Source organism: Erpetoichthys calabaricus, chromosome 5 (assembly GCF_900747795.2).
Source record: "Erpetoichthys calabaricus chromosome 5, fErpCal1.3, whole genome shotgun sequence".
NCBI classification, from domain to species: Eukaryota; Metazoa; Chordata; class Cladistia; order Polypteriformes; family Polypteridae; genus Erpetoichthys; species Erpetoichthys calabaricus.
In genome coordinates, this window is record NC_041398.2 from 194,591,091 (window position 1) to 194,879,448 (window position 288,358).

General features: G+C 36.5%; 2 protein-coding genes across 6 annotated transcripts in view; one reads left to right on the forward strand and one right to left on the reverse strand.

Moving 5' to 3' along the window:
- The first annotated feature begins 1,111 nt into the window (after window positions 1-1,111).
- On the forward strand, window positions 1,112-162,699 carry rorb (RAR-related orphan receptor B). Its single transcript, XM_051928372.1, has 10 exons — window positions 1,112-1,349; window positions 109,945-110,030; window positions 111,164-111,305; window positions 115,010-115,420; window positions 137,796-137,917; window positions 144,248-144,380; window positions 144,539-144,646; window positions 146,299-146,409; window positions 148,380-148,492; window positions 162,257-162,699. Exons 1-10 carry the CDS (start codon window positions 1,343-1,345, stop codon window positions 162,410-162,412), a joined length of 1,389 nt encoding a protein of 462 aa, XP_051784332.1. The 5' UTR covers window positions 1,112-1,342; the 3' UTR covers window positions 162,413-162,699.
- Window positions 162,700-178,335: 15,636 nt separating this feature from the next.
- The window catches only part of LOC114652139 (transient receptor potential cation channel, subfamily M, member 6), a 158,347-nt gene continuing 48,324 nt past the window's right edge, over window positions 178,336-288,358 (reverse strand). For 2 of the 5 annotated variants that reach the window (XM_051928453.1, XM_051928452.1), the window contains exons 2-39: window positions 284,284-284,363; window positions 275,645-275,683; window positions 273,890-274,067; window positions 270,830-271,043; window positions 267,171-267,295; window positions 262,634-262,805; window positions 261,651-261,825; window positions 253,848-253,971; window positions 249,596-249,668; window positions 249,270-249,370; window positions 246,747-246,881; window positions 244,117-244,170; window positions 242,725-242,865; window positions 237,758-237,907; window positions 237,208-237,488; window positions 236,015-236,243; window positions 235,174-235,329; window positions 231,787-231,930; window positions 229,831-229,959; window positions 222,203-222,454; window positions 220,259-220,433; window positions 216,925-217,039; window positions 215,779-215,972; window positions 212,121-212,253; window positions 209,046-210,199; window positions 206,227-206,339; window positions 205,206-205,338; window positions 203,539-203,636; window positions 201,573-201,631; window positions 200,600-200,625; window positions 199,039-199,089; window positions 197,057-197,122; window positions 194,525-194,811; window positions 192,796-192,878; window positions 186,213-186,418; window positions 185,783-185,834; window positions 181,732-181,838; window positions 178,336-179,593 (exon numbers count right to left, since the gene is read on the reverse strand). In XM_051928453.1, the coding sequence (XP_051784413.1) occupies window positions 179,511-179,593; window positions 181,732-181,838; window positions 185,783-185,834; window positions 186,213-186,418; window positions 192,796-192,878; window positions 194,525-194,811; window positions 197,057-197,122; window positions 199,039-199,089; window positions 200,600-200,625; window positions 201,573-201,631; window positions 203,539-203,636; window positions 205,206-205,338; window positions 206,227-206,339; window positions 209,046-210,199; window positions 212,121-212,253; window positions 215,779-215,972; window positions 216,925-217,039; window positions 220,259-220,433; window positions 222,203-222,454; window positions 229,831-229,959; window positions 231,787-231,930; window positions 235,174-235,329; window positions 236,015-236,243; window positions 237,208-237,488; window positions 237,758-237,907; window positions 242,725-242,865; window positions 244,117-244,170; window positions 246,747-246,881; window positions 249,270-249,370; window positions 249,596-249,668; window positions 253,848-253,971; window positions 261,651-261,825; window positions 262,634-262,805; window positions 267,171-267,295; window positions 270,830-271,043; window positions 273,890-274,067; window positions 275,645-275,683; window positions 284,284-284,363 (6,087 nt within the window). In that variant the 3' untranslated portion in view covers window positions 178,336-179,510. Of the gene's footprint in view, window positions 179,594-181,731; window positions 181,839-185,782; window positions 185,835-186,212; window positions 186,419-192,795; window positions 192,879-194,524; window positions 194,812-197,056; window positions 197,123-199,038; window positions 199,090-200,599; window positions 200,626-201,572; window positions 201,632-203,538; window positions 203,637-205,205; window positions 205,339-206,226; window positions 206,340-209,045; window positions 210,200-212,120; window positions 212,254-215,778; window positions 215,973-216,924; window positions 217,040-220,258; window positions 220,434-222,202; window positions 222,455-229,830; window positions 229,960-231,786; window positions 231,931-235,173; window positions 235,330-236,014; window positions 236,244-237,207; window positions 237,489-237,757; window positions 237,908-242,724; window positions 242,866-244,116; window positions 244,171-246,746; window positions 246,882-249,269; window positions 249,371-249,595; window positions 249,669-253,847; window positions 253,972-261,650; window positions 261,826-262,633; window positions 262,806-267,170; window positions 267,296-270,829; window positions 271,044-273,889; window positions 274,068-275,644; window positions 275,684-284,283; window positions 284,364-288,358 lie in introns of those variants that run through there. The other 3 variants (XR_007935172.1, XM_051928454.1, XM_051928455.1) reach the window with 3 other exon arrangements.

The following is a 288,358-nucleotide window of genomic DNA, read 5'->3' on the forward strand; positions in this document are numbered from 1 at the left end:
AATTTGAATCCAGGGCTGTGTAACCGCGGAGTCCACGGGGTCAGTAATTGGTATCCAACATGAACATACACAGTTAAAAACTATTATTAATACACATTATGTGCTTTGCTCATTGTAAAATTTACAGTATGCTTCATCTAACGGTTTTGGCATTTAGTAAACGTTTCTATGCAGATCATGTTGTTTCGTCTTTAGTCAGGTGTCAAGGCGTTTATTATAACACACCCCATTTTGTGTTAGGTGTTGCAGAGAATTTTCTTTTCATAAAGAACACACAAGATGAGCACTGAAAACATGTCGCACTTAATTGCATTAGTTGAAAAGGAAACTCTCAATGTGATGCAAATGAATTATTTTCCAGTATGGGTACCAATACCTAAAAAAATGAATTTCTTTCAACATTTCAATAATTGACCAATAAAAAATAACCGCAGGTACTCTGATACTTTACTGGGTTGTTTAATCATTCTCATTTTAATACATTTTTGCCGTACTACATTATTAACTGAACTGCATCTCAGTTAGCGCCCTTTTATTAACATCCTGCTTTGGAACAAAATCATCCTTGCATCTTGTATGAATATTTTACCATTTCCTACTCATCTACTCATCCTTCAAGTCAATAAGGACTTCAGCGGAAAATAAATAAATAAATAATGCTGCTACTTTCTGACGTCTGATAAAAAAGCATGATTTTAACGCCGTGCCGTGAACATTAGAAACGATAAATAAAAGTTTTAACGTAACAGTAGCCGGAGATCGGACAACACCTGCCATAACGATGTGTACATTTGATTCTTCTGTTGGCATCTACACACATAAGTTATTACCTAATTTCTCAGACTTGCCGCCAACGTCACTAGTAGAACAATTTCCTGGTTGATTAAATATCTGTGAATAATTCCTCTGCCTTCCAAAAAAGACTGAAAAAATGAGTTTAATATTTAAGTAGACACTTGGCTTCAGATACCATGCTGGACTGTATTCACCCGATCGTGTGATTGGATATGGTGATAAAAGTGGGCGGGGTGAAAAGTGCTCATCCAATCCAGTTTTCCAAAAGCCTAGACTCAGCTCTCTCTCTTCCCCAGCAAACAGTGAAAATCACACTTGGGTCTGCAGACACAGATGTCATGTGAAAACGCACATGCTCGCTTTTTCGAACTGCCGAAGACTGTTAATAAATTCAGATTTTCCGCAACCTAAGCTCGCTGGAATGCTTTTACGTTGCAGTTAACATCCTCTGGCGTTGAGGTCGAAGTTATATCGAGGATCTGCTTTTTCCATTTTTTTTCCTTAATGTTTGCATATTCATGAGTGCTGTGCGAAGAGAGTCGCCACCATGCGAGGTAAGAACACAACTGTTTTTGACAGCTAATCCAAATCAGCGGTTTTGAAATATTGATATTTTTGCCTGCTTTGTATCACATTTGAAAAACAGGTGGATAGTGTATGTGAATAGTGCTACGAACATTACATACAAAATGTCCTGTATTTGTTATTTTAATAGTTTCAATATAATATGCATGTCATTTTAAGCTTGATAAAAGGAAATGTTGAGTTTTCTGGCATTATTAATTTGCCATACTGACAGGCGGAAATTTTGCTTTATATACTGTATATATATATATATATATATATATATATATATATATATATATATATATATATATATAATTCTACTAATAGCAATAATAACTAATAATATCAACTGTAGGCGTACTGCGCTGGAGCAGAAAGTGAGCAATTGGATGCAAGGTTTGGACAGCACATATGTGCACACGCGCACCATCATAAACCCCATGGTTTACCTTATAATTAAAATTTAATTACGGCTATGCAGTAATTACTAACTTTCGCCAGATTATTGGTAAACTAAGTTAAAATCTTTGCAGTACACTTGGAAGCGAACCTGTTCTTTCCTAATTGTAAATGCTTGACAGAAAAATATTTTGTGTCATGCAGAGCGGTATTTCTACATTTTATTTCAGTTTTTGTTTATTTAGCTATTACTGGTACTTTCCTTTCATATGCATTTTAAAAATGAAATATTTTGCCGTTTTAATTTCCTTCAGCAAGTGCTTTAAATAAAAGCGCAAGATGAAAGACACTGAAACAAAATATGTTATCAAGGTTAAATGTTATATAGTCTGTTTGTAATAGCCAACTGACATTTACTAACAAAGTTTATGGAAAACAGTATTCATACATATTAACAAAACCTTTAATTTTTCTAGTTTCGAGGTGTCCTGGGCATTTTTTTTACCTGAATAAGGTGTCAGTATGCACTATCATGTGGTCCTGTGACCTACTTCAATCAGTCAATGAGCTGCTCAGTCCTGAAGAGTCTTAAGAACCCGGTCAACAGCCCTAGACATTCAGAAAGAACGTATGTGCACAGGTCGTTTTGCCTTGTGGGTGGACTAAAGCCATTAAAAAGGTGCCAAAACCAGCTTGTAAAGGCGTGCGCGGAGCTAAACATTGTCTCCAAAACTTCTGTAAGTGCTGAATCATTTGTAGCTCTGTTATTTAAGACATCAGTTCTGTTTGTTTCGGTAAACAATGAATTACATCTCCTGAAATATAGCTTTTTTTCATATGCATCCATAGTTTGTGCAGATATTTTGGAAATTTAACAGTATACTTCTTTTTAAAAGAGTCCTGTATTCGGAGACAATATCTTTTTTGCGCAAATTTGTGAACTCGAAAAATGAAACAAAACACTTTTAGGTTCCAAAATACCTTCAAGCTGTGGATGTACAGTATAACCTAGCTGCAGTATCAGGCTACAGACGTGGTAACGCTGCCTCTGCATATACAGCCAAAACAAGTAACTTTATATATTTGTGCTCCACATAATTAAGTGACGGGATGGGAGTTTTGTTTTACTTACTGTGAGCCGGCGTGAATTCGTGGTGAGCGTTTAATGGTTTTATGTTGCTGCTGAATAAACAAATTGAGCGTCAAGTTTTAAACGAAGTCTTTATATGCACCTGCCGTTTTCATTAGCTGGGGAATAAAAAACGTTATTAGGGAGAGCGTCTGAAGTTATTCTGAGAAAGAACAATGTACATTTATTATATATTGAAGAGAGTTATGTGCGCGGTGAAGATAAATTCTCCTGAAGCTGATACATTTACATCTTTTTATCGTTAATTCGCAAAGCTTAAACACTCCTTCCATAATAAATAGCTGTAGATGGAAACAATCAGAAATAATGTATCCGACTTTGCATTCATTAAAAGATAAATTTGAATAGGCTTGAATAGGTCCGTTGACAGCAACTATTAATGTCTATTTTTCTTTTTTCTTTTCATTTTTCTAAAAATAATCTTATATAATTGGGATGATGTTTGTTATCCTGGACAAGTCTTTCTGGTATAATAAAGTGTTCATAGTTAAGTGTGCCTTATAATAAAATAATTATTTTCCGTTATAATGGAAACTAAAGGAAGCACTATAAAAAAAAGCAAACGAGGTCACACTTGATAAATGTTTATTATATTGCGTACTGCGTTGTCCTTTGCTCAAAAGCACAAGTTACGATTTAAAGTTTTTAAAGTTATTTAAGTGGAATTTAAGGTCTGCTATATTAAAATAGAATGAGCATATGATACCAATGGGCTTTGCCTATTATAAATCAACATAAATATACGGCTATACAAATCAGGCGGCTCCCTGTGTTAGTATCAAAACCCTTTTTTGAAGTTTATCATTCAGATTTCAAGATTCAGGTTTATTTTCTTAGAAATGGCCATTTATGCTGGACAATTTAAGTACATTGAACACAACTAACATGTATTTTTTATAATTACATCTCTTGATTCAAATACATTTGCAATATAAAATAAAAAAAGTGTGAAATTGGTCTCTTTACAGACATTTTAGAATATTAACTTTTAAAAATTGAAAACGTAGTCACACCTTATAGATTTTTCTTTTAGTCAATTTTATTAACACAAAATAAATAGTGTTTCTTTTAAATTGAAAGTACTGTGCTAATGTCATGTTTATTGTATATGTATGGATTTCAGCAATGCTAGTAGCTCAAAAAAGTTTATTTCTTAAACACAAAAGTTAGTTATTTCAAGTAAATGTATTGTCAAACTGTGTCATAACTATTATCAAAGAAAGACTTTACAAACATACCCCCCCACACACACTCCACACCACTTTACCCCCCAAAGCTTGAGTGTGAACCATAGAGTTTAGTGAGAATGAAGTCATTTTCTTACATATATATTGTATATGTGCAGCATACAATTGACACTTTTTTGGTGATGTCACTTAGGTAAGTGGTGGTAGTGGTGCTTTTCAAAGAGCGATAATAAAAAAAATACTCATAGTCTGTTAACACCAAATGGGTTTTTCACTTATCAAAATGCATTTCGCTGATGAGACTTTATGTAATCCCCGAGGGTCTGTCTATCCTGCTTCAGACCCAGTGATCTAGAAGCCATAATAAACATACAGATTATAGTACTGACATGCTTTGAGATCTCTTGTAGGAATCTGGTACTTGCTGTTAGTCTTTTGTTATTTTTAAATAACACTAAATACTAAACACAGTTAGATATTCTTTGTTGTGTCACAGTAGCAATGCAAATCATTGCACCCCACTGTGATGGTTTATCTTTTCCTATTTATTATCCAATGTAAATATTATGAAATCAGTTTTCTTTATTGAAAATGTTATCCATCCTACTTTTTGTAAATGTAAAATTTCCAAGCTTCATTTTTTGTTAATTTTTCCCAAATAAATGTATTTAACAAATAACTCTATATAGAATGAGTTGAATTTTTGGAATGTAATATGATATACAACTATAGAAAACACACTTTTAGAACCAATTGTCAAATTAATTTGACCCTGTTATGATTCAGAATGGGCTATTTTTAAGAAAAGTATTCAATATAAGTTCATTTCTAAAAAAACTAATTATTTTATTGGTAATTAAAGATTTAAATTAGTTGTGTTTTGATTAAAGCATATTTCATTCAATTGCTCACTTATGAAGTGAGTTTTAATAACATTCAAAATAAAGTAAATTTACCTATACTGAAGTTTGGTAGAAAAATAAAATAGTATGTGCTCTGTCTCCAGAACCGCTGCATTTAACCATTCATGAAAATCCTGGCAGAGCGCTTTCAATAAATAGAGAGGGCCAGTAGATTATAATACAAAGGTTAAAATGTCAGACAATGGGAAGATGCAAATATGAGAACTGCATTTAAGAATGTTTAAGTCATATTAGGAGGGAGAAAAGTATATAACACATCTCTCCTGTTTTAATTCCTCTTTTTTAAATGAAGTAAACATTTTATGAAAGCAAAACAGTGTGCTTTTATAAAGAAATGGTGTGAAAATACACTTTTGAAAATATTGTCAGTGCCTGATGGACCTCATTATCTGTGTAGTCGGTTTTCACGCTTTCACAACAACAGAAAAACAAAAAATATGAGGAAAACACACAGGATGAAGTAGGTTTATCCTACATTCAGTAAAGGTAACCACAATTTGTCTGCAGTTTCACTGTAGATTAATAATGTGACAAGTGTGCTTATTGATGTGTTGCATCACTAATTAAGATAACGAATCCATTTCCGCTGAGTTTTGAGCACATGTTGAGAACCTGTTAATGTTACAATGCAGCAGTTCCCACAGTCTTAATGATTTGTAGAGTGAATTCATGAAAAACGAATCAATGAATAAAGGTCTTAAACTTGAATTGGAATAATGCCCTGAAATCTGTGGGGGTTATGCTATCAGAGTGCTAGGTCTCAAAGAGCTACTGCAGCGCTGTTGGACCAACCTTTCCACCTCTTTAGTGAGTAATATAGGCTGGAAGGGCTATTTGTCCTTTAAAAGTGCTGTAATTCCTCACACAACAGTAAGTTTATAAGTGAAGAAGCAAAGGTGACACATCCCAAGTGAAACAAATGCTCGTTTAAATTCCCTTTTTCAGGACAAGTCTTTCCCCACACTAACTAAGGCACAGAGCACTCCTTTGAACTCTCTCCAAGGACACTAACATTTTTCAGTTTTAAGAGCTACCTTTCCTGATGTTTTTTTGAAATGCCTGAGTTCCAATTTGAGGCTGGTATGGTCACCTAATGGAAAACTTTGCCTTCTGCATTATATAACTTAACTTTAAAAATATTATATTTCTGATATGTTTATAACATGTACAAAAATTGCCAGTATTTGGTCCGTACAGCTATTACAAGTACTGCCCTACAGCTCCAAATACCAGGCTTCCGATCCTGGCATGATTGTTTGTTCTTTCTGCATTTGCATGGGATTCATCTGGATATTCTGATCTTTAGCAACATCCCATGACATGTATTTTAGGTTGATTGGTGAATCTAAACTGGCCTTTTGTGACTAAGTGTGGGCCAGAAATGTTGACTCTCAATGTTGGAATTGTAGGATTGTTTTAGTCCTGGACCTAATGCACTGGGACAGACTCTCCATAAATGTGTTTCAAATGGAAAATGGGTGGATGGCAAGTTAGTGTTTTATAAAATATGAACAAATAAAAGTTCAACACCAATTGTTGTTTAGTTGTAGTAAGTTAATAGTAAGAATTCAGGCAAACCTTTGGGAGGAAAACCATGTGCTATATCAGTCATTTTATATTTTTTAAAGTCTAAAGTCTTGTGTATGTGAAAAGGCACAGCTGCTAATTACATTGTCTACCTAAAGCAAAACAGTGTAAAGCACCCCCAGTAAGGAAAGACTACACTGATGACAATAAAAACAAAGTAAAAGAGGGAAAAAGTGAAAAGCATCATAATTTTACTTAAAAAGTGCCACATAAAATAATGTAGGCTAGTGATGTGATATTTGAAATTATAATAATCATTTTTCAGTTGGCTTATAAAATTTGCTTTCTCTTTTAAAGCTGCCTTAGGTTTTTAATTTAGCGTTTGCCATCTGTCACTTCTAAATCACATTGTAGTCAAATATTATGATATATTTAGATTGTTATAAAAATAATCACAGTATGATGATAAACTCATGTTATTATATAATCTAAGAAAATCATATAATGAATCCTAAACTGAAACAGGGTTTTACCATTTCAGTTTATTTCTCCAAGCTATCATTATCTGTGTCAGTACTGCTCAGTATAAACATTTTAACTGTCACCTGTTAGAATAAATGGAGGTTGGAAGTATACTGCAGAGAGAAGAAAATTTTGGTCTGATGCTTAATCAGGCCATGAGGCTGATCTGAAATGCACAGCTTCCCCCTCTGTGCTGGGCAATCCATGCAATGTTTCAACACACTCCTTTTGTTCAGCAGACGATTTGTCCGTTAACCGTATTAAACACACTTAACATAGCATTCAGCACATGCTGTCAAACTGCGATTACCCCTTCTAACATATTGTAATCCCAGACTGATGTAATAAAAAGATTTATTATCTGGAGGTTCTAAATCATCAGTATTAAATGATGTCTTTTAAGAAATGAAAACTTTTACAAATGTACAGTTTTAACTAGGTGAATTTATCTAATCATTGGTACTTCATTTTTGACTCTGCTGTGCTCTGTGTATCTCCTCCCTCCCGTTTTTTGTGTAATGTGTTATATGATTTTTTCAGGAAAGTATTTACGGGTGATATGTCCATAAAGAAACTGTAAAGTTTATTTTGGTTATGATTAGCTTAATATCTAAATATGGGCAGTTTTATACATTTTTCTGAAAAAAAATTCTGGAAAATTAAATAAGCCCATCACATGGATCTGTTGAACTAATTTTCATATATATCATTATAGTTAAACAATCATGCATAACCAACCTGCATTGTAGATAATCATCCAGTCATAGTTTACATTTACCACCTTTGGTCCAAATGTAGTTTAATTAAAAATAAAACCTGCAAGTATATATTACAAATTCTATCACAGATATTATTAACACACTCACACATATATATATATTAATAATGTCAATTTGAATTTGACTTTTTTTAGTTCATTTAAGATTCTGAGTCCTTAACAGCTTTTTTCTTATCCAAAAAACAAGGTGTCTAAATAATGGAGAAGCAAACGTGTTCCTATTTTAACCATAGTGTGTGTTCAACGTAAAGTATCTGATACAGTACAATATTTAAAGAGTGAGGAAGAGAAAATCTGAATGATTGAGGGGACTACCATGTTATTCCAGTTTACAAAATATTTTACTGATATTCTGATGAAGCGAAAGACTCACATCTACAAATGTCTTATCCAACAAAATAAATGCTTAAAAGGATACATAATCTAAATGACTTCTTCCATTGAATTTCCTTCTAATTAGAAGTAGATGTCAACAAAACCCCTCTGCCACTGAAAACCTTTAGGAAATGATTTTGAGAAATTTACCCAATGTGCTCTTCCATATAACTTGAACTTCTAGTAATGCAAATGTTTCACGGCAAGTAATGAAATCTTCCTTTCGGAATTTAGGAATGTGTTTTTAGTGGAATAACCAGAAGTATCAATTATTTTGCAATCTTGTTAAAAGTACAAAATTAAAAGGTTAAACACAAATGAAAATTAAATCATCATTTATGATTTGACAACTGTAGGAGAGTAACTAATACATAACAATGGCACAGTTTAGCTCATTTTTAGATTTTTTATGTAAAGCAGACTCTCACACTAGGACCTTGTATCTTCTAAGTGGAATCTGCGTCTTTATGTTGAAGGTGACATTTTACAAAAATGTCATGATACAATTGTCATAATCCATCTTACTGGATTGCTGATATTATTTTTTTCAAGTTGCTGCCCTTAAGCTCTTAAGCACTAGACAGAATCAATGTACAGACAGTGTTGACAGGAATGCTTTCAGTAACGAATTTCATTTAACTGTCGATATGTGGACCACACTGTAAGTGAAAACAAGGGATAAAACTGGAAAGGCAAACAACGTAACTAGGTGTCTCGGTCAGGGGATGCCAGGATCTTTAATGCTGAAGGGTGGGTTTGCTGAAAACCTAGGATTTGGAGGTTGCTTTCTGTCTAGATTTATAGCAGCTAACAAACAGGCTTGGACCAAGTGGTCAGACAAATGTGACTAAACAACCAGAGATGAGGTGAGGGCTAGGAGACTGTGCATAATAGGGCAAAAAATGGTGACTGCATCAATCAATTTGGGTGAGTAGCTGGTATACAGACAGATATCCCATTGTGGTAGTTGCCTTGTATTTGTTTAACAGTGACACAGACAAAGAATGAAGAGAGAGTGGCACAAAGCCAGATTGATATTGCTTCAGTTAGTACACAATAATATGATAAAAGTTGGTCATTTGAAAATATTCATTTACCTTAAAGAGACAAGATGACCACTGGTTGCTGACAAAATTACTGTAATAAATCTGGGTTTTGGTGTCCTGGGGTTCAGTCTGTTTCATTTCTGGTCATTTTTCATTTCCTTTTATGGCAGCTTATACTTTTTCTAGATTTTTATTTTTCTTATTGCCTTTTTCCTATTTTGATTCTGTTCTGTAATTTAGGGGAAGATAAAAGGCACTTCTGAGAAGACTTTGGAGTTAAGTCATTTTTGCTTTGTTTACTGGACTTCGAGTTTGGTTTGTGTTTTGGCTTTAGTAATTGATTTTAACTGCTTCTTTTGTTTTTTTGACCTCTGCTGGCATTATGACTTTGATTCTTACCAGGTGAGGCATATTAATCAGTACCTGAAGTAATAAGATCTGCATCACCAAGAATGGATTGGCATCACTCAATGAGTTGGAGCCACCAGGAGCAAGACAGCCTGTCTTGAGCTGTGAAATAAAGCCAAACTGTGACAACCAGGGTAGATACTCTTAAGAAACAAATATGATTGTCAGCAGACAATACTAAGTATTGTGACCAGAAAATGAACAGCAAGGGTATGGCAGGAACAATGTCAAAATAAAGGGGAGGGGTGCGGTACCAGCTGGTTAAAAATTTGGGTGGGGGTACAGTTTTTGGAGGTACATACTGAAGCAGAACTTATCTATGCTATAGTGTCTTTCACGTCTATCTATTATATAATGCTTTTCACAGTCAGTCAGTCAGTCATCTTCCAACCTGCTATATCCTAATCTGTTTATTATATAATGCCTTTCATTTCTATCTATCTATCTATCTATCTATCTATCTATCTATCTATCTATCTATCTATCTATCTATCTATCTATCTATCTATCTATCTATCTATCTATCTATCTATCTATCTATCTATGTAGTCATTCCACATGCTCTCATGATCCTTGTCATAGTGCCAATGCACATCTTGGCCTGTCCAGTACAAGACCCATAGAACAAATGCAGGCTAAAATGTATTATACACAATACTGACCAATCTGATGCCAGTTTTCCCATTTCTACTGTGCTCCAAACGTTTAGTCAGTGATATCCACAGACCGCTTGTTCTTTCTATAACTTGCCCTATTGATGTGGAAAGGAACTAGTGCACCTGTCACCCAAATTTTATACTACACCTGTCTCTAAATTGCCCATTCCTCTGCCAAGTTGCCCAGTTCTCCATTCTGCCAAAACCCACACCATAATGTCCACATGCCCACCTCGGTACTCTTCCAATAACGTCCAAATTCTGTCTGTCCTATAACACATCCATAGCATAAGTCCAATCCAAATCTTATTCTGCCTCTGCTAAGACCATTCTCAGGCCTTTTCCACTGTATTGCATAAATCCACATCATACAATCACTAATCCTCTGATTTTTCTGAAGTTCTGCATGCCAGTTTATCATTTACCACCCCCATGGAGTCATTCCCACCCTAATTTTATCCTACACTTGCTGCCAGTCTGCCCAGTAATATGCAAATTTGCCAGGCTTACCTCACCTGGGCACAAATTCACACTGTAAAATCCATAGACCATGACATCTTAAAATATAATTCTCCTCAACTTGTCTTGTACTACACCCATAGAACAAGTCCAACCTAAATCTTATTATGCCTTTATGATCAGGATAACTGTATTTCCTTGAACATAAATGTTACCCTCCTTTCTTTCCTGACAATTTCTCAGTTACTTTATGATTAAACTGAGTCATTTCACTAAGCCTGACGAAAAAAAAAATAGCCTCATATCATTGTCTATATAAGTGGTTTCCACCCTTTTTTCTGCAGTGCCACACTTTTCGTAATCAAAATCATCCCAAGGCACACCATTACCTAACTAAGTACAAACACATACTGTATATATCTCATACACTTGCTCAAATTCCTGAAGGGAGGACTACTGGAGAAGCCATTGCAGACATGGCACTTTCATGCCGCTTGCTGCTTTTTCAGAATGTTGTTTTAGATCTCATACCCCCTTTGTTGTCCACAATGATTCAGCATTTTGAAACAGCAAACAGAGAAAGCAAAAAAAGGTATCACTTACACCACATCCAGTTACCCAACTCCATTTGTCATAATAAGAGTGGAAAAAGTCAGTGTGTAAGCCCCTCCTCGATCACTTGCTTGCTATTGAATTCTTAAGTCAGGTCAGACCAGTCCAAACTCATTCTTCTTCTTTTTTTCTTTATGTGAACGATTTATAAATGGGTATTTCATTAAAAAAATAACTGCATTTCCTTAGATTTCTGAAGTTCCACTTGAAGTTGCCATCTCTGTAAAGTCGAGCTTGCACATCTGTAATTACGTTAATGGCGGGTGTGAACTGTAAATCATTGACATGAACTTGAAACAATACGTTGATGAGTGTCTAATCACTTTAAATTAAAAAAACCTATAACAATACTAATTTGCTGGCAATAAATGTGGGAGTGTCTGGGAAGCAGAAAGATGTGTCCGTGGGAAAAATCTGAAAGCAACCAATTAAAGGGCAGCCCCAGGTCATCTGCTTGCCAAAAGATCAAGGACTTACATACACTCTCATTTGGCCGGTGCTCTTCACTCAGGAAATGTAGGTATTCACACAGTCAGAACCAATTTTTAATGGATGTTGACATGAGCTGACATCATGCACAATGTGCAAATAAACAAATTTATTTCATGATAATTTTACGTTGCTTAATTAAAGTAGAGTTTTTAAAATATTTGCAGGAGGGGCTAAGCATAACAAACCACCAGTGGAGGGATGTGAAACCAGAAAACAAGAAATAACTGAAACAAACCAAAAACTAAAAATCTTCAGAAGTCATGCCCAAATAAGTCAAAGGGTCCTAGAAGTAAAATATCCTTGGAAGCGCCTTTTACTGTAGCTGTTTCTAACACTAAAGGAGAAGGGTTTTTTTTTAAAGGAGACCCAATTCATAGATGTCAAAAGCTGTGTGCTGCCATCTTATATACAGTATGTGGGGCCAGGATGACACAATATGTCATGTGACCTTGACATCACATTGCTGGCAACAAGCATATTGAATCTAAACAATTTGGCCATGGCCAGCAAAGATAGCCTCAAAATGTCAGAAACTATACAAAATACAGAACACAAAGTGACATCACCAGAATACTGATAAAATAATGTAAAAAGTGTTAAAACAAATTATATGTACACAAAAGGTAAAAAAATAAGTACTAGAGCTTCCAAAAAATGGACTATGACAGATTTATACTGCAGGAGTTACTCAGTGCTTAAAACCTAATCTTTATAAAATGGTATTCATGACACCTTGCATAAATGAGCAAAAATACGTATTTGCCAACTACATCTCTTCGTGGCAAAACATACCAAGGAGACATGCTGATGATGTCATTTACCCATGACACTCCAAATGACAAAACACAACAAATATAAAGAACAGGAGTTAGTAAATTCAAAAAACAAAGAAAAAAAAATAAAAATAAGAATGGCAGAAATGGCACAAAACTTTGGCCACACACTCCAGAATATTGGCATCTTTGTCAGCTGTGGTAGACAGTGTGGTGTCGTTACCACAGCACTAGGCTTTCAACCTCCAGGTTACTGGTTCAGTCCTAACCTGATCTTGAGCGAATCACTTAAACCACTTGCCCTCCAGTAATACAAATTTGAGCAATTGTGGTGTCTCCTGATCTTGTGAATCAGGTAAAGGTGCTTGTAAAGCATACTGTACAATGGTAAATGAACTTGGGTGTTTTAAAATTAAATCTCAGCATTTTCAATACCTTTTATGTTTTATCATGCCCACCTTATACCAGTGCAAGAATATGTTATATGAGTGACAAGCTCTGCTTGTTTTGCTGTATGCATTGAAAATTGCATCCAAATTAAATGCTTCAGTTTTTGATTAAAGGAAACAAGGAATCTTTGCGATATGGTGCCAAGCATCTGCCATAAGCTTTCTTTCAAATCCCAGTTGTGTGGTTATGTGCAGAGGCACCAGAACGGCCTGTGACTGATGGGGACCCTTAAAAATATTGGAATGTAATTTTATCAAGTAACTTACTAGCAAGTTATGGAATATACATTTAGAAGAATGCATTTATTCATGATTTAGAAAATAATGTTTTTTTTTCCAAAAGTAGCAATCTATACACAATCTAGATTGCATTTCCTCCCCTCTCTTTCAGCCAAAATGATTCAGACCAGCCCTTATGAACTTCATTTCTAGTACGGCAATCCACACTTTTGCCAAGTTGCTAGCCAGTGTTTGATGCATTTTTGTTTGTTTTGTTGAAGCCAAATTTTGGTTTCCGGGAAAGAAAAGAATGGCAAAAAAACCTTGAAAGAGAGAGAATAGAATGCAAAATTTGGTCACCTAATTTTTCTCAAAGAAAGGTCAGTTTATTAACATTATCCATTCTCCATAAGTGTTGCAAATGAACTGGTTTACAGGATTGTTCAATCTAACCTGATAGCCAAAAGATGAAAAAAATCCAATTAGAAGCCAATTCAAATAAGTCATGCAGGTTTACAGTATGCTTATTATTAAATCATCCACAAGGATTTAGGTGTATCTCAGTAAATAAAAAAATAACACATTTAGTGTTAGACAGCTTTTCTGTCATTTCTGTTAGACAGCATTCTTGAATTTCTTTAAACTAACCACATTCTATACAGTTTGTGGTTTTGTTCACAATTTTGCTCAGTATCATCATGTCTGTAATATCCTTGGAAAACACTTGGATTTATTTCACAAAATTTAAGTTGCTTTCAAAATGTCTGTTAAATGAAACTTATGTTGAGGACTGATCATTTACAGATCATTGCAATGCAGCATTTAGCATATTCCGTTATTTCATTTGTGAGACACAGATATAGAAATCATCTTGTTCATTTAAGTTACAGTTCCTCAATTTAGGTGAAAGAGATCATCTTCTGACCTCAAGGAGCAAGAAGACTGCATTTAGCTTGTTTAAGCAATTCTCTGCGATTTTGTTTGAGCCTGACATGTGTATTACAAGCAGTGATATACATGCACACATATTGTTTGATTTGATTTTGTCATTTAGTATACACAGAGTAAAGTGTTTTCATACATTAGAAGGCTGTGGTAGACACACAACATTGTCATAAGTGCTTTATGCTTTGCAGACACACTTCAAGCAGAAAATGTCCATCCATCCATTATCCAACCTGCTATATCCTAACTACAGGGTCACGGGGGTCTGCTGGAGCCAATCCCAGCCAACACAGGGCGCAAGGCAGGAAACAAATCCCGGGCAGGGCGCTAGCCCACTGCAGAGCAGAAAAAGTCAAAATATTAATGTAGCAAAATATGGTGCCATTGTATGTGGCTCGTAAGGATTTTGACTTCTTTACTTGGCTGGTTTTATGGCTTTCTACCCTAATAAGGACTTGTAGCTGTCAGTTCTAGACTGAAGACAAGACAGCTGTGCAAATTTTCTCCTTTACAGCATGCACATACATGGGATTTTGATAGTTTGTATATTTAAATAACAGTAACATGAAATTTGCTATTATTTTTTTCCTACTTTCTTTTGTTCTTGATGTTACAGTCATTAACATAGTAATAACATATGAAAATGTCTGTACAAAGAAGTAACACCTGAATTGTCAATCTAACTTAAAACATATTCAAATATTTATTTATTTTTAGTTTGAATAGTCAAACCTTTTTTTTTGGATAATTTAACAGCCCTAGTAAGTACAAGGCTTAACTTACCAATCTATAGGTAAAGCTATTAAGAGCTTTGGATGGAAGGTGGGGTTGGGTTTTACAAAGGGTACAGGGTTAATATGGTCTTCGTGGAGGTTCAATATGATATTTATCAGGGGGCCTCAAAATCTCTAGTGGTGGCCCTAATTATGTGACATACTGCATTCTCAGAAATTACTAAATTCCTTTAGAGGCTACATATGTGGTGGGTTACAGAGATCAGTTTACAGAATAGGTTTTTTCCAATCAGCCAGGGAACTGCTAATTTCCTAGAGATGGTTGGTTAACATATTTATAGCCAAAAGCTGTTTCAAACTTCCATCATGCATTTGAATAGAAATCTCACTGTTATCCTGACTGTTAGAACATTACAACAATTGTAATGAGCAACAGGTCATTCAGCCCAACAAGCTCATCAACCATATTCTCCATAATAACATTAAATTTAAACTTGAAGGTTCCTAAGTCTTGATCTCCTCCACAATACTTGGTAATTTATTCCATGTATTATTTATTTAATGTGTATTCTACAGTTCCTAGCATGAAAAAAAACATTTGTATGAAATCCACCCTTAACAAGTTTCCTAATATGTCCCCCTGAGGTTAGGAAAGAATTTATTTTAAAGTAACTTCTGGAATCCCCTGTACTAATTCCCTTCACAAATTTTAATAACGCGATCATGTCACCTCTTAATCTCCATTTGATCAAACTGACAAGGTTAAGCTCTTTCAATCTCTCCTTATAGCTCATACCCCTCAGTCCCAGAATTAGCCTAGTTGCTCCTTTCTGGGCTTTCTCTAGCACTGCTATTCTTTTGTGTAATATTAAGAACTAATCTGCATGAAGTACTCCAGCTGAGGCCGCACTAGTGCATTATATAACTTAAGGATAACTGCCTTTGACTTGCACTTCCACACATTGTGATATACTGCATATCCTAACACCCTATTAGCTTTCCCGATCACCTCTGTACACTGTCATGATGCAGGTACTGATGAGTCCATTATGACTCTTCAATCCTTCTCATATGGTGTGCTTCCAAGTTTCAAACACCCTATCGCTTCCTGTGTTTGAACCAATTTTGAACCCACTTACTGTACATACCATGTCTTGCATTCCTACTTGTTTTAGGCTGATCACTCACTTTTCAAGTGATACCTCATCAGAAGCCTTCTAAAAATCAAGGTAAACAATATCATAGGCATCTCTCTAATTGTTTGCTTTTATTGCTTCCTCATAGAATTACAACATTTTAGTGAAACACAACTTTTCCAGTCTGAACCTATGTTGACTATTTGCTAATACACCTGTTCTAGATGTGCTGCTCAACCAAACTCTTAATAATTGCTTCCATTAATTTACCTGCAATGCATGTTAAGTTTACTGGCCTATAATTACTTAGATTAGCCCTTTTTATACAATAGGATAATAATTTCTAGCATGTAGTCTGTATGAATTTCCCTAATGTACAGAGATTTTCAAAAAAATATGTGTCAAGGGTTATCTGTGACATGTCTGCTGATGCAAAAGACATTTCTGTCTGTTTTGCAAGGAAAATTAATTATGGTTGATTTGAGACACAATATCATGCGCACTATACTACATTAGCACATTCATTTAACTGTAATCACCCTATAATAATAATAATGAATTACTTCAAAAAGCAGAGGAGAATTGAGAAGCACTGAGTGAAACTGAAACAGACTTTAATAATGTGATTTGATTTCATTTTCACTGAAGGTAGCCTTGTCACATCTCAGCACTGCAATACCAGTTTAGTTTCAGGCTGAAGTGTTTTCTCTGTGGAATTTGAATGTTTTTCCTGTATCTGCATGGGTATTGCTTGGTTCCTTCAGCATCCTCCCACGGTTCAAACAGATGCCGTTAGGTTAACTGGAAACTCTGAATTGGCCTGATGTGAGAAAGTGTGTGCAATTAGAAGAATGTGCCCTGTGATTCCTGCATTTCTTTCCAGGCTAATTTAATTCCTTGTGCTTGATGCTACCCAATGCCCTGCTCAGCCATTTAAACACAAAGTTGAGGTCGGTAAGAAAATGTACCTTTAAACTAACCTATTATTTTAGGCACAGCTGCTTAGCAATTATGCACTGAAACCATATTCTACTTTGCACACTCATGGCTATTTACCTGGGTATACTGAAGCTAAGGTCTTCTGGGAATAGAAATATGAATTAAATGAAGGCAACATAAAGGTCAAGTTGGAGTTTTCTTTTTCTGTAAGTACTCATTTGACAGCACATGATAATGAATTTTTCAGAGCTCTGTTTATAGGTTGGATACTCTTTTTCCTTCTATAGTACATTCATTTAGTGCTGAATTTCAGAGTTTGGTAGATTGACTTTTAATGAGGAGGAAAGGGTGAGGATTAATGTAGTGTTTAATCTTTTGTTATTCATCAGAATAAAAAATTCTGTGAAATATGGTTTTTACATTATCATATAAGATTTGGTCTGCCACAATATACCGTATAAACCAATTAACTGTAATGTTTGTCAATTATTGTAAAGTTTTTGTACTAAAGAACATCATGGATTTTTAAAAATGTGTCCATTAATAGAATTAGCATACTTGAGCCACTTGGCTGTTAAAAACTTAGTTCTGTGATTTTTTTTGTCTTTTTCTTGCAGTGGTTATGTAAATAATAAGACTGTTGTATCCATCTGTACTGCATACAGTTCTTGAATATGATCAGGTTTGTTAATTCACACAGAAATGATGACCAGTGAAACTGTGAAGTCTATTTAGCATTTCATTCTGTTTTTGAAATTTACCTATAATTACCAATTTTATGTATCTAACAGTATCTAGCAGATTTATATTAAATTATGCTGCATAATTATATAGTCTGTGAAATTTGAATTGTATGCTTTTTGTAAATTGCTACTGTACCTACATGATGATAAGAGATCTACATGTATTAACATACAGAGCATACTTGTAAACATGCATGTCTAAATATCCTATTAAATGTATGTGTGTGTGCCTGAGCTGTAATTATCATTAAGATGAAACAATTATTTATTTTCTTATTCTATACCTTACCCATACCATTTTTAATACCTGCGGAATCCTGAGCAGTGCTGTGGGGTGCTGGAGCCTATCCCAGCAAGTAAAGGACACAAAGTAGGAACAATCCCTATATGGGCGCCAGTCCATTTCAGGGTAAACACACTTAGCCCGATCCACCTAACCTTCATTTCTTGAGATTGTGGGAGGAAACCGGAGCACACAGAGGGAACCCACACCCCACTAAAGCAGTACCCAGGACATGAACCCTGGTCTCCTTACTGTGAGGCAGCAGTGCAACCACTGCATCAACATGAACTCCTTTTCTTCTTCTAACGTCTGAAAATTCTAAAAACTAAGAAGAAAGCTGAGGATTCGAAAGAAAACTTGTCCTAAGAAATAAATAAAACTAGCATGGAGTGCATTAGGAATTTTTCTAAATGAATATGCCGTATGTCGGAAGTGCAAAACCTTTAATCACCTGTTATGACATATGGAAGCGAAACATGAACTATGAATATTAAAAATGCACAAAAATTGAAAGTTACTAAATGAGGCTTGCTTGGTATTACTCATAGAAATAAAAGGGAAATTAACTGATTAGGTCAAAAGTCAAAACCGAGCATGCCACTGCCACCATTAAAAGAACAAAGTGGGACTGGGCAAGACATGTAATCAGAATTGTAGGTGAACAACAGAGATTGTAAGTTGGATTGCTACTAATAAGAAGAGACCAAGGAGATGGCCAAGTTCAAGATTAGTGGATGAGATGAGGAATTTTGTTGGAACAGCCTGGATGTTGAAGACTAAACCTTGTTTCTTGTGGGAAGAGTTGTGGAAAGTACTTTTCTAACAGTGGACAGTTGATGATTGCAAATGATGATGATGCTGACAATGGCAATGTTATTTGTTTAGAGTACTTATTGCTGCTATTTTTAATCATCTCATTCTCATTTTACACCTTTTACTGGTTAGAGTCTCAGTGATAGCAAACAGAGCAGGACAGACACACACCTCCATCCTCCCAATACAACTCCAATAACACTCTCCAGCTTGGGGAATCTCAAGTACTGCCATGTATTCTAATTGATATCATTCTTACAATGTATGCTGAGTTTGCCTGTTGGTTTCCTTCCAGTTGACCTTGACCTTAACCTGAACCATGAGCCATTTAGAAAACCAAGCAAAGCCACTACAAGTATCTCCTCTAAATATGGCATAATGGAGGCTGACTATTGACCTTCTCTGTCAAATGCAGATAGGGAGCTGTACAATGTTGCTTGGGAAACTCATTTCAGCCTGCACTTCTGATACTGTCATTCTGTTGGTCACTGGTGGGTGCTTTACATTGGTGGTGTTTGAAGTAGCTACCCCCCCCACACACACACGTAAAGGGCTTTGAGTGTCTTGAAGAGCACAATATAAATAAAAAGTTGTCTTCTCATATAGGTGAGGTGGAAGTAGATTCTCTCATAAACTGAAATTTTTGTCGCCTTTACAGTAATTATTGAGATAGACACAACCATACCCTCACTTTGGAACAAAGTAATTAAACTATTCCACTTGGGCAGCTATTGTTTCCACACATTCAAAGAGTAAGACCCATTTTTATTCTAGGCAGAACCAGAATAAACAAGGCAAAGGTGTTCACTGAAAAGGTTTTTGCTGTTCTGTAACACTAATGAATAGACTGTAAAAATCAAAAAATGGACTCAGAATCTTGCATGCTGCCAATATTTAAATGTTTATGCTATTATGTTAAATGTATTTCTCTTTGTAACAATCAAAATGGTAGTAAATAGGGATGAAAGCAAAACCACAAAATAGTGATGTGATTAAAAATAATAACTATACAATTAAAAATTCAGATTCATAATCAATAGCCATTATGGGCAAGTCCTAGCATCAAGTGCAGATGACTTTAAATGCAGGGATATCCAGGCTGGAACCACCACAGACATTCTTTGGTATGTTATAATCAACCCTGCAATCAACAATCAACCCTGAACTCTATGTAAACCATGAAATGGCAAATTCACTCAGGTGGGGCCAAACGCAATTGGTAGGCAAATTATTAATTCCTCTTTGTGGGGTCTCTTTTCTTATACTGGGATATGGGTGTGTACTCCCATTGGCAATGTGTTTTAATTTTTTTTTGTTTTGTCTCTTTGGCTTTAGCAGCACCTAGTCTTGCACCTCCCTGGTGCTACTTTTATTCTGGTCAATGCATTATTAAAATGGCAGTGTTCCACAAAAGTAACAAAATGCTGTCTTGGGTATTTTTCATAACCTATTTATGTTACCTGCAAAGCACTTTTATCTTAGCTCTGACTTGAATTAGTATAACTTTCATTTTGAAGCTGTTGAGTTTATAAGTGTTAACAGATAATATTTGTCATAGAACACAGCAACTAGATGCATTCAATCTATTTTATGCCTAGTAGTGGTAGTAGAGTACAGTGAATTTCTTACTATATACAACAAGTGAATTAACTTGAGTGAATCAGCTCTAGGATAAGCTTCAGGGCCTTTATTTTTGTTGGCAGAACTGTGAAAACAAATAGCCGCGGGTACCTGATTATATTGATTAGACTTTATAAACCTGTACAACAGCTGAGACCCCCTTGACGCATTCAGTCAGTTATGTGGCAGCATCTGCTTAGAACATCCCTGTTTCTACTGAAGAAGCTATTTTTTATGTTTTTAACCAATCAATCACTCACTCTTTTGAGCAGTTCTTAATTCATGAGTGCCACCCAAAAAAAAGTTTACAAAACAGTTCATTTGAATTAGAGACTGTTTAAGGGAAGTCCTTCAGAAATAACAATCACTGTTTCCATCAAACCTACGTTATTTAAACCTGGCAAGCATTCTTCTCATCCATTTGAATTTTCCACATCCCTTTTCCAGCTCCAACACTGCTTCCACAGCCAGGCTATACTCCTTCTGCCAAAGTAAATTTCAAGCACTCCATTCAAGCCGAGTTTTTTTTCTTTAAACTGAAGTTGGCTGTCAAAAGCATTACTTACACCTTTATTATTCTGCTTAACGTATATCTTCTTTTTTTATGGATATTCAGTGATTTGCATTTTTCCTTTAAGTTATTTTTGTTTTTGATAGCTTTTTGAATCAATTTGTAATAGTGCTTAGTAGGAAAAGCACTATGTACATTTTAATAAAGCTAAATAAAAGGAAGATTTGGCTGCTCGATAATAAATCATTGGCCCACAGTGACACGTATCGATTATCTCTTTCATAGAGTTTTTTCAGCCGCAGCAGATGGGCTTGCTGCAAATATTGCAAGCGATCTGAAATATTAAAATAACAGACTTCACATTGAGTTGTTCTTTTTTCGAGACAAGCTTTTTTAGACAAAAGAACAGGTGTTATAGGATGAAGTAATTACTTTTAAAACATCACATATGATATATTTAAATATAAAAGAACTGGTACACTGGTGTCTGTTATTGTCAGTGCATTCTCAGGTGACCCATTACAATGGTCACTATTTAGTTACTTTCCTTTACTTTATTCCTTTATTTTCCAATTTAAAAATAGAACACCAAACAAAATAACATAACTTTTGAGAATCACTACAATTCAGGAGGTGCCATTATTTCCAGTAGTATAAATATGTATTTATTTGTGTGTGTGTATAGAAATGTATGGGTATGTATATAAATAATTTATATAAATATTGGTATTTCTTTTATCCCAAAAACATGTTAAGAACACTTTTGGTACTGATTGGTAATTATCTGTTATTTTTCTATTAAATTCTGTAACTTCTTGACTCATTTAGTCAACCTAGGTCTTAACTTACTGGCATTAATGAAGAAATGTTTATGAAATGCAGTGATCCGGGAGATGCATTATGACTTCTCTTTGAATCTCCTTCTGCATAGTGTTGGGAAACACCTCACTTGTTTGAACTTTTAGTTGAATTTCTCTGTTGATACCAGAGGCATTTAATGTGTTGTACGTATGGGTCTTTTCCCTTTTTATATTTGTTTTTTGTGTATTGATCTGTCTTTGTTGATTGTTGATCTGTCGTTGTTGATCATTTAGCTACTTCTTTGTATAAGCCAATTGTTTATATAATAGTGTTTTGTAATAGTCAGTGAGTCAGTCATTGTCCAACCGGCTATATCCTAACTACAGGGTCATGAGGTTCTACTGGAGCCAATCCCAGCCAACACAGGGTGCAAGGCAGGAACAAATCCCCGGGCTGGGCACCAGCCCACTGCAGGGCACACACACAAACACACCCACACACCAAGCACACACTAGGGACAATTTAGGATTGCCAATGCACCTAACCTGCATGTCTTTGGACTGTGGGAGGAAACTGAAGCACCCGGAGGAAACCCACGCAGACACTGGGAGAACATGCAAACTCCACGCAGGGAGGACCCGGGAAGCGAACCCAGGTCTCCTTACTGCTAGGCAGCAGCACTACCACTGCGCCACCGTGCTGCCCTGTTTTGTAATTTTTACTTATTTTTTCTTTTATTTGTTATGCTTAATTGGCTGGCTTTAATATATGTTATATAATGTATAATATGTTTTATGTAATGCATTTTTGACATTTTCTTGCTACTTAAGTGATATTTTCACTGTGCCTTATTGTAAATTATTATAACTGTATGATACAGTATGTACTTCTCTGTACACTCTTTGCAATGAATGTGTGTAAGATAGTAACTACTTTTAGATAAGTTTTGTTGTCGGTGAAGTGAAGGATAGGAGTCAACGAAATGCTGGAGTGCTAGCCGTGGCACCCTGTTTACTTGGACAGTAAAGAAACTGAAAATAACAGGTGTCTGATAGTGCGATGTAACAACAAAACAAATCTTTAGCCGTTGACTTTGAATCTATAGGTTGTGTAGAGCTGTCCAACTACAGGGTTTGAGATCCATCTCCTGAATAAGGCGCCACCGTCCAGGAGTGCCTTGCTTTTATAGCTCTTGAACCAAGAGGAGCACAGTTAGTTGCTCTCAGTTGGCATCTTCTCTGCGCTGGGGGTAATAATAGAGATAAGACTGTTGCGCCCTCTAGTGTCCTGAAGTGGTAGTGCTTACCTTAGACAAACCCAGAAAGTGATCCTCGGATTCACATATGTGACAGTTTATAATGATTTCCTTGTATTTCAATGTACTGTATATGCATTATTGATTACTACATATTTTAATGTTCTTTATTAGATGTAAGGTTATATTATAGTTCTGTTTGGTGTTTTTCTACTTAACAGTATCTGTAATAGGTTCTAGTTACTCTTATTACGTGTGGTAATAGTGTACGCAATTTAATATTAGGTAATGGTCTCCTGCCTTATTTTTTATCATATTTACAGTTGGAGACAATTTGTATTGATTTGTGGGTTCAAATCCTGCATTGTGTGACAATGAGCAAGTTACTGTACCTGGCTGTGCTCAAATTGGAAAAAGAAATGTATTCAATTCAATCTCACATGTTGTAAGTTGCCTTGGATAATGGTGTCAGCCAAAGAATAACTAATCATGCATCTAATAAGCATTTAGGCATACACTGTACATATCATAGCATATTCTATGTAGTAAGATTGCTGTCAAAAACAACTCATAATAATTTAAGTCAAATTTCCATTTCACATGTGTCAATTATGCTTGTGCTTCTAAAAGTTATGTTTACTTCTGAAAATTATGATTGTGCTTCTGAAAATTACACTTGCTTCTAAAAAATATGCTTGTGCTTCTAAAAGTTATGCTTGCTTCTGAAAATTACGAGTACAATTCGCAAGCGTGAACAAACGCATGAAGCATTCTCTATCGATGAAGAAACAATCTTTTTTGTTACTACGCATGTGCCACAAAGGTGGACGTTGGAGTTATTTTTGACAGCAATCCTACTCCATATATACAGGCTAAACATTTGGTCGTCGGTTCATATGCCGCCATGGTTTTGCGTGTTTGTGATCTAACTGGAGGTCTCAGAGACAGGAGTTTTTCTTAGCAGAATTTAGTGAACATCCAGGGGTGATCAGCCTTGGCTGTAACATTAATCCATCACGGGTTTGCCTTTGGAGCCTCTATTTACTTCAAATCAGAGTCTTTGGGAGGTCTGGGGTAAAGCCCATGGAGATATGGGGAGAACGTGACCGTTTCATGAGAGCCTGATGTTATTTGCTTCCAGCCAGTTTCTTATTTACACAACTTGTTTAAAGCAGTTACTTATTCAACATTAAAAGCCAGTCAAAATATTTCTGCAGCATAGCATGCATCACTAAAATGGGCCCTTTATTTGAAAAAAAAAATCAGTTTTCCACATTTTATACCTGATTGGATACAAAGGAGTTACATCAAATCGGACCAACTTAATTTTCAAAGTTTTGCGACAAGACAGGTGCCTTTGTTAAATGGTAGTTTTTGGTTTTTCCCAGCTCAATGAGAAACTTGGCACACTGTCATGTCTATTGAGTAAGATGTACGCTGATGTTTAATGGGCACAGTAAAACATTAGGTGATTTTGGGCAGCCCTCATTTTTATGGCTTTGTGACAAGATAGATACTTTTGTTATATCTGAGTTGGGTACATGGGTCAAATTGACAGGCAAAGTTGGCACATTCCCATATCTAATGAATGGAATTAGATGTTTAACAGACACTGCAGAGGGTTAGGTGGCATTGGACGACACTAGTTTTGAGAAAAGATGCCTTTGCTAAGTTGCAGTTGAACTTTGGATACATGGGTCAAATGGACTGGCAGATTTGTCATATTCCCATATATCTAATGAACAGATTTCAATGTGATAGTCGACTAGCATTATACAGGGTTGACCCACACTACTTTTCAGAGAAAAGTGAATACCTTTATTCAAGTGCAGTTGAGTTTTGCTGTCCCAGTGCAGTTACATGAGTCAGACTGACTGGCAAACTTGGCAATGAAGGAAATTACCTGTGATGTTTAATCAACACTGTAAAAGGCTAAATGGCATTGGACCACCCTAGTTGTTACTGTTTTGAGAAAATGCAGATGCCTTTGTTAAGTTGCAGTTGAGCTTTGCACAGACCAATCTGAGCACCTAGCTCAAACTGACTTGCAAATTTGTCACATTCCCATTTTTAATGACTAGGATTAACTTTGATGTTTAACAGGTTCTGTAGAGAGTTGTGCAGCATTTTGCCACCATTACTTTCATAGCTTTGTGACAAGATTCCTTTTTTATGTTGCTGTTGAGATTTGCCTGGCCCAACTTGAGTTCATGGGTCAAATTGGCTGGCAAACTTGCTGTATCCAATGAATAGGTTTCATTGTGATGCTCAATTGCCATTGTAAAGGGTTAAATGGCAATGGACCACCCTAATTTTAATAATTTTGTGACAAGATGGATGCCTTTTAAAAATTTCAGTTGAGTTTTTCTTGTCCCAACATGGTTATATGGGTCATACTGTCTGGCAAATTTGGCATATTGTAATCTGATGAATGAGATTTACAATATGTGATATTTAATTGGCATAGACAAAAGAAAAGATAGGCCCCAGCTTCCCTGTGACTCTGCATCTGCTCAGGATAAAGTGGATGCATGGATAAATACACAAATAAATAAAATGAAAATAAATAAAAGTATTGTCAAATGTGACACTAAATAAATAATAACAACATGAAATGCAACTATAAATAATTAAATAGGTCACGAAATATGCCTTTTGTTCCTTTTTCCTTTATGTCAGTCATTTTCAAACCCGCTTAGTCTTGAACAGGATCGCAGGGTCTGCCGGAGCTTATCCCAGCCAGCATAGGGCACCAGTCCATCGCAGGGTGAAGATACATACACACACAATTTAGTACCGCCAAATCACCTAACCTGCATGTCTTTGCACTCTGGGAGGAAACCCCCGCACACATTGGAAGAACTTGCAAATTCCTATGTGTAATGTTATTATGTATTTATTGTCATATTTCACAGTTCTTTGATATATTTTGCTTATTTATTTTTATCCTAAATATTCCTTCATTATAAGGACGTAACATGCTCTGCACTCAGTCGTTAATTTAACTCAGTACTTCCGTAACAAAATTGTGAGCATTAAAAAAAAGCTCACTTAAAAGCAGTGCTGTCATGAGGGGGCTGCTTCAGAAGTTTATATTGTGCAAAGCCCCTGATCTTTATGTCTGTTTTGTATATACTCATATCCTCCCCGGGGGAGCGATGTTATAATTCTGTGCTTTCCTTTCCAACCCCAAATACTGTATATGACCAAGAGTGCTGAAATCCGAAGGTTGGGAACATTCCGCCACATCTTGCTCGCTCTCCTATACTCGTATAACAAACATCTGGACACTCGGCTAAGACATTATGTAAAGTTTAAAATGCACTGCCGTTAATTTGTTGATTTCATGCTCTCACTTTATGTTCTTAATTGCATGTTGTCATTGTTTATTTAATTTCATTGTGTTGGTTTTATTTTGTTTTCTGCATTTTGCCCTCTGGAACCATTATAAGGGTGGCTAAGTATGAAGTACAATCGCTGTCAAAAATAACTCCAGCATTCTTCCTTTGTGGCACATGGGTAGTAACAAAAATGATTGTTTATTCTTCAATAGCGAATGTCTTGTGCATCCAGTAATGTATTTTTGACAAGTTTGTTGAGAATTGTACTCGTAATTTTCAGAAGCAGGTGTATTTTTTAGGAGAAAGCATAATTTTCAGAAGCAAGCATAACTTTCAGAAGTGCAAGCGTAATTGACACGTGTGAAATGTAAATTTGACTTAAATTATTATCAGTTATTTTTGCCAGCAATCTTCCTCCATAATATTCCCACTTCATCAAAATTTGACAACATCAGAATGTCTCTTGAGTGTATTCACAAAATTTAATATGTATAATAACATACTTCTTGCTAAGGTAGTGTAGTGCATTAAGGCTACAAGTGCCAGGTTCAAAAACTAGTTTGCTTTCTTTTTGTTTCCATATGTGTTTCTTGTTTTCTTTTCAGGTACTGAAGAAGTATATTTTAGGTTTATTGGGTAGTTTAAGGGTGAATTTGTGCGTCAGTGTGCCATACAGTGGACAGTAGCCTCATGTTAAGGTTACTTTCTGCTGTTACATCTGTTGCTGCTGGGGTATCTTCCAGCTGCTTCTGCCTGCAGGTTTTTCTTCCAACTCAGTTTCATATTTAGAAGCTAGTTATTACTGTGAAAACAATTATTGCTCAAGCAGCATCATGTACTTCATTTTAGTTAAATTTATTTTAAGATTCCCATCCATTACACATTATTTTTTGTAATATGCAGCTACATTCACTGTTTTAACTGCTTCCTGTTATTTTTTTACCAGCTACCTATTAACAGTGATATATAAAATATAAATGATAATCCAGCAGTAAACCATCCAACTTGGTCTCAATTACACCTTTGTGTCTGTTCATCATGAAGTCTCTATTTAAAAAAATACTTGGTCAAAATGGAAGAGAATTATAGGACTGAGAATGACTAGTCTGTACTGGGCATCATATCATTTCTGTGATATCCTCTGAAAGGAAAAATACAAATATGAACCTAAGTGGCCGAATGAAAATACTAACAAGCTGTTAAATGAAATAACAAGTTCGATTATTGGCAACACTGTGCTACTAATTAAGCAGCTCATTTGGGACAAAACCCGGCACCCAGCACCTTTGGTTTGTTCAGTTATCTTCAGAATTGAAATGATATGCCATCTTAGGTATAGATTAGTGAAATTAATTAAATTTGAAAATAGATTAATTTTATAACCTTCTAGTACACCTAAGATCTTTTCTTTAAGAGTAATGCTGTGTTTGATTTATTTTATCTATTAATATTGCAATTGACGTATTCAAAAAACATCTTTATATTTCTCACTTTGAAAGGTGCCACTGAAGCTATTGACACATACCTTTGCCCCAAGGGATTTACAAATTATCGTAGATTGCTGGTATTTGCATATTAGTATATTTCTTACATTTGGGTTACAGACAAGTTAAGTGTCTAGCTCATGGTCACACTGTGAGCCAGGTGCACGTTGAACAAGAAGTGATGGTTTAAAGTCTATGCTCTAACCAGTACTTGCTAACAAAACTTTTTTTATGTGGTATTTTTGAAAATTGGGATGCAAAGACATTTTCTCAAAGTGTGACTCAAAATCTCAGAATTACAGTTATCTGTTAAACAATACACCATTTGCCTTGAAATCATTCCCAGTTTTCAAGACTTTACTATAATGTGTTATTCAGAGACAGGTTTAAGTCAGATAAGGTTTTGACAGATTCTGTCAAATTACATTCATTTTATTGTATATAGAATAGTATTGCTTTCTTTCTCACCATTGTAATCAATTCGATTATCATCAAACTTTGCCATGTAATAAAAAAGAGATAATATAGGTAACAGGGATGAGCAGGCTCAGTCCAAGAGAGCTGCAAGTTTTTTGTTCTAGTCAAGCTGGAAAGCTGGCAGAAGATTAAGACTTTAAATGAATGCCTTGACTAGCTGGACTTATTCTGTAGCACAATTTGCATTTTGGTCTTCTCACACATAGACATTCAGCAGCTACAGTATGTCTCATTACTTACAGTATTACTATGTTTTTATTTTCTTTTCTTTGAATTAAACCAATACCTTTTACATTTTTTAAAATTTCCTACATAAAGCTGAACATTTCTGCTGAGCAGAAATCAGTGAAAATGATAAATAATTAATGAACACCAGTGTCTTGTTCATAACAAGTTACTTGCCTTTAGTAAGTAAGTGATCTGGCCAAAACTGAGCGGAATAGTCCTCTTATTGCAAAAGTGGAAATATTTAAGAAAGTCAAAGTTTCTTTTAAACCCTGGAAAAGATTATCAAGGACTACAATCATGCACCTAGTCAGACAGACTTCGCGAAAACTAGTAGCCTCTGTACTTTACAACCATGCCTGCTGTATACTGACTGTTTTCTTATCAGCATAGAAACCTTTTTTCAGTTTTAAATCTGCAATGACATCTAATGAGAAAAAATTAAATCAATAAAAATACATGGCACATTCAAAACCTTGGAAAATATAATGTTTTAAATGTAACAACCTAGATATTGCACTTTGGGTAATCTTATACCATAATATAAATCAAAATTACATTTCATATTATTATAGACATAGATAAACATAGATAAATCTGTAGATGGATACATAGTACTTGTTTTGGTGCAAGGGGGAAAATAGCTTCTTTTACAGAAGCTCAAGAAATATTATAACAAACATCAGCAACAACCCCCCTCAAATACAAAGAATGACTTACAAAAAGAATGAAACTTCTAAAAGCATTTATGATAAGAGATCAGTCACTGTGAGGCATTATGAACACATATAGCTATAGCTATGGAGGATTCCAGGAAGTGTTTCTTGACTCACTTCTGTTGAATAATTTGTTGGCTAAAGGCACTGAATGATGGTCAACAGTTTTCTGTTCATCCTCTCCAGCGGGTTGAGAGTGCGTGCCATATCATAGCCTGCCATCTTAGTCAACTTATTGGGTGTGTCTTGAAATGATTTTGGCCCAACAAACTAGAGCATAAAAATGACACACTGTCTATCACAGAGTTATAGGACATGTAAAGGATGTTTTAATAGTAACAATATTCATGTGTTTAATGTGAAGGTAATCCTGGCAGCATTGAACACAAGGTGGGAAAAGTCCCTGTTAAATTTTGAAGTTTAAATTTTAACAGTTACACATACTAGCATACTGGATGAAGGCCCATGAACATACGAGTACAATGTTGCAAGTCCATCTAGACATTGACTAGTAAAACATATTCAAGTCTCTGTTTGATAACCACCACACCTCATTGCCATTTATTATATTATACTGTGTCATACTTACATCAATTCCTGCCTTGCATCATAATCTGTTTAAATAAGTCCCAGCTCCATTATATACTGAATTTATATTATATTATAGTAGCACAGATATTAGTGGTATTCCCTTACAGTTTGAAAAAAATTCATCCTCAGCTTAGTCACTCTTTGGATGGATTTTGTCTCTCTGAATTAATATGTGATTCTTCTAGTAATGTATTGTTTTTGTTCCAGCAATGTACAAGTTCCGTTAGTTGGCACATATTCTCTAAACAGCCCTGATGTAGCACTGTCTGCAGTTGGTAGCTGCCTTCTTGTTAGGCAAAGCCCTGGTTCCATGAAACCCTGCAAAACGTTGCCTGTCATCTCGTCTCTTTCTCAAGCCTGCTTTATTAATTAATGAATCAATCCAATTCAGGGCAGCAGGGAGCTAGAGCATATCCTGGCAGAACTGGGAACATGCAGGAAACAGCCCAGGGCAGGGTGGCAATCCAGTAATATAATATAATATAATATAATATAATATAATATAATATAATATAATATAATATAATATAATATAATATAATCTTGTAAAGAATTCAAACTTAATTAGAAGCAGATTTGCTTGTTTTGGTTAAAACTTTGAGATTTTAAAAATGAGAAAAATAGATATAGTGTTGCTTGCATGCATCAGAAGCATCCAGCTACCTGTATATCCCTTCTGCTAACATATTTAAACTTTTGCAGTGATCAGGTAGCAACCAGTCAGCAGAACGTTTAATCATGGTTTGTGGTATCTGGTTTCTGCTTTGTCTTCATTTGATTGAGCTCTCTGCAGGTTGTTAGTAACATATCTTACTTTCACTTCATAGTTTTCAGTCAATTAGCTTTCTGCTTGTGTGGTCAAATCACACCAAAGTGTGTACTCCTGATAGGAATCTTTTTGCTTTTTAGTTATATAATATTAACATTAAAGGTATTGCTTGCACAGTGACCACAACAAAAATGCAGTCCCCAATTGAAGATTTTTATTACATCAATCAAAACCGTTTAATATTTCCATGACTTTACACTGCTATATTATAGAGTTGCTAAATGTATGCAAATTACAAGTGATTACGAGATATTGTAGAATTGTGCTGATAGTCCAAAATGATGTGATAAGAATACAGTATGTAATTTGAATAAAAGTTTAATTCAATGGGCACACTTTTTTGCAGCAATAATAAAAGTAAAAGGCAAATAGACTTACCATGCAAACCATCTCATAATGTACACACTACATCTAAAACACTTTGATTACAGATGAATTATGTTTTTTAATTTTCAAGTCTTCCTCATTTTAAGCTGTGACTAAATATATTTTTCAAACTTTAAGGGTAAGAAAAGATTGAGTTTTTATTTCTACCATTGTTACCGTAACATGTTAACATACAGGTATGTACTGATTACCTGTCAGTTATATTACGATGAATGTGAGCTTACCTCAAAAATCACTTGCTTTTGGCTAGAAGGAAGCAATTTTGACCCCCTGGGTTATGAGCTGAACAATATCTGTTACTGCCAAGTACTGTGGAGTATTCTGTATTCTCTTGTGCTTTTGTTAACCCATTTTGCACTTCAAATAAATACAAGTTTATACTGACTATTGGTGAACTAACCAGTTTGCTATAATTCTGCTTCCTGAATTTCAGTGAACTTAAAGTATGAGGACTCTCGTCGCTGTAGATAGTACTGCAGGGTAGACGTGCAGTTCTTGAATGGTGGTTCTCAAAAACATTTTTACAATTTAACTACAGTTTGTATTTCTATTGCACAAAAATGCAAAAACACCAAGCATCAAATGGCGTAATCTGCTTGCTGCTATAGTGGCTTGTGAATTTTAATTATTATTATTTTTTTTAATTGTGTCATTTTGTAAGTTATATAACTGACAGAAGAATTCTCTCTACATGTGTATATTCTGCTCTTGTAATGCTGCCAAAGTCAGCTGTTTGACACCTTAGTAAAATTTGGACAGGGCAGTCATGTCCATATTTATTTGAGCCAGGTCCATGTAGTAGCAACAGATGATGTTAAGACAGCAGATTGTCATTGTAAAACAGCCAAACAGTGGGCTAATGTAAAAGGAAATCACTTAAAAGAAAATGCTCTTTATTGTAAAAGATAAATGTAGTGTTTGGTCATTACAAGTCCATACTATACAAAACAAACCTGCTTTAGGATATGTTAAAATGCTTGATGTTTAAAATATTACTTTTAAACTAAATATTTAATTATAATTGGGTTACTTGTTAAAAGCATGCATATCTATCTATCTATCTATCTATCTATCTATCTTTCTATCTATCTATCTATCTATCTATCTATCTATCTATCTATCTATCTATCTATCTATCTATCTATCTATCTATCTATCTATCTATCTATCTATCTATCTATCTATCTATCTATCTGCCTGCCTGCCTGCCTGCCTGCCTGCCTGCCTGACTGCCTGCCTGCCTGCCTGACTGTCTGTCTATCTAGGTGTCTGTGAGGACATTTACTCCTGAGCTGTAATTTTTAACGTTATTGGTGTATGTCACATTACTTGTTCCATTGAAGACTACACATTATTTGCTAAAGTCTCAATTAATAAAAGATACTACATGGGGAGAAACATGCTAGTGCCATGCAAATAGAGATCAGTTTGAGAACTGAATCCAGTGCTCTAGAGCTGTGAGGCCTAAGTGCTTATCACTATGCCACCATCCAACCCAGTTTCAAAAGAATTTAACATCTGCAAGGAAGGCAGAAGTACTATCCCATATTAACTAGAAACGAAAAAATCTTACTGGAGTAGTATGAAGGGTGAAAGGGAAAAGAACATTAATTAGCAAAGATCTATGTGAGTTGAATTAGAAATTGATATCTTTGTTTTGACAGAATGTTACCTTGGCAAAAGAAACATGACCATATCCAAGAATAAAGCAGTCGTGTATGGAAAAGGAGCTGCCAGATGTTAGAAAGATGGGATTTTTTAAAGTCAACACAAAAGCAGTCCCTTTTTTGAAATTCCATTATGCAGTTTAGTACAATTTAAAGGATTATTAGGATGACACTGTTAGCAGTTTTCAGTTATAGATACAGAGACCTGGGTTCAATTTCCACAAATTCACTATTTGTGTGGGATTTTCCAACTGTATGGATTTCCTGCTATACCTGCTAGACATGCATTTTAGCTTATTAAGTGTTCTGTATAAGTACACTTGAGCATGTGTTTTGTATGTCAGTTTCCCCTTAAATAAATTGTCATCCCTTCCAGGGATCAAGGTTTTTATAGTTCACGAAAACTAAAATCAAAACTGAAACTATTATTAAAAAAACATTTACGTAAACTGAAATAAAATAATTAACAAAGCCGAAATGAAAAACTAAAACTAAATGAAACTATTAAAGTAGCTAGAAAGACTAACTGAAATAAAATAATAATATATTAAAATATTTTTAGTTTTTATTTTTGAATTAATGCCATTAGTCTTTAACAATTGTAACTTTTAACTCTAAAACAGAAAGTAATCCACCACGAGCCACATCCAGTGATCAAGCTGGTGACGGAGGGTGGCTGTTCACACATTATTTGTGGTGACAGATCAAGCTGAATACGGGAGCATAAAATGTGTGAAATAGAAAGTGATTTACTGTGCCGCCTTTCTTTGTGTTTGTTGTATATCAAGATTTAATTCAAACACGTGAAATCAGAATGTGCTGGTCAACAAAACCTTTACCGTATGGACAGAAAAATCACAACTGAGTAACGTTTCAGTTTATTTCTCAGGTCCATGCGTTTTGTTGACAATAATTCACCTGCCACTTTCTGAAAATAAAACAGCACTGATCGAGAGACTGACTAGGTCATCATACAAGATTAGCATATTGTTACTGTCCAATCATTTTTACTTTAAAAAAGTAATTTAACAACGAAGCAATATAAACCTTCTAAAATTCCTGAGTTGGCAATGTCTCTACTGAACTACAGGTAGTAAGGTGAAGAGAGTCTGCCAACTGGTGAAAAACTAAACATACTAATGTGTTATTGCATTTATTCTATATTTATTAATTTATCTTTTTTTAGTTTATATTCACAGCTCAAATACCTGATATTGTGAAAATAATACAGTAACAAAATTATGTTTTAAAATGTTGGCCCCCCTTTTTTCAGATTTTTTCTCTCTTTCAAAATAGATAGTTGAAATATATTATTTTTGTTCTAAATATCAGCCATATCATACATATTACATACCAGGGATTTTTCCTGCCTTGCATCTGAACCTGCTGGGGTAGGTTCCAGTGTTCCTGCCATCCTGCTCTAGATAAACAGGATTAGATAATATATATATATATATATATATATATATATATATATATATATATATATATATATATATATATATATTGTTGCTAATCTCAGATACTGTCTCTGTTGTTTTGTGCCTTTCCATTCACCGATTACCTGCTCTTACTGTGCACATTAAGGGTTTATCGTTCTTATTCATGGGCTATTCAAGTCTCACTGCCCCTAACCTTGACTCTAAATGCTTGTTTTTCTTTGTTTCCCTCAATACAGCTAGGTGGGGTCTGCACCCTGATTCAAGCCTAAGAGCCATGTTCTTCCTAAACCCCTGTGATTTTCATGATCACACCTGATTTCATGATCACACGTGATACCTTTTCAGGCTTGCAGGTGGCAAAATTCTGTCTATAAATAGTATGTGCCTGAGATGGAATCAGAAATCAATATGGCTGGTAGAAAATAAAAAATCCCAATATGGGAGATTTTTGAATGCAATATTGAGGCCATTCATTATAAGCAAATTGTCTTGGATTGAGATATGTTGTGTGATATAGACATTTAGAGTACAATTCACCTAAATTTCATTACAAATTGTCCCATCCTGGGCAATAAAAGGAAAAGAAAAAAGTGCCAACAATCAGCACACATTTGTTCAGCACAAATGACATAGAATTATATTTTAAAATATAATAAAAATGTATACAATTGTTCATATTCTGTATCTAGTTTTGATTATGTGTGTTTTTATCAGACAAAAACAAAAGCAGATAGTAAACCATGTATTATAGTAAGCTTCCACTAACATATCCAAATCCATTAAGTCTACAGTTCTGTCTGATAGTGATACAAAACTAAACTCCATAGTAGCTCTTTAACCATACCATCTCTATGTATATAAAATCCAACATCTGTCTGTCTGTCTGTATGTATGTTTGTCCGCCTTTCACGAGAGAACTGCTTAACAGATTTAGATCAGGTTTTTTTCTATAATTTGCTTGAACATTCTGGTTGATTATGTGACTTCTCTCATTGCACTAAGTATAGTTCACTTGCGGCAGCGAATTATTTGTGCAAATCCAAAACAGAGGCTGTGGGTCGAGGAGAGGAGGAGGCGGGTCCTCAAGAGTAGTAAGCGGGGCCACCCTCACTCACACACCAGCCTCCATTTGAATTGGTTTACCTCTCACCACATGTTGGAGCATACCTTGCCTCTGCTTAGCTAGCGATACCTATTTGTTCAGGAGACATTATTATCTAGAGATTGTTAAGGAGTAACAGTTGACATTTTTGAGAGAGAGATTACAGCTATGTGTGTTTTAGAGGGTAGCTGATAATTACAAGAGATATTATGGCCACATGGTCTTTTCTCCACGTGGGGGACGCTCTCTCATCAGAGCTGAACACAATCAGATACAGTGGCAACATTTGACATTGGAGTGTACCTACCTTCCGCTTGGCCAGAGATACCTTGCTGACTTTTTACTTTTTTGGCAAAGAGATCACAGCTACATTCTCGCCCCTGATAACAAAACCAAAAATATTGTTTATGAAGAGGCCCTCGAATACAAAAGCTATCAATATAAATTCTTCTCAATACAAATTACATTTTTTTAAATATTTTTTACTGATTTTTAAAGTTTGTCCTGTTTCACTACTACGCGGGCAGAGCCACAGAGGAACAGCTAGTAATTCCTAAAACTAAAACTAAAACTGAAACTGACAGATATAAAAATAAAATAGAAGTGTTTTTGTGAAATAAAAACTAAATTAAAACTAAAAATACACGATGAAGGAAAACTAAAACTAAACTGAATTTCCAAGTAAGATCAGAAAAAATATAGAAATAAAAGCTAATATAAAATGGCAAAACTATAATAACCTTGCCAGGGATGTCATGAAATAAGGACATTTGGAAAATGGATGCAGAAGGAATGGTAAACGGAAATTGAAGGACAAGATGAATTGCAGATGATGTGAAAGGAAAAAACGTCAATGGGCACTATTGGGGCGTGTTAGAAAAGAAAGACTGGTGTACAACATAATCAAATGTATGGCATTTTTTTTTTCTTAGAATGCAGAATTTGTCTATGTGATATTTGCCAAGTTAAGCAAGTCTCTGATGAGCCTGAATATCCACACCTCACACTGACTCACTAAGTGGTTGTGGAAGGTCAAACAAGTAAAGCTTAAGTAATAGACCGAGTGGGTGTAGGGCATTGCTGGTTTCTCCCTGAGACCAAAATATTCTATCAAGTTTGTGAAAATCAAATAAAGTTGACTTTTTCTTTAGTATCCATTGAATTTTTTTTAGACACACTTCAGCCCTTTTAGTCCTGATTTTGACAGTGTCACAGATTATACATAACTTGCATGATACCTAAGTCCATTACAGGACTGTGGAGAGTTTATCAACAATGTAAGCATGGCAGTTTGGAGTCAACAGTCAACCTAGCCTGCTGTTATGAAGATATGGCAGGAAAACTAGACAAAAGGAAACCAAACTGAGGACATTAGTGTGTATGCACACTCCAGACAGTAACAATTTCAGTTGATTACACTTTGTAAACCTCATACAACTGACAGAAACAGAAGATTATAAATGTTTAACTTTACATCTTTAACAAATTTAATTATTACATGTTTCTCATGTTGCTGCTTAGTGAATGACTTGTTTAGGTAAAGTATTGTATGTACTATAATCTATAGCACATTTATGCTGGCCTATAGATGAAATGTAGAGAATCACCTCTATAATGTCTTCAGATGAAACAGTTTCTCCTACTAAACATTTTGTACTTAAGAGTTAAGTGTCTCCCATTTTCCCACTTTCAATTAAGTAAAAGGGAAAGTGAACATTTTGCCACAGGCTTGCTCCAGAGGAATACTGTACACAGTGAAGTATTAATAGAAATAATCTCCTTCTGTCTATCAAAAGGGCAGGAGCTGGTGCACGAATCTAAATACTATCAGGTCTCTTACATAACACTTAAATCGGATCTCATGAGCTGTTCATTCTGGCCTCCAAGCATTGTGAGGAAATTTGCCGGCTGGAGCTGTTTATTTGAACATATGACTGCAAATCTTCTGTTTCCTTTTATTCCTGCACACAGAATGCTTTATTGTGCTGTGTCTGACTTTCTGGAATCAGAGACTGCCTTTGAGCACTAAAGGAACAAGTTATCCTCATAACAATCTAGAGCGTTTGTGCCTTTGGTCATAAAGATTTTTCAAATAAATAAATGGGCCCTGGCATTAATGTCGAGAATAGAATCACATTCACATCGTACTTTGTCCAAACTTGCCAAACAGTTTTCAATGAAAGTTTTAAGAACATTCCCAGTCTCTGTCATTTGCACCTCTCTTTCTTGCTTGTCTGTTCAAACAGACTATGAATAGAAACTGCCTGCCTTTAAAAATTAAAGAGCTGCTTGTCAGTGGGAATGCTCAGCTTACAGCTAAAAGCTTTTCTTCTGAAATGTCCCATAGATAATTATATTTTTGTCTACTTTAAAATGTATGAATTTAATCAACCTTATAAACCTTATGATTTAAAAATTATATATATATATATATATATATATTTATCATTTATTGAATAATGTCACTTTCCTACATATTCATGGCTAATATAGAGTGTCAAAATGTAAAATCTGTTTAGGGAATTTATGAGAATGCATTATATTATGTATATAATGCAAATTACCACAGCTATCCAAGCTGGTTAGCACATAACATGATGATTCGTATCTATTAAATCCCTTTGTACAACTGAACCTAATGTTTGAAGATCACCATCTGGTGACTGCTGTGTTGTTTCAGGGATTTACAGAGTTTTTGTGAAAAGCCTTTAGGAGTTGATGTTTATTATATGAGCAGAGTTGCCAATAAATAAATAAAACTATCTGTCAAACGTTCTAGGCTTTTGAAGATTTTATGCTCAAGTCAGCTCAGCCGAAGTAAGGGAGATACAGCATAAAATGTGGTAGAACTGCACTAGATGTAGTGAAAAGTACAGTACATTAATATTTCAATCAAATATTTTTGCACGTATGGTATGTAGGAGCTGTGAAATGTGAATAATTGCAGAGACCTACTTTCACAAAAAAATATTTCTTCAGTAATCACTTCTTTAGAAAACATCTAAGTGTATTCTTGATATATTTTATTGCCATGTCGCAGTTGAAGTAAGCTGCTCTTAAACTGATCCTAAACTGACTTTATTCATAAAATCTTACTGGTGCTTCTATAATCTGAGCTCTGGTCTTTCTGAAATATTTGTGTCTTCTAAATTTTGTTGCAGCTGAGGTCATTTAATATCTGCTAAAATAAGGTTTGAAAATTCTTTATTTTCCATAAAATGGCACTGAAATCATGGTGACGTAGTGAGTTGTATCCCTGCTACACAGTTCCTAGGTTGGATTGTTATAATGTGGGATTCACAGGTTCTGGGCATGATCACTTGTATTATCTTCTTTATTTCACAGACATTCTAGTACGACTGTGTTTTATATATATATATATATATATATATATATATATATATTATATATATATATATATATATATATATATATATATATATATATATATATACGAGGGCAATCCCAAAAGTAAGGTCTCCAAAGCGGTAGGGACGTAGAGAAACTGTTCGTATGTCTGTTGGCCACACTGTTGTGATTGGTGCTTCCTCCACTCCCAAACAAGCATGTGCGGCTTCGCTGGGATGCTCAATCTTGGCTTGGCAGCCCTTGAAAATGGAGCTCCCATTGAACGCTACCGCCAAGTGCGAAGTTCGTGCAGGAGACCGTCAATTTCCAACGAGACAGTCGTGAAGGTTGAGGAAAACATGCGTATAAAGATTGGCGGTTGGAACTTCATCACCCACCCACCCTATAATCCGGACTTGGCACCCAGTGACTACCACCTTTTCCCTAAGTTGAAAGAACATTTGTCTGGAAGGCGATTCTGCTCTGACGAGGTGAAAGATGAGGTTCAACGCTTCCTGAAGGACATGGCGGCGAGCTGGTATGACATGGGCATTCTAAAACCGAAATGGCGATTATGTAGAAAAATAAATAAGTCTTTAACCTTTAAAATGATGTAAACATTATAGAAAATAAACTGTTGTTTGTATTTCTAAAAAAATAGGAGACGTTACTTTTGGGATTGCCCTCATATATATATAAATCACAAAGATGTAGAGGAAACTGGAAAGTGATCAGGTTTCCGAGGTACAAAAACTTTATTGCTGAACTGGCAGGTACAAATACAACACCTTATTCAGAAGCAGAACAACACACAGGTCGCAGCTGTGAAGCATGGTTGTCTAGCTCCCCTCTCCAGGTCAAAAGAACACAAAGTTCTCCTCATCAAGTGGGTTCAACAGCTCAGAAGAAGCGACTGGAGCAGACATAGTTTGAGGGAGGGAGGACAGGAGAGTGAACCGTTAGGTTGGCCGGGACTCTGTCTTTTAAATGTTCTTAACCTTGTGTGAGAAGCATGTTGTGTGGTAAACCTGCAAGCCTGCAGCTGATCCCGCAAAGGGAATGAGTAAGAGTATGTTTGTTTCTCATTGAAATACTATTTAAGAGGGAGTTTTTGAAGGGCATCTGTGTTTCTTTGCCATGAGTTTACTATTTAACAGAGAGATAGCTCACAGTTAAGAGTATAAGAGCGTGCAGCTGACAGTGCTATGTGGGAGGAAAAATGAAGCAGGGGAACTACTGAACTGTACAAAAATGATGGCTGCCACCATTATGGGCAACTGAGTAGTGGTGGCACCAGTAACAAAAAAATGAAAAAGCGATCAGCCACAACATGAAAAAGAAATGACTAGTGAAGCTAATAACATTGATTATCTCATTTCTGTGACACCTGTCAAGAGGTGGTATATATTAGTCATCAAGTAATCAGTCAGTTGTTGAAGGTAATGTGTTGTAAACAGGAAAAATGGGGAAACGTAAGGATCTGAGCAACTTTGACAAGGGCCAAATTGTGATGGCTAAACAACTGGGTCAGAGCATTTCTAAAATGGCTGGTCTTGTGGGATGTTTCCAGAATGCAGTGCTTAGTACCTACCAAAAGTAGTCCAGGGAAGGACAACTGGTGAACTAGGATCAGGGTTATACTGATGCATATAGGGAGCAAAAGCTAGCCTGTCTAGTCCAATCACACAGAAGAACTACTGCAGCACAAATTGCTAAAAAACTTAATACAGGCCATAAGAGAAATGTATCAGAACATACAGTGCACCACAGCTTCCTGCTGCCTTGCCACCAACTGGTCAGAGTACCCATGCTGACCCTTGTCCACTGCTAAACGCACTTACAGTTAGCATGCAAGTATTAGAACTAAGTCATACAGTCATAGAGCAGTGGAGGAAAGTGGCCTGGTCAGATGAATCACATTTTCTTTTAGATCATGTGGACAACCAGGTTCATTTATATCGTTTACCTGGGGAAGAGATGACGGCAGGATTCAGTATGGAAAGAAGGCAAGCCATTAGAAGCATTGCATTGCTATGGACAATGTTCTGCTGGGAAACCTTGGGTCCTGGTATTCATGTGGATGTAACTTTGACACATACCATCTACCTAAAGATTATTGCAGACCATATACACCCCTTCATGGCAATGGTATTCTCTGATGGAAGTGGTCTCTTTCAGTTGGATACTGTGCCCTGACACACTGACAAAAGAGATCATGATGCTGACTTGGCCTCTAAATTCCCCAGATCTCAGTCCCTTTGAGCATCCTTAGGATGTGCTGGAAAAACAAGTTTGATCCGTGTAGGCCCCACCTCTCACCTTTCAAGAGTCTGCTGCTAACATCTTGGTGCGAGATACCATAGGACACCTTCAGGGATCGTGGAGCCAATTCCATGAGCTGTTTTGGCAGCACAAGGGAAACCTACACTGTATTAGGAAGGTGGATTTCATGTTGTGGTTGATTGGTATATACACACACACACACACGCACACACACACACACACATATTATATTAGTTCTGGGCAGTGATTAAACTTTTTAATTGTGATTAATCACGTGATAGTCTGCAATTAATCACGATTAATCGCAGACAATCACAACAATCACATTGTTATGCTCAAAATTCAGTAATAAACTCAAAAGTAGTGTATTGCATGTATTTGGTTTGCAAACACTTCAAACAAATTAGATGCTTTTTAACAGTAGTATTCTAGTATTCCCTTTACATAGTAGCAGTTAAAATATTTCTTGTAAATCTCAGCTTAAACATTAATACAATCAAACCAAATATAAAACCAAAGCCATTTGCCACTGCCAGGGCATTAATGCTTTATCTAGTTTGTTACAGAAAAACAAAAAAAAAGTTACACTCATAGTCCAGAGCCATGATCATAACATTATAACAGGCACCTTCCGAGCAACAGCAAGTTAACATTTCTAAATCTGTTTTCTTTTTTATCTGAACAGATACCAGCAGAAACATTTTCTTTTATCAGGGAACAGCATAAACAGTCTATGTTCAATACTAACTCTTTAAGGGCTAATATTTTTTCCAAAAAACTCAGTATTCTGAAAACGCACAAAGCAATGGTTTCACACATAAATCAACATAAAACATCTGTTGCTGCCTGTTTGCAGCAGCAGCGGCTCGACAGCCAGCAGGAATGCACGGTGGGCTGGCTGCCTGGCTGTCTTTATGAGACTGGTGTGCATGGGTGGCAGTTGCAGTGAGACGCAATATGGTTTGTACCTCCTATCATTGTAAGTGTTTGTCCTCCTAGGCGAACGTTGCCAGAGGTGCATCAGCTACACGAACGTGTTCAGCACCATGATCAGCTGTTGACCGATCAGCTGATTCCGGTACCTCACTTTCATTTTCGACCTACATCTCCAGATCACTTGCATCAAGATTGGAGTCCAACAAATCAGAGCACAATTCAGCAATAATATAAAAAAAGTTTTGCTTTGAGCATTCACTTTGGTATCTCTCCACATGCCATTTTAGAAGCTGTTTGCTGTTTGCTACTCATGCAAGTGCAGGGAATCGAGGTCAAATCAGCAAAGCTAACTTTCCTTCTAGCAGAAGCATATCGAAAGCGCTATAAGAAGAAGATCGCTGATCTATATCGATTGCTAGCGAGACTGAGGCTTTCAAAATAATAATAATAAAAACTGCGGTAATGCGTAATAAAATAATTATCAGCGTTAATTAATTAATGTGTTAACATGATAATAACGTGTTAACTTGCCCAGCCCTAATATATGTATATATACAGTACATGTATACAGTATACATATTTGTAGCTAGAATTCACAAAGTGAGAAAATGAGTCATGTATCTTAAAGTAGTTTTTTTTTTTTATTCCTAAGCTTTCGACAACCTGCCAGGTGTCATCATCAGAAGCAAATGATTAGACATACAGGAATTAAAGGCAATATATAGCTGGTGAAGGGTGGGGATGACACCTGGCAGGTTGTCAAAAGCTTATGAATAAAAAACTATTTTAAGATACTTGATTAATTTTCTCCCTTTGTGGATCTCTAGCTATAAATATGCAAACCGTAACACGGGCCTTCTCGTCTACAGTATACATAGCATATATACAGTATATACTGTAAATATACACAGACTGAATTTCTATAAAGTTACTTTAAAATATGGAAGTTACTTAAGACACTGAAACATATTTTTACCATTTAGAGTAAGATTCCACTGCTGCAAATCAGCCACAGTTTGCATTTCCTGCATCTTGATTTTTTTTCTTTATTTACCACACTGTCCCTGGAGCATTCTGTCTTCAAAGTGCTCCCAGCAGTCTGTTAAAAATTTGTCCTTCTGAAATTGATTTTGTTGCTGAGTGGTTAAAACTTTACATTACTATGATATCAGCATCCAGACAAAATGAATGTGTTTTTATTATCTTCTTGTTTATTGCTATGTAGAGTAAACACAAAGGACACATATAAAGAATTAGGGTACTATATTAACCCTGTTCAACTTGTCATAAATTGGGAAAAATATGGAAAGATATGAAAAAGCTAGATTCGGGTTGCATTGATGACAAATGACACTATGTTGATTTTCAGGCAAGATTTTAAATTCTGAAACCAGTGGAGGCAGGTACATAGGCAGTCCAGAGTAAAGAAAATCAGTTTTCGTCCTGGTCATGGTCTTTCTGTCTGAGAAGGAAAATGGGCACAAGACTGTGTCAAATCTAAATGCTTGCCCTTTGCCCCCCTTAAATTAGTTCCTGTAGAAAGTACATTTTATTATTTTTGAAAGCTAGTTATTAACAGTTTGACATTATAGTGCATTTTATGAGCCTGTCAGAGGATCCCCACTTGACAAGTGTCATTGTTGTGAACATTTGAAAATGTTGTCAACTATAAAGGAATAACATATGTTCCTTTATCAAGATTTTAAAATAAAATTATACACCTAAAGTACATAAAGTACACCATTAAATACCATGTAAAATTTGAAAGGCTATACCAGAATCATAGAATAATATTAGATACAGTAGTTAAATGAACAGCCAACTTTTATTTTACAATATATTGAGCAAGGGAAGATAAACAAAGAACCCAGACAAACACACACACAAAGAAACAGGGATAATGTGTGTCATTGGATTCACATCCAGCAAATGTGTGATAAAAGTCGAATGTGACGTCAGAGTCTGTGTTTACTATCTACATTTGACAGAAATCCTCTGCGCAGATCCTACAGGATCGATGTGCGCACTTCGATGTTTGATGAATGGTTCGATGTGGTGGAGCAAAATGCCTACATACAGATGCATTTGTGGTGCTTTTATATTCAAGCGTCACATATTCCCAATCGTAATGACACGATACATTTTAAAAAGTCTCACCATCTTTTGTGATGTCTTTTTTTTCTGGGGCTTCCTCCTGACCTGACAGCAGCAGCAAACAACAATAGATCACCACACACAACACATTAAATGTATGTTATTCTAACTCTCTGCACATATAGAATCCTTAGATTTATACTTGATATCACCTTCATAATGAAATGCATTAAAGTATGTATGTTACATTTTACAGATAAATCCATCCATCCATTATCCAACCCGCTATATCCTAACACAGGGTCAGGGGGGTCTGCTGGAGCCAATCCTAGCCAACACAGGGCAGGAACAAATACCGGGCAGGGCACCAGCCCACCACAGAACACACACACACACAATTTAGGATTGCCAATGCACCTAACCTGCATGTCTTTGGACTGTGGGAGGAAACCGGAGCACCCGGAGGAAACCCATGTAGACACAGGGAGAACATGCAAACTCCATGCGGGTAGGACCCGGGAAGCAAACCCAGGTCTCCTTGTTGCGAGGCAGCAGCGCTACCACTGCTCCACCGTGCCGCCCATTCCTGAACATGCTTTTTTAAAATAGTTTAGTATGCATGAACTTACCATTTAAATAATGAAAACTGTTAATAATTACACACATGGGGGTGACACGGTGGTGGAGCGGTAGCACTGCTGTCTCTCAAGTAGTCACGTCGCTGGTATTCCCTGCCTGGAGTTTGCATGTTTTCCTGCTCCGGTTTCCTTCCAAAAATATGCAGATTTGGTGACACTAAAATGACACCAGTGTATGTGTGAGTGCTTGTATTCACCTTGTAATGAGCTGATGCCCCATCTAGGGATTGTTTCGGCCTCGTACCCAGTGCTTACTGGAATGGACACATCCATGGATTGATGGGTTTAATCATTAAACATCCTTTTCAGCGATACTGCGGTAAGGTGTCATCGGAATTTAATGGGTGTTCCAGGCAATTCACAACACAGCAAAGCCAAATCTGTTCTCACTGTGATAATATCTCGCACTGCCACCTGGTGGATTCTTCCAAATTTGCGTAAAGTACGCGCGCAAGTATAAACAGTAAAACACTTGTGTAGCAGGAGTGTCCGCTGGAGCATGTGTCGCATGAAGTATAAACCTGGCCTAAGAAACATTAAGTATTAAAGTTTGTAATAATAGAAGAAAAGAGGAAGGGCCAAATCTTTTTAACAGATTATTTAATTTTAGACACCATCAGTGAGCAATTTAGTGTTGAACATATTGAAGTTTTATTCTCAAATTGATGGTTCTGTGCAGAGCGGTTAGACTAACTCTACAGTTGAGGTGATTTGGGTATGTAGAGCACACAGTGCAATAGAAAGGCATGCTATTCATAATGTATTTCTGCCTTGGATAGTTTACAGCATGGTCAGGCCTACAGCTCTAACCAAGAAAACTGAGTCTGAAAACAAAATAGCATTGTGTATATATTTACATATTTTGGTAGTACTCAACAGATAACAATTAATGAAATGAATAGTTTTCCAGAGCTGTTCATGCGGCAAACATACATTTCTGAAAGATACTAAAAATAGGGCAGGAACAGGCAAAAAAAAAAGGAAAAGAAAGAAAGATGCTGCAGCATTGGAAGATTGGGACTGAATATCAATGCTGTTCAGTTGCTAATAATATGCTTGCATAAAATGTTTATACTGAAGTAATTCTATAAAGGCCTGCCTCATTTTCAGGCCTCATTAGTAACCAAAATAGTGATTCCTGTGCAAGGTCTTATAGCTTTATTATACAGTACATATTTAAGTCTGTGATAAGTTAAAAATAGTACTTAGTAATGCAAGTTCAAGTTTGTTGTCCTTTATACATAGCATATACTGTAATGTAGATAGTACAACGAAATTCTAAATTGCATGTCCCCTCATAACATTTGACAATAATTTAATAAGCCCACATCTTCACAGTACCAACAACAAATACCCACACAAAAATACCTAGCAGGTAGCATATATATGTATTGTGTGCAACTACACAACTACATAAAATTCACTCAGTTTTCAAATAATTTTTTATTTGAAGTTTATACCTTCACTACTCATGTCACAAGTTGCAAAGTTTTCCTTTCCCTCCCAAATCTCCTCCTGACTCCACTTCACTGAATGAGATGAAGAGGCTTTTTTTATGATGAACTTGGGAGCACCTCTGGTGCCACAACTTTGCACAAAGGAAACCCTCTCAAGGCATATCAACCATCCCATGCAGCTACTCCTGGGGCACCCATGGGACCAAGTAGGCAGCTCAATGGGACAACACTTCCCGCTCTACCTTGGGATGTGTACATACTGTAGGTGTAGAGATACTGCCTCCTAGTGTAGAGAAGCATACAGTCCTAGAAAGTTGTCTCCCCCGTCCATATACGTAGGGTTGTAAAAGTACACAGTATTGTCCAGTATCATTTGATATTAGGCTCTTCATATTACACATGTTGTGAATCAAACAATACATTGTACAGAGTTGAGAAAATAAGTGCTGCTTGAATTACAAAATGTGTGTTAAAAATGTAAACATGCAAATGCATAGCAGTTCCATCTCTAAATAGTCCTTTTCCTCCTTTTACATGATATACTGTAGTAGGGAAAAAGTACTTTGTGTCATAGAAAACAGCAATATGTTTGGGAACACTTTAGATTATTTATAAGTTATGATGACCATTATGGAATAGATTGACAAGTTATTGTGTGCGAAGTATTTGAGATGAAGTTGGCATGCTCCAGTGCGAACACAGACATGTTGACTTATCTATGCAGACATCACCCTTCATCGTAAATTGATGAACTAGAAAGAAACACAATGCAACAAAGTAATTTTGGCAGCTTTTCCTGGATGACTAAATTCACACTAAAGAAATTAAAGTGGTGGTTAGGACTGTTATGAGATATAACCAAAAATGCTGCATTCAAGAACATGTTGCACGTGTTTAAACCATGTTACACCATTCAATCTTAGTATCATTTTAGTGCTACTATAATTCCTGAATTACACAAAAAGACAAAAGGTGAGCTTGAAAATGTATTGTCCAAAGTGCTTGTTGCCATTCTGACTACAAACGTTTTGATATCTAGAGTTACACAGAGGCATCTGGCTTTAACGTCACACTACCTTAAGGTAGTAATACAGTATAAATAAATAACCCTGTGCTTCAGACAGAGAAACTAGAGAGGGTGCACATGTAACTGTTCTGTGATAACTGACAATACCAAAAATATTAGGAATGCCATAAGGATTTCAGGTCTTTGGCCACAAAAATGATGTTGTGCAAATTACATTTATTAATCTAGCATCTCAAAAAGACTTGAAAGTTAGCATGTTCTCTCACCTCAGAAAATGAGTCAGGAAGTGTTATGATCTCACTTTTATAGTAGGTAAATCAACTACTTACCATCCCGGTTGGGTTGCTTCTCCATCCAGGTTTGTCCATCTACTATGCTGTGTAAGGGTTTTTCCTCCATTGCTGCAGGGATCCCAGTCCCAGTGCCCCAGCAGCCATGGTGCACCTCCATGCTCGCCATCTTACCAGGACAAGGAATGTCACACCTCTCTACCAGACCAACAGTTATACTGGCTTCCTGGCCAGGTAAGGGAACAAGGTCCATCCCTGCAGGAAAGTTGATCCATCAGTAACTATATATATATTTATATAAGCTCACCTGCCACTTAATCTGTTCAACTTCTTATTAACGCAAATATCTAATCAGCCAATCACATGGCAGCAACTAAATGCATTTAGGCATGTAGACATTGTGAAGACAAGCATCAGAATGGGGAAGAAAGGTGATTTAAATGACTCTGAATGTGGTATGGTTGTTGGTGCAAGACGGGCTGGTCTGGTTTCAGAAACTGCTGATCTACTGGGATTTCCACACACAACCATCTCTAGGATTTACAGAGAATGGTCCAAAAAAGGGAAAATATCCAGTAAGTGGGAGTTGTCTGGGTGACAATGCCTTGTTGATGCCATAGGTCAGAGGAGAATGGCCAGACTGGTTCAAGCTGATAGAAAAGTAACAGTAACTCAAATAACCACTCGTTATAACCAAGGTATGCGGAAGAGTATCTCAGAATGCAGAACATGTCAAACCTTGAACCAGATGGGCTACAGCAGACTACACCAGGTGCCACACCTGTCAGCTAAGAACAGGCAACTGAGGCTACAATTTTCACCGGCTTACTAAAAATGGACAAAGGAAGATTGGAATAATGTTTCCTGGTCTGATGAGTTTCGATTTCTTCAAGATTTGGATGGTTGGGTCAGAATTTGGTGTCAACAACATGAAAACATGGATCCATCTTGCCTTGTATCAATGGTTCATGCTTGTGGTGCTGGTATAATGGTGTGGGGGATATTTATTTTGGCACACTTTGGGCCCCTTAGTACCAATTTAGCATTGTTTGAATGCCCCAGCCTACCTGAGTTTTGTTACTGACCATGTCCATCCCTTTATGACTGCAGTGTGCCCATCTTCTGATGGCTACTTCCAGCAGAAAACACACCTTATCACAAAGCTCAGATTATTTCAAACTGGTTTCTTGAATATGACAGTGAGTTCACTGTACTCAAATGGCCTCCACAGTCACCAGATCTCAATATAGCAGAGCACCTTTGAGATGTGATGGAAAAGGAGAGTTAGATCGTGGAGGTGCAGCCGACAAATCTGCGCAACTACATGATGCCATTATGTCAATATGGACCAAAATCCCTGAGGAATGTTTCCAGCACCTTGTTGAATCTTTGCCACAAAGAATTATTGCAGTTCTGGAGGCAAAAGGATGTCCAACCTAGTACTAGCAAGGTGTTCCCAGTAAAGTGGAATTTTATTATAATATTTTTATAACTTGTTGTTGATAGAAACTCTTCCTGAATATACTGGTGTGCGTATCAGTGGTCCTGTACCATTTACCAGAATGAAGGAGTGAGAAAAGTGACTATGCTGGATGGCTGAGATTTTTATTTAAACTGTTTGACTTCGTAAGGAAACAAGCGCATACGCTACTGATAGTGCAATATGCATCTCTTGTAGTAAACTATACTTTACGTTTCAGGACTGACCGTCCTTGACACAAGTGTAGGTTCACATTAGAGGTAGGGGTGCTTCCTCTGTGAATTTTGCATGATCTTCTTTTATTATGCTGTTATTATTTCTTGGGCAAAGTGCTCACATTTTGAAAAGGCAAACCTTTATTAATATACTGTAAAAAATCACACAAAAATTATTATGGGATAATGACAGTAAAAACTACAACGTAATTTTTGTTACACATGCTTATCTTCACTGTTTGAAATGGACATATTTGTCAAAGTACAGGCTCAAAAAAAAGCATGATGTCAGCTGTTGGTAACCATACGTTTCTAAACAATGCTGTTTAAAAGAGGCATTCTATGCACCTTAAATTGCCCTAAAGAGAATTGATATTTACTGTCAAAGAAGAACTGCCTTACTCACTGCATTCTTTCTCAACAGCAGACAAGTTATTTTGCCTTTTTTTCTGAGGTGACAGATGGGTACTTCCCACTGGCACTCATAAGTGCCAGTTAGCGTCACACAGATAATTGCTTGTGGTCTGTCTTGTAGCACTTAATGCTAAAGGAGAACAGGCTTTGAGTGGCTGTAGCTCTGCAGACTGCAATCACCATCCGACATATATGTCAGCCCTGTCCTAAGTTTTAATATTTGTACCACACCTCACAATTTTCGCATAGTTAAATCATTCTTTCCATTTAATATGACAGCATTTCAGAAAGGTGCCAGTGTTATGTACATCAATAATCCTTTCTAAGAATCCTCTCAAAGTTCAATCACTGTTCAAGCAGTACTTTTGCACTTGTTGTAGACATGATCTGTTATGTAAAAAGGTATCCAATATTGAGTACTCAACAAAATCTCAGATAATGATTTATTTTATACATTAATGAAGACAAAGTGTTTCACAAGACTTAAACCATTATTTTGCCATTTTCTGGAGATATTGTTTTTCATCTAGTACATTTTTCCTTTTTTAATTGCTTATCTCAGTGGTGTAACACACAAATCAGGTAGTTGCTGTTTCACTCTTCTAGAAATTTTAAACCTTTGCACAATCCAGGTGAACATGGAATTACTGTAATTCATAAATTTGGCACCATAATGAGATACAATCAGACAGTAAACCTTTATTTTGTGTAGCATCTTTCTACAATAAATACCATCTCGTGTCAATTAGAAAGAGATGTATTGTATGTGCTGTATAATCTGTTATTTGTGCATATGTGTTCTTGAGTTCCAGTTGAGCAGAGATGTGCTGTATCCTTTCTTGGGATGTTGTTGCGCCTTCATTTTTCTGTGTCTTAGTCCAGCATGATGAATCACCTTTCATTGTTTTACAAGCACTCTTTGCTTTTAGGGCTTGGTACACTACCCTAATCCTCAAAATCTTTTACTAAAAAAAGTGTTTCTTAGAGCTTATCTATAATCTTTCAATCTCTTATGCCTGACCTCCTTCATCATAACAAGATTCTTGAAAACTGGTCTTCAAGTATTGTGGTAGGTTATTTTTTTAAACATACCTTTCCATTCCATGTGCACACTGCTTTATACATTTTAATTGCCATATTTGCATAAATGCATATTCATATTCATTTACCACTCAGTACAGTACATGATAATGACCTCATCCCCTCTCAATCAGCCAACATGAATTTGACTCTTGATATATGAGAGGCATTTTATCTCACTCACATATACTGAAGTTTTAAAAATGATGCTTAACTCATTGCAACCTAGATTAATTGTTCAAGGATTCATAAAATGTGCATTATAATCCATCACTGCTTTAGTATAAAGCAGAGAAAACTTTACAAGCAGTTACAAAACATTACAAACAGTTGTACTAATAAAATGCATTGTGTTTTTCACTTCAAGAGATGGCACATCACAAACATTAACGCTGCTTTTACAAATCCCATACCAAATGGCATATAACAGAGACAGATGAATTGCATTTGTCATTCCAACAGATGCTACACCACAAACATCTGTAGTAATGCATTTCATTATCACGAATGTTTGTGATGCACCATCTGTAGGAATGACAAATGCAATGCATTTTACTACTACATGCATTACAAAATATAATCCAATACATGGTGCACTGTAATCATTAACGCTGAGGTCTGAGCTGATTACTTAGATTGGAACCCATCTTAGACACATAGCACGGCTAGTATAATAGAAAATAACATACACAGTTCCATTTCTCAAAATCAGAGCAGCTTATTCACTCAAGGTAAAGGGCATAAAAATTGTTACACTGCATTTTTGATCTCTTTTTGGGACCTGCATGCGTTAAAGCCTATTTCAGTAAAGTTTTTCCTTCTTGTCACATGGGAGCTAGCATTGATTTATTTAGTAGTTTATATTGTGAGTGCCACAGAGGACAGATGGGCATCCTGGTTGAAAGATGGCATGACTTCTTGACAACATGGAAGGTGCCAGGGGATAGACTACCAGAATCTAGAGGCAGGAGCAGTTCCATTCCCCATACGTTAGTTGGCAGTGGTCTGCTGGAGGAGTCCCAGCTTGGACACACGCAGGGATTTATGGGAACTGGAGTCTGGAAGTGCAAACATGTCAGGCTCCATGGGTGCTGCAAGAGGGCACTGTCAATGGGGGACCCTAACCCTAACCCTGGCTCTCAAACAACCAAGAAGTGCTACCAAAAAGTCATGCCAGGCCTTACCTTTGGGAGTCAGAGTCAGGAGCCAGTGGGCAGCACTCAACTGGAGGCAAAGAGTCATTGTTTCATGTGATTATTGGTTGTACGGTATTGTAAAAAGTGCTTGGTGGATTAAAATTCCATTATTTGAATCTGTGCTTGTATTGGCATTATTGGATCTGGGGTTGGGGTCCCCCTACTGGTTACAAAATATGCAGTACATAGAACACCATGAATTTGGTAGTATAAAATCACCTTTTTCTCCATATGTCTGAAATGCAGCTTGACAGAGGGTTGTTATTTGCTTATGGAGACAATATTAAATGTCTGTTTACTTGTTTACGAGCCCTTTTCAAGAAAATATAGTTTTTTGTTTTTTTTGCGTCATGTTATATGTCATTTTTAATTTTAATATATTTTAACAATTTTGCCATGTCTTCATACTTATTATATATTTTGATTTGTTTCTATAAACAATAAAATAATATTAGAGCCATATAAAGGAAACAACAGTTCCCTTATGTAATGTTACATATGTATGCTCCTCAATGCATATTGCATTTGTGTGCCTCTAATTCAGGCATGTCAAACAGAGGGCCACATGCGGCCCGCAACAGAAATCTGTGCGGCCCACATGACAGATCCTAGTTAGCGCTAAACTTGTACAAAATGATTACTATCATTTGTGATTGAATCATTCTGCATCTTCGGCGTTACTTATTGACTTTTCTTGCTTCTGCCTTCTGACAAAAGCGCGTTTTCTCATGGCATTACGGTACTGGAAACATCATCTGCTAGTATAGCCACGAGCCTTGTCCAAATTTAATGAGCCGCGACGTCGCAACTGAAGTGCTAGGATGCAGCAGCCTGGCAGCAGGGGTGGCCTTAGGCATGTGCAAACTGTGCACCTGCACAGGACCGCCACGCCAATATATATTGAATATAAAACAGAAAGAGAAAATAACGACACACAGCTGACGGCGATGTGGCCGAAAAACATTGTGTTTCTTGTTAATTAGTACACTGTATTTACTAATGTTGCTCGAGTCAGAGCAGTAAGCTATATGTAGTATTATAACGTTCTGTCATAATGAGAATATCATGGGCCACCACTTGGTTTTCAAGTTATGGACACGCGCATATAGAAGCGTGTCATGAGCACGAGGCAGCTATGCAGTGTCCGCAACGGATGTGGCCATCTGCCATGCATAAGAAACCATATTGACATTGGTTCGCGAAGGGGCCACCAATTCTTTCTCTGCCCATGGCCGCCACAAGCCTAGAGACGCCCCTGGCAGGCTACACTACTGGCTGGGCTGCTGAGACTGGCCACTGGGCAGAACTGACCATCACGAGTAGTAATAGCTCGCATATTTTCACGTTTTTTGCTCTAGTTTTAAGTAATTTTGTGCTAGTATTGTAACGAACAGTTAGTGCAGACTACAGCTGAAGATCTGAAGTGGACGCAAGAAGTTGCTGAGTTGTTTATTAACAAATTTTGTGATTTTGAGTTTGTAAAATTAGTGTAGGTCAGGGGGCTTTTAGCATATTGGCTTATTTTACAATATAAACTTTGAAGTAAACTTAGTAAAGTAAAATTAGATTTTTGGAGTATTTGTTTTCCAACTTGAATTACTGAGCAATGAATTCAGTGAGCGTTTTCGTAATTTCAGTTCACACGAACAGAACTTTGCGCTGTTTACGTCACCATACTCTTACAACATTGAGAATGTGTCTGAGAATATTCAAATGGAATTGATTGAACTGCAGCCAGATTCTATTCTGAAGGCAAAATACAACGAAGTTGGTGTGCCAGGCTTGTATGCTTACCTGCCACCCTCGTATGTGCAGATCCGTAAGTTGGCATCGAGATTACTGTCTACGTTCGGAAGCACTTACCTTTATGAGCAATTGTTTTTGTTAATGAAAGCTACCAAAATCCCACATCGCTCAAGACTTACCATCGAGCACCATTCATCCCTCATAAAAGTTGCAGCTGCACAAGATTTCAAGCCTGATATTGATGAACTGGTTACTAACAAGAGATGCCAAGTGTCGGGACAAAAGAAATAGATCTCACACTGTAAGACTCCAATATAAGCAATGAATATAATATAATAATATAAGGACCTAGCTAAGAGGCAAAGACTCTAATTGTACACTGTTGTACAGAGATTGTATGGAAGTAAATTGCTTTTCTTTAAACTTTAAGTGTTACATTTTTTAAAGTTTTCAGTATTGGAAAGAAAGCTACAGTAACTTTGTATAATAGTATAATAGTATTTGTTACAGTGCGGCCCACTGACGCACGTATGGCAGTCGAAGCGGCCCACCAATGGTAGTGAGTTTGACATGCCTGCTCTAATTCACAGGTTTAACTGAAAGAGGCACCAATGAGGATAGCTGAACAAGAATAAATAGATAGAAAATTACACATCTGCATCATAGAATACAAATCTCTGGCCTTTGTCTTGCAAAGAGAAATAGGTGGCATAATTAGACATGCGCCTAAACATTGCTGACCACACCATTTAAGTGGCCATTACAGTGTTGAACTACCTGCCCTTTTAGCTGTTTCTAATGTAAACCTCAAAGTTTAACGTCATTTGATGTGTCAAATACATATTTCTTTCTGAATATGTGTTTCCTATTGAAATTGAAGGGGTGCTGTCTCTGTGTAAAGCAGGAGAAAGGGGCTGTGGCACTAATCAGATTGTTTCATGACAGTATGAAGAGGCACAAGCCATTTGAACGGAAACATGGCCTTCATTGGCAGACTTTTTGATGTCTAGCATTACAGACCTGTGGAGTGTTCAATTCAATAACATGGACATACTGTATCAAACAGAGAAGGGACTCTGTGAAGTACGTGGAATCATTCTTCAGAGAAGAATCTCAAGCCAGTACAGCAGTTAAAAAATGTGTTATTTTTTATTTTTCTTGTTGTTGTGTTTGTGATTATGTTAATTTATAATAAAACAGTTTTAGAATACTAGAACAGTTTGGATGAGAACTGGCCATTCAACCCCAAAACACATCAATCCCATTCACCTAATTTCTCTAAATACTTGGTTTTCCAATATGCATTTTTATTGTTATCACAGCATATTCAAACAGTGTTTAGTACTGCTATCTCATGGCTCTATGGATCTGACTTCAAATCCTAGCCATGTCAGCAACTCTGAGGAGTTTGCAAATTTGTGTCTCTACATTGATTTCTTCTGGAGGCTGATGACTCTAAATGAGTTTTATCTTCAGTAAGTGTGTGTGTGTGTGTGCATGTGAGTATAAGTGGCATTCCATCTACATTTGGCTTTTCTCCTTTACGATAGTTGAACCTGGTGGAAATTGGACAAACAGACTGAGCCAAAAGAATTCAATTCAGCCGTTTTTATTAAACACTCCATTGATGATCCCAGTTTACAGTACTGTAATTACAAATATCTGAAAGTAGCTAAGAATATTTTGTAACACATTTTTTAAATTGCTAGTAACTTATTATAAAATTCATTAAACATAGTCATAGGGTAGGTATATTTCTTTGCTATGCTTCTCATGAGAAAAGGAGAAGAAAAGTGCATAACCTCGTCATCACTCATAAATCACTCAACATTTCTTAGAAACCTAACAACGACTAACAGTGTTTTTATTACTGTGTTATCTCCATATACATTTTTTCATTTGTCTGCGTTAGCAATTCCTTTCCTGCCACATTAGCAGGCCATTGTTTAAAACACATCTCTGTATTTGAAGGTGAACTATGCATGCACTACATTAAGTATTCAAGGTTGCAAAAAAAATGTAGGATTTTTTAGTATGCACTGCCATTTTTTGTTTACTACTGATTGTTAACAGAGATTAAGACTCATTCATTAATTTATAAGGAGCTGCTATCCCAAAGTCCACTGATGGAGATCGAAGAAAGAAGCTAAAAATGTCAATGTAATGACACGGAAGGTGTTGCAGATTATTTTGAGAAAAATGAGTGGAAAATAATGAGAGAGAATAAGTTAAAAAATGGAAAACAAGGATCAAAATAAGCAAAGTAAGCAAAACAAAACCGTGCTGCCAAAATCAAAGGGGCAAGGCAAAGATCAAGAGTCAAAGTGCCAAGAGCCCAACATGTGACAGTGATGCCTACTTATTTTAAAGGTAACTACCATTAACGAAGAAAGAATATTTTGTATCCACTGAGGAATAACATTAATACACATTCACTGCCAAATTTATATGTAGTGCCATGTGATGTCAGAAGCACAACAAAGCGATGTCACATAACCAATTCCAAGGTGACGTGTAAATAATTGAAAACCAAAGAGTAAAAACTATGACTTATTTCATTTCAATTCAAGATGAAAAACAAATGTAAGAATTCAATTCTAAATGTGGCAAAACTCTCTTAGATGTGAAAATACACACATTGAATTTTGTCTATGCTGTAGTCAATAGATATAGTTAAGATTACACTGATTAATTGCAGGTTGTTGTAATTTTTGAAAGTTCCTTAAAATAGACCCCTTAATAAATTACTGTAAAGCTAAGTCCTTCATGGTTTTGTTATTGTTATAAATTTGCTATTCATTTGAGGTTTCAAGACTGTTTTTTAGAAAAATAACCACTTAACATACATTCCATTTTCTCAGATTTGTTTTTTCAAATATGCAATTCAATTTTCATGCCAATACATATTTTTTCAAGTACAGTATAACTTAGTTTCATCATTTGTTGTTCACCTATGGCTGCCTTTTGCCAGTTCTAAGGTTGACTATGCATTTGCTGATACAGTCTTCTATTACTCTGCACCATTCCCTTTTACCTTTTTCTTTATTTACTTTGTTCACTTCTTTATAGTATATATAATCTAATCAAATAACAATGAGTGGTGAATTTGACAGGCATCATTTGATGCTTTAGTATCAATTTGTTATTTTAAATGGCAGCAAGGCTGCTGACCAGTGGTGGTTATAATGCTCAGTCTGTGCAAAACTAACATAGACCTTTATTTAAAAGATGGAAAAACTGGGATCCCTAGTCTGACCTGCACAGTACCCATCCTAATTAACAGTGAACCATCCCAATATTTCTTATGTAAAAAGAGACAAACCTCAGTTCTTGTAGGAATTAAAAACTGTAATATTTAGATTCACTAGTTTAGGTGATGGTATCACAAATAACAAAATTAGTGTATTAATTCTCATTTATCCACATTTTGTTCTTTTTAGATATTACACTTATGTAGTACACTGCCTTATTTTAATCTGTGTGTGTTTTGAAAAAGTGCTCTCCTTTAATTTAAAACAGTATTCAGTAGCACCTTTATCTCATATAGTGACTTCTAACACTTTTTCCCTCGAATGAATGTTGGAACAAGCTAGTAAACTCCTTGAGTGTACATATAAACTTCATCCATTTATTTAAAATTATGCATGTTCTCCAAAGAGGCCTAATTTACTACGTCAGATCAAGGCAGTTTTCCCCAGATGTACTTTATAAAAGAAATTATTACAATAAAATCATCATTCTCTGCCAGAGGTCCTATCATGGAAAAAACTTGTCTCTATCTTCAAAGAAGGAAGTTATGGATCCCAGATGAGAATGCAGAATATTTCTTTATTTGCTTTATTTGAGTTATGCTTAAATGACTCAGTCCATGGAGTAATCAATCAATTAAACAATTCATCTGCTTTTATACTTTTGTTTCTGATTACATCACCTTATCTAATACATCACATCATCTGACTCTTAGTATGCAGAACTTTATCATCTCCTCCAATCAACTAAAGCCACCAGTATTTTATGACTCATGTCAATTCTCCCATTATTCTGAACAGTGCTTCATAAAAAGGGATATTTTGTGGATAGTCCTATTGATCTTTGCATCGCTTTGTTAAGGGTGGGGTGTTTAGTGGAATTTCCCATCAGTTTAACCCCACTTTCTGGAGGGTGTTTATTACTCATTTTCCTTATTCTAGCCTTGGAAAATTATGTTGGAATCTTCTCTAAGACAAGCCAGAGCCCTCAGGCACTTTCAACTTTAACTTTAATTTAGGTAACCCTTGACTTACATTCAGCCCTTTTCCTTATGTTTAATAATTTATTCTGTTATGGCTTTGTATATACTTTATACACATGTAATAAATAGTAAACAATTATTGTATATTAGCTAAAAATTCCATAGTCCAAGCAGAGATCTGCATTACATTTTTTTTTTAAAATTTTTGGAAGGATGTTGCTCATCCACAACCTCATATGTCGCTGAGATGACTGAAACAGTTTGAGTGGTAAACTTGATAAACAGTATGTAAATTATGACAGTTGTGTGTTGATGGGTATGCACGCAATGTATATTATACAGTTTTTTTTAATCATCTTTATAAAAGAATATTTCCAGCCTGGGGCACCGCTAGAGGTTTGGACCCATTAAAAGGATATTATTTTTGGCCCCTGCCCAGACCAAACCAGCACTGTACCCTGTGTATACTCCCCCACCTCCATTCAAAGCTTTCAGTAACTTTACCTATAGGCTGGTACAGCTCTAGCAGAGTCCCATACTTAATAGGGCTGTCACATTATCCAAAAAAAGGTATGTACACAGTATTAAAATTAAAAATAAGTAAATATTTAGATACTTTTGAACTTAGGTTAAGGATTCAAGGTGCTACTTGTTTATACACACTTTTATTACATCTAATTATGGTAACAACGACGGCAACATCAAAAACAAAAGCCAGCAGGAATAAATAATAGCGATTTTCAGCCAACTGTTATTTAAATATAAGAGCCATTAAAATATCGTACAAGTTCACTCTATAACAGAAGCATCAGCACAACCATCTTGTCTTCAGTCTAGAACTGACAGCTTGGTGAGCAAGTTCTTATTGGGATAGCAGGCATCGCACTTTGCTACATTAATATTTTCACTTTTTGTACTGCAAAGCATAAAGTGCTTATGACAATGTTGAGCGGATTCTGCAACCTTCAAATATAATGGGTGCTTGAAAACATCTTTCTCTGTGTGTGCTAAGGGACATGATCAAACAAAAAATATGCACGCATGTGTATTACACACATCAAGCCCAAGTAAAATCTCCCAGCGGACTAAAGGCAGTCATTATTTTATTTTTCTCCAGCTAAATGGCATTTTGTTGCTTGAGGCCAGAAAATGATCACTTTCATATAAATTGTGGCAATATGACTCATTTGAATAAGATGATGCCTTTTTTCGTGTCTCACAAATGAAGTAACTGAATATGCTAAATGCTTCATTGTAATGATCTGTAAATGTTGAGTCCTCATCCTGTTTTATTTAATAGATTTTTTCAAAGCAACTTAAATTCTGTACAATGAGTTGGTGTGTTTACCAGGAAAGTATAAGTTGATAAAGAGCAAAGTTTTAAAGAAAATTACAAGATATACAGGATGCATCCAGCTTAAAAAACACCTGGTAATGTTTTAGCGCAGAATGCTGATTGAGTGCTGCAGATGGAGCCAGCAGTCGAAGAACAGCTGGTATTAACTAAGTAACTTTTTCAACTTTACAGATGCATCAAAATTTTAATAAACATGGCCTGAATATTTTAATTATGCCTTATCAAGCCAGTCAAGCCAGTGACCACCTAAGAAAGAGACTAATTCTGTGACATCATGTATTGGTTGAACTACCTAAAAATCTATTATTGACACTTAGCTACATTTACATAGTACTTTTCTACCTACTCAAAGTGCTTTACATAGACACCAAGAAAGAGTGGAGATTTTAAAGCTTTATAATAATAAAAGGAAAATCATAATTATAGCAGTTATGTTTTATTTGCAATAACGAGAACGTCTTAGCATAAACAACAGTCAGCAATCTCATGTTTATAAGTGAATCTGAATGGGATCAGGTGTAGAACAAAACCTCTTAGGGTACTAAAACTCTGAGTACTAATACTCTGAGTAACTTGTAGGTCAAAAAGTGGTATAGGAAATAAAAACTGTCCTGAACTTTGTTGTGAAGGGGTGTGGCTGTAGATTTTACTAATGAAGATAAGAAAAGAATATACTAATCATTCAAAATTACGAAAAGGCCAATCATGCAATTGATGCGACAAACCATCACTGCAAAATACAGCAGCTTTGAATAGCCTGTCTGGAATAACACAATTCCAAAATAAACAACTATTCTTTTACAATCAAATGTCTGCCTTTGCTTTCAAAAACTTTTCCAAATAAATCTGAACTTCGACCTGGCCACCCTAATAATTACTATCCAATACCAATGATGAAAGGAAGGAATTTGGCTCTGACAAAGCAAATGAAAATGCATCAAACACTGGGTAGCAACTTATTAAGTGTGTGGGGATTGCTGCGCTAAATTTGAAGTTCATGAGGTCCAGGCTGAACCATTCTGGTTAAAAAAGAGGGAGGAAATGCAATGTAGATTGTGTGTGGATTGCTGCCTTTGGCAAAAACCATCCATCCATCCATCCATTTTCCAACCCGCTGAATCCGAACACAGGGTCACGGGGGTCTGCTGGAGCCAATCCCAGCCAACACAGGGCACAAGGCAGGAACCAATCCTGGGCAGGGTGCCAATCCACCACAGGACACACACAAACACATCCACACACCAAGCACACATCCATCCATCCATTTTCCAACCCGCTGAATCCGAACACAGGGTCACGGGGGTCTGCTGGAGCCAATCCCAGCCAACACAGGGCACAAGGCAGGAACCAATCCCGGGCAGGGTGCCAACCCACCGCAGGACACACACAAACACACCCACACACCAAGCACACACTAGGGCCAATTTAGAATCGCCAATCCACCTAACCTGCATGTCTTTGGACTGTGGGAGGAAACCGGAGAGCCCAGAGGAAACCCACGCAGACACGGGGAGAACATGCAAACTCCACGCAGGGAGGACCCGGGAAGCGAACCCAGGTCCCCAGGTCTCCCAACTGCGAGGCAGCAGCGCTACCCACTGCGCCACCGTGCCGCCCTTGGCAAAAACCATTATTTTCTAAATCATGAGAAAATGTATTCTTTTAAATGTTTTTTCAATAACTTGCTAATAAAAAACATAAAAATTATGTTCCAATATTTTTGAGGGTCCCTGTCAGTCACTGACCCTTGAAATCATCCTCTTTCCCCCACCTAACAGCACCCCCGTTTCTAGCAAGCTAGCATAAAAAGTATGTAACATCAACAATATACTTTATTGTAATTATTTATATTTATATAGTTTTATTTAATAATTTAGTTGTGGTCTGTAAATATTCCTGAAACTTTGTGGGGCTTTATCCCCTGTGGAATTTCTGAACTAAAGCAGCACAAGTCATATTGTAGGGTATTAAAATCCATCCATCCATTTTCCAACCCACTGAATCCAAACACAGGGTCACTGGGGTCTGCTGGAGCCAATCCCAGCCAACACAGGGCACAAGGCAGGAACCAATGCCGGGCAGGGTGCCAACCCACCGCAGGGGTATTAAAATGCTTTATTTTATTCTTGTTTATTAGCAACTACTGTAACACATTCATTTGATGTAAAATAATACAGAAGATCCCCTCAACCACAAGCTGGGTGGGCTAAGAATTTTTATGACATGTTGTAGTACAGGGATCCTCAGTTACATTCCAGGAGGTCCGTAGTGGCAAGTTTTCCTTCCAACCAGTTTCATAATCAGAAGCCAGGCCCAACAGATTATAAAAAACTAGATATTTAATTATATGGCGTATTAGTACTTTCATTCTCCACAACAATTTTGTTTTCTGAGGACTTTATCCATATGTTTTGTGGCCATTCCCTTCTCTCCCATCTATTCAAAACATTTCATTAACACAGATATTTTATGATGCATGTTCACAGGTTCAAATGGAAGCATGTTAGCTGGAGAGCTGGTGGTTCCTTTGTCATTTGTCATTTGCACCTCATTATAAACAAATGGCTATTTATGGAAACAGGCAAAAATGAAAACCTAAATTCAGCTATTTAAAACTAACATAGGCAATTAAGGGTTCTAAATTGTAAAAGTTAACTAAAACTAAGCCCAAAAAAAGGATTGCTTTATTTGTAAATAAACAGGTTCTAATTCAGAAACTGGTTAAAGGGAAAGCCTGCAGCAACTGCGGACCTCCAGGATGTAATTGTGTACCCCTGTCCTGTAACACTTGTTCTCAAACAGTCCCCAGGCAGTTGTTACTCAATTATATCAACCTCTTTTATAAGCCACTTTGGATAAAAGTATCTGCTAAATAAATAAATGAAAATGTAATTGAAATTAAGTATTCCTGTTAGGGTGTATGTATAATATGGAATATGGTATACTGTAGATAAAAAGGATCTTTTAAAATGTACATTAAAAAATGTTTTTGTTCTTTGCTTGAAATTCTGGGAGTGATGTACTTCACTTGTTAATGAGGGTCTTCCTTGAATGCTTCCTTTGAATGCTTCTTAAAACCAGACAGATGTTGAATACAATTCATGATGGCTCTTTGCTCTACTGAGAAGAAGAAGAATATGCACAGGCATTTCTCCATAGTTACTATAAATAGGACTAAGAGATTCTGAAAAGAAATTAATTGATGACTATATTTTAATTGCCTTTTTAAAAATATGACTTGTATATCTTGTATCAATTATTACTGTGTATAGCACCACAATTTATTTTAGCAATTCTGTTCACACTTAGTGGGCAAAATAACATCCGTTTTATTGATTAACATAAAACCAATTAATAAAATCACATGACAATAGTCAGAACTTTAAAAATAAAAAACATGAACTAATTTGGTGGGGCATAAATGCCCCAGGCCTCTTCAGAGAATGCATATACAGTCAGTCATCTTGTTTGTTCTGGTTTGTTTTTTCTGCTTCAGTTAAATTTTGATTTAAAAGCAAAAGAAATTTTACAAATAAGAGAAGACCATTCAGCCCATCATCCTTGCTGGCTTAGTTGATATTCTGCATATCATACAGACATATATTTACATTTGTTAGGGAGTCTGCTTGAACCTTTTAACTTGTTTCTGAGATTTGGAAGGCTAGTTAGGGCGGATTGTTAGAACCATTAGAAAATTCAAGTGTGCAGCAAAGACACCAACATACATACAGTGAAAGGCAGAAAACTGTTAATGCTTTGTGTTATAATACACTAATATGTGAAATAAAACACTGTGTGGTGATTTGTCACTAAATTCATGTTCAGCCTGTTTATCTCGAATTTTGTTTTATGCCTACTGCATGTTAGGATACAACTTCTTAGTTTGTAGTTAATTGATATAAAATTAAATCTTTCGACACTGATACTGTAACAAGAAAAATAATACAAATCTTAAATGTAAACGTTATTAGTATAAACATGTCTAAATCTGGATAAGTCTTTAACAACAAACGAGAAAAATATTGGTTGATAAAAACACAAATTAATAATACTATATGTGGTAATAATGTTTAGTAACACTACAGTTAGGTAATCACAGAGACGTTATTTTGTAAATACACTGTAATGGGAAACTGTATAAAACATTATAAAAATATCAGGGTGTTTGGTAATTTAAGCAATGGTCAAACTCAAAGTTCCACATAAGTAGATCATAAAATAAAACCAGCTTCACAAATGAGCTTTGTTGTAAAATTTATATAACTTGTGTTTAAATAATACAGCACCTTGACCATTTGTAAGTGTGCCCGAGGCACACACGCAGAATTCTCCCACCAGGAACGATCTTTAACCTTGAGCCATCAGAAGTGTTGTTTGAAATCCAGGCTGACCACCCCATAATGACCTCTACCAACACATAAAACAAATGCAGTATTGAATTTTACTGTATTGATAGGGTTTTTGCACATACAGGATTTAATTCCTACATATGTATGCCTGATCCTTCTCTCACTGTTAAAGAGGCAAGAGCCCATAGATAGCTTGGCACTGGTGCTTCTTTGTAATGAGTGGTACATGGGCAAAGTTTGACATTTAGGGTGAAGGGACCAGAAAACCATAAAAAAATGCATTTTATTTAGAGTCACACCCATACTACTATATATTTGCATCATATCCCAAGTTACATATCATATGTTGTTCATAATACAGTATAAACTTATAATATATGCTAAATCTCACATTAGCACATTAAAATCTTTGAAATTGTGAAAAAGTAAACAAGTACTGTTAACAATATTTAAATAACAGAATTTTTTTTTAGTTTGTCTACTTATTGTACCTGTGGCCAAATAAGTACAATATTTTCTTATTTTTTAAACAAGTTAGAGAATATATGCATTATGTAACATTTGGGTGCATTCTGTGATAAACTGTTTTGAATGTTGGAGTGTTATCATTTTTTATTAATTTTATTGAAGAAACATTTTTGTTTAATATTGGTAGCACTATTTGTACAGGCAGCACATTCAGGCATAAGTTGTGGGTATGCACAACTCTGTGTAATAGCTTAGACTGACAACTGATGATCTGTTTGCCAACAGGACTGTCTATCTGACAATGTAAATAAGTAAAATACTGTTTACAAAATACGTAAGTTGAAGTGACCCCTCTCAAGCTAAATGTGAAGCAGTAAACTAATCTGAAATTGATATCAGGAATGTTTCTCTGCTTGTTTCAGGATAAGCAACCTACAGGGAAGAGCTGCTTAGAGTAGGATGAACTTAATTATTGTATTAATTGATTATTAGATTATTTACATTACTGTAGCTGTAACGTTAAAAACTAATGAAAAATGAAAATGTTTATTGGCGATTCATTTTAGTATTGTAGTGCATCAGTTAGGGTTCAGGCCTCCTTGGCCACCACCTAAACTTTGCTCACGGAGTGATCCAGTCCCATTTGTTTAAGTTAAAGGGCCTTGTGCTACCCTGAAATGGTTCAGCTTTTGTCAGGACTTACCCATTTAGCCTACTGCCTTTCATTACAAAAGGCATATGTAACTATATACAGCATAGTGAGCATGATGGATGCTAAATCATTTCATGTTTTTTACAATTTCAAATAAAATTATAATTACATAAATAATTTTATATATATTTTATTGTCATCATTCAGGGGGATACAATAGAGTGTAGTGATAAATGACATATAGTATGACACCTTGTACCTTTCAAGTAGCAACATTGGCAAAGGTTAAGTGTTTACATTTTTTGATGCACTTTGGTTCTATAACTTAATTATGATATTTTTCGAATATCCTTTATTTGTAATAACTAAGGAGTGGTGTATTGTTTATTCAGTGTATTTTTTTTTGTCTTTTTGTTTATATTTTTGTCAAGTTTGAACTGTTCATAATTATATAATAATGAGCAGTGTTATTCTTTGATTCCTTCATTTGGCTATATTTAATAAGGTTAAGTTTGTTATAGACAGGGATTAGTAGACTAACACAGTTGATCTTCCTTAATTGACAGCATTCAAGTAAACTTAAGTTCTAGTATTTAAGTGATCCATTCATCCATCCCTCCATCCATCCATCCATCCATCTACCAGCTTAACCGGATCTTCCAAGGCATGGTCACAGGGAAGCTGGAGCCTATCCCAGACAGGAGTAATCCCTGGAAGGGCACCAGCTTATCACAGGGTGAACACACACACTATGGCCAGTTCATCTAACCTGCATGTGTTTGGGTGGTGGGGGGAAACTGGAGCACCAGGACAAAACCTGCAACATGCAAACTCCACACAGGAAGCACCCAGGATGTGAGCCTCTGTCTTCTACTTTCTAGGCAACAGTGCTACCACTATGCCATTGAGCTAAGTGTGTTACGTATTTCATGCACTTAAAATATACTATAACAGTAATAATCTAAAAAATTATTACAATTTCTTAAAGGTGCTGCTGCTTCATGGATCCAGTGTCCTGAATTCAATCCCCACACCAGGACATTGGTGATGTGGAACAGTTTTCCTCCCAGATCCCGAAAGACGTTAGATTATTTAGAGATTTTAATCTGGCCACTGTGTGGGAATGTACATACATATACCTTGTGTTGGAATGGTGACCTGTCCAGTGCTGATTCTTTTCTTGCATTCAGTGCTACAGGAATAGGCTCTTGCTTCTGAAATCCTGAATTCCATCAAGTGGGTTTAACAAAGTTGTGCTATAATTTACAGCCTGTGCAAGTTCTACAATCAGGTGTACAGTATTACACTTGAGAAGGGTAATAATATGTGATGTAATATGTCACTTCCATTGACTAAAGGAGACTAGATGTTTCAAATTTTGGTATGAGCTGAATTAATGAGATGTTATGAGTAAACTGTAGTTAGATATCACAATGGTTCATTTCAGCTGATATCATTTATTCATTTCTTGATAAACATCTGACAGAACAACATATCATTAACAGATGGGGGCTATACAGTATACTGAGCATCACTGAGATTTTGAATTTCACATGTTACATGCATAGACATTGACTCTCCTAAATTTGTTTTGTACAGTTTGATTTGTGGGTAGTTCTAGAAACAATGCAAATAATTGTTTTGTAATTTCTGCAACAGTCGGCACAATTTTCTTTTGAAAATTATGATTTATGGACTTGGCTCCTCTGTGTAGTAGATGAGAATCTAAAGAAGAGGCTAGCTGTCTCTCCCAGGTAATATGAATGTCATAATTTCTGAAATTCTTGTAGCATTTTTCAACTTTTCTGCTTCATGACTGTAACATTAATTTGTAATAAAACTCTCAGTCAGTAATTTAAATTATCTATCACAAAGTTCAAACTTTAATAAAGATTTTAAGGCATCATGAACAATGCATTGCATTTATCAGATGTGTCATGACAGGAGTGTTTCTTCTGTTGTTGTTTTACCTATTATTACCAAAGGTTTTCTTAATAAAAATATACAAATACATATCTATATTAACTAGTTAATAAACCTAGAAGAATGATAAATTAGTAATAATAAATTATTTTATTATTATGAAGTTTGTGAAACTTACCAGGAACATTTTCTGGGTTCATCTACTCACGCCCTTGAAGATTAACACGCAAGAACAGATACACACACATACACATAGTGAGCCTTGACAGGCAAAGTCTTGAGTGGTGCCTATTGGCAGTCACTCCACAATATTCTACATAGGATTCTGTACATAGGGACTCCCTATTACCAGTTCTAACAAACATGCAGGTGTTATCGCGGCACACACAAAACTTTTTTGGTTATATACCACTTACTAACTACTTGCTTTTACTGCAGTTGTTCTAATTATTGACGATCGACCTCGGTAGCCTTGATAAACTTGATACCTATTTATTATTTCAATCACTCTATGTAAACTACAAAGTATCTATATATATAATTCACTAAGCCGCCGACAAGTAGCCACTCATAGAAAGCACGCCGGAAGGGGCGTGGATTCACTAAATCGCCGACAAGTAAGACGCCAATGGCACACGCAGGAAGGAGCCACGCCCACCAACTCTAAGACCATTGGATACGACAACAACTCGCAGAGCCACGGCCACCAACTCGGACGCGACGACTCGGAAAAAACGCCGTCATTTATGTTCGTCTGTGCTACAGTACACATGCACCTCTGAGCCACGTTGACTTTTCGGTTACGATGCACGACCGCCTTCACCATAGCAAACTGTTTAACACACTGCATACAGCAATTCGCATCCGCGACAAACATGTGTCTTCTTAGATGGTCCTGCAGGAACACGGAAAACGTTTCCCCGCCCACTGACACTCCTTATTCCCCGACCGGCGTCCACCGCATCCGCAACAAACATGCGTCTTCTTAGATGGTCCTGCAGGAACACGGAAGACGTTTCCCCGCCCAACAACACTCCTTTTTCCCCGGCCCACGTCTACCCTCACTCTCTAGGCATTCACACTGCCTGCTCATGTGCCCGGACGCAAAAACTCACCGACCACCCAGTTAGTCCCTTTCGTTTGTGCTAGGAGTCCACATGCACCTCTGAGCCATGTTGACTTTTCATTATTCTTTTCGGTTACGACACCCGACCGCGTCCACCATCAAAAACCATGGGAAAGGAACAACGAAGCCCCGCCCAGAAACTCTACCCCTCCTCACACAGTTTCCCAAACTCGGTCTTGGTGAACCCCTGTGGATGCAGGGTTTTGTTCCAACCAGATTACTAATCGTTAATGCCGGTGAAACTCATCCGGGATAAGTCGGTTTTTCAAACGCAGCCGTGTAGCAAATTATTCTAGCAGGATGTAATAATCCAAGATGAATGCGCGCCCCCGCGCTGAGTGAAAAGCCAATGTATATTGAGTCTAGAAAACATGATCAGCAAGTCTTTGATAGGCTGCAACAAAATGATGAAAGAACGGGCACATTTTTTTCACACAAGCTGGGTGTGTGTGTGTTAGTTAGTTAATTAGTTACTTGAAGGATTTCAAGACTTAATATGCACAAGCAGTAACACTGCAAAAGTAGCCCAAACCAGAAAAGACGGCTGGCAAAAAGTGGCCGACAAATTAAACACGTGTGCACTGTACTTACTGAAAGCAGCGTTACGGATTTTGCAAATGTTCATTTTTTTCCCTGTTTAAAAAACATTAAAAAAGCGGCGTGATTATGTGGCGTATAGTACGCCGTGGGTTGGTATGCAGCGTGTAAAACAGTTTGTTTGTCGCGGATAATTTGCCTTTTATTTTAACACAAAGACAATTTCCTGTTAGATTTGCCTTTGCGATGACAATTAATAAGGCACAGGGCCAATATGCATGTATCTGCCAAAACCAGTGTTCAGTCACAGACAGTTGTATGTTGCTCTCTCCAGAGTTCCATCTTTTCATTCACTTACTGGTATGCCTGCAGGAACACGTGCAGCGAGCGAGCAACACACACACACACACACACATACAGGCGCGCACGCGAGAGAAAGAGAGCGCTGGACACATAAGAATAATAATAATTCATTACATTGATATACCGGTGTTTTCAGTATTCAAAGCGCTATCCACACAGGAAGGAACCGGGAAGCGAACCCAAAATCTTGCACAGTATCCTTACTGCAAAGCAGCAACATTACCACGGCGTTACAAGGCAGTTAAAGAATGCACTGGGCTCAATTTTGTTTTCACTTCTATTTGGACAACTGTGTCGTTCAGGAAGTGTTCACCCATCAATACATAATTATGCAGCGTATGCTACACCGCGGGTTGGCTAGCGGGTCATACACTCACACTGATTACGTCCCTGCCCTTTGTACACACCCCCTCCCCCTAACTACTACCGTGGTTGGGTGACTTGGTGGATTATATATAGAAAAGCAGCCAAAACCGCAAAGAACAATGAAAAGTCACAGGTGCATGTGGACTGTGCAAAGAGGAAAACGACTCAGGTGATGAGTTGGGGGTGGGCACATGAGCAGGCAGTGCATACTAAACGAGAAATCAGCAGACTAGCATGACGGAGGGGGCAGAATGGGCGTCCGTCCCCTCTCCTCCCGTTCCGCCCTCCACGCCTGAGCACCGTCCACTCCGATCCCTCGCTCTGGGAGGAGAAGACGCAACGGCAGTCCGCCAGTTTTCAGTCACGGACAATTGTATGTTGGTTCGTTCCGTGCATTGTTACAATGTTACTTTTCTTGGTGATTTATTACATTACCGATTTTTCAAATGTTAATTTTCTCCCTGTGCTTAAAAATCATTAAAAAAGCGGCCTGATTATGCGGCGTATGGTACGCTGCGGGTTTGCTAGTAGAAAATATTAAAGCAACATGGTATTTATTAACATATAACAATACCTAACAGATGTCCTGACTTGGCAGGAAAACAGATAACTAGTTTCTTGAGTTATACCGGGAGATGTGTGCAAAAAGGCAAAAAAATGAAAATGAAAATACAACAAAGCAACTGAAACCCAGATGAGCGGTAAAAATCATAGTCAATAATCAGGCAGTCGAAAACCAGGCAAGACACAAAAATTAATCACAAAGAGAATTCAAAACAATATGTAAGGTTTTATCCGCAGATCGGATAAGACTAAGTGCAAAAGGCTGACCTTTTATCCTGTCTGCTGATTAAATTAAGGTCATGACCACAGAGACCATGCCCCTAGAAATGCAGGATGAGACCCTGACAATGGTACACAAAAGTGGCTTCCATAACAGGAACAAGCAATAAGACCTCAAATTTCAACCTTAATCATGAACATAGGAGAACATATAATAGAAAATAAAATAGTCTGGATATAAACTGTCTTAGAAAAGCTTACTGAAAATCAGAGATGTCAAGGGGTGGATGTTGTTCTGGACGGCTTTTAATTTAGCGATTGGTGTTATTCATAGTTTACATTTTCTAACGTCCAGATGAAATGGTCACACATGTCTTAATCTCTGATGTCATTTTCTCTGTTGTGGTTCTGTCATTGTCATGTTTGGTCTTTCAGATGAGCTATATTTATATTAAAATGCACAAGTCAGGTTTTGGGACATGTGACATTGCACACTTTAAATTGGCTAACTTGTCCTGGTAACAAATAACTCTAATCAAAGAGTTTGATCTTTCAAGTACTTCCTTACTTCTTCCTTTCTCAAGCTATAAACTAATTCTATAATTCCTAGTCCTTCAATTCCCAAGTTATTTCCCATTTCCACATCATAAACTAACTGAAAAAGAAACTGACTTGAACAGATACCTAAATTATTGGTACAGTACAGGAATAATGTATACGAAATGATGCTTTCAGTGCCAGTAAATTAAAGTCCTCTAAATCTAACTCATCCTGGTTTTACTTGAGCAAAATAATTAAAATTCAGAAAAAACAGACTGCAGTTCAAAAACTGAAGATTTTCCACTCCAGGACACGTGAAATCTAGTCTAATTTTTGAGCAAATCAATACATTCTTGTATATATTTATTTTAATCTCTTGTTTACTGTTAAACTGCAGCTTAATACATTCAGTGTCAAAGAACAGTGAATTAAGTTTATTGGCTCATTTGTTTTTCATACCTTGTAACTGATAAGAAATCATAATTTACATGCTGATTTCATTTTTACTGGCAATTAAGAGTGTGATTGCAGCTTGTGGGATATATGACACAAATATGCTGCTCACAGCAATAACACAGGCAAATAGTAAAAAATATTAGTGAAGAGAAAAGGGGATAGAAAATGTCCAAAACCTAAGGAAGTATATAGAGGGTGAACAGAGAGAAAGATGAAACGTAGTAAGGGATTTACACAAGCTCTTATAACCCTTCCACCTAAGACAGAGTATATCCAAAAATTCATATTAAATGTGGCTGCATTATTTTAAAAAAAAATTTTGTTTATGCTATCTTTGTTCTTTTCAGATACTCTATGTATAATGCTTGGCTTTAAAACATGTCTTTTATAAAGTATATTTTTATTGTCACAATTATCAGTTTTGGTATCTGTACATAATTTGAAATCACCTACCCTCATGTTCTGTTGTACCTTCCATAGCAAATCTTAGAATGTGCCGTGAACTTGTAGTTATAATAATAATAATTCTTTGCATTTATATAGCGCTTTTCTCACTACATCAAAGTGTTCAGCAATTGCAGGTTAAGGGCCTTGCTCAAGGGCCCAAAAGAGCAGAGTCCTTTTTGGCATTTACGGTATTTGAACCGGCAACCTTCCGATTGCCAGTGCAGATCCTTATGATTAGGGTGAGGAATTAGAATTGCATTTAATCTGTAATTTGTTACTGAGTTTCTCCTGTAGCATTAGTCTTATTATACATGCTGTTATTAGTAATTGCTATGTTTGCCGTTCTGTGTTATATACTGCATCACTTTATATAAAAAATTAAACATAATGAGGTACAAATTCACCATGAAATAATTTCATTATTAATGATTTTTTTTCTTTTTATTAATCAATTAATGCAATTTGTTTCAGTTGTAGACATGTGTATAGTATGTATTATCTTTTCCTTCTATCTTTAATTTTCCAAAAATATATGGATGCAAAAAGTGCACCTTATCATCTAATCAAAAAATCACTTGAGCAAATGAACATAGTTTTAATTGCTTAAATCAGCTAGGATGGCATTTAAAGACCCATCCAAGTGTGTTTGTGTGAGTGTGTAGTGTATGAATAAATACAATGATTTAGTTCCTAAAAAGCTGCTGGGAATTTCCGCCAAAGCAGAGACAACATTCTGCACATTGCATTAGCTCTTTTCTAATCATTTAGAGAATGTCATTTTTTTCCTGGAGAGATCAAGAGAGGGGTCAATAGGTATAAAACATCCAAAACTATAAACACAGTGCCAAGTGCAGCGTGGGGACCATCTGGGCTCAAACCTGCTATGCTTGCTTACCTTGTTCTTCTCAGCCATTAAGTGGACCAGGAAAAATAAGCAACATAGCCCACTTTTAGTTCAAAAAACTTCTTTTCCTCTTCTGTTAGCACTCATAATGTGGGATCAATCGTCTAATAGATTTTCTCGTTATCTCAGTTGCAGTATTTAAGTACTATGAATTATTGAATCGCACATATACATAGTATGTTTAGTATTTCTGACTTTATACAGTATTTTGTAACCAGCAATGCATTGTCAAAATATTTTATAGGTTTACAAAATAAGAGTTATGCTTTATTTCATTTGTAAAGAATAGCTTTTATATTAAATGTATATACCTGTATATAATTATATATATAATCAGACAATTATAGACATAGTTTGTTAAAACTGATCCAACTGAAAATTTTAGCACACTTTTAGTCATGAAACAGTCAGATTTATATGCTAACTTGTGAGACTGGCAATTTCAAAGTATCTACTTTAAATCTAGCGTAGAATATTAATTATTCTGTCCATTTCCCTGAGCATTATATTTCAAATATTATGAGCTTTTAGTTGTTAAAAGCTTCCTTTTGTTTGACTTTTTAAAATATTTGTTGAAATTTAAATTGTCTGATAAAGGATAATCCTGCAAAATTAAAATTATAATAGGCTCAAGGCATATCTGCTAAGGTTTTTTTTTTTTTTTTTTTTTTCTAGGGGTGAGCACTGCAACCTCGTAATTTGTAATAGATGGAGCCCATAACTGACTGGCCAATTATTCCCACACTAATCAAGTCACCATTCTGTCCTAAACCATTCTATTCGAGTCACGCTGCTGATACTGCAAAGCTCATTTAGTCACATATCCATTAAATTCTGCTCCCTTGTTGAGCAAACACTGAGAATATTGACAAACGCTGAGGAAATTGTATAAATGAACGCTTGAGGGGTTCAGCTGTGACTGTTGACAGGGCCCTGGGATTGGAGTGGTCCTCTATTGTGGAGAATTATTCTCATTCTCATCTTTTCAGGAGTGACCATTGTTGTTTGAATTGATGAGCACAGAATGTAGTTGGTGTTCAAGCCGGTTAAGTTTTAGCTGCGGTACCACATATTTTCTATAATCCACCTTTTATTAAGAGTGATTCCAAGTGTATTGACTACCAATTTTTTTTTTACATATTTATAAAATGTGAAGTTAATGATTTAAAGTAACCATGTTGCTAGCCTAGTAGGTTCAGTATCTTCAGCAATATGTTCAGTTGCTGTCAATAAAGCAGCTGCATGTGTATTGATCCTTCAGTTGAGAATCTTGACAGCAACCTAACTGTAATATACATCAATTAATTATGTTTTAAGATGGCCTTTGTGTATGCTAATTAAGATACTCTGAAAAATGAGTGTGTAATCTTCGTCATTTGGTGATTCTAACTTGGCCCGGTGTGAAGAAGTGTGAATATGTGCATTCATGTTTGCTTAGATGAGCTGACACCCTATCCAGGGTCAGGTCCTGCCTGCCTTTGGCTTCCAAGACCTTACAGTCGGTTCTGAGTACCTTAATAAAATGGATGAATGGATAGTTAAAGGTAATAAAGAAGACAAAATTATGGCTTCCATAAAGACTCATGTAAATGTTTTTTTTATTGATTGGTTTGTAGAAGTATTCATTTAGATAGATAAAGTTTGAGTTAAAAGCCTTTGTTTTTTAATAAACTTTTCATTCCTTACAGTATCCTAAAGTACTTTCCACATACACCTTATCAGGGTGGATATCCTTTCAGCTGTTGTCCAGGCAGGTGAAATGACTTCCTCATTGTCTCATGTTAAACCAGTGCTAAGGAGATAAGATTTCAAAAATGACGTCCCCACGTGCCCTGCCAGTACTTTATCCATACTCAGTTATCTTTGTTTTCTTGTATCTATCAAAGTGAGAGCCTTTTATACATTTTCATTTGTAATGAATTGTTTCCTTTGCGTATAATAAAGTGTATAATTGATGTTATTAATTCAGCTGTCTTTAGGGTAAACAGAACTTTGGAAACTGTTAAAAATCTTCTCTGTTCTCTTTAGTAGTTCATAATTAGTAAACTCTGGTTAAAGTATAGTTAGAAAGGAAGGGTAAAATACACAAATAGCATTCTTTGGAAAAATGGAAAATAGTGTTTTTATTTCTATGAATTGTCAACACTGTTATATTTTTTTCTTAATCCCTTACCTTTAATTTCATGTAAAGAGTGTCCTCTTGTGGCAATCTCTGGAATCACATGTGAAAAAACCCTCAGATTTTAATCTTGTTATCCATGCATCAGACACAGCAAGACATGCTCTGCCAGAGATACTCTGTTCTTCATAGCTACTATAATGTGTATTAAAGAAGTGCTGTGTGTGGCCTTTTAAATACAATTACCCCCAAAATAGGGAAATAATTGCTAATGTTTTATTTATATATTATGTATTTTTCAATATGAGAAACTTTCCATCCAAATATAGAAATACCAGGGGTCTTCAGGCTTAGTCCTGAAGGGCTGTAGCAGCTTCAGGTTTTTGTTTAAACCCAATTTCATAATTATTGTTGCTGAAACAATTACTGCTGAAGCAGCAGCATTATTTATGCTTCATTTTAGTGAACTCACCTAAAAAGATTTCTACCCCTAAAATGCTTTTTTATGTCTTTCAAGGTGGCATTCACTGTTTTTAGCTGTTTTTTGCTTCCTTTACCAGCTACAAATTAACAATAAGAGCAAATGAAAAAGGAACCAACAGCTCACTGTCTAACTTGGCCCCATTTAGAGTTGTCCATCATGAAGTGCCTGTTTTACTAAGCTGCTCCTTTCTACGAGTCAATTGGATGATATTCTGGAAAAAGAAAAATCTACAATATTTGAATTATGTGAAATGGCAGGATAAAAGCCATAGAATTAAATAATAAGTTCTACTATTAGCTGTTGGCTTCTAATAATTGAGCACTGAGATGGGACAAAAACCTGCAGCTGCTGGGTTTTTCCTGGTTTGGATATACAGTAATATAATCCATTATTTGGACATCCACCAGTAACATTCAGTTGGGTGTGTTCAGCATTGACAGATGCCTTGTGCCATCTATCACTCCCGTTTTGCAGCAGCTTCACTGGCTTCCAGTTAAGTTCCACATTCAATTCAAAATTCTTCTGTTAACTTTTAAGGCTATCCACAATTGCCCCTCCACATCTGTCTGACCTTCTCCATGTTGCCATTCCCTCCCGTACCCTTAGATCCTCTTCCTTCATCCACTTGACTGTCCCCTTCGTCCGTCTTACCACCATGGGGAGCAGAACATTCAGTTGCTCTGCTTCCCAGGTCTGGATCTCACTACCATCTGAGCTTAGAAATATTGAATCACTCTCACTTTTCAAATCTAAACTTAAAACTCATTTGTTTAAGACTGCTTTTTCTCTTTGACTACAATTGCTCTGTCTGATTTTAATTTTTGTATTTTAGTTTTGTTTATAATCTGTGTTTTACCTATTGTTCGGTGTCCTTGAGTGTTTAGAAAGGCGCCTACAAATAAATAAAATATATTATTATTATTATCTATTAGAATGTATCTTATAATGCAGGTAGCAATAAAATAAGCTGCATTTTTCGTTCCAATACATAATGTGCCACAAAGCTTAGCACTGCTGTTGACAATCCTGTAACAAATGCCATATAACTGCGGCAACAAAGAAACTGACACTGTAATTTAATAAAGAATGACTTGTATAGAAAAAAATATAGGAAATAAAAAACAATAATAGTGGGAGTCCTAATCTTGTTTAAGTCCATTAAACATTCTGTTGGTCTGCCCACATTACTGTAGCAAAATAAGAACAATGATAAATCATGTAAATTTTACAACAAACTCCTTTAACAGCTTTAAAGCAGTTACACTAGCCTTCCATGCCCCAGATTTGAGACCCCCACAGACATGCTATGAGTCAGTGGGCCTATCCCACATGCTTTGGACACAAGACAAGAACAAACTTCATCTCCCATCACAGGGTGAACATACACACAAACACATACATCAGGGGCCAGTTTAGCGTAGCAAATCAATCCAACCTGCATGTCTTTGGACTGTGGGAGGAAACCCATGTGGACATGGGGGAGATCATGAAAACTCCATGCAGGAAACACCAGGGACTTGAACTTCAGCCTCCTTGTTCAAGGCAACATTGTTACCATTGTGATACCATGTCACTCCATATTTCCTATATCTTTTTAATCAAAACTTCATTTAGTAGGGTAAAGTGTTGGTAGTAATTTCCAACTATTGGAATTAAAAATGCAATTTACTTTATAAGTACATGTGACAAACATCTTGGAATGGGCATACAGAGATAGATTCCTGACTGTAGTTACACTCTTGATGCAATTTCAAATTAATAATGCCTTTGCACTTAGATTTAATTGATAGAGAAATGGTGCAAGATTTGTTTTTGACTGGGCAAGCTAGTTAGTAAATAACAGCTAAATACCCAAGACATCTACAAAGGTGCAATGAAAAAATAATTAAAAAATAATAAGCTATCTCCATGTAACATACAAAAATATGCTACATTGCAAAAAGGTAGAAAATCCAATTTTGTAATTTATATATTTCTATTCAGTTTTGTAATTTCTACACAGACACTGTAAAAATGATACAAAGAACACAGATAAACAGTTGAAGTACCACCCTAGTAACCCCGTATAATTTGCAAGGTTTGAGGGAAATAAACACATATTTAGTTGCGGAGATGTCTTTGCAGATATGAGTCCAAAAGGGAACTGAAGAAGATAGGTGGTTTTCTGTGGGTTGTGAAGGTAGATGGCAGGAAAGATTGGGTCCAGAAGGACGGACACTGGAGATAACATCAGTGATAGAAGGTTCACCAATCACCCAGTCTGCTGAGGGAGAAAGAGAAAAAGGATCAGAAAACGGTGCTATGCCCTGGTTCCGTGGGTAACTACATTCACTACAGCCCATAAGCTGCCTCCCATGTGCATGACAACACCAAAATGAAGAAACTGGAAATTAACAGCTTGCTTAATTAAGTTGCAACCTGCAGCTACAGGGATCTTCCAGACCTTTTGAGCCACTGGTATAACATCCATTCATCCATCCATTTTCCAACCCGCTGAATCCGAACACAGGGTCATGTAACCTGCAAATAAATAGAGGAGAATTACAAACTTGATGTACAGAGTGCACTCATCTTGTTTGTAAAGTATCTTATCGTCTTATTAAATTAAATGAAAAAGTAGCCTGTCAATAAAAATTTGGGTGAAATGTAAGAAACATAAAATGTAGAGACAGCTTCATATACTGATGGTCTTGTCCTGAAAGCCAATATGCAAAAAATAAATGACATATCCACCTAAATAAAAGGATGCCTTTGTGTTCATCTGGTTGTAATGTCTCATTCATTCCATAAGGTGGTTAATTACAAACATTTTCCATAATAAAATGCATTGCATTTTTCATTCCAACAGATGATGTATCATAATCATTTTATTAAAACACTGCTTTTATAAATCTCTTACCAAATGGCATGCAAAAGAGACATACACATTGCATGGTACACTTTAAAGGTTAATGCTATGGTGTATGTTGATTGCTTAGATTTCAGCCCATCTTGTCATGCAGCACAGCTAGTTTTAAATAATTATTCATTATGTACTTTGTTATTTATTTTGTCAAACTAGTTTTAAATAGATTCGCCATTTACACCATATGTAAGTATACCGTACTGTATTTAAGCATACCTAGGGAACTTTGAAATAATTTTCCGATAGAATATTACAAGCACAAGTCATTTATACATCTAGGATTTCTTAGTTAGTATTTGATTCATTCATACAGTACATCAGGAAAATTACCTAAACTTTTTTAAGTTCACCCAAATACACACCCATTTTTAAACATTTGTAAAGTGCTGTGTTGCCCTCTATTGAAGTATGTTCTTCATTGTGCCATTATGCATCATGCCACTGTCCCTCTATGCCCTTCTTCTACTATCACAATCATTCCTCTGCCTGATTTGTTTTTGAGGACTTTGGCGTTACATCTGTTTGTCTATTGCCTGAGGGTACATCAAAGTGCACACCTTGGAATGCACGGTACTGAAGCCAATTAAAAAGTAAACTTAGAATGAAAGACTGTAGAAAGTGTTTGATGCAGTTGATTACTCCTTAGAGTAGTAGTCAACACTGGACGCTTGTAACTGGTATTTAGTCATGTTATAAAGATGATTAAATATCATTCAAAGCTGATTTTAAATTTATTAGAATTACAGCTATGTTTTGATATAATTTCTTGAAAGCAGAATTGTTTCATCACGTTGTGGATTTAAATAAAGTCCTCTAACAAGAAACAGTAAAAGTTACTAATTACTAATAACAGTTATTAATTACTTTTACTCAAACATACTATACATAAGCCTTCAGTTTCCTAGAAGCACATTACCAACAAGAGAAGCTTAAATTTACATTTATTAGCTTAGCAGGTGCTTTTATCCAAAGCGATTTACAAAAGAGGTAAAGAGTAAAATTAGGCAAGGGCCTGTTTATTCAGCAAGTGTAATAGGACGGGTAACAAAAGTTGTAATAACTCATACTTTTACAATCATAGATTACAATCACTATCTGTCTGTCTGTCTGTCTGTCTAAATGTCCTTAGTATTTTACTTATCATGCTTGCGCAAACCACAGTGCAGAAAGCATGAAACACAGAGTGCTGTTTAGTGTTGCAAACTTAGAAAGCACATACAGGCTGTCAATGATTTTTGACTTGACAAAAAGTGTAAGGCTGTGTTGTCAGTTCAGTTCATATTTGTTGCCACATGTAAAGAATACAATGAAATTCTTATTTGACCAATGTGCACCAAGCTGCCACTCTCATTGCATAAATTTTACTTCATAGGTTATGAAAAATACAAGACAAAGTGCAGTGAAAAAATCATTGTTCTATGGTCCATGGTTAGAATTATTTTTTATTTTTATTTCCTACAAACTTTTTTGTTTTTTGCAATCAGCACTGGAAGAAGATCACTTTCAAATGTGAGGCGGTCTCTTACTCCATTTTGGTGATGGCTGTTACAAGTTGTCTTAGTGTGTCAGGCATTTCATTCTTAAATGATGACAGAATATTTATTTCAATTGTATGACTTGATCATTTATGCATCTCTTTACTCTTATTGCCCTGGCTGTAAACAATGCTTTCTTGTTTCCTTTGTGAATTCACTTTCCTTTATTTCCTACTTGAATTCAATGAGTGAATATTTCATGAATTAGCCAAAAGATGTATGAGTGTTTACATTATCGCTGAAATTACTGTATATTCTTACAAAGTAATGTGGCACGCGGTTGGGGGTGGCACCCAGCCGGGACGCCCAGGAGGAGGGCTCATGCCTCCTTCAGACCGCGAGGGGGCAATCGCCCTGGTTCCTTTGGGGGCCACGGGTACAGAGCTGGGAATCTCAACACTGTAGGGGCCCGTGGTCACTGCCAGGGGGCGCCCCATTGCCTGGAGAGCCCTGGACCTCAGCACTTCAGCCACACCCAGAAGTGCTGGGGGGAAGAAGACTGGGGACACCCGGAGGGCTTCCGGGAGCACAAGCCGGCACTTCCGCCACACAGGGGAGAGTCCGTGGAGGAGTGTCGGGAAGCACCTGGAGCCCATCCATGCGTGTATAAAAGGGGCTGCCTCCCTGCAAACGATGACTGGAGTCGGGTGGATGTGGACGAGAGTTGTGTTGGAGAGGAGTGGAGGCGGCCTGAAGGAAGCAGGCATTGGAAGGAGAGGCCTGGACTTTGGGGGATTGGTGCTGGAGGCACTGGGTTTGTGCATTAATCTGTAAATATTGTACATAGTAAAGGTGTGTTGGGTGTCAGTCTGTCTGTGTCCGGGCTGCTTCTCACAGTATACATTTCATTCTAAAGAAATAAAGAGTTTGAAATCAAGTATATAGAAAATAATCACTTAGGCTTTCATGTAGGATATGCAGTATAACATGAGTATCAAACTCAGATCGATGGAGGGCCACAGCGGCTGCAAGTTTTCATTAATGCCACTTTCCTAAAGTAATAATTAACAAATTACTCTTAGTAATGGAGCAAATTCCTTTTGTGTTCATTATTTAACTTTTTTGTTTTTTAGAATTCAGAAATCAATACCCAAAGAATAAGATACAAAGTGAGCCAACAGATGACCACCTAACTTATTCATACTTGTGTGCCCATCATACAATATGTGCTTCAATAAATTTTAGGAAAAGAAAAAGGTGAAGGTCTGAGAAATACTGATCTGTTCTGGACCACAAAACATGTTGATGGTGCGGTTAGAAAATAGAAAATCAAATGCATTGGAAACATCTGGTATGGCAGAATAGAGCAAGCCATACTGTAGATTTAAATAATGGATGTCTTTAACAACAAGGAATGGCTACTAATTAGAAAATTGATTGGAGCAAAATGGAGCCCCTCAGGAACTAAGCTTGAGAAACCTGAGTTATCTGGACAACTGTTGGCTCACCTTGCATCTCATTATTGTTTGGCTGCTGTTTAAAGAAGAAGCAATTAAAGGTTGCAAATGTCGAAGATCAGGTTAGTTAACAATAAACCAGATGACCCTGTGTTTGGATTCAGCGGGTTGGAAAATGGATGGATGGATATTGGTTACTAAGGCAGTGAAAACCTCCAGCCACTATGGCCCTTGACTTTAAAACTGTGCAGTAGAGAATATCTGAGTTTAAGGATGTAGCTCACTCCACTTTTATGTATATTTTTTTTTGCTTTTATCTTCTGTTATTGTGTGAACTTGTTCTAGCTGTATGTTTTTTTTTCTGTTTTTGTCTTTAATTCTAGGAGTATTCGAGTTTATGTTTGTTCATATATATCAGAGGTGGCGAACTCCAGGCCTGGAGTGCTGCAGTGGCTACAGGTTTTCATTCTAACCCTTTTCCTAATCAGTGACCAGTTTTCACTTCTAATTATTTTTTTCCCCATCACTTTAATAACCCTGGTAGAAGAGTTCAGCCCCCTGAATTGATTCCTTTCTTCATTAAATGACAGCCAAGCAGAAATGAGATGTGAAACGATCTAACAGATGACCAGCTAAACTGGGGCTTCAAACTCCAACCAATTTCACTCCAATCACTTTCTTAATGAGAAGCCAATTTTTGCTGTTAATTAAACCCGTTATTTAATTCCACGGCTTGTTGCTGCTCTCATTCTGACACAGCACACATTTCGAAAACTGTTGTTTTTCTGTTCTTTCTAAGAGCACCGTCAAAATGTTTTGGTGACCTGAGAGATCGACCTTACCAAGACCATCACCTCTCTTTAATTTCAGATATTGTGTAATTGGCACAGGGGAGCTGGTCATGTGGTGGCTTGTTTTGTGTCTCATTATTGTTTGGGTGCTAATTAAAGAAAAAGAAACAACTATGGGGCCTGAGTCACGTTAATTAAAAGAAGTAATCAGTTGCAAAATCTGGTCACTAATTAAGAAGATGGTAAGAATGAAAACCTGCAGCCACTGCGGCACTCTATCCCTGGAGTTCGCCACCCCTGATATAGATCATGTATTTTTAGGAATGAGCCATGGCTAAAACTGTTGGAAAAATTGTCTTCTTACAGAATATATAACTCAGCTTCCAAAAGAGACATCTTCAGCTTGATATCACAATTTAAACCGATGGCTAAAGCTGTGGCCCTGAGTCCACTGGCATTAAACAGTCTCTGTAGTGTGGACCTTGTCATTGCTAACTCTTGGGTCTTGGGCAACTTTGTGCAAAGTACCCTAAATTGTAATAAGTAGCTATAAGAGCATTTGTTAGTTCAGAAGTTATTGAAATTTTATTTCTAGAGACCTGTTAGAAAAATATCTTCAGTTTCAAAAAACACTTTGCAGATGTGAAGCTGTTTTGCTTTTCAAGAATACAAAATGACTGCAACTGGTATTTCAGTAGAAGAGGCAGCTCTGTATTTATTGTTAAGCCATGTGAATGTAAGGTGATACAGAAAAAAACTATTACAGAAAATTATTTTATGCAAACTGAATATAGAAAAAGGGTACTTCTACTTATATTTTGTGTGACAGATTTTATTACAAAATTAAAAACTAAGCATCTATTAACGACTTTGCAAAAAATTGGAATTAATTCACTGTAACATTCTAAAATCTTTGGATGCCCTTACAACTTAATACATTAAGCATCATTGGGGTGCATACTTTATTCTAAATCATATGCAAGTATGAATGAATAATAATAAAGTGGGAGTATAATAATAAAAAAATACAAACAAGATCAAAGCATTTTTCTAGTCTGACTAAGGTGCTTTTAATGTCCCGGGATATCTGAATTGTTTTATCTTATTAAGCATCTTAATTTCCATTCTCTTACATCTTGCACCTCTTGAGAATTTCATGGATAGTTTCCACAACTTCAGAAGATTGTGTTTCTTCTTTCCTCACATATCTTAATTTTCTTTGTTTTTGAGGAAAAACAAACAGGTTTTGATGAGACCAGGCCTTTTAGTCTAGCATAGTTTATTAATCCCTATTTACCTAATGTTTTAGATGGGATGATGTTTTACATGGGAAGTATAGTGTTTTATAGCTGAAGGGACATGGTTTAAAATAATACAATTTGTTCAATGTAGAATGGTGGGGAGAGATGCTTCCTCATGCATCCAATATCCTAGTGTTCAGTTCATTAGTGGAGTTTATACATTTCACCCGTGTCTATTTGAGTTTTGTTTTTGCTACTCTGGCGTTACTCACACATTCCCAAAGACATGCAAGTTAGGTCAGTTGGTGGCTCAGAATTAGTCCAGAGTAGGTGCTGGAGGGTGAGTTGCCCCATCGATGTACTTACACCATGTCCAGAACTGTTTCCTGTGTTCCATTCAGTGCTGCTGGAATAAACTCTGGCCCCTGAATTGGATTAAGTGTGTTGCAGAACGATGTGTGATCCAAGAATCTGCTGAACACTGTGTCAATATAACCCAGAGCTATTTAAGTAGTTTACTGTGATGGGCCTGTTTGTGGCCCACAGACCTCCATAGTGCCACTTTTGCAGATGTGGGATATACCAAATAAATGATGTTTCAAAATAAACATATACCGGTATTATGATTTTAGCAGTATCCCTGACTCGCATTATCATCTCATATCTAGAAAACAAAAATAACGTGCTTTCCAGCACCTCTGTTTTACATGCAATAATTCTCAAACAAAACAAAAAAGATTTGAGCACTGGTCCATTAATGTGCCAACATATCTCCACATGAAAGACAATGAGGAGTAGTTCTTCTCTGTTCTAAATGTGACAACAACATGGACAATAGTAAAAATAGCAGGAATAATGTTAAACCAGAGGGAGATTCAGGGATGCAAGGAAACTTCTGTTGTACTAGTGCTGATAAACAGATTGCACTGTGCTGAGTGGAGAGGAAAGTTTATTTAATTGCTTATTTTTCCTTTTTAATAGTGTAGCGATTATAAAGAATAGGTTCCTATACTCAAGAGTACAATTTCAAATCAATTAGCTCAGTTCTTTGGCTTCATATCATTTACAGAACACAAGCTCAGCCTTGGAAAACAGGTTTGAAAAAGTAGGAATGAATGCAGATTTGCATCATAATAAGAAGCATTCATTTACATGTGCAGGCTTTATCCCTTGGAAGTGCTTTTTGATAAAGGACAAATTAAAAAACAAAAACTAAGGTACATAATTTCAGATGTGTTACAGTATAATTTATGAATCTACATCTTTTAGGTCTAATTAGCCAAATTTCATAAATGCGTATTTCCCTTCCCTTAAACTCATTCATTGAGGGTTTTGTTTTCTTCTGGCTGTGTGTAGTTGCAGTACTGTAGCTGAATAGGTTTCCTCATTTTACCCCCTGTGCACTAGCATACTAAGATCCTTTAAACACTGTTTGTGAGCTTTACTTCTGTTATATACACACTACCTATATTATAAAAACAACTTTTAAAAAAATATTTAGTTCTTTCGTTAATATTTTTGTCAGTTCGAATTAAATTTCGTCAGACACTGAGGAGAGGAAGACAAAAACATTAACAATTTATAAAAGACACTTGAAGTCAATTTTTCATTTAATCTGAAATGTGTTTTTATCCTATTTATATATGGATCTGAATTAAAAGAGAGGGAGCAGCACAAGGAGCTGTTTAATGGTTTGAAAGCACTGTTGTAAGTCGCTCTGGATAAGAGCTCTGGATAAGAGCGTCTGCTAAATGATGTAAATGTAAATGTAAAATGTACCTGTTAGATGAAACATAAAATTTTAGCACAGAGTTCAACATATGTAGTAATAACCATTTAAGGAATATTCAGATGTAACAAATTTCTCAATGTCTTTGAAATCTCATGTGGTAATTTTGAATAGAGAAGGATATAAATATAAAGTAGGGGTGACACCGTCAGTTAGTGTTACTCCGTCTCAAATCCATTTTCTTGGGTTTGAATCTTCTGCCTCTTCATGGTCTGTTTGGAGTTTTTCCCGTGTTTGCTTGAGGTGTGCACATTAGGTAAACTGGTGATTCCGAGTTGGCACCTTATGAGCGTGTGTAAAAGCGGGCCCAGTGATGCCCTATTGTCCTATGTCCTAGGCAAGTTGCTCTCTTGTTCTTAGTGTTTCTCATATAGACTCAAGCTCCCTGTGACTCTGAAATTGTTTAAGGAGGTTTGAGAATGTTATGCTATGTTATAAATTGTGACCAAATACAGAAATGATAGACCCTTCGAAAAAAATGTGGGGTGCCAACCATGTCATCCTGTTTAATTAACCGAAAGTTCAAAACAAAAGAAAATGTTCCTTAGGAATTATTGCCTTTGTCTCTGGGTTTCCAATAACAAAATTAAGACTCGGCTTCTAGCCGTGGATTAGGGTCGGTTTGCACAGGAGCTTTGTTCGGCGGGTTGCTCTTGCCAAAAAGACACCTCCTTCTGGGAAGCTGGGTTCTTATGGTCGGGTACTCGGAAGGGGTGGAGTTAGGTGTCCTCACTAGGCGGCTTCTCAGTGCAGCAGCAAGAGAAGGAGAAGACAATATCAGCAATAGCACCCTCTCTCATTCCAGTGGGTTATTACATACCTCGACAGAGTACATAAGGAGATCCTTTGATGCTCATGCATGACAACATATAAGGTAATACTGAGCTAAAGAGGCAGATATTAAAGTAAAGGATACTTGTGTTGAAAATGTTTCTAAGCTCACACAATTCTGTCATTCTTACGCAAAATGTATTGTTATCTTCTGTTTTATCAAAACTGTGTAGTGTATATATTTACTCTTCTGGATGCTGCATGTAGTCAGCAACCGTTTACAAAAACTCTGTATTCTCTCTGTTTTGTTTTTTTGTCACTGATATTAGCCACTAGAAATTGTATAAATTAATTTTAATCTTACCAATGATATGCCAGAGTAATAGCAAACCCAATTGCAGGCAGGTGTCAACTGCCTTTCACTCAAGCTGTAAACTCAAGAGAAGTCTCTGGGAGAGCAAAGAAGATTTGAAAACTACCTTACATCTGTAACACCTGGAAACATAATAGACATTAAGAAACGAAAAGGATGGTGTATTAAATATTCTGTATCTCCTAGCACTGCAGTCTCAGGCACCTAAGCAGCTCCATTTCACCATACCATAGAAGTTGTTCATCTGAAGATGGAGAGGGAGAAGAGCTTAATTAAGATTAAGACAGAAAGGATTCAGAACTGGTCTGTAATGGACAATGTTCTCAAATAAGATGAAAGAACTGTCTGATCTCATAACAGATTGTGGCACTTACATGTACTGTCCCATCTGTTTTAATGCTGGATGGATTAAATCTAATTTGAGCAGTCAGAAACCCAGTTCAATATGGGAAAAAAGAAGGGGGTCTGGTCATCTATATGAATGAGAAATAGTGTAAAATGGTGTTTATCCATGTTATGTGACCAGGTAGATAAGTTGCATCATCCTTATTAATGTTTATATGCATACCTCTGCAAATGGGGACTCAGCAACAGAAATTATACACTTTTTTGTCAATACCCTAATGATGAATCATTGTGACCCTGAAGTTATAATATGTGGTGACTTCAACCATGAGACTTTAAAAGGAACCATGATTAACACCCACCTGTTCGTGTCATGTTACATTCAAGGAAATAGCAAGCTGGACCTACTGTATTCAAATGTCAAAGATGCCTTAAAATGTAAACCCATGGCACCTTTGGACAGATCTGACCACAATCTGATCCATCTAGCTCACACTTATAAGCCCCTTGTCAGATGGCAACCTGTTACCACCAGGATACTGAGAAAGTGGATCCTGGAGGCTTAAATGGGCTCTGAATGATGGCCTCCAGAGGATAGACTGGAAAATGATGTGTAAGTCACATGGGGACAGTATTGATGGAATCAGTCACTGGATTACAGAATATATTAACTTCAGTGCCACCTGGTCTTGTCACTTGCAGAATTTCTCAGATGATTCTGCACTAATTGGGTGTATTGACAAGATGGATGACACAAAATATAGGAGTTAGGTGGAGAACTTTGTTTCTTGGTGCAAAGAGAATTTTCTGCAACTTAATATCAGCAACACTAACAAACTGGTTACTAACTTTCACCATACCAAACAGACTCTATATCTGGTCACTGCGCAGGGAGTAGATGTAGAGGTGGTACACTCCTACAAGTACTTGGGGGTCCAAAGTAATGACTGACTGGACTGGTCTCATAACACAGAGGAACTATATACGTAACAAAGGGCAGAGCACATCAACATTACTTCAAGAGAGGCCCACTGCATCAACAAGCTAATTAACACTAGAATCCCTGAACTTACAAATAAAGTCATAATGCTGGGCCACCTTAAATTCCCTTGCACTTCTTCATCGCCGTCTTTGTTTTGCAAATGTATAAATCAGCACAAGCAGCAAGCAGCCTGCTATCTAATCCCCCACCGATGCAGCTGAAGTTCTCCCAGCTCAGGTCTGTTTATCTGGGTGTGAGGTGTCTGGAATTGTATAGGGTGACTAATATATTGTTATTTGAAATACATACATTTCATGTGTGTTCCATGTCTAGAACGATCTGGGTAAATGTAGGATGACAGGAAATGTGAGGCAAGAAATGTTAAACACATAACTAAAACAGAAACTTTTTCCATGTTATAGTAATAATAATAATAATAATAATGCATTTTATTTATAGGGGCACTTTACATTAGCAGTAAATCTCAAAGTGCAACATAAAAAGTTTATAAACAAAGGCAAAGCAAGATAAAAACAGAGATAAAACAACAATAATTATAGCATTCTTGTTAATAAGCTTTCCTAAATAGAAAAGTCTTTAGCTGTTTTTTAAAACAGCCCACAATCTGCTGTGTTCTTAGGCTGTCTGGTAGGGCATTCCAGAGCCATGGAGCAGCGGCTGCAAAGGCTTGGTCTCCCATTGTATGAAGTTTGGACACGGGGGAGAAGGCGGTAGGTATTTGTAAAACGGAGGTTTCTTGTAGTGGATTTTAGTATAAGGAGTTCTTTAAGATATTGTGGAGCATTTCCATGGATTTCCATGAATAGTAATAATGAGAAAATGACATCAAGGGCCTTTTGAACCAGAAGAAAAGGGCTTTTAAAGACGGTGATCAGCATGAAGGAACTCCGAGTCCAGCTCAGGGCGGCGAAGGAGCAGTACAGGAGAAAGCTGGAGCAGAAGTTACAGAATAACAGCATGAAGGAAGTGTGGGATGGGATGAAGATCATCACTGGCTGCAGCTCGAAGCGGGGTACCACCATCGAGAGAGACGTGAAGAGAGCAAACCAAATGAACAACTTCTTTAACAGGTTTGACTACCCTAACCCACTCTCACTATCACCTCGGAGTACTGCACCCTCCACACATCCTTCTGCTGATACCAGCATAGGAGAGACATCCCCACCCATAATTACAACAGCGCAGATGAGCAGAGAGCTGAGGAGACTTCGAGCCAGCAAAGCAGCGAGTCCAGATAGAGTATCGCCACGACTGCTGAAGGTCTGTGCATCGGAGCTGGGGGGTCCTCTACAGCGCATCTTCAACCTGAGCCTGGAACAGGGGAGAGTCCCGAGGCTTTGGAAAACATCTTGTATCACCCCAGTCCCAAAGGTATCACGTCCTAGTGAGCTGAATGACTTTCGGCCTGTTGCTCTGACATCACATGTGATGAAGACCATGGAGAGGCTGCTGCTTCACCACCTTAGGCCACAGGTTCAACACGTCCTTGACCCTCTGCAGTTTGCATATCAGGAGAAGGTGGGAGCGGAGGATGCCATCATCTATATGCTACACCGATCCCTCTCTCACTTGGACAGAGGCAGTGGTGCTGTAAGAATTATGTTTCTAGACTTCTCTAGCGCCTTCAACACAATCCAACCTCTGCTCCTTAGGGACAAGCTGACAGAGATGGGATTAGATTCATACCTAGTGGCATGGATCATGGACTATCTTAAAGACAGACCTCAGTATGTGCGTCTTGGGAACTGCACGTCTGACATTGTGGTCAGCAACACAGGAGCGCCACAAGGGACTGTACTTTCTCCGGTCCTGTTCAGCCTATATACATCGGACTTCCAATACAACTCGGAGTCCTGCCATGTGCAAAAGTTTGCTGATGACACTGCTATCGTGGGCTGCATCAGGAATGGGCTGGAGGATGAGTATAGGGACCTAATCAATGACTTTGTTAAATGGTGCGACTCAAACCACCTACAACTGAACACCAGCAAAACCAAGGAGTTGGTGGTGGATTTTAGGAGGCCCAGACCCCTCATAGACCCTGTGATCATCAAAGGTGACTGTGTGCCGATAGTGCAGACCTATAAATATCTGGGAGTGCAGCTGGATGATAAATTAGACTGGACTGCCAATACTGATGCGCTGTGCAAGAAAGGACAGAGCCGACTGTACCTCCTTAGAAGGCTGGCGTCCTTCAACATATGCAATAAGATGCTGCAGATGTTCTATCAGACAGTTGTGGCGAGCGCCCTCTTCTACGCGGTGGTGTGCTGGGGAGGCAGCATTAAGAGGAAAGACGCCTCACGCCTGGACAAACTGGTGAGGAGGGCAGGCTCTATTGTTGGCATGGAGCTGGACAGTTTAACATCTGTGGCAGAGCGAAGGGCGCTCAGCAGGCTCCTATCAATTATGGAGAATCCACTGCATCCACTAAATAGTATCATCTCCAGACAGAAGAGCAGCTTCAGCGACAGACTGCTGTCACTGTCCTGCTCCACTGACAGATTGAGGAGATCGTTCCTCCCCCAAACTATGCGACTCTTCAATTCCACCCGGGGGTGTAAACGTTAACATTTAACATTATACAAAGTTATTGTCTGTTTTTCACCTGCATTATTATCATTCTTTAATTTAATATTATTTATTGTATCATTATGCTGCTGCTGGAGAATGTGAATTTCCCATTGGGATTAATAAAGTATCTATCTATCTATCTATCTATCTATCTATCTATCTATCTATCTATCTATCTATCTATCTATCTATCTATCTATCTATGAAGTGTATAATGTGTGAAGACTGAAGTCCAAATATCAAATAAACACTTTCACAAAAAGTATAACAAAACAAGTACACTTTTATTCAAGAATATAACCAAAGAAAAAGAAATCATTCAATTTACATGTTGATGTCAATGAGTAAAAAGAATCGACAGAAAGTCAACACGTGTGCTTGGCTGGTACAGAGGGAAGAACTGCTGTTTCGTAAGCAAAAGGTTGCAGGTTTGATACATTTGATTTGAGTCTGTAACATCCGGTGTTACATTTGGGCTTGGGTTTTTATTCATTGACAGCAACATGTAAACTGAATAGAGATTAGTAGTAGTCTAGCCAAGAGAGAATACAAGTCTGAACAAGGAATTGAACAGCATAGATGATAAGGAATAGTAACATATTGAGGAATTTTAAAGAAAGCTGCTGCAGAACTGAGAAATGAAGAAATGTGTTGAATTAAAATATCTAATTATATCCTGTGGTGAGATGGTGATGTTAGAAAAGTGAAGCCAAGTGAAAGAAGGGAATTGAAATAATAAAATAACGAAATACTACAAAGCAGAAGTAAGTACAGAAATTGTACTTTTGCTTTATCACTTCAAGTTTGGCCTTTTGATCTTTCTTGTACTTTCCCATCTATTTCATTAACTTTTTTAGAGTCAGGATACTTAACATAATCTCGAGAAGAATGCAATTAAACTGTTGTAACAATCTGAGTCAACCTTACCATGTGGATACACAAGTACATTTTACTGAAGCCTACAAATCCAGCTTTTCCCCGTTTGGCAGGCAGCTGCAACGACAGTCTCTAAACACGGCATCAGCTGTGAGAATGACTGAGTCAGTGATTGAGCATCACCAACATCTAGCCCCTCCCCAAGCCTCCAACCAAGTTCAGTTGAAAACGGGTCTAATTATAGCTCGTGTATACAGGAGTCGCTCTCCGCTTAAACTCCATTGTTCAATTTCATGTGAGCAGCATACATTTGAAAATTCTACCTTTAAAACTGTGAAAATGTGGCTTCTTTGTGGTTGATTAAACAAAAAAGGTATTGTATACACAAACTTACATAAAGTGGTTATTCGTAATTTGGGCCAAGACTTTATTTAATTAATAATGTCATGTTAATTGGTTTACGTGAACTCAGAAAAGTTCATTGAACAGATGTTATTACCTACAGTATCAGAACATAATCTATACCATAAAAAACATGCAGTTGTCCACACAATTCTGTGATAGAATTGTGAGTGGGTATCTAAAGGGAAAAGGTGTAAAATTAGTGTGTTGAAAGTTCCCAGTTTCCATATAACATGGGCACACTCAGGCTCTTTGTAGACTCTGCACTTCTCATAGACTTAGCAACTAGTTAAGAAGGTACTTTGTGAAAATAATCAAAGACTGCCATATCAGGTGTACTTAGCCTTCAGGCCAAAGCACAAGGACACATGTAGAGAATAGCAATCCATGTTCTGTTTTTATCAGAGTGGAACTAAATAAAAAGGCTACATAATTATAAGTCTGAAGTTTGAAAGAAGGCAAGTGGTATTCATTGCATTGGTGAAATAAAGCCAAGTTTCTTTAACCTAGAACTTAAAAAGTTACCTTTGACATTAGCTAAAAGCTCCTCACCTACAGTATCACAGATGACTTGTGCACTAATGGAATGTAACTGCGTATGGTTAGAACATTAGAAAAGTCTAGAAGAGAACAAGCCATTCAGCTCAACAAAGCTCACCAGTCCTATCCACTTAATTATTCCAAAATAACATTAAGTCTACGGTAGTTTTGAAAGTCCCTAAAGACCTACTGTCTACCACAATACTTTGTAGCCTATTCCATGTGTCTATGGTTCTGTGTGTGAAGAAAACTTCCTAATGTTTGTGCAAAATTTACCCTTAACAACTTTTAGCTGTGTCCCCATGTTCTTGATGAACTCATTTTAAAGTAATAGTCTCAATCCACTGTACTAATTCACTTCATAATTTTAAACACTTCAATCACATCTAATGTGGTATATATTACATTGTATGTGGCAGTATTATGTGTTGGAATTTTCTACTTCTTAGAGAAAGGACTGAATGGAGCAAGATAATAGGCAAATCCATCCATCCATCCATTTTCTTAATCCTCTTATCCAAGGAAGGGTTGTGGGGAAGCTGGAGCCTATCTTGAAGAAATTTTTTTTCCCAACTGAAATAAAAAGCTATAGATTCTGCCAATAATTACATCTGAATAAGTACTTAAAATAAAGTAATTTCGTCTTTCCATCCATCAAAATTCTACACCTGTTTGTCCAATACAGGGTTGTAGGGTGTTAGTGTCTGTCCTGATGATATTAGATGCAAGACAGTAACCAACCCTAGAAGTGACACCATTCGATCATAGGGTACACTCACTTATAATGGAACATACGGTACATATTTCATTATAAAGTGGAATACCTTAAATGTATTGGCTCTGAAATTCAACAAAAATTTGTATTATATAATAATAATAATAATGCTGCGGTGGGTTGGCACCCTGCTCGGGATTGGTTCCTGCCTTGTGCCCTGTGTTGGCTGGGATTGGCTCCAGCAGAACCCCGTGACCCTGTGTTCGGATTCAGCGGGTTGGAAAATGGATGGATGGATGGAATAATAATAATATTAGTTCTTTGCATGTATATGGCGCTTTTCTCACTACTCAAAGCGCTCATATAACACCTAGACTCTTACTTATTTGCCAAGCCATGTTGTGCTGATCTAATTAACAAGTATTAAAAGCATTCATGCGCCCTATGTTGGCTGGGATTGGCTCCAGCAGACCCCCGTGACCCTGTAGTTAGGATATAGCGGGTTGGATAATGGATGGATGGATGGATAAAAGCATTCACTGTGTTCTCCAAAATCTGACATCTCCTTCTAGTACAGATTTGACATGATGTTAGACACCAGGGGTGCTGTACCACCTCTGAGTATGAATATACAGATTCACAGATCGAAGCACCTTTTCTTAACTTTCACATTTTATGAAAATAAAAAGCTTGTATAAAAATAAAAAAGGTGTGGCCTATTGTAGAATTCATAAAACATAACGCACAGATATAATAAACAACTTCTTAACAAAATATCAAATGGATATATTAAAATAAATATGAATATTTATAGGGCTATAATCTAGACTATTGTATTTTGAGTATGTCACTTGTCATGTTTTAACAAGAACTAGACTTGTACAGTCTATACATCAAACTAATTTAACAAGTTGAAGTGTAACCTCATCATTTATTAAGCCGAGGTCTGCTTGTCACCATCTGCTGCCATGTTTCCTATGCATCTAGTGTTATTGATGTTTGTATCCATTTGCTGACATCAATTTGTCATAGCCGTAGATCATTCTGCTTTTGTGTGAACTGACCCATGCCTGTTATACATCACGTATCAGCTTTTTCAGGGTCATCTGTCTACTACATCAGAACCATAATAAACAAATCATTTTATTCACAATGTTCATGTAAGTCTTGGTGCTCTCTCAGTACTTGAGGCGTACTGTAATTAACACTTTCTAGTGGCTTTTTTAAGCAATATGTCACCTAGCTGTCAGCATTATTGTATAGGTGCATTGTTGGCTATGAAATTTAAGCTCCATCTGATTGTAACTATTTTTAATCAATCAGTGTGCAGCATGTGCCTAATAGTAAGGTGCATCCTGAACCGATTAGTGAGATTAAACAATAGTCAATGGCACAGTCATATTATATATTTGCTATGGTGTGCTTTCAAAACCCTTGTATTCAAAAGGCAAAGGTAAATGTCAAAAATTATATGCTGCTTTATGTATATGAAGAGTAATGTAAATGACCATTATTGCCTTGTGTTTAGAAATAGGACTAAAGTGCTTTATGGATAAATCTAAAGACAGAATTGTAAACTGCCATGTTGTGAGGTTTCTGTCTCACATCCTTTGGTTTTTTGGTGTTTCTTTCATTTGTTACCTTATGAAGCTAGGCTTTTATAAAAACATTCATTTCATTTATCATTATAGGTAATATGATGGTAATACAATGTAATTTTTACAGAGTGCCTAATATGAAAATAATTGAAGAGATGAGGTTTTTAGATTTCAAAGAGATAACAACTGTTTCATCTCACAGATAAAAATAGACATGATATTTATCAATAAAGTTTAAAAAGTACATCTATGAACTTTAAGAGACATATAATCTGAAGTCTAAATGACACAAATAAAATACAATGTACCACACTGTGAACATTGAATGAGTGCTGATAATCTGTGCTAAAAATATAAAGCCTATTATATGATTCATTTCAAAAATGGAGCTGTGCTCATTATTGTTATTTGGTAGCTAATTCAGAACTGTTCACTACTGAGAAGCTGACCCTGTTAAGTTAGGAAGAGATACTGTATGACTGTATATGGACGGCTTGCATTCAAATCCCCAGCTTAACAAGATGGAACGTTCCGTCTTCAACACTACTCTATTTTTAATCTTATTAATGAGCTCCACTGATCATCAGCACAGCATTGGCTGTGAAGGAACAGCTAAATGCTTCAGAGTTTTAGACAATTTATAGACATATCATATTGGCATACTTGAAAACTGGTGCAAAATGAAGACAGATGTTGTTGGTAAGTTGATGCATGCTATTTACTTTTTTTATTGACAAAAATAATATGAGTAAGTTCCAGGGATGTAATATGCATGCTTTAAGTACTGCATATGACATAGCATGCCTCATATGCTAATACAACTATAAACTCTCAAAATGGACTCACAGAGTCATCATGTTTTTAAAGGTACTTTTACTTAAGACTGTTCTAAGAAAAAGGTAATAAACATATTGATTAGCAAATATTTATTATGAGACAAGCTAATATTTAATTATCTTTGATCTTATTCAATTGTCAACCCCTTTTACATAATAACAGCTTGTAAATTCATTTTTAACACTGCAATCCAGAAAGCATTTTGTTAGTTTCAGAATACATTACATGTTACACATTACTGTATTTCAGTCATCAGTCCATTTGCTTATATCCCCTTGTCCATGAACCCTACCCTGGCAGCATTATGCAGAGTAAGGACCAACAATGAATGGCATGCCAGTCCTTTACATTGTCCTACTATGAGTGCGAAGCAAAGTTGCCAGTCATCCGCACATGTGTTGATTCCAGTCAAATTCAATACACATTAAACATTTCTCAGATACAAAATGCTCCATGGAAGTATATACATTCTCCTAACACCTGAGGTTGCTTCTTCACAACTGCCAGCTCCAGTTGTAGTTTCACAATAAAACTTTGTGAATTTCTAGAGCATGGGAAAGGCACTATATAAATAAAATGTATTATTATTATTATTATTAGACAAAATTGCAAAGTGTTTTGTCTGGGGAAATGTCATTCTTAAAATCGACCATTAGGTCCATGTACATTTTATTGATTAAGTTACCTTGTCTTCTATTGGATGCATAGTGAAAGGTTATATACAGTGTTTTTATTTATAACCATTGTTATCATTTATTACCAGTCAAACTCAGGATACACAAAGTAATCATTTTTTAAATATGATATGGGGTTTGTCCATTTACTGAGAACAAGAACATGTTTTAACTTTAGAATCTCTTATTTCTTTAATAGTGATGCAACCAAGAACTTGTTCACTAAAGTTGTAGTAACGTTAGTATCCCACACTGGAGAAAAGCAGCAGCAACACATTCGGCTGCACAAGCTCATTTCCCTAAGCCACTTGGTTTTGTGCTCCACAAAAAGGCAGACACACAGTTCTGAAAGAAGACAATGTACAGTGTATGTGTGATGCTTTGTTATTGTAATAGGCAACATGTGTTGGATGGCATCTCCACCAAGGAGCTGGCTTGGAGGCCCTTTTAATGGAAGGCTATGAGTGGACAGGCATCCCAACCAGTTCAGTTAGTGCTACCTTACCTGGTCAGGAGGCCATTATAATTGCTGGACAGGAGCTTCTCCAGTACATTGGATGGCGACCTCCCTCTGGCGTACATCCTGTTTGGACATCTGTGGGGCTGCATGGCAGTTGTAGTTTTGCTGGACAGCACTGTTGGGGTACTCAGGTGCCACTAGGGTAGCTGCTGGAGGCAGACTCTCTTGTCATAGGGAGGTTTTCCCAACCCAGAAGTGTTTCTTGCATGCAATGTAATAGCACAAGAGGTACTCCCAGGTCCAGTATGAAGGAAGCTGTCCTGCTTCACCCGAGAAGTCAGAGTTGGGAGAATAGTTGGACAAGTCTCACCTGTGTGGAGTGGAGAAGGGGAGAGTCATATTGCCGAAGCTGTGAAGTGCATTAAGGTATTTGCGACAGTATATCTCTTAATTGGCATCTGAGACTATGTCTGTGCTGTTGTGTCTGGGGTTTGAGGAACTGCAAGAACCCTAGTGGTTCCAAGTTATGTATTTGTATAATATATTTTTAAATGAAAAACGACCAGAATAGTAATGATCAGAGTAACTCATTGTTGACAGTATATTTCAGCATCTGAGTATTAGTGTCTTACTGAATACATTGAATATTTTTTTGTAGTTTTTTATTTATCTGCATTTTACTAGTTAATTGAAAATGTAGAGTTAAGCTCTAGTATGCATTTCAGTAGCTTGTGATTTATGTTTTACCTTGAATTAATGAATTCTACTTTTGCTTTCCTAATTTGCTGCACATATTGTTCATCTGTAGATTCATTTTTCCATTATCTTTAGCCAGCTGCATCAGGCGCAAGGCACGAGCCAATCCAGGGTGGGTTGTCTGTCCATTTCAGGGTACACTTGTGCACACACCTAGACTCCCTACATGGAGTCAGCATCAATGTGCACAATTTTTATCATTTGTCTTTTCATCAGAATTGACTCCTTTTTATGAAATAGGAAATGTAGCTCAAAATATTTGCATCAAGGGTATAGAATGTAGTTTAATTAACTAAATATTTTAAGAACCCATTCCCCAAACAAGTCCATGTTAGGTTAATTGATTATTCTAAATTTGCTCAGTGTGATTTTGGGTATGTCCATGAATGGGTACTGTGATGGACTACCGCCATGTTCCCTCATGCTTTTGCGATAGGATGTGACCCACCCTTTGAGTCTGAATTAGATCAAGCAGGTTTAAAAATGTAAAAATAAGTCATGTTTACTTGATTTCATAACAACAAAACTAACGAAGCTTAACTTGGCCCGTGATTTAAGAACAGTGTATACTAGTGTTGATATCTGCTACTAGAATATTCCAAACTATGAAAATCCTGTACATTTTATTAATTCATTTTCCAAACCCACTTACTCAGAGCAGGATTGCAGACTTTCCCTTCTTGATAAAAAATCTTGGGTATGGTAATGTTCATTCATGTATTATGCAGTTACAGGTGAACATAAAAAATGTGGAGATGTATGTACTGTATAAACATGAAAGGCAAAAATGTTGCTTTAATTATTTAAAAAAATGATAATTCAAAGTCTTCCACAAAACATTAAAGTAATTGATCAAATCATGGTCTGTCTTATTTTAACAAGTTGCCATTCATTCTGAGCCAGCTCTTTGGAAATCTGTTGTAAAATCTGTATATGAAACACTGTATGCAGAAATCTGAAAGGGCTTACAGGCCTAATAGTTTAAAGTAGATTAATTGCAGAATGCTAGATGAGATAAGCCATTGCCAAGTATACAGAAGCATGAGTGCTAACAAATATGGCATTAGAAGCACAATCTCTTTAAGAGAGGTGTGCAATATCAGCAAAAACTAAGAGAAAGCTGATGGATTTTCAGCACCAATAATTGAACTAGCCTGTACACTAAGCATCTGCAAAACTGCCATAGTATAAAGCCAGGCTGAAAAAGTACAGTCAATTAAATACCTCTTGCATAACTTTAAAATGTGCAAATCTGTGGAAAAAATACGAAAAACTTTGAAAGGACTTGATTAATTTATGACTGTCACCTTTCAAACTTCCGATGTCTGTGTAGGTTTTCCTCCAGGTAAGTTTAGTTTTTCCTTCCACATCCATGAAGGTGTGCAGGTTCTAGTTTAACTGCCATTACCAAATGAGTCTCTATGTGAATGTGAACGTGGGTGTTAATGTGAATGGGTTCTTCAATGAACTGGCCCCATGTCCAAGGTTTATTTCTACCTTGCATCCCGTGCTCCTAGCACCCCTGATTTGGATTAAGTGGAATTAAGAATGTTATGATTAAATTATTTCATTTTCTTGTAACACAGCTCACCACATCCTACTTTGATTTTAATTCTTGCCTGGACGGTTGTGTAATTAATGAACTAGGACATTACTCCAGTTGTGCAATTTCTGTGCCAAACAGTACGTTCCACCACTCTGTCTTTATGTAATATGCCATTCATCTCGGCCTTTAGCAAGTTTAACCTGGTGGATAAAACAACAGCTGTATCCAGTACCCAGTGTGTCTTCTACGTCAGCTCTTGGACAAGATCAGGTTCTTCATTTTCAGTGATGTCTTCCTTAGAACATAGCATACTATCACTTACTGAAGAACATTAATCGAGAACTTAGTGCCTTATATCTTTCTGTCTATAAAACCTCCTGTATCCTTTTCCCATATTTTGTGAAAATCTCAGAGTACACCATATATGGTTTATTCAGTCAATTTGTGCTCTGGGATTCAAGAATTCCATCTTTAGCTCACTTTTGTGAAATGCTGTCATATTTCACTCAATAACTCATGTGCCTTTGTGTCTAGCAAGACTCTCTTCTTCCACAAAGAGAGACGAGACAGAGACTGATCTGTTATGAAGACTAAATTGAATACCAAAAATCAAAGTAAAGAGATTCAAAGCACTAGGTCTTTAGCCAGAAAATCATTAATCAAAGTACAATCACCACAACAAATATTTTTTCCCACAAACTCAGACAACCGGGAAATTTTGTGCTGACCCTGATACTTAATTATCACAGATGTTACATGCTGTGAACATTTGGTTATCTGAACTTGGCAATGGTATGGTAACCGTAGCGAAATAGCGCCTTGCGTATATCAACTTTGCGGGAATGCGTTAAAATATTTTAACGTCTTTAAGTAAGGTGAAAAAGGAAATCCAAAACAAAATATAAAATAAAGTGTGAAGGAATTTAAAACAATCAGCTTTTTTTGGTGTATCTGCCACATGTCGGCAATCCTGCCTCTTCCCGTCTCAAATGTGCAGAGGTTCTGTGCCTGAATGACCCCTTCCTCGCCTCACCTCATTACTTTCCTACTTCCATTCCCTATCTTCCTTCTATCCTTTCCCTTCATCGACTCCTTTGTTAGTCTTTTTGATTTTTATTTTGATGTAGTTATGCTTTTTCTGCTTTGCAACCACCATGCCTGAAAATGTAATAAATCCATTATTTAAATGTTTATTCCCATCTGATTAATCTGCCACATTCCAATTCTGTCACACTCTCCCTCTGTTACCCTCATCTTCACTTCCATCTGCCTAAGCAACTACCACATTCATTTCACTCATACTGTACATATACTGAATTATTCTCTTGATTTTCCATCCTTTGCTTTTGTTAAGTCCAATGCTTTCTGGGTAATATGCTTCAATTTATTTGCAGTATTCTTGACTTCTACCTCTGTTTCTTACAGCTCTACAATAACCATACCTGAAATATTGCTAATTCCAGTCCTGTGTACTTCTTTCTTATTTTGCGGCCTCATAATGCCATATTCATTCTTGCAGACTTGATGTTTCAGTTTATTTCCAGTTCTGGTCTCCTTTATGCTCTAGGCATTGCAAGTGCTTAGACCTTAAAGGCTTACAATGTCGGTGAAACATTTATAATTTTTATCAGGCGTACACTCATGCTATGTGATGATTATACATATTTTTTGCAAACCCATAGGTCACAGTTGGTGAAACAAAGGCGTTATAGTCATGATAAAGATGTAGGCTAACACATTAAATTCTAGTCAATGCCTACAATTTTTTTCTGTTGCTTTCACCTTCCCATTCCAAGCTAACACCTGCCTCTCTTTTAAACAAACTCAAAGCGGGTTTAGCATTTATAACTGCTTATAATTTAATGATATTCTAAAAAAAGTCATGTTCAAAATGGTATGTGCCATAACCCTTGCTAAGTCATTCACTCTCTGGTGACATTTGCACTACACCACCATACTAATCAAATTATGCAGTAACCGTGGCACACACCCATATTAGCAACTCAACACAGGACAAACATTCATGGATATATTTTCTACAATGTAGATATGTTGAGGCGATTTTTAACGATTTCAGGGTCATTGCATTATCTTTTGGTTCACTGGTGCAATGTAGTTATAGTTATGATGTGTGAATGGATGCTAAATATATCTCTTTATAGCGGCCCACATCTATGGTTTACCCACACATGGACAGCAAAATGAGACTTCAATATAACTGCTTTATAGCACCCTATATGTATCACTTACTTACACATGGACAGCTGCTTACTTGTATAAACAGACCAAATGATTATCTTCAGAACTACGGTGTCATTCAATGCCTGGGTCACTTACGGAAGGAGTTTCCAGATCACAGAACTACTAGTACTTCTTGAAAGTGTCCTTTCTAGCCCCTAAACCCTGGCTGTCAACCACACTAAGTGCTCTTAACACTATTCCTTCACCCTACCAAATGATACAGGCTTGCTATTGCAATAAAGCAAAAGTAATAAAGCCACAGTAAAACCAATAGTAACAAAAAGGAAAAAATGTATTTGAAAAGAATCTTATTGAAAGATACTTACCTAAGAATACAGATGATGATGTATATGAGTTTCTTCAAGCCTGAGCACATAGCTGCTTAAAAAGGTTCTTCAATCTGCAGAGATCTTATATCTGCCAATATTTGTAGCAATGCAGACATATTGTTTGGGTGATGGTGAAGATCTTTTCTTCTTCTTCTTGTTCTTATGTTTCTTCTATGCAGCATGCATCCAATACATAAATTGTTTTCATTGTGTAAGGTATTATGTTCACAGTGTCCAAGAAAAAGTAGTTCCTACTGACTAAGGAATGTAATATCCATTAGCATGATATTTACAAGGGCTCAATGTTTTTAAACTTCACCAGACCTTTTTTTAACATGTATTCATATTAAATTCTTATTTATTTTCAATTTTTCATATTTTATTTTAAAATTTAAATACATTTAAATATTTTATTTAGAATTTAAAATGCTTTTTTGATTGTTTCATGCCATTGTTTTGTAATCTGTTTACTCTTAAAATTAAAAATATACCATTTTCCCAGTCAAATATCCCTGTTGCTTAAAAATTTGATTCCCACTGTTGTTTTTTTTGACACGAGACACAAAGAGCCTACATCATGCAAAATTCAAAATAAAACGCATCATCAGTAGTGATGGACTATTTAGCATTTATAAAAAATTAACGTACTGTGTAAAGCTACAAGGCCCAGAGTGACTCACTGACTGACTGACAAGAAATTCTTCGCCACTTGCAGACTACACAAGGAAAATCATTTTTTAGTAATGGACACCCACTTGCTCCTACCTTGTTCAGTGCTTGCATGGACTGGGTGTTGGACAGGATTCTGAGGACTAGCAGCAGTGGGGTATCTGTTGATGAAGAAAGATTCACTGATCTTGAATTTGCTGATGATGCTGTGATCTTCATGGAAACAACAGATGCTCTGATTTGGGCTCTCGAGAGACTGAGTGAGGTGTCTGAGTGTCTGGGTTTGAGAGTGTCCTGGATAAAAACCTGGCCTTAAATGACCTCTTGGGCACAGCCATCACCAGTGTGTCTGTCTGTGGAGAGATGGTTGACCACGTTGAGAGGTTTACTTATTTCGGCAGCAACATTCGTGTCCCTGGTGACTCGTCCTATGAAGTCAGTAGATGGATTGGGAGAGCATTGGGGGGGAGGGGGTCATGAGGTCGGTGGAAAGGTTTGTGTGGCACTTCTGAGATCTTCGCAAAAAGATGAATGCTCAAGTGTTTAGAGTCCTGGTGCTTCCAGTTTTGCTATATGGTTGCGACACATGAATGCTATTCAGTGACCTGAGATGAAGACTGGAATCCTTCAGTACTGTTTCTCTTTAGAGAATCCTTTGTGTCGATTGAGCGGTTGCTCACAAATTCCCAAATGAGGCACACTACCTTCATTGTGAGGAAGCGTCACTACTGCCATGTGGCGCCATTCCCTGAGGGTGATCCAGCTCGCAGAATCGTCTTGTTGAGGAGCCAAGCAGTTGGACCAGGCCAAAGGGACACCCATATAACACCTGGCTGCAGCAGATAGATGGTCATTTCCAGAGGGTGGAATTGAACTGCATTTCTGCCTTGGGGAGTTGCCAAATGGGATCACAAGCTGCTTCGCTGTATGGTGGGTGTGGCAACATGTAGTACCAGTGCATGCTGCCTAACCTGACCTGTACACCCAGACGTATCCAACCTCAACAAAAATGTAATTTAACCTAAAAGAATTGGAGAACACCACAGTGATATGTTGCATTTAATAGATGGAACCTGCAGTCTTACTGCTAGTGTGTGGTGGTTGCAGAAAAACAAAGTATACTTCTGAAAGTGATTTATGTCTTTGTATTATAGAAATGACTAATTTAGGATCCAGACAGCTTTTTGTAACATCGAATTTTCATATTCAAACACATGATGGCACCTTTAACTAGACGAGGAAAATGAAATGCATTCTCATAATGGTAAAGGTGTGAACTTAATAAGCATAATTAATTAATTGGCGGAGTGGTGGCTCTGAGGCTAGAGATCTGCACTGGCAATCGGAAGGTTGCCGGTTCGAATCCCGTAAATGCCAATAGGGACTCTGCTCTGTTGGGCCCTTAAGCAAGGCCCTTAACCTGCAATTGCTGAGTGCTTTGAGTAGTGAGAAAAGCGCTATATAAATGCAAAAAATTATTATTATTATTATAATGTCTGTCTTGTATTGTGCTTTGCAAGTCTAGTCCATGGCTGTTCAAGTGAGTGCATGAGGTACTTGAATTCTCTGCAGTTTGCCAAATAATCCTTAGCTTTAATGGACTTTATTTATTAATGACAGACATATTTTTAGTAAACAATAGAGCTAAATACAGATGTAGTAATAGTAAAGATCTACAAAAACCACTATGTGCCAATGGGGTGATAATGACAACAATCAGAAATAGGTTAAAATTTAATTTAGAAAAAAGAAATCAGTTTCAAAAACAGCTATTACATTTTAAGAAAACTCTCATTTTATGCTTTTATTGCAGCGCTACATCCATATTAAATATACCAGCTGTGTATGATTATAATGTATGAAATTATTGTTCAAATAAATGAGATTGATGTTTCTTAGCAGCAGTTGTTTGAAATTGAGAAGAAGGGATGATAAATGTTTAATAGCACTTTCTGTGTCATAGGAAAAACCTCATAAATAAAGAAATTAACTGAAGCATTGTAGTGTATTATTTACTTTAGACAAAGAAGGAAAATTTAATAGACTATGAAATCACAAATGTCTGTCTAGTTAAAAGTAATGATGACGTTGGGAGCATACACTGATATAGACCATTGTCACACCCACCACACGACAAACCACCTTAGGATCCCAAATTAGGACCCAAGCACAGCCGTGCAACAGGTGACACCTCAGCACCACACTAGTTCAAATGGAGCGTAACAGTGTAAGGTTTTTTACAGGAGCTGGAGTACTGCTTGCAGGTTAACATCATAACCAAGACAGAGCAATTGCAGGTCTTGCTCAAGGGCCCAACAGAGTGTAATCACTTCTTGCACTCACGGGATTCAAATAGGCAATGTTCCAATTGCTGGCCCAAATCCCTAGCCTCAGAGCCACCACTCTGCTCCGAAGACAAAAGATCTAAGATAGTAACACTTTTTACTCTTTCTGGAGAAAGTCTTTTTTTTGGATTAAGCCACTATAACAGTTCATGTTTTAATTTCTGTAACCTTAACTTTATTAAAATAGGTTTTTTGGGAAGATATTTTCATTTATGTCTAATTTCTCACTATGTAATGTAGACTCACACTAAACATCTTCTTGTACTTTCCTACCAGTTCCTATGAGATTGATTAGGCAGATATACTGTAATGTCTTTAGTGTTACACTAACATGGTATTTAAGTCTTTTGAATACAATTGTGTTTCAGTCCATGAATTTGCTAAACTGTATGTGCAATGATAGGGTGACTCTCTCTATCAGCCCCCCACTTCTACAGTGAACCACCTAATAGTTACACAAAACAAATTTGGGTCATGGCACCATTTGTCTCAGTCCATAAATTCACTCTATGATGGCACTAGCTAAACATCTTTCATCATCTGTGAACTGGTGACATTTGGCTTACAAAGATGTCCTTCCATCTCAGTTCTATCACTCTGTTAATGGGACAGACTCTCAAGCTGCAAACACTTCTATTTGTTGGATGTCAGGCTGGCTCTCTCTGTCCCTGCCCCTCACTTTTATGTGCACTAATAAATGGTTACATTCAACTTCCCAAAAGAGCAAGCCCTGCTTGCTACACCATTTGTTTCAGTCCTGGAATTTGTTCTGTGGGTCTGATGACTAAGCACCACCCTTCAGCCATTAACCAGTGAATTTCAGTTTATAAAGATGCAGAGAAGCTTTCAAATTTTGGAGAACCAAAAACAGAATGTCCTCTCACCACTCAACACATGGGTCAAATGCTGAAACTGCATAGGCTTCCATCAAGGTTTCACTCTCTACCAGCCCCCTGCTGCTCTCATGTGCACTGCCTGAGAGTTACACAGTTGTTTAGTTTGCTCATATTTAAATTGTTCTAATATCTTGTCCAAACACTTTCTAAACATTTTCGGGTTTTCTGCTTCAACAACATGACTCAATGATAGTTTGCTGTAGATTTGTTAAGGCTTTGTGCACACAACTACTTCCTGGTTTCCTTTTTTAATACGCTTCCTCCTAACTTCCACCAGTGTCTTCATGTGCAGAGTTTGACTTTAGGGCTAGGTGGGCCAGATAACCATAAAAAATAATTGCAGTTTTTGGAGTCACAGCCATTTTATCACATATTCACACTAAGTTGAATATCATACATTGTTCTTAATATGAAGTAAATCTCACTTATATTAACACATTTAAAACATCAAAATTATGAAAAAGTAGATAAGTACATTAACAATGTTCTAATGACAGAAAACATTTTTTTAAAGTTTATTCATTTATTGTAACTGTGGAAAAATAATAAGCACTGTTATTTTTTAAACAGGCCAGAAAATGTCCGTATGGTGTTGCATTTGGGTGTATTTGGGGATTGGGTTAACTATTTTGAAAGTTGGAGCATTTTGGATTTTTTTATTTACTTAATCAAAAATGTATTAAATATTTTGTCACAGGCACGTGTGTAAGATGTGTGATAGAGATTTCCTCGAATCACTGTGACATTTGAACTGACTGCTGAGCCTATCAGTAATGTAAGAAAGGGAAGTGCTGTATACAGAATATACTATCAAAGTCGAAATAACCTCTCACAAGGTAAATTTGAAACACTAAACTAATCTATGATTGAAGTCATACAGAATGTTTCTCTATTTTTTTTTCATTATTATTTGGCCTTTATACAAACGTCTTTCAATATCTGAGATAAAAGCAGGTACATTTCTTTTGTTTCTCATGGTCACAAGGTAGCAGGATTTGAACCCAACATTTTACTACATTGCCAGCCTAAGACTAAGAATAGGCGATGCATTTTAAGGATAAGTGACATGCAAAAGAGCGTTGCTCAGGGCAGGATGGATTTGATTATTGTATTCATTGATTATTAACATGTTTACATGAGATATGGTCTTAAAAACCTTTTGAGGAAAAAATACCTTTTATTTGAGGTTTCTTTTAGTTCTATAGTGTGGGCCAGAGCAAGGTACTCGATTAGCTCTGACCTCAAGTATGTGATTCATTATTAGTTTGAAAGAATTCTCAATGATATACTTTACTGATGCCTGTGAGAATTTTGAAGACATGGATTAGTTCCCAACGCAGCCTTCCCAGCTCTGTTTCACACACCTTCTAGTGCTTCTATTTTCTAGCATGATGACCAGAACTGCAAACAGTGCTCCAGATGTAGCCTCAGTAGTACATTACATTCTCTAAATACCACCCCTTGATGAACATTATTTACTAATTTATTTTCATCAAGTCTACTTAGTAAATGCCCAGAATATCTAACTTAACTTTATCCAAAGAAACAATAAATTCTACCACAATAAGATGTGTTAACCTCAGAATCATAAAGAGGAACCTCATTTCAAAGTTTTTATTCATTATCTTGTCTTTTCCATGGGCAATCACACCTAATCTAGAATGTGTTTGTAAAAGTTTATATTGTTATAAAGAGTCTTGCAGCTTTACGTGGTCATACCTAACAGCACAAAAGTGTTGGCAGTAAATCTACTTTAAAATTTTTTGTGATGCTGTATTTTTCTTAGCAACTACCTGGAGTTGCAGTCCAAACATAATCTTCTACAGCAGGTTAAGTGACAATAATAACATCAAGTAGCTCAGTGTTCACGGCTAAGTAAATTGGTATGCGGCTCGGATATTGACCAACAACAAGTACTGGCCACAGAAAATACACTTCTTTTTAATCAGTTTGCTTCACATTTACTTATACAGTGGAACCTCGGTTCATGAACGTCTCTGAACACGTACAAATCGGGTTACGACCAAAAAGTTCGCCAAACATTTGTATCTGTTCACAACCACACACTCGGTATACGAACAAGCCAGTTTCCCTTTCGGTTTGTGTGCACCGATGATTTCCGCACATGTTCAGTCTCTCCCTGTGCATTCTCTGTGCAGCAAGCGAGAGAGAGACACACACACACACACACACAAGAGGGCTAGCAGCATAAGGCCAAGAAGGCAGTTAAAGAATGCACCGGGCTTGTTTTTAAAGAGACTGATTCGAGCATTGTTTTAACCTCGTTGTATTTAATGAAGACTTTTTTCTATTGGATTTTAACCTCCACTTCACTTCTGTTTACAGCGATCGGTTCGTAGCGTGCATTGTTGCAATGTTACTTTTCTTGATTGTTTATTAAATTACGGATTTTTCAAATGCTCATTTTTTTTCCCTGTGCTTAAAACTCATTTAAAAAAAGTGTTTTTAGCGAGCGGTTCATAGCACTATAGTGCGAACTCTTACAATATTAGTTTTCTCTGTTGTTCAAGGTTTTCTCAGTGTTATTCAATGTTTTTACATTTACAGTAGTTTACTATTACGCCGTGCATTCTATAAAAATCTTTAAAAAAATATATTTACATACAGTTTGTACTGTCTGGAACAGATTCATTATATTTAGATACAATCCTATGGGGGAAATTACTTCGGGTCACGACCAAATCGGGTTACGACCAGAGTTTTGGAACGAATTATGGTTGTGACCCGAGGTTCCACTGTATTGCACTTTTGTGACTTTTAACAACTTCTCATTCCTGGATTTGTATAGGAAGTGATCTGTTGTGAGTAATAGGAAATGATCAGCTTGGGGTTTGGGCTCTGGACACTCTGTGGGGAGCTGTCTGTTCGTTCTGTCTTCAGGAACCATTTTAAATCATGGACAAAAATTAAGCCACCAACAACAGAGGTTCTACTCCCAATATGTTGGAAGTATAGTTTCAAAATTTTATCTACACAGCGATCAAACATTTCAATAGAATCAGAAGAGTCCCAGATTGCAATGCCTATAGCGTGTTCAAAACTATTAGAACATTGTGTTTTAGTATTAATTAAGAGATTAATTACCTGAGTAGGTTTGTTCTGTGTTATTCAATATTACAAATTAGATTTGAATTAACAATGCCAGCTATCAACATACTGTACCTTACCATTCACCAATCCACTTACCCTAACTAGAACCATCTACTAAACCTGCATACCCTGTCACCAACCCACCTGTCCTCTTAATATACTCAATTAATGCAATCTACCCATACATGCAATCCACTTAGCCACATATTAAAGCTTAACTTGCATTTTCTATGTGTACACACATCCACCTATTCACACGCATACTTATTGACTGATGTTTATCGCTAAGTTGTACACATAACAGTTAAATATAAATATAGGACATAATGTTAGTTAAAATATGTTATAATGAAGACATAACTATTATAGCAAATACATAAAAAATCCTATATTTGTTCTGTATTAAGCAATTGTTATTGCAATAAATTAAGCAATTTTTGTGTTTCTATTCAGAAGCTAAGCCAACTATCTGGAACATGCCTAGTTCTACAGATGAATATGACATTATTTAGAACATTTCTGTGTGTCTGAATGGGTTTTCCTCGTGTACTCTGGTTTCCTTCTAGAACATGCTTATTAGGGTGATTTTTAACTGTAAAATGCTTCTGCTTCAGTGAATGTATGAGTAAGAGGCTTATGGTGGAATGGCAATGCTTCCATGGTTCATTCCTGTTTTGTGCCCAAATCTGCAGAGACAGAATTTTTGAATTCATAATCAAATAAATGTATTCACAAAATTGTTTAATGGAAGGATGGGTGCTTAGGGTGCTATTTAATTAAAGTATGGCAAGGATCAATTCGTTCAGATCTATGCCAGATAGAAAGCAAAAATCACTCGCCATCTTCTCTGTTTCTAGATAGTCAGTCATCCATGCAGTACTATGTGGTACATTTGCCATTCTAAATTACTTGCATTATTATTATTATTATTTCTCATGTTTATTGGGCATATTCCATTACATTCTCTCATGTACTTGATGAAAATTCAAAATAATAACATTAATTAATGCACTTTAATTATTCAAGATTGTTCAACTTTACTAAAGTATGGCATACTATAGGTTAGTATAGGGTGGTAAACTACATTCCTGCCATTTCTGGAACCACGTCTAGCAGTACAATCCATTTCATATTTATTTGTAGTGTCTTTCGCTACTACACTGCAATAGTACTATAATATTTTACAAAACAAATTTTATAATGTACAATTACAGTCTGCTTTTTTGATGTGACCGTGTTGAAAATGCTCTGCAAATCAAGCATTTACAGTTTAAATTATAAGTATGTATCTTAGAACTTCACAGTGTATGTTTTTTCCAATGTTTTTCAAAAATTAGGTTTAGTTTTTATTAGAATAATATTGAATTAAACTTCAAAAAATACATATTGCACATATAATGTGCTGAATATACTAAACTCTGCTCACAAATAATTCACATGTTCAGTATAATGAATTTATTCTTGCTATAATGGATTGAGGGTGGCACAGTGGCACAGTGGTAGAGCAGCTGCCTCGCAGTAAGGAGACCTGGGTTTGCTTCTCGGGTCCTACCCGCATGGAGTTTGCATGTTCTCCCCGTGTCTGCGTGGGTTTCCTCCAGGTGCTCCGGTTTCCTCCCACAGTCCAAAGACATGCAGGTTAGGTGCATTGGCGATCCTAAATTGTCCCTAGTGTGTGCTTGGTGTGTGAGTGTGCCCTGCGGTGGGCTGGTGCCCTGCCCGGGGTTTGTTTCCTGCCTTGCACCCTGTGCTGGCTGGGATTGGCTCCAGCGAACCCCCATGACCCTGTGTTAGGATATAGCAGGTTGGATAATGACTGACTTGACTATAATGGATTGTGAATTTATACAGTAGGCCATTTTAAATAAGTATTATTCTGACCTCTGAATTTATTTTCTGAGATGGCTACATGATAGAATAAAGAGAATTTAATATAAGCTAATTTAGATATTCTTTCTGTCTTGTTAAATAACAAATCAAAGAAATAAAGATTCATTTACATGTAATTACAATGGTGCAGTAGCACAGTACTTAGTAAAGCTGGGCACCATCTGTGTGAAGTATGATCTCACCATGTCTTCGAAGTTTCTCCAAGTATTCTGCTTTTTCTTTCACATCCCCAAAGAGGTGCAGGTTTGGTTAATTTTAACTGGCCCAATATGAGTACTGCTGTTTTTTCAGTAATTGGGTCTTACAAAACAGACTGGCCCTATGCATGTGTAAGTTTGGTAATGTGTGTTAAGTGGACTACTGACGTGAAAAGAATTGGTGTATGCCATGTGCTTGAGATATCTGGGATCAGCTCCAGACTGCCATGATGCTGAAGGGGGTCTGTGAATGTTAGGTTATGTTCAAACAAATCTTATACTGCTGAGAATTAATTCAGTTTTGCTTATATAATAATTAATGCCAGTAGTTGTTGATAAGCCATTTTCGTATAAACTTTTAATTATGTGTTACCTGCAGATGATTAAATTTATTTTTTTCTTCATTTGGTAACCATTTGCTTAAAAGATCCAATTTCTGTTTTGTTTTTAGCCCAAATTGAAGTGATACCATGCAAAATCTGTGGAGATAAGTCTTCTGGAATTCACTATGGTGTCATTACGTGTGAAGGTTGTAAGGTGGGTGTCTCCCTATGTGTTGCAGGGTGTTTTTAAAATATCAGATTTTTTTCATGATGTGGTTGACATAGTTCGTTTAAAAAACAACTTAAGATCTCCATGTAGCAGAAGATAAAAGAAAAGTTAGACTTTGTCACCTTTGTGGCGAGTATCTTAATTATGAATTTCTGGGTGATTGTAATCCAGCATGTCAGTAGTGATTTCTAACATTTGCATGTCTGGAAAGCACACTACAGTGTAAACTACTAAGATAAGTTGGGTAGATGCTACTAATACTAAATGCACGTATTAATTACTACCTGCCCAACTAAAAATTAGATGCATTTTTGTCATTCTGCAACCCTCTGTGGACATTTAAATATTAGTATACTAGTATATTTAAATCTAATAAATACCCACTTCTTTATTTTTGCTTCCCTGAATTTATTTAGCCAGGGCAGCCAAAGGGATTAAAAAAATATAGCTTATGAATCTAATATGAGTTGCTGTTGTGTTTTCTTAATTTTTTATAACCTTATATGGGCTCCAAATTGTTTTGGTTAACTACAAGATAGCAATCTCTTCTTATCCCTCCATTTTCAGTGTCAGTGAGGGAATCAGAACTTTACATGATGAAGCACCACACCATTATAGAGCATGCATAGATATCCATGGAGGTCTCACTCGGAGGAGTCACTCGTGAAACTCTACTGATTTTTACAGAATATCATTGAACTGTTGGGGAGAACTGGAATTGCTCATGAAATCCCACATTAGTACAGGAAGAATATGCAAAATTCATTCAGGAAGCTTTACATAATGACATGTTCATTTATGTTACATTCAAGTGAAACGTGATGCACCTAACATGAGAAGAGAAACAATACTCTGTTAGAGAAGAGGTGACTCTCAGTTTCTTAAAATGCAGAGCTGCGCATTTACAGAATTTCTTGTTATTTCGAAGTTGTGCTCTATCGCATTTTACTAAGCCAATTAAAATAAATATTAATAACTGAATGACATAATAGACCCATTGAATAATTGTATGGCTGCCTTCTTTAACAGTTCTGAGGTACTGTAAGTGGCCAAGGACAATATGTAATGATTTCCAATTTCCAGATTCTTTCTGTTTATGTTTGCTATTTATTTTTAAGGGATTTTTTCGGCGGAGCCAGCAAAATAATGCCTCATATTCCTGCCCAAGGCAAAGAAATTGTTTAATTGATAGAACAAACAGAAACAGATGCCAACACTGCAGACTTCAAAAGTGTCTTGCCCTTGGAATGTCTCGAGATGGTAAGTTCATGCATACTAAACTATTTAAAAAAAGCCTGTTCAGGAATACTTCTTATAGACATGTCAGATGCTGGATAAGCAGATCAGATAATCTCTAAATCGGATGTTTACTTTGTGTTTCAGTGTATTGGTCAAAATAATTTAGTAATCTATTAATGGTTAAAATGCACTGTAATAAAATATAAGGCAACATATTACTATGTACTGAATACAGACTTATCATTATTGCCTGCACGAGTATTAACATCGCATCTGTAGCCAATACTATTTAATATACAAATCTTTATTTATTTAGTGCCTTTCTATAATGAACACCATATTGTAGTACTTTACAGATACAGGTACATAGTACAACTGTTTGCAGTGTTTTTTTAAGTAGTTTGAGCACAGGAATATAAGTGACTTGGCTAGGGACACATAGTGAGTGGGAGCATTCATTGAACCAGCGGGATCTGAGTTTACCCACTGAAACAACCAGCAAAATGTAGCTTGTTTGATTAGGGTTGTACAATCAAATATACTTTATACAGCTATTGTTGGTGCAGTGCCGTACTGTATATAGTATTCTGTTTACAACAACATTTATTTCATTAGCACATTTTCATACAAAAGATGTATCTGGAATTGCTTTATGAGATGCCAAAGAAATCAATGAAAAAAAAAAGAAAAACAAATTAAATTAGGTAATAATAATGAATAAATAACAAAAAATAAATTGTTACAGTCTTGTATATAATGGATATATAATTACTAGAAAGGTATAGTCCTTTTATATAGTATTGTATTATACAACTCTAAAAATTAGTATGATGGTAAGGTCAGATGGCCGGGAGGACAGAAAAAAATGAAAAAACTCCACATAAGCTGGAGAAAAAAACAACATCTGCAGGTCAAAAGACCATCCACCCCCCACTGGGCAATCTATGTAACATAAATATACGTAAGTCATTCCTTGTTGTTTCGAGGCATCATCCCAGAGGATTCAATGCAGTTGGTCTCATGGACAACTGGGCCATCATCCTTCACTCGAGAATCACAGTGTCTTAATCAGGTGATTTTACCACAAAACGCCACCACATAAAAAACAGAGCAGAGTGCAGAGAAAAGTAGAGATTATTCATGATTTATGTTTACGTGATGATGCCACCTAAAATGGTAGTTTTATTCTGTATAACACCACATTTAATTATTATTTAGAGGAAACTTACATTAAGAAATGTATTGAATGATTTTACCTTACAAAGAAATATGAATGTGCCGTTTTATTTGTTGTCGAACTTTAGTTTTGGACTTCCCATGACAAAAACAAGCAATGCTGGTTAAAACTTGTGGGTACCGGATACTCAAATGAAAGTGCAGGTTATTTCTAAAGGGCAAAGATACACTCATTTATAATTTTGGCATGAAGTGCCTGTCCACAGTTTAGCATAAACCTAAGTCAAAGAAAATGGATTGAATGAAGGTGGAAAATTTCTGTGCTATTCTAAACCAATGTACATTCATTATATGGAATGCAATAGGAGCAATTAAGTAATTTTTCAGGTAGCATGCAGCAGATAAGGGATTTTACTAAAATAGACATATTTAGTGAGCGAGAGACATGCACTTGTCTACCATATCACATCAGCCTGCATCTGCTGTTAGTAGACAGATTATGAGAATAGGAGAACATAAAATGTAATCCTCTGTCTTACTAACTAGTGTAGTTTTCCAACCAAAAATGCTATATATGTTTTTGATAAAGCTTTAATCCTTATATTTTAAGCATCAAAAGTTTCAGGGAAGATCTAGTTTAGCTTGTGTCACTGCTGGTTGGAGTAGTGAACACCCTTTATTATGAAAATTGAACAGACTTTATCATAGAATTTCATTAAGTTTGTGATAAGCTGTAACTGGTAATATGCTGTGCAATATTTATCAATGGTCTTAAAGAGCTTTATTGAGTCAAGAATATTATTCACAGATAGTGATTAGAACCCTCAAGTACTGATTTCACCTTTTAGAAATGCATTATGCAAAGAGGTAAAGTACAAATTAACAGGCCACATATCAGGTTCAAACATTCAGTTAAGGATCTCAGTTCAGGACCAGGGTGAATAACAATGTAGGCTGAGCCTGTGTACACATGCACCTTACTTTCAGAGTTCAGTCACATTGATCATAAGCATCATAATTACAAAGAGAACGGGTCACTACTGAACAATCCAGTGGTTGAAAAGAGACATCTGATAAAATGAGCCAAGAGAGTAATCTGAGTAACAAATGGGCTACACTTAATCAACTAATGGCTGAGTATAAAAGCAATGTATTTGCTTGTCCTTTATGGCACAGTATTAAAATAATTTTAACTTCTATGCCACCTTCTGTTTTGGAAAATGGAGATGCAGAAAATGATAAAAGAGTTTCCAACAAAGCAAGGCATGTTCACTGTATTTAGTCCACTTGCATTACCCTTACATGACATTTGATTAATACCATTCTTTATCACAGAATAACGTAATGCACACAATTTTTAAAATGAGGTCAAATATAATTAGAGGTTTATTTAGGAAATTCTTTATAAGAAATAATATTAAGACTCCTTTTTCCTCTAGCACTCTTGACATCTCTTCTTCTCTTTTTCTCTTGACATCAGATATTAACAAACTTTAGTTCACTTTGCTTTTGTAAATTACTATCTTGTTTTCAATTTGTGCTTTTGTTACATTTTTTCTTGGCTTTTTCAGCTTTTATTTGCTTGCAAATTTGTTGAATTTGACACAGTGCCTCCTCAGCATTCACTTTCATTTTTACTTGTGCCTGCTCTGCTTTTTACTAATTGTAACTGATTGTATGTCTTTAGTACAAATACATAGCAAAAACTAGAATTTATTTCAAAATGTCTTACAAAATTAATTATTCACCTCATTACTATACAATAAATCTTGAAAGTGTCATCTAATTAGCTAAATAGTTAATTTAAAAGTAAGAATGAAAGTTTGACATTTGTCCATCCATCCATCCTCTTCCGCTTATCCGAGGTCGGGTCGCGGGGGCAGCAGCTTGAGCAGAGATGCCAAGACTTCCCTCTCCCCGGCCACTTCTTCTAGCTCTTCCGGGAGACATAGTCCATCCAGCGTGTCCTGGGTCTTCCCCGGGGCCTCCTCCCAGTTGGACGTGCCCAGAACACCTCACCAGGGAGGCGTCCAGGAGGCATCCTGATCAGATGTCCGAGCCACCTCATCTGGCTCCTCTCGATGCGGAGGAGCAGCGAGTCTACTCTTAGCCCCTCCTGGATGGCTGAGATTCTCACCCTATCTTTAAGGGAAAGCCCAGACACCCTGTGGAGGAAACTCATTTCAGCCGCTTGTATTCGCGATCTCGTTCTTTCGGTCACTACCCATAGCTCATGACCATAGGTGAGGGTAGGAACATAGATCGACTGGTTGTTTGACATTTGTATCATTTTTAATCATATTTTATTCCTATGTATCCATTCTATTGTATTCTTTTCCACCCACATACCAAAGGCATCAGTGTTAAGTTAACTGCAGACTCTAGAGGACTCTAGTCCCATAAATATGAGTGTTGTGTCTGTTTCAGGGTTGGTTTCTGAGTTGTAACCAGTGCAACTTAGGCACTGGCTATCCTGAACTCAATAAACAGGTTAGAAAATGGATAAATGAAATTAATATACCATATTGCTATTATTTTTTTTAATCTAGCTGTAAAGTTTGGTCGAATGTCTAAGAAACAACGGGACAGCCTGTATGCAGAAGTACAAAAACACCAGCAGAGACTACAGGAACAGAGACAGCAGCAAAATGGAGAGGCAGAAGCCCTTGCTCTTGTCTACACCAGCAGTATCAGTAATGGCCTCAGTAACCTCAATAACGAAATTGGAGGTACATACTCTAGCGGACATATAATTGACTTGCCAAAAACAGAAGGGGTCAATGCCTATTACAGTGTGGACTCTACGCAGCCTTCTCCAGATCAGTCAGGAATGGACATGGCTGGAATAAAGCAAATCAAACAGGAGCCAATTTATGATGTGACACCTGTTCCCAATTTGTTTACATGTGACTCTTTTCCAGAGGGTCAGCTTGCACCTGGGGTAACTTTGACTGAATTAGGTGAGTAGAATAGTTTTCTCATAAACAAAAGTTGTTTTTCTATTAATGTTCTGGTTTATTTTGATTTGCAGCATATTACTTTCTTTTATGTGATATTAATACTGTGTCATTTTAAGCATGTTGTTTACTGATCATAGATGCACAAAAAATATTTTTTCCAGATAATATATACCATAGTATATATAGCATAATAAGAAAGCGTTTAGAGCCATCACCAGAATATGCATTAAGGACTAACTGGATGGTTGTAGTTTATTTCAGTTTTTTAAAATAAAAATAATATCCATGTAAGCTTGTTCAGGTTGCACTGTATTAATGGTGTAGGAAGCAAATCAACGAAATTTTGCAGCACAGTCACTTCTACTCAAGTATGTTGTTTTGTTGGGTACAAACTTTTTTGCCCATTTTGCCCATAATGTTAGTGCACCTGTGCATTAATCATTATGAACTGGGTTGTACTGTATTTCATGATCAAATTACCTCACATTCAGAAATTAAAAGGGGTAGATGAGAGCTATTGTATTTCAGTGACACCATGTAAATGCAGACAATTTACAGAAACAATCAAAAAGGCTCATATAGATTACTGTAGATTATATAGTGCATTCAGAAATTATTCATACCACTTCACTTTTTTCCTATTGTTATATTGCAGCCTTTCGCTAAAATCATTTAAATTAATTTTTTTCCCTCATCCAGCAACACTCAATACCCCAGAAAAACAGAATTTAAGTATCTGCAAATGTATTAAAAATAAAAAATTGAAATATGACATTCTGACCTTTACTCAGTACTTCATTGAAGCCCCATTGGCAGCAATTTAAGCCTAGATTCTTCTTGGGTATGATATGACAAGCTTTGTACCCCTGGATCTGGGGATTTTCTGACATTCTTATTTGCAGAACTCTGTCAGGTTGGATGCAGATCATCGATGGGCAGCTATTTTCAGTCTGTTCTGAGATATTCGATTGGGTTCAAGTCCAGGCTCTGGCAGGGCTACTCAAGGACATCCTCAGAGTTGTTTCTAACCCAGCTGTGGTGTTATTTTTTTATTTCCTGTTGGAAAATGAACCTTCAGCCAAGTGTGAGCTTCAGGGCACTCTTGAGCAACCACTCATTAAGGACACCTCTGTACTTTGCAGTGTTCCACTTTTCCTTGACCCAGATTAACCTTCCAGTCCCAGCCTCTGAATAACAGCCCCACATCTTTATGCTGCCACAAGAATGCTTCAGTTTTGGAATGGTATTGCACACATGATGAGTGGTGCCTGGATTCCAACAGACATTGTGCTTAGAATTGAGGCCAAAACAATTCAATTTTGGTTTTATTAGACCAGAAAATCTTGTTTCTCACAGTCTGAGAGTCCTTTGGGTACCATTTTACAAACTCCAACCAGGCTTTCATATGTCTTTTACTGAGGAGAGGCTACTACAGTATATGGCCACTCTGCCATAAAGACCAGACTCAGTGTTGCAGTGATTGTTGTCCATCTGGAAATTTCTCCCATCTCCACACAGGTTCTGTAAAGCTCTGCCAGTGTGGCCATCAGGTTCTTGGTCACCTCCCTTACCAAGGCCCTTCTTCCCTGATTGCTCAATTCGGCTGGGTGGCCAGATACAGGAAGAGTTATAGCTGTTCCAACTGTCTTCTAGTAAAGAATTCTGAAGGCTACTATGCTCTTGGCAACCTTCATTGCTTCATTATTTTTTGCAGACCTCCTGTCCAGGGGTGTCATGTATAAACGGTGCGTACACACAAAAATGTTGTATACACCCGTTTCCACACTCACAACGCGGTATATAAAAACTAAACTGGGCATAAAGCCAAGCACATTTCCACACTAGGTCTCAAGTTCTCTGGTCGGTTTTGCAAAATGGTGGCACCCAGCATCAAAGCAGTGCTACTGTTCCTGTGTGGTTTCCATTTATTTTTTAGATTCACATCCCTGACGCGGCTTTATCAAATACAATCAAATTAACCACATATCGTTTATTAGTTTAAGGCATCTGATTGTAATCAACCCGTAACCATATAATGGTGCACATAATGGCCAAACTATTCCAAATACTATAGCTGCTTTAGCGTTGTTACTGTCAGTGCACCACTCAGAGTATTTAACCCACTGTATCGGAGTGTGAAATCACAGCTGTACAGCAGCTGATCAGAAAGCTCTACCACAGATTGTGTCAGGAGCTGGGAGAAATATCGGGATAGAGCTTCTAGCACACGCTGCCTCAGCCATGTGCACAGTCTATTTGAACTTCGCCCATTCAGCAAACGCTTCAGAGCCTTTCCTGTATGGACCTCACGATTCAAAAACAGTTTCAACCCAAGAGCTATAAATGCACTCAATCAGTCCATCAAGTGCTCCCATACAATAATAATAATAATAATAATAATAATAACAATGCATTTTATTTATAGGGGCACTTTACATTAGCAATAAATCTCAAAGTGCAACATAAAAAGATTAAACAAAGGCAAGGCAAGATAAAAACAGAGATAAAACAACAATAATTATAGAATTCTTGTTAATAAGCTTTCCTAAATAGAAAAGTCTTTAGCTGTTTTTTAAAACAGCCCACAGTCTGCTGTGTTCTTAGGATCTCTGGTAGGGCATTCCAGAGCCGTTCTGTAGCGGCTGCAAAGGTTCGGTCTCCCATTGTATGAAGTTTGGTCACAGGGGGGCAAAGGCGGTAGGTATTTGTAAAACGGAGGTTTCTTGTAGTGGATTGTAATATAAGGAGTTCTTTAAGATATTGTGGAGCATTTCCATGGATACACTGGTGAGTAAACAAACAGAGTTTGTATTCAATACGGAGATGGATAGGGAGCCAATGAAGTGACCGAAGGACTGGTGAGATATGTTCATATTTCCGCACCCAGTCCAGTCTGAATGAGACAAAGCCATAAACCAGCTTTTCAGCATCACAGAGGGAGAGGTAGGGACGGAGTTTGGCTATGTTTCGGAGATGAAGGAATGCAATTTTACAAAGGTGATGGATATGTATATCAAATGACAGATGGGAGTCTAACTTGACACTCAGATTTTTAACAGAAGGGTTAGAGAGTAATGGTATGGTCAGAAAAGGAAATACAATTTACAGAGGAATGAAGTTGATGGGGGGTGCCAATTAAAAGAGCTTCAGTTTTGGTGCTGTTCAGCTTGAGGAAGTTCTTGGACATCCAGGCCTCAATCTCATCCAAGCAAGAGGAAAAAGTTGATGGAGGTGTAAGAGAAGTCGAATCTAGTCTCACATAGAGCTGCGTATCATCGGCATAGCAATAGAATGAAACTCCATGCTTGCAGATGATGTGACCCAGGGGTAGTATATAGATATTAAAGAGGGTCAGCCCAAGGACTGATCCTTGTGGGACTCCACAGGTGACAGTGTGGGTATGAGATTTAGTATCCCCCAAGGCCACATACTCAGTCCTGTCTGTAAGGTAGGACTCGAACCACTCGAAGGCAATGCCAGAAAGTCTAATTGTATAGTGAAGATGATGAAGGAGAATATTATGATCTACCCTATCAAATGCAGCTGTAAGGTCCAGGAGGATAAGGATTGATGGAGAGCCATGGTCAGCAGCCATCAGGAGGTCATTGGTGACTTTAATCAGGGCTGTCTCTGTGGCTGTGAGAAGTTCGGAAACCAGACTGAAATCTTTCAAACAGATTGAATTTTTTGAGGTGATCCTGAAGCTGAACCAAAACAACCTTTTCCAAAACCTTAGACAAAAATGGAAGGTTGGAGATTTTTTTAAATGAGGTCTAATTTTTGCAGTTTTCAAGGCCAGTGGGACTAAGCCGCTCTGTTGGAGAGAGTGATTAATGATGTCAGCAATAAGAGGGCTTATATCTGATACATTAGCTTTTACCAGAGGAGTAGGAAAAGGGTCCAATGAACACGTTGAAGGTCGCATCCTCTGTATGATGTCCTCAACTTCTTTAATTGTGGTACAGAGGAACTGGGAGAGGCAGCCCATTGGCTTTGATGTAGAAACATCCAGCGATGGAGGGCTGGAGGCAGACAATGAGGAGCGGATGCTGTCCACTTTGGAGGTGAAATATTCAATAAAATTGTTGCACTGCTCCTCTGTGAAATTATTACAGGCGTAGGTGTGAGGATTGAGTAAATGGTTTATCACGGAAAAAAGTTGTTTGGAATTTCCAGGACTGTTGTTGATTAAATTTGAATAGTATTGAGATCTGGCAGTGGTCAGTACCCTGGAGTAGTTTTTTTGGTGTTCCCGATAAGCTAATTTGTGGACTGTTGAACTGGTTGCAACAAAATGCCGCTCGTGGACTTGCCCAGCTGTTTTTATCTGTCGAAGCTCACTTGTAAACCACGGGGCAGATTTTACAAAAGAGACCACTCGTGATTTAACTGGAGCATGGGTCTCAAGGATGTTGTGGAGCCCATTGTTGTAGTAATTGACTAATTCACTGACAGAAGAAAGGTGGTAATAACAATAAAGATATTCAATTCAGTTGAGAGCACGTATTTACAGATGATGACGACTGGATTCTAAGTCAATTTAGACTTCCAAGCGCTATCTCTGTGGAGCTATTGATATCATTATAAACAGGAAATGCATTAAAGTATATATATTACATTATACAGACATATTTTGAACTTTATTTAAATCATGTAAATTGTTAATGATTAAACATGCAAGGACTCGGTGGCGCAGCATCAGCGATGAGCTGGCACCCTGTTCAGGGATTGTTCCTTTCTCGCGATGTATGCTTGCTGGGGCTGGCGCGACCATGGATGGATAGATGGATGGAAAAATTAAACATGTACTTCGAAGATATTTCAATGTTCCTTAAAAGTTTAGAAGAACTGGCGATTTAAGCTTACAGATGGCTTGACATTTATTAAAGAGCTGATTGTTTGGTGATTGGTTATTTGAAGAAAGAAAAGGAAGGACAGGAATTGGGGGTTAGTACATTTGAAAGAGAGAGTAGTGCTGCAGTAAATTATTTCATCGAGGGTCACAGATGGGGCAGCAAGCATCTTGCGGGAGGCAGGAGCAATCTCTGGAAGGGGCGCTAGCTCGTCACTGCCACTGCGCCAATGTGCCTCAATGTTTTATACATGCTTTAATTTCTATGATCATGAAAATGATATCAAGTATACATCTTAGTATTTAAATTGTTCAGAGAGCTGTAACATCATGAATGTAATGCATTCTGTGTCCTGTCAGCGTAAGAGAAAGCCTGTTTAAGAAGCACATGCCGATTCACACATGTACGAGTACATATAATATGAAGCATTTAACGTGCCACTTTACTTATGATGGCATTTGAGAAATTATTAAATTAACAGAGTTTAAGATGAAGTTTATGATGTTCTACTTTAATGACAAAATAAACTATGTGATTAAAGTGGAACTTTCGACCTTTTTTTCATACTGTGTCCCTTTTTTTTTTTCTTTTATCTGTACCCTAATTTGCTTCCATATGACACTCAAACGGTGGTCTACAACTCTCCTTTTCAAGTCAACTTTGATATCTGACCACCTTGTTATTTATTTTGGGCAGTGTGCAACTTTCTGAACTTGATCTTTCAAGTTTCTCTGCCACTCTGTCACTGAATCAAACTCCATTTGTTGTTTATATCACTGCTTAAACCAACAAATAGTACTTTTTCCTTGCCTCTACTTGGTATTAACTGAAATGCTTCTTTTTCCCCATGCTTTTGCCATTGTCTTTTCACAGAACAGAAAACATAAGGGGCTATTTATATTGATTTGCATAGTCAAAGAGATGGAATTCTGGGAGGAGCCGGGGTGGAGCGACAGGCACATGCACGAGTGTTACTTTTCACACTGACCCGGATTTATGGAGTGGAAGAACGTGGAAGTTGGTGTACGCACAGATTTATGCATCATGATTTTTTTGTGCGTACACACATTTCTGCTTTTGTCCGTACGCCACGTTTTAGTGTGAATTCTTTGCACACCATTATACATGAGGCCCCAGATCTGTGTCTCAACACAATACTTACTCTAAGTTTTGCAGTCAGTTTGTTCAGCCTCTTGGCATGGTCTTGGTTGTGATACACATCTTCAGCTGTGAGAACTTTTGTAGCTGGGTGTGTGCCTTTCCTAATCATGTTCAATCAACTGAATTTACCACAGGTGGACTCCAAACAAGGTGCAGAGACATCTCAATGATGACCAATAAAATGGGGTGCACTTGTACCAGATTGCAAGTGTGATCAGTAAGTGTTTGAATGCTTTTGTGAATATGATATTCCAGTTTTACATTTTTAATACATTTCCAAAAGTGTCCAAAATCTAGTTGCTTGATGTGGTATAAAATGAATCAAAATGATTTTAACATAAGGCTGCAACATAACAAAATGTGACAAAAGTAACGGGGTCTAAATACTTTCTAAATGCACTGTATATCATGATATGTGAAATACAAGTCAAGGGAGGTTATGTTTAAACTAAGTAACACACTACTGAGGCCTCACCTGGACTGCTGTGTACAATTTTGTTCTCCATAATAGAAAAAAGACAGAAGTGCAAGAGAAACTCCAAAGAAGAGAGACAAGGCTGATTTGGAAATAAGTAGATATGAGAAAAGATTAAAGGAGTTCAACAATATCAGTTTAAGCAAATATAGATTAAGTGGCAACATGATGGAAGTGTTTAGAAGTATAAAGGCAATTAGTACAGTGGAGCCCTGCTGTTACTTTAAAATAAATTCTTCATCATGAACACAGCAACAAAGATGGAAACTTGCTAATAACAAATTTCACACAAATGTTAAAAAGTTTTCCTTTACACGAAGAACTCTAGATATATGGAATAAATTACCAAGTAGTGTGGTAAAGAATAGTACTTGGGAAACCTTTAAAACTTTGACTAAATGTTATTTTGGAGAATCTAAGAGAATACAACTTGTGCTAATGTTCTAAAATTCACACCATCCTGAATCATCCTGAGTGGTGTCACTGTCAGACTAGGAGGTTAAAATTTAGATCAAGAAATTGAATAAAATAGGCTCTGGCTACCTGAACTAGCAGGAGCTAAGGCTAATGTACACAAAATTGTGGTAAAGTCATCAGTAACATATTCACATTGGACTGATTGTCATTAGCCTTTCAAATGATTAGAACATAGATGAACCAGAAAACAATTTTTATTGCTGTGCTTTTTAAAATAGCAGGCTGTGGTATTTCTTAATGCTATCTGAAAAGAAAAAAAATAAAATGCATGGTTGACTGATTGACTGACTCACTTAGTAACTCACTCATCAGCATCATGTTAAACAAGTTTGGTTTTAACAAAACGTAAATTTCAGTATAACAAATGTTTTTTTTTGGGTCAAAAATGGCTACCAAAGATAATAATGCGATGCAAAAAATGCTTAATTCCACACCTACTTTTTCCACGCCAAGTTTCAGGAACCCTGCAACAGGCTCGGGCAGTCTCGGCAACAGTGTAGGCGCAACATCATACACATAGCCGAGCGCGTACCTAGCATCCACGTAGGTAGTTGTGTGGTGTGCAGATACTGTACTTTTCAAGTTTAATAGCGGTTCTCAAAGTTTTTTTTGAGAAGAACAAAAAAGTGAGAACCAGCATCAGTTTACGCTGAAAGGAAATTAACAATCCTGGAAAAAATTGATTCCAGAATGAAGAAAAATTACATGGTGAAAGCATTTGGAATTGCACCTTTAATGCTGTCAACAATTTTGAAGGACTGAAGAAAAATAGAAGACAGAGTTAAAGAATAGTTGTTGAGACCTGAACGAAAAAAAATTAGAAGTGCATTAAATGAGGACATCAACCAAGCTTTTCATGGTTGCAAGATTTGAGAGCATGGAATATCCTAATTGCTGGACCAATATTACAGGAAAAGTCTTTAGAATTCACAAAACTGTTGAAAATCATTACTTTCAAGTGAGTGTTGGATGGCTTAACAGTTTAAAGAACGCTATGGAATAACTTCCATGGTGATTTGTGCAGAAGAAAACAGTACACCACAGGAACGAGTTATGGAATGGCAGAAAATAGTGGCAGAATACAATAGTAACGGCATTTTCAATGCTGATGAGACTGGAGTATTTTATCAACTGCTTCTGCATTATACTCTAACTGTTAAAGGAGAGCCATGCAAAAGAGGGAAGAAATCAAAACTTTGTTTAACTATCCTGTTTTACTGCAATGCATCTGGTACAGTAAAGCTGAAACCATTGATTATTGAAAGATATTCAAAACAACAATGTTGTAAGAATATACAGTCACTTTCCTGTGATTATCCAGCAAACCAACAAGCTTGGATGACACAAGGAGTACTGTATTTAATGAATGGCTGAAGAATTTGAACTCACAAATGAGAAAACAAAGAAGAAAAATTCTTATTTTAATAGATAATTGTTTGGCACATAATTCAACATGTGAATTAGAACAAGTTAGAGTTGAATTTTTTCCAACAAACTGTACAGCAGTCCTGCAACCTTTGGATTTCAGTATTGTTCGTGCTGTAACAATGCATTACAGGAGTCAACTTATTACAACAATATTGTTGAACTTAGTTTCGGAAAACAACAAAAAACTGATGTCAAAGAAGCTTGTGATATGATTTGTGTAGCTTGGTGGTCAGTAAAAGTTTCAACAATTGTTAAATGCTGGAAGAAGGCCTCAATTATTGAAATCAATGATGAAATTTAGATGATGGAAACAGATCTGGCCAAAGAAGTGGAAAATGAAGTGGGAGAAATGTCAAGCTCTATACGGTAGTTGCTGATGGGGCAAATTATGAGGAGTACATTGATGCAGATAATAACTTAATGATCATGAGTGAGCTAACTGAGAAGGACATTATTGAAAATTTACAGCCATCTGCATTGAGTGTCTTATCTTTGGAAAGTGAGAAAGAGGATGATGAAAATAACATGCCAGCTGTTACGAAGGTTTTATGTTCTGAAGCAATGGATGGGCTAAAAAGGATTTGGGATTATTTATTGTCTAGCACTGATGTCCAGGAAAGTGTTTCTGAAAAAAAAAAAAAAAATATATATATATATATATATATATATATATATATATATATATATATATATATATATATATATATATATATAGAAAATGTGATCATAAATACTGCTAAAAAAAGTTCTGTGCACTCAAAAATGACTTCATTTCCTGTATTCATACCTGTGTTTCTATATAAAAACGTGCATATAATGTCTTGTTTTCATTCTGTGTTCATACCTGTAATTCAAACATCTTGTTTTTATTCAGTGTTCATTTATACCTGTATTTCTATTTTTAAAAAAAGTACATTTAACTTCTCGTTTTCATTTTGTGTTCATTCCTGTATTTCTATTAAAAAAAAGTTACATCCAATGTCATTTTCATTCTGTGGTCATGCCTGCTTCTATTAAAAAAAAGTTACATCCAACGTCTCATTTTCTTTCTATATTTTCACACCTGTATTTCTATAAAAAAAGGTGAATCTAACGTCTCATCTTCATATAAAATATTTTTTGTCATTTAAGAAGCGCTGTTTATTTATACAGGTATTGTCAAGCTTGGGTTACAGATTTGCAAGAGAGGCAGGAAGGTGAGTCCAGATTTCAAAGGAAAATATAGGTACTTTATTATTTGTATAGAGAAGGCAGGTACAGTCTCAAGACTTCGTTCAAAATAGTAGCTGCAGGGATCTGTGACATGGGCAATCGTTCTGTTTTAGCTCCCATCTTCAGATTAGAAGAACACCAACTGCTCGGAATCACCACTGTGGCAGACTTGGTCTGGAGAAGTGAGATCAAAAGAGTGCAAGGTAGAGCGGATCAAAGCCCGGTGTTAAATGTTCTAACATTGTGCAACATTCACGTTACGTGGTAAGCCCGATCATGCACCAGTTACTTTGCCCTTTGGTTTACTGCTTCCAGGATGGTTGGGTGTGCAGTCAGTGTCAAAAAATGGGGTAGATACAATACACAAAAAATCACACAGTAATAATCTGCAATTCACATAACCTTAAAAATACTTTGAAATTCATTTCTTCTTGGCTTGAGCATGACTGGCCATTTTAATTTTCATAAAATGGGTCTTGCAAAGCTATTCAGTTATGACAAATGTTAGGAAATATCAGTAATGAAAGGAAAACTTTATTGCAAAGAGTGACCATTTTGGATATCAGGTGAATGTGAGGTGAAGGCACTTTGATGGTAAATTATAGGGTGACCAGATTTCCACACTGGATCACTTGTGTAGCATGTATGTCTACACATAAAGCCAGTTCTTATTTCTTTGGCTGCTTTATTTCATCATCATCAGAGAGGGATCAGGGCACTGAAAAACTAACACTTTCAGAAAGGAATACATGGAATTCTGCACAGTGCTTGAAGTGGAAACAAATCAATGTCAGTAATGTCTGTTGTTTTCTGCTCATTGTTGTTCTCACATTGCTGTTCAAATTTAACACATGTTCTTAATGCAGCTTTCACTGTCTGAGTTTTGACTGCGCTATCTATAATAATAAAAGGCAAAGCCCTCACTGACTGACTCACTCACTGACTGACTGACTCATCACTAATTCTCCAACTTCCCGTGTAGGTGGAAGGCTGAAATTTGGCAGGCTCATTCCTTACAGCTTACTTACAAAAGTTAGGCAGGTTTCATTTCGAAATTCAAAGCGTAATGGTCATAACTGGAACATATTTTTTGTCCATACACTGTAATGGAGGAGGCGGAGTCACGTATCGCGTCATCACGCCTCCTACGTAATCACGTGAACTAAAAACAAGGAAGAGATTTACAGCACGAGTCACACGCGGGAACGAAGGTAAATGACGTTAATTTTTGACTGTCTTTTAATACTGTGTAAGCATACATATTAACACATGTGCAATTAAACGTGTGCATTTACGGGGTGATTTCTCAGGCTTAAAAGCTCACCTTTTATCAAACGTGGGAACAAAGGTAACTGACGTTGTTCACTGTCTTTTAATACTGTGTAACCATACACATTAACACATGTGCAATTAAACGTGTGCATTTACGGGGTGATTTCTCAGGCTTAAAAGCTCGCCTTTTACTAAAAAGGTAAATGCAAAACTATTTTCAATCAGTTTATTGAAATGCTCCCGTTAAGGATTGCAATAACATATTCGCGAGATAAAAGAACGAAGTAGGGGGAAATGGAGGAAGAGCCGGAAACAGCGAAGAGCAAAAAATTAATTAAACAATTGAGAATGGAGCGAGTGAAGCATACAAGCATGTTCATAAGGGAAACAAAGCACGGTGTAAAACGTAAGTTTAAATTAAGTTTATAGAAACGCTCCCGCTGCGGATTGCAATAACATATTCGCGAGATAAAAGTTTAATGAGAAGACACGAGGTATAAACGAACCACACGCCGTGGCGCAACGTTAGGGGCAACAGTTTCAACCATTCTGTGATCTGCTTCTCGCAACTGAAAGACGGCACATGGCGGATGTTAGCCGACTTGCTGACCGCAACGTTAGGGGCTTCAACTATGGCGCTGACGCCACATCTCAGTGCCAACACTTTGCAGACTGTACTTAAAAGACACGCCCTCCTCACTGGACAGTTAAAAAGACCAATCAAACTAACGATGACATCAAGTATTACCCAATCAAAAGTAGGAAAGGAGGAATCTTCATAAAATGCGTGTGGGATGATTTGCATGACACGCTGCTTTAAAAAAAAAATGATAAAAAAAATACGGGATAAATCCCGTCCAGTATTGATTCAAAACGGGACGCGCAATTTCATTCTCAAACGCGGCACGATTCCGTATTTTAAAGGACGGGTGGCGACCCTACAGTGCCAGGTAACCACCCATACAATCAGATTGTGATTCAGACTAGGAATGCAATGAATGTAATTACCCCGATCTACATACAAGGCGAAAGTCTTGCAACATTCAAAGATGATGGTTTGGGATAATTAGTACTTATTAAGTACACCATGGCACATAAAAGAGCTTATGAAGCCTTGAACCGAAAAAAGCAAGATCTCAGAGATCGTAAAAAAAAAAAAAAGGAGGTAATGTCGTTTTACTCGCTGTACATTTTAGTCAAACATTACCAGTTATTCCACGAGGGAGACCAGCAGATGAACTCAACGCGTGTTTAAAATCCATGCTTCTCCCACGCTCGGTTATATGTCGCGTGTTCTCGGGTAGGTACACCAAAAAATGTATACATTTAAGCATGTAATGGGCAAACAAAAAATGAGGTATACCCGAAGGCACTGCAGTAGTGCTCAATGTAACTTTACTTCTTAAATGTTAATGTTTTACTGTTTAATAATTTATACGCTTCTTATATATTGTTCAAATTCTTTTATCAAAATACCAGTGACAGCGCAATGCACGATAACATGGAGTGAATACACCATACGCATCTGCCCACGGCCGCCCTGGTGTGCGCAGATAAGAGTTGATTCTAAAATAAAATAAACATAAAAAGAGTAATACAATCATCACCCATAAAGCAGATAGCAGACGTGACGTATTATATGTGTACCAGATTTCAAGTCAATAGGTGAAACGGTTTGCAAGCTACAGGTGATTTAAAATCCTGGACAGACCAACGAAAAGCCACGGTAGCAAATTATACAAGAAGATTTTACTGTTTAATAATTTATATTTATATGAAATGTGCTTCTTATATATTACTTCATATTCTCATATGATAATGATGTTAATGTTGTTTATATTGATTTCTATGTTATTGTAAGTGCATCTATGTGTGTATATGTATGTATGTATGTGTATATATATATATATATATATATATATATATATATATATATATATAAAAAATATATATATAAAAAATATATGTGTATATGTATATATAATATATCTGTATATGTGTGTATATGTGTGTGTATATGTGTATATGTATATATATATGACAGCAACACTCATAACAATGACAACACAATTACATTGACAATCATGTTAACGTTATTTTTAAAATGTTTCCTTTACTTTTTCATAACCTCTTTAACACACTACTTCTCCGCTGCGAAGCGTGGGTATTTTGCTAGTCATTAATATATTACATGGGGTGGGTGTTTGGTGGTATGGGGTTTTGTGCCCCTTGGAATTTTGTAAATATACAGTATTCTAAGTATATTGTGCAGATGCTTGTGTCAGCAGAGCAATTATTAGATGGGTAACCTGTTAAAACCGAGACATTTTGATATTCTTTATGTATCGAGTAGCATGGTACTACATTAATATCTAGATAGCCTTTTGTTTTCTGTGTTTGCATTTTATACTTTAACAGTTAGGAAAATCATTTAACCTACCTGTTACAAATTAAAACATCCAGAGGACTGAGGTGCTGATGCACCGCTTCTCTTCTGTTTACACTCAACCTGCTGGGAAGACTTCATCAAGCAGAAAAATCTTGCTGACGTAGAGAGCAGTTAATGACAGCAACTTCCTACCCACGCACACAGTCCACTGGTGTTTCACTGACATATATTGGGCTCCCTTTGCCATCAGTGCTGTCTATCAGAGGTGAAAACCAGGAAATTATACAAAATATATAAGCTGGTCTAACTGTTGTAATGGTAAATTGATACAGTGAACTAATTCATAGTTGAAGTCACATGAAATGTTTCTCTCTTTTAAGATAGCCGAGCTTGCATTTTCACCAATGCTTGTCAACGGGAGATTTTTAAATTTTAAAGCTGTATACAGCGTGATCTGTTCAAGATATCTCAATGAAAGTTGAATTGTCCCAACAAATTTCCTAGTATACTAAGTGTGGCAAGTTTCAACAAAATATACACATTATTCAAAATTTATAGTATACAGTAATCCCTCCTCCATCGCGGGGGTTGCGTTCCAGAGCCACCCGTGAAATAAGAAAATCCGCGAAGTAGAAACCATATGTTTATATGGTTATTTTTATATATTTTAAGCCCTTATAAACTCTCCCACACTATTACAAACATTTCACGCACAATTATACAGCATAAACCCTTTGTATTCTATTAGATATTAGGTAAGATTCGTTGAAATTATGTATGTAAACACAGTTTACATACAGTAAAACCTAAATATTATTTTAAAGATATCAAGTGTCTCCGATATCACATATGTTACAGCCATTACGACAGACAGGCCACCAGCAATAAATACGTACAACGCAAGAAAAATTGTATACAGTAAAATGTGTGTACAGTGACACTAAACTATGTACATGTAATAAGTACTGTATGTAAATAATTAATTATGGTTACTCACCAACAATGACACGACGACTTGTCCGATAACGATGAGTTTAATTTTACTGCACAACAAAGGAGAGCGTTACAGCTCTTCTAAAGGAGCCTCTTCAGGCGACTGTTTAGCACCGCCGTTGTTCTTCTTCCATCACTCTTCAATCCAAATCCCTAGAGCAGATTCCATCCAGACTACTGCCTTATCACGTCCACTTGCAACTCATTTTGCGCCCTGGTTAAAAGACACTGCGGCCGTAGATCTTATATGCTTTTCCTCCTTTTTAAATAAAAAGAATCATGGACTCATCGTGTAGCTGTTTCCTTCCTTCAACATATCCAAAACTTTTACCTTTTCTGCAATCATTTGCATCTTCTATTGGCGCTTGTGCACGTTAATGTTGAATGAGTGAGATTACACTTCCTGGTTAATGCAACACTCTGTCGCTGAGCCAATCAGCAGCACACAGGAACTTAACCGCGTGCTCTGATTGGGTAGCTTCTCAGCCACCCGCCAATAGCGTCCCTTGTTTCAATTCAAATGCGTCCCTTGTTTCAATTCAAATGGGCAAATCAACTGAGGAAGCACACGTACTGTAGACCGCAGACATCCGCGAAGCAGTGAAAAATCCGTGATATATATTCACATATGCTTACATTTAAAATCCGCGATGGAGTGAAGCCGCGAAAGACGAAGTGCGATATAGCGAGGGATCACTGTATATAAAATATATATATATATATATATAGGTGGTCGAGTTTTGTCATGGGAACAGGCAGTTGGACAAACAGAGAGAAAGGCATTGTCTGTCGTAATTGGTGCTTCTTTTGGTTAGAATATTAATCATGGTTCTCTATGGTATTATTTTACTTTGCTGTGGATCCCCGCTAGTAGTTTGTCCCTTATTTCTGGTGACTCTGATCTGTGGGTCCATGTTAAAAACTCTTCTCAACCATTTCCACTCCTGGCAGAGTAATACCCCAAGAGGAACAGTTGTCTCACCCTGGTTTAAATTTGAAATGGTACCATATATTTCCAGAATCTCTGAAATCAATAAAGCATATTCAGTAATCAGAAAGATACACTGCATCTTACAGGAAAGGCAGTACTCATTTCTGGGTTACTTCCATCACATCATGTTTAAAGTTATCACTTTTGCCCTTTTTTTCTGGTCACATCAGGAGCAAATGTAGTAAAATAATGCATATAGCTAACTTTTGTTATCACAAAAAAGAAATGCAGCTAATCTTTAATTACTTTAATGTGAATAAAGCAGTAAATCTTCAGCTTTCTTTCTTATCTTCAAAAATACCAACTGAAAACAAATTTACAAAATCAAGTAGGAAGGTGAGACTTTGTTCTGCCTATGGAAACAGCACAACAGAATATTGAGCAACAAAGGACTGGGAATATAGCCAAAATTGCAACCTTTTAACGTGTAATTGATCTAAAGCCTGATATCAAAACTAAACCAAAACCATCTAAACCAAAACATTAACCAAAACTTTCATTCAAAATACCAGCGTCTAGCTCCACTGTAGTCCTTTAGTGCTACCAACCGGCACAGCAGTGATTTCTTTTTTAATCCAGAAAATTGGAAAAACCATGTAGTACACCACCACTTTAAATAGGATCCCAGAAGTGCATCTATCTAAAATCACGGATGCAAATATTTGTTCTCACATCTTTCTAAAATCCCCCCCAGTTATTCATTGCTACTATTGCATTTTGTCGTCAAAAATAGGAAACACTTGCAAAGTAAAATTTGCCTTTTTTCCTAATCCAGTGGATTTTCCATGACATTCTGTCTGACTTCGAATGTTGCTTACTATAGGCTATTTTATTCTCAATGTACTGTAATTCTCATGCATTGGGGAGAGCACTTGTTTAGCTGATCATAGCAATGGGGTATAAATGAAATTTACATTTTGTCATTGTGAAAGGAAGAGATAAACAAAAAAGAAAAAAGATTAGGAGTTTCAGGGGTGCCCTGTTTAATATCTAGGTTGAAAGATGAAGAAATGAAAATAAACCAGGTTTAGACAGGTTCAGGATATGAACTTACAAACCATCAAGTCCTCAGAGTTTTTCTTAGGAAGAGCTCTAGCCAAGGTGAACAAGGTCTTCATGTTTATTCTGAGCCTTTATAGCTTTATAGCTGAGGAAGTGGAAGGGGCAGGCTAGCAACATCATAAGTGTAAATGACATCACTAGTCTTCCAAGGTATTCTCCTCCATAAAGGAAATAGTGTTAGTGATTGTGTACACTCAAGAACTTCCCCATATTTTCAGACACAGACACACCAATGGGATTTGTCCTGTAGATCTAGGGCTTTTTGTTAAATTTGCTGGACTTCCAGAAGTGGAGACACAATAATGGATTTGTGCTGATAAATCTAAAGCCAAACACCGAAACATTGTGTCTTTCTCTGGAAAGTTTCTTTATTTCTTTATATCTTTTTTGGGTTATGTTTGTCAGAAAGTTTCTTTTTTTTCATAAGTTTCTGTTCTCAAAAACATAAGTGGGCCTCACATTTTCTATATTGCTCGCTAGGCGAATTACTAAAAAAACATATAAATAGCTGAATGACATAATATAATGAAATATGGATACATTTGGAGCTCCCAAAGGAAATTTTAGTTCCTTTTCCACCTTTAAGAAACATGTATTTATCATACCAATGTAATAGCATCAGATATTGAAAAAAAATGCCATCTGGGAAGCACATATGGTTAAGTTCACCAGATGTTAGAATAATATGGTGGTAATAATGTGTTAAAAATGGAAAAGCAATTTTTTGAATGTCTCTTCCTAGAAGTAGGTTATAGTTAGAATACTTGCTCTAGGTATATTCTATATCATTTTAATTGAGATACAGTAGGTATGTTCAATATTACATTTCTAACTGAATTTGTACAAATTAGGACTATGTCATGTCAATGACTAAATTGCATTTCTTTTTTGAGATTCTAATGGGAATGTTCCATTCATAATGTTGTCTTAAATCATTGACGGGTGCACTGTTTAAATAAGCTTTAAATAATAACTTGTATAGTTTCCTCCATAGGTATGATGGGTTATTCTGGCCAGTTTTCTTTTAACAAAGCTTCTAACTTGCAAGCACCAAAAGCAGTTTGTTACTGGAAGATTATATTTGATGTGTAATTGTTCAATGGATGCATACATATTGTCAATGTGGAACTCTCTACAAGTCTGAAAACCAAGCAACATCCATTAAATAAATACAGCAGAGAGTAAACATGTGGAGAGCAAATACTGTAACTATCATGTATGGGAGCAACTGGCCTTAAAGTGTCACTTACATTGGTGCAATATTTTGAGAGTATGATGTATCTCTGGATTGTCAGTAGTAATGACAGATGCACAGAGCAAAGGAAACTAGAAAGGGTCTGAACAGGATTTTCTTTTCATAGCTAACCATGAATGTGCAATTTTATGGCCTTCTAATTTGCTCAATCACAAAGCAAAGTACGTATATTTGCAACTCGGGGGAAATATTCAAAGCTACTCCACCCTTGTGTTAGGTTTTTGCAAAGCTCATTTCTGTATGCTTTCATTTTGCATTCTCAATGAACAGAGTTAGACTAGAGTTTTTAAAAAAGCATTTGCCAATATATATACAGTAGAAACAATCTGATTTATAAGTGTGTTTATGATCCAGGCAGATGTTATGATGGATAATGTACAGAAAATTACATCAGTAAATGTTCAAAGCTTTGAGTGGTAATTTTTGAGGAGCTACCAGTGTTAGAGGTTGCTGGAAAAATCTTCAACTGCCTGGGATATGTGGTGTCTAATGAAAATATGTGTATGTATCATGTGCAGTACTGTAATGTGTATAGGACTGACTGCCCAGTATATGCACATAGAGCCGTGTAGCTAAAATAGCTTTTTATTGAACACTCAGAAGCTTTGCCATCCTCTTAAAAATTCTCATTTAATGCTTAATAAATATATCACATCAGCAATACTGGCTGTTATTTCAAATATTACAAACTGTTATGTTTCAGGAACAAAGTTTATTGAAAAAAACCTTCTGCTTACACGTAATAGTGAAATCATTTGAATACTCATCAGTTATTTAAAGATAAGACAAAAGACTAGGTAATGAGTAGAAACGTTTTACATTTGTACAATATACTGTGGGTATTCCCTAAAGCAAATAAAATATCATAATGCCCAGCTACTCCAATTTAGGGTTGCGGTCACCTAAAGCCTTTCTTGGCAAAATTACAAGACTTACTCAGACAAGACCCAGTACTGTACACATTGCCAGTTTAGAGTTGCCAGTTTATGTGATCTGCATGTTTTTGGGGAAGTAAAAGAAAAATCCCAGCAGACACACAGAGAATGTTCAGATTCTGCACAGAAAAGGTACCATTTGCAGAATTCAAACCCATAATTCATGAGGCTGCAATGTGCATCTGTTAATGAAATGGACTGAAAAGGTAACATTTCTTAATCACACAAAAGAAGCAGGAGATAATACATTACATCTGCAAGCCTTGTCCAAAAAAATATGTAAACTAGAGATTTCAAAAACTAAAAACAAATAAATGCACCATTTTCCCACTAGCAAATTTTCAACCTAAAATATTTCAGAACTTTTGTTTTATCAATAATCATTTTAGTAACATTTTCAGCTATTTTGGTTTTGGCCAAAATATAAAACTGAATTTTGGTTAGTCTCTAATGCAAAGCTAAAGACATTACAAATAAATAAAAGCAAAAACACCTTTTAAAAGCATGCAAAGACTGATTTTCATTCATTAACTAGCATCTTTTTATTTCCAGAAAATGTGTTTGTAATGTTGCTTTCAAGAAAGGCTCCAATTGGAAAATAAATAGATAATGTAAGTGACTATGTTTAAACTTTAAAATGTATTAAAGAGTAATTCAATTAATTTAAACTGAATAAAATTCAGTAGTTGTTTTCCTGTTTGACCCCTACAACTAAGCTTTTTAAAAAATGGAATGCTAGAAAATATTCATAGACCAGAACTGATTGTGCATTTTATCTTTAATTGTGTACTAATGATACATACACGTGGTACATTTTCTTCTGCTTTTCTATATTTTTCCCTCTTGATGTACTAGTGATATCAAAATTACACCACAAAGCACTTAACATTTTATGAGATAGAATGAAATACCTATTAATGCAATGTCATTACTTTTCATATGTTTTGGAGTTTTGCATTGAATCATTTATGTTTGTGACTTAGTTATGTTCCTTTTGTCTGTTTGAAATAAATGGGATCTTAGATATATTGAAACAAAAAATTAATCTTAAATTTATTAACATGGATGGCTCGGTGGCACAGTGGTAGTGCTGCTGCCTCGCTGTAAGGAGACCTGGGTTCGCTTCTCGGGTCCTCCCTGCATTGAGTTTGCATGTTCTCCCCGTGTCTGTGTGGGTTCCCTCCGGGTGCTCCTGTTTCCTCCCACAGTCCAAAGACATGCAGGTTTGGTGCATTGGCGATCCTAAATTGTCCCTACTTTGTGCTTGGTGTGTGGGTGTATGTGTGTGTGTGTGCCCTGCGGTGGGCTGGTGCCCTGCCCGAGGATTTGTTCCTGTCTTGCGCCTTGTGTTGACTGGGATTGGCTCCAGCAGACCCCCGTGACCCTGAGTTAGGATATAGCGGGTTGGATAATGACTGACTGACTGACTTTATTAACATTGATTTTACATATACAGTAGATAATACACAAGGGTGGCACAATGATGCAGTGATTAGTGCCACTGCATTGCTGCTGTATGCAGCTGGATTTGGTTCCCAGTCAAGACAATTCCTGTTGGGAGTTTGTATGTTCTTCCCATGTTTGTATTCCACTTTCCTATATATATATATGTGTGTGTTAGGTTCTGTATAATAATCTGGCACAGTGTATGTATGTGTGTGAGATGCTCTATGATTGACTGGTATCCCATACAGAGCTAGTACCTTGCTATGTGCTTGATTTTAGTTTGGATAGGCTTCATCTCTCGTGAGTCTGTAATGGAGAAAATGACTTACAAAAGGAAGGAATGGAAGAGTAGACAGATGGTAAAGAGGTTACATTTTTTTACAACCAGATTCACTGAAGATTGGTATTAAATAAAAAAAACAGACAATAAAAGAGGTAGATGCTAGGGTAAATGCATATACATACCATCCATCCATGAACCTGCTTTTTTCCATTACAGATTCACAGATGACAGATACCTATCCTGTCAGCATGTGGGGCAAGACAGGAAGTAATCTTTTACAGAAGTACAGAGGCGTTCCAGAAAGCACGGCTGTGTGATTATTTACATCTCACTAGTACTGGTCAATTTTGTGCCACTGTTTAGTGTGGGTGACAAAGTGTGCTCCTGTAATGTATTTCTTTTAAATAAATGTTCTGAAGTCACTCTGTAAAGGGTCTGTTGTATATATATTCAATAAATCTATTGGAGGGCAGCAAGTGATCTCTTCATTTTATTTGACCCATTCTGACTAGACAAAGACATTCCTAAGCTTATTTAGACATACATAACAAACAACGTCTGTAAAGTAATAAATCTCATCCAATAGAGTGTGTAAAGTAACTAGGAAAGTTAGAAACGTAAATAACATACCTACACATTCTTTTAGGTGAGAATGAAAGAAACTCTTTGTTCTACAATATCAATACACTGTATGTTGTATATAGGAATACATACTGCATGTATACAACTGGTTTTATAACAATATAAACTTTCAGACTGTGACCATATTGTCTGCTACATTATTCTTTCATCATCATTAAGGAAGCATACTTTGAGGACATGTCTCTTATATTTGTGAGATACTTTGTAAAACTATTGATAAAACTGAATGCCTAGGTGGAATATTCACGTTTTACTGTTTGATTGAGTCAGTCCAGGTATAGTTATTAATTCATTATTGATCTTCCTGCCCTTTGAACAACACTGTTCCTGTAAGGAGGATAACACATTGATATAACATTTTAAAAATGTTCTGTATTTATTAAAGAAATTCAAGGGTCTGACACATATTCTTTGTTTCAGTCTACAGTACAGACAAGTAAATTGTCTCTTTTTGTCCTAAGTTTTTTCATATCAATAATTTGCTTTCTTTGTACTTCTTTTTCAAAGACTTACAGTTAGGTCACATATATAGAGCCACATGCTGAAATTCTGTACTAATACAATTATCTTAATTAAGGCTTTTTTATGTTGTATTAGTGAAACATCTATGATATATATAGACTTAACTCCAACACAATGAACATTTATATAGTAACAGTACAACAGTATTTAATGTAGTTAGTCAAGGGCTGCGTCAGTGTGCATCTGGAAAGGATAAAAAAAAAGTTCAAGGTTATTTTCCTGCTGAAAAGAAAAAGGTAATAGAGACAAGAATGTATATTCTATATATTTTTATTATATCCACTGTGGCAGAAATATAAAAAAATGAATGCAGAGATAGTACAATACATTCTACAACAACAAAATACAGCAGAGATGGATCTCGCAGCATTACAATAATAATAAAACAACAGTAATAAATATCAATTCAAAGATATAAACATGCAAAGTTTACTAAACAGAACAAGTAACAAGTGGGCAATGCCAGTAACTGATCTATATAGAGATCAGTAACAGATCAAGCTGATGTACTGTATGTGATTTCACAACATAATGGCCCAAGGATAAAGCCAGGAGCCTTTTTCTGGCACAACATTGAACGCTATGGTGTCAGTTGCTGGATGGAACTCGAACAATCTGTTGCTTGTGTGCATGAAGTCTGAGGTAGTAGAAAGGACTTTCTTTCTGTGTCTCTTGTTATAAATGTATAGTGTGGATTGGAGAGTGGCCCTGTTAATGAATAATATCCTACACCGTGTGGCTTTTGTTAAGTAAGAACTTCACAGATTGTACTGAATCTCTTTGTTGTAAAGTGTTATACTTAAAACATTTCTATTCATTTATATAATTTTCAATTTTATATCAATGGTCTTCAATGTTCTTTTACATGTTTGTCATTTAAGGTGTGCCAGTAATCCAGTAAATAAGCTCCTGTATTTTCCCTTTTACTTAAAGAAGGAAACATGTTTGAGTATTAGTAGCTATTAATTTTATTTTACAGACCGAATTGCACAGAATATTATCAAGTCACATTTGGAGACGTGTCAGTATACTGTAGAAGAACTTCAACAGCTGGTATGGCAGACTCACAGTTATGAAGAAATTAAAATGTATCAAAATAAGGTACATTTCAATACTTTTCTAATTACTTTGCCTTTTCACAGCAACAAGCTTAAGAAGATGTATGCATTTTAATAAACTGCTCAAAATGTTAAAGTTATACTGATTTTTAGGGTGTCAGTGTTAGGTAAGGATTTTTGTGTTATTACCTGTTCATGACTGTTATTTTTATGACCTATTAACATTTACACTGTTTTATACATTCTTGAGTACCAAGTTAAATTATATGTCTCTTTTTCAGCAAAATATACTATGATCTGGTTTTTGGATTATGTAAAAAAAAATGAATTAATAAAATAAACTGCAATCTCAAAACATAGTTTCTCCATTCTCAGCTATTAAACATAATTTTTGATTTACATACACATTTATATTAAATGAGACAATAGAACATAAATATTTACAATATTTTATTAACAAATTGAAATTAAATAACTAATAGCTTTTAACATAATTTATTTAAAAATTACTGCATGCTTGTAAATAATGATGTTATCCTCCTTGGAATAATAGATTATTCTTTAGAAAACTTCTAAATTATATGGAGTTAGTGTAGGGCTACATCAGTGTGCAACTACAAAAGAAACAAAAGTTAAATATTATTTCCATACTGAGAAAGAAAAAATGTTAAAGACATGACAGTTTGGTTGTATAGCCCTCATTAAGTGTGCAAATGAAAAGGAAAGAGTAGGTAACAAATATAAAAGGGAACAAAGCCGTGGCAAATGAAAGGAGAATAGGTGAGAGTAGGTGAGAAATAGCTGCCAATAGAGAAGATGAAGGGAGAGATTCAAAAGTTAGTCGCTCATTTAAACCTGGAGAAACATGTAGTCTGAGGGTGAGAATGAACTTAATTTCTTCTGTTTTCCTTTAAGAAGTAAATTTAAAACCCCGTGGAAGAACATAAACAGAGAGATCAATGTGACAATGATCAAGGGATGTGACTTGTTAGTGATATAATTGCAAGTGGCAGCAATACCCTGGTATCTGTTCCCTCTGATAAATTTATTATTAAACAGCGGGCCTCTTGCCTGTTTAAAAATCTTATGTGATGCATTTCTTATAGGAAGTGCTCCGCCAACTACATTATTGAAACAGAGTTGGCTAGCAGACCGCACACATTTTAGCCATTAAAATGAAAGACCTTATAAAACCTATTGTAGAACTCTTCACATTCCTTGATCATAGTCACACTGATATCTCTGTGTTCTTTCACAGGACTTTATAGATACTTTTCAAAGAAAAACAGAGCAAGCTAAGCTCATTCTCACCCTGGGATCACATATTTCTCCATACCTTAATGATCAACTAAGCCTTTAAACTCTCCCTTCTTCTTCTCTAGTGGCAGCTATTTCAAATCTACTCTAACCTTTTGTTATTTTATCTGCCCTGGCTCTGGTCCCTCCTTTGCTTCCAATATATGTTACCTGCTCTTCTCTTTTTTGTTACGCAACTGATGAAGGAAGGCTTTACAGCCGAAATGTTGTGTCCATAACCTTATTTCCTTTTCTGCGTAAAAGTAACTTTTTTTTCCCTTCAAATAGATAGATATAGAAACCAGGGAATAATTTTGTGTTAAGGATTGCACATTCTCACCATGTCAGTGTTCATGTTCTGATGTTTCCTTCTTAATCCAAAGGTGTGTGTTTACAAAACTAACATCTCTAAAATGGCCTAGTGTGAATGAGTATAAATGTTTTCATTTTGTGCTCTTGAGCTCCAATTTATTTAGTATAAACTTGCAACTTTGTTTAACATTTTGGAGAGCTACAGGGTAAAACACTCCGATACTCTCTGAAACATTATTCTGCATAGCACAGTGATATTTAAGTGCCTTACTAAAATAGGAGAGTTCACTACATATACTTTACATATATTTCTGAAGGAAACAAGGTTTGAAGTTATGCAAATATTTTACTATTAAAGGAAGAATGAGAGAATTCAAAGTGCAGAGCAACAAAACACCTTATTGTCTTAATGGATTATTTGTTCAATCTGCTTAGCTGAACTCTTATTACCACACCAGACCAATCTACCTTTTTACCCCAAATTTCTCTATATTCTCTCTGTCTCAACTCTGCTCTCACTTCAGCCCACCAGAGAGCCTTTACCCCATCTCTTCTTCTTGGTATTTACACATAACAAAGAACAAGCAGAGGTTTGAAAACTAAAATACCATAATGAACATCAAAAAGCAAAGTAAAAAAGTGTAATTTATCTTCTAAAATCTTTTCCCCATCTCACTAAGAAAAAAGGGCAAGTATTAATTTGATAAAAAGTCTTAAATCAAAAGCCATGTTATTTTGCAGTACTATGCCATTGTTTTACACAGGTAGGACACAATGACACAATATGTTACGTGACCAGCAGTAGAAGGCAGAGACCATACAAAAGACTGTTGAAAAAAGTGTTGCCAGAATAATGATAGCAAATGTAAATCTCTCTAATATAAAAAAGTAATATTTGGTTATTAAATTATGAATGCCATATTTACTTTATATTACATTTCACAAATATATTTAATTCCATTGAAGGACAATGATATTATTATCAATTGATTGCTTTCCAGTAGATTTATGATGACTTCGGGATGGGTTAAGTAAATAGTAATTTATACTTCTTCATAAAGTGACTGATTAAGGATTTTGAGAAACAAACAAACGAAATGAAACAAACCAAAAAGTAGTTCATATTTTACATATGGGCATCTTCAAGTTACTCAATAATTGCTAAGATTCATTGTTGTCAGGAAACACAGCCCTGATCTATAAACCCTAATAAGTAAATCAGATTTCACAAGTAAAGAGACAGGTAAAAAGTCCTAGCACTGATCTGCTAACCCTTAGATAGATAGATAGATAGATAGATAGATAGATAGATAGATAGATAGATAGATAGATAGATAGATAGATAGATAGATAGATAGATAGATAGATAGATAGATAGATAGATAGATAGATAGATAGATAGATAGATCTGTTTTTGTCCCCAGGCAGGAAGTTGGTAACTCTAAATCATGATTGTTGTTTTTAAAATATGATTTCAAATCTTTGATATATGAAGGCGACACACCACTATCAATCACGTGGTAGCAACAGAGAATCGTTCTGATTATAAAAACTCCATAAACCTCAATGTAGCCAAGCATTACAGAAGTGTGTTTACCTTCAGCAATGGCCTGTTTCTGGCTCTGTGAAAATGCAATTCAGACTTGAGAGACACCTTTTTCCATCTATGTCACAAGATAGGAGGTATACCTGGGAGGTCTAAAAAAGGTATTTTAGGTGCTAATAAGCAGTCTAACATCTTTGACATGAACTATATTGTAAAGTGCGAAACAGACAGAGTTCGGAAATCTCTTACTCCTTTAATAGTCAAATATTATTTCAGCAATATCTTATACTGCGCAGTGGACTTCAGGCTCACAGCATATCACTGCCTAACAACCTCTTACTATTCCTCATATATGGTGCTGCTGGAGAAGTCATTTTTTCTTTTCTTCCTCCTTTCAGGTTTCTAAGGCACTTTTTATTTTTTCCCATGTATGGAATAAAACATTTTCAAGTAAAACAGAGCAACATATTAATAATGGGGAAATGACAGTGAAATCTATTTAGATTTTATAATTGGATTACCTTTTGCACCTCCTGGTCTATCTCATAAATACCCAAAAATGTACAATTAATCGCAAGTTTTCTTCCAGTTCTCAATTATTTGTACATGCTAGACTATACCTTTGTAGTGCATTTATTTAGATGTATTTAAATAGATAAAGAGTAAAATTAAAAGTTCTATATCTTAAAGGATAAGTTTGTTATTTTATGAGTCAAAAGTTTTTCTTTCATGGACATTGGACATTTTGTTCTTAAGTGAAGCATTTGTTTATATATTGCATGTTCTTATCTGTTGCAATGCACTCTCAGTCATTTTTGTTGTGAACTGGAAATACTGTAATCAATGCCCATTGACCCCTAGCTAAATGTGTTCTGTCACCAACTTTGAATTAGTATCATTTTTTTTTCATGATTTAGAAAATGAGCTGTTATTTAAACACACTTATACACACACACACTTCCACACACCCATCTGCATTTCTAGTCACACTAATTTAGATTTGACAAATCACCTAACCTGCCTGTCTTAGAAGGTATTCAAGGAAAGCTCCTGCTCACTCATGGACAACACAGTGACAATGACTGTGCACTGGACTGAAACCCTTCGATGCTGAATTCATAAAGCAGTGTTTATACAGCACCACTCTACATAGGAGCTACTCATTTTTACAGTATCCAGTTTGATAGTAAATAATATTTCTGTTCCTAATAAGAGCATGATCATGCTGTTGTTTCTTATTTTTTAATAATTCTTTTTGACCTCTAAAAATTATTTATGCCTTGTCTTAGAGGTTTTTCAAGTCAAAGAATCTTGTGATCATATCTATTTCGGTGCTTCATTAGTTTTTAACAATATTGAAGATAAGTAGTGCTCTCCTGCAATGACATTTTATTTTTCTCATTGGCACCAGCATTTTGGAATGTATTTCTAGCAGGATTAAATATGCTGTTGCTAGACAAGGCCAACCAGAAGTGTGCACCATGTAACATATTCGATTCGAGTTGTATAATGCACTTTTTGTTTGTCCTTTATTGAATTCAACCCAAACCTTAAAACTTTAATTTCTCTGTTGTTTTGAAATATTTCTGATACTTCTGCTTTTAGACTACAATTTAAGACTTATGTTTTGATTCTGGTTACATGAGTGTTCATTGGTTTTCAAATTCCTGCCCTCTCTGTCTGAGTAAAATTTTTGTCACATATATTGAACTTTGGTTGTTTTTTGACTTCCCATTTATGATCCACTTCTTGTTGCCTTGAATATTCACCAATTCCTTTTCTGACTACATTCTACTGCTATCGAATGCAGTCAGTACATATTGGACACAGCTCTACTTTGCACCCACTTCACTTCTAGCTGCAGGCAAATGTGTGACCTGGATAATTGGAACTGTAGGAGTCTCCAGAAATAGGAAGTCAGAAACACTTTCTTTTCTTCTTAGGCTGCAAGAAAGGCGAGGCTATACTAAAGAGCTTCAAGCACATGCAAGGTTTTATGCTTATTTAAATGAAAACTCCACCAATGATGGGCACTATGAGTAAGCAAGTAAGCAGGAATGTACCCTTATCTCGGAAAAAGTGCCAGGAATCTGTGATAAAATGTATTGCTTCCAGTTTACTTTTGTTTTCATAAATCATAAGTTCTCCACATAATGCAAAGGATTGTTTTGGAATGGAATATTTTTGTGGACAACTTCCCTATTGACCCCATTTTTCTTGCCTAGTAGTAGGTGAGAGGAGAGGACTGCCAAAGCATTGGAGAAAGCCCCTCTCAATGGGTGTGGCTCAAGAGAGGAGAGAGTTGGGGTCAAGTAGCTTGTGTGATAACTGGACACAAGCTGGGGTTTGATCAGCCCTAGCTGGTTCACCTGGATGAGAGTGTATGATGTTGAAAGACCTGAAACACCCACTGATTCTAGGAACATCAATGGTGATGTTTCCAGTAGTATCTAGAGATGCATTTGAATACTAAACACCAAGAACAGGAATTGTACTATTTTAAAATTGTGTAAAAATACTTAATTTTTAAAATACAATTTCATGTTGCAATTTAATGTATACAGCACCAAGGCGGTGACAAATAGCTTTTACTAAATAAAACCTGAACTTATTTTTTAAGTATATAAAATTAAAGAAAATATGAATGTGGTTAAGAGTAGACTGTTTATTGCTAAAAGGCAGAGCAACAAAAGAACTTAAAGAAAACAGCCTAGTTTTAAGTGTCAGTTGTTCAGCCTTGCTGAAGTACTTTCTACTTACATTTTGCATTTTATTAGCCCCTACCCTCTGCACCCCATGATTGGGGTGGCTGGGTCTGATAGGCAGAGAAAGTTCACCTTTCCATATTCAGTTCCGTCTCGAGTACTCAAATGATTATAGAATTAAGTATTTATTAAGAACTTTTGAAAAGTCACAGACCTTATAATGTCATTTTGAAGAAAAAATATATTTGGATTATTTGTTTATGTGTTGCTCAGAGAAAATTCAGATCTTTGTGACTGAGTCACTGTTGAGAATAGTAAGATAAGCATGAATGTAGTATTGTCAAGTTGGCAACAGTACGTTTTTATACTGATTGTTTTCTGGAATGCAGCATTGTGATCCTCTTGTTGTTGTGTTAAATCAGAAAATACTGTACATATGAAAATCTGTAGACCCAAGTGTTTTGTGTAACCCGTTATAATGCCCAGTAAAAAACTCAACTACCCTTTTTTTCAGACACGTGAAGTTCTATGGCAGCAGTGTGCTATTCAGATTACTCATGCCATCCAATATGTGGTTGAATTTGCTAAGAGAATAACAGGTTTCATGGAACTATGTCAAAATGATCAGATCCTCCTCCTTAAATCAGGTAAGATCTAAGGGAAAGATTTAGTTAAATTGTTAAAGTAACAGATATTTATTGACAGAGCTAATATTTACACTTTTACATCTTTCCATTTTTATATAATAATTTTCAGTGAGATATTTATTAAAAATATTTTCTAATGTTTACTTTATTTCCCTTAGGCTGTCTTGAAGTTGTATTGGTAAGAATGTGCCGTGCCTTTAATCCATTAAACAACACTGTACTTTTTGAAGGAAAATATGGAGGAATGCAGTTGTTTAAATCCTTAGGTAAGGTAATCTCAAACCTCTTTGTAACAGACATGAAAATCAAAATATTTAAAATAGTGTAAAACTGAAATCTCTGTTAGCATATGCACAAATTGTAATATTTTATATTTTTGATATGGCATGTCAATTAAACATTCTCATGTATCCCAATTTAGTATTTTTCAATATTCTAATGTTCATTTATCTAAAAATGAAAAATGTATATTTTGTATTTTGATTTAAGATTGCTGTCCATTGTAATTCACAATTTTTTGTCTTCTTCAACCATGCAATCTGTTTTGAACTGCAAACATTGCTGAGCTGGTTCTGATGCAGACAGCAGAGACTATACTTGATGGGAAGATGTTTATAGTAGTTTATGTTTGTCTTCAAAATGGTGTATTTTTTATAATCTTTATTGAATTATGTCAGGTTATGTCACTTCAAAACATAGATACTCTTGGAAAATGTGACCTCTGATAATGAGAATCCTCATTGAATGTGTGTGCCAAATTTGTATGGAATGTAGTATATTGTCATTTTCTGGCTAGAAAAGGTTTTGAATTGTCAATATTCTGTAGTTAAAAAAATCTCAATATTGAGAACTACATGTCTTGGGCATCACTACCAGTATAAAACAGGCATATAAGCAAATATTGTTCCATATAGTATAGTTTATTATACCACCAGTAGTAAATATCAGTTACTAGCTGAAGTACCCAGTATTGCCCAGGTAAATTTACATAATGTATTAAGGTAAGAAAACAAGTATTTATATGTTTTTTAAATGTTGACCTTTTGGTCGTTGCTGGCTAAAATGCTAGTGTCTCATCTGACATCTGCACTACTTCTCTGATAACGTTCGATTTCTGTGCTCTCAGAAGTCTAAAATTTTTCTTTTTCTGTATGGTTGCATTCCATAATTGTGGTAACTCCTCTCTGGGTTGGAACCATGAACACTACAGTAATTCTTTGTACCTGCTGGTTTAGTATAGTTTCACAAACATGTTAATTCCCTCATTAATAAACTGACTTGTTAAAATTCATGTACTATAATGTAAATCCAAATTTTAGTTAAAGTAGACATGTGCTGTTTTTGAGTCATGAATGGTTTTTGTGTTGGTACCCAGTCACAGCACCCCCCCACCCCCACACTGTTGTTTCCATTGAATCAATTATGTGAAATGTAGCCTTCGCTATAAGTAGTGCAAAACCTAAATAATATGGAACTCTTTTGGCATCATAACTTGGCTTTTGATTTAGACATGTTTGCGTGATTATCGAGCAGGTAAACAGACAGGGTATAATCTGAGGGTTGAAATAAGGTCCTTAGTGTGAAAACTGATAAATAATATCAAATGAAGCCGACAAATTAAAAAGACAAATGGAGAGTATAACGATTTTATTTGTACAGAGTTAGGGGTTTTTTTTTGTTTTGCATTTATACTACACAGAGGTTAAGCAAGTGTAACTCGCTGAAAGTGGCACAATAGGGAGGGGAATGATCTTGCTGTGTTTGCGTTTGTACTTCAATGCCTTATACCTGTAAAATGAGAAGGCAGCCTCCTGCCAAGTTATTATTTTAATGCCTTTCACTTTTCTTATTGGAATGTTTTATGTTACAAATATTAATTAAAGTATATACATTTTTATTTAGTTTTTTTTTTTTGCAGGTTCAGATGATCTGATAAGTGCAGCTTTTGACTTTGCAAAAAGTCTTTGTTCTCTTCAGCTTACTGAAGAGGAAATTGCTTTGTTCTCAGCAGCAGTACTTATATCGCCAGGTAGGTTTTGTTCATACTGTGAAACAATAATAATTTCTGAATGCATGAGAAAAATAACAACTTTTAAGAATTAGATATATGTAGAATATGTATTATAAATGAATGAATGGAAAATGTTTAATATTATGAAATTTAGAGCAACATTTTTTTCAGAAAAATATGAATTCTAGTTTAGTACCAGCTATAATTTATTGTCAAAAGATTTTTTTCATTTTTATAAATGTATTTGGTTTTCAGTTTTATTATTTGTGCAATGATTGAAATGTTACCGATTCAAGGTTCTAATTCAGGGGTGCGTTTCCTGGAAGAACAAGATAAGAAATGACATGGGTAAAGAACAAGCAAGTTTTAAGTGTTTAAAGGACCGCATTGTTGGGCTCCACAGAGTCCATGTCAGAAAAGCAGACTGTCGATAACAAGAACATTGATCCCATGTATTTCAGTTATTGAATATATTATGTAAGATATGTGCAAATGTAAAAAAAATTATCATTAATAATAATAATAAAATCAAATAACATGCAAAAAAGTACAAAAAAGGAATTAAAATGTTGACTAATAATTAAAGTTACTTTAACCTCTTTAACCTTCAAATTATAAATGGGCTCAAAATGTGATATGGTTTCTTTACAAAAAAGACCAATGGTGAGCAGCAGCAGGAAAAAAGCAACACTTCATAAAAGTTCAAACAACTTATATAGGAGGTGGTAAAAATTTAGGAAGTCCTGTTTTCCAAGGCTTGTGGAAGCCCCCAAGGACTTGCACAGGCACCTGGAATTTTAGTGCTGAGAACCCATTTTGATAGATTATGGAATGGATTTAGGAAGCTGTTAGTGTGATGAGCATTCCATCCACTGCACCTACAATGCCAGGTATGCCTGCAATTGCATGACAACCAATTTTAGTGTCATGCAGGACACTGTATTATATTTATTATTTACTTATTTGTTTGAGACATTTATCCAAGGGTACCTACATTTGACATAAAGTTGTTGCATTCCTTTAGTTTTTTTCATTTGGAACACAGGCATGTAAAATGACTTGCTCATGGTCACACAGTGTCAGTAGCAGTATCTGAGCCCACAACCTCATGGTTACATTCTTGCATGCATAGTGCAATAGTCACTGCACCCACAGATTTTTACATAGCAGCCTTGATGAGGCCATGTGCATCGCTGATGGTCTGCAGAAATCTAACAGTGGGACAGAAATGGGGAGCTGTCAGAAGCAGCACAGTGGGACTGAGGTCAAAATCTCAGTGTGTTCTTATTCGTCCTTCATCAACCCAAGGAGGGTTATTATTTCACCCCAAGCAGTCTGTCTTTCTCTATTTATTACTGAGATGGTCCAAGGGGTTTGTGTCCACCAACAAAAAAGCATTTAGACCTGAGACTTGCCTTCTTGTCTCAAATGGAACACTTCTCTGGACAGTTGTCATTGTCATTGCTGGTACTAAGGGGTGATTCATCTTCTAACTTCAAAGGATGTAACTGATCACATAGCAAGTTTGATTAGTTAACTCTGATTGTCTACAGACATTAAAGCTACAAAGAGCCCTTTATGCAATAATCTATAGTCTATATTATCCATCCATTTATCCATTTTCCAAACATTATAATTTTATAGTTATATTGCAACATCCACCTATTTTCATTATTTTTATATCATTGTTGTTGTTATTACTCTGCCCAAATAAGATACTCAGTGTTTTTTGTGATCTACTTAAGGCTACTGAGATAGACTCACAGTCAAAAATCCAAATAAAAAATATTAAAAATAACAATTGGGTCGGTTCAATTCTTAATTTACAACTATGATTAAGTACTTCTTTGTTTACAAAGGGTTTCAGGAAACATTTGCTAACTAGCGTTGCATACTTTTCTGGAAAACACACCCCTAGTTGATTTTTTGTAAAGAAAGGTATTATTTAATATAACATAATAGTTATGCATTTTGTTTGCTCTGTGTAGATCGGCCGTGGTTAATGGAACCAAGAAAAGTTCAGAAACTACAGGAAAAGATCTATTTTGCACTTCAGCATGTAATGCAAAAGAACCATCTGGATGATGACACCCTTACAAAAGTAGGTTTCCAGAGGCAAGTCCTGAGATCCAGTATAACATCTCAAAGGAGTTTTGTATATGACATTTGAACCTGAAAATTACACAAAGTTATAAACATGGGCTTAATTAGATTGAAAATTTGGTCATATATGTATCTATGAAAACAAGAAATTATTTGAAGCCTATAATATTATTTTCAAACTTTTTAGTTAAACATTTTATTCTTAGGATTCAGTAAAAAAAATGACTTAATTGAATTTTTCCATGTGAATTATTAGCTTTTACAGTGCCCTATACTTCTGTATTGTTTCAACACATAAATATTAAGTTTCTTCAGTATAATTTATTCAAGTAAATTATGTATATTTTGGCAATGTTATTCTTATATGAATTCGTCATGTTATTGTAAAATTGCAGTACTTTATTTCATTTGGTTTTAAAGGCTTGAAATTATAGGAAATAGATATGATTCTTACAACTTCAAAGCTTGGATTTATAAGGTTTACTTATACTTAGCCAAGTTGTAAGACTTTTCCCTTTTGTACAAGGGCTTTCACTAATCACTTTCATTCACACTATATAAAGGTGTGGGACTCACCAAGAACAATGTACAATGTTGTGATAAAGAGGAATTCCCTTATGCAAATTGCATACATTCATGCAAATATGAGATTGTCTTCTAAGAAAAATACCCTAGAAAATAACAAGAAAATGTATTTCCATACCGTAGTTCCCTACAAAGCATGAAGCACAAAGTGTCTTACAGGATATTAAAAAAAATGGCAAGAATAAAAAGAAATACAAGTTCACTACCCCTAATCCAAAATGCCTAGGACCAGAAGTATTTCAGATTTTAGATATTTTCAGATTTTGAAATATTTACGTATACATAATGAGATATTTTGAGGACACCCTTTATCATGTAGGGAAATACAGCCAAACCAGCTAAATTACAGCTGAAGCATATAATAAGTCATATCATAGAGACATTATTATTATTGTTGACATGAGAAACATATTAAATCTCAAAGTTATGAACATGATATGTAAGCTGTATTTTAGTTCCTTTTTAAGAGGTCCAACACTGCGTATTTGCACGAAGAACTTTTCTGGTTTTTCATCGGTTTATATACAGTAAGTACTTGTTGTCACTTCTCTGGGAAATGGCAACAGGTCAGGAGTAACTCAGCCAAACTCCATGATATCTTCTGTGCTGGAATTCATTAACTGACTGACAAGGTGCTACATTCAGTTTCTGTGTGCTGTGGGTGTACATACATAAAACATAACATGTTAGAGTCTGGTTTTCCTAACATAACCAGAGTCTGTCATTGTGGTTTGTTTAAGCAATCAACACTACTCCACTCTGATGGTTGTCAACGATTCTTGAAGCCTCCCACCCTCCACCCAAAACGATCAGTGGTGATTCTCCAAGGAGGATGTGCTGACAATCAGTGGTGATTCTCTTCGGGGGATCCCCACTCTGACAATCATCATGGTTCTCAAAGACGCTAAGAAGGATTGCAAAAAAAAAAAGTTTAAGAAACCCAGTTAATAGTATCCCTAAAAGCCTATGAAAAATGTCATTTTCCCTGAACACATGTCCATATCACCATGCCAATTGCCCACTGATAAGCGCTTTTGTTTTGCAAGTGTATCAATAAGCGGCACTCAACCTGCACTCAGCCATCTGCCATTCAGCCAGCTGAAGCCATTTCACAGCCAGAATTTTCACTTGCAGCTCAAGTTTGCTTTGAAGATTTTATCTAGCAATGAGTTGTAAAAAATTATAAAAGTAATTATACTGTATATTGTTATTTGAAATACATACATTGTATGTATGTTCCGTGTCTACAACGATCTGTGTAAAATGTAAGGATGACATTAAAAATATGAAGCAGGAAATGTTGTACACATAGCTAAAACAGAAAGTTTTTGTATGTGGTAAAGACTGAAGTCCAAATATCAAATCAACACTTTCACAAAAGGTATAACAAAACCAGTATGCTTTTAAGTAGGAGTAAAACTAAATTAAATGAAACCATTCAAATGATATGTTGCTGTGAATGTGTAGTACAAGGGTGTTGTGCCGTGTTAGCCATTATGAATGTAGAGAAAAGCCAAGCCAAATGACACCTTTTATTGGCTAACTAAAAAGATTACAATATGCAAGCTTTCGAGGCAACTCAGGACCCTTCTTCAGGCAAGATGTAATCATAAAAACTGAAGTCAAGTATCAGTCGGCACAAAATAAAAACGTTTACATGCATTTGCATAATATCTAACAATGTGGTGCAATGGTAGTGCTGAATGGAAGAAACCCAACAGGCCCTAGAACATCTCTCACAGAGGTGCAAAACGAGACTCAAAGGAAATGGCCTCCGATTGAACATCAACAAAATGGAATACATGGAAAGCAGCATGCAGACCAACAGCACTATCCAGATCGATGGCCAGGACTTCAAGAAGGTCTCCAGATTTAAATACCTTGGATCGCTCATCTACAGCGATGGAAATAGGTTGCCAAACTACCTCAAGGTGAAGATGTACAAAGCAGTTGTCTGCCCAGTGGCCATATATGGGGCCCAATGTTGGCCAGCCTCCACCAAGCATGAGCAAGTGCTACACATCACATAGATGTGAATGCTGCAGTGGGTTCTCAACCTAGCCAGACTTGACCATTTCATTAATGAGAACATTTGGAAAATCATGACTATGATGCCGATCGGCAAGAAGATGCGAAGTGCACGCCTCCAATGGTATGACCATGTCATCTGCAGCGATGACAACTCAGTGACCAAGACCGAAAAAGCGCTGGCTCAACCAAATCCAGGAACAAATCGACATTACCCCCGAAGATGCTCTCGATTGTAACAAGTGGTGAAAGTCCTGCTCAACAGCTGCACAAATGTGGGATAAAAGCTACGAATAAGAAGAGGTGCAATGCTAGAGCTGCTGCCTCGCAGTAAGGATCGCATGGGTCCGCATCCTGGGTCCTCTCTGCATGGAGTACTTTGACTAGTGAAAAAAGCTCTATATAAATGTAAAGAATTATTATTATTATTATTATTATTACATAATAATATAAACATACATTTCATTTGAGTTTGTAACATTCTGTGTAAAATTATGGTACTTGTAAAAGTTAGTGCTAAAAAGACAAAGTATTTATCAGTGCCATTATAATTAACCTAACGTGGCATAAGCTCAATATATGCATTAATAAAGTGTCACAAAAGTAAGAGCAAAATAATACTAATACTGTCACATCGGGCATAGAACAGAAAATAATCCCATTGAATGAATGAGAATAAAGGCTATTTTATTCCATTCTACTGAAAGGCCACAGAGCACTTTGCATATAAACGCTTCATGTGCTAAATGTGAAAAAGATTCCACCATTATGAGTATGCAAAAAAACTGGGAATAATTGTGGCTGTGGGTGTGAGTGGTGTTTTGAGATGCTAGAACTACAATTACAGAGAAGGGAATTTATTGACAGTATGCTTACGGTACGAGCAAGTGGCTAGTTGTCATGGTCTACAACATGCTTAACCTGGCGGCAATGAATGCACACATATTGTACAAGGCATGCACGGGGTCCACTGAGAAAAGAAAGGTGTTCTTGGCTTACCTTGCAGAGGAACTTCATTCTCACTTCCTACAAGAAAAGGTGATGGAAAAAGAAAAGGGGACACAACTTCAACAACAAGCTTCTGTTCCAAGACCTCCACCTCCCCTGGAACGATAACTCAGTTCCAGGCGCACTTTCACTATAATAGGAACCATAGTACAGAGCTGTGTGTACAGTGCAACAGGTACACCTGTCATAAATGTAAGAGGATCCTTGGGAATGTTTAATATGTTAACATTTGAATTTGACAATTATGTATATCGTGGGACTGTCCCCTCTGTACTATTCTTCCCTCTGCATGTCCTGGTGGAGTGCAGCATTGGCACATGAGGACAGTCTGTGTAAATTTATTAGTTGTAAAACTTAAACAACAAATAATGTTTTTGTGCCATTATAATTACCTTGGCATCACATAAATGCGATTGTGACAACGGAAAAAATTCACATTCAAGTGGTGATATTTGATATAACAAACACATACATTTGATTTGTGTCTACAAGACATAACATTTCTTATTTCATCATACATTTACACGGATTGTTGTAGATGCAGAACACACATGAAATGTATGTACAGTGTTTCAAATAATGATATATCATTACCTATATAATCCCTTACAACTCTTTGCTAGATAAAATGTAAAATGCAGACTTGAGCTGAAGGTGAAAATTCTGGCTGTGGTGATGGCTTCAGATGGCTAAATGGGGGATGGCTGAGTGCAGGTTGAGTGCAGCTAACTGACACATTTGCAAAGCAAAGGCGGTTTTCGGTGGGTAGTTGGGGCAGTAATAAAGGCACTGAAGGTTCTTCGGATACGTAAGGAATAGTAATGTGTTCAGGGAGAACGAAATTTTGGAACTCTAGTTTAAAATACCTTTGTGAGTATATTTTTAAGTGAATGTGTTTTTCCATAAGTCAGTCGAAAGTGCTTGAATTCTACATCATTGTGAGTTTATGGTAATACATCTAAGATATATAGAAAACTATTGCACACTGAGATGATTAATTGATACAGGCAGCTACAACACAGCTTAATGTAAAAATACCTGAATTTATTTGTTTGATAGCATTGTCTTAACTGTTTATTTTATTGGTTTTTTTTGTAATGTAAAATAATAATAATTTAGTGCATTTTCAAATAAACAGACATTTCTCTTTTGCATTTTCTACTAGAACCTGTTTAGTGGAGACCGTTTAAAGAGGCAATGGTTAAACTGTTCTAAGAAGAATCAATTCTTAATGAAATGTTTTGGTTTTGCTATAATCCTTCTAGTTCTTGAACAACTGACTTTATCTAATTGGCTAATGAATGCAGCAAAAACTGGAAGCATTTATCAGAGAACCTTTGCCTGCATGAATTCATCTCAGGAGCACAAGCTTTACTGTATGACATGGCTTGAGGAAAATTACCAGTTTTCTTTAATGAAAATAATTGATGACCAGACTTAAAAGGTTATTAACAGAGAACCAAAAGCTCATTTTTGCTTCTGTCAGTATCTGAGGGACCTGAGATATGCATTTTATGAAAATAAGTCAAATTTCTAGCAATGGCAACATTTTTATTCTCAACTTAATTTGATATAAGAATGTGTATGTTAAATACAAATCTTGTGGTTCACAATTATGTTCAATGTTCAAAATGAAATCATATCTTTGATAGTCACCAGTGCCAAAGATACACATATCACTAATAATAAGATGGTGAAGCATTATGTTGGACTTCTTGATTGGTTACCTGATTGAAGCTGTCATAAACAGAATGTATTAAAAATGAGACATTACAAGCAGTGTCAGATACCCTTCTAGTTTCACTAGAGAGGCATGACTGTATTCTCAGTGATAGCTCAGGTCAAGGCTATGACAATGAGGTAACATTAGAAGACTACAGTAATGGGTCCAAGTTAACGTACTGCATTTCTACACCTGTGTTTTCTTTATACTTCTGGATGTCATCATTTCAAATTATCACTGGGTAACATAGAAAAAATATACCCTTTAATGTTACATTCTTTGGGATTAGTCAAAGAATTATACATACGACTCTGGAACAGAAAAACAGTTGGGGCACTGGATTGACCCTGTTTAATATCCAGGAAAAAAAGACAACTTTTGCAAAAAAATTGGGAGTTATTTGGCGTCACTTTCACACACAATATGGTAGCTTTTTTGCAGATATCTGTCCTCTTTGAGCTCCAGGTCAAGAATGATGACTTCTTCTCCAGTCAGGTAGTTTTTAATAGAGGCATAGGTGGAAGAGGTGGGATTATGGGCAAAAATGACATCAAAGTCCCTTGGATAAGTCCACCACCACTCTAGGGCAAATGTAAATTGGGTTAAAGCAGGTGTTACATTCAAACTCTTCCCCATATTTTTAACCATTCCTATACACGTAAGGCCAGGTTTATACTTCACGCGACGTGACGCATGCTGCAGCGGACGCTCTTGCTACGCAAGCGTTGTACTGTTTATACTTGTGCACGTACTTTGCGTAAATCTGGAGGAATCCACCAGGTGGCAGTGCGAGATATTATCACAGTGAGAACAGAGGTTTGGCTTCGCTGTGTTGTGAATTGCCTGGAACACCCATTAAACTCCGATGACATCTTACCGCAGCGGTTCTCAAACTGTAGAGGGGTGCGAAGTAACAAAAAGGGGGGGGGCGCGAAGATATGAAAAAAAGAAAACAAGAATCAAAAATATGAAAAATACATCTATTGAAACCAAAACAAATTAACTTAAACTACATTCTGATACTAGAAAAATAAATATAGTGTTAGATAAATGTTGATAAAAGTTAAGTAGGTATAATAAAATATGCATCTATGATATATCTAATTAAAAAAGAACAAATTGGTATTAGTGGGCTCCTTTCAAAAAAATGTTAGGGGGTGCATTTAAAACTGTTATGAAAACTCGGGTCGCAAATACTTAAAGGTTGAGAAACGCTGCCTTACCGCAATATCTCTGAAAAGGATATTTAATGATTAAATCCATCAGTCCAGGGATTTGTCCATTTCAGCTAGCATTGTGCACGAGGCAGAAACAATCTCTGGACGAGGCATCAACTCATCCAAAGGTGAATACAAGCACTCACATACACTAGTGTCATTTTAGTGTAACCAAATCTGCATATCTTTGAAAGGAAACCCAGCAGGAAAACATGTAAACTCCAGGCAGGGAATATCAGTGATGTGACTCCCTACAAGACAGCAGCGTTAACGCTCCACCACCGTGTCACCTCCATGTGTGTAATTATTAACAGTATTCATTGTTTAAACGAACTTACCAATTTATCTGTAAAATGTAACATACAGTGCATCCAGAAAGTATTCATAGCGCATCACTTTTTCCTCCTTTTGTTATGTTACAGCCTTATTCCAAAATGGATTAAATTCATTTTTTTCCTCAGAATTCTGCACACAACACCCCATAATGACAACATGAAAAAAGTTTACTTGAGGTTTTTGCAAATTTATTAAAAATAAAAAAACTGAGAAATCACATGTACATAAGTATTCACAGCCTTTGCTCAATACTTTGTCGATGCACCTTTGGCAGCAATTACAGCCTCAAGTCTTGTTGAAGATGATGCCACAAGCTTGGCACACCTATCCTTGGCCAGTTTCAAGTGTTTAGGTTGAGTCCGTAGCAAATTATAAGGCTGAAATTTTTTAATTAATTTTTTACAGCTGTTATGTGACATTACCTTTTATTCTTTTTAAATACCTGCAGTAAAGTTTTCCATTGGGGACAAGCAGCTCACTGTGGTCCTTTATCATATCCAATGACTTATTAACTAACCCGACGCATAAAGACACCTCGGTTTCCTTCCCCTGAAATTGCATGAACAGAGATTGCTAAAAAAAACTGGAATTGAACCAAAAATTTAGAGAACATCAAGTAAAGAAAAAAAAGACATTGTGCATTCTTCCAGAAAGTTTTTTAAAGTAGTTTTTGGTGTTTGTGTGCCAAGGGCTTACATGACTTTGTATACAGTTTCACTGTAATTTCTTTTCGATTATCTGAAATTATGAGATATGATGGCTGAGGGCATAAGACAACATTACATAAGAAAAAGCAACACACTGATAGATGAACACTCTTGAAACATCAGTGGATTTGAGATATTTAAAGAGCTTAGAATTATGCAAAAAATAATTCTTCCATATGCAGCTAGAGCACTTGAAGTCCTTTGATTTTTAAAATCCATGCAAGGAAGTTTTCCATCCACTGACTAACAATAGCAGTCACAGAGGCCTCAGGGGAAAGACATTCTTATGAATTGGAAATTATTCAAAATTATCTGTGGGAAATTATGTCAGAAGAAAATTTTTGGATCTGCATTACTGTCAGGTGAGGATATTACATAAAAATGGATTATCAAGACTTAATCTGCCAGTTTGTCCCAAAAACGGTAAGGCAACCTAGATTCCCGTAATGTATTTGGTCTCTTACGACATAGTGAGGTTATTATTTGCACTTAGAACTGGTCAAATTGTTTTTGTCTTGTACATGGGCAAACATTTTTGTTAATTATTTGAAAAGCTGAATAGCAATTGTTAGTTTACTGTTACGGAGTTGGTCCACACACTTCAGTACTAATGACTGGACATGGTAGTGGCTGCTGGGGTCAATGACAGGCTTTCACCTAGTCCTCCTCCATCCAGGCCAGCCATGCTAATAGTGTTTCATTTGGAGCTGTTGCTGCCATCCTTTCCTCCTTTCATTGTCAGGAAGACATAGAATTATAATCTTAGGTGTTATTCTAAGGTGATTGTGACTGGATCTGGCTTGATTCCCAAGAGACAATCAAGCAATGATCTGGGAAGCTTGGATTCAATATCATCAAGTGCTAGTAAAAGACAGAGAATTAATTCAATGGATTTTTACAGGAATTTTTTGATTTAAAGTATTCTGTGATTTGTGTTTTATGTGAGTCATCCGCCCTAACTTTTATATTCAACCAAATAGTGGTATAAAGCAGACAGTGACACATGACATGTACATGCTCTGCAGCTCTTTTTTTGTTTTTTTTTACATATTATGCATTTTGTCTTAGACCAATGGCTTTACATTAGGAAAAAGTGTTTTAATTTGGAATGATGCTCTTTGCATTTACTGAATGCAGTGACTGTCAAGGATTCTGCAACAATAATGCACCAACTTCTCACTGGACTGAATCTGCATTCATAGGTGTCACCTATGGGTGGGGGATATGGACAGCTGCCCCATAATCCTAAAGTTGGGTGGCAATTCAGAAGCAGTGCTAGAGAAAGATCATAATGCTGAAAATGAGTTAAAAAATTAGTCCATACACCAAAGTGCTGCCTGAAGTGATTACCTCCATGCCTTGCCCCACCTGCCAGCCCTGTTTACCCATGATTCATGATTTCTGTTTACTGTACCCTTAGCAACATATACAAATATGATGCCTTATACCAGCAGAAGTAGGCACCGACCTCGTGTGGGACATCGTGTAGTTTATGAACAAAGATAACTAGAGCAGGTGAGAGCAACAAAATGTTTCTGATAGAAAAACTTCAAAACTGTATCTTTATTAAAATTAAGTTCAAGTACAGTAAAGTCCTGTTCAACTGCAGTCATAAATAAATAAATACGTGCAATAAAAACAGTTCATAGAAATGTTCAGTGAATAGTTAAAACAGGGTTAAAAAGTAATTCCTTCATCATCAAGATTCTAAAGCTCTCGTTTTCTCTGCTCTCTGTAATACTGAACACACATGACAATCCCCAGAACAACAACAACAACAACATTTATTTATATAGCACATTTTCATACAAAAAGTAGCTCAAAGTGCTTTACATAATGAAAAGAAGAAAAATAAGAAATTAAAATAAGACAACATTAGTTAACATAGAAAGGAGTAAGGTCCGATGGCCAGGGTGGACAGAAAAAACAAAAAAAAATTCCAGAAGGCTGGAGAAAAAAATAAAATCTGCAGGGGTTCCAGGCCACGAGACCGCCCAGTCCCCTCTGGGCATTCTACCTAACATAAATGAAATAGTCCTCTTTGTTGTTCGGGTTTTTCACGGAGTCACTTGATGCTGATGGTCATACAGACTTCTGGCTTTTAATCCATCCATCATTGTTGGAACATCATGGTGCTTTGGGTAGATGGTGGTGGCGCACGCCACCACCAACAGGACACCGGAAAAGGAAACAGAAGAGAGAGTAGGGGTTAGTACAGATTTTGAATGAATAGTTATTATAATGAATTGGATATACAGAGTATCAGGATTAAATTACAGTGAAGTCATGAGAAGGCCATGTTAAAATAATGTGTTTTCAGTAGGTTTTTAAAGTGCTCCACTGTATTAGCCTGGCGAATTCCTACTGGCAGGCTATTCCAGATTTTAGGTGCATAACAGCAGAAGGCCACCTCACCACTTCTTTTAAGTTTTGCTCTTGGAATTCTAAGGAGACACTCAGTTGAGGATCTGAGGTTACGATTTGGAATATAAGGTGTCAGACATTCCGATATATAAGCCGGGGCGAGATTATTTAAAGCTTTATAAACCATAAGCAGAATTTTAAAGTCAATTCTGAATGACACAGGTAACCAGTGTAGTGACATCAAAACTGGAGAAATGTGCTCGGATTTTCTTTTCCTGGTAAGGATTCTAGCAGCTGCATTCTGCACTAATTGCAAACGATTGATGTCTTTTTTGGGTAGTCCTGAGAGGAGTGCGTTACAGTAATCTAGCCGACTGAAAACAAACGCATGAACTAATTTCTCTGCATCTTTCGATGATATAAGAGGTCTAACTTTTGCTATGTTTCTTAGGTGAAAAAATGCTGTCCTAGTGATCTGATTAATATGCGATTTAAAATTCAGATTACAATCAACGGTTACCCCTAAGCTTTTTACCTCCGTTTTGACTTTTAATACTAATGCATCCATTTTATTTCTAATAGCCTCATTGTATCCATTATTGCCAATCACTAAGATTTCAGTTTTTTCTTTATTTAATTTGAGAAAGTTACTATTCATCCATTCTGAGATACAGGTTAGACATTGTGTTAGCGAATCAAGAGATTTGGGGTCATCAGGTGCTATTGATAAATACAGCTGTGTGTCATCAGCATAGCTGTGGTAGCTCACGTTATGTCCTGAGATAATCTGACCTAATGGAAGCATGTAGATTGAGAAGAGCAGCGGACCCAGGATAGAGCCTTGTGGAACACCATATAGAATATCATGTGTCTTTGAGTTATAATTACCACAACTAACAAAGAATTTTCTCCCTGCCAGGTAGGATTCAAACCAATTTAAGACACTGCCAGAGAGGCCCACCCATTGACTAAGGCGATTCTTAAAAATATTATGATCAATGGTGTCAAATGCGGCACTCAGATCTAAGAGGATGAGAACAGATAAATGGCCTCTGTCTGCATTTACCCGCAGATCATTTACTACTTTAACGAGTGCAGTTTCTGTGCTGTGATTTGTTCTAAAACCTGACTGAAATTTATCAAGAATAGCATGTTGATTGAGGTGCTCATTTAACTGTATAATGACTGCCTTCTCTAGAATTTTACTTAAGAAAGGCAGGTTAGAGATGGGTCTATAATTTTCAAGAGCAGAGGGATCGAGATTATTTTTCTTAAGTAGGGGTTTAACTACCGCAGTCTTAAGACAGTCTGGGAAGACCCCCGTATCTAATGACGAATTTACTATGTCAAGAACATTATCAATAAGCACGCCCGATATTTCTTTGAAAAAATTAGTTGGTATTGGGTCAAGGGCACAGGTGGAGGGTTTCATTTGAGAAATTATTTTATGTAAATCAGGTAAATCTATCCTAGTGAAAGACTTTAATTTGTTTATTATGGAGTACTGGGGTTTAGGAGGATCCTTAGTGTTGGGGAGACATACTATGTTATTTCTAATATCATTAATTTTTTGATTGAAAAATACAGCGATAGCCTCACAGGTTTTACTGGAAGTACTTAGGAGGCATTCCTTTGAGTTACCTGGGTTTAACAGATGATCAATTGTTGAAAATAAGACTCTGGGATTACTAGCATTGTTATTTATAATCTTAGAGAAATAGCAGTGCCTCTCAAGACGGACTGTGTTATTGTATTCTGTTATTTTAACTTTTAATATTTCATAGTCAATAGTTAGTTTAGTTTTCCTCCATTTACGCTCAGCTCTACGGCATGTTCTCTTTAAATCAGACACTCTTTGGGTCTTCCATGGTATAACAATGCTAGAAGATTTTTTAACTGTCTTTTCAGGTGCAACTAAGTCAACAGCAGCCCTCACTTTAGTATTTAATCTTTCCACCTTACTATTTACATTCTCCTCGCTATTATAGTTGGCACTATAAACGGACTGATTGGTTAGAATGTTTGTAAGTTTTAAAGCTGCTGATGAGTCAAAGAAGCGTTTTTTAACAATATGCTTCTCATGAGTGTTTTCTATCATTATTTCTATATTAAAAAGTAGAAGAAAATGGTCTGATAGACCCGTATCAATGACCTGCTTTATATCAACTTTTAGTCCTTTAGTAAATACTAAGTCTAACGTATGACCTGCTTTATGTGTAGGCTGATTAACAAGCTGTCTCAAATCAAAAGAGTCCAGGAGGTTCATAAATTCTTTTACTTTTTGGTCACATTGATTATCTATATGAAAATTAAAGTCGCCGACTATTAAGAGTGTGTCATAGTTCGTAATTAAGATTGACATCAAGTCAGAGAATTCCTCAAAGAAAGACGCATTGAATTTTGGAGGTCTATACACGGATAATACTAGAACACAGTCTACTTGGTTATCTCTCTCACTTTTTTTCCCTGCCGCCTCCTTCAGTACTCACAATGAGTTATAGCAAGAGCAGCTCTCCCTCTGTGCCACATACTTCGGTACCCACACCGTCTACATAAGCCCTCAATCTCCTTTGTTCTTTCTGTCAGCTGGCTTTACTGTTCTCTGGAACGATATATTTTGGGGCATGACCAACCCTGATATCCCAGCGTTCTTCTGCTCTCTTTGTTTCTTTCTGGGGAGCTGTCTCTTTAATGCACTTTTCAGAACAATTCCTTCTGTACATACTTACAAACTCCTTCTCCCTAAGCACAATCCGTTTTATAGTGTAGTGCAGGCACTACGGTACTTGCCATACAGAGCTGCTAATAAGAGGCTGCTGTCCTGCTCTCTCAATCGCATGTGCATGCTTAGTTAGTCAATTCCCCACTTGAGCCCTCCATGGCCACACGTTTTTCAGTCCTTACCTCACCTACACTACTAACATGAGTAAAACCTTTCACTAAAAAAATTATGCCCAAGGCTTTAAGACACAGAGTGCCACAATAATATATATAAAGAAGTGAATCTAATCAAATCGGTGCACAATCTGGGAGTTTTTTCCAGCAAGAAACCAACTATGGAGAACTTTTTTATCATGCTATGAGTGAATGTCCAAAGTGTAGTCAATTAAGTCATAGGTGGTGGTGAAAAGGAGGTAGATATTTGTGAATTTTTAACACAAGTTTGAATGTAAGCCCATTTGAGAGATACTTATACTTTGAATTAAATTAGCTTTTATCAATTTATTCAAAGCCTAGAGTTAATGTCCTATTGCAGTTTTTTTTATTTTATTTTACTGTGTCTGTGCATGTTTGAGGATGAATATTGTTATTAATTTCATCATCATTATTATTGTTGTTACTGTTGGATCATTATCTATGTTATATCCTGTAATTATTTACCCACCCCACTCCCCCCTTTCCTTTTTATTATGAATTTCCATAATTCTTGACTAGTCAGAAATGCTGACAGGTAGCATAATTCAATTTTCATATCTGAAGTTTGATAAATGCAAGGCTTTTTAGGACATATGAACTTCCACTACCACTCATACAAGGCTAATTTAGAGTCACCAGTCATCCTATAATGTGTGTTTTTGAAATGTGGGAATAAACCAAAGTGCAGAGCGAAATAGCATTCAGACCTGGAGAGAATGTACAAACTTCACACAGACCATGTACATGGTACAAAATTAGCTTTGCCCCCATAATTAATAGCTAAATGTTAATAACTACAAAATGACACACTTTGAACTCATTTTTGAAATAGGCTCAATATTAATAATTTATTTTGTGTATTTATTCATGTTTTGCAGCTGATCTCCAGGATTCCAACCTTATCTGCACTTTGCAATCTACACACAGAGGAACTCCAGGCATTCAAGCAGTTACATCCTGAAACAGTGAATATGCTTTTTCCTCCACTGTACAAAGAACTGTTTAATCCAGACTCGGCAACAGGTCCTAAGTAAAACATACCTGTCGGAATGCAATATTTAAAAAAAAAAAAAAGCAATCTGTAAATGAAGACCATAAACAATCACTACTGCAACATTAGGAATGTCCTTCACTTCTGGCAAAGTCATTCACCGATACAGTTTAAAGAATGTAAATATGCACCTATGACAAGGGGCTCTAAAGAACTGACCAGAAATGTACAGACTTAGAACAATGTATTGTTGGGGTAAGGGTTTTCATTTTTATTTTTTAAGTTTATCTGAATTGTAATATGGGAGTGTGGGTGGGCTTAGTGTTTTTTTGAAAAAGACAAAAAAAACTATTGTAGATATACAGTATGTATATATATATATATATATATATATATATACAGTATATATATATATATATATATATATATATATATATATATATATATATATATATATATATATATATAAATAAATAGCACAGTCAAACATTACAGTATTAAATCAAAAATTTTTCATGGCTTAGGTGTAATTTAAATAAATCAGCCAAGATGGACAATTGTTTTTGTTCCTTTTATATTTAGTTTTAAGTGTATAAAGTTGTAAATTTTAAACCGGTTTTGTAAAGACTTTGTTGATATATTTGGAAACAAAATAATTAGGTGGTTTAACATTTTAATAAAGTGTTGTATGGATTTTTTTTATTATTATTTTATTTTTATGGAAGGCATTACATGTTTTGCTAGGGGACAATGAAACAGTAAATTATTAAAAGCTCAGATTTTCAATATGAAAATATATTTTTGTGAAAGAATAAGACTAACCTACTTGCTTTGTTTAGCTTTGGTAGCTACATTGTCAATGTTCAGACTCCTAAAAAAGAAAAGTTACTTACTGTAAAAGCTTACAAAGAGGAGTCTGTAAATACCAGTCAGAAGGATTTCCAGCCTCATGAATGCACTATAAATATGGCACTAGACTACTGGATATGTCTAAGGCTTTCCTTTAACTTCTTTCTTCAAAGTTAAAGGCTTTTGCACATTTGGCCATCTAAAGACTGACCAATAACAGCAATAATAACTATGCGATTCTCATTTCAAATAAATAATAGAGGATGGCATATAAACAGGGTTTTCTCTTTGTAGTTTTTTCTACTTGGATTGTTATGTAGCAGGTAATAATCAAATGGTATCCATTGAAGATACATACAAACATGTATAAATTGTTCATGCCAGGCCCCTATTCAGTTTTAACAGTGAACTGTAGACCTACAGTGTTAACAGCAGACAAATCAGTTTAAAGACATCGTCATGTCATAAGCTTATCAAAGACATAAGGATTGACTTCTTTAATGAAAGAGCAATTCTCTAATCTTTAAAATGCAAAAAATAATGATAATAATGTCTGTATCTGAAAAGCACCAGTTAATTGATTTCTACTCATGTGTTGCCCAACTAGTCCTTATGAAGGCTAACTGGTGCCTGCTGTCCTTGAAAATTCATCTCTTTATTTCCTCTCTAAATTTATACATTATTTCTACTGACTGTCCTTCCTATGATTCTGATTTGGCACAACAAGGTAACCATTCATGCTCTACAGCTTTGTCCAGTCCTAATTCTGGGGTTCCAAGAGTCTGCTGGTTTTCTTAACAATCATTTGTGTTTTTCAACATGACCTTTTCAGTATATCTTCTGTAACTAAGCTGTAATGAATGATAAATTGAAACACCATCACTTAAAAAAAACACGTATTTATTTTTCAGGAGTCAATGAAGGACAGCAGTGGCTTATATGTGCAAAAAGCAAAGTTAGAAAAACTAAGTAGAAGAATAGAAACACATTTCTGCTGTTGAGCCTTCATTGGAGCTTCCTTAAAGTGGAATAAGCACATCAAGTTTGCTTGCTTTAATGCTTTGCCATTGAAACAACGTCCTTCTACAGCATGTTCAGCTGTTCTCATCTGCTTACCCTGCATGCTCAGTTAATACAAGATTTCACTTTAATAACTTTTTCTGTTCTTCCCCACACAGTTATTTTAGGGATCATCTTCACTTAAAGCTTCATTTTTAAGCTAATTTCCCTTAAGCACCATTCCTTCACAAATGTATTTTTTAAAGCGTGAAAGCAGATCCTCACATAATATTTATTTAGTCGGTGACCTCTCATGTTTAATATCATTCAGGTGCTTTAATGTCTATTAAACTACCAACATTTAAACAGCATCAAAGTGCAGTCATTGTTCATGGGTCACACAGTAAGTCAGTAAGCTTACAACTTAATGGGTTCCAGTCCAGTTCCTCATCCATTTTGCTACCTTGTCGACCATCTCAAAACCTATAGACTGTGGGGTAACTGTATGAACAAATAGATTGGAAGGAAAACCAGCAGTCAAAACAGAGACTGCCAACTACAAAATTCCAATTTGTTATACTCCCAGCAAAATATCAACTTCAAGTGCTTTTAAACTCGGATTGTTAGGCAAACAGAAAAAAGTCAAATGAAAAAGGCGTACGAATATGAGAGTAGCAAGGCATTCCACTTGAAATGCTGTATTTCAGAGGCAATAGTTTTAATATTTTTTAATTTATTTCATGAAGAAAATTTGTGATAGACAATCATATAGAATGTGTAATGTTTCTCTGGGTTTCACGTGTTTGTTGGAAAACTTTGTTTTCTTTTGAAATGTGATATAAATAAACCTTTTGACCATTAATAATAACTGGGCTTTCTTGATGTTATATCAGTATATATTTGTTTACCCTTTTGCTTCATAATATTGTCATTGAAACTCAGGGTACATTGTACTTATAATGTCACCCCATATTTTGTATGTCATAATTTTTTTTCATTATTTACCACTTCCTAATGGATGAACTGGTTTTACAGGCATTTGTATTCCCACATACCATTAGAGCTTGTTTCTCTTTACCATTCTTACTCTGAGCAATAATTTTTTGGTGAAATGAAAAATGTTAATGTCTGTAATTACTTGATGATTTCTTTTTTAAGTACTGTTTACATTTGACTGGCATCCAGTCCAGTGCTGATCTCTGATTTGCACCAGATGCTACCAGGATAGTGTCTAAGGCTCTGTGATCACGTGATGGAGAAAGTAGGTCTGGGAAAGAGAGAAATAATATATTTGCAATTGTTTTCCTAAATATATATATATATATATATATATATATATATATATATATATAAATAAACTGTTTCAAATCTGGAAGGGACAGAGCAATGTAAAGTTCAAACACGCATTAGTTTCTTTCCTCAGATTTCTTATTTGTATGCACACTCTTAAAAATAAGGGTGCCGGAGTGGTTCTTAATAGCATTGCCATAGAAGAACTATCTTTGGTTTCCAAAAGATCCATCCACATGAACCTTTATTTATTTAGATACATAACAGGCAATACATACATACATTTACATACAGTAAATAGCCATGGTAACAAATTTGTGAAATGCCAGAGGTTTATGATTTAAAAGGACTCTTGCTGAATACAATAATCTGTTAGTGTCCTGCTAGGACTACACTACCATATATTTGAGATTTCAGTTTTTTTCCACATATTAGGACATTTTTCAAAGTACAAAGAACCAATTTCATATGCAAAGAACCCATCCCAGAATGGAGTGGTGATTTGTCAAGCAATAGTTCAATGAAAAACCACACAATCCAGGCCTCCTGCATTTATTGGATAGCAACCTATTTGAAAATATAATGGATTCCTACATAATGGTGATATTGATTAGTACGTGCACAACTGTGTTTTTCTTGGTTAGAGTTCCTTTTATACAGTTAAAACAAAAATGCAGTATATAGTGAAAAAAGTAATAATTTTGCATGACTGTTCCTTTGGATAATTTGTCTATAAATGAAATATTGAAAGTATTGCCGATGAAAATGTTGACATATTCCTTCATCAGTTGTCACATGAAGGCTTAGCTTTCAATAAATCTGTTTACTTATATTCAGCATTAATTTGAGTACATGGTAGTTAAGTAATATAAAAAGTATTTATTATTTTTTAATTCCATACTTTTCAGAATCATATGTTATTCTTTTTTGTTGATTTTTTGAAATAGTCAGCAATGGTATACTTTAAGAAGTCTGTTATCATGTAAGTATATGCACCAGGTATACTGGTATACCAAAAAAGTTGATAGCTATAAGATAAGCATATTGCCTTAAAATTATGCTGAACTAGATCTTTTTCATTAAATGCACACTATAATTGCCCAAAATAACTCTATATATACAATTTTAAATATGTTAATGAAATGATAAAAATACAACTGTTTGCAAATAAACTTTTCTAAGGTAAAGTACTATTTTTTTATCCTTTATTGTTTTCGCTTGACAAATAGGACCACATATAGAAAGAAAGTGAAGATTTTCATTATTTCTGTGCTGCGTGTCTCACCCCATAGTGATGCTGCTTAGTCCAATAAAAGAGCCAGTATGTCCACGGTATGTCCACAGGAATAATTATTCACAAATAAAACAGACCCAGCCCTGCTCTGTGAGACTGTCCTTTTTTCTGTGTGATAAGGCGCTATATTGGCGCCGACCCGACACAGACTGACACCAGAGGCACGGGCAAAATAAACAAAAAGTTTTTATTTTTTCTTCAGCCATGGGACACATCTTTCCCATGTCCCACTGGCCCTAAACACAAGTCCCAAAAACACACAAAAGTAAATCACACCCCAAATCACACTCTTCTCTTCTTCCTCTGCTCCCACGGCAGCTTCGTCCTCCTCCTCCCGACTCTGGCGTTCTGAGTAGTAGCTGCAGGCTCCCTTTATAGCCCACCCAGAAGTGCTTCAGGATGTAATTATCCTAAATTTGGCTGCACTTCCGGGTGTGGCTGCATTGTCGCCCACATGGACTTAGGAAGCCTTCCAGCTCCCCATGGCAGTGACCACGGAGCCCAACCAGGATGAGCTCCGGTGTTCCATAATACAGGCCCCAATGCAACCCAGGAGGGCTGCCACCAAGTGTTCCGGAGGAAGTAGCGTGCATCCAATGGCTGCTCCCCCGGATCCAGTGTTGAAGGGGCGTCCCAGCCAGGCATGAGTTCCCAGCCTTCCGCCACACCATTATATAAAGTTGAATTCTGAAGCCGACATTTCTCCACACATACAGATATTTCAGTGTAGTGTATTGAAAAGTTATGCATTTGAGTTTGGCATCTTTGTAGAATGAATTAAATATATAGTGAATACTTTTAATTTACTCTCACATAGATGTTCTAAAAATAAAAAAACAAATCATCCAATAGATAACACTACACACAGCCATGTTGTTAAATTACGCAATGTGAAGACAATGTTCAGGTCTTTCTTGTGTTTGGTCTGCTGTGTTAGAAACTGTTTTTTCCCATTTTCTTGTGTACAAACAACCTCCTTGGGGAAGTACACTGCCAGTGACAATGATGTGAATGACAGAAAAAACTTAATTATTATTCAAACTGATTAAAAAATTGCCACAGATTGGCAAAATATAACAAACATACGATGTTCTCTGTGAAAGACCCTTTGTTAAATAAAACTTGTTTCACATATTCCTCCGGCGGCAAGTAACGTTTTGATCTTCCATTTTATCTTCTGTAATTGCTTGTGCACCCACTCTGGTCTGTTGTTCCTGTCATCTTCCTTGGCTTTGTTCTTCTCATCTCCACCTATATATCATTCCTGATATTTTTCTCAGGCACATTCCAGCTGATCAGCAGCCAAAATGCTGTGTTTCTAACTTTCTTTGCAAATTTTAGAGTGGAAATAACCCTTATCTATTTTTTTTCCTTTTATACTTTGACACAACTGCATGTAGTTTGCATGGGTTTCCTCTGGGTGCTCAAGTTTCGTCCCACTGCTCAAAGCCATACAGGTCAAGTGACTTGGCGACTCTAAATTGTCCTTAGTGTGTGTTTGGTGTGTGTGTCTTTGATGAACTGGCGCCCTGTCCAGGGTTTGTTCCTACCTTGCACCCTATGTCAGCTGGGACAGGCTCCAGTACTCCCTGTGACCTTGGTCTGGATTGAGCAGGTTAGAAAATGATACAGTCCCTCATTAATTCCATATGTAGAATGCATTTATTTGATTGCTAGAGAAATAATTAAGTTACTAAAGAATTTAAAATAGCATTTCTGTTTTAGTGTAAAGTTTAGAACTTTGAATTTAAATTTAAATTTGAAACTTAGGAGTTCACTTGAACGTTTAACAGGCTCAATGTGAATAAGTCATTTTTGTTTTATTTCTGCAGCTTTTACCAACAAATATGCTTTAATACAGATAAGCTATACCCTTACACATCACAGAAACTCCAACTTGATCTTATACCTGTTGTAAACATATTCCAGTCTCTCAAATAGCTGCCATTAGTTCTTATAAATTGGATGCATGATTTTTATATATTATTTTAATAGTTCAAATTTATGTTAGTCATTCTTTTGTTTACATTTTTAAATGCAGGAAATACAGTAAGAAAATGTTAATGTGTGACTTATACATGAAGGTTTATCTGAAGGTGATGAGCCCCTGGGTTTAAATGTCACCTGTCCTGGAGACCAAAAATGAAAGCTGCAGCTTTTTAGCACCTTCTGTCCATGGCTAAAAAGTGATAGATTTGCACTGGCAAGAGATTTGTGTGTTTTTCTTTCAAGTGGACTTAAATTAATCAGAAATGCAATAGCATCTTAAGGAGGTTTTTCATGACATTTTGAAAACTACAATTCTACAGAAAAATGCATATCCTTAAAATAAAAGAAACAAATGCAAAAACTGGTTGGGCTATCAGCGCAGACCTTGTTAGGTGTCTCCTATGGCAGACTTTATAGTTTTCATTTTGGAACAACCCTCTTATGCAAAATTTCAACAATATGTATGCTCTTGAATGGTGTCTCATGCATAAAATAAAAAGGTGTATCCCAGTTGAGTAGTGTAACCAGTAGGAGGCACCACTGAGCACTCTAACCCCCAAACAGAAGTAAACAGCACAGTTCTGGGTTTAAACACAAGATCTTCTTATTTTATAATAACTCCAAAAATCTCCAAATTCTTTTTCACAGTTGTACCATACGATAATCGTTTTCTTTCCTCCCCTCAAAGCCTCGTCCACACTGCTCCTGGCTCTGACTGCCCATGCAGGAATCTCAGCTTCTTTTATGTCAAACCTGGTACTTCTGGGGCCATAGCATTGCCCACTGGAAGTGCTACCGGTTCAGGTGGAAGCCCTTTAAAGAAGTTATAATGACCCCCTGCAGCTCCCCCTGGCGGCATCCAAGAACCCCAACAGAGCTGTTCCATGGGACTGCAATTCCCAGCCTGCCCTGTAGATCTTCTTATTGGTGTTTTAGGCGGGGGAGAATATGAACCTCTGTTCTTCCATTGTGGCCTCCCTTCCTGGCCTGGCCAGAAACCAATTTCCAGCTTGGTCTGGACAACCTCCCATCTGACACAGCATTCACAGGAGCTGCCATGAAATTGGATTTTATTATATTATTTCAAGTAAGGAAATGTGTTTCTTGTGTGCAAAAATTCTTACAATTAAATGCAAGATAATAAAAGTAATAACAATCTGCTAAACAAGAATAATATTAAATTGAGAAATTGAAAATAAAAGTTTTTTGTAAAAATGACTTTAAGAACTTTAGATGATTTCAGATGTTACCTGATTTTTAGTTTTGAATAAAATGAATCACAATTATTTCTTCAACAACTAACGGCAGTGTCGTCCCCCTTCTTTTTCCATCTTCAGTGTGGAAGTTTTTGACACTTCCTCATAACAAACATTGAAAAGACAATGAAAGAATAAGTTCTCAATATAAACGTTCAGCTTTATTCAATCTCGGCTTAGTCACAGTTCACAATGCAATTACTGTACACCATCTATGTGTCATGTCATGTACCGAGTGTCAAGGGCCAAGTGTCCCAGGACTGTTCATTTATCACATTTCTGCAATAATTATGTTTTATATTGCTGTTCTTTAATATAGTATAATTGTGTTTCTGTTGCATTAAAGACAAACACATTGTGGCTGCACACTTGTTAGCTTCCTTCTTAGAAGCAATACGTTGAGTTGACCCCTTGATGTTAAATTAACTAGGACTTACACACACTTACTATATTTACATCACAAAGCATTTTGTCTACTTCAACTGCAATACAGAAGTAGCACAAGAAATGTTTTGTGGTGTAGATAAAATGCTGCTATAGTGTCCAGAAAGACATGAGAATTCATTCAAAGAGTGTATCCACTTCAAAGAAGTCAAGGAACTGAAAACAGGCAACAGTGAGGTAGAGCAGAAGCTGAAGTGCATTCAGAAAAGGCTGATCAATGGTAGGCGCAAATGATAGCAACCATGACAAAAGCATATAGGAAAACTTGAATCAAAAAGGAAAACAAAATTGCAAAATAGAAAGAAAAAGAAAGAGAAAAGGCAAAATTAGAAAGGACACCTCAGATATGCGAGCATACTTGGCCAATAAATGTGATTCTGATTGTCAAGGGACTACACTAGCTAAGTTCTAGTTACCTCCTCAGTCCAGAGACATGCTGTTCCATTGACTGGTGTCTCTACACTAGCATGGCGTGTGGGATTATTCTCTGCCAGACTGGTTTTCCATATCAGCTTCATTTATGCTTTGCACCTGTTGCTGTTGGATTATTTCCCATTTCCTTGTGTTTTTACTGTAAGAAAGTGGCTATAGAAAATGGAGGTATGTTTCATCTTTGCCTTATTAAATGTATTAACACATTATTAGTGTAGTTCTTTCTTTGTTTTTATAAAAGAATTGTTGATTGTAGGATCATGCATTAACTGTAAGTGTTCAGAATTTACTCCCAATTTACAATTATAAAGTAAAATCAAAAATCCAAAGAATGAAAATAACATACTCCTGCCAAATGGCAGCTTAAATCTGCCTGCGTTTAATCAGATTTGATGCAACAGCAGTGCAGCTCAGCATGGCACAGTGATGGTTTCATTCAAGAGTAAAGTCTTTCCACGCAAGACCTTTCCATGCTAACTTTTATTTGATCAGTATCACTGGGAGCTGGAAGCCTTACTGCAAAACAAACAGTAAGTAACATAAAAATCAACGAAACAAATGTAAAACAGCAAGCCGTGTCTCTTTTGGATGATTTTTCAACTTAACAGCTTACAATTGTGACTTAAACATAAAGCTGAAAAAGCAGACGTGTCATTGAGGTGTCACAGAACATTTTAAGTAGATTTTTCTTATTACTTTAGAAAACTTTTTTTTTCTTGTCATTGAATCTTATTTACCAGGTGCAAGTGGTAGCACTATGCTGGTCTCTGGAAGGCTGCCAGTTTAAATCCCGCTACTCCCAAAAGGGATCCTACTCCATTGGGCCCTTGAGCAAGGTCTTGGGGTGCTGTACAATGGCTGACCCTGTGCTCTGACCCCCAAAATGTCATGTGAAAAGACAATTTCCCCTTGGGGATTAACAAAGTAAATTAAATAAAATGTACTAGATCTTCTTCATTATTGCATCTTTTGTTATTACCTGCTTGTAATATACAGTTCCCATTGACTTTGTATTATTAACATTAATGAAAAAGATCTTGACTAAATGCTTATTACATTTTTATTTTTTCTAGTTTTAAGAATCTTTCTGTCTGGTAATTTATCTCAATGTGTCTCCATACTTCTGTATAATGTACCAGAAACAAAATGGCAGCTCAGCCAAAAGAAATTCATAACATTCTGAAATCAAGTAATATTCTTATTAACATGAGCCAGTATTTGTCTTTATCTACACAGTGTTGCTTTTTATGATAACAAATCCCCGTTATTGTCTAAAACAAAGCTGTTATGCGCGTGAAGCCCAACTATTTTTTAATAAACGTTTGCTACTTGTATATCTGAGCCAGGTCCCCCAGTGGTGGCTGGCATGGTGTAGTTCACTTTTTTGTGTATTAACAGGCTTTTCTTGATGCTTTGCCTTTATCTTGAAACTGCCAAGATCGCCCGGGTTTTAAATTTGCCATTAACGCTTCAGTGCTTCATGCTCACAATACCTCATAAAAATCGGCAGACAAGTATGGTATATGCTACAAATATCACATTCCATTAAACTAAAAATAATAATTTTGCTTCAATAAGCTTTACTTCTGTTTATTTCAATTATTTTAATATTCCTTTTGTATGCTCCTGAATTAAATCCTGCTTTTTCCAGTACTCTGTAACTCAGATCTGTTTTGATTCAATGAGACATTTCATTGCATTGAAAATCGTCTGTCTTAGCAAATTAGCTATAATAGCTTTGTTTTATGTATTTTATGTTTCTAATTTAAATCTGTATATGCAGCATAATCTATACAAAGTCTGAGATCTCAGAGGGAAGAATTTCAGCAGTTTTCAGTTTCAGGACACTATTTTAGTTTGTAAAATCTTTTCTGCAATAACAGTTGTTATGAGTCTGAGCTGGATGTTCAGATTTATAATAGTGTTATTTAGAAATATCCATCTGCATTTGATTATCTGAGTATTCATGCTGCATGTTTGTCTGTGTGTTCTTATTTGTGTGCTTTGGAATTCAGACCCGGTGGAATTTAAAGGATTTCTTCAGCTGTTCCTGCAGGTTACCGGTATCTGTCGGTTACGTTGTATGTCTGTTTGTGGTCCGTCAAATCACAGCAAAAGTAGTTTTTTTTTTTTAAATCAGTTTGGTCTTCTGTCATTCCAGATGCCTTTAGTTTGAAAGAACAAAACACAAATACTTGTTAAAAATTTCATCTTGTATCTAAGTGCTTTATGGATCACTTTTTTACAGTGTGTGCAAAGACATTAATCTTAACAGTTACAAAATATCAAAATGTTGTTATGTATCCAAGTTTGATTTGAATCCAGAAGTTTGGCAGTTGACTACCAAATAATTAAGAAAGCTGAGTTCTTTTATTTAAACCCAATTCCTAAAATTCTAAATGTTGCTTGTCTTTATTGTGCTGTATATCCATACCCTTAAATAAAAGCAGCAGTTAAAGACATGAACAATGACAATGTATTCATACGTGTCTAGTATGTAAACAGAAAGCATAAAGATGATATTTTCTCTTTAAATAATTCTGAATTTTTTGTTAATTATGGTAATGCAATAAATGCTTAATTTATTAATAAATGTGTTGGGTGCCATTCATTATCACAGTGGACAAATTTTCATTTAGTCTTTACGATAATCTCCTATGTTTTACAAACATGCACAGTATATTGAGCTAATACTATTACTGTTTATCTTCCTGCCTCACAATATCTTACTGATGCGCCTAAACAGATATTTTATTTTCTAATGTAAATACAAGTTTAATTATTTAAGACAATTTATGTTATTAGGTTATTTAGAATGTAACAATTACTCTTGTCTCATTAAGTTCTGTATAAAATAGTCATGTAGTGATATCCTTCATTTTCTAATGCACAAAAAAATTATGAATGTTTGCTGTAAATGACAATCAATGTTTGTTTACTTTATTGAAATGCTAAAAAATAAAGTATATAAGACAAATTTTGTGAAACTGCTTCAAATTCTTTTTCTAGACATGCATACAGCTTTGGTAATATGAAGAGCTAAGTGATTCATCAATGAGATAATTTTTTCTGAATCCAGTTATTGCAGAATGGGATGGTAGGAACAGATTTCCAAAAGAAAGGAATTTTGATATACCGTACAGTTTATTAGTTTATCACTCCACCAGCTGGTCACTTTATAGGATGCTGAATTGTAAATAGGACAGTTAATACCTGCTAAAGTGTAAGTTCTCCGCATTCTTTGGCCTCGCTTCTATATATGTGTATAGGCATGTTCTGCAAATACCAGGAATTCTCTTGGTTTTTGTAAAAATGATCATTCTATATGGCCATAAATAATAAAATTTTATGTGTAATCTATTGGTTTACATGTGAACACTATTGGTTTATGAATATTTACTATCAGTTTGCTTGCATAATTATATACTATACTGTTTCCATTCATATAAACTATATTGTTTCATGTCCATATATTACCAGTTTGTGCATGAACTATATTTATTTTCACGTGTATATCATTGGTTCCAGTATGTTTGTTATTCGTTTGTGAATGAACTGAATTGGTTTACACTTGCATGCTATTGGTTTACGTATGAACTATATTGGCTTGGGTTCATACTGGTGCACTGGTGTAGCAATGGATTTTTGTATGCACTGTATCGGTCTTATACTGGTTTTATGTGGGTAACATGTCAGTTTTGCACTTGAACTCTATTGGTTTTATGTGTGTACTATGCCTGTTTAACATACAACATATACTGGTTACGTGTACACACCCTATAGCAGCTTTGTGTGTGAACTCTTTCTGCATGTGAAGCATTTTGGTTTTTCACGTGATCTTCAGCGCCAATGGGAGGGGCAAGTAACAAGAACTCAAGCGCCGGTAAAGTCATGTAGCATGAAGAGAAGTAGGTAGGAGACGGATCTGCGCTAATACAGTGCAATATTTTCATGTTCTCACAATACATTTGCGAAGGGAGTTGGTGGTAATTCTTACTGTTTAACAGTATCTAACCTTGAGTCTGAAATTAACACAAGGCTGAAGTTAGGTGCGTATCCATAAGTCTTCTTATTCACTCCCAGCTACATGTTTGCTTGCAACCAGCAACTGTACTTTTTCACACAGATTTTGCAAACCAGTTACTTATTCTAAAGACAAAATATTCTACATTTCTGACTAACGCCTTTATCGAACATACAACATTTAGATACTACTGGTTACATTTCGTTTACTAAGAGCCCCCGCACCACATAGACATGTGAAGTGACTTGCTCATGGTCACACAATGTCAGTATCAGGATTTGAGCCCACAAGCTCAGGGTTTAAAGTGCAAAGCCTTAACCACTACACCCCAATACTTGCATATCTACATGTTTATTAATTCACATAATATAAACTGGTCCATTCTCACATTTTGGATCTGCACGAGTGACTTACAACAAATTGAGCCACCTGATCTTTGAGTTTTGTGAAAAAGACAATGCCTTTGTTAAGATGCAGCAGATTTTTGCCCTGCCCAACACGGGTATCTTGGTGAAACTGACACAGTATACACTCTACGCTATCTGGTAAATGTTTAATGGGCACTGTAAAGAGTTAAATCACGTTGGTCCACCTTCTTTTTCACAGTTTTGTAACAAGATAGAATTTGTTAAATTAAAGTTGAGGTTAACATTTTGACCCGTGTAGGTCCAAAATGTTATATATTTATTTTTTTTAAATAATGTATACATTTGTAATAATACTGATTAATGTACACACTGTAGAATATTTTGCCTTGTTGTTAAAATACAGTAGAATAAGAAGCTGCTTTCCAAAAACTATGTTAATAAGTTGACTGCAAGCATATATGTAGATAGGAGTGAATCAAACACCAGTAGAATGTGTACCTAACTTCAGCCCCATGAGCATTTCAGAATTAAGGGATAAATACTGTTAATAATGATTAGCACCAAGCTCTTTCACAAACACAAAGTGGCGTGCAAAAGTATTCATAATTTTCTGCCTAACAAAAAATTTGCACACATATTTGTCCATTCAGTATTTTAATGTAAACTCTTAAGTTGTAACGATACATTTCCATTGTCGAAATAAACCATTTTCTGTAGATATATAACTGCTCTAATGTTTAGTTTTGAGAGGTGGCCTGTTCTAGTAAGAGTCTGGGTTCTAATACGATTTATACTTGAGATTATATCATTTTAATGATCAGATACAATAAAGCATTTGTAGAATTACAATTTATAGCTACATTAAGTTAATTTAAATAATTATTACTGTTAATAGTTGCCTTTAACCAAGCCAACTTGCAACATCTGAGATATGATCGGTTACATTTCTTTTATTTTTCCAATTGGAGTACAGACAGATGAAATGACACACTCATGGTCACAAAGTGTAAGTAGTGGGATTTGAACCCACAACCTAAGGATGTGAATTCCAAACACTTAACCACTATGGTACACTTTTTTCCAGAATGAGTATGACCTAATTGGAGCACAGCAATATAAATTAGAACAACTAACAGTATTATTCAGAAGCAAGGATATTGTGTTTGCTTTGTATTCTAAGTAGGAAAAGAGGGAAAAAGGGGACATAACAGGAGTCTGTCTGGGAGAAGAACTTACATTAGTAGTAGCAAAGTCCTTTTACATGACAGTGTATGGAAGCAGGCCACAGGACTGTTTCATATTGCTGAGAAATGGCCAATTATGAAATTGGTACTGATAATTTTGCTGAATATTATATATTTTTGAATACTATATACATATTTTCTTGGCCTGCTAAGGTAATAATGTCCTGGTTTTAATTTCTGAATACATACTGTATTTAGACATTTAGACTTACAAGACACACTTTCAGAGACGGCCTTTGGGGGTGGTGACTAGGGCAATCGCCCCAGGCCCCGCGCCTGAGGGGGACCCCACGATAGGAGATTCTTTTGTCACCGTCAGCTCATCATACAAATATGCGGGGCCTCTGCAAGACATTCAAATCCGTTATAGACTGAAATACGGTACGTGGTGGATTTCTTCTAATTTCTGTGACCGTTGCGAGCGTGGAAAGAAGCTTTTCAAAGTTGAAAAATATCAAAAATTATCTACGATCAACAATGTTGCAAAACAGACTGTGCAGTTTAGCTATTTTGTCAATCGAAAAGGAACTTGTCTCAATATTGGACTACGAGGATCTTATCAACGATTTTGCTCAGTGAAAAGCCAAAAAAGTGGACTTCCGTCTGTGACTGTCAAAGCAGCTGTTTGGTAAGTGTTCGTTTTATTACAAGTGTTCTGGTTCTCCGTAATTAAATAAATTTGCCCACTCCAGCGGGTTCGGCAGAAACGACTGTTATCTAGTTTGTTAATTTTGCGTGCAAAATGTTTTTGAATCATTAATTAAGTTGGTTAAAGGCCACTAAACCAATATAAGAACAATTACAATACGTAATGTAATCAAACACAAGCCCGTGAGCGTGGTGGTACGGTATATAGTCTACACTTATGGCTCTCAGCCCCGCATATGACACTCGCCCAAGGCCCCGTGTACTCCTAAGGCCGCATCTGACACTTTTTAGAATAATACATCTAAATTCAGTGGTGGCATTCCGCTACTTTTAACATTACTCATCACTCAAGGAACACAATCTTAACTTGTAAGAACGGAGATCTGGGTTCTTTTAATAAGAAAAGGAAAATTAATGCACAGCAATTCTCTGTCCTACTGTAGGCGAACAGTGTTTATTTGCTCCACACTCTTCTCTCTTTTCTTTGTTGCTATCTTTAATCCATTCCTAGCATGTTGTATCTGATTCACCTTCTTCACTCTGCTCAAAATTAGCATCCAAGAAACAAACATTAAAATTTGATTTTAATTATTTTGTTGATATTTTCTTTAGGTGTAGCTGGTTGTTCTTCTGCCCATTTCTGGTCCAAAGTGTTGGATTTGTGGGATTAAGATCTGGATTTTGATGGCAAAAAATTTTTCCAGGACCCCGCCAACAAACAGTCAGGAAATCCTGCTGACTATGCCAATTGTAACCACAAGGGGGTACCACTGAGTCCCAAACCATAGACAAAGCAACACCCAACACGATTCCAGGTTCAAAGAAATGATTTTATTTGACACCTTTTCATAAGAACACCAGCACAAATACACTATTTACAATTCTCCATCCTCTTCCAAAACAGCATTGCCCACTGCTGCCCAACTGCAACTCAAATAAAGTGAGGCGCCAGGCTTTTATTAAAAGTCGACCTGGGAACTGCTTCCAATTTCCTGTCCATGTCCTCTGAAGCACTCTTGGTTGTGTGGAAACTAAAGCAGTCCTCCACTGGCAGCGCCTTCTGCTGGTCCTCAAAGACCCCAAAAGTGCTGCGTCCTGCCTTATGGGGGAATGACGTGCTCCTGGTAAGCCTCTTTGCCCAGCCCTTCCATTATGGGCCTCCTGACCAGGTATGAATCTTCTTTTATCCTGGCCAGAATGCCTGTCCTTCCTTCCTGGCACCTACACAACATATTTAATTACTGAAACATCTTAAGTGTCTGCTAAAGTATTCAAAATTAACACAAATATTTCAAGAAAATATTTTAATAAAATTCAACGTGAATGGCAGTGCAGCAAATATGGTAGATGTATGTTTTCTGTATTTAGAAGAAGCAAAAAAGCTTCATGACTTTCAATTAAAAACATGCTTAGTAATATATTGCTTTATGCAGTACCCGTGTTTGACTTACAAGCGTTGTCTCAGCAATACACATATATTCGTTTGTATAGTTTAATCAGTAATTCAAAACTCCAGACTTCTACTAATTTGTTGCCATGACTTCCCAGCTGGAATAAATGCAAATAACTTAGTTTTACAATATTTACATTTGCCAATACTCTTCAAAAACGATTTACGTATATAGTTAAAAGAAAAATATTCTCTGAAACACTGTGACAAAAAATCTACTAAAGTAAATAAATATCCATCCTTCTATTTTCTGAACCTGCTTATTGCATTACAGGCTTAGAGGGAGACAGACCTAAGTTAATAAATATATTACAATAATGAGTGCTAGAAAAAACATCTGTACATTCTAATGAATGCCTAAAAGGAATTCGTAGTAATGTCAAATTCAGTCTGTGAATGGGCAGAAAAATCTGTACATTCATGAACTTTATGGAGTTGTGTGAAGCGCTAAAGTATGAAAAGAGCAGCAAAGGCTACACTTGTTAGTAAGTTAATCGCAGTTTCAAATTCTTTCGAAAGGCCAGATTACAAATTGGCATTAGAATCAATAGATCTACACGATACTGGGTAAACAGATGTGAAAATGTTATTGTCAAGCTAGCTGAGCAAACTGTGCAAAAACACGGTAAAACACAAGACATTAGAAGTCAAAGTGGGTTACTGAGAGACATTACTACAGATTTGAAGAGCACAGCGAGTCCTGCAGTGCAAAAGAGAAATGAATACAAGACATGATCAGTGCATCTGTAGTCCATGATGATAATGACAGTCCTGATTTCCAAACATAAAATATGGTTTCATTTCTTATAGCAGCTTGCCTTTCGTCAAGTGTTGAGTCCTAATCTTCTCCCACATCACAATGTGCTACTTATTTCAGTTGCCTCATCGTCAAAGGCAGGATTGATTTTCCCAGGAGTATAATCATTTCTTGTAAGATCTGCAGAAGAAAAAAGAGCTTTATTCGTTTAACTGTAACAAAAGAAATTAAAAATACATTTTAAGATCAAACATATTAATTATTCTGCTTTCAATTATACACTGTAACATGCATTATCAGTACAATATTGTATTTACACATTATCTATCTATCTATCTATCTATTGTATTGTCTCATTTCTTGATACCGAATATGTGTGTATTCACGCACTCACACTGGCCCTGTTTAGTTCTGTCAGTCACCTTGGGACCATGCTACTCTTGCAGATCACATGATAGTTTACTGTCAGGCAAATATAATTTTTCTTGTTGTTACAGCCATAAATATAGAACACCAAATATAGAAACATTGAGCAGCAGGGAGTATAATATATGACATCACCAATAACATTATATGCAACAGCAGCAAATGATAATATACTGCATCTTATACAATAACTGCATAAAATATATGATAACACTAGGCCACAGTTTTGGCTTGCTGATCACAAAAATCACCTTTCCTATCACGTGCCATTTTATTGCACTCGCCTGTTTTTGTTATTTCCTCTCACAATGTAAGTACAACAACTACAACTGAAATATCTGTGGTGATCTCAAAGTCGTGACACTGATACTAGGAAAGCAGCTCGGATACACAGAGTACTCTTGCTTCATCTGCAAATGGGACAGTCATGTTAAAGAGTCTCATTACATTAACAAGAACTGGTCACTCCATCAGCATTTGGATCCAGAGCAATAAGGTTTGGCACATAAACCACATGTTTATCCAACAAAGATGTTTCTGCCTGCTCTTCACATAATAGTTCAACTGATGAAAAATTGTTGCTGGTCCACAGGGCTGCAGTAGATCTCATGGAAGGTATTCAAGGATGTTGTTGAGAATTTTCTTGGCAACTACAGAGCACCTGACTTTGTTAAGATGGTTGACAACATGCTTCAATCATACAAAACCATAAAGTGGCACATTTCACAACAGATTTATTTTCTGCATTCACACTTGGACTTCTTCCTGCAAATCTTGGTGAAATCAGTGACAAACATAGTGGAAAGTTTTCCCAGGATATTACAATAATGGAAAAGTGGAATTCATCAGCGCTGGCTATTTATCGGACACTGAAATGAGAAGCATCAGGAGCTGCATACAATGAATCTGTGATCTAAATTATAAACTCATCATGCTATTATATCTCAGCGTCTAAGTCTGATATAAAATGGACAACTAGAAAGGTCAGAAATTATTTTAAAATAAAAATTTTCTTCACTTTTCCATGCGCATTGAAAGAAACTAAGCTCAGTTTCGTTTTATGTAATTCGGTGGTTTGAACACTTGACATCAAGTATTTTTTTCCTCTAGGACCAACTGATTAGAACTGAGGTGAATGCTGTTTGCCAGCAATTTAAACCCGTGTATGCAAAACCTGACATTGTAGAAGATTGTCACATTAATACTGAAAATTGTTGAAATCTATGAGAAAATGTTACTAGAAAGAAATAAACTCTACAGATGAATATTTACAAGACCACAGTGATGGCCTCAGATAATGAAAGATGAAACATACAACTGAAATGCCATCACAAAGTTTCACATACCTAAAATCTACTGTTATAGATAATGATGACCGTGTTGAAGAAATCAGAATCAGGCTGAAGAAAGGACAGGCAGTTCCAACATCCGTAACAGTTATTTGATAAAGTTATGAGATTACAATAGACACAAAGCCAAGGTTAATGGAGGATGGTCATTTGCAAGGAAGAATTGAAAGATGGATTATTAAAACGTCAGGTGAAAGACAGATGTGTTTTTCTTCCGATCAGTATAAAGGAGGAAACTCACATGTTCTGGACACAGCATGAAAAAGATAACAGTTAAGTGTGGAGATGAAAATACCTGGCACAACACCCCTGTGAGAGGAAGTGGAAATGATGAGTGGCGTGAATTAATAACATTACACAATGGACTGGGTGTACTAATACAGAGGTTATTTCAGTCTGCCGAAGACAGAAAATTAAGGAAGCATGTGATTCACAGCATGATCCAAGATCAGATCATGTGTTAATGATTGAATGATCAGTCTATTGACAAATCTAGGCATTCGGTCACTTTGTAAATGGCGTCCAAGCAGTTTCTATACTTACCTGGAAGTTTCAGCTTTTTACAGCATGAGTTACACTGGTGTTTCTCAGTGAAGTTTTTTATTGCATGTTCTCCTAAATTGGCTGGTCCAAACACCATATTCTGACAACTGTGGGGGTTAAACATAAAAATAATTCAGTTAACCTCATAAAATGAATTCACATGTTACAGTAATATTAATTACACCTTTTTTAGCAGAAAGCATGACAGAATTTTATTTTTAAATATTTCTTGGATATCTGTTTAAATCACTATTTATATTCTTAAAGTTTTTTTTTTTAATTCACTGAATTGACCGATAGCTGTTCATTATTTAAATTAATTATTAACTTGAATTAAAAAAAAAAGCCTTGGGGTATATTGCCATTACACCATTGATTGAAATTTACTTTACTCAAAATTAGCATGTTTAAGGCTTAACATATTCTTTTCTAGTGGAAATGAAGTGTATTTGTTGGGTGTGACAATTACAAGTATAACTTACACTACTGGTCAAAAGTTTCAGAACACCTCAGTTATTCAAGATTTTCTTTAAATGTAATCAGTCGAAATGCAATAAATGACCTAAAATGGTAAAAAGGTAAGCAGTAAACTCCCACAGGTTTAAATTTAAAGTTTAGGTTAACAAAAACTGAAAAAGGAAATATCAAAATATTAGAAATTGGCCTTCTTCAGGAAACAACCAATAGGTTACAACCTCCAGATGTTCTGCAGTAATTTCAACTAAACTATGCCTTGCAAGTTGAAGCAAACAATTTGCACAGGCGTCCCAACTTCTGTTGATTACTTAAAATCCTCTGTTTGTCTTAAATCAGAGTTTGAACAGACTGTGTTACTACACCCTCTGAAGTACGACGTGGACAATATTACACTGCAGAAAGTTGTAAACTCTAGTGATAATGGCAAGAAAACAGCAATTAACAAATGAAATCTGACAGAGCATTATTACCTGTAGAAGTGCAGGCCTTTCATCTATCCATCCATCCATTATCCAACCCGCTATATCCTAACACAGGGTCTGCTGGAGCCAATCCCAGCGAGCAAGGCAGGAAACAAACCCCGGGCAGGGCACCAGCCCACCACAGGGCACACACCCACTCACCAAGCACACACGAGGGACAATTTAGTATCGCCAATCCACTTAACCTGCATGTCTTTGGACTGTGGGAGGAAACCAAAGCACCCGGAGGAAACCCACGCAGACACGTGGAGAACATGCAAACTCCACATAGGCAGGTCCCGGGAAGCGAACCCAGGTCTCCTTACTGCGAGGCAGCAGCGCTACCACTGTGCCACCATGCCGTCCACAGGTCTTTCAGGTTGAAAAATTGCAAAAAAAAAAAAAATCGAAGTGTCAGTGAGTTTGGTGTCCTACAAAATCCAAAGGCAATTGGAAACTGGAAGAAACTCTGCTTGATGAGATCTGTCAGACCCAAAGCCACCACCCAATCAGAAGAGAAGTTTCTGAGGGTCATCAGCTTACATGATAGGCGTTTCACAGCACAACAGCTTCAAGCTCAGTTTAACATTAGTCGAAAAAAAACAAGTCTTGGTTTCTACTGTGAAGAGGGGACTTTGTGCTACAGGTTTGACAGGGTGAGTGGCAGTAAGAAAGGCATTCCTTAAAGGACAAAATAGGGCCTTGAAATACAAGCTGTGGACTACTACAGACTGGAAGAAAGACTTATGGAACGATGAATCAAAATTTGAAAGTTTAATCAAGTACTGTATTATAAAAAGAACAATCGGACTCTATCACCATTATGAAAATGGCAGCATAGCAAAGAATCCTCATCCTGAGCCTGAGGTTACAACAAGGTCACATTCTTTGTTCATACAGCCAACTTTTGTGGGGTAATGCATTGTCATGAGCACAACTAAACCCACTCAATCACCTAAGTAATGGTGCAATATTGAAGAGATACAGGTAACCAAATAATGACAGTACTGGTAGAGGAAGATCGGTTCGCAGCAAATCCGAGACCATGGTCCTCAGCCGGAAAAGGGTGGAGTGCCCTCTTAGGATTGGTAGCGAGATCCTGCCCCAAGTGGAGGAGTTCAAGTATCTCGGGGTCTTGTTCACGAGTGAGGGAAGAATGGAGCGTGAGATCGACAGGCGGATCGGTGCGGCATCTGCAGTGATGCGGGCTCTGCATCGGTCTGTCGTGGTGAAAAAGGAGCTGAGCCGCAAGGCGAAGCTCTCAATTTACCAGTCGATCTATGTTCCTACCCTCACCTATGGTCATGAGCTATGGGTAGTGACCGAAAGAACGAGATCGCGAATACAAATGAGTTTCCTCCACAGGGTGTCTGGGCTTTCCCTTAAAGATAGGGTGAGAAGCTCAGTCATCTGGGAGGGGCTCAGAGTAGAGCCGCTGCTCCTCCGCATCGAGAGGAGTCAGATGAGGTGGCTTGGGCATCTGATCAGGATGCCTCCTGGACGCCTCCCTGGTGAGGTGTTCCGGGCACGTCTAACCGGGAGGAGGCCCCGGGGAAGACCCAGGACACGCTGGAGGGACTATGTCTCTCGGCTGGCCTGGGAACGCCTTGGGATTCTCCCAGAAGAGCTAGAAGAAGTGGCCGGGGAGAGGGAAGTCTGGGCATCTCTGCTCAAGCTGCTGCCCCCGCGACCCGACCTCTGATAAGCGGAAGAGGATGGATGGATGGATGGATGGTAGAGGAAGACCTGTCCAGACCCATCCATTGCAACTATGCCCCGACAGCTGTTGTGCAGTTCCTAGAAGCGTTGAGATATCATGCCATAGGAGGATTCCAGCAGACTCTCAGTGACACACATGGACTAAGCAAGGCGGCTGTGTGTAAAGCTATACATAGAGTTTCTAGGCTGCTTCTTTGCCACACAAACAACAACAAAGGGTTGCCATCCACCACTGAAGTGCTCTGTGAAAGTCAAGTCAGGTTCCACACAATACTCAACTCCCCACACGTTGTTGGAGCGATGGATGAGACACTCATACCAATTCATACACCTAGCCTTTGGCAGCCAACGTACACCTACCATATAGGGTTTTCAGCAGTTAATGTGTAAGCAATATACAGGCACCAAGGGCTGTTCACAGACATCAGGGCAAAGTGGCCTGGAAGTACCCATGATGCATTTATCTGGGCCAATTCAGTATTCTGTTGCAAGGCAATGGACAGTGAATTTGGGCATGGCTGCCTGGGTTACATTGCCTATCCTCCTCAACCAGATCAATTGACATCTTTAAGTACTCCACAGACTGTGGCCAAAGTGCAATGTGCTTGAATGCACAATAGGAATGTGGAAAATGTGTTTCATTTGTCTCCATAAATCTTCGGGCAGCATCAGAAACTCTGTAGGTGATGTTGTGCCATAATAGTTGCTGTTAAAGCAGGTGTCCCACTGCCCTTTATGGATGAGGAATACGAGGAGGAGAAGGTGGTTATAGAGGCTGACAACGACCAAATGATACTTCTTACACGATAGGATGCCTACCAGGCTAGTGTAGAAGCAAGGCAGGTTGTCCTCATAACTGTGTTAGGATAAATACTTTACTTGGTTTATTTTTGATTTTATTAAAGATAGATGTGTTATTATCACTTGTAAGACTTGTTGCAGGGTGGGGTTTCCAATGTCACTTTATTTTCGCTCGTAGGATTCCTGTCCTAAGTAGCCTTTCAGGAAACCAGTGTAAAAATTGCTTGTTCGTTGCCTGCATACTTCTTTAAGTCGTTCGTTATGGAAGAAGTACGAACATTTTTGGAAACTCACTCCTGGTCGTTTAGTTTTTTTACATATTTATTTTATTGCAAGAAATTGGAGTGTTAGGTCCACAAACTTATGTAGAAGTATTTCATTTAATTACAAAGAAATATATCTGATAATTTTATTAAGTAGACCCAGCAAGTTATGATACTTTGTAATTGAGTATGTTTTCAATAAACTACAAGAATTTATACCAATAATGCAGAGGCAACACATGTGATACATCCTGCATTGGTTACATATTTAAAGAAGCCATTCATAGACAACGAATAGATTGTTTTAACTTAATTTAGTATAAAACTTACTCTTTGTCCTCTGCTTTTATCACTGAAGGGTCAGTGAGGTTTTCCCCAACACCTGAGTTAAAAAAAAAAACCAGTTGGTTCAGAACGTGTTTATGGTAGCCACTAAATAGTTCATTAATGACAAAGACACATTTTTATATAATAATATGTTATTTTCTTTTACATTAGTAAAATAGAGAAAGTAGTTAATTAACTTGTGCCCTGTCAACACAGTGTTTATTCATTGTCCAATTTACACTTAATAATATGGTAAATAAAACACCAATGTCCCCAAATATACTACAGTTTTCTTTATTTTTATTTCATATTTATGCAGTATCTTAGTTTTTGTTTGTTTCAGCTTTCAATTTTTCTTTGTACTTTGAATTTTGGGGCCTTCTTACTGGAAACAAAATGTCATTGGAGTATGTAGACTTGTAGAACAACAAACCTTGCAGATCGAGAACCAGGAGTTCGCCTCGAGTATACTCATATGTCCAATGAGAGAATGCCAGCATTGTTTCTTCAAGAAGATTAACAGGAGAAATTTCCTCGCCATTGTTATTATTGTATTTTCTAAATTCCCCATTCATATTCATCTCAATTGTCATCCACTGGTCAGTAGAATGGTAATAAAGCAGGAATACTTCCAGAAACCTATAAAACAAACAGTTTACACTCATTGTTTAGTCTGATCAACAGCATTTTGTTCTAATAATATAAATCACAAAAAAGTAATTGTCAGAAAACAATGACATGGAGATGGCGATCTGTACCTTGGCTAAACTACAAATATAAACCTCATTGAGATGGTGTGGCAGAAACTAAAATGAGCAGATCAGATTCAAAAATCAACAAATGTCGCTGAGCTATAAGCACACAGCAGCAAAGTGAAGTATATTACTGGATGAAAACAGACAACTGGAGAGAATGAAAAAGGAGTCAGAATTACAAACTGCCTAGCAGAATTGTTGCGTCACATAGATTGGTTGTTATATATAAATGAAAACATGGTGCTGTACTACTGTATATTGGTGGAGAATAGGGAGCTTTATTTCATTTTATAGATATGAAGCATTTATGTTGCTCAGGAGAAACAACTTTCTTTCCTATATTATTCAATGTATAGTACATTAGAACACTCTAGACAAGAACAGGCCATTCAACCCAACAAAGCTCGCCCGTCCTATCCATTTATTTCTTCCAAAAAAACATCAAGTCGAGTTTTGAAAGTCCCCAATGTCTTACTGTCTACCACACTACTTGGTAGCTTATTCCAAGTGTCTGTCGTTCTTTGAGTAAAGAAAAACTTCCTAATGTTTGAGCGAAATTTACCCTTAACAAGTTTCCAACTGTGTCCCCGTGTTCTTGATGAACTCATTTTAAAATAACAGTCTCAATCCACTGTACTGATTCCCTTCATAATTTTAAACACTTCAATCATGTCATCTCTTAATCTTCTTTTGCTTAAACTGTATAGGCCCAGCTCTTTAATCTTTCCTTATAATTCAACCCCTGTAGCCCTGGAATCGGCCTAGTTGCTCTTCTCTGGACCTTTTCTAGTGCTGCTATGTCCTTTTTGTAGCCTGCAGACCAAAACTGCACACAGTACTCAAGATGAGGCCTAACCAGAGCGTTATAAAGGTTGAGCAGAACCTCCTTGGATTGTACTCCACACATCGTGTTATATAACCTAACATTCTGTTAGCCTTCTTAATGGCTTCTGAACACTGTCAGGAAGTCAATAGCTTAGAGTCCACTATGACTCCTAAATCCTTCTCATAAGGTGTACTCTCGATTTTCCGACCGCCCATTGTGTATTCAAACCTAACATTTTTACTTCCTATGTCCTAATACGTTACATTTACTGACATTAAATTTCATCTGCCACAAATCTGCCCAAGCCTGTAAGCTATCCAAGTCCTTCAGTAATGATATAACGGATTCCAAATTATCTGTTAATCCACCTATCTTGGTATCACCTGCAAACTTAACCAGCTTGTTACTTATATTCCTATCTAAATCATTTATATATATCAAAAATAGCAGCGGCCCTAGCACTGACCCCTGTGGAACACCACTCTTAACATCGGCCAATTCTGCTGAATTCCTCGCACATCACCCTGAACTCCCACTTCTTTTAATCTGATGCCCAACCTCTCATGAGGCACCTTATCAAATGCTTTCTGAAAGTCACGATAAATAATATCATATGCTCCACTTTGATCGTATCCTTTTGTTGCTTCCTCATAGAATTCCAGCATGTTAGTAAAACACAACCTCCCTCTTCTGAACCCATGCTGACTGTTCAGAATAACTCCTGTCCTTGCCATGTGTTGCTCAATCTTATCCTTAATTATTCCTTCCATTAATTTTCCTGTGATGCATGTTAAGCTTACTGGCCTATAGTTGCTTGGATCTGCCCTGTCACCCTTTTTATATAATGGGATGATATTTGCCATTTTCCAATCCTTCGGAACCTCTCCAGTGTGCAATGACTTCATAAAAATATGTGTCAAGGGTTTATATCTGTACTCACTAGCCTCCTAAAGAACTCGAGGATAAATACTATGTGGTCCTGGTGATTTGTTTGATTTCAGCTTATTTAATCTGAGCAGCACTTCTCAGTATACAGTAATTATAATTTATACATGAAATGTATAAACAGCTAATGGCTACCTACGCTTTCCATATGTTGCTACAGAGGCAAGTGGCAGAGGTTAAATTAATGGATTCTTACCAAAACAACAAAAAGGTTATTTTCACTGAGTTTGTATATATTTTTTTAAATTTCTTTTTCGATTCTATGTCTAATTTTTTGGTAATTGATATATTTTGTCTTCTGGTGTTATTTCAATCTTGTCCATCTCCTGGTTGTCATAATATAAATTATTGTCTGGTTTTTTTACTTTATAGTTTTTTACAATGGAGAAATTATTTTTTAACTTTTTAATCATTTTATTTATTTGAGCAAAATTACATTTGTTGCATGATGTGCTGAGACATGTCTTGTGACTGTGAGCGGTAGTTTGGTGACATCAGCAGAAGTTCACTACAAATGTGGCGATGGTCACAAATAGCTTTATCCCTAGGTGGATAATTCCTAACAAAATCTCTACAGTAGTTAATCTTTCAGAAGGGTCAAGCATTAGGTTTCATTATCAGTAAAAGAAGTCTTTCTGTTCCTGACTTTGTCTCTTGGTTGCTGATTTCTATCAATCATTCCATTTCTGGCTTTAGCCTGTTCCCCTAGTATGATTTGTGCCTGGCATTATATTTTCTGATCTTACTATGCTTTTTCAAAATAATCCTTGAAGACACTGTCTTTACACTGGTTCTTATCTTTGGTTAAATCGTAACTATTTCCATCGCTGATTGAACATTAGTATGATAGAAAAACAGAAATGGATTTGTGAGGATTTATATTTTGTAGGTGTCTAGATGTTTGAAGGGTTTTATAGCCATAGGTGTGAGACTTGGGGGCCTAAAGTCATCAAGGCATGTTGTCTTGGGTCTCTTTGAACATCAATATTACCAGACCTCTTAAACAATTTGTTGATGTTGAAATGAACATTGGTTAGATGAGGTGTTAAAGACATGGCCTGGCTCTGCGGAGTGGTGGAATTTTGCAGAGGAGAGGTGATCTGGACTGGCATTGTCCTCTTAAAGACAGTTTTCACGTCATTTACCGAAATGATGAATGGATTAAGGAAAGTATCCAGATGAGGTGGATAAAAATGAAGAGGTGCATCATTTTACCAAAACAACGAAAGAACTGATTATGCTTCCTCTGCAAAACAAGTTCATCATCTAGAGGACAGAGTGACCTTGTTGTGTAGGTAGTTATTTCCTGTAGGCACTTCCATACTGATCTAGTGTTATGGTCTGCCAAATTTCTTTTCAATTTAGGTAATCTGTAAAATTGCATTTGACTTTCTTAAAAGGACAATGGCATTTCTGTTTAGCAATCCTATATAAAGGAAATGTATGAACTGCATATATGAACTGTTCACTATTCATTTTAAGTGTTTAAAAAATAATCTTTCCCTTTGCTGTCTGCATGGTGCCAAGAAAGTCAGAAATGTTATAACCTGCTGCTGCTCTCTAGAATAATCTTTTGTAGTACAGTTTACTGTTTCTGAAACAGGCCTGGAGCCATGAGGCAGAATGATAACTAAATAAAAAAACAATAGAATTAGACACCTAACAGAATGTAATACCTATACATCTCACACCAAACATTTCTCAGATTTTCACTAATTTGCACTTTTAAATCTGAAGAACTATCACCATTTACAATGTATATTAACATTACATGTACTTAGCTAAAACTCTTTTTCTGCAAATGCTATCCCAGAAATCTTCAATGTTTTTGAAAGTATCATTCATGAACATTCTTATCAATCAGCATGAATTTAATCTTCTTAATACATATTACTATTAAAGTGCAGTAAGTTCTCTAGCCCAACTGTTTAATATAAAATGAATCCACTATTGCTTTAACGAAAACTGTATCACCTTCAGTGTTAAAATAAAGCAGTACACCAGTGGTACAAAGTACAGGGACAGATGTTAAAAAAATCAGTCCAATGCATTTTTTATTGCAGGTGTTAAATATTGTACCAAGTTTTATTGTTTGCACTACTTTATTGTAATTTCAAATTGACATTGTAGTTCCATTATTTATATTCAAATCTTTTTGATTTCCTTTTAGACACAATTACATTTTCAGTTTATATCACTAAATCATTAAAACGTTCTTTAGTTTTTTCACAAACCTGACGTGTGTGTATGAGTAATTAAACAGAAGAGCCATTAAGATAACAGAAAAAAACACTTTTATTGGAAGCTGAACAGAAGAAGGGCGGCACGGTGGCGCAGTGGTAGCGCTGCTGCCTCGCAGTTAGGAGACCCGGGTTCGCTTCCCGGGTCCACCCTGCGTGGAGTTTGCATGTTCTCCCCGTGTCTGCGTGGGTTTCTTCCGGGCGCTCCGGTTTCCTCCCACAGTCCAAAGACATGAAGGTTAGGTGGATTGGCGATTCTAAATTGGCCCTAGTGTGTGCTTGGTGTGTGGGTGTGTTTGTGTGTGTCCTGCGGTGGGTTGGCACCCTGCCCAGGATTGTTTCCTGCCTTGTGCCCTGTGTTGGCTGGGATTGGGTCCGGCAGACCCCCGTGACCCTGTGTTCGGATTCAGCAGGTTAGAAAATGGATGGATGGATGAACAGAAGAAATAAATGCTTGGCCTGGATGGGACCCAATCTGTATGTTTAGCCATTTTTTATAGACTTACGATCATTAAACTGCTAATTTTAAATTGTTCAGATGGTAAAAAGTCACTTTCCGTTAATTAATTTTGGGGAAAATGTTTATCGATTAGGCGGCATGGTGGCGCAGTGGGTAGCGCTGCTGCCTCGCAGTTGGGAGACCTGGGGACCTGGGTTCGCTTCCCGGGTCCTCCCTGTGTGGAGTTTGCATGTTCTCCCTGTGTCTGCATGGATTTCCTCCGGGTGCTCCGGTTTCCTCCAACAGTCCAAAGACATGCTGGTTAGGTGGATTGGCGATTCTAAATTGGAACTAGTTTGTGTGTGTCCTGCGGTGGGTTGGCACCCTGCCCGGGATTGGTTCCTGCCTTCATTTCAAAATGAACACTGGTAACCTAAAATGGTTCAAAATGTGTTTTAAAAGATTGCTGAAATTCTTCTACATCACTTTCAAGTCTACTGTGTCCCATTGTCCTATCTACTCGAAGGGACACTCATTTAATAAGCTGAGCCTTTTCTATAGAAATGCATGCCCCCTGACTGGTGTTTACAAAATGAACACAAGGAAGCTAAAATGGTTCAAAATGTATTTAATCAATTTTGTATCACTTTCATGTCTACTGTGGCCCTTTGACCCTTCCAGTGGAAAGGGACATTCATTACCATGACTGGAGCAGAACTGTACAAATGCATGCCCTTATCTGCTGTTATTAAAATAAACACTAAAATTGCAAAATTGTCCAAAACTTTCTTTCAAAGTTCTCAGGCCCTCTTCAGTATCGCTTACTTTTCCATTGTGCCACTCTGTTCTGTCAGCTGGCAGGAATACTCATTTCATTGGCTGGCACTAGCCTTTAGAATTCTATTTGTATTCTGAAAAATTAAACTACAATATTTAACATTTATAATTACAAAATGCTTTCCAAGTCACTTTTTAACTATGTCAAATGTTCTTAAATGCAAAGAAAGCTGATATGACTTAAAGGTATGTGCCACTCTAAGTTACCAAAGAAATCAAACTGATTAGGAAATTTTGTGATTACAGTTTATTTAAAGCATATTAAGCCAAATATAATTTTGCTTAATATACCTTAAATTGCACAGTGCTGTATGTTGACTGATATGTGTTGGTTTTTTTTTGTATGTGTGCCAGTGCCACTTGTTTGATCGCTTTTGTCTTATTACTGCATGAACTTGCAGAATTGCGTTCTCCATGACCATCTTCTGTTTGCTCTCATCTTTGTTGCTTATGCACTCCTAGGCATATTTGCTGTGAGTCGAAAATACTGTTAGCTTTATTTGTGCTGTAATCACACATTGGACCCCCGTGTAAATCCAGTGTCCCTCTGTTAAATTTGTTCTGCAACCAATTCTGTGATGCAATAAGTTTTTTTTTTCTACTTCATTGCCTGTACCGGATTTTTATTGACATACTGTATATGATATTCATAATGTCTGAGTACATGCATGAGACTGATGAGGGGGTGGCTTTTGAGATTCAACACCCCGTGGCTTGTGGGGGTCTTAACCTGGTCTTGCATGGATGAATTGAGCAAAAGTGCTATCCTAAACATTGAAAAGCATAATATACACTACATAGTGACTAAACCCAAGTGTAAATAAGACCCTCTAAATTTTTACTAATTTATGTTCATATTATTACAGTGCAAATATATATATATATATATAATAATAATGCAAACTGAAGTTACTTGTGAACAAATTTCAGCACTATGTAATTCTTGTACAAATAATATTAAGCGAGAGTATTACCTGGGAGAGTATGGGATAGTATGAGGTTTTAGGTGATTGAAAGTATAGATAAGTTTTTGAGCAACACGTTGTTGTTGGATTTCCTGAAAAAGAAAAATAAACACAAGGATACAAATCAGTGTGAGTCAACAGCAGTGAACTTGAGAAATGAGCCACAACACAACACACAAATCAATGAAATTCCTGGGAAATTCAGGCTTGGCCATAGCCAAGTCAAAATAAAGGTAGCATGTTCTTGTCTATGCAATTTCTTCTACCACTAGGAGGCAGCATTATTATACTGTATGTTATTTTCTTCTTGATCCCAATTGACCCATTTTGTGGTACAAGGCAGGCAGTGTTGTGCATTAACTAGTTCAAAAAAACACGCTCATTAAACAAGCTCATTTTTCTAAGAACGGTGAACTTAACATAGCATATTTGCAAATGAAGAACTTGAACGTGAGCTAGTTCAGTTTTATGTGACATTCTGGATCTGGTTTAGGTCTAGATTAAAGGTTTTGCCTTACCCTGTAACATAGGGGTGGAGCCAAATCTGAATATGTTATTTGAATAAGCACAAATAGTGGACTTTTACGAATACAGTATTTATTTTGTACAAATTTTTTGCCATTTATTTGTATTTGGAAAAAAATCAAACAGGCACTGTCTGTGTCTACCTGCTTGTGCAATAAGTTGCACCCCGGTGACACAAGCACTCAGCAAAGCTCCACTTTCGCTTTTAGGAAAACGTTGTACTTTGTGAGGCCACTTGATATTTTTCCCCACTGGACATGCAATATGTGATGCGAATTTTGACTGGCAGCGTAATAGGTTAGTTCACCTACACGGTGGTTCCACAGTCACCATTTGTGTCACACGGTTGGAAATATAGCAGTAATTTATACGTATACTTTCATCTATTTAATTTCTTTTTTGACCTGGAAGATATTAGCATATATGGTTATACATGTTTGTTACTGTGTATGACTCAATAAAGTGTATTTAAATAAAAAAGTCTTCATAATTATTGTATTTTATTCAAGAACATTGTAATTGCCTTATATAAGGCATGCAAAATTGAAAATAGTAAACTCATGGGTCATTTATTCTCACTCTTTAAAAAATACAAAATGAACTGAACATGAACTAGTTCAAAATTAAAATAGTGAACTATGAATGTGAATTTATTCATTTTAATCTGTGTGAACTGAACTTTGAGCTAGTTCTTGTGAGGTGTGAACTTGCACAACACTGAAGACAGGAACCAGCTTTTCTCCTTTTTTGTGGCCATGTTTTATTGAAGTTTGACAGAAACATGCAGGAATTCAGAGCATTAAAAATTCAGTAATAAAAATGAAACCGGCAACAATCAAATAGCAAAAAACAAAAAAGAAACAATAACTATAAGATCAAACAGCCGCAGATGCTGTTATTTCTGGCACATTTAAACTCATACACGATTTAAAATCTGTAATGCATCCAATATCCACATCTTTAGTGGCCAGAGAAAGCTCAGGTGAACACAGAAGAATGTACAAACTCCACCTAGTGGTTGGGCATGGAATCAAACGTGGGTCTCTGAAAAGCATCTGATTCAGTAAACCAACAACTCTTTACTAATAGTGTATGCAAATACGAGTAAAGTCTAACACATTCATTGTCTTCTACACTATTATTGATAATTATAAGTAAAAATAATTTAATTATCGTGTCACTATAAAGTTAACATTCAACAAATAAAACATACCCTTAAACAAAGGTGAAGGACGGTACCATCACTGAATATTTTCTGCCATGTCTTTACAATCTCCGGCTGAAATGATTTCACAATATACATTTGTCCAGGCTTTAGGAGATTTCCTTCTGACCAAGTACAGACCACTTTCATTGCCCTTCGTAGACCACCACCCATTTCCTCACGGGATAAAGGGTGGATCATAGCAGAAAGACCGTGTTGTGACCACGATGACATACTCTTATCCAAGCTGGTAGGTGAACTCTCTTCAAGACGGTAAATAGTAACCTGTTCTCCAGCTAAAAGACAATGGTAGCATGAAGTCATTATCATATCTTCCCACAGTTAATAAATTAACCAGATATGTAACTTGAATGTGAGTTGTTTCCTTTAGCTATTTTAATTACAAGAACATAACAGTAAAGTCAGTGGCTGTCACAGTCACAGCACTTAAATCCAATCTGTTGTTAACGGGCTGAGATGAATCAAGCTATTCAGAATAGAGATCTCATACCATCTTATGCACAAAATATTTGGCACGCTGGAATCAATAAGGGCCAAGGTGTCTGAAGTTGCACTTTAAGCACTTTACTGAGAATGTGTGCTTATGAATTCGAGCAGCTCTGATAGCAAATGGGGAACCAAGTACAGTATGTGTACCTAATGGAATGATCACTTCATAGTTACTAAAACTCAGCTTTATCTTTGTCCTGGACAATTTTCTCAATATAATCATTTTGAGAAGACCACAAATAACATTACATTTAACAAGATGACAAATTAAAGCAAATCAGGGAATAGTACTGTACTGAGACACTCCCCAGCAAGCCTGGATTTCATTGCAATGAGTTTTAAGTGTTTAATTCCAATTCTCTAATCATAATTATACTTTTGGGGCCTGCTTTTTCACACAATGTATGAATTAAAAATGACATGTTTTGCTTTTTTTCAATAAATACAGTAATTTTTAGTTTATAGTCATTGCACTTGATTTACAGATCTCTTTATTAAGATATTAACCATTGCCTAATTATGATGTGTAAATATAGGTTATGATGGATGAATAAAGACATGGGAGTTGCAGTTCATTAATTACTATTCACAACCAAGTTGCTTAAATTAAATTATAAATAGGTGGTCAGAAATAAATATGAACAATAAATTAACAAAAAAGGTTACATTTTGCAATTGTAATACCTAGTCTTACTAAATGGTATATACAGACTGATAATAAAAGAAAACAGCAAAATTAACCGGTCAGTTAAACTCAGTAGTCTACCTTTGATTCCCAAATGAGGCACATTACCTGCATTATGAGGGAGTGTCAGTGACAGCACTACGGCCATTTGGCCTGATTCCCCGAGGGTGATCTGGTTTGCAGGATCCTCATTGTTGAGGACCCAAGTGGTTGGACCAGGACAAGGGAACGCCGATGTAACACCTGGCTGCGGTAGATAGAGGGTCATTTCCGGATGGTGGGATTGGACCGCGTGTCTGCCTGGGGTGTTGCCAACCAGAATCCCGAACTGTTTCATCATGTGGTGGGTGCGGCAACATGCTATACCAGTACATGCTCCCCAACCTGACCTGACCTGACCTACCTCTGATTAGAAAAAAATTGCAGTGAAATCCTGTCATACTGTGGCTTTCCGTTTCAGTACTGCTGCAAGGTTTACTCACTCCACTTTGTCTATCTGTCCATTTTCTAAACTTGTTTTTTTTCTTTTACTTGAACAATATAGGGAGCAGTATGCTATTGTTGCAAATAATAAAGAAGAGTCTTGAGCCATCGTTACAAATGAACTTCATGCATGAACATCCTTTATTTACACCAAACTGGCGGGGCCCTACAATTGTATTGTTCAATGCAATATGTTCAATGCAATATGGCAATATGACTAAAATTAACAGAGCACTATCTTATTATTTAGGTGAATTTACATAACAAATTTAAATATACTTTATTTTGTATCAATCAGAATACAGATAAATGATATATACTCTGCTGTTAAGTATTATGTAAAGTTACAAATTAGTTAAACATATTAAAGGTATTAAGTGAATATCTGGTTCAAAGAAATACAACTTCTTACAAGTAAACTGTTATCACAGAACAAAATGTCAAGTTAAATGTTACATATGATCTAATTTTCAAATTGAATTTTCTAATATTCTAATTGAAGTCAAGATGTCCTAGTTTAACAGCCACTTTTATTTCTTTTCCCTTACACTACACTTGCTAGCTCTCCTGAAAATCAGCAGCCTGCCCTAGGCAGGACACCATTACACTGACTTTCACTAATAGTCAGGCCATTTGAGAGCAGCCGATTTACTTAGCATGTAAAAGGAAACAACATTCATAGAGCATTTTTATTTAATAATCCATTTAAAAAAAAATGATAGATTCATTCAGGTTTATGTGTTTTTTCATTTATAATAAATGATGTTATAAAATAATATATTGAACAACTTGTTATACAGAATGTAACACTTATGGGAGAAGAAAATGACAGGAAAAGCTAAATAGAAAAGCTTGTCACTTACAAAATAGGTTAAGTGGAGTAAATGGAATGGATTGAGAAAGTCTCATCAAATTATTTCTTTCAACAGCTGCAATAAAAACATGTTCCTGTTATTCAATAATAATTGATCATTTTTCCCAAATGTTTTCAATGAATAGCAAAAGCATTTATATTCTTGGCCAGAAGAGGGAGATGTAAGACCTTTGTTTACTTTTTGATAATAAGCAAAGTTCAACTTTTTCACAGTGAACTGGAATTGAGTCCCTTAAACAAATTTGTTTAATAGAGCAGTCATAATAATATTTAAATGGAAGGAAACATTAGTTCAGTACACAGACCTCAATAAAACACTTGTCTGAAAAAAATGTAAATGTCAATAGTGCAATAATGTGCTTAAAATATCCACAGTCATAGTAAAGAAACTGTCACTGATGTCAGTTGTATGTGGCTAACATAACATAATATGCTGAGACCTTCCATTCCAGTTTATGGTTGTGGGGTACAAGATCATATCTGGGCAGAACCAGGCCCAAGGCAAAAGACAACCATTGACAGATCATCGCAGGGTCAACTCATGTACTCATTCACACAGGGACAATTTATAGTGCCAAATTAACCTACTCTGCAAATTAACTTAGTCTGTCTGTAGGGGTGGTGGTGGAAAAACAAAGTATCTGGAAAGAAACCTAAGCAGACATGCATATACAAAGAATATACAAATCGTATACAGACAGCGACTGGCCACATCATTCATTGATCTGTGAGGAAGAAGTGCTAACTGCTGTGCACCCATGCCTCCCCACCCATTTTCAGCATTCCAATTTTGTGTAAACACTTAAAATGACAGAAATTTGGTTAACAAGGAGAACTACAATGACAATATTATTATTTAGTACTATTAAGTAACACATATCTCTATATATATTAAATCTGTCTGTCTGTCTGTGTGTATGTCTGTCTGCATTTCACAAGAGAACTACTTAACGGATTTAGATTGGGTTTTTTCTATAATTCCACTTGATTTTCCGACTTCTCTCATCACACTGAATATTATAGTTCACTTGCAGGAGGGATTTATTCATGCTAATCCAAGAGAGAGGCTGTAGGCCAAGGGGATGGGGAAAGCGTGACGTCAGGAGTGGGGAGCTGAGCGAGGCCCTCCTCACTCAAGTGCCAGACTCCTTTCGAGTCAGTCTACCTGTCGCCACGTTTTGGAGCGTACTTCCCCCCAACCAGCTAGCGATACTTGTTTGTTCATTGATTTTTAAAGTTTGTCCTTTTTCACAGCTTCGCGGGCGGAGTCACAGGGGACAGCTAGTATGATAAACACAAAAGTAACTTTCACTTAGCCTTACTTTTTCTATTATTCACTGCATTTCTTAGTACTAACATCATAATAATGGGGTGTTGTGTCTCATTTCATTACAATCATAAGACTTCATTGTATTATGTGAGGTCACTCAGAAAGGGCCTGAAGGCACAATAAGATGTTGCCTTAATGTAGCCCAGTTGTCTCAGCACCAACTCATTACCACCATGCAGATTACAACTCACAATTTTCCATAATAACTTGCTGTAATGTCAGCCAAGTCCTATTGCCAGCTCTCCCTTAGTGCATAACTTTAACAAGGGACATCACTGGAAGCAGGAAACTGTATTAACTTTAAATATGCAATGAATTCTCTTGACGGATGAAATTAAATAAGTCAATGTTCAGGACATTTTCATGCAGCATCCATAACCTCCCAAAATTAACAAAAACAACATTCAACCAGAAGCTGCTCCATCACAAACCAATTGTTGCCAGAATTGTAATAAAGTGGAGAGTCACAAGAGTGAAATATACAGGATTTTCATTGCATGATTCATATAAACACAAACTCACTATTGTTGACTAACTTAATTACATACATGTCAATGGATTGTGATAAAAACTGGCAGACACCTTCACAAATGTGTTTCACCACCATGCAACCAACATAACTGAATGGTAAAACAAAATACCTGAATAGTGGTAGTTAAGATCTTGAGACGTCTTGAACGAAGATGTCATCCCTGTAATAGACATTTTTTATCCAGAGTCAAAAAGTTTTATTGCAATTATATCACACATTTATATCTACATAGCTTATTGGAGACATCCATCATTATTTTACCTAACTGAATAAATATATATTGAATCTCTGTAATTTTTGGATGATAGCAATCATAATCCTAATACACATAATTTTACTGCTTTATATTGTCTTATAGGGCGGCATGGTGGCGCAGTGGTAACGCTGCTGCCTCGCAGTTAGGAGACCTGGGTTCGCTTCCTGCATGTTCTCCCCGTGTCTGCGTGGGTTTCCTCCGGGCGCTCCGGTCTCCTCCCACAGTCCAGAGACATACCGGTTAGATGGATTGGCGATTCTAAATTGGCCCTAGTGTGTGCTTGGTGTGTGGGTGTGTTTGTGTGTGTCCTGCGGTGGGTTGGCACCCTGCCCGGGATTGGTTCCTGCCTTGTGCCCTGTGTTGGCTGGGATTGCCTCCAGCAGACCCCCGTGACAATGTCTTTGGATTCAGCGGGTTGGAAAATGGATGGATGGATATTGTCTTGTAAATGAAAGTATATGAAAATGTGTGAGACTGGGACTCATGCAGGCAAAGAAAATGTAAAGACATGGTTATGGTTTACCTGAACCAGATTTTACTCAAATGCACAACATCTTCAGTGCCACTAAGGACAAATCCATTTTTGTCATAATTTGTGTCTGCACTTTCATTTTAAAACCTATCACACTTGTAAATCAAACCTTGGCTACTGGAGCGATTTTGAATAAGAAAAGTACCTTTTGAACTCACATCAACTAAAAATGAGAAAAACCTTTATCTCTAGCTGAAGGTGCTAAATTAGTTGGCCTTTCATTTTGTAGAAAACACCAACCAAGGGCCATTAATGAACCTGAAAGGTCATATTACTTAAACACTAGCCTAAAAACTATAAGGTACGTACAGATAAATGTTGTTTGGTCAGTTAGACAGAAACCAACAGGACACCAATCCCTCACAGGACACACTGACACAAATGAGCAAACATTCAGAACTATCTCAAATCAAATCAATGCAGAGTTGCCTTTTGGCCTAACCTGCACATCTTTGGGTTACAGGAAGAAAGCCAGGATACACTGTGCACAAACCATGGAGAGAAAGTCCTCAATGGCGGTCACCAGGTGTGGAATTCAAATCCTGTGTCCTCTATGCTGCACCTCTCCTCATTAATTCATTTTCTAATTTAATTTTTACTTTTTTGCAAAACATGGAGTAATAATTGCAAAAATGAGAATCTGCCCAATGAGACACATCCTTGTGTGTATACCCACAATTGTCCTTGTACTGTGAAATGAAACCAGAGTCCTTTGAATGAGAATCTCCATTAATATGAGGAGAAGGTTTAAAGACCACACAGAAGATACCCCACCTGAGATGTAACACGGGTGGTAGCAATGAACTGTTACAATGGTGCCTGATATACTGCAGTGCCATTCAGCCTCATAATAACAGATGCAAAATATCACATATGGCTCACCTTCCACTGCAGTTATACTTTGATCCCTAAAGAAAACATAAATGAATGAAAATCAAAATTAAATATTTTTTAAAAATAGTATTATTTTCAACTATTCTTCTGTACATTTTCAATATATTTAATTTCTAAAACTAGACAATTAAAAAAACAGTTATGCAATGACGGGGCTTAAAAATTGGAAATTAAATTTTTTTGACAACTACAATAAAAACTTGGAATGAGGCACAATGAAGAATGGTAGAAAGCCTACTCTTGAGTTAACATTTATTTTGAGAAAGAGAGCAATTATATTTTTCACATTTATATACGTGGGACATTCAAAAAGTTTCCGTACTTTTTTTTACTCTATTAAGAATTTCAAAAACAAATTACATCACTTTTCTACATAGTCACCTTCGTTTGCAATGCAATTTTCCCCAGAGTCGTACCAACTTTTTAATGCCCAATTACTACTCTCACCTTCACTGTTTCCAACGAAAATATAAAAGTGTGGAAACTTTTTTGAATGTCCCTCGTATAATTAATATTAAGGAATATATAGTGAAACATTTAACACTCATGAAATACACTAACAGCAACATCCCATTTTTACTTATTCTTATTTGTAGAATACTGTATATACATTAACATACCATTTAATTGAATTGGACCATGGAGGGAAAAGAGAACCATTGCCTTTGGAAACACAGGGGAGATTGTTTGTGAATTTATTAGGCTATCATTTTACATTAAGATCATCTTTGGTTTTAGGAAAATATTTGATATAGCAGTGGAAATATGGAAGAAAATATTGTATTGTGCTGTTTCTTCTTTTAGAATAAGGAACATTGTAGAAAAGCAAAGACTCTGCAGACCTGTGGATGTCATTGTGTGTTTTATTTAGCACTAACTAAGGCAGGTAGAAAACTGCATGAAAACAAAATTAAGAAGATACAAAAATAAATATAAAGTACATAAATATAAAATGACTTACGAAGGTTTTCTGCTAAGACTAGCTTTTCTAATGTTAAAGACAGAGGTGTCCCCATGATCCTATAAAATATGAGGAAAATGAATGTAAAATAGTTAATAATTTATAAATAAATTAATTGAAACAGTTATTAACTACATAGCAAAATAAAAAAGACAATGAGCATAGACTGAAAAATACTACATTTTAAGCTCATACTTTATTATAGGCCATCCTTACAATGATAAACATCATACTACACTAACTCTGAACTAAGAATAATGCAGTGCAAAGAACTCAGCTGGAAAATGAAATAAAAAGGTGCAAAATTAACCAAACATGTCACTAAGTGACCAGGTTTTTAGTGGAAACAAACAGACTAAACTAGAGCTGAACATGTTGTGTTAAATCCCTAGCAATGCCAATGATAGAATGATAAAAGAAACCAAATGAAAGTCTTATTGTAGAATCTACAACCGAAGGTAAGACATTTGCGCCTGTCTAAGTAAACTAACTTCTAAAGAGGAAAGGAATATACAGTAGAACAGAAAAGGGATGCAGCCAAAGGAGTGCAAAAACAGGAAAAGATTTCAAAAGTTTTTTGTTTTTTTTAATGGTGATATAAATGTCTAAAAAATATATTTTGTGTTATTCTTACAGGCACAGCTATTTAGCTGTTATTAATGATGTCCTTTGCTAGTCACATGATCTTATGTCAACACTACCTGTCTAGTCATTTGGGTAATGTTTAAGTTCATGGTGTGCAGTTTCATGCATTTTAATCTTTGAATTTTGAATAAACACCAGTTGCAATTACTGGTTAGTTAGGGAAAGGGTATTAGACAATTGGTTAGGAACTTTGCTTTTTGATCTTTACACTGCAATCTGTGGCTTTTATTATTAATTTTGACATGCTGTTTTCTGACAGTCATGTTGACTACTGGCATGTTTGAAATTCCGATTATGTGAAAAATCCTAAAAAAAGAACATCCATTTCAAAATCTTTCCTTCCTAATTTTGTTACTTCCATCAAGGTATTAGAATAGTATTCTGAACAATCTTTCATCAAAATAAAAATAAGATTTTCTTTACTAAGATACAGAATTCCCTCAAAATTCCTTCTACATTTTACATATTCATTTCACCTTATTTTTACGAAATAATCTACAATTTGACAAGTCTAGAATGCTGTACACATCTGGCAATATAGAACTGGTAAAATAAAACAAATGACACCACCAGCGTTAACAAAGAGAATTAAAATGATGATAAGATACAAAAAGAACCTCTGTGATCTGATCAGTCTGTCTGATAATCTTGCAATGAATTTCAACCTTATTCCCTGCAATTTAAAGATTTTTCATGGATAATCAGAGTTCTGCGGATAACTTGAAAAATGGCAAGTGATCTACAAAGTTTTATACAGTAGTCATGTGGCCCCTTCTCCAGATATCGCACACCTTCGTCTAAACTTATTTGATAAAATGAAGTTGTTTACGCCCAAAATCACAAACAATACATGGTGTGAAGACAGAGGACATGCTATATATCCAAAGCAATACTTTCTGCTTACATGAAGCCAACCCAATTGTATAAGCACTAGATGAAAATGAAAGTAGCAAACACATAGAACCAACAAGAGTAAAGAAACAAAACCTCTATCAAAATAAATACAAGAAATGCAAAAAGACAATAAAAGTTGAAGAATATAGTCAAACACTCTCATGCCCTAACAGACTGCATTGACTAACACCAGATAACCAAATTTCTGTGGTAGTGGCTTAAACGGTTTGAATTGGGTCTCTAAAATGGCATTTTAAGCAAATAGTAATGAAATGAGCACAATATGAAAGCCTATCAGATCTGTTGAAAGAGTCTGACTGTGGTTTTCATCTGTCTAAATCTGTAATGTGGGCTATTTGCTGTTACTGCTATGGAATATTCTACACTCTTTAAAGTCACAATTATAATAATACCTGTAATGCTTTACCTGGCATGGCAAACACAAGAACTCACTTGACTGCAAGCAATTGGCATTTGTTTCTTGATTTTGAAGTTTTTGGTGAAGGGAATTCATTCTCTGCAAACCTTAAAAAGAGTACAGAATAGGAAGATATTATATGTATAAGTTTAAACGTGAGAGAAAACTTGTATGTTACATTTACATACTGATGCTCTGTGTAAGAAAGGACAGAGCCGACTATACTTCCTTAGAAGGCTGGCGTCCTTCAACATCTGCAATAAGATGCTGCAGATGTTCTATCAGACAGTTGTGGCGCGCGCCCTCTTCTATGCGGTGGTGTGCTGGGGAGGCAGCATTAAGAAGAAAGACGCCTCACGCCTGGACAAACTGGTGAGGAAGGCAGGCTCTATTGTTGGCATGGAGCTGGACAGTTTAACATCTGTGGCAGAGCGACGGGCGCTCAGCAGGCTCCTATCAATGATGGAGAATCCACTGCATCCACTAAATAGTGTCATCTCCAGACAGAAGAGCAGCTTCAGCGACAGACTGCTGTCACTGTCCTGCTCCACTGACAGATTGAGGAGATCGTTCCTCCCCCAAACTATGCGACTCTTCAATTCCACCCGGGGGGGGTAAACGTTAACATTTAACATTATACAAAGTTATTGTCTGTTTTTTACCTGCATTATTATCAATCTTTAATTTAATATTGTTTATTGTATCAGTATACTGCTGCTGGAGAATGTGAATTTCCCATTGGGATTAATAAAGTATCTATCTAACATCTAACATCTAATCTAATTTAATATTTGCAAAATATAGTTAACTACAGTAGCTACCTACATAACCATCCAGCAACTCACAACATATATACTGTAGATTAGCATGGGGCCCCTGGGCAAATCCCCAGCATGTCCATGCATTAAGACGGCCCTGTCTTCATGTAAAATTGAAGCATACATTTGAAATCTACTGAAACAGTTCATGCATTCTCCAAGAAATAGCTTCAAAAAAAGCCCTTGTTTTAATAACTTTGTAAATATGAAGAGAAAGCTGAGTACAAGTATGATGGTTCATTATTTTATTTACCACCATAAGTAAAGAAAAATGGCACTCTCTCTACCACTAAAGCCAACATTAATAAACAGGGAAAGTCAAAAATAAGTAGAAATAATGGTAGCTTCTTAAATACCATATACAACGAACAGTTTATTTCAATCATAATGGAATTTAAAAGAATATCAATCAGTTTGCAGGGGCGGAGTGGTGGCACTGAGGCTAAGGATCTGCGCTGCTATCCCGAAGGTTGCTGGTTCGAATCTCCGTCAATGCCAAAAGAGATCCTACTCTGCTGGGCCTGGTTTGCTCCCACAATCCAAAGACATGCAGTTTAAGCAACATGACCCCAGAAACAGTAAGACCAACTTAAAACAAAAGAGGCAATTATTCAAAAATGTGAATGAAAAAAATATAGAAATATAATTTTGGATTCCATCTCAACCTTCTAGGCTAATTACTCTTTAAGTTATCCCAATTCAGATTTGATCTGGGAGTTAAACTTTGCACAGGAAAAAAATATTAAAATATTTGGTAACTTTTCATATTTACGTTAGTATATAGTGAATTAATTAAGTCGGGCCTTATTTCTGCAGATCACTAAAAAAGGTTCCATGTAACTATGCTCTAGAACATACTTAGCTGATTGAAGCTGGATATGGTCAACCAGTTTCTTAATAAATCTTCATCATTAGGACACTGATGGCAATCCTTCATTGAAAAATCAAAATCTAGTGGTGGAGTATGGGAACAGCCATCCACAGTTATAACCTAAAGAACATAACAGCATAATAACAGTTAACGGATGAAAGCCTATACTGTATATACAAATTTTTATTCTTTCTCCATATTATTGAATATACAGTTTACACAAGAAGATTAGAACAGATTTAGTTCATGACTAATTCAGTAATGTTCTATAATTTACCCATCCTGGGTTTGACGTTAATCGGCACCCAGCCCTACAAGCAGGTCTTCCAACTTGCAGGGAAAACCTGAGGGTTGCTGGCAGGACTGGCACCCCAGCCGCTGTAAGAAGCCTTGCACTGTTCAGTGTGGTGCTGAGGTGTCAACCGTTGCACAACTACACTTGGATCTCAGTCCGGTGGTTCTCCATGTGGTGGGTGCAGCAACCACACTGTAATCAGCGCATGCTCCCAACTTCTCTCTCTTTCTCTATAATTTATTCTAAAATTAAAAAGACTACAAAACTAATATTAATGTTCTCCCTATTCACGAGTTAGATAAAGTGGGTCCTAAAATTGATAAATTTACAATTGGACATATGTCTGTACCACATATTATAAAACATTAAGAGAACACAGGCACCTTTTAAAGTAATTTGCTACATTTAAATGATGTAGATACAAAATGCCTTCTCAAATAATATCTATTTATTTTCAAACCGCCAAGTCCAATTCAGTTTGAAGGCTGAGCAGGAGGTTAACTGAGTAATCTTAGGCTCTAAGGTAGGATCACACTCAAAATGGATTGTTATTACATCAACTGAAACATGTCACTGCTTTTGCCTTTGGTTTTCAGGTGTCTGGAATCCCAAGAGGATCCCAGATACATAAAATGGAAAACAATAAAGCAATAAATACAAACCCCACTTTTCTCTCAGGGTTTTATATTTCATGTATTGTGCAATTGACTTACTGGTACTTGCAGCTTTGCAGATTTTTTTGGTTTTTTTCCAGATTTTGCACAATACTCTTGTGTGTTTGTTTTTGACCTCACAGATGGTTGGATTTCTGAAGATTTAGAAAATTCTAAAATACAAAAAAAATATAATAATATCTTTAAACAAATAAACTGCCGATATATATACTTAAAATATTTTTGCCCCAAACAATTTTAATCACTTTTTGACATGCAGATGACACACTGTGGACTTGTTGAAGGTAAGGTATTTGGCAAGCCATTGCTTATTATTATAAAATGACATATAACAGTTTGTGGAGTGGAAACGTCATTTAGCACAATAAGAAATGTGAAAACATGACTGAAGACAAGTACGTAAGATGCTAATTTACCTGGGTATGCATGAGGAGTGTGAGCTAAAATCTCTGAACATAAGAATGAACTTTCAAAGTTAATAATAAGTTTACACAAAATGAATGCTGCTGCTCAAGCAACAAACTCTCAACTGTATCCTCTACATAACCTCATAATCTTGTACTTTATACATTTATTTGTATATAATATCACTATCTGACATGCTTAATGTAAAAATGCATTTTAAAATTTTATTTTATATTTTGTTATTTGGGGTTTATTTTCTAATATTGATATTTAATTGACCAAATATACTGTTTATATTTATACCTGTCTAACTTATTAGTTCTATTGGTTTCCATGAATGTTCCTTAATTTTTTGTTTTACAGTAATCCCTCCTCGATCGCGGGGGTTGCGTTCCAGAACCCCCCGCGAAAGGTGAAAATCCGCGAAGTAGAAACTATTTGTTTATATGGTTATTTTTATATTGTCATGCTTGGGTCACAGATTTGCACAGAAACACAGGAGGTTGTAGAGAGACAGGAACTTTATTCAAACACAGCAAACAAATATTTGTCTCTTTTTCAAAAGTTTAAACTGTGCTCCATGACAAGACAGAGATGACAGTTCCGTCTCACAATTAAAAGAATGCAAACATATCTTCCTCTTCAAAGGAGTGCGCATCAGGAGCAGAGAATGGCAGAGAGAGAGAGAGAGAAAAGCAAACAAAAATCAATAGGGCTGTTTGGCTTTTAAGTATGCGAAGCACCGCCGGACAAAGCAGCTGCATGGATGTACAATGTAAAGGTAGTCTTTCAGCATTTTTTAGAGGAGCTTCTGTATCCTCTAGGCCAGTGTGCAAACAGCCCCTCTGCTCACACCCCCTCCATCAGGAGCAGAGAATGTCAGAGAGAGAGAGAGAGAAACAATCAAAAATCAATACGTGCCCTTCAAGCTTTTAAGTATGCGAAGCACCGTGCGGGAAGCATGTCGCTTGACAAAACAGCTGCACAGAAGGGAGCAACGTGAAGGTAATCTTTCAGCATTTTTGGACGAGCGTCCGTATCGTCTAGGGGTGCGAACAGCCCCCCTGCTCACATCCCTTCCGTCAGTAGCATTGAATGTCAGAGCAAGAGAGAGAGAGAGAGAGAGAGAAAAGCAAACAATCAAAAATCAATACGTGCTGTTCGATCTTTTAAGCATGCGAAGCACCGTGTGGGAAGCATATCGCTTGACAAAGCAGCTATATGTAAGCCCAGCAAGGAAGAAAGCAATGTGAAGGTAATCTTTCAGCGTTTTTTGATGAGCGGCCGTATCCTCTAGGGGTGCGAACAGCCCCCGTGCTCACAATATAGTTGAGGAGTTTTATTTAATACGTAATACGTGCTCTGATTGGGTAATAATAATAATAATAATTCATTAGGTAGCTTCTCAGCCATCTGCCAGTAGCGTCCCTTGTATGAAATCAACTGGGCAAACCAACTGAGGAAGCATGTACCAGAAATTAAAAGACCCATTGTCCGCAGAAATCCGCGAACCAGCAAAAAATCTGCGATATATATTTAAATATACTTACATATAAAATCCGCGATAGAGTGAAGCCGCGAAAGTCGAAGCGCGATACAGCGAGGAATTACTGTATAGAAAATGTTGTCCTCCCCCTACAAAACTTAGACACCCATGCCTGAAACAGTGTTTTGGGGTTAGGATTAGGGTATATTTTGGACACAGCACTTTCAATGTTAAAGCCTTATTTATTTAATAAAATGTATATTTCTCATTATGATGAAGTATATGAAATATCCAAACCAGAAGGTAAACCAAATCATCCACAAACTAAATGCAAATATATCAAAATTTGCAGATATCCAAAACTATTCAAAACTCGACCACAATACCTAACATTAAGAAAAAAATGCTAATACAGCCCTTCTCTAATTTCATTACATTCATATCTTCCTTAATGTGATCATCAACTTAACATATTGTCTGTGAATTGAATGTACAGTATAATATACTTTCATTTTATCATTTTTCACATCACATTATATGTATGGATATGTCCCTGTACTAGAGTTTACATAAATTTCAGCGCATGGCTGAAAGTGAATATTTGTTTGGGTCTAGAGATAACATTTTTATGTCATTATTTTATCAAAATTGAAATTGAATTCAAAACATACATTCTGTGAGTTTTACCTCTAAACAGAAATTGAAAATCGTTTGTATTTTCTGTATTAATTTTGTTCATTCTGTGAACAAACTTTGTTTGCTTAGCTATCTCTTAATAAAAGTTGTCAAAAGAGAAACTTTTGTGTGAATATAAAATAATAAACATTTAATTTAATCTTCCACTTCACCTTGTTTCAGATTGAATGATTTCATCCCTTGCAGTACTGGGAGGTTTTTGCTGGTAGCCGATGTTATTCATTGTACTTTTATTTATTTATATTTTTTTCACAAAAATGTACACTCTTACCTTGTACTTTATTACAGTTCCAGAGTTTGTCATCTTTTGGAGCTCTGAAGCTGCTGCTTTTACAAAAAGACCAACTACTCCTTCGAAGTGGGTTCACCCAAAAAAGGCCAGAGCTCCTCCGCCGTCTCGGTGCAGCCTCAAAGCTTTCATTGCTGTTTCCAGAGTGATCTGAATTATATGAGAAGGAATGGGTTTCCTTTATTTGAACTTTTAAAGAACCACCACTTGTACAGTTGCAGACTGTGTTGGATTCAGAATGAATACACTTCCCTTTGTTGTGCTTTTTGGCTTGGGTGAAAATCCCTGGCTCATCTGCCTCACTAAATGCCCAATTGACATATCCTCCAGAACTTTCTTCACTATGTGAATCTGACAGCAGGGAGGTGTCACTCATCACAGTTGAAGCTCGAGGACTAAGAGGTGTCTTTCCAGAGCTACTGTCATTGCTTTTCCTTGGAAAATTAATCATAGAGTTCCATTTTTTCTTAGTGGGCTTTTCTACCTCTTCAGAAGATTTTGGTATTTTCTGTAAACTGAGTTGGAGAGGTATGCTGCAGGGGCTTTTTTCCTGCTTTTCCACTTGTGAGATATCCCTGTCTATAGAAGGCTTATTCAACAATGAGGTATTCATATGGATTTCTGGATGTATTAGACACTCCATATTTGGTGGCACCAGGAGGAACTGACCATACCTTGACTGTGGATCTGAGCAGACCCCTGAAGTGTCCGTTTCACTCTCTGATTCTTTCTTTTTTAGGCTGTGTTGGTCATCATTTTGTGATGCAAGTGCACTGTGAGGATTATACAATTGAGTTGACTGTTGACTCTGAGCCAGATGCCTGAAAACAGATGGTGGAGTGCTATAATAATGGTATTTCTTTTCAATTTCCTCATGAAGACTATTTGATGGATTTAGATACATGGCATTACTCCAGCTGTGGGGGATCTTTCTGCAGGATGAGTGTTTCTTGTGTGCCAGCAAAGCCTCCTCAACCTTCAAGCTGTCTACTGCAGAGATGACTTTTAAAGTATCAACTGTAAGGGCAGAGAGATCCTGAAGATGTCCTAGTTGGCTGTCTAGAGACTGCAGGGACTCTTTGATGAAATATATTTTCTCTATTACATCTTTTAACTGCAAAAACATTTCTTCTGCTCTATAAAAACAGTAACAAAAAATAATTGAAAATATGAGTTTGCAATGAACACAACAGAGTTTGTTACTATTATTTCAACTGTTTTTTGTTACAATCTATGTGAATTGGAAGGCAGACCTAGTCTATAAAGCTGAGTGGGTATTTCCGTGTGTGTGTGTGTGTGTGTGTGTGTGTGTTTGCCTGGTGTGCAAATCCACACCGTTGAACTGATCTCTGCCAAGTTTTATGCAGATTCTCCATTTATACAGGGAGATGACTGTAAGCTATTTCTTTCCAAAATGTAGTCATTGCCTCCACTCTGAACAGTGCCGTGTACCACTGCTTGTGTTTACCCGGTATCCAAATCCACACCGTTATAACTAAACTCCACTAATGTTCACATAGACTCCTCATTTGTACACGTTAACAAGCTAGGATTCATTCCAAAATTTTGTTGGTGCCCTCACTCTAAGAAGTGCTGGGTATTCCTTCTAGTGTTAAATATAAAGAAAAAGGTATACTTAAAGTATATGTTAAATGCTAAACTTTTAAAAAATATTATACTTTGTCAATTAAGCATATATGTGGCATTCAAACCACTACCTATAATACTTCTCTCACTGTTCTTGTTGTTTTGAACAGTCACTATAATTATAATTAGTATATGAAGTGACATATTTGAACTTCTGGGCTACCCATGATGACATCATTTGAAATTGTACAGTACAATGATATAATTACTGTTGCTTTGTATGGTGCCTTGCCAGAAAAACATAATAGGAACCAAAAATAAAACGAGAGAGGGCTTAAATTTGTAAAGTGTTGGGAACCTTCCTCCAGATAAACAATATGTCTGTGAATTAATTTTTAAAAACTGCACTAGTAGTAGTAGTTTCATATGTACAGAATACTGTGAAATTCTTACTTACATGTTTTTGCCATGGTACTATTTTTCCACCGCCATAATAACAAAAATGTAAAAAAGTACAATGGCAAGCAGTTTTAACATAGTATGTAAATTCCAGTTTTAGGTATCTTTAATTATCTCTCCATTATAATAAAAAAATCTTGGGTCGATACGTGATCTTCTCGGAAGACACTTTGACATCCCGCGAGACAAGGCAGTGAGACAAAAGGACACCTGCTGTACAGGCTTTTAAATAATCGACACGCAGCACGACAAGCAGAATATGCATCTCGGCAGCGGCAGCAGAAAGCCAGCAGCTGATCCGTCCGCATCTCCTTAGCGTGCATTCAGCCCCCACCCTTCACAATGCGAGCGGCTGAGACACGAAGTGGCTGGAGCATAGCTCGCCCCTTTGGGGTTGGGGTAGGCAAGTGAAGCGAGCAGGGGGCAAAGCCCTCTAGTATTTCTATAAAACCAAAACATTCTGTGCTGTGATACATTGGGCTCAACACCCGACCTCACAAAGATCAAAGGTTTTACCTTTATGATAGCTGATGCAGGATGTATTAAGACAACATTGGTGATCGTCATCCCAACATCCCCAACCCCTTCCAGTTATTGTATTTTTATTTTAATACGTACATATGGTCACAATATTATCAATGACGGTTTTCATTCACATTGGTTCAGTACATCTGGCTACTTTCACATTCAGAATTTTTTTTCAAATGCAGGTTTTTTGGATTGATGACATTCTACATTTCTCTGCAAACAGTAAATTATAGGATACCTATTTCAAAACTTTTTACTGATTATAAAGTATATTAAATATGTCTGAAAATGTTGCATTCTAACATAACATTCTCAATCCAGTTTGGTCTAATTCAGGATCGGGGGATAGATCCATGTTCTGTACTGCGTATGAGCCATAATAGGTTTCATCAAACAATTTCATGATACGAAAGTGTAATGTTGTTATTTATAAAACTGGATTTTAAGTAACTTCTCATAGCATTAAGAGCTGGGCCATCTTACCTTTCTTTAGTTACTTTAATTCTCTCAGTATGACTGGAATGATGGCTTTCATTTTTTTCATAAAAGTATTTTACAACACATTTTTCTTCAAAGTCATGAAGTTTTTTCAGCTCATCACTGCTCAAATAAAGTTCTTTGGAAAAGATAAAAAAATATTTTAGTCTCTTTGTGGTTAAACATTTTTAAGTAGCAACTACTGAAAATATTTTATCATGCATTTTCTTTTGAACTTTCTTCAGTCATTCCTCACATTTATTGGAGTATTTCCAAATGAATGTGAAAGAGAATGGGCTTTAAATACAATCCTATACAGACCCTTGACTAATACTGAAGTTTTTAAATAACAAATCGAACACTGAAATGTCGATCTCTCTTATAATTAAAATTCAAAGCACTGAAACTCAGAATTATTTTTAATGTGACATTGTTATAGAAAATAATAAGAAAAAAAGAAAATATGCTGCTTGCATAAGTATTCATTGTTGTGGAAGGGGAGCATAAGTTTGTGCTGCAGTGGCTGAAATTTTGCCAGTTATTGCTGCTGAAGCTATTAATTGCTGAAGAAACACTGTTACGCTTTATTTTAGTTAAGACACTTAATATATATTCTCTGGTATGAACTGCTTTTTGTTTTCTTAACCTGCTGCAAGTTTACAATGAGTTGCACATGACTAAAAAAACAGCAGTTCACCATTTAACTTGGTCTCATTTACACGTGCGTGTTCATCATGGTCTGTTTTAATAAAATATTTAGAAAGAAATGGAAGAGAAAAAAATGAAGGAAGTACTAATCTGCTTGAGACATAAATCATTTAGATAATATCCTTGAAAAATAAAAATCTGCAATATAATAATGACCTGATATTGCAGAAGTAAAACACTAACAATCCATAAAATAAAGCAAGTTCTCCTTTTGAAACAGATTGAAATTGCCATATTTTGTGGATGAAAACCTGACAGTTAGGGGATCGATATTTGGGCTGGGAATCTCTGTTCAGCCCAGCAAACTCATTCACCCTATTTACTGTCACACATGTGTGTTTGGGAGACAACTGGGGGTCCCAGTTGGTACTGTTGGTTCAATTATCAGGAAGTGGAAGCAATGTCAAGCCACTCAGACACTACCTAGGAAAGGCTGTCTCTTAAACCTCTCTGTGCAGACAAGAAGACGACTTGTGAGGAATGCCACATGAGTACGTTGAAAATACTAAAATGGGTAAACAAAAGGTTTGAAGTAAAGCCTACTGAAACATATTTCATGTGGGAAGGGAGGAAAACTTTTGTAATCACTGATCCATAATTCAAACGTACATTTTCTGATATACAGTGCATCCGGAAAGTATTCACAGTGCATCACTTTTTCCACATTTTATGTTACAGCCTTATTCCAAAATGGATTAAATTCATTTTTTTCCTCAGAATTCTACACACAACACCCCATAATGACAACGTGAAAAAAGTTTACTTGAGATTTTTGCCAATTTATTAAAAATTAAAAAATTGAGAAAACACATGTACATAACTATTCACAGCCTTTGCCATGAAGCTCAAAATTGAGCTTAGGTGCATCCTGTTTCCCTTGATCATCCTTGAGATGTTTCTGCAGCTTCATTGGAGTCTACCTGTGGTAAATTCAGTTGACTGGACATGATTTGGAAAGGCACACACCTGTCTATATAAGGTTCCACAGTTGACAGCTCATGTCAGAGCACAAACCAAGCATGAAGTCAAAGGAATTGTCTGTAGACCTCCGAGACAGGATTGTCTCGAGGCACAAATCTGGGGAAGGTTTCAGAAAAATTTCTGCTGCTTTGAAGATCCCAATGAGCACAGTGGCCTCCATCATCCATAAGTGGAAGAAGTTCGAAACCACCAGGACTCTTCCTAGAGCTGGCTGGCCATCTAAACTGAGCGATCGGGGGAGAAGGGCCTTAGTCAGGGAGGTGACCAAGAACCCGATGGTCACTCTGTCAGAGCTCCAGAGGTCCTCTGTGGAGAGAGGAGAACCTTCCAGAAGGACAACCATCTCTGCAGCAATCCAGCAATCAGGCCTGTATGGTAGAGTGGCCAGACGGAAGCTACTCCTTAATAAAAGGCACATGGCAGCCCGCCTGGAGTTTGCCAAAATGCACCTGAAGGACTCTCAGACCATGAGAAAGAAAATTCTCTGGTCTGATGAGACAAAGATTGAACTCTTTGGTGTGAATGCCAGGCATCACGTTTGGAGGAAACCAGGCACCACTCATCTCCAGGCCAATACCATCCCTACAGTGAAGCATGGTGGTGGCAGCATCATGCTGTGGAGATGTTTTTCAGCGGCAGGGACTGGGAGACTAGTCAGGATAAAAGGAAAGATGTCTGCAGCAATGTACAGAGACATCCTGGATGAAAACCTGCTCCAGAGCGCTCCTGGCCTCAGACTGGGGCGACGGTTCATCTTTCAGCAGGACAACAACCTTAAGCATACAGCCAAGATATCAAAGGAGTGGCTTCAGGACAACTCTGTGAATGTCCTTGAGTGGCCCAGCCAGAGCCCAGACTTGAATCCGATTGAACATCTCTGGAGAGATCTTAAAATGGCTGTGCACCGACGCTTCCCATCCAACCTGATGGAACTTGAGAGGTGCTGCAAAGAGGAATGGGCGAAACTGGCCAAGGATAGGTGTGTCAAGCTTGTGGCATCATATTCAACAAGACTTGAGGCTGTAATTGCTGCCAAAGGTGCATCGACAAAGTATTGAGCAAAGGCTGTGAATACTTATGTACATGTGATTTCTCAGTTTTTTTATTTTTAATAAATTTCCAAAAACCACAAGTAAACTTTTTTCACGTTGACATTATGGGGTGTTGTGTGTAGAATTCTGAGGAAAAAAATGAATTTAATCCATTTTGGAATAAGGCTGTAACATAACAAAATGTGGAAAAAGTGATGCGCTGTGAATACTTTCCGGATGCACTGTATCCTTGAGTAATCTTGTGATTAAAAGATTATTGAGATGCTCTAAATAAAGAGGAAAAAAAATCACCCAACCTGGACGAGACGAATACTGTGGCTGCAGTTTTTAATCAAGGGCCAATTGATGTCTTTCACTTATTTTTTTTTTGGTCATTTAATAAATATAGAAACAAAGAAATGAAATTATAAAGGAAATTGTGTGGGATTAAGAAATATATTCATATGAAAATGCTCAGCCAAGACTAGGTGTGATTATTTTTACCTAAAGAGAATATTAACGAATAAGAAGAAATTTTAGGTGAAGAGTTTAAGTCTAGGAATAACACAGATTAGAATATTACTAATTTAAAAGGAAGCATGATCTAATATGCAGTTTTATGCATTATTGTGTAATTGAACCTTTAAGGAAAATACCCTGGTGAAATAGTAAAACAAGGTAAATGAAAAGAATGGCACATTGATTGCATTTCACTTTTTTGTTCATTAAACTGAATCTGGATAAATGCCATTTATGTCATCTTTAGTTTATACATTTTAATGGAATCAGATATATAGGAAAAATACTAAATATTTATAAATATAATTATCAGATTAAAAAAACATTCATGCAAAGAACCTTTCCCAATATCTTTTTCTTACTTGATATTTTATTGCAACTAAGCTCCTTTCCCATATTCTGAAGGTAATTATATGAACACTTACTTAGACCAACATCTTCTTCCTCTTGGTCATTCTTTGCCCTGTGGCGACACAGGCAGCTGATGTACAGAGTCAAATGGCTCAGAAGGATAAAAGGTGGTGGTAGCCATGGCTTCTCATGATATGTCATGATGTATCGGTAGCGATTATATTTCCACAATTTGTTGGAAATCGATTTCATTTCAAAATACACATTGCTGTTAGAGTAAAGACAAACTATAGTATAAGTGCATTTTTATTTGTATAAATACACTGTCAGAACAGAACATATTGACTGTTCTGGCATGTAAATATTTAATCTACTATACTTTCAATGAAAACTGAAACTGTTAAATTCTATAATGTTTAAAGTTTATTTCTATATGCAATTAATATTTACGATGAACTAAAAATGACATTAATAGTTTATTTAGAGAAACTAAGCAACTAAATATAAGGGTCCATTTATATGTACTATATGTATGTATGTGGGTCAAATTGCTAATAAAGAAGACAAGGCCATACTGATGACAGTAGAGCTCCCTTATAAGATACAGCAGGCAGACAAAATTCACCTGAGATGTTACAATGAAAGGACACTCAAGAAGGGAATTCTATAAAACAGATACAAAGGAATTACTGGCAACATGAATTACAAACCCCCCAAAACCACAAATGGTACTTGGGAGTCTCAGTAAGGAAACCCTGAAACTTTATTAGTTATATATGGCCATCTCAAAAAAAAAAAATTTACAATCCAGTGTAACTGAGAAATTTTTACTGAGATGACACTAAAGACACACATGCTAGTCTAACTGAAACAGTGTGGATGTGTGCTTCAGTGCCAGTGTGCCTGGCTATATACTGATGTCTTCTACAGATGCTAAAGAGGTATTCAGAATGAATTCATATTAAAAAAAATAAACATGAAATGAAAATTAGCTTTCCTTAGAACAACTGACATTAAAAATAAAGGTTTATTCACTGTCAAGTTTTTATGAAGTACTTAATGAACATTTCTTCTTATTTATTTTTATTCACCATTAGGTCTAATGGAAAGCCTGCAAGTTCATAAGAGAAAACAGCTTAGATTAATGTTTACTTTTATACACAACAACAATTATATTGTATATTAAAGAAATGCTCTTATGTTTCCTAACATGTACTTACTTGAAAAATGCAATGAGCAAATTGACCATTATAATATATTGAACAAATAAATACACCGCCTGGAGAAATGGAGTAATAAAAGATCCAGGTGGACATTCGTCATCCTCAGCACAAGCTAAAAAGCAAACAATAAAGTTAAAATTAGCTTGCCTTCATGTCTTATAATATCTCACATATAAATTATTTACGCTTTAAACTTATAGCTTACAATCAATCAGAGAATCTTAATAGATGGGGGGGGGGGGGGTGCTAATCAAATGCTCTCTTTCTTTCTCTCTCTCTCTCTCTCTCTCTCTCTCTCTATATATATATATATATATATATATATATAAGGGGGCTTCGCTCGCCCACCCCCGGGTTTGGTTTACCGGATATACAATTTAAAGAGATTGTTAGTTTCATGGGAATTGTTACATATACATTATTTTCACTTTTACTTTAAAACTTTTGTAAAAACAATACTTGTCCTTTATTTCTGGCCTCGGGCGTGGTTAAATCTCTTTCTCGCAGGACGTATAACGTTGTTCGCGTTGTGAAGGGGGTGCGGCTGAACGCATGCTAAAGAGATGCCGTTGGATCATCTGCTGCTGTTTCTGCTGTTGCAGCTATTGTGCTGCCCATCGATCATTTTAAAGCCTGCACAGCTGCTGTCCTTTTGCCACTTCGCGTCTCTGCCACTCACGTTGTGAAAGGGGGGGGGGATGGGGGTTAGGGTGGCTGAACTCGTGCAAGGAGAACTGGTCAGATCATCTGCTGGGTGTCTGCTGCTGGCGAGATGCATGTTTTGCTTGTCACTTGTCGTTGTTTTAAGAGCTGGGAGCAAGTTAAAGTGTCTCTCGTGGGACTTCAAATTGTCTTCCGAAATATATATATATTGTGGCGGACAGCTGGGGCCCTTGCCTGACCGAGACGCCACTCCCTTGTATGGACCGGAGGAGCAAACCTGGTCAGGACAGTACCTCCCCCGGAACACTAGATGGCAGCCCCCCTGGGTTGCAGCGGTGCCTAGAACACCCGCAGGGCTTCATGGGAGTTGGAGTTTGGTGCAGTCCTGTTGGGATTCATGGGCACCACCAGGGGGTGCTGTAGCTGCTGCTCAGCCATACAGAGCAGCTCTTCCGGTCATCAAGCACCTGGAGCACTTCCAGGTGCATTATAAAAGGAGCCAGCAGCCACTGCTCCAGGAGCCAGAGTTGGGAGGAGGAGGACGAAGCTTGCTGGAGGGAGAGTGGAGGAGAAAGAAAGAAAAAGAAATGAGAAGGAAAAGTATTGTGTTGTGCTGGGGACTGTGTGTTATACTTGTGGGGAATGGGGAAGGCGTTTCCCACAAAGGAAAAAGAAAATAAAAACCGCTTGTGTGCTTTGAACCTGTGTCCTACGTCTGTCTGAGTCAGGGCTGGCCTGTATATATATATATATATATATATATATATATATATATATATATATATATATATATATATGCTGTATATATATATATATATATATATATATATATACAGTAATCCCTCCTCCATCGCGGGGGTTGCGTTCCAGAGCCACCCGCGAAATAAGAAAATCCGCGAAGTAGAAACCATATGTTTATATGGTTATTTTTATATTGTCATGCTTGGGTCACAGATTTGCGCAGGTTGTAGAGAGACAGGAACGTTATTCAAACACTGCAAACAAACATTTGTCTCTTTTTCAAAGACATGACAGAGATGACAGTTCTGTCTCACAATTAAAAGAATGCAAACATATCTTCCTCTTCAAAGGAGTGCGCGTCAGGAGCAGAGTCTGTCAGAAAGACAGAGGAAAGCAAACAAATCAATAGGGCTGTTTGGCTTTTAAGTATGCAAAGCACCGCCGGTACAAAGCTGTTGAAGGCGGCAGCTCACACCCCCTCCGTCAGGAGCAGGGAGAGAGAGAGAGAGAGAGAGAGAGAGACAGTCAAAAATCAATACGTGCCCTTCGAGCTTTTAAGTATGCGAAGCACCGTGCAGCATGTCGCTTCAGGAAGCAGCTGCACAGAAGATAGCAACGTGAAGATAATCTTTCAGCATTTTTAGACGAGCGTCCGTATCGTCTAGGTGTGCGAACAGCCCCCCTGCTCAATCCCCATACGTCAGGATCAGAGAAAGTCAGCGCAAGAGAGAGAGAAGAGTAAGCAATCTAGCTTCTCAGCCATCTGCCAATAGCGTCCCTTGTATGAAATCAACTGGGCAAACCAACTGAGGAAGCATGTACCAGAAATTAAAAGACCTATTGTCCTCAGAAATCCGCGAACCAGCAAAAAATCCGCGATATATATTTAAATATGCTTACATATAAAATCCGCGATAGAGTGAAGCCGCGAAAGGCGAAGCACGATATAGCGAGGGATCACTGTGTGTGTGTATATATATATATATATATATATATATATATATATTCCCAATTTCAAACAAAATGAATGTTTTGAAGTAACTGAAAATAAATTTTCCACTCTTAACAGTTAAAAAAAGCTTCACAAGAATAGAACCTTTCAACAATATCTATGAATTACTGGTATCATATATGGATGTCAAGCATAATGGTAACGGTTTCAATGTATCAGACTGACACAGAGCATTTTGAAGAAGACTCAGTTTTATTATTTTTGTAAAATTTTACTCCTCACATAATTCAGAGACCACTTATTTGACTTTTGTTCTTTGGTATCTTTTTTACTATCAGTCTCTGGTGAAAACATTGCTTAATTCAGCTCATTCAAGCCAGCAATAAATGAAGATTTAAACTATATCTGATTAGTTAACAGATAACAGATGTTTGGTTATACTTTAATTAGAGTTCTCACTTATGAATACTGCTTATTCTTTGTGCTTTTTTGAATTACTAGTGCTGTAAAACTGAATCCACAAGAGTGATTTAAACTAGGATGGAGATGCCATATATTTTAAAAAGGCTGTAGACCTGCTGTGCTGGTCTCAGCAAAACTACACACTCACAGATTTTTCAAGGTACATAGTGAGTAACTAAGCTGAATGCAGCTTAATTAAACAATGAGGTTAACTGAGCAAGATCAGGGATGTCAATTGTGGACACAAACAGGATTACATTTACATGCTTTACATTTCTTTCACTTTTGTTTCAACCACAGGGTATCCCAAGATGCTATCTCCTGAGATATTTCCCAGCTAAATATGTACTGGTTTAGCCTACAGAAAGAAATGACTGCCACAGCAACTAGGGCTGCCCCAGATTCTTTGTTGAAAGCATTAAAAAATGCACCCTATTGCATATAAATAAGTAGTGTTGCCTCAATAAGAAATATGAAATTCTGCTAAAATAAAGCACTCATGTAATCACTTACGATCAATTTCTCCTGCATAAACTTCACCAAATATCATCCAGTAAGGCTGGAATACAATGTCTCGAGCCAACATCCAGGATGGGGGTTCATCTGGAGAAAGAATAGCTTTTCTGGCTACCCCAAAACTAAGTAATACAATAGCCATCATTATCACTATATAAAACATGTTTGCAGTCTGTAGAGAAAAAAAAAGCCACTTGTAATTTCAGCAACTTTAAATATAACAATAAAAGTTTGCAGGTAAAGTGTATTTTAAATACAAAATGATTCTTTGAACATTTTATTAATCAGGAAAAAAGTACTTTTTAATTAAATTTCCAAGGTTAACTTGTTTGGCTTTCTCATGCTAGACTAACAGGTTTTCATGATATTTCTGCCTGGACATACCTGCCACTGTCTGAAAAAAGGATCCCCAAGAAATAAGGCAAAAAAAAACCCAACTTGATACACATTCCAAAGTAGGACCCATTTGACTTTGTATTATACTGGAAGGTTGCCGGTTCGAATCCTGTAAATGACAAATGGGACTTTGCTCTGTTGGGCCTTTGAGCAAGCCCCTTAACCTGAAATTGCTGAGTGCTTTGAGTAGTGAGAAAAGTGCTATATAAATGCAAAGAATTATTATATATATATATATATATATATATATATATATATATATATATATATATATTGTGAGTAGCTGTGGGGAAGCTGAGGAAAAGCTATGGGAAAACTGGAGCCTATCCCAGCAAGCATGGGCCCAAAACAGAAGTAATCCCTGGATTGGAAGCCTGTCCATTACAAGGTGAACATACATACCCAATTTATCAATGCCAATTGATGTATGTTGACATCAAGTCAACAATAAATTGATTTTGGCAGATCTCTGAAATGTAGAAGAAAAGCAAATGATGCCGCTTGATTTCATTTTAGCATTTCAACATGTTTTAACGTGTCCTTTTGCCAGACCCATGTGCTACTTAATGATAAAGCATATCTGCATCAACAAAGTCCATCCATCCATCCATCCATTTTCCAACCCGCTGAATCCTAACTACAGGGTCACGGGGGTCTGCTGGAGCCAATCCCAGCCAACACAGGGCACAAGACAGGAACCAATCCTGGGCAGGGTGCCAACCCACCGCAGCAACAAAGTCCAGTCCAGCTCTAAACTTATCCACTTTTAAAAACAGACTAAATTTAACAAGAGTGCAGCATCTGTAAGACACAAAGCTGTGGGATTTATTTATTTGAATTTTTAAGTAAATATAGCATTTGCTGACCACCATTGTTCTGGGTTCCTGCCAGTTGCAGACACCAGTCTTTTCTTAATAAGTGCCTAGTGGGTTGCTGTCATTTTACTTTTCAGGCATAGGCTCATCTTCTATAGTACTCATGTATGTTATCTAAATTCATGAAGGAAACTGCAGTATTCCCAAACGCAAAGGTTGCCTGAAGGCTGTAATACGAGTCGAATCTGGTGCTGACCTATCTTGATATTACTTAATATTGGCTTGAGATGTCCGCCTTCTATAAAAGTGCCATGCTAACCTCAAGCTGTGACGCAATGTACTTGCTTACTTAACCATATCAGTAGTTATACTGCTTATTATTCTCGATTAACAAGATCAGATTACCTTATTTTTTACAGATAGCAAAAAATGCAAATTTCTTTATATTGTGTTGTTTGTTCCTAGTTTATCTTGAACTGTGGTGGAGCAAAGTGCTCTGTGATGTTTTCTTATTTTTTTGTTAATATTACAATTTTTCTAGCTCAGCTTAATATTCCCTGAAGTTTAAGTTTGGCAAGTAAATATTGTAATGATAATTAACTTAGGAAACAATTTTTCCAAAATGACTGCAGAATATTAATGGTAGTAGAATGTCCAACAGATGTGTATATGAGGGATATTGTCTGTCAAACTAAGGTAATCAAGTGTGGACTGCAGTGTAAATACTCACCATCTTTCCAATCATTGTCAGGTATGGGCCTGCATGCTGGTTGACCGCAAACAAATCCAGAAGTCTCACGTACCAGAAAATTATGTCCAGGCAGTAAATGATCCTTCCAGCTGTCCGCAAAGGCTTATCTGGCCAGCGCAAACCAAATCCAATTACAAACAGGATTATGGCTAAGGAATCTGTGAAGTTCCAGTATTCATTAAACCAAACTTTGATTTTCTGGCTGAACTTCCCTGGCTCTGACATAAAAACCTTGACAAAAAACAATAATAATGTATGTGTGAATATTAATAGACATATATTGCAATAATGAGCAGGTGTACCAAGTGATTTATAGTGAGTGGTTTCATTCTGAGAATAAAATTTCCTTAACTTCCTTAGGAATTATTTTAATAAAATATTCTACTTTTGTTACAAAGCATCAATTAGCTGTAAACATAAAAACAATTACTGTAGTTACGGATTTAGCTGCAAAAAGTAACCAAACTAGTCCAAAATCAGTCTTTCCACAGCAAAAGAATTCTCACCAGTTTCATATTTCTCTGAACATTCTTGTTTTGATGCCCATGGCACTTTTAGTGTATTAAAATGTTAATGTAAAATTTTCAAGGGATGTGTCAGTTTTCTCAACATTAATAATATATTATTAAAAAGACTTACAAACTGACCCGGGTCATGTGCACCACTTACAAGTTGGCTCCACACCCAGTCTTGAGCAGTTAAATACTAACCTTCCTTTGTACTAAATAAGACTGGCAAAGGTATAAACATTCTTATTAACTAACTAGCTAACATAGCTGAAATATCCGGCGTTGCCCAGGAGGAAAATAAAGTGTTTTTTTAAATTGTTTGAGAAAAACTAAAAAAATGTAAAAATAAAAATAAATTAACAAACAATGAAGACTCACTAATGTGCTGGTCTTGTATGTGTGTTATCATCCAGTTGACGCTCAGAACTGGCCAACTCAATTTAATTTCAAAAGCAACAGGGACGCAGTGGTGCTCAAACATAAAGATTGCTGGCAGTTACCTCCAGTTTGCCCTCTGGTGGTCGTTCCAAGTGTCAACTGGATGATAACATGCATACCCCCCACCCTAACCAGAAGGGGGTGGGGGTATGGTTGATTTCACTTTACAGTAATTTTAGTCGACCAATGAGAAACGTGTACCAAGTTTCATGAAAATCGCTACAGCCGTTCAGATGTGATGCTGGAACATACATACATACACACACATACTGTACATTGACTTTTATACACATAACTGAACACACTACTCAATTTCTTGTAACTGGGCATTCATTTTTGTATACACACACACGTCTACACACACTCCTACAAGGCCAGTTTACATACACCAACTAACCCAATATTAGCATATTTTGGTAGAAGGAACCCCCAAGTTCCAGTAGAAAAACCCCGTAGGCAAAAATCCACACATACAGTCGCTCAAAGCCTCCTTAAATATTTTACTTACAGTATAATGTTACATTTAATAAATATTATTGTGAATCAATATTTGAAACCATCAGTGTATTCTATAAATGTAAAATTGAAACATTGAAACCCGTGAGTATTAAGATGAGTCAATGACCTGTAGATAGATAGATAGAAAGATAGATAGATACTTTATTAATCCCAATGGGAAATTCAATGGACCCCAAGGCTTTTTATTCATGTCAGGTGTGATTAAGGACTACAGCAGGCAGCACTTTATGGGGGCAAAAGTGCATTCAAGAAAATCTACTAGCTAATAAAGACTCCGCATCAGATTGACGAGAAAACAGATACCTTGGTCTACTTTAGTCTCTATTTTTAACACATTTCATTATTGTCTGTTTTTATTTTATATGTGTGGTAAAGGAATAATAATTATATATTTTTTTACTAGAACACCATATGTAAACTTTAAATGTAGCAATATAAAAAGAAAAAATGCAAATACAAAAAGCAGGTATTTGATCTCAGTCTTCAAATAAATGCTAAAAGATATGATCCAACTCTAGCTACACCAGATTTTCCGTGTACCCTCTAAGCCTCTAGTGTATAATAAATTTGGATTCTTGAGAAACTGTATGTGACAATACAGATCTCTAAAAATCACTAAATAGCAAACATGAAAGTCAAAGTTGAAAGAATCTCACATATAAGCTCACAGACTGTAAAAAGATAGAGGGGGAAACTTTAAGAGTAAAGACAAAAAGACAAAATGAGAGAAAAATTAGATCTTTTTTAATGATTGAAGTAATTTTAGTGTACCTATAAAACTTAGACTCACCTTGAAATACAGTATAATGCAATGCTTTATTTTAAGCACTATTTAATTTGGAGAAAATATAGAAAATAAGCGATAATCATTTTATATTTTTTATACATTTATTAATGGTTAATCCTAGTCCTGTCACACAGTTAGTTTGAAACACATTTAAGATGTTAACATTACCAAGTTTAATTTTTACCACAAGCAATTCAATAGGCGTTTCTGGCATGCCTATTTAGGAACAAAGGTTTGCAGATATTTTTAATATGTTGTCATACGATAGACTTACTGAGAATGTACACATGACTGAGGTGGAAGAAAGCACCCTATTGGAACAGATGAACTCTTAGCCATGGGACAGGCAGATGGTCAAAACACAAGCAGAAAGAAAAGAAAAACTAGGCATCTTACAAAACCCAATACACAAAATTACAAAACAAATGCCAAAGAAGAAAAGCAAAAACACAAAATATTTTTGGATCTGCCTTTTTGCTTCCTCTGTACTGACAAAGATGTGGAAAATATTATGAAACCAGAAACTAGGACACTAGAAATTGTGCATTGCCTTCTCATATAAGCAGTGTGTGGCTGCATAATGTGCCATGCCACTCTGTTCTCCCGTTGTCAGTATCGAGCGTCACAACGATAAACAGTTCAACCATGGCCATGCAGTTTACACAAAATGGTCAAGACCAAATCAAACCAACAAAAAACAAAACAGAGCAACCAGAATAACAATAAAAATAAATATATTCAAGAAAAATTAAACAAGGCAGCAATATTATACAAAAATGAATTCTTGAGAGTCCACGTATGACAGATAGAATATTTTACATTATGCATTAGTTACTCGCATACGTTCTGTGTTGAAGAAATGGCAATTGTATAATATTCATGATGATAAATCAACGTACATGTACGTTTCTTACTATCTCAATAAACTCACTGACATATAAATTTCATATTGGCTGAATACTCAATCAGTTTGTGAGTAAACAAATCACTGAGTAAAACAGAATTTTCCAATTTTTATGTGGTTTTCTCTGTTACAGTTAACAGAATATTTATATGGTATACATTTTTCATTTGTGTCTTTTAATACTGTAGTTTTTCACATAACCACATGTACGCTTATTTTTGGCAGGTGCTCTAATTTGTGTTTATAACTTCATGACATCTACTGTATATTATTTTAGAATAGTAGTTACATGCATAGTGGTTGCCAACTGTACCAAGTGGAAGGAGATTCCATGTTATGATGACAGCAACATACACTCTGTCACCCTCAGTGCTAAGTGACGTATTATACTTCTTATTAAAGCTCTGTACATCATCCTGCACTATCCCCTCCATAAGAATGCTCCTCTGCCTCAGGGACTATAAAACATGTGAAGGAAGAAAGCAGTATAAATATACTGTATCACGAAAGAGCAAATCTCTCAAGCACAACCTACTGCAGTCTTCAATTAATATTGGGACAAAAGAGGAAATGCATCTTAGAGGGGGTCAACACCTTAAAAACAATAGTTCAAGTATACAATGTCAAATCCAGAACCTTAAGTTTAGGTACTGCAAAAATGTAAAAATGCAAACGCTTCTTTAGGTCTTCATAATACTTACAAAACATCAGCAAAATGTTTATTCATCTCTGCAATGAGACCTACTAACAAAACTTAATTTTTAGAGTGGTCTGAGGTGGCTTAACTGAGAAACATTTCTCTTGATATTAGATAGTTAGTATAAGACCCGTGAATCCTTCACATTAACAAGTAATTGTGCCATCATGTCATTATGTCACACTGCACAGACATGAATGACGTATCTACTGATGTTTTATAGGTGTTATTAAGACCAAAATAAGCAGTTGTTAAGGTGTTGTTACATAAGAGTAAACGAGTAATAGATGCATATTTGTAGTACTTAAACTAAAGAATTATAAGAACCTCATTATTGTCAAGATTGATTTGAAAACTGAATGCTGGTTCATCAATGGTTTTAATCAAATCTGAAGAAGCTTGTGCAATTTTGGAAAGAAAGAAAAAAGTGCCAAAGTTACAATTCCCAGAGGGGCCTCAACCCAGTATTGGCTCAACTGGGAAAGTACTCTTCAAATTCATTCCTTTCTTTTTTCTTTGTAGAATAAATTTTGAACAATATGGAAAATGCTAAATATCCTGTTTTATAAATTAATGTTTTATAATAAAATGTGATAGAAATGTGAAAGAGAAATGGGTTTGACTGTTTATAATCACTACATTTTACCTCAGTCAGGTATTAAGAACATAATCATATAAAAAGTGAAAAGGTAATAAGCCAAATTATTAAGCACTGAGGTTACATTTATTGTAAAAGTAAGATAGTACTGAACTAAAAGTATTCAGAATATTTGCCATTTACATGTTGAAAGAATCCAATTAACCACAGCAGCTTGAGATTACAAAGATAAGATGAATTCTGCACAGTGTGTTCTTAACCTTTTAACTGTACCAAGCATTTATGATAACATATTTATGGTCACTTGTTCTTGGTAATACATAACCAAATCGAAGCCATAATCTGGCTGAGTAAGGTTTAAAGGCCTCCAGGCACCTTTACACCAAGTTGACATAGAGTAAATACCAGCTGTGCAGCACGTGGCATTACATTAGATGTTAATTAAATTTTCTTTGCACTTCAGAACTAAAAAAAAGTCATTAACCTTGAGTAAATTAAAATCCAAAAGTATGAACTAACAAATGTCTGCTTCACTGTTCATTTTTAATTTCCTAAATGTTCAGTAAATTGACTTTACTAATGATTCCAGACAGCACATGTGGCCTGGGGGAAGTTTAAAGTTTAACTGAAACATAATGTCATACAGCAACTTTTGCAGAGAGTCTCAACCCAAAGTGTTTTTAAAGGCAAATGAAACATAAAGTAAGACAACAAAATAAAACATTTAAGCAAAGTATTAAATATTTAAACATTTTTATACTATATACATTATTTATTTAGCACAGAAGAGAATTAAATATGCGTTAAGATGTATTTTCTTTGATTAGCACTCAGTGCTAACAGGATAGGTAGATTCTCAATAACTATAGAATGGAAAAGAGGCATAAGTATAATAGTAATATAAAGAGTTACTCATTGTTTTCTTGTTTCATTCTGTGTGAATGATTATTTCAATAATTACCTAAAGTGTGATCCTAGTAAATTTGTTTTTCATCTATGTAGACATCAACTAACAGTATATTTAAATAACAAATAACAGTTTGCAGGATACTTGTCAAGCTTAATTATACACTCGGAGAACAGCTTTAGCTGCCAACATTTATAAATATACTGTATACACTACTAGCCGAAGCACCCTGCATTGCCCAGGTATACTTGTATTATAGATTAAACTGACAAAGCAAATATCTGCGTGTCTTTTTAAAAATGTTAACCTTTTTGTTCTTGCTGGTTGAAATGATAGTACCCCATCTGTCATCTATACTACTATTTCAAACACAAAACAAGACAAACTCCTTGACTAAATCACTAATTTGTATGGGCAGTAAGTTTACAGTACATGAATCAACACAACTCTTCTTTCGTCTAAAAGTGCAGCAGATGAGCCACTACTACGATACCCCGGTGAGAAACAATACTTGTTAAGTGGATGGCACTCTGCCACAGCAAATCATCACTGGTGTAGATAAAAATGTCACAATTCTTCCAGTTTCCAAAAAACAAACTCCCACCAAGTTATTAGTTTGTCACATACTTTCATACAGTATTTCATTGCCCAAGCCTCTTCATGTATATCAATGTCAGCATGTCTTACTATATATTGCTATGCTGTGTGGGGAACAGCCCGGACACAGACAGGTAGACATGATGGTTTCACCCACACACACGTTTATTATACAATATTTACAATTATCGCAGTGCACAAACCCAGTGCCGCAGCACCAATCACCCCTTAAGTCCTGGCCACACAACACAATGCCTTCTCGGTCTCTGGTCCGCCTCCACTCCTCTAAACCGAGCTTTGTTCTCTTCCACCCGACTCTTGCCATTGAATGGAGGGAGGTGGCCCCTTTTATACACCCCCGGATGGACTCCAGGTGCTTCCCGAGGAGCCTCCGTTGACACCCCCCTGTGTGGCGGAAGCTCTGGCTCTGTACCCTGAAGTCCTCCAGGTGTCCCAGTCCTCTTCCCCCCAGCACTTCCGGGTGTGGCGGAAGTGCTGAGGTCCAGGGCACCCAAGGCATCGGGGCACCCCCTGGCAGGGTTGAGCTTCCAAGCTCTGTACCCTTGGCCCCCAATAGAACCAGGGCGGTCACCCCCTCGTGTTCTGGAGGAGGCATAAGCCCTCCTCCGGTCCTCCTGGGCACGATCCTCAGTCGGGTGCCACAGCTGTCTTGTGTGTTTAACCTTACAAATGTGGAAGAGTATATGTGTATTGCATTAATGTAGATAGATGTGTCCATTCAGGGCTGGCATTCTGCTCTGTTAACTTTAAATCCTATCCTACCAAAATATATGTTGTTGTTTAACAATAAGTAATGAACTGGGTTTTATGTATGTTAAATAGTTTCATACTAGTTATTTTCTTTAAGTTTTAACTAAATCTGTATTTTTATTTGTATTTATTTAGTATGTCATACTTATAAAATATATTCCCAGGCAGTCATTAATGTTTTGTGAAAGTGATGTGACTTACAGTATGTCTTGTTTTTGTTAAAGGAGTATCTTGGAGTTTAAGGACAATTTACTGATAAGACGATTAATGATCTCTGTAAGCAATAAAGCTGATAAATGTTTGTTAACTATGGGTCACCAAAAAGTCACTAGGCATGACCTAACTTTTGGTTGGTATGCACTAAGCAGTTTGAGAAGAATGGGGGGAAGATTTCCAAGCTACATATAGTGCACACTGTGTTAACTGGGTACTCAGCATTTTAATGTTAAAGACCTCCTTTTGTTAAATTAAAATAGTATGGCTTATTTTTCTTCCACACAAATTTCTGACTTTGCTCACACATTTGCAAACCTATGAGATTCCCTGAAACAACACTATGTCTTGAGCAGGGCAATGACAACCATCCTACGACACTAGGCTGTGTAAATCAATGGCTTGGCATGCTTATGTGCTGTATACATTCATAATCTTCCTCCAAACCTCTAGCCATTAAGCTATCACTGTTCACAGTTAAAGAAGTATAAAAACAAACATCTTAATTTTGACTTTTTATAGTTAGCACATTTCTAAAGCACTCACATCATCATGTGACAAAATAGTTTAATTTTACTATAGAGGAAAAGTAATTGAATTGTTCAGGATAACAGAGCAGGTCGGTATAGGCCACCGTCTTATTAAGTTAGCAATTGACCTTTCTTACCTCTCTTACTTTCTCAATAGCTGTGGTAAAAATGTAGATAATCACAAGCCATTCCAGGATCGTCGGTTGAGGCTCCATCTTTACTAATACTGTGTAGGTAAACAACATTAAGAAGGCCAAATATGCCATCTGCAAGCAGAACAGAAAACCAATTAATGGAAAACAAAAGCAAAGTCAGAGTAAACTAACAAAACTAATGTCAGAAAACTTTTTACTGTACTATGGAAGAGTCCCCTGTACTGTCTATAAACAATAATGAGTTAACCTGATGCTGAAAGATGTAAAGTATTACATGTAATTTACAATTATTTAAAACCAGCTAAGATTCAAAAGAGTCAGCAAAGTCACAAGTTTTGGTTTTAGTCCTTGAAAATTAATTTGTGCACTATTTATTGTGGGATTAAGTCAAATGAAGGAGAAAGAGAGGCTGAAGGAGAATGTCAGAATTGCAGAAGAAATGGTGCTGATAAAAGGAACTGAGACAATTGGGGAAGTCCCATGAGGATCACCAACGCTCCTGGTGTAGGGTCTCTCCTGCTGAGCACCGGCTAGGAGCAGCAGTGGATGATTGTACGTCGATAGTTTTAAAATCACATAAAGCACAAAGGCATCAAATTTTTACAGGGCTCTGAATTTTTGACTACACAATTCTTTCAGGTATTTTTCCACTCAATACACATGTGCAATAGTCTTATGTCAGGGGTGCTCAACTCTGGTCCTGGTGGGCCGCAGTGGCTGCAGGTTTCCATTCTAACCCTTTTCCTAATCAGCAAACAGTTTTCACTGCTGCTTAACTCCTTTTTCCTTCATTTTAATAGCCCTGTTTTAAAGGATTCAGTCCTCTGAATTGATTTGTTTCTTTATTAAATGGCAGCCAAACAGAAATGAGATGTGAAACGAGCCAACAGACGACCAGATAAACTGGAACATCAAACTCCAGCCAATTTCACTCCAACCAGTTTCTTAACGTGAAGCCAATTCTTGCTGTTAATTAAAGCTGTTATTGAATATCATGACTTGTTGCTGCTCTTATTCTGCTACAGCAGGCTGTTGATTTCCTATTTTTTCTAAGACCACCTTCAAGATGTTTTGGTGACCTGAGCAGACCAGCATGACGAGACATTCACCTTTCTTTATTTTAAGGTTAGCTGGTCATGTGGCGACTTGTTTTGTGTCTCATTATTGTTTGGCTGCTCATTAAGGAAAAAGAAACAACTAAGGGGTCTGAGTCACGTCAATTAAAACTAAGGCAAAACAAGTTAATCAGCAGCAAAAATGGCTCATTAATTAAAAAGATGGTTAGAATGAAAGCCTACAGCCACTGCGGACCACCATGGCTGGAGTTGGACACCCCTGTCTTATGTGATATGTGTTTTCAGTCATTTCAGTGTGGATAGGGATACTTTTGTAAATGGTGTGAAAATGGTAGTTTGGATGGAGATCATTTTAATTTAAAAACAACATTTTAAATGAAAACGTAGTTTGGACGTAGTCGTACTGTCTTGTTTGACCCTTGCTCTCCCTTGACTAACAATTGTGCATGCTTTAAAAAATCTTTTTATCTCATGGTCAATTCCCTAAATCCTAATGGTCAACAAGTTTTCTTCTAAGATGATTCACAACAACCAGTTAATTACAAAGCACGAACGCTGCTGCACATACAGTTAGAATCACCAATCAACCTAACCTGTATAACTTGATGAATGTTTGAATGTTTGAAAGAATGTTTGAGGAAAACTAAATCCAACATACTATAATGCACACACACAGAAGTAGAATGTGTAAGTTTCACAAAGCCCATAAACAGCCTTCATATAAAGAAGAAAAATACATTAAATTCTGTAAACAACATCTAGTGGAATGCTCTCTAAACGCAAGTTTCTTATATTCTTTTCAGCTTAAATCTTTAAAAAACGTAAAAAAGCTAAAAAAAGTGATTCAACCAAAAACACATACTGTATGAAACCAGAATTTTACGATGGGAGCATTGTAGAATTCATAAACTTTACTGGTCCAAAGCAGTCCTCTTTGTCTTCTGCTAGCTGAAAAGTCTTGAGTGTCTTCTGATTTGTCTTGTCCTTTTTCTGCATCATAGTCTCTCTTCATTTAAATAAAAAAAAAGTGAAGAAATGTTAAAAATATGCAAGGTTTAACAAAATAACTGAACAATAACACACTTTTAACATATGGTGTATTTTTAACATTATAAATTTTGTAAATTAAAATTACTGGGGGGTACATTCCAGTTTTCAAGAAAAAAATACATGGTTCTGATTTGCTTTCCAGTTCATAGTGGGGTATATTTTAATTATGGTTCTTATTGTCACAAACAAAAAAAATAATCATTTCTGAAAAAAAATACATATTTACAAATTAGTATAACTGAAATGTATTTATTGAGAAATGAAGGCTGGCCAATATTACATTGCAAACATGAAACATTAAACATCAGTCCAAACATGAAAACACAAACCGAGTGTTATCGAGTATTGATCAGTGTCTTGAGACTCTATATTGTAAAACCTTTTTGTGAGATTAGGCCATTTTAAAATGAGACCAGCTCATCTCCATCTGCTGTAACATTTTATCCCCGGGGGCTTGGTTTCACTTATCATATCCTTTTCACCTCAAAAAACAATCTTCAGGAGCTGTAATTGACATTAATAATTGTTCAAAAAATGTCAGACTTACAATCACTCAGTGTTTCACAACATGTGATAAAGAAGATCATAGACAAATCTGCAATCCACTTATTTCAGTCATGGACTGCAGAAAGCATATACAGCAGGGGGTGGCGATTGTAGATGCATAGAGGATTATGTATTAACATGGCACCTCACAAGTAGCTGTGTTTGGAAATGCTATAATGATTATTAAAAATAACTGATTTAATATTACAATTTGTTTGGTAGTAAAGTCCAGTTTTTACTGAGGCAAATTTCAAAACTAAAATCTTTTATTTCACAAAAGGACTTGTAAACAGTTGTTCATGCCTTTATCACATATCAGCTAGACTATTTTAATTCCTTATATGTGGGATTGCCCAAATCTCCTCTGTCACACCTTCAGCTTGTTCAAAATGCAGCAGCTAGATTTTTAATTGGGTCTAGAAAAAAGGATCATATCTCCCCTGTACTAGCCTCTCTCCACTGGCTAATGGTGGTGAGATGTCATATTGATTTTAAAATTTTGTTGTTTGTTTTTAAAACCTTGCATTGTCTTGCTCCAAAATACATCTGTGATCTCCTTTATCTCCACTTGGAACTGAGCATTGAGGTCATCTGGATAACTACTCTTCGTAGTTCCAAGATACTCCTCGTAGTTCCAAGATCTCACTTGAAGTGTAGGGGAGACAGAGCTTTTTCAGTTGTTGCTCCTTGGCTTTGGAATAACCTGCTTTGCATGGGCTTCATGCATAAACGGTGAGTACGCACAAAAATATTGCATACACACCCATTCCATGCTCACATCATGATGTATAAAAACTATATTTTTTGCACAAGTTAACAGTCTCTGTTTCTGTTGTGACATTGAAGGATTGTTCACAGCCTTTGGTTGTGATCACAACCCGGAAGAGTTACGTCTCTTCATTGATTCATCAATCTTAAGCCTGAAAGCTGTTCTGCTACACAATAACGTTTATCCTTCAGTATCTGTTGGCTATGCAGCACACATGAAAGAAATGCATGAGAATATGGAACTGGAACTGTTGCTGAAGAACGTCCAGTATAACAGATACAACTGGAATATCTGTGGAGATCTTAAAGTCATTGCTCTGTTACTAGGACTGCTGCTTGGCTATACAAAGTACTGTTGTTTCATCTGTGAATGGGACAGCCGTGCTAAAGAGTCACACTATTCTCAACAGAACTGGCCACTCCGTAAAAAAATAGTTCCAGGACAGAAAAATGTGGCACATGAATCGCTTGTCGACCCGGCAAAGATATTTTTGCCTCCTCTTCACATAAAACTGGGACTCATTAAGAATTTCGTGAAAGCACTGAACAAGGAAGGCGAAGGTTTTCCTTATGTAAGACAGATGTTCCCAAGAATAACTGACGCCAAGATCAAAGAGGGCATTTTTGTTGGCCCCCAAATCAGACATGTTATGAGTGACAAGCGGTTTGAAGATCTGTTAGTTGGGCCGGAAAAAATTGCCTGGAAAGCCTTCAAAGACGTTGACAATTGTCTGGGCAATTAGAGAGCCCCAAACTACATTCAGCTGGTAGACAAACTTCTCAAAGCATACAAGACAATGAAGTGCAACATGTCACTCAAGATTCATTTCCTCCACTCACACTTGGACTTCTTCCCTGCAAATCTCGGTGCTGTCAGTGACGAACACGGTGAAAGGTTTCACCCGGACAAATACTACGATGGAGAAACGATACCAGGGCAACTGGAATCCGTCAATGCTTGCTGACTACTGTTGGACACTGCAACATTATGCACCAGACATTGAATACAAAAGAAAATCAGGAGGAAAACACTTTTAATTCTGTTGAGTTGAATAGCTTATGTGAAACATAAACTTGACTAAATACATTATTGTCAGTAAACTAATATAAAAGTCTATTTCTCAGAGTTCCTACGTGATGCAGTAAAACCAAAACTATATTTGTGCATACCCAGTAGGTACCTGTCACAATTAGCAGACTTTTCAAAAAAATTGTTCTGCAATGGTATTATTCATTTTCTTGTATGTAATTTCTACTGCCTTGTTAATGTGTTTATTGAATTGTAAAGTGTCCTTGAGTGTATGAAAGGTGCTACATGAATGAAACTTATCATTATTACTATTATCATTATATGTAAAACATTTACGCTTTAGTTAATCCTAAATATAAGGCTGCATCACACAGAAAATTCAGGTTTGCATTTATAAAGGAAAATTAGGATAGACCAAATGCAAATCTTTCTTTAGGAAAACAGTTGGTTGTTTCAACTCAGTTATTTAATTTCAATCAAATAACTTATTTGACTTGAAAAAAATCAGATAAAATATGTGTTACCACATGCAGTATATTTTGTAGTTTAAACTGACTAAACATTATTTACAGTGTAAAACATGTGTTACATGGCAACTTGTTGCATGTTAGTCTGACATGCAAGTAAGAATGTAGCTATGCGCTGTACACATGATAATACCACTAGTAATAAATATGTGGCAGCAGCCATGCCTAAAAGTGAAAGTGCCCTTTAGAACACAATAAAAAAGTGTATTGCATTGTGTAAGAAAACAAATGATGAGTAACCTAAGATGGTATATACTTTGTAATCCAACAATCAAGATGGACACTTTTCCTAAAAAGCTAGTATAAGAAATGTGTTTTTTAAAATTACCGATGGGAGCTCATCTTTGCCACTGCTGAGGTTTTGATCTTCAGAGTGCCAGTTAAACTGGTGGCACTCCTGAGATTGTGGAATATGAGACATTTCATCCTTGCTCTTGAATTCCAGCATTAAAATTGTGGGTGGTAAAAGAATACTTAGGATAACCTAAAAAATACATTTGAAAAAGACACAGAATTAATGGAAAAACATAAATTCTGATAAGCCCTCCTTTGTGTTTCATATTCAAATGATAACATTCTGTTACCCCCATTAATTGGCAATTTTACCTGACTTCTTAATTTGTATTAGAAATTGTCAGATTTATTATTACTTTAAATGTTAGTTGCATTTCCAAGTACAAACAATAGTATTATACCTTGTAGACTCTGAGCACTTGTATTGCTAGTGCCTTGTTACCCAAAACAAGCTGCGTAGATTGCATGTTATAAAATGAAAATCACAAAACTGGATTAAGATATTTATTATTTCCTTAGTATGTGAAAATTAGATGCAGCATTTCAAAGCCTTTAAAATTAAAAAAGTTATAAAATTATTTAAATTATTTTTGTTTACATGACTTTCATAAAAAAAAGTTTTGAATTTATATAAACTAATGTATAATTTGAGAAGAGAGAAAACAAATAGTGTCAACTAAAATCTGTATCATCTAGCATTGGCATTCAGACTGTTTTATATCTGGAGCCAATATTTGCCACCAGCCTGTGTTTTCTGTTTTATTTTAGCAACAGATGTTGCTGGACTTTGCTGTGTTAAGGCACATACAAATTCTTTTTATACCTGGTCTTAAAAACTCCAGTAAATGTATGATAAGGAAGTAGTCAGAATTCACCTTAAACCAGGAGTTTTTCCTCATATTTAGGCGGCCCATCCACATATCTGTGAGAAGCATCTGTGTGCAGGTGTGAGATACAAAAGACCTCAGTCCAGATGAAACTGCCAACTTCAAGCAGGTGGAGTTACTCCAGTTTTTCAGCTCATATGTCAAAAGCTTCATGGCCATTCTCTCATTCTGCCTAAAGGCATTTTCTAAAAGGTCCACCGCAAGTTGCCCAAATTCCCTAATAAACATGCAGAGGTAATAATTGTAACTTTGTAAATTGTGGATTTCATTTTTCCTGCAAAGACATTTGCTATTAATTCCAGTACATAAGAAGAGGACCAAACAGAATCTATTTGAGAATCACGTTTAACGAAAATAACTAGTTGTGAAAACAGCACCCATAATGATCAGATTTTAAAAATATTCCTGAAATGCACAGCATGTATAAATGTTGACAGATTAACTTTTCTCAAATTCATATATGATTCAAGTTTAAGATATGTATTATTAATTTTAATGGAGCTTTGGTTTCAGGTAAACAAGAAAATCCTGCCGTGGAAGAGTAAGTATAATTAAGCAATTGCCTTATGTTCTTGGAGTCAAATATGGCAAATAGAGGAAATAAAAACAGAGTAATTCCAGTAAGCCATTCCATTATATATGAAGCAAATAATGTAAATATATAAACTAGACTGCCTCACAGCTAGATTGAGTGGATTCAAATCCTGTTTTGTCTGTATGAAGTTGGCATATTTTCTCTGTTTTGTATGTGAGTCTTTCCATAAGATAGATAGATAGATAGATAGATAGATAGATAGATAGATAGATAGATAGATAGATAGATAGATAGATAGATAGATAGATAGATAGATAGATAGATAGATAGATAGATAGATAGATAGATAGATAGATAGAGTAAAGCTGTCAAGGAAAAGGAGTAATCTTAAAATCCAGAATAAATGTATTTATTATGCACATGAAAATTTTTACTACAAGTTCCTTTTTACTCCTGGAGGAATTACTGTGGAATTATAACAGACAAGGCAACTGCAGAAACATCCATTTTAAGATGGCAAAATTTTTGTCATCCTTTATTAGACAATAGGTTTGTAAACTTTGTTCAGTCTAGCCCATCTGTCATTGTTTTTAAGATACTTCAAATGCAAATTATAGAAAGCCAAACAAACAACTGTGTAACCTACTTGGAGTAGGTCTTTAGCTCTTCAGAAGTATCATCGACCATACTGCTCTGCTTTGCTTCATGTGCCATTGATCGGTACAGCTTGCTAGCTACTATAGCCTTGGCCATTGATTCCTCCCCATGTTGCCAAAGGAACATGGCCATCTTCTGCCGTTTCATAAGTACTGCCCATACGAATAGATCATTATAGGGGTAAATGAATCCAGGTGTTTCGTGGTCCTCAGAAAAGATCATCTCTTCCTTTGACTTCTTTCTTGATTTATGGAGTGAAACAGGCTTTTCCTGCATTAAAAACATACTTATATCATGGGTCTTTTCATTTCAAGGTATTTAGGAATCACCTCACTAAAATATGGGTAATATAGACTATAAGAACATATTAAAAAAAGAAAATCTATTAAGTCAAACTTAAATTTTTGTTTCTAAAATGGAGAAACTAGCCTAAATAAAATATATCCCATTAACTGTCTGTGAAGCCCTTCACTAAATTTCGCATTTTCCTCAGTTAAACATTAATCATAAGATTAGGATACAAACACCAAAAAAAGCACCTTGCGTTTGTAAGGCTGAGCTGTTCGGATGAACTGAGAATGTGAAGTGTTTTCTTCAATTCCCTGTTTGCTGTTGCGCTGAGTTGTCTGATGAGTTGAATGATGAGCAATGCTGTTGGTGAAGCTGACAACACTGTGACGGCCAACTTTCTGTGTTTAAGAATGGAAGTCATTTAAATATTATTAGCAGTAATAATTTTAACATGACAATAACACTCATTTCTTATCACAAATTGACCCATTTCAAAGTTAAAGTTAAAATGCTATTTCAACTGGAATGCAAAAAACACAGGCAAAAACAATTTGTTATCTCTACCTATATTAATGGTATAGTCGGTTAGCAACTGAATCTGTGACAGTGAAAAATAAAATACCTGTTGTAAAGTAGGATCCAGTAGAGAACAGAAGTGCAATATAAATGGAGTAGTGGAGGACAGGAGTTAGGTGGTGAAGGAGAGTGCACATTCTTGATGTGCACTTTGAGCTCCTTCCAATAATAATAGAGGTGAACTTGGAAGACTGTTGTCAACAAGGGTTCACCAGGAAAGTGGAAGAAAAGCCAGAAGAAGGAGAAAGAACAGAGGGTGTGAACCCAAGGGAAAAAGTGTGGAGACAAACCTCAGTACAAGGGAGACAGGGTATCTGTGTCTACGTATGCCCAGAGGGGCTTTAGGCTTTGTTGTTTTCCTATTCATATTTACCTTGGTTTCCAATATCCTCACACCTCCCATAAGTTACTATTTCTAGTATAATAAACCCTTTCCTTTATCATATTTTAGGACTGTTTTATTCAGGATCTCCTTACAAACATCCTTATTGTTAACCTAATATAAATGTCTATTATTGAGGAAGAAATCTACAAACTTCAATGAAAAGAACATTATTTGTATAATAATGAATCTGTTTTGATTAAACCACTTTTCATTTTCCTGGGAAGCATTTATTATCATGTGTTAATTTTTAAAGATCATGAGGTGTTCTGTTTTTTATCCGATTAATACAAAGTAAATAACACATAGAAACAAACAAAATTAATTTATCCCGAAAGAGTTTATCCCAACATCTTTATCTTTATGATGATCTGTTAGGAAACCCTTATGAACAAGAGCAGAACCTATAAACTACCCATATAGACAGCCCAGGTCCTTAAAGGCAGTCCACTGCAGCGCATAAAATAAAATATTACTCCATATACAGTATATTCTGAACATACTGAAGGTCCAGGAAGCTGAAGGCTGTTCTGGCAACACTGACACAAAGCAGGAACTACCTCTGAACAGGATGCCAGTCTATAGCAGACACAAGTTTCATTTAAACTTGACATTAATATTGTTAAGAAAAAAAATGTTAAAAATATTACCTCAACATTAGTGTTACATATTCATGGAGTTATGTATCTAATCAAATCAATTTTAAATTCCAAAACAATTGCTTTGTACCTGGTTCCTGCCCCATTCTTCTAATAATTGATATAGATAGTTCCTATAATGATATACAAATGATATGCAATGATGTACATTGGGTTTCAGTACAACTGCACTTACATTTGAAAATGTGAGATTAGTAAGTGTGCAAAAATCAAAGGCAATATCCTGGTGTATAGTGTATTACGCTAATAAAAACAACTAAGTACAGTGATCCCCCACTATACATCGCAGATTTATTATCATTATTATTATTATTATTACTAGGCGGCTGCTCACTTCGCTCGCCCACCCCCAGGTTTGGTTTATCGGATAAACAATTTAAAGAGATTGTTATTTTCATGGGAATTGTTACATATGCATTATTTTCATTTTTACTTTAAAACTTTTGTAAAAACAATATTTGTCCTTTATTTCCTGCCCCAGGTGTGGTTAAATCTCTTTCTCGCGGGACTTATAATGCTGCTCGCGTTGTGAAGGGGTGGGGTCTGAATGCACGCTAAAGAGATGCGATCGGTTCAGCTGCTGTCTTGCTGCTGCTACTGGCCAGCTGTGTGTTCTGCTTGTTGTGTTTTGCGTCAATCACTTAAAATCCTGTACAGCAGCTGTCATTTTGCCACTTTGCATCTCTGCCAATAGCATTCTGAAGGGGGGGGGGGCGGGGGATGTGAGGGCTGAAGCGCTCGGATCATCTGCTGGCAAGCTGCGTGTTCTGCTTGTCGTTGTTTTAAAAGCTGAGAGCACCTGAAGTGTGTCTGCCAAAAGCATTCCAACAACTGCTAGGTTAGATGTCAGTGAAATTGTTTTAAATTGTTTGTAAGTAGGGCGTGAAGTACAAAAGTCACCATCTCACAGATTTTGCTTCCTAAGGTTGTAATGTCTAGTCTTGTCATCAAAGTGTCTCTCCGAGATGATCTGGTCTCGATTGCTTCGCTCTACCCCCACGGAGGCGCACTACGCTCCTGCCACTTCGCGTCTCTCCCGCTCACGTTGTGAAGGGGGGGAGCTGAATGCACACTAAGGAGAAGTGGACGGATCAACTACTGGCTTTGTGCTGCTAATGCCAAGATGCCTGTTCTGCTTGTCGCTCTGTGTGTCGATCATTTAAAAGCCTGTACAGCAGCTGTACTTATGTCTCACTGCCTTGTCTTGCGTGATGTTAAAATGTCTCTCATGGGATGTCAAATTGTCTTCTAAGAAGATCAAGCCTCGTCTCCCTGGTCTCCCTGCCAAGATTTTTTTTTATAATAGAGAGATGTTACTCAGATCCTTAGCCCAACATCCACATATCATATGTGTTTACAAAGTGTGTTTTAATAAGTTTACATGTGTTTAAAGCGTGTGAGAGGGGTATTTTAAGGCTTAAACTATAAAAAAAATGTTTATTTATATGGTCTTTCTATATCACGGATTTTCACCTATCGCTGATGGGTCTGGAATGTAACATCCACGATAGGTGGGGGATCACTGTAGTCCAAAAATAGAAAACTAATTCTGATTGTTGCTATGAAGCAACACCTAAAACCAGCCAGATTATTTTTTCTGTGAATAATAAGATTAGTCTTGGCACAACTTCACGTTCATCTGGATTTTTGGAAATCTGTACCAAATACTGAACAATTGCTCAGTGTTTTTCATTTCATAGGTAAGCCTTAGTGAGTACTATGTTTAAATCATAAAACTAGAATAAAGGTCGCAGAATATTTTCTCTTTATAGAAAACTTTTACTATAAGAACTGAAGAAAGTACCACTGCTTTACATCCCTTGATTGAAATAAAAGGGTCCAGGAAACAGATAAATGGATAAATATGTCATTTTCATAGCTGGAAAAAAGGTCAGATACACTCAGATATTTTCTATTAAAATGTAGAATAATAATCTCAGGATACAAGGTTACTTTTACTGATTTAGGCATGCCAGTTTACTGTAATTGACGTTCAGATCATGAAGTTTACCAGATTCTTGCTGTGTGTTAGAACAAATGTTTTTGGTTTGAAAGTCAAATGCATGGTTAATCTAACATACAAATTTTAAAGTAAAGGTTTTTAAAATGTGCTAAAAGCCATTACTATTGCACTAGCACTACACCTTGCTTTATTTGATTCCATTAGATAAGGCAGGTATTTCATACAAGGTTAGAAGGATGACATTGCCCACACCACTGCTGCCCTAGTCTCCCAAATCATGTCCAGTAAAGTGTAGTATGGACTTGTATATTAAATGTGGCACTGCACAGAAATATCATCAGTCTGGTAAGAGTGCATATGAAGAAAGTGATGAGTGAGAAGCACAGCAAGTCCAACGCTACCTACTGGAAGACAACCTTTAGCCACAGGTGACCACATATCAAAAAACAATGTGTATTTGTTTACACATTTAACTGGGCAGACAAACTAATTACAAAAGAATACAATTCAGTTCTACAAAACAACAACATGCAGCCCATATGCATTGGAATTGTCCAAGAAATAAATATTAAGAAGAACCTACAAAAGAGAGCAACTACACTCATACAGAATGATAAGAGCTGATAAACAGAATTAGTAGAAGGTTTTTATGTGTGAAGAGAGCCTGGTGGACAGAGAATTCAATTGCTAAGAACAGAAGCCACAAAGTTCAATTAGCATTAATGTACCTCAGACTACATAATATAACATTCTGAAGTCTCCTCCATTCCATTCAGGGTGATGCAGGGCTATTGCCTATCCTACTAGCTGAGGGTATAAAACATAAGTCATAATCGGTGCCAGTTCATCATGGAGAGATCATGCAAACTCTACACAGAAAGGTTGTGGGGTTTGGACCCATGATGACTGCTCAATGATGCAGCAGCACTAAGTTGTGTCAAACTAAAATTTAAAATAATAGCAAGCTCAGATTTTTAGCACAGAGTTAATAATGATGATGTATAGTGAGGGGAGTTGAAATCTGCAGCCTGCAAATCAGTAACATTTCAAAGATAATTCAGTATTAGAAAACAAGTGTAGCTGAAACTGAATAACTGCATTACATAAAGTTGCAGGTGAAGTTTATAAGGAACTTTTCACACACCATCTTCAGCTAAAGTATGAAAGAAAGTAAGAATCTTTGTCTAGAATCTGTGAACAAGTTAAAAATTTTAATAAAATTCTACTGCAAATTGAAGCTCCTTTTTCTGTTGTTTTTTTTCTTCTGTTTTAGTTTTTGTGTTGATAAAGATCAAGACAATTCAATTAGATTTTTTTTCAGTAGACAGTAATTCACCTTTGTCCTACAAATGCAGAAGATGCCAGTCTATCGCAGGACTCACTTACACACCAGTTAGCCCAACCTGCTTGTCATTGGGAATATGGAAGCACATAAAGCAAAATTCACTCAGACACAGGGAAACCATGCAAACTCCACACAGCTAATACCCAGACATGAGATCTGAACCCTGTACACTACGTCCATGAAGCAGCAGCACCACTACATCAGCATGACTCTCTATGACTAAAATAATATAGGTATTACATGGCATGTTTATGAGGAATATTTTCAGCATAATTTTCAGGTTTCTTTACCTTTCGCTGCCTATAGAGGCTATTGTACAAAACTCTGAAATTTTTACGAGTGTAGCTGCTCCGATATGCTCCACCAATCAGGTACTCAATGACAAGTCCAATGTCGATCAAGGTAATCTTATAGTCAGGAGGGAGATTACTCTACAGAAAAAAATTAAAAGTGTTAATAACTATAATTTAGATTGTATGAATTTTGTTACCCACTTCAGTACTTGTTTCAAATATGTAACAGACTTATGAAAATAAGTTGATCAGCCAATCTTTATCATAAACTGAGGTGAAACATTTTACAGTAGTCACCATTACAAAGTTGTTGTAAAGCAAGCAGAAGTATAACACAAGATAATATGATGAAGGACAAGGAAATTTAAAGAAAAGATCATAACGAGAGGGTGGGAAGAGTCTGTCCTAGAATGAAACAGTGCACAGTAGGACTTTAGGGACCTGAAGAAATTATTTGGATCAGCTCGGTGTCCTGAGTTAGGCTGAATGGCCTGTTCTCCTCCTAAGTGTCCTAATGTTCTAATGTCTAGATAGTATAATCAACAGAATTCTGTCTAATTAATTGACAGAGTAATAATCAGAATCACAAGAGTACCTTCAGATATGTTAGCTACAAAGTAATTAAATATAGGTGAAAAAAAACTCAAAAAACATGAGAGGAAAGGAATCCTTTTCACATACATTCATATTAATATACTGAAATCAATTAGAGGTGGAACTGGACCAGGCTTGCCTATACAGTAAAGGATTAATTTTGCAAAACTGACAGTCAATGGCTTTAATTTTTCCAAAAGACAGCATGCAATTTATAAAAGATGTGAACTACAATTAAAAGCAGGATGCTCCTTCAAAATCTAGATTTACTGCTGAAAGACTTGTCTTGTTTTAATTCCAAAGGTAATAAATATTCTGGGAAATCAGTATTCTGATAATTCTTTGAATGTGAAAGCATTCCCAGAATAACTTTAGTTCTTTGGTGTGATGTACTGTAATGATAGTGATAATGAATTGCAGCAGAAACGTATGAGAACTAGCAGAGGATGTTGGGCATTTTGCACATTTCTAAATAATAGTATACAGTACAATCTGTCAAATCACATGCATGGGGTCATGTAACTTACTTCTAAATTATGCAATCTCTGACTGTTCTTCCAAAACTAGTAACAAGAATAAGCAGAATATGGAACCTTCAGTACAAAAGCAGCTTTGCTTACTCTTTGCATTTTGCACGTATGTGAACTTTGTAACAAACCTACAGGTCACCCTGCTTTTCTGTCTTTAATTAGATCAGCTATGCTGACACGCACATGTTTACTGAATTTCTGAATAATGTGTTCTTGCAGTAATGTCTCAGTGCGAAGTCCATTGAGTCTTGTCTAACACTGTTACCTGCTTAACGTCACGAACAAGGTGATGCAGCAAGTGATTAGTTGGCCCTTGACGCTGCAAACAAAGAAAAGAAAGTTGTAAAATAAAAATCAGCATTATTTTCCAAGTAAAAGTTATTATATCAATACAAACTCAATCTGATGGAATAACTCGGAAGGAAAAAAGCAGCAAACAACAAAACAAACTCCAGGCCACAAAATAAGTTATAACTGAGCAAAACTTTCCAACTAGCCAATTAAAACAGCAATGAAAAAATGAATCACAAAATATATTACCAAATAAACTTACCAAAGCATATCAGAAACTCATATAGTGGCCAAAAAGGAGGAAAGCTACTTTATGTCATTACAGATACCATGTGATATGCAATTAGCCAGTGCCTCGAATTTTACAGGAGGGCTGGTGCCCTTTTCTTCCTGCTTTGTTGAGGTGTAATATGCTGTCTACATTCCTTTAAAGCAGGGGTGCCCAATGTGTCGATCGCGATCGACCGGTAGATCGGAAAGGAAGTGCAGGTAGATCGCGTTGCATTCAAAAAAAAATATCCTCTCTATGGCATTTGCCACTTGATTGACATACAGCCAGTCTGAGATCTCTTTTCTTCTAACACATGGGGCATCCCACACGCACAATCAAATGTGCGAGTTACTGCAAAACTCCGGCTATCTAAGTGATCTAGTTAGCCTTCCAATTTAGATCAACTAAAGAAGGGGTATGAAAAAAAAATTGGTAGGGGGGGGGTGGGCTGGACATGTGGAATTGGAAGAGAAATTTTTTTCTCACAATGTCACAATCGAAATGCATTTGTCTGATCTGTCAATCTATCATTGCAAGAAGGAAAATGTGGAAAGGCACTTTCGAACTGTTCATAAAAACTACGAAACTGACTTCCTTCCGAAAAACAATCTGAGAAAGAAAAAGGTGAGGGAAGTAAAATTCCAGTTAATCGGACTGCCGTCATTTTTCACTCTGCTGAATTCAGAAGCAAAGGCAGACACCAAAGCTTTGTTGCAGGTGAGTCACTCGATCGTTAAGCATAAGAAGTCCTTCCAAGATGGAGAGATGATAAAAGAGGCCTTCGTTGAGGCAGATGGCTAGGGAGAAATTCCTACTGAGATTTCAAGTCCCCTGGCCGGAGAAAAAGGAGTTTCTCCTTGTCATTAAACATACAGAAAACAAGCAACTTAATGACAATCAATGGCCGCTAGACTTGGCATTTTTTACTGATCTGACCAACATGTTAAATGAGCTTAATTTACAGCTGCAAGGAAAAGACAAAACCATGGTCAATATGATTAGCTCAGTTAATGCTTTCAAACGAAAAATGCAACATCTGTCCTCAAAGTTGCAGCGCCTTGATTTGGGGAACACCCAAAACTTCGCGTCAGAGCTGGACACGCAATGGAAGGCATGTGCGCAACTTGACAGCATACGCTACACAGAGCAGATTGAAATTTGTCTGTCCCAGTTTCAAGACATTGTTTTACTTGAGCGAATCGCTACATTTAAGTGCTATGCATTTAGGGAAGATGTTGAGGGTGATTCACTCCCATCAGAAATTGCAACACTGTTTCACCTAAAACTCCTCTACAGTGGAGGATGAGATTTTGACACTACAGAATGACATTCAGCTGAAGTCTGGGGCTCATGGACAGTTTTGGAACTTACTCACAGAGGAAAAATATCCAAACATGAGGAAATGTGCTACCTCCTTGACTGTATTATTCAGCTGTACTTATTTATGCAAGTCAGCCTTTTACCACATGATTACTAAGTCCAAATACCGTAATGACCATAAATGTATTGAATTGTTATTGTGCCAGCAGGGTTATCCAGTTATGCAAGGTACGCCAACATATATTTTATACATAAAGTGTGTATATGTATATATATATATATATATATATATATATATATATATAACAAATGTTATATATTTATTTATATGTAGGTAGATCATGTTGACCTGGTCATTTTAAAAGTAGCTTGCAAGCCAAAAAAGTGTGGGCACCTCTACTTTAAAGGGTCCCCCAGAAAGCCCACAATTGACTCAGAAGATGTGACAGTGTGGAAAATATCATATACAGTACCTGTACAAAGTACAGGTATTCACTCATTGGATGTTTCCACATTTTATTATTATACAACATTACACAGGGGATTTCATTTGGCTTTTTAACACAACAGTAAAAAACTCTTTAATGTCAAAGTGAAAACAGACTTCTGCAAAGTGGTCTAAATTACTTATAATTATAAAACACAAAGTAATTGATCACATAAGTTTTCACTTCTTTCAAGTCAGTATTTGGTAGATGCACCTTTGTCTGCCATGACAGCCCTGAGTCTGTGTGCACAGGTCTCTATCAGCTTTGCACATCTGGACACGGCAATGTTTGTGGCTTGTCAAACCACCAAAGCTTAGAAGAAAATGCCACGGATTGGCTGGGAGAAATTACTTCTGGAAATGCTGCAGCAATTTTGACTGATTCACCAAATGAGTGGATATTAACACTGGGCTTTATTACCATAATTAAAATGCAGTGTATGTTCATTACTAAATTTTCTATGAAAAAATTGTTCAAACTCCTGTAGTAAACATGACTTTTTGTGAACGAAGTGAAGATACGTACTGTATTATATAATTCCTCCAGGCGGCTAATAGTCAGAAATCGATGCATACTCATTCCGTGCTCAATCAGCAACTTAACAAAATCAACTCGATCCATAACAAGAGCGTCCAACATGGCCTGCTCTAGGGAGCCAGCCTATATGGAGGGAAAAATGCTACATTTACACATTGGAATAAGAGCATAAAAGGCCATAAATGATCAAATAAATTATTTTATAATATAGTCATCCACAGACATGAAAGAAAGAAATCAACAATGTTATCATTTATAATATATCTATAATATATTTATAACTTGAATTATTTATACAATAAAAAGCAATGATCCAAATATAGCAAGCACCCTAATATAGAGACAGATTAATATTTTGATACTTTAATTATGTAACTTCTTATTCTGCATTAGTATATTTTAAAGTAAAACTATTTCTTCAATCTTTACTCATGGCCATAAAATAAGTTTAGCATTTTTGTCAGTGCTGCTATATCCTTTGTGTAATATGGCAATCACACCTGCCCTCAGTATTACAAATGTAATCTCACATATTATATATATATATATATGTTCTCTTCACTTCTCCTTCACGCAGTAAACTACAGCATACAGCACAACATCCTAGTCTTTCTAATCACTTCTGTACACTGTCTGGCAGAGGACGTGGTTGAGTCTAGTGGGACTCTGGAGTCTTTTTGGTAAAGTGTAAATTTAGACTCCATATTCCATGCAGTACAATTGTATTTTATTTGCTATATGTAAAATTATATATTTATTTTCATTTGCCAAATATCTACTTTCTGTCCAGGTGCGTATGTAGAGTCTCTGCTGACACTAAAGTATCTGCAAATGCACATAGATAGATAGATAGATAGATAGATAGATAGATAGATAGATAGATAGATAGATAGATAGATAGATAGATAGATAGATAGATAGATAGATAGATAGATAGATAGATGGATGTTGGGAGCATGCGCTGATAGCCCCTTGCTGCACCCGCCACATGACAAACCACCTGAAGTGGGACTCGAGTGCAGAGAGTGACACCTCATTTTTACCAAGGGGAAACTTGGCCAAAGGTAAAAGGAGCAGTCACAGTAACTGTGAGGCATTATAAATTCACACTGCTATTGTTATTAAGGAGCCCCAGCAGTGTTTCTTAACACACTTTTGTTTAATAATTCATTGGCTAAAAGTACTCAGTGCTAGTGTGTCAAAGAGAGGATGTGCAGCACTGTTTACAATGGCTATCAGTTTTGTCTTCATTCTTTCCTTCACTACTACCTCTAGCCGGTTGAGAGTGTATCCCATAACCGAGCCTGTCTTCTTAATCAGTTTGTAATGTTACCATCCTGGCAGACCAGGAAGAAAATGTAGAAAATGACTCTGGCTATCACAGAGGTATAGAATTTGAAATGGATGTCACTACCCACATTAAAGGAACTCAGGTTCCTGAGGAAAAAGAGCCTGCTGTGCCTTTTCTTATACAGTTCTGAGACCAGTACAGGCTGTAATGGATGTGAACACCTCAAGTTGCTTTAGCAGTATACTACCTCCACATCCATTCCCTGAATAGTGACCTGGAATAGAGACTCTTTGGTGTGAATAATAATAACAACAACAATAATAACAATAATAATAATTTTTATTATTACATAACCTAAGTCATGAAGAATCTGAATCCACTTATTAATGGTTTTTATGATCCAGATGGCAGGATAAAAAAAGAGCCCAAAATGATCCATTTTCCTTTATGTCCACTGAATTCTCTGTGTTATGATTTACTACACAGAAGTCACATTATCAAATAAATGAGGGATGATAACTAGAAGATCTTTTTAACCTTATTTTTTATTTAAACAGGTTATTACTAGAAAACTGTGACAGACTAGTGTGAGATACAAGCTACACCAGGGTGTCCTACAGAAAGGAAACCCAACCATTTTAATTGAGAAACTTACTGTATCCAGATTGAAAACAGAAATTATTTTAATTAAAATGGCCAGCCACCTAGAAATTGCTGCAAGAGCAAGAAAGTACACAGGTGGCAGGCGACTGAAAGAGCAAGTGACCCAAAAATTACACCTGCAAGCATTGTATTAGAGAACAGAGACAATCAGGAGGTACTCAGAGTGTGCGGAGTTCACTCTCCATGACAGAGAAGTTTGCCAATATGGGAGTAGAGCTCCTGCATTGGATTAAGAGTTGCCAGTTGAGGTGGTTTGGGTGCCGAATAAGAAAATGCTCTGCAGAAAAGATTCAGGAGTTGACTAAGGAGGATTTCTAATTCTCAAGTGTTCAGAGAACACCTCAGAGGTTTCTTAGAGCAGCTAAAGCCTCAGGCTAAGGTTAAGGACGTCTTGTCAGACCTGCTCAGCCTGGTATTATCTTTACCATGACAAGAGGAAGGAAAGTCCAAAAATCTTTTACTTGAAAAATATTATTTTTTTGCTTCAAATTAATTGACAAAATATGTTAAAAACTCATATTTTACCCCACTTTGTGAAATGAAAATGAAACACATACCTTCCAGTGCTGACCATAGACCACAATGTGTTTTTTTGCAATGTCCACCCTGTTCCATGCTAATGCAATGCTTAGCTGATCAGATGCAGAAGCATTTGTTCCTAATCAATAATTAAAAAGTACACAAGTTGGATATTTTATAATCTTTATCAAACAAACAGTTTTTACTTCATACTGTATGGCGTAGTGCTTATTAGAGTCATTGCTACTATAATACTTGACAAGATTTAAAAAAAAAATGAAAGTGCAAAAACTAAAGGTTAGGAAGGTCAGTTTCTGACTGCCAGCAGCTAACTGTAAAAAAGACATTCCATTCAATTTTGTACCTTTTAAAAAAGCAGTAAGGATTGCCACATCCATGTCTTGTTGATCATCTGATTCAGCATCAAAAATAGTTATCTGTTTAGAGAGAAATACAGCTGCATCAAAATAGGCTCATAGTATTATGTGAGCACCCCAAGGGCCCGATGGTTACTGTTTCCGTCTCATAGCTTCAGAAGACATGGATTTGAAGGCTGACACTGTGGATGAAGGCTTTCTTTTGGTATGTCATGTCACATCCCAGTAATGTGGAGGAATGGTTGATTGAGCTAGTTGGGTGATGGACTGGATGTGCCCTGAGAGACACCTGGCACCCAATCCTGGGATATTTCCTGCCTTGTAACCTAATACTAGAAGGACAGACTCTGTGATCTTGAGCTTGAATAAATGACTTATGAACAATATTTAAAGTTATTCTTTAAATAGAGTAGTAGTAGGAGGAGGAGGAGGAGAAAACAAGCACTTTGAGGTTGATACCTTATATAATTGTAAAAATTACGGCTTATGCTATAGAAAGAGGGTTATTTTCTCAAAATCTGGGGGCCAGCTTAAGACAACATCAGTTCAAGGTATACCTCACACACATGAACCGCAACAATTTTCTGAAATCTGCTTAGTCCAGTTTAGGGTTGCACTGACTAGAACCTATCCCAGCCACACTAAGCGTAAGGCTCCAGTGCACCAGTCAGTTGGAGGGTCCACTCATGTAGGAGCCAATTAAGAGTTCACCAGTTTGTCTAAATTGCACATCTTTGGGATTGTGGGAGGAAAACTGGACTACCTGGAGGAAAACCAACAGAAACATTAGGCACATGACTTAAACCATGAACATTGGAACTGTGGAGTGGCAGCACTGATCTCTGCAAAACTGTACTGCACTGCACAAAGTGCATTAGGAAGAAGTACAGTAGTTCATGTGTGGAATTATAATTAAAACATAAACATGGGTTTTATCACAGGCTATAATATGTTATTGAAAACTGATAGCTTATAATAAAGCATGTAGAGAGGGCATTGCCTTAGGCAATTGTCGTATAAATCATGAAACAGTAAATAATGCATCAAGGTCTCAAGACTGAAAGGATTTTTATAAAAATGACTTAGCTTTTCTATCATGAGCCTGACAAAAAACGAATTTGTGTAAACTTTTTAAATTCAATTTTTGGTAGGAGGGTGACTGACCAGAATTTTAAAAAAGAGTACATTTAGTGGTGAACATTATTCACAAGTGGTAACAATTTTTTACAAAATTCACCAAATAGCAAAGTTGTTATCATTAAGAAAAACTGTAAGTAAAATGCTAATGAAAGAATTCCATTAATTAAAGAAAAAGTAAACTAAAATCTGAAAAAAATGAAAAAAAAAACTCAAGTTAAATGCATACTCATAAACTTACTGAAATCAAATGTAGTGAAAAGTCAAGCAAAATGACAGCTTTTATTGGCTAACTAAAAAGATTACAATATGCAGGCTTTCGAGGCAACTTAGGCCCCTTCTTCAGGCAAGATGAAATCAAATAAAAATGGATGGAAAAGAAAATCAGTTCTTTCTATTTTGTTAACTAAAAAAAAATGCCAGTAACCCACTATTGACTTTCTCTGTTTTTACTAATAGACCACACACTTAATGGCCATGTCCTTTCTAATGAGCGTAACTGTTGTTGCCTAACTGGAAACTGAATTTTGTAACAAGACACAAGTATTTTGATGTACTCCACGTCCGACAGTGACAGCAGTAAGATTAAATGTGTAACTCATAAAGGCGGTAAGGCTTGTGGAACTTGAATAAAAGGGACATTGTTATCTCAATAAAATGATTGAAAACTGTGGCACACTAAAAAAACACAGACCTACCACAGAAGGTAAAATGACAGGCTATGTTGCTTAACAAACAGAAGAAAGTTATTGTCTGCTCACATCACCTCAGTTGATGAAAGACAAAAAAGATGCAGAATGTGCTGCCACAGCTATTTAATAATTCTGCAATGTCTAGCAGATTTTGTGAATCTCCTGTAACATGAAGTACTTTATCTGAAATTTAAACTGTCCTGTGGTGCCCAAATAAACAGTCTGGTCCTTAACTGCTACAGCGCAAGTACTTTACAAATTATTAAGAAGATTACTCTTTTTTTATAGATGGCCACTGTTTCTTTTATGGGCACATCTTTATATTTCTACAGTCTATGTCAGCGTTTCTCAACCTTTAAGTATTTGCGACCCGAGTTTTCATAACAGTTTTAATCGCGCCCCCCTAACGTTTTTTTGAAAGGAGCCCACTAATACCAATTTGTTCTTTTTTAATTAATGATATATCATAGATGCATATTTTAATATACCTACTTAACTTTTATCGACATTTATCTAACTCTATATTTATTTTTCTAGTATCAGAATGTAGCTTAAGTTAATTTGTTTTGGTTTCAATAGATGTATTTTTCATATTTTCGATTCTTGTTTTCTTTTTTTCACATCTTCGCGCCCCCCCTTTTTGTTACTTCGCGCCCCCCTAGGGGGGCCCGCCCCACAGTTTGAGAACCACTGGTCTATGTGCAAGGGAGCCACATCATGCATTTCTTAAACTTCAATGGATAACCCTTTGTTAAGCTAAAACAAAAAACTGAATTAAAATGGTTTTCTCAAAATATATATTAATAGCCACTAATATTAGAAAATAGAAATGGTCAAAAGTTCATAAAACTAAACTGAAAATAAATAAAATATGTGATAGTAGGTGAAGATAGCGTAGAAATTAATATCAATTCTAAAATAACCTTACTTAATGCCTCCCGCTTATGTACTGCATGGTATGAAGTGAATGTACTGCAGCACATGTTTAACATGTGGTAAGCAAAAGTCAGCAGGACTACAGCTTTGTTCATCTAAACTGAATTCTTGTAAATCTAAGCAGTCTGATGAAAGCAGATTATCTTCAGACTTCCTTAGAGTGTTCAACAAATGTTCACACAAATATTTTTTATTTCTGAACCAGATTATTTCCTGATGTGGACAATGGCAGTCTATACCCACAAACAGGGCTGGCATGTGGGTTGAGGTGACAAGGCGATTGCCTCAGGTGGTACTTTGGTAATGCAACAGCATTTTTTGTAATGTTATGAAATACTTTTTAAAAAATTCAGAGTTAAATGTGACTCCTAAGAATTACATACACATACTGTATAGTGTCTTATTTATATACTATTTTTCATGATTGTCAGAAATATTTTCATTTTAATAATTTCAAATTTTACATAAAGCAGTTTGCACCACAAGCTTCTGAGAATCAAAACGATGCACATGCATTTCAAAACTAAACATCTGTACATGATTTTGTCGCGTATGATTGTCATGTATCATATTGTTTATATATTGATTTTTTATTTTGTGATTTTTTTTGTAATTTATGAAATATGTTTGAGTGTCAGTCACATATAGATTACCTGTCTTAAAGTCTTTTAAATTTGCAGTGCTTGTGTGTAGTTAAAAAGAGCAGGTGTCTTAGAGCTTGAATTGAAAAGAACTGAATTTGATTTTGGATTGAAATTTCCAATTACAAACTCAAAAAAATGTTTTTTGGGGGGATCAGACAAAAGCAGTGAAGAATTTATATTTTTTTATTGTTTTAAAGAAATATTTTTTATGTTTATATATATTTTATGTTTTATATATATATCTATCCATTATCTAACCCGCTATATCCTAACTACAGGGTCACGGGGGTCTGCTGGAGCCAATCCCAGCCAACACAGGGCACAAGGCAGGAAACAAAACCCGGGCAAGGTGCCAACCCACTGAAGGGCACACACACACACACACACACACACACACCAAGCACGCACTAGGGACAATTTAGAATTGCCAATGCACCTAACTCAACTCTTATGTTTTAACTGTCTTTGCATTATTTATCTTATTATTTTTTATTTAAAACTATTTTGGTTATCAACCTCTCTGCTACATTCTTTAATTTATGATTTTGGTTACACGTTTTGCGCTTTTGTTTGTTAAAATATTGTTCTTCCAGCATCGACCTTTGCCTGTTAATAAAACCTCGATCTTTCTCCTGATTCCATCTTTATTTAAATCCTGCTGCTGCCCAGCCAAGTAAGTACACCATTCCTACATCATGCAACATGTCATTAGAATAACAGGGACCAGAGGATGAGGGAATGAATGTTATATAATATACAAATTAAATTTTCACCTAAAATAGTGTATACAAGTTTCAAAATAATTTATATCATTTTTCTGCAGTACTTACTGATTCCCTGTGCTCCATACATTCCATAACAATTTTAAATAAATGACTGGATTGTTTCTGCCCAAAGTTGAAGGTGTTTTGGATAATGAGGAGTATTTCTTCTTTAATTTCTGGATGAAGCTGCCTGCAAAAGTGAACAAACACGTATGACTAAAAAGATAATAGAAATTTTCCAATAAAAGTAATTTATATAGAATTTCAACAAGACTGTTTTGAGCACAGAACATTTACAAAATAATTTAAAAGAATTTATATAATTCTAAAACCAATAAAAATATTGATAATAAGAATGGATGAATATGAAAGAAAAAATCATTTTACACAGGCAATCTAAAAGTTACTACAGTATTACAAATAGGAACAGAGCAAATAGAAGAATAGTAGAACTGGACAATTAACATTTTAAATTAGTTTTTTAATTGAATTATTAAAAGCAAGTAACATTCCATACAAACAAGTCAAACTTAGCAAAAATAAATTCAATTCAACTCCCACCCAAGAGAAAGAATAAAAAATTGTTAATGTATATGGGGATGCTTTGAAATAGAAAAAGAAGCTTAGGAAGGATATTCATCTTGACAGTGTTAATTCTCCCTGCTAAAGTGAGATGGAGGGTAGACCATCTATGCTCGTCTTGTTTAAGTTTTTCCATGTAGACAGCAAAATTTTCTTGAAAAAGAGCTTTATGATTATGTTATGTTTACCCTTAGGTATTTAAACTAATCTGTGGTGATAAAAGGCAAGGTGTCAAATGTAATGTTGTGCACTAGAGAGTTCACTGGAAAAGGCACACTTTTATTCTAACTAATTTTGAGGCCAGATATCTTTTGAAACTCTGCTAATGCTATTAGGATTGCAGGCACAGTATTTTGTGGATCTTATATATTCTCTACATATAGTTATATTGTCTGTTCAATCCCCTGCCTGAAAATCCCCTTTATCTCAGAAGCATTTTGAAAGTAAACAGCCAGTGGCTCAATGGTGATTGTAAATAGCAGTGGTGACAGGGGCCATCCTTGTCTAGTACCACATTCTAGTTTGAAGTAGTCTGAAATAATGTAGTTGTTACAAACTGAAGCTTCTGGACAGGTATACAGTAGTTTGATCCATGCACATGTGTTCAGGCTAAACCCAAATTTGTGCAATGTAGTGAATAGGTAGTCCCATTGAACTATACTGAATGCTTTTTCTGCATCCAGAGATGATAAGAACTCAATCTTGGTAGACTTTGTGGGTGAATATATTACATTAAACGGGTGTTGACGATTGCAAGTTAAGTGTATGCCTTTAATAAATCTGGTTTGGTCTTGTGATATTACCGAAGGAAGCACTTTCTCAGTCCTTCTAGCTAGGAATTTGAAGAGCATCTTAACATCATTATTCAGAAGCACATTGTAATAAGCCCTTTTTAGGAAAGATGGTAATTATTGCTTGGCAAAAAGATTGAGGTAGAATTTTATTGTCTCTAGCTTCTACAGGTATAAATGCTGCTAATAAAAGGGAGTCTAACTTAATTGAAAATGTTTTATAAAATTCAGCAGGGTAGCCATCAAGGCCTGCTGTCTTCCCACTCTGAAGTGAGTTTATAGTGTCTAGTAATTCTGAGAGTGACAGAGGTTTTATCTAATTCATCTGCACTGAAAGTATCTAGTTGTGGTATCTGAAATGCATAGAAAACGCATTAGATTGTGTCTATATAAGGACATATAGTAGTCTCTAAACGTGTGCACTATACTTTTATGGTCAACGATTTTGTCTCCATCTGTGTTGGTAATTACTGGTACTGCATTGCAAACTTCCTGCTTGTGGATTTGTTGAGTTAAGATCTTATTAGCCTTCTCTTGGTGGTCATTGTAATGATGTTGCAATTTAAAAATGATTTGTTCAGTTTCTTTTGTTGTCAAGAGGTTGAGTTCAGATTGCAAAGTCTGTCTTTTCCTATGAAATGCCTCATTTGGGAGCCTGGTGTGTTCTTGATCTATTCTGGCAATTTCACTGATTAACTCTGATGCCTTACTCTATTTTTGTGGGAGAGTTATGAAATGCCTCTGTCCTCTTAAAAATGCCTTCAGAGTTTCCCAGAGGATTCCTGCAGACACCTCTAAGGATGTATTTGTCTCTAAAAAAATCATTTTGCTTGGATATAAATTCTGTACAGATCTTGTGAGCTATTAACAGGGTTTAAGACGCCAGATGAGTATGTGGGGCATAATGATTTGAGTTCTATGATCAGTGAGGGCATTGATAACAATAGTGTTGTACTTGCAAGATTTGATTTTGGGCAAAAAATTGTTAGTATCGCTAAAGAAATAATCAATTTTTGAGTAACAATAATGTATCGATGAGAAGAAAGAATATGATCAATTACAAACTGTGTAATTGTTTTTGCAGTGTTAGATATTAACGCCCCCGTGGCTAAAAACCTATCCAGGTCTGAATTTAAAACACAGTTAAAGTCTCCAGCCATTTTAATGTTATTAGTGTTCACATTAGGAATGGATGCAAATTTGTTTTAGATGAAGTCTCTGTTATCCACAATGGGTGCATAGATATTTATCAAAACCACTTTACAATTAAATAAATTACCCTAACGATCACATATTGCTCTTCAGAATCAGATAATACATCGGATACTACCATTGAAATTGTTCTATGTATTAAGATTCCCACACATCTAGTTTTCTTGTACAGCTGGAGTGGAATATTTGGCCAGTCCGATCTCTTTGCAACCAAAATTGATCCTTGCTTAATAATTGGGTCTCCTGTTAAAATACTAAGGTGAGACTTACTTTCTCTTTAATTCGTGACTAAGACCTTTGACATTCCAGCTCACAAAGTTCACTGTTTGGTCATAAAGACATTGCTTCTGAACTTTTGTTGACATTTTGTAGTCTTAACTTAAGGCTGTACATTATCACATAACATAAATTTTACCTTAATTTCCAGTTTTTCCAGGAGTTATTGCTATAAAGCCTATTGTTGTGTTGGCACTTAAAATTGTGGTAGTTAAAAGGATGCATTTTGCCTCCCCACATGAGGCTAGATCACACTTCACAAAATCCTAGTCCTCTGAACCAAGACAAGACCATCCCCCCCAGCAGCGGTGTAGAAGGATTAAAGTAGAGCTAACTATGGGCAATACAGTCCAAACACTATAAACCTAGAACATAATTTTAAATAGTCCCGAAAGAATAAAACCAGGGAATGATGTTAAACAGTACCCATGGAAAGGGTAAGATGTTAAACAGTCCTCTATTTATATAGATATATATAAATTGCAGGTAAAATTGCAGGACATGATGTGACTCACGATCGTATTTCAAAGTGTCACAATCAATTTTCTTATTCCTTTTTGTACTTCATCCAGCAAACTAAAAATGTAGAATTTGCCTTTCATATCCACTCTTAATTTAGCAGGACACAACTGCCTGTGTCTGATTTTGGTTTTGATAAGCACTGTTTAATGCTGTAAAATGTAACTGTTGAAGGTGAGAAATCAAGAAAAGTATGAATGTAGTTATTTTCAAAAAACAATCTCCTGTTTCAGTCTGAAAAATGGCATCAAATTTAATTTAGATTGTAACTTGTCAAAACATACAATAAGGCTTCTAGGGTTTGAGGCATTCGGTCTATATATGCAGTAAGCTGCTGATATCTTAGTGTCTTATTTAAAGTCCTCTCCAATCTCCAATCAAAATACACTCCCAGCACTCACTACCAAGCCCTTGCTCCTCCCCACTGACACCATACCTGCACTCAGGATCTGTGAAGGGGACGTGAGTCAGCTCTTCAGGAGACAGAAGATCAGGAAGGCACCAGGTCCAGATGGTGTGTCACCCTCCTGTCTTAAAGTCTGTGCTGATCAGCTGGCCCCATATTTACACAGATCTTCAACAGATCCCTGGAGCTATGTGAAGTTCCCTCCTGCCTTAAGCGTTCCACAATTATCCCGGTTCCAAAGAAAACCTCCATCGCAGGGTTAAATGACTACAGGCCAGTTGCCCTGACGTCTGTGGTCATGAAATCCTTTGAAAGACTGGTGTTGACCTACCTGAAGGACATTACAGACCCCCTGCTTGACCCCCTACAGTTTGCTTACCGAGCAAACAGGTCAGTGGATGATTCAATCAACATGGGACTGCACTACATCCTGCAACATCTCGACTCTCCAGGGACATATGCTAGGATCCTGTTTGTGGACTTCAGCTCGGCGTTCAATACTATCATTCCAGAAGTCCTCCACACCAAACTCACTTGGCTCACTGTACCAGCTCCCATCTCCCGGTGGATCAAAAACTTCCTGACAGATAGGAAGCAGCAAGTGAGACTGGGAAAAATCACATCCAGCACACGAACAGTCAGCACTGGCGCCCCCCAGGGATGTGTCCTCTCTCCTCTGCTCTTCTCCCTCTACACAAATGAGCTGCACCTCAAGAGACCCGTCTGTTAAAATCCTGAAGTTCGCAGATGATATGACAGTCATTGGCCTCATCAAGGACAGTGACGAGTCTGTATACAGACGAGAGGTCGAACAGCTGGCCTTCTGGTGTGGTCAAAACAACCTGGAGCTGAACAAGCTTAAAACTGTGGAGATGACAGTGGACTTCAGGAGGAGCCCCCCAGTGCTGCCCCCTCTCACACTACTCAACAGCATTGTGTCTGCTGTGGAAAACTTTAGGTTTCTGGGATCCACAATTTCCCAGGACCTAAAGTGGGAACTAAACATAAACACAATTGTTAAAAAGGCCCAGCAGAGGTTGTACTTCCTGCGCCAGCTCAGGAAGTTCAACCTGCCTCAGAAGCTGCTCATCCACTTTTACTCTGCAGTATTCCAGTCTGTTCTCTGTTCATCTATCACAGTCTGGTTTGGCTCAACCACAAAACAGGACAGGAACAGACTTCAACGGACAGTCAGGATTGCAGAAAAAATCATTGGTGTTGATCTGCCCTCCATTCAAGACTTATACAGATCTCGAGTCAGGAAACGGGCAGAAAACATCATTGCAGACCCATCACACCCTGGTTACAACCTTTTTCAACTTCTTCCCTCTGGTAGGCGCTACAGAGCACTGTACGCCAAAACTACCAGACATGTGAACAGTTTCTTTCCTCAGGCCATCACTCTCATGAACACTTAAGTCAATCTCACAGCATCAGGGACAATACTAGGTAAAACCGGAGTCCAATTCCTTGTATGTGTACATATACTTGGCCAATAAAGCTGATTCTGATTCTGATTATTCTAGAGAATAGTTCAACTATTAATTTCACTGGGTTTGGACTTTCACTGTTTTCAGGGAGACCTTTGATTCTGATATTATTCCTTCTATATCCATCTTCCAGTGCAGCTAGTTTGTCTCCAACAACTTTGCATTCATAATTCATCAGTAGTAGATGGCAGTTCAACTATTTCAATGTGAGTTGTGAACATTTGCTAAATGTGTTCAAGTTGAGCACTAAGTGCTCTAAATGTATTCTCAAACTTATTTGCATTTTCCTGTATGTTTTCCTCAATTTTTTCTAGCATGCCTTTAAAGGTTGCCTCAAAGCAGTTACTTAAATGTTTCTCTTGGTCTCTAATATTATGAAGCAGTTTGTCATTTGTCTTGGTTATGTCCTTTATATCTTTCCTTATATCCTTAATGTCCCCCTTGAGAGTAGTTATTGCAGTAATCATTGCAGTGATCATTGCCTTCAGCTCAGACCGTTCATTTTGGTCTTCTCCGTGCTCCGCAGGCAGAATAGCAAGCCTGGTTGGAGTCAGTACTGCTGACTCGCGGGGGTTAGTTGATAGTGGGGATAGTAAGGTCATGATCAGGCCATGCTCAGTACCATTAAACCTTCTGGAACCAACAAGTTCTTCTGGCCAGACTCACATGCAGTTTCACTCCCACTTTCACTCTCAGCTGGAGCCGATGCTACAATACCAAGTCCCCAAAGATCTATTCTTTTGCCTATCTTTTCCAGGTCAGTTTCTGGCAGGCCATACCTTGAACTTGAACTTGAGGCCTGTTTAGACTTAGATGATGCTTCAGCTGTCTTTTCCGTTTTTTTCTGAGTCCTTTTTCTGGTACTCATGCTTGTATATACTTGGATTTACTTTAATAAAAGTAAAATACACAGCTGCTAACAGAGTTCAACCTCAGATGTTCATCTCCTGAAACAGACAAGACTTTCTGAGTTTTAAACTTGGAGGTGAAGTAGTGGGATGGTCTTACAGTATGTAGCTGTTTGAGATAACCTGGGGTCTGTAAAAATGAAAGGAGACAAACAGTGTTCCACAAACACATCTAGAGTGATTGTGAATAGATGGTTACACATGAGTGAGCCACCCCACTCAAAGAGAAAGTGTTCTGTCAAGGTGGGAAATTGCAGGTACAAAGAAAAAGGACCAGGAAAATGAGTACAAAAGTATTCATAAGATCTAAATCAAGAAGATCAAAATAAACCATTTTGGCAAAAAGCAATATGTTATCAAAAAAATCTCAAGAAAAACACACAAAACCTTTACTCTCTGAATAGATTTTTTCCCAACTTCCCAACAAAGATATTACAACAGGATTTTAGAACTTTTTGCAAATTATTAAAAATAATAAAATAAAAATAAAAACACCAGTGACCCTTTGCTATGACACTTGAAATTTGACTACATCCCATTCTATTGATCATCGTTCAGATGTTTCTGCATATTGTTTGGAGTTCATGTGTGGTCAGTTCAATTGAATGAACATGATTAGGACAGATACACAACTGTCTGTATAAGGTCCCACAGTTGACAATGTGTATCAGCATTAAAAAAACATGAAGCTGAAGGAATTGTCTGCAGAGCTAATAGAAAAGATTGTGTCAAGGCACATATCTGGGGAAGGCTACAAAAAATTCATGCAGCAATGAAGGTTACCCAAGAGCAAAATTGACTTCAAGGTCCTAAATGAAAGGATTTTAGGACAACTATGACTCTTCCTAGAGCTGGCCAAACTGAGCACTCATGGGAAGAGGGCCATAGTAAGAGAGGTAACCAAGAACCCAATGGTCACTCTGGCTGAGCACCAGAGAAGCAGCTTGGAGATGGGAGAAATTTTCAGAAGGACAAACATCACTGCTAAACTACACCAATCTGTTTTTTATAATAGAGTGGCCAGACAGAAGTCTCTTCTCAGTAAAATGAGTCATAGTACAGATATATCCTCAAAAAAACCTGCTCCAAAGTACTCTGGACCTCAGATTGGGCGGAAGGTTCACCTCCCAACAGGTCAATGACCATAAATACAAACTAAAGACAATACAGGAGTGACTTATGGTCAACTTTGGGAATGTCCTTAAGTGGCCCTGTGAGAGTCCAAACTAACTAGAACCCAATCAAACTTTTCTGGAGAGAAAATAGCTGTCCACAGACAGTCTCTATCCAACAAGACAGAGCTTGAGAGACTCTGCAGAGTGTGTGACACTTGTTGCATCATACCCAAGAAGACTTTAGGCTGTAATCACTGCCATAGGTGCTTCAGCTAGGTACTGAGGAAAGAGTCTGAGCACGTATGTCAGTGTAATATTCCAGTTGTTTATTTTTAATAAATTGGCAAAAATGCCCATAAATCCTGTTTTCACTTTCTCATTCTAGAGTATGGACTTTTGCTTGAAGTGGTACAAAAATTAATTTAAAAGATTTTAGCACAAACCTGCAACATAACAAAATGTGAAAAAGTGAAGGGTTCTGAATACTCTCTGAGTCCACTGTAAAATATTATATAACAAAAATTTAATATGCATTTTTTCTTCCAAATGTATTTATTATTTGATCTTCACCTGCCATCTGCAGTACATTTGTGGACAAAGGCTAAAAGGTCTGCTGCCCTCCCGGTGCCTTCATATATTATCACAGGTATAGGCGGCGTGTTCCTTACATACTCCCAGACCAAGAGGATTATGTTGGGGCCACCTTCAACAACCAGTGCAACCACTGGAACTCCTTGACCCATTCCTAAGGAAATTAAGGAAAGTACGTTTTGTTTCAGTATAAGATTCCAAATTAAAAAGAGTCTCTGATTAACAGATTAATGGACAACTTGGTTGGTGCTGCACCCTCACAGCTCCAAAATTCTAGGTTTATGTCCCAGCCAGGGTATTGTCTGTGTTGTCTCCACATGTGCATGTGTTATTCTTGAGTATTTTGGTTTTCCACTTATATCTCAAAAGCATGCAACTTTAGCTTATTCTAAATTGGCCTTGTATGTGTGAGTGTTTTTCAGGAATTATGATTGCTTCCTGCCTGCTTAGTCCAGTTGTAATTTCAGTGGGAGAGGCATCAGACATACTGTAGAACCTTGCCTAGTAAGGGCCCTAGACCATTACAGGGCACACTTATATGTACAATTTCAAAACGTGTATATCTTTAGAAAGTTGAAGGAAAACCAGAGAAAGGGAATCTGAACATCTCCTGGAGTGATTAAGGAGCACTGCCAATCACTATGCTACCACAACACCATTCCCTGACAGCTACTTAATTCGTAAGTCTTAAGCTAACTTTTTTTAAGGTAAAGTAAACCATATTTAACTGTAAACATGACTGAAAATATTAAGGGTGGTGCTGTGGCTAGAACTGCAGTCTGATATATGTAACATTTTGGGTTTGTTCAGCAGCTGGTGTTGATGTTGATGCAATAACAATTTGTTTTTTCATGAAGTATATCTGCACTATCATGCCAAACATATTATTGTACTTCTTTGATAGATTCCACTAACTCTGTGTCTCAGGTACAATTGTTCAACAAAAATATACAGACACTTACTAGAATGTATTTTCTGAAGTCCTATATATCTTTCTAATTTTCTCCTTAGCTTGATTTCATTTCCATACTTGCCGACTGTCCCATCATCCACTAGGATGAAATGAGAATGCATGCTGTTGAGAGAAGTCAGCTTACTAAGAGGATTGCCCAAAGACTGGTATGGACAGAAAACCTGTAATAGAGAATAGAATTAAAATAAACAAATAAGTGTGGTATGTCTGAACACTGTTAAAGCTCAGCTCATAAACTTAGGATAATCATTAGACAAGGTTACAGTTAAACAATATAACTATGGTAATAAACATTTCAGACAAATGTAAGAAGATGTCATTTCAAAGAAGTGGGTAATTTTCATTTTTTGTAAGTTCAAAATAACTTATCTACTAATCTATTTTTTGAACTTGCATAATCTTTTCAGAGTCATGGAAAACTTGAACCCATTAGGCCCAAAGCAGAAAGCCAATGTCAGTCCTCCCCACCCCACTGCATGCAAATGTTGGAACACGGTGGGATTAGCACCCAGTGAGAAATTGAATCCACACACCTTGAATAAAGCTATAGAGATCAAAAAAGATTTACAACTTAAATATTCATAAGGGTATAATAGACAAAGGGGATGTCTCAAAAATAACAAATAAGCAGAACAGAACACTACCTCTCTGTGCTGTCTTGAATGGGGTCAGTCCCAGTCCCTGGCAGGATGCACCTTTAAAATTCATCTCTGGATCACTTCTAGAACAAGCAACAGCATTTTTCCTCAGATCGGGGGCTTCCCTATAATTGCAACAGGGACACAAGACTGGAGTGTAGCAATGTCACTCCTGGTGCTTTGGCACCCCAAGCCTTCTGTTGACCATAAAGGAGGGAGGCTCCTTGGTAACCTCTTAGTCACCTGCACAGTCCCATATATTCTATCAGAGAACTGTGTGCTCTCTAGCATCCTGAAGAACCATAATATTTTTCTGCTCAGGTCCCCTCTACCCTGTTGCTCTCTCTATCTTTTAATGCTGGTGCCCCTGCCTATATATTCATATAAGTACATAAGACATACTGCTCCATTCTCGTATTCCTTTACTGGCATGATATATAGTACCTTGTATTTCATTCCTAACAATGTTGATTTTTCTTTCCATTTCTGAGGTTACTGCTCAGGGTCATCTACTCTGTGCCTTCCCTTTATTTCACAGTTCTCTCCAGTCTATATTTCCCTTGCTCACCTACATGACCATCATAGCTGCTTATTTATACTAGCTGGCATTGGGCAATTGTTCGGACTACCAATTCTCACCTTGCCATCATCTATCCTTACCAGGAAAAGAAAATCTGAACACATTTCTCCAGTTTTGATGTCACTACACTGGTTACCTTTGTCATTCAGAATTGACTTTAAAATTCTGCTTATGGTTTATAAAGCCTTAAATAATCTTGCCCCATCTTATATATCAGAATGTCTGACACCTTATATTCCAAATCGTAACCTCAGATCTTCAACTGAGTGTCTCCTTAGAATTCCAAGAGCAAAACTTAAAAGAAGTGGTGAGGCGGCCTTCTGCTGTTATGCACCTAAAATCTGGAATAGGCTGCCAGTAGGAATTCGCCAGGCTAATACAGTGGAGCACCTTAAAAAACTGCTGAAAACACATTACTTTAACATGGCCTTCTCATAACTTCACTGTAATTTAAATCCTGATACTCTGTATATCCAATTCATTATAATAACTATTCATTCAAAATCTGTACTAACCCCAACTCTCTCTTCTGTTTCCTTTCCTGGTGTCCTGGCCACCACCATCTACCCAAAGCACCATGATGTTCCAACAATGATGGATGGATTAAAAGCCAGAAGTCTGTATGACCATCAGCATCAAGTGACTCTGTGAGAACCCTAACTACAAAGAGGACTATTTCATTTATGTTAGGTAGAATGCCCAGAGGGGACTAGGTGGTCTCGTGGCCTGGAACCCCTGCAGATTTTATTTTTTTCTCCAGCTCTCTGGAGTTTTTTTTTTTTTTTTTCTGTCCACCCTCGCCATCGGACCTTACTCCTTTTCTATGTTAACTAATGTTGTCTTATTTTAATTTTGTGTTTTGTCTTTTATTTTTCTTTTCTTGATTATGTAAAGCACTTTGAGCTACTTTTTGCATGAAAATGTGCTATATAAATAAATGTTGTTGTAATTGTTATCTACTCAGTTAGTTGCTTGAAGTTTTCCTGTTCTTTTCTTTACTATGAAAGCTTTCTCCCACATAATGCTCCTGACCTCCTCCTCCTCCTAAAAGTATACATGTTCAATTGATTTTCAACTCTAACCTGTCCCAGCTTGGGCATCCATAAGTGTGCCCCCAGTAAACCGAAAATGTTTTGTGTGTTGGCTTCTGCTTTTTGCCCAGTGTTGCTGGAAAAGGTTTCAACTTCCAACAGCCCTGAAATAAATTGATCCAGAATATAGATGGATTATTATAATGAAGTTCACGTAAACTTTTGATTAGTTTGTGTATTATTTGTTATTTTTATTTCCTTTATAACATGACTAGGGGGCTCACCCCTGCTCGCTTTGCTCGCCAACTATCCCCCCTCCCCCCGCGTTTCTGCCACTTGCGTTATGAAGAGGGGGGCTGAACGTACCCCAAGGAGAAGCAGTCGCTCCTCCAAAACGGTGATACAAAGGGAAACAAATATGTGTTTTTTTTTTTTTTTATCTCCACTTTGCTCAATCAGCTGCTGGCTTGCTGCTGCTGCTGTGCCATGTGATCTGCATCTCGCACATCGCTTCGAACATTTAAAAGTCTGTACAGCAGCTGTCCTACTCTTTGTCTTTTATTTCCCCGGGTATGGTTAAATCTTTTGGCACAAAGTCTCGTGAGTTCTTGATATATTTTTAGTTTATAATTTAAAAATGGAATAAGATTCTAAAAAGCTAACAACATCACATTAAAGTTTGATAAATTCTGAAGAGAATGATACCAAACATATATATGTAGGTTTTAAAATAAGCCGATTTAACTCATGACAAAAAAGTGACATAAAAGCGTCACATAAAATCGTTGCACTTTTAGGCTTAGGATTTTATATATAGAGAGTAGATATTGTAAAAAGTAAGAATTCTAAGTAATAAATCATAATACCATACTTGAAATCAGTTTATTATTAACTGTATGAAACATACATCAGTGTGCTGTCCCAGCATATTGTTAACTGCACGGCACTCTTTCTTTCTCTCTATTGTTTTTTTTCAAGAATTTTTCACTATTGATGCTATAATTTAGTTTTCTGAAAAATGTTAACGGTCTAAAAGTCTACATGGACTCTAATATTTCTGCTCCCATTAATAATAATAATACTAATGCATTTTATTTACATAGCGCCTTTCCCATGCTCAAGGTGCTTAAAAGAAAATGATACAAATAGTTTTGCATAGGGCGGCATGGTGGCGCAGTGGTAGCGCTGCTGCCTCGCAGTTAGGAGATCCGGGTTCGCTTCCCGGGTCCTCCCTGTGTGGAGTTTGCATGTTCTCCCCGTGTCTGCGTGGGTTTCCTCCGGACGCTCCGGTTTCCTCCCACAGTCCAAAGACATGCAGGTTAGGTGGATTGGTGATTCTAAATTGGCCCTAGTGTGTGCTTGGTGTGTGGGTGTGTTTGTGTGTGTTCTGGGGTGGGTTGGCACCCTGCCCGGGATTGGTTCCCTGCCTTGTGCCCTGTGTTGGCTGGGATTGGCTCCAGCAGACCCCCGTGACCCTGTGTTCGGATTCAGCGGGTTGGAAAATGGATGGATGGATAGTTTTGCATAGAACAATTAACAAATGAACACAGGATATACAAAAGCATTAAATCTAGAATTAAAGAAGCAATAAACCAGAGTATGATACTAAATTCAATACTAAAAAAAATGCCTGAGCAAATCACATAATTTATGATATAATACACACACAGATTATACTGAACATCTGGACAGAGAGGTAATCTGAAAGAAGGGTCAGAGAGTTAGGTTAGGGTTAAAGCCTTCCTGAACACGCGAATTTTAAGTTGTTTTTTAAAAGAATGAAGCATGTCAGCTGATCTAATTAATTTAGGAAGGCCATTCCAAAGTCTGAACATTATCTGTACAGTCAGGTTAGTGTGGAACACAACAAGATTGCCAGAATCAGAAGACCTTAGTGGGTGAACAGGAGTAGAGTGATGGAGAAGCTTGCTGATGTAGTCCGGTGAAAGGCCACTTTAAAGCTTTGTAGGTTATTAATAGAATTTAATACTCAATCATATAAGACACAGGAAGCCAGTGAAGGCGAAGCAGGATGGGTGTGATGTGCTTGCTGTTGCATGTTCATCAAAAGACTCTTGCAGCTGAGTTTTGAATTAACTAGAGATGTAAAATAAGATTTGAAGGGGCACCTGCCAGTAGGGAGTTACAATAATCAATGTGGAATGTGAGAAAAGCATGGACAATGTTGTGTTCTAATCGCTGATTTCTCCCATCTGTGAGCTAAGAGACATATAGCAAAGTACAGCAGTTACAGTTTTTTTTTATTTATTTACTTACATCTTTTCCAATGAGGTCACTTTGATTTTCAATGACTCCCCATGGTGTGATTCCAATTACACAGATTTTTCTCAGATAATGGGAACTGTGAATCTTTATGGCATCACCTACATGTCTGGATAAGCCTGTTAGACAACATTGGAGTTAAACCACATTATCATTTCAACGCAAATGTTTTCACCTCATGAATAATTAATTTAGCTTAAAACATTCACTATATGTTATCTTACTAACATACAAGTTACCTGGAGAGCAAATTTGAAAACAATGAAGAAGGTAATGTCACTTCTGATCATATTTTTTCTTTCTGTTTTGTACAAGAAAGTTTGCAACAGTTAATTTTAGACATAGAGTAAGTCTGACTGCTAATAGTAGCAAAGAGAAAAGCAGCTTTTCTTCGTAGTGGGAATTTATATATTTTATGCACAGTTTTGGACAGTCTTGCCTTTGAGAAAAGTGAGGCTGAGCACCATAACTCAATCAAAAATGTAAGTAAAATTGGAGGTTGCAGACTAAAGGGTTTGCAAACTCTGTGAATAAAATAAACTTTTCAGAAGGCTACGACATCAAAACAGTTAATCCATACTCAAAGTATTTTATTCTTTAGTGAATAAAAATTTGCCTACTGTTCAGTTTCTGTTACAATAAACTCAAATGTAAAAGAATGGAGCTGTCAAAATATCTTCTGGTAGAATAACTAGAGTTCATCTTGATAACATTAAAACCTTTAAAGAACCCCAAGTAAAATGTCCAGTGAAACCAGATGGATAGTTCCTTCCACATAGCTGAGGAGAGAACTTGAGCATAACACTATGTAGTTAATGTTAATATAAATATTTTTTAATTAAAATAAGGTAAAATGTATTTAAATATTAATACTCATAAAATTTGTATCTCTGATGATTTAGAATTATCTCACATTGTGAGATACCCAGAGAGAATATGGACACAAACATTAGAAGAATGCAGCACAATAAGAAACAATACTAGCTATTGCAACACAAAGCTGGCCGTTGTAAAAATTATGTTTGATATTTTTTTTGCTTTGTAAATAACATGGAATGAAGAGTTTAAAAGAACAATATTCATTTTTCTAGCAGCTTAGTTTAAGAATATAGTCAGTCTTGTGTTATAAATAATATTTCATCTCTGTCTAATGCCCCATTTATACTACCACTCTGATGTGACCTGTTTTGAATTTTTCCACATATCTAACTCAGATCGGACACTCAAATTTCACATGGTATGTTTTTTTGAGATTGGACACAGACTTTCATACTTAAGATTGGATTATTGCTCAAGAATGACAGTCAGTTGCATTATAATTGTTCATTATGCCACATGTAAAAGGGGAGAGAGGCATTGGTAGAGGATATTGCACTAATGGTATATGGTAATGGTCTAATGGTATTTGTCTCATTCAAAAATTCTCCAGCCACTGGGAGTTGTCAAAGCACCCAACAATACTGTCCTAATACTCTTCTCTCCTGCTATGTATCCACATTCTTCTCTACATGAAGGCAGAAGAAATCACAGCCTAAAATACTAAGGTATTTAATTCCATTGAACTTGTGTGCGGACTCACCATATTTAGCAAGCGAGGTGTAGTTCTAAAGCAGAGTTTCTTAAACTTTGGGTTGGGACCCAATTTGGGTTATGGGTTACTACAATTGAATCATGAGTTACTGTGGTATTTAATGGGAAATGAGTCACAGATGGTTTGTGAATTTGTAAAGTCACATTTGGAAGGCGCGGATTGATTATACAAAATTGCTCCAATGATCTACAACTGTCCAGGTATTCAACAAGGAATGGATCTCAAAGACACTCAAAAGGACAAGATTGGGTCACAGCAAAAAAGGTTTAAGAAACTCTGCTCTAAAACATGAAGAATTGCGTTAGCAGAAGAAGCATGTTCACTTACGTCAGAAGACATGTTCAGTACTTACATTCCACATAAGCTGAATGTACTCTATATGTAAACATTCAAGACACATCTAGAATGTGTAATGTAAATAGCACAGATATTGGAATGGTTTCCTTCATCATTTTTGATTCAAGCATCAAGACTAGATAGTGTAAGAGTGGCCTGAAGACGTCTAGATGCATTTCACATTTATGTAAAAAAATCACAATGTAATCACCTTCAAGCCAAAAACTGTGAATTTCAAATCTTTAACATGACATAAAATAATATGCATCTTTGTTAAGAAAAATATTGTCTGACACTGTCAGGTAAGCCATAATAGGAACCCAATAATTAAATTTAAAAGTGACAAATTAATACAGGTATGATAGTATGGGCTTCCAGTACTAAACTAATGCCAGCTTGATTAAACAAACACATTTAAAGTCAACCTGTCCATTTGTTTATCCATTTTTCCAGTACAGGGTCACAAGCAATTATGACCACCAATGGGCACAAGGCAGGAACCATTCAGGAGCAGGATGCTGCTTGCTGGGTACACTTGCACATACATCTGCACTTTCATGTTGGACCAATTTATTTTTCTTCATGTCTTTGGACCCTGAGATCAAGCTGGAATCCCAAACAATCATAATGGTAGACAAACAGATACCTCACTATAGACATGCTGACATGGAATTGAGACCTAATGTGAGGACAGCGATATCAGTTTGATTAGTGCGGTACAGTCAGATTAAAGATCAAATTTAAGTTTTTAAGGAAAAAATAACATGATTAAAGATAAAAACCTATAAACAACTGAAATTCCACATGTTCTGTGGCCTTGCAATGAATAAATAACTTGCTTTTAGGAGACAGACATACATAGCTATGCAGGGCCATTTAATGTGTGGGCACAATGGGCACTAGCCAGGGGACCCAGGAGCATAGGGGCCCACGATGTTTCAGATGCCTATGTTTGTTTCTGTTGTGCTATCAAAACAGGGGCCCCAGCGCACTACATTGCTCGGCAGCCTATGATGCTGTTAAGACGGCTATGCTGCTATGTCTAAAATACTCTTTTATCAAGAAAGAAAAGGTGTACTCATAGGGGTTAAGGCAGTCCTTATCTTTAGGGGAGCTAATTAGTGGATTATATGAGTTGTCTTACTTTAAAACTTCTAGCTTCACTGTGGAAATCCCCTGAGCACTGTCACTAATGATAATTGGGTATCTGAATTTTACAGTTTACTACATATGAAGTTAGTTGTATCTGAAATTAACTACAAATCCATAACAGACTATTGAGGCTGGTCTACTGCTCTTCAGTCCTTTAAATCCTGGCTGCCTATTGCTCATTAATGCTGCTTTTAAATCAGTGCTTCTCAGCTCAGGATGGGGTTGTGGGGGATTGAATATTAGTGTCATCAGGGTATGGATTCTGTTATAAATACTGTGTATAATTCAGTTTAATTAACTATATTCTAAATACTCAAATATATTATGAAGATATGATGTTATCTGTATCTATCTAATTTTTTTGTAGCAAATATGAATCAGTGTTATAAATGTTTAAACAATTTTGTTATACAATACATCTGTGCAATTCAAACAGTGTAATGACTTGATTAATCAGTAGGACATGAAATCCATTTGGCCAGATGGTTTAGTAAAATGTCCCCAGTTCTCTTTCATAAAAGCCTTCTGCATGCATACAGTACAGTACAGTATAAATGTGTAGACTTTGCTATACCTGTGTTAATACCTTCTGTTACAATCCACGCTCCTGTTGTTTCAGCAGCTTTAATTAACCCTTTTCCAAAAATCTGCTTTACTTTTGGAGGGAGATCAAAATTTTGAACACCACCATGTACTGAAATCACCAGCTTTGGTAACTCCATTTGCCATTCGTTAACCATGAGATGTAACAGTTGATCCAGTTTGGTATCATAGGAAACTCTGATATACTGCAAATCAAAAGAAACAAGAATTGCAAAGTTTCAAACCATTGAAGTAGGAAGGAAGGTGGCTCGACGATGGTGCTACTTGTTTAATAACATGCACTTGGCATTGCTATTGTTGCAGCTTTCAAACAGGGAGTGATTTAGGTAGCAGTGATTTATTGCTCCACAAAATATATTGTAGTATTCTTTTTTCCCTACTAACACACATTTTGATTACATATACTGATATTTAAAAATATATATAGTTAAAGTTTGTCTAGGGCTGCTAAACATTCAATCTTTCATTACACATCGTGCACTTCTATGAAGCATGCATTAATGTTTGAAAACCAATCTAACATTTTTCCTACTGCTCTATTTATATTTACAAAGATGGCACAGATCCAAATATGTCGGTAAAACGCACCTTCTTGCTTGCATTGAGTTAAATCAGGTAGCTGCTGACTGTCATATTTTATCTTTAAAGTGCAGTTTAACTATCTGGAGCACTAACAGCTATTTCCTAAATGTTTAAACATATTGATTCATACAATATAATGTCCACTTCAGTCTCATGATTTATAAAAAATAATGAAATTCTGTGCTCTTATTATTTTGTGGCATGCATAACAGTTATAACCTGTAAACTTTCATGAACAACAGCAAACCCAATAAACCACTACAAACATTTGACATAAAGTTTTAGAACTTCTTCCAACTTGACAAATTAATTGGTTTTTAATGTGTTAAATTACATTATCTGTAATTAATTCATTAATTGATTATCTATCACTTAAATATTAATGGAAATAACTATATTTCACTCAAGAATGGTTACAAATAAGAAAAAGTTGCAACAAACCTTTCAGATATCAGTAATGACTCTTTAAATAAATTGTGCTGGTTGAATGAATTGGTAGTAAATTAATTATGATTATTGGACATAGAGTAATTTAGATTTATGCAGTGTTAATATTCAGTTACCTAACAGAAACGAGAAAAGAAAACTGCATACATACACATATAAGGACAACACCTTGGTAATCTGGGAAAGAAGTTAAACACTCACTAGCATTTATTATAACATAACAGCTATTAATAATAACATTTGGTCATGAAAAGCTTTTAAACACCATACTATGTTTCAGTGGATTCACAATCTGAAATCTGTGTAGATTTATTATCATTTTAAGCTACAAAACTAACTTACTATATATAACAACAAACAAAGTACTCTAATTCTGTTTCAGTCTTTACTAAAAGATTTGTATTTAAATTGACTGCAAGCGTCTTCAAAAATGTGGTGTCGTTTCTGCTGTTTACATAGGAGTTGGCATCTTGCTGTAATTTCCCATTTTCTTTTTCCAACAGGAACTGATGTAGTCTTCATTTTGGTATCCCTTATTTTCAATATTAACTTTTTGCACACTTGTATTTTGTTCTTGTCATTTTTACATTGTTAATGAACAATATTCTGATTCTGTTTTTTTGAGTTGTCATCATTGTTTTATGATTGTCTCTTCCAAGTCGATAGAACAAAACTTATATTTGTTTTATCGAAAGCTTAACAGGTGATCTCTTTAGCTTTTTGTCTTTTTTGCTTTGGCCAGATTTTAATTTGCAATACTGCGCCATTATGTGCTACTGATATTGTATTACATTCACTAGTCTGTGGGAGACATGCAAAATGAATCTTATTGTACTAAATTTGAGCTTGAACTCAAATTAGCTTCAAGCATTTACTATACAAGAAAACTTTCAAGAAAATGTAAATCTCTAGGTCTGTGCAAGAAATTAATTTTCAGTAAAAGTATTTTTTACCTATAAACCTAATAATGAAGCATACTATTATCAGTTATATATAATAATAATGTATAACATCTGCAATAATTTGATTGTCAGATTTCATACCAAATATATCAATATCAGGCTTGTGTTTTTCCCCTAACAGTTCTTTGGCTTCTAAAATTATTTTATTATATATTGTTCCTGGTGTTTTGAACGTCAAGGAATCTATTGATAATATTTATATTTTGTTCTCATGTGCTTTTACCAGGGATAACAATGATTCATCTTCTCCTGCATTTTCCTTATGGGTGCCGCCATTCTGGGATGGTTTTGTTAACAGTTGTTAGGCCATTGCTAGACTTGTGGACCAGAAGTGTGCAATGCATGATATTAGCGTAATGGCCTAAAAGTCAGCATGTTATACTTCCTCATCATCCAAGACTTCATAAGGATTCATAAGCGAATAACCCTCAGTATTTTTCTCATTGGTAGTTTCTGAGTTACTGGTTATGATAACGTTTTCTGCCTCCTGACTCCAAATTTCATTTCATTTGTGTTTTCGCTCTTGTTATGTGTTACTCTTTTGTATTACGACTTACTCAGTTCTTCGACCATGATTCTCTCTACACGTCTTAAATTTAATCTCCTGTTTCCATTTTCTCTGTCAGAACTACTGTTGCCCCTTTGCAAGAAATACAACAAAGAGTATTGCATCAACTGAAGATGACTTCTCTTTGGTTGTGTTTAAAACTATGCTTAATTTTTTGTGTTATATGTTTTGAGCATGAGAAGGTGTTCAATGACTAAGTTTATTACTAAATAAGTGAAATTTTACAGAACAGGTGAAAACAAATGTGTGCAATATTAACTGAATGTATGACATTGTATTAGTGTACTGTTTCATTTTACTCTTTTGTACTGAATTCTCTGGCCACAATTAACAGTACATCACGGCTCAAATACTGAATTATCTTTAATTTTATGATGCACTTGACCTGTCTGGGCAAAATATGCTTCATTACAAAAAAATAAAAACATGAAAAATCCAATAATTGTGGTTAGTGAAATGTTTTTAGGCAAACCTTTGCATGATAAGCATGTGCTCCATCTTGAAAATCGATGGTGCCAAAAGCATCAGTCGGGCTTGTCTGTGTGTGTCTCTCTATTGTCCATTCTTCCTGAGGATCCAGGGTCGACATGTAGATTGGAGAGCTGAAGTCTAACCCTGAGTGGTCGCCGATCAAGCGGCCACAGCAGCATCTGGAGAAAAAGACATTTAAGAGCACATTTTATCCTTTGTGTAGAGAGGGACTTCTCAAGTAATACTTGATATGTATTAGTTTGTTAACTTCACTTAATGGCATATTATTTTTACAACAGGTTAATTTCAAATTATTGGTACATTTTACAGAAAGCTTTGAGGGGCATAAAGTCATGCTATCTAATTTAGCACTGATCCCACTCAATGACATTTCTTATTCAATACCTGAAGAAGGAAAAATTAATTTTGTCATAAGTACAGCAAGTATGTCATTAAATCCATACATATTTTGTCAACTTGCCTGAGCCTAAATTAAAATGTGTGTGTTAAAATATTCATTTCTAAAATTAAAGTTTATTTTGCTATTTGTAACAAGTACTTTAAAATTGATAATAGTGTTGGCCCTCTCAGTTACAGTTTAAAAGTGAATTGCTGCACTAAACGGAAGAATGACTAACTTATTAAATAGTAGGTTATTCATTTAAAGCCCACTTTTTGTGTCTTTTTTCTTTTCTATTCTACTGTGTGCTGTAAAAGAAGAGACACTTCCTGGAATCACTCCATCTCAGACAAAATGCATACAGTTTGGTGAGCTAACACATATGGGACGGATGATGACAAGAAGAGCACAAAGTAACAAAGGAAATCATATGGAAGAAAAAATCCCACTGCAGCCCACTTAGCCTAAACTGACAGGCTTATCTGCACTGTTGGCCCCACATTGTGACTCTTAATGTCACACAAGCATCTCTTTTACTTTCTTATGGCATCTTTTTATCCGTACCAGAAAGCCATCATCTGACTTGCTTCATGTCTTTAGGTCCCAGTGGCGGAGAGCAGCAGTTAAACTAGAGTTTATTCCAATTGCCCAGGTGACCCTTATTGGGCTGTATGCTCAATGGTTACCACCACACAGTAACCTCTCTGCGGCCACCTGTCATGTCAGACGTGTTGTAGTGGCCTTGTACCAACTTTTTAAAACCACCCACCCATCTGCCCAAGTGTTAGGTCAGACACTGTAATCATGGGGTGCATTTCTTGCCCTTTTCCCTCAGCAGAAAGCAAGTATATGGGATTGACTTTTGCATGTCAGTGCCCTTCAGGCTTTCTTTCAAGATGCCATACCATACCTCATCAGTTTTACTTTTAGGGTGCCACTAAATGTTGCTCTTAATAGCAGCCCTTGTCTTTCCATACTTACTGTATACACAGGGGGTTTGTACTTTTGTCACTGTGGACTTTGCTCTCTCTCTCTCTTTGTGATACTAGACAGGATTGTCCCCTGTCCTGTGTCATCCATTGAAGACCAATCCCAGTTAAGTAACATTAATAATGCTAAACCGTGCTCAAATATGTCTATACATTTAAAAAACATTTTGTGAACCATTTGTTTTATTTTATTACCTTTCTAGCCATTAGCAGGAAGGATACAGTTTCCTGCATGTCTGTGCAGCCATATTAAAGGGAAACTTGACCCATTACACTCTTCAAAGGACTCTATTGTTACTCCAAGTCTTCTTATATCCACTGGGATAACAAAAATAAATAAAAAATAAAACCTCAGTTTAAATCTTACCTTATTAGGTTCTGGCAAACCTGGCACCCTGGAACACATCTATAATATTGCAGGAAAAAATAAATAATATTTTAATGCGAACTAGTGAAAATATTACAGCAGGATATAAATAATCTCACACTTCCATATTTTACAGTATATTGCGCTGCGCAAAAACCCTGTGCTAGAAAAGGAGGTTCCGTAAATGAATTGATAACTTCAGACAATCAGAACAAGCATGTCAAAGTTTTCCTGAAGGTCAGTCCAATACAGGATATTTACAGGCACAATTACACACACACCCAAATGCATACATCCACTCTGCAGTGGTGATTTAGATTGTATAATTCACTTAACAGCATGCATTTGAAACTATAACAGGATGTCTGTGAGGGAAACACAAGCAAACACAGGGAAACAGGCAAAGGCCACCCTGAGAGACCAGAATTAAACCAGAGCCACAGCTTAATGAGAAAGCATTGCCATGCATTGTACCACTGTTCATTTGCCGGTACTTTATGTTAAAATAATTTATATTCGTATATTTTTATTAGGGCGGCACGGTGGCGCAGTGGGTAGCGCTGCTGCCTCGCAGTTGGGAGATCTGGGGACCTGGGTTCGATTCCCGGGTCCTCCCTGCGTGGAGTTTGCATGTTCTCCCTGTGTCTGCGTGGGTTTCCTCCGGGCGCTCCGGTTTCCTCCCACAGTCCAAAGACATGCAGGTTAGGTGGATTGACGATTCTAAATTGGCCTTAGTGTGTGCTTGGTGTGTGGGTGTGTTTGTGTGTGTCCTGCGGTGGGTTGGCACCCTGCCCAGGATTGTTTCCTGCCTTGTGCCCTGTGTTGGCTGGGATTGGCTCCAGCAGACCCCCGTGACCCTGTGTTCGGATTCAGCGGGTTGGAAAATGGATGGATGGATATTTTTATTAATAATAAAATAACCACTGTGTTTGCTTTAGCGTGCCCTGGTACATGTTGGAACTATACCATACCAGAGGTAAAGTTCAATTTGTTGACCAATTACATCCAAGCTCAAATCAAAGGTACGTTTACTGACATACAGCCAAAGTTTATGGAATTTGTCTTAGCCCAGCAGCCCAAACTCAACAACATAATGGGTCAGCTTAACAGACACATCACAAAAGTACAAACAATTAAAAAAAAATCACCAAACCCAGACAAATATAATAATTATAAGGTACAGTTGCAAGGTGCAAGCAATACAGCTTCTTAGAAATAATCATTTCATGACACACCAATTAGCCACAACTTCAGATCTGCCTACCAAATATTATGTAGGTCCCCTTGTGCCACCGAAACAGCTCTGACTATTGAGACATGGACACCACAAGTCCTCTGAAGGTGTCCTATGGTATCTGACGCTAAGACATTAAGTCCTGTAAGTTGCAAGGTGAAGCCTACATAGATAGAACTTAGTTTTCTAGCACATCCCATAGAGTGCGTATTGAGATCTGTTTGAATTTGTAGGTCCAGTCAACAACTTGAACTCTTTGTCATGTTCCTCAAACCATGCCTGAACAATTTCTGCAGTGTGGCAGGCAGCATTATCCTGCTGAAAGAAGTCATTGCCACCAGGGAAAACCATTGCCATGAAGGGATGTACATGGTCTGCAAAAATATTTGAGTTGAGTAGGTGGTTACATGTCAAAGTGATATTGACATGAATATCAGGACCCAAGAGTTCCCAGCAGAACATTGCCAAGATCATCACACTGCCTATGCCAGATTGCCAGATTCATCAATCCTGGCTACCTTCTTCCATGACTCAATGAGCAAGTTCTGATGCTCATGTACCCATTGTAGGCACTTTCAGCAGTGGACAGGACCAGCATAGGCACTCTGACTGATCTGTGACTACACAGCTCCATATGCAGCAAGCTGCAATGCACTGTGTGTTATGACTCCTTTCCCTCATAGTGTTAAGGTTTTTAACAATTTGCTCTACAGCAGTTCTTCTGTAGGATCGGGGAAGATGAGCTAGCCTTTGCTCCCCACATCCATCATTGAGCCTTGGGCACCCATGCCCCTATTGCTGGTTCACCTGTTGTCCTTACATGGACAACATTTGGTAGGTACTAAACAGTCTGTGCCGGGAATACCCTCATAAGACCTGCCATTTTGGAGATGCAATGACATAGTCGTCTGCCATCACAATGTAGCCCTGGTCAAAGTGCCCATTTTTACTGCTCCCAACACATCACCTTCAAGAACAGATTGCTCCCTTGCTACCTAATATATCTCAACCTTTGACAGGCACCACTGTAGTGAGGTAATCAATGTTATTCACTTCACCTGTCAGTGGTTTACTGTTGTAGCTGATTGGTGCATAAACTTTACAATAAAAACTATAGTACAGATGGCTCATAAGGAAATTAGCCTCATCAAAACCTGATGTGTTATACAATAACTTAATTGCTATTGGAAAAAATTAATAAATAAAAGCAAACAGAAGAAGGATGGATGGCTTATTGCTTTTTATTTTACTATCATTTTATGGATATTAGATTAGATAAACTTTATTAATCCCAAGGGGATATTTAGATGCATATAGCAGCAGAAACATAAAAACAAAAATACAGACTCACAGGACAAATAATATATCAATCAATCAGTCAAAAAATAAATAAAGGTATATTGTGTAGAAATTACAACATTAACTTAAAAAGTATCAACATTTAGTTTAGGATGTTGGGAGGAAACATCAAATTGCCTTATAGCAGCAGGCACAAAAGACGCCCACAAGAGCTCAATGAAAGTGTGTTAGAATGAATCCCAAAATGGAATAGCACAGTGCTCAGTTATGGCTCTTGTTCTGAACCCAATACAGGATAAACATGTTGTTGTTGAACCAAATGTATTTGAAACTAATAATACAGGACAGATTAACAACACATGCACACTACATTCACTGAGGGCTTCCTTTGTCAGATACGGTGGGATCATCCAAGAAAGAAATTGTCCACTCTGAAAAAAGGCTCTGCAAAATGCACTGTTGGGTAATGAGACACGTGGAGCAAGAAATGTGCCTTACAGAGTATTTCTTTCACTTGGGAAAAAGTAAGGACTGTACCTCTGACACCAGACAGAGAGTTCATTGATTTGGGGTGTTGCATTTACGCCAATGTTATTAATGAATCGACCCAACATTTGAGTTGTATATGTTTGCAGAGGGGTTTAGAATTTAATTACTTGATCAACTACCATATACTTAGTACGACAAGCTAATTGTTCTTCTTAGTTCTCTTCATTTTCATTTGAATCAAATAACATTCAAATAAAGAAAACAGAGAAGTCATAAACAGGATTTACAAGTCCCACCTATCTTTCTTTGGAATGTATAACAGAAAAAGTAGGTGCTGCCGAGATAAACTTGAGGGTTTACAAGTGGATGGATGGAAGTGTTAAAAGGAAGCAAAGAAACTATATGAGTAAACATTTTAAAAATGTGTATGTTTCTGCTAAAATAAAAAAAAATATTTGTGCATTACTTGGGCCCAGCACAATATTTTTCCATTAATTATTATTTTTGCATGGTTTTCCAAGGTGACTTACCAAAACAAACTGTAATACCTACAATTTGACTGAACAGGAAGTTAACAAGCAAATAATTCTTATCATCACCAGCTTAACTGCCATTTTCTCTGTTTATCTAGATTACCCTCAAATCTTTTCACGCTTCTCTCCAAAATCCTGGAAATTCTGTTCATATCATCTGACACCACCTCCAACCACATCTTTGATGGTCTCAACCCCTTCATCTTGGTGCACATCTTCAACCTACCATCTTTGGCCTTTCTCACCACATGACCAAACCACTTTAGTCTGTTTCTCCTCAGTACAACACCTAGTGCCATCATCCCGAGCTTTTCTCTTAACTGGGAATGAGCAAAATGATTTGCACAAAATGGAATTCTTAAGATTTTCATTTCAGAAACAAATTCACTAAGCAAGTTGTGTTTCACATTTCTGCATCATTACACATGTATTTTCATCTAGTCTGCAGCCTTCTTCTCAATTTGCAAAGGCATGGGGAAATTCATCCTGGTGCAAAGCAAAGGAAGTGAGGTACAGCTACTGAACTACAGAGCTCTTACCTAACAGCTACTAAAATCCATTAGCCTGGATATGTGCAACCCCAATCCCAAAAAGTTGGGACACTGTGTAAAATGTAAATAAAACAATTTAAAAATAAAATGATTTGCAGATCTCATAAATCCCTATTTTATTTACAACAGAATATAGAAAACACATCAAATGTTTAAACTGAGAAAAGTTACCATTTTATGAGCAGAATAAGGTCACATCTCAAAAAAGTTGGGACAGGGCCAGATTTACCACTGTAGAGCATCCCCTCTTCTTTTAACAACAGTCTGTAAACGTCTGGGAACTGAGGAGAACAGTTGCTGGACTTTTTGAGACAGGCATGTTGACTCATTCTTGTCTGATATAGGATACTAGCTGCTCAGTTGGTGAAAGGTCTGGACTGCAGGCAAGCCAGTTCAGTACCCGGGCTCTCCTACTACAAAGCCATGCTGTTCTAATAGATGTAGTATGTGGTTTAGCATTGTCTTGCTGAGATATGCAAAGCCTTCCCTGAAAAAGGTGTTGTCTGGATGGAAGCATATGTTGCTCTAAAGCCTGTATATACCTTTCAGAATTGATGGTGCTTTTCCAGATGTGTTAGCTACCAATTTCATAGGCACTAATGCACCCCCATACCATCAGAGATACAGGCTTTTTTTTTTTTTAATTTTATTAATTTTATTGTAATCATTCATACAAATTGATCAATTTTTACAAAAAATAGGATTGAAAAACAAGTCGACCCCCACCCCTGAGAGAGAGAGAGCATGGCCAACGGGGTAAAACTTAAGGCTTGTAAACCTACCTAAATTGATGAGTTTAATAGGCCAATAGAGATGAATGGAGAGGAAAAAGAAATGCGGAGATAATTAACTGCTCGGTGCTTTAAGAGCTTATTCTAAACTTTTATTGATTATATCTTGCCAGGCTTTAAAAAAATTCTGTACAGATCCTCTAACTGAATATTTGATTTTTTCCAATTTCAAATAGTATAAAACATTGGTTTCCCACCGACTTAAAAGAGGAGCGTTAGGATTCTTCCAGTTTAGCAAAATAAGTCTGCGTGCCAAAAGTGTAGTGAATGCAATCACAATTTGTTTTGTCCTTCTCCAATTTAAACCCATCTGGAACAACACCAAACACAGCTGTTAATGGGTTAGGAGGGATTGTGACACCAAGGCTGTCTGAGAGCACTTAAAAATTTTGGTCCAAAATGATGTTAATTTGGTGCAGGCCCAAAACATGTGACCCAGTGAGGCTGGGACTTGATTGCAGCGTTTGCAGGTTGGATCTTGCCCTGGAAACATTTTTGGACAGTTTTAGGCAAAACAAATGTGCTCGATATATAATTTTGAGTTGAATAATTGCATGCTTTGCGCATATGGAGCTCGGGTGAATTCTCTGAATTGCTACTTTCCACTCCCATTCTGATATATTGATTAAGAGATCTTTTTCCCATTGTCCTCTTGGATCTTTGAAAGGGAGGGACTGTAAAATAATTTTTTATATTACAGAGATGGTGTCTAAGAGATACAGGCTTTTGAACTGAACACTGATAACAACCCAGATCATTCCTCTCCCTCACCCATGTTTTCCAAAAAGAATTTCAAATGTCGTTTAGTCTGACCACAGAATGGTTATCCACTTTGACTTAGTCCATTTTAAAGAAGATGGTGGCATTTCTGGATTGTGTTCAGATTGCAAGCATTAGTTAAATGTCTCTGTGCTCTGTGCAAATATATCTTATTAAATCAGATTTTTACCCACATGTGGTTCAGCAGACACATGGCCAGATTAAGCACACAATTTGACACAGAAAACTGCCATGCAAGCAACATAAAGATGGACTATGACAAAGAGAAAACCGTGTGCAGTCAGACTGTGAGATACTGTAATTGTGTGCTGTTTCTGTCTATTAAGTCAGCCAAGAATTGTATCCTTGTTTGGAGAGCATTGTTGCCTTGTTTGGAATTGCATGTTTGCCTGAGGGGGCCCTGGATGTGGAGAAACAGTATAAAGCCTTGGAACATTGCCAGACAAACCTTAAAAGCCAATGAACAAATGGGAGACGTTGCCACCAATTCCTGAGAATGCCTTTCACATCTGCATTGAAGATACCAACAGACTCCACTCCTCAGGCCCCCACTCCAGAACTGGATCTTGTTACTGGCTTCTTTCATCTTTGTGCTATCTGCAGTGTAAGTCAACATTAAACAAAGCTACATTACTTCTCCTATGTGATTTCGTACTGCTGAATCACTAGGGAAGGGTATCGTCTTTTATGTTATATATATAGACTTGGGTTAAGTAACACGCTGCAATCACAAAAGATCTCCTTCCCAGGGAGCAAGCGCTGCCTGCTGGACACACACATATAGCTTCTTCTTTGCACAATGTCACACACGTGCGCATGGGAGGCAGCTAAAGGGCTTGAATAAGGGCAGTTCCGAGGCATACCGGAATGTGGCAGAGTGCACTGACTCTTTTTCTCCCTTTCCTGTAGACCATTCACAGGAGATTCCACCTGGCTCTCTTGACATCACTTCCAGGACCGAGCCTATGGAAGGAGACCTTGCTGGCTCCGGCCCCTGTGATGTCACGTTCGGGCTCGAACCAATGGCTGAAGACCTTCATTAGCCTGACCCCTATGATCTCACTTCCTGTCTTCCCCTTTAAAAGCCTGCACCTTTTCCCAATTCCCTCAGTTCTGTTTTGGACTCGGTTTTGTGCACAGCAGTGCTGTATTTATTTACGCAACTTTGCAGCCAGGAAACCAATTATACGGGTGGCTGCCCCAAACCTTTTCATGACTCTGTGTCGAGTTTCTGACAACAAACATTGATTTCTGGAAGTGTTCCTGAGTTCATGCAGTGATTTCCATTACAGAATCAGGCCTGTTTTTAATGCAGTGCCTCTTAAAGTCCTAAAGATCATAATTATCCAGTACTGATTTTCAGCCTTGTCCCTTGCACACAGAGATTTATCCAGATTCTCAGAATGATTTGATGATATTATGTATTATAGATAAAGAGATATTCAAAGTCTTCACAACTCTACATTGAGGAACATTATTCTGAAATTGTTCCACAATTTGTAAGTGCAGTTTTTTGCAGATTGGTGAACCTCTGCCCATCTTTACTTCTGAGAGACTCTGTCTTTCTAAGATGCTCTTTTTATACTCAATCATGTTACTGACCTGTTGCCAATTAACCTAATTAGTTGCCAACTGTTCCTCCAGTTGTTTCTTTTAAGTACCACTTACTTTTTTAGCCTTTTTGAGACAAGTTTCTGCCATGAAATTCAAAATGAGCCAATATTTTTCATGAAATGAAAATGTTTTCTATGTTCTATTGTGAATAAAATATGAGTTTATAAGATCTGCAAATCAATGCATCATGTTTATAGTTACATTTTACACACTGTCCCAACTTTTTTGGAATTGGGGTTATAGCTACCGGTGAGTATCCGGAAGGATCCTGGCTGGGATTAGTTTACGGAGTTGGGGAAACTGAGCCCAGATGACGGTACCTCTTACTGCAAATGACTGATGTAAGACAGAACTAGCAGAATGAATTTTCAGGCAGGCAGTGCGCAATGCATATGAGCTCGCGTGGAGCTGACTGGAAGAAGTGTCCGTAGTGGCAGCAGCATTTGAATAACCATTACAAAGAAATATTACTTGCTTTCCACCCCAAACAACTTTAAAATTCCAAAAGAAATTCATTGCAGTGAGTTTTACATTTCACAACAGTGAAATCGCTTGCAAAATTAATTTTAGGAGCAATTTCAGAAAACTGTCTGTGAAAGGAAACTCTGCTGTTTTGTTCATCACTACTTTTGGTAACACTTTAGTTTAGATACTGCAAAAATGTATCTATTACTCATTTACTTTTATATAAAAAGACCTTAAGATACACTTTTTGGGTCTTCATAACACTTACAAAGCATCAGTGAAGTGTTTATTCATCTCTGCAATGTGGCCTACTAATAAAACTGTCTGAGTTGGCTTAAGTGTGAATCCTTCATATTAACAACTAATTTTACCATCACGTTAACATGTCTCACTGCACAGATATAACCTATCTACTGATGTTTTATAAGTGTTATGAAAGGTTTTCATAAGGTCTTGCTACATAAGAGTAAATGAGTAACAGATGCATTTTTGCAGTACCTAAACTTAAGTGTTGCCCTAACTTTTAACTCGCCATTAATCACCCTCACACTCCATGACACTCCACGCATCATTCTTATTTCTGCTTTGACTCATGTTTTGCTTTCATCTGTAATGTCACCCTACCCTACAATATACTATTCCTCATAGAAATTTCATAAATCTTTCCATTTAGCGCCAGAGATGCAATTTAGAAGTCAGAATCAGGGATAGTTCCTGCAATTTAAATTAACAATAGAAAACAAAATTCAAAGTAGAGCAAAAGATACATAGTTCTGAACTGGGACACCAGTCTAATGTAAGGATATATATTTTGTTTCTCTGAATTCCATTGAACATATCACATTAACAAAAAAAATAATAAAGAAAATGTTCTGTAACTTACCTGTGTGGTTCCCTTGAGACTGGAATGACTTTTATGCATTCTCTTTTCAAGAAGACCCCTTCAATCCAAGATTTTCTGGACTAAAATCATTAAATAATAAAAAAAGAGGATTACTTTGCATTGAACCCCACCAAATTATTACAAGAGATTTGATTGACATGCCATTTTTTTCACATTTTGTACAATTATGTTGATGTCTCAGGCTGATCCAATTTATTGGATCCATGTTTGTATTCACTGAAATTATTATTCATACAGTATCGCTATTTTTTTGTGTTTGATTCATTTCTTCACATTTGTGCTGACATTAGCACGATGCCATTTTGTCTGAGACTGTTTGTATGGCTACCATTTTGTGGTATTGTCCCTATATTGATGTGTTTTTTCTATGCACATTATGAATCTGAGATGCAGATTGAATTTTTTTACATATTTAATACTTTGTTTTAATTTTGATGATGAGATTTTTATTGTTTTTATTGTTTTATTTAGTTTGTTAATTTGTTTATGTTTTTGAATTAAAATCTTGTTTCTCGTTTCTTGTGAAAAATACAAAGTGATAGAAACTGTGGCCAGATTGATGCTAGCAATATTCACCTATTGCTATGACATGAATACTGGAGGTCAAGATGTGTGACATCACTGACCCAACAAAATTTAAACTGGTGGCACATAATCAACAGTGTCCAAGCTTTTTGATTCAGTATGAATTACTATGAAGGTAGTTAGCATTTCAAGAACTGTAGAGAATTAGAACTTGTATTTGGAGTTTTTGGCTTTGTTAGTTTTAGTTGCATGTTGACTTCTGGATTTCGAATACTGCCAATTTACTTAGCAACATTTATTTTTCATCTTCTAGCCTTGCTTCCTCACTCTTGTGACCTGCTGCTTGTGGCTGTAGTTGTACAATACAAATGCCACGTGACCCATGACATATGAAAGGACCACTTGCTTAAAACATCTAAACATTCAAATTAAAGTGAAGATTTCTAAAACAATCACAGGAATATTTGAAAAGAAATGTTCAAGGCATTTAATCTTTGTTACACCTGATTTTCAGTAGCACAAGGAAAGGAAAAAAAAACAAGAGGAATCAACAGAAAACAGGTCAGAAATCTCAAAACAAAAGGTTACGAAACTTGCTAGTAAATTTCCCTTAAGTAGACAAAGACAGTTTTATTTTGTACTAGTATTTCTTGAATTCCACTAAAAGATAGTCTGCAAGCTGTGTGCCATCATTTTATAATGGAAAGAGCCTGACATTACATGGCACAAGTTACAAGGTGGAATTGAGCGTTCTTTTTTCTAAACAATGTGGCAACCATGCAAAACAATGATTCAAACATCAAGATAAAAACGATAATATGAAGGAGACCAATACAGACACAAAGGAAACCGTAAAACATGAAAAGCACAAAAGCTGAAATCATAATCCAGCTTTCTTGTTTGAGTGTTTTGTTTTCAAAGAATCCATGTGTGCTGACTCAGCAATGTCTGACTGTCCCCATTCTAATTTACTTTAGCTATACAGCATTTCTACTGCTTGTAAGAGTTATTTAGGACCTAACAGAGGTAGACTGGCATCCTGTGTTTAGTTGATTCTAATCTAGCATCCACTAGTGCTAAGGTAGGCACCAGCTTCTGGCGACGCCTGAACTGCAAAAGTGGTTCAGAAAATAAAAGTATGAAAATAGTCCCAGGCATTAAGCCAATAAAGCTATTTCCATGTAATTATAAGCATGTAGAATTTACATTGTCATTTTAAGGCCGTGAAATGCATACGTAAAGCATAACAATGGAAAACTATTAAAGCAACAGCAATTGGCACGTTTGTATTAACTGTAAAAATAAATAAAATTCCAAGACATTCGTTACTCATCTCTGACTTTAATGCAATATATTATGGCACCAGCTTTCAAATGATCACTTAATAAATGCAAAAACCATACACAGTAACATGTTTATATTTATCACTTCTAAAGGTCTGAAAGATCATATCCAAGGAGAACGCATCACATTTCAAAGCAAACTAACCAAGAGAATAATAAGAGTAAGACCAAATCAGAGTACAGTTAAAAGAAGGAAAAAGTAATTGTAAAGACCATATTTTATCACTTTACTTTAAAACCTACGACTCAAATACTGTATATTAAGAGAAAATCTGGGTTCAATGAAACAGAAGCTGGAATGAAAACCTGTCTAATACTTACAAATATCTTAGATATTTGGGTCTAAACATATCTGGAGATGAACATACGAAAGACACTGAAGTAAAATTCTGTATATTTGATTTATTCTTTTACAGTATGTTATCCAAATTGACTCACAAGATCACTATGCAGTGTTTGTACACATTTGTGATTTATAGTCCAATGCTTTAGCTGCTAAACTATGGGGAATATCCAAATACTTGTTTAATTCTTAGAATTGACTCAATCAACTTCCTCAATCAAGTCAATGCCATAAATGATAGTTAGGCAGGTAGGACTGTTAAACATTTCGGGGTATGAGGACAGGGGATGCCAACAGACTTAACAGTAGCTTGGACTGTTTCCAGTCAGTTCCAGAGAAGAGTTATGTTGGTAAAGCTGATTGATGTCATACACAGAATCTTACACCCAATATATGATAACAGTCGATCTCCAGAGTACCTTCAACACAAGGTTCTATCATAGTGTTCGCTATTGAAGTCATTTTTTCATCAGCTACTATTAGATGTTCATTTTAAATAGATTATGAATATATTTATTCACTTTTATCTCCTACATGGGAGAAAAAGCCAAAATAAATCTGTGACAAAGTAATCCAATCCAGACATGCGCCAATGACAAAAAAAGTAATATAGTGTACCACCAATCTAAAACTTATATTTATTGAATGCAACACAATTCAATTGTTAGGAAGTCAATTTTTTTTCTTTGCTCAGGGTTTTCTGGGTTTGAATCATTATCAGCTTTTTACATGTGACGTAAGCATCTTTCCATTTTGTTTGTCTTTTCTTACCACAGACAAAGCTGTTTGGTACATTGATTTGCACCACCATATCATTTATAACAATGAACCTTGGTTTGCAATCTGTGACATCATCATGCTGCCGCTAAAAAAGTATAGCTGCGTTTATAGTGTAACATTCAAACTTTAATTCAGAAATGCAAACAGCGATTGTTACGATCATTAGATGATATGTGAGAATGGACTGATTTGAGCATTCAAAGAGCACTTCACATGGCCCAAGATAGGAAGGTAATATGGACAAAGAAGGAGTCTCTCACTATTGGGCCCAACAATCCCAAGGTAATTATCAATTGCATTGATGTTAGTAAGAAGGAATTTCAATTTGACAACATTTTGACTTTTGGTTTTTGCTTAAACATTTCTCCAGGTTTAGATCCTTACTAGTCTATTGTCTGATTCTTTTCGCTAGTTTGGAGCACCATTCATCTGTACGGTATAAAAACAAGATGAGATTCTGCAACAGACACATACAGGGTAAAATCAATAAATATCTGTGTGAGGGATTCCCAGGATTTTACAGTACATTTACTGTCTACTCTCTTTAATCAGAACATAACTGAGAATTTCACTGTTTTGTTCTCCTGGTGAATCAGATTGTGACAACTAGTGTAATAGCGGTACTGTGCAAAAGGTGGAAGTTGAGTGAGAGAGAGAGCTCAGGTGAAAAGGGAGCTGCTTCTGAGGACATTTGTAACCCAGCTTTCACAGGCTCATGGCTGGCCACCAGCAGTTACAACAATGCAAATATTTGAACTGAGACAGATCATGGTTTGATTTCATGACAAAACATTTGGTGTAGTCGGCAGCATTTGCACTGTGAATGGGTGGAGTGTAGTGGCGGCGCAGCACAAAAGGTGGGGGGGTAAACGAGAATGATGTCAGCAGTAAGCACTTTGCTTGATGTGCTTGGAGGCAGTCCTTGTGTGTTCAAGTGTGGGAAAACTCCTATTGCTCACAGAGTAGAAAAGGGAGTTGCTTCTGAGGGTCTTTGTAATGCGAGTGCAGCGGGTTTGTGACTGGAAGTTACCACAGTGCAAAATTCAAAACTGAAACAGATGCT

Excerpts from the sequence above, each read along its gene's own strand:
- rorb (XM_051928372.1), top strand. Across the intron at positions 115,421-137,795 it reads GGTAACTTTGACTGAATTAG|ACCGAATTGCACAGAATATT; the intron begins GTGAGTAGAATA and ends TTTATTTTACAG. Across the intron at positions 144,647-146,298 it reads GCAGTTGTTTAAATCCTTAG|GTTCAGATGATCTGATAAGT; the intron begins GTAAGGTAATCT and ends TTTTTTTTGCAG.